At 39.4% G+C, this 276,507-nt stretch overlaps 6 protein-coding genes across 23 annotated transcripts; 2 read left to right on the forward strand and 4 right to left on the reverse strand.

Moving 5' to 3' along the window:
* Positions 1-4,004: 4,004 nt before the first annotated feature.
* NR2C1 (nuclear receptor subfamily 2 group C member 1) lies at positions 4,005-63,061 on the reverse strand. 14 transcript variants are annotated; one of them, XM_071800144.1, is made up of 18 exons: positions 62,458-62,516; positions 53,861-54,034; positions 53,235-53,446; positions 49,354-49,478; positions 46,165-46,240; positions 41,534-41,641; positions 36,437-36,667; positions 33,080-33,161; positions 29,037-29,216; positions 26,418-26,565; positions 26,249-26,339; positions 24,748-24,932; positions 20,700-20,862; positions 19,092-19,213; positions 15,776-15,915; positions 14,325-14,462; positions 10,556-10,661; positions 9,459-10,017 (listed from the first exon to the last, which is right to left on the reverse strand). In XM_071800144.1, the coding sequence occupies exons 5-18, from the start codon at positions 46,222-46,224 to the stop codon at positions 9,843-9,845; spliced, it is 1,929 nt and encodes a 642-aa protein (XP_071656245.1). In that variant the 5' UTR covers positions 46,225-46,240; positions 49,354-49,478; positions 53,235-53,446; positions 53,861-54,034; positions 62,458-62,516; the 3' UTR covers positions 9,459-9,842. The 14 variants fall into 14 exon arrangements, 13 of the variants coding, with proteins under 13 accessions (XP_071656245.1, XP_071656231.1, XP_071656219.1 ...); XM_071800130.1 differs by lacking the exon at positions 62,458-62,516 and adding an exon at positions 61,268-62,199; XM_071800118.1 differs by lacking the exon at positions 62,458-62,516 and adding an exon at positions 53,549-53,605 and having other exon boundaries at positions 53,861-62,199.
* Positions 63,062-65,732: 2,671 nt separating this feature from the next.
* Positions 65,733-138,495, reverse strand: FGD6 (FYVE, RhoGEF and PH domain containing 6). 2 transcript variants are annotated; one of them, XM_065838125.2, is made up of 21 exons: positions 138,338-138,495; positions 125,422-127,834; positions 111,579-111,723; positions 107,662-107,729; positions 107,539-107,569; positions 98,890-99,041; positions 97,911-98,067; positions 96,637-96,724; positions 90,381-90,431; positions 87,825-87,883; positions 87,650-87,721; positions 87,084-87,152; positions 85,348-85,431; positions 84,108-84,187; positions 78,971-79,073; positions 78,315-78,461; positions 77,369-77,471; positions 75,315-75,442; positions 74,472-74,600; positions 72,230-72,378; positions 65,733-68,879 (listed from the first exon to the last, which is right to left on the reverse strand). In XM_065838125.2, exons 1-21 carry the CDS (start codon positions 138,348-138,350, stop codon positions 68,843-68,845), a joined length of 4,278 nt encoding a protein of 1,425 aa, XP_065694197.1. In that variant the 5' UTR covers positions 138,351-138,495; the 3' UTR covers positions 65,733-68,842. The 2 variants fall into 2 exon arrangements, with proteins under 2 accessions (XP_065694197.1, XP_071656299.1); XM_071800198.1 differs by lacking the exon at positions 138,338-138,495 and adding an exon at positions 132,636-132,723.
* A 178-nt stretch (positions 138,496-138,673) lies between these two features.
* On the forward strand, positions 138,674-207,101 carry VEZT (vezatin, adherens junctions transmembrane protein). Of its 4 annotated transcripts, none has more exons than XM_065837113.2 (12): positions 138,674-138,808; positions 153,560-153,694; positions 161,406-161,495; positions 163,896-164,071; positions 166,874-167,149; positions 172,246-172,395; positions 180,562-180,709; positions 183,796-184,127; positions 184,769-184,962; positions 189,628-189,728; positions 190,903-191,110; positions 195,430-207,101. In XM_065837113.2, exons 1-12 carry the CDS (start codon positions 138,773-138,775, stop codon positions 195,999-196,001), a joined length of 2,418 nt encoding a protein of 805 aa, XP_065693185.1. In that variant the 5' UTR covers positions 138,674-138,772; the 3' UTR covers positions 196,002-207,101. The 4 variants fall into 4 exon arrangements, with proteins under 4 accessions (XP_065693185.1, XP_065693193.1, XP_065693202.1 ...); XM_065837121.2 differs by having other exon boundaries at positions 172,258-172,395; XM_065837130.2 differs by lacking the exon at positions 195,430-207,101 and adding an exon at positions 194,614-195,150.
* Positions 207,102-223,760: 16,659 nt separating this feature from the next.
* LOC139827070 (uncharacterized protein C3orf20 homolog) lies at positions 223,761-238,102 on the reverse strand. Its single transcript, XM_071803666.1, has 7 exons — positions 237,959-238,102; positions 235,025-235,145; positions 233,211-233,339; positions 228,952-229,105; positions 226,512-226,743; positions 225,623-225,724; positions 223,761-224,114 (listed from the first exon to the last, which is right to left on the reverse strand). Exons 2-7 carry the CDS (start codon positions 235,127-235,129, stop codon positions 223,817-223,819), a joined length of 1,020 nt encoding a protein of 339 aa, XP_071659767.1. The 5' UTR covers positions 235,130-235,145; positions 237,959-238,102; the 3' UTR covers positions 223,761-223,816.
* Positions 238,103-245,629: 7,527 nt separating this feature from the next.
* Positions 245,630-250,540, reverse strand: LOC139827159 (uncharacterized). Its single transcript, XM_071804112.1, has 5 exons — positions 250,193-250,540; positions 248,455-248,519; positions 248,270-248,361; positions 246,335-246,918; positions 245,630-245,805 (listed from the first exon to the last, which is right to left on the reverse strand). Exons 2-5 carry the CDS (start codon positions 248,512-248,514, stop codon positions 245,630-245,632), a joined length of 912 nt encoding a protein of 303 aa, XP_071660213.1. The 5' UTR covers positions 248,515-248,519; positions 250,193-250,540.
* Positions 250,541-253,817: 3,277 nt separating this feature from the next.
* On the forward strand, positions 253,818-270,722 carry METAP2 (methionyl aminopeptidase 2). Its single transcript, XM_065856971.2, has 11 exons — positions 253,818-254,046; positions 254,864-254,965; positions 258,269-258,334; positions 258,498-258,600; positions 263,058-263,219; positions 264,937-265,118; positions 265,203-265,297; positions 265,384-265,480; positions 265,996-266,099; positions 268,556-268,671; positions 269,930-270,722. The coding sequence occupies exons 1-11, from the start codon at positions 253,875-253,877 to the stop codon at positions 270,180-270,182; spliced, it is 1,452 nt and encodes a 483-aa protein (XP_065713043.1). The 5' UTR covers positions 253,818-253,874; the 3' UTR covers positions 270,183-270,722.
* The last annotated feature ends 5,785 nt before the right edge of the window (positions 270,723-276,507 follow it).

Genomic DNA, 276,507 nt, shown 5'->3' on the forward strand with positions numbered 1-276,507 from the left:
CTTCCACTCTGCCCTGGTGAGACCACATCTCGAATATTGTGTCCAGTTCTGGGCCCCTCAGTTCAAGAAGGACAGGGAACTGCTGGAGAGAGTCCAGCGCAGGGCAACAAAGATGATGAAGGGAGTGGAGCATCTCCCTTATGAGGAAAGGCTGAGGGAGCTGGCTCTCTTTAGGTTGGAGGAGAGGAGACTGAGGGGTGACCTCATTAATGTTTACAGATATATAAAGGGTGAGTGTCACAAGGATGAGGCCAAGCTCTTCTCGGTGACAACCAATGACAGGACAAGGGGTAATGGGTTCAAACTGGAACACAAAAAGTTCCACTTAAATATGAGAAGAAACTTCTTCTTAGTGCGGGTGACAGAACACTGGAACAGGCTGCCCAGGGAGGTTGTGGAGTCTCCTACTCTGAATTCAAATCCTGCCTGGACACCTTCCTGTGTAACCTCATCTAGGTGTTCCTGCTCCAGCAGGGGGATTGGACTGGATGATCTTTTGAGGTCCCTTCCAATCTCTAACATTCTGTGATTCTGTGAAGATGGTTTTGTTCCCCAAAAGTTAGTAGAGTGAACCTCACTGCCTCAAAAACTCTTGCTAAACACACTTAATGCTGCCTTGCTTTTCTCCTGTCGTCCAAGTAAACGGCACAGAATTACTGACAGAACTCTTTTTCAGGCCTAAAAAATGCCTCTCAGGTCTGAACAGGAGTTAGTTGCTTCTTTTCTAATATAGATTCAGAGTGCAAGAAACAAGAACATATTTTTCAAAGATAAACAAATGAGTTTCCTGAATGGCTCAAAGGAGGACAGGCAACTTCCCTGGATTTTGATAGCACACAACAGTCTCACAGAATCCTACATAATTTAGTTTTTATTTGAAGAACTTTATTAAGTGGTATGATTGATCTTGATAAAGTTCATATATTTTCAGAAAGTGCAAAAATCAACTGATCTCCAGAGTAATTCAGTATTTATGTTTTACCTTAGAAGAGCTAGTTTGTCTGTTCTGCTGCCATTCCCTCTATTCTTAGAATGGAAAGTCACATAAATTTACTCTACAATGGCTCACAGCTGTGGAACACACCTTTGCAACATTTATTGGAATTGCTTTTCTTAATTAAACTAAGTAGCAAGTGTAGATTTTGAAAATGTTATCACTTCCTGCCCCATCCTTCTAAAATGGCAAAGTTCCAGAAAGCAAAGTCCAATCCACAGCACAAGTCTCCGTGATTCAGTGTCCCATAAAACTCAAGTCCAGTCTCTAACCATAGTTCCTCTCCCTCTAGTCTAGACAATGCAATCTCTAATGCTTTCACTAATGGATTTTTTAGCCAGTTCTTTAATTGATATTAGTTCCCAAAAGCACAATGAAAACTTTTTTTTGTCAATTGGGTTCAATTACTTTAAAAGGTAAAATCAAAGCCTGGAACTAAGGTGTAATGTTACTAAAAAAGTACATATTTTATAATTAAAAAACTCCCACATTTAAATATGTATATCCCTCTGTGACAACAGTAAAATATTCAAAACCCCCACAATAATAAATTTACCGGCACTTCTAGGAAACACTTGCCACTTTGTGGGGTCTATTTGGGTTATGTCTCCAGCGGTAACTCTACTTTCATCTTCGATTTCCCAATGGCAAAATTCCAGTGGTTACAGGATGAAAGAAAAACTCATTTCATAGTTGCTCCTTAGCAAGCCTTCATTAACCAAAGTATGTGGCTGTTCAGTTTGCTCCCTAATCAAACTCCAAGATGAAGTAGAATTGAAGTTATCGTAAAGGGGCTTGGACACCTCATGAACAGCTTCATGGAAGGGATTAGACCGCAGGTCTGCAGAGCACCAGAAGTCTGCAGGACCAGAGCCACAAGGTCAGCTGCTCATAAGTCTCTTGTCAACCAACTGTCTTGTTGGGGAAGCTGGTGGCATCAGGAGGTTCAGAGCATGGCAGTTTGCTCCTCTGGATGTCCCGTGGACAGTTGTGCTGAATGAAACGCACTGTAGTAATTCAGAAGAACCCATGGTGGAACAGCTCTGTTTAGTTGCTGTGCTCTCACAGGCAACTCCACCACACAAGTTTAATTAAAAATATCCCCAGAATGTCGCTTCTTTCCCCTTCTTTCCCCCCTTTCCCCTACCACTCAAGCCACAGATACTCTTCTCGAATTAGCAGCCCACACATCTTCCCCTAATCCAAGCGCTGTTAACTTGAAAATATATTTCAGCAAGTATTACTCTGAGATCCAGTTACTGAAAAATAATGAGGAAATCATAGAAGGTCCTGAGTTGGAAGAGACCCACAGGGATCATCAAGTCCAGCTCCTGCCCCTGCACAGGACAACCCCACAGTCCGCACCATGTGTCTGAGGGTGTTGTCCAGTCTCTTCTTGAACACTGTCAGGCTTGGGGCCGTGACACCTCCCTGGGGAGCCTGTTCCAGTGCTTCACCACCCTCTGGGTGAAGAACCTTTTCCTAATGTCCAACCTAAACCTCCCCTGGCACATATTCCTGCCATTGCCTCACGTTCTGTCATTGGTCACTAAAGAGAAGAGATCAGTGCCTGCTCTCCCTGCCTTGTGAGGAAGCCGTAGACCACAATGAGGTCTCCTCTCAGTCTCTTCTTCTCCAGGCTGAACAAACCAAGTGACTTTAGCCACTCAATGCATTGGTTCAGCCAGTAGCAACAGCCACAAAACCCTTCAGCATCCAGATGTTGATACTTGAAGATGGTGATACTTGAGTGGTCCCAATGACTTGCTTTCATCTCTAGTGCAGTGACTCCGAGGAAACACTTTGTTCCTACACTCAAGCTGAAATGCACAACCCTGACTTGTGATAAAGATGCATGTAGTAGAAAATAGTATTCTGTATGAGCTGTTGTGTATCAGAGTGAGGGTTGGGCTTTACGCGAGAGAACTCAGAGGGTAAAGGATGACTGTGGTGGCTCAGCAGGGCTGTTCAAAGGCCTGTTTTAATGTAAGACTTTGAGATCATCAAGTCCAAGCCCCCTGCTAAAGCAGGTCCACCTAGAGCAGTGTTGTCTTTCCTCCTCACACCTCTGTCAAATAACCCCAAAGAACAGATGATGAAGTACAAATGTTCTTTGGGGTTGACAGAGGTATGAGAAGGAAAGGCAAGACTGGGTGCTAGGGATGTTTGCTGAGTAGAGGAAAAAAGGGAGATGCCATGAGGAAATTAAGTTGGAGAGTTCCCAGAGAAAGTGTTTGCTGTTCACCAGAAAAGTAATTTTTTCTAGAGAGCTCTTCCTCTTCCCTTCTGAGGTGACCAGAAGGCTGTAGAAAGTTACTGCTGTAAGAAAGAGAGAACTGGTTAGCAGTCTGAATGGGAACAGTGCTCTGTAGAAGTTAGAGCAGGTCCAGAGGAGGCCACAAAAATGATCAGAGGACTGGAACAGCTCTCCTATGAAGAAACACTGAAAGAATCGGGGTTTTTCAGCCTGGAGAAGGCTACAGGGAGACCTTATTGCGGCTTTTTAATACTTAAAGGGGGCCAATAAGAAAGATAGGGACAGACTCTTACCAGGGCCTGTGGTGACAGGATGAGGTGCAACGGTTTTAAACTGCAAGAGGGTATATTTGGATTGGACAGAAGGAAGAAATTCTCTATGATGAGGGTGGTGAAACACTGGCACAGGTTGCCTGGAGAGGTGGTAGATGCCCCATCCCTGGAGACATCCCAGGCGAGGCTGGACGAGGCTCTGAGCAACCTGATCTGGTTGAAGATGTCCCTGCTCATTGCAGGGGATTGGACTAGATGACCTTTGAAGGTCCCTTACAACCCAAATCATTCAGTAGTTCTGTGAGCCTATGTACTGAGAAAGGTAGTTTTTAAAACAGAGCCAAGAGAGAGCCTGAATTAAGTTTTGATGGGGAAAAGACTCTAAATGCTCATTTCCAGCTCTCATAATTACTAAACTCATTCTATCGCCCAAACTTTGTTTTCTACCAGTGCACCTTACAAACATTTTCTCTGCAATGCGTCAGTGGGTAATTAATTTACTTTATGATAAAAACATTTCAGAATTTAAGCATGAAAAGAACGGTAGCTCATTTCTCATTTGGGATGCTGTTCTAGGTTATCTGCTCATTCATGAAAACACCACACATTTATAATAGAAGACAAAGACTAAGAAAATTACACTTCTTCAGTTATCACTGAGAAATCAGTTCTGGAGCAGACCAAAACTTGCGATAATGTCATGATTTTAAACATGAATAAACTCATTATTTATCCAGTAATATTTAAAACTGAGATAGTTAAACCTGAACATCTTAAGTCTGTATTTCTTTCAAAAACAATCTGTGTTCAACCATACTCTAACTTCCAACCTAAAACTGATCCATAATGAATCAAATAATCATTCCCAAATATACATTATTGCATTATATGACATTAAGACCTATGATCAGGGTTCATTACAATACACATTTCTATGTAGTCTTTTAAAAGGCAAAAAAATTGTAAACTAAATTTTACAATAAATTATTACATTTTCAGATTCATAGGGCCGAAAGTAGTAAGCATGGAAACAAAGGATTAATAGCAACAAAGACTAGAGAACAGCAAGATATTGCAACTACCACAAATTCCAGAGACTGAACATAACTGACAACACTACATCGTGTAATAAAAGTGGGAAAGATCCATAAACTGTTTGCAACCATATACACTGTTTTAGGTCTATAAGTCAATCCATATAAAACACTAACAAAGTAATAGGTTATTGCAATTGTTTTCTATAATAGAAAGTTACAGTCTCTTTTTAAAAATACAGCCAAAATATAATTTACCAGTACAGCCAGGTTTGAAGACATTTACAGTGATTTATTTCTTATGCAACAGCAAGACAACTACATTGACATTGTAATGCTCACACTGGAACCGCAAAGGCTGAACAAAATGAACAGATCAGTTTCAAAGTGAACAGACTGATTTGCACTGACACTGAAGATCAGAGAGAATAAATGTATGGACAGGCTAAGTTTGTAACTGCAGAAGGTATTACAATGGATGTACTTTTGAAAAGAGTTTAAACTATAACAATTATTTGCACCAGAAACTTTACCAGTATGAAACAAGAAACCTAAACCTACATATGTACGTACAAAATGTACTTCAGTGAAAAATGTTTGAACTAATAAGGTTATTGTGTGTAACACTGCTCCCATCTTTAAATGACAGGATTCTGAAATGTATAAAATTGTTTTTCCTTTCATGTGATATATATTAAAATGTTTTTTCTTGCTGTTAACACTGAAAATTTTAAAGCTGTTGAAACTAAACTGGTCCTTTCATTGGCAAAAAGACTTTTTTTTACTAGTAAATGCCACAATTTGGTTAAATCCTGACTGGGTGTGAAACTGTCAACACTGCTGAAGATCAGAAGTTTGAAAAATAAATTAAATGTGAAAGGAAGAGGTCACAAAACAATGAGGTATTTTAACATCCATGTTGGAATGAGCTTCAATATTCACGTTTTTGTTAGCTGATTAACAATGTCACTGAACAGCATGAAAGAAATCGGTAATATTAGCCAGCCTTTTATTCAGCAGCAAAGAACGTTTATCCACAAGACTAAAAAGGACAATAAATCACACAGGAGGTAATGTGAGATCATGTAATCACAAAAAAATTGCTGTTAGAAACGCTAAGGGCCTGAGTTGAAGGTAACTTAATGTGCTGCATTTAACTGAGCAGTAATTATCTTAAAAAAACAAAACCAAAACCACACCATCAAAACCAGAACTTCACTGTTTAACCTTTCCATGAAATGTCACATTATTATCAGAGATAACTGCAATGGTTAACAGGCAGAAAGAAGAAAAAAGTGCTTTTATCCCTGTATTAATTTACCTGTTCTAAAGCTCCCATTCCTGAGAAAACACAGTTATGCCTCCTTCCTTATTGGAAGTATGAATTTATAATTTAAGAATTATTTAGGAAATAATTTTTAAATGGTTAACGAAAAATCTTGATGAGCAAAGTGAACAACCCTGAAGCAACAACCAGCAGTAAGGGATCCAGCTTCTCAACCATCACAAAGACAAGAGAGGTTACTTGCCGAGCAGCACAGACCAGCTCACCCGACCTTTAAACCAATCCTGAACTTCTCACCAGAATGTATTACTATGAAAAAATATAAGAAAACTTTTTTTTTTGGGAAAAGGTTACTTACCAGCAGCCAGAGCTCTTTGCAATGTGTTGTGTGTACGCACATTTGCTCTACAGAGGTCCAAACATCAGAAGTATCCAATCATAAAATGGGCGTCTTTTGGCCCTTACAGCACTGCGGGTGTGGACTCATCTCTCCCCTTTTCCTTGACTTTACAGCAAGTATAGAGTTACATCACTCTGCCAGCCACACGTAGCAAAGGAGAATGATATATGGTTGTCAAATACATAGACAACGCACACAATTTCTTTGAGATAAGCAGCTTTTCTTTACAAGCATATCCACACCACGGATAATTAAGTGTCCCAGTATCCTCAGAAAAAGGTGGCTGGCAGAGACTTCTTGGTTCTTTGGTTGAAGATATCTTGAGCTAGTTGTCTGGCTTGCAAAGACATGAAACAGAGATATCATTGAGCAAAGCCCCAAATGTAGTCTGAGAAACATTAAGAGTATATCCTGATTACTGATGGTGACTTAATCATACTGTTTTCAAGAGTGGTAATACAGTCCGGTATCTAGTTTGGAGATAGTTATCCTCTTTTCTCAGCTGGTCAAGATAACTAGATTCAAGACAATCTGAAAGTCTCTGTCCCGTGCAAATAAGGAGACAATATTCTCTCACTACCCCACATGTGAAGTCTCAGACCTGAAAATAGAGGGTTTAAAAAGAAAAACACAGATGGGTTAATTTCCTCATTTGGTGACCTGGTAGAAATCCCAAAAGATTCACCAGGAAAAGAACAGTAAAGTAAGTGGGAGGGGAAAAAAATCAGCCATGGGGATTTGGATCGTCTGCTGTGTAGCAGAGGTGATGGGCATCAAAAAGAACAGCAACGACGTTTCAAACACCTGAATTTAAACAGCTTGATGTGAAGCATGACCAATGTTCTTGTGGTTTTGAGTTGACACATCCTATGAAAATAGTCTTGACCCTGCAGTCAGTGCTAATGGCAGTCCACACGTTACTGGAGCAGGTCCACCTGTATTCAAGCAGTCTAGGGACAAAGAGGAAGCAAGAACAGGGATCCAGAACAGAAATCCAGAGAAAATAAGGTTTCAGCTATGGAAAGGCGACTAAATACCCATCAAGGACTGCAAGAACCTTGCTAGGGCATGCAGAGATGTGGTCAGGAAGGCTAAGGCTCAGCTAGAACTGAAACTGGCAAAAGATGTAAAGAAGAACAAGAAAGGGTTCTCCAAATACATGAGCAGTAAGCAGTGGCAGAGGGCAGACATAGCCCATTGCTACACAGGGCAGGGAAGCTCCTCACTAATAATGCTGAGAAGGGAAGGGGTCTCCCTATCTATGTTGCTTTTGCTTTTACCAGTATAGCTGGACCACAGAGCACAGGATCAAGTAGCTACAACACGTGTCAACCCACTAGTAGTAGAGGAGGGGCTAGTCTGCAGCCCCTTGCAAGGGCTCAGCCCCTGTAAATACATTGGCCTAGAGGAAATCCACCCTAGGGTATTAAGTGGCTGACACTGATGCAAGGCCACTGTCTACAATCTTTGAAAAGTCTTGGAAAACTCGATATAAGAAAGAAGTTTTTACGCTAAGAACAATCAGTCACCACAACAACCTCCCCAGGGATGTGGTAGAGTCCCCATTACTGGAGGTTTGCAAGATGTGATCAGACAGCGTGCCAGATAATCTCATCTAGGCTCCCTTTGGATGATCTTTCAAGGTCCCTCCCAACCTGGACTGCTCTATGATAAAGATGAATGAGCTGAGGGATTCAATTGCTGAAGATTTATATCTGTAGAAACAGTGGTCTTTTCTCAGCTGTTTCTGAAGCTGGACTGTACCACAGGAGAGGCTGTGTCACCTGCATCTTTTGGCCAGCTGTAAACAAAGAACTGCATATCACACCTGAGGCTCAAGCTATGGAGGCTCAAGCTATGCTCCACCATTGCAGGCTGCCCTCCAGCATGTAAGTGCCAAGGCAGAGCCGGGGGGATGGCTCCATCCCATCGGAGCTTCTCAGCGCTGAGTGCTTGGGTCTGTGGTGTTGGGAAGGACTGATCCTGGAGATGATACAGGAAGGATGGTGGAGGAAGATTCAAGCAGCTCAGTCAGCAGAATTGAAAAGGACACAGGAATTCAGTATCAGCGGCAGTTCTCTTTTTTGGCTGGTTGAGATCCTCAGGTGCTGAGAAAAAACAACAGAGCTCTTGGTGTAAGGTTGGTATTGGAGCTGCTAGTGCAGGGTGGGTAAAAGGCCCCCATTTAAGCTGATGTTTTGAATAAACAATTTCTGGTGCAACCATGTGCTTCTGGATTGGGTGAGGCTCTTCTTCATCCAATGTTGCCAGAGAAAGAGAAGGTTCAAGGTAAACAGAATTCAGCCTTGATCCAAGATGTAGACAATCCTAAACACTAGTGTCAGAGGGAGACCACCACTTCTACTAGGATAATTCTCTACTTTTAAGCAACAGATATTAAATGCACTAGGGATGTATAACTTCCTGCTGCAAAAGGAAGCAAGAAGCAACCATATACTTATCAGTGAGGCACATGCCTCAAGACAGAAAAACATTTAAACCCATCTTTAGTTGGAGCTATGGTGCATGAGCCAGGCAACATATATGAAGTTATCTAGACCCATTTCTAATAGGGAAAGGAAAAGCAGCAGAGATCATGCTCCCATGGGGCAGGACACTGGATTTGACGAACTCAAATTTAAAAAATAATCATACAAGAGTGGTTGGAAAAGAGAAATACATAGGCAAAGGCTAACAATAATAAAAAAGTAAACAAGTTAAGAGGCATCTAGAATGCCTCCACTGTTGTGCAATGAGTATGAAAGAGGGAGGGGTAGTGTGAAAAAGCTTTAACTTCAGAGATCAGAAAGGACAGGAGGATGTCACCTTTGAACACCTGCAGTATACACCTCCATGTTAGTTTTTCATCGTATAAACCAGCTGATGTCTACCAAGACATAACACCACAACACAGTGTTCTGTTGCATCCACAGAATAGTCAGTACTGACCCTTTGCTGCTTCACTTTTGGTCAACTGCATCGACATATGATCACAATATTTTAAAATGTGAACTTCCTCTACTTTCCCTGCACTTGTAATGGTGTCAAGTGTTTCATATAAGAAAAAAGTCTCTCTTCAAAACAACAGTTGAAAAACTAACTTTTGCTTTAACAGTCTTGTCTCCATGGAAACCCTGGCCCTTTCAGGATGTTTGATCATGTATTTTCCATTTGATCAATGAGAAAGAACTAGTAGCAAAACACTGAAAACACAACTCAGAGAGGAAAGTTAATTTATTTGTCTAAAACATCAAACTAAGTTGAGATACCTTAGTTCAGTCAAAGCTGCTTCAGTTTCTTCACAAGCCTGGACTTCATAAACAAATATTCCAAGTTCATCTATCTACAAAAATAGGATGGACAATTCTTGACCTTCTTCACATATCAACTTAATTTACAAGTCCTTGGAGATCAGATGAAAAATAGGAAGTGATCCTATATTCTTTAATACACTCCACCATGTTTCCCAAGTGTACTGGAAAGGAGGAATATTAGCCTTCTTGGAAACGTGCATGGGAAGGCTTCTTGCCATCTCTTGGAGACAGGGTACGCATTTACATCACCATGACTGCCATGGTACAGAATCCTCGACTGCTACTTTTATACGGCGTGACCAATTATCTGAGAGTTGTAGTCCGCTGTCTCCATTCGCAGAATGTACGGGATGATGCTGTCGATCTGAACGTTGCCGATCAGTCCTGCAAAGAACAGCTCTTCTGTGATGGCTGCGCTCATCAGCCTAAGAGCAGGCAACCGGAGGAGAAGTCTAGATAGTCTGGAAAATAAGTTGGGTAAAAAGTGTCACTTGTGGGCAGAGATGTTGGTGTTATTCACAATCATGTTACCAGTAAGCGAAAAAATTAACAAGGGACAATACTGGTCAAAAATCGCTATATCTAGTTCATGAAAGGTTTAAATATTTAAATCAGTAGAGTATTAAATTTATGTCCAGTCATGTCTTCAACAGTACAAAAAATGTGAATATGCCTGTCAATTACATGGACTGTATAATGTTTAGACTTTGAATAAATGAAAAAATATTCCAAGTAGGTGCAATTCAAAATGAAAATACTAAAAATATTTATTTTATTTCAAATATTTATTTCGTTTTGGAAATTAATAATGAATACTCATTAATATAAATAATAAATAATACTCGTAATATGTATGAGTACTTTGAAGTGCTCCAAAGGTAATTTCTTATCTTTAAGGAAATAAGAATGTACCTATTTATTAGAAGAAATACTGTACAAATCAGTAGCACTGATGCTTTGAAAAGAGAATCAATCAAAGAAGTGTATTATTTTACAGACCTGTAAGTATCATCCGGATATGCTTTTGTTACATAATCTTGGAACTCCATGTAAGCCTTTTCTTGAAACTTCTCAATCTGTACCACATTTTCTAGACCTGGGTGATCTGAAAACAACACTCTACATTGTTATACCTGTTCTATATAAGATGCACTAAAATCCCTACAGATTATCCAGTTGTAAGCATACTGAAATCATTATGTGGTAGCTGCAGAAACTTCACAGTTTCAGTGGAGGACACTGCTTTACCTCCTCACATTCCTTTTCCTCTATGTTTATGTTTTATTTAGTTTTATATAAATAAAACCAGACATTTTGGAGAGTTCAAATAATATTGTGCTTGCAAAGTTTACATCAATCTTGATTATCCAGCTCTGTTCTCTGCGCAGCAGTAAACCAGCATTGTTTCAATAGACTGACATCTATTGGAACATTGTATGCACAAATAGCGTTCTTTTTCAACTGTTCGGTGCAAAATTTGCCAATGTGTTAAAACTAATTTCTAGTAGTGATTTAAACACTTGACATTTCAATCATGCTAAAATGAAAGGATATTAACTGAACTGCAAAGTCACATTTGGAAATTATTATCCAGCAATTCTGAATACTTTACGTGGTCTGGAGTTTTTAATATCCACCTATCTCAATGTAAATATTTTACTGCCATAGTAGCATGACAAATCATGCAGATTTCATTTTTCAGAAATGGGATCATAAAGGAGCTGCTAGATTATGTCAGGTAAAAGATTATTTCTAACAGTCACGCTTCCTCTCCAAATACATCGCCTTCTGTCAACAACACCATGAGATTTTGGTCTAGCTCTGCAGATACAAAAGCTTTCAGAGCAATTTAGCAGTTATGTGATAGATTAGACTCCCCCGAGCACATCATCTCACAGAGGAATATTTTGTCCTGTGTAGTAATTCAGTCATTCTGAAAGCATGAGTACAAATTTATGCAGAAGAGGTTAACAAATGCACATTTTGAAGAGTATCCATTGATATGCAATATGCATCACTTCATGCTGTAGCTTTTAGAGCAATGCCAGAAACACAGCTAGAAGTCAGTAGCTTGAAGATCACTGCTAGTAACTAATAGCCATTAATAAAGATGTAAAGTCCTCCAGGCGCTCCCTTTACACTCATCTCTTTGCCCAAGGCTGCCCTGTGACAAACAGCTGGGTTGGCACAGACGATTTTCAGCGATCTTTGAGTGTCCAGCTGTGGAAGACAGCAAATCAGCAGGGTCTGCTAAAGCAGATGTTCTCACCTTACGATTCTGCTGCATTTGCAGCCCAGCCCCATTCTGTGGCAAAGCAGTAAAATCCCTGAAATTGTAATTTCTGGGCTGTGCATCATTGCCAGAACATCCCTTCTGTTCAAGGTGGTGAACATGACTTTCCGGTATATGAAAACTCTGTTACATGGCTCACAGGATCAAGACATTGCCATTAAAGCAGCTAAAGAAAATTCATCTTAATCATGTGTCTGGATATAGTGTTTTCCGAAGACATTTTTCCTTCTACCTTTTGTGTTGTCAAATCTAACTGGAAGGAGACAAATTAATTTCAGACTAAACAAATAAATAAATATTGCTTTGCAAGTGTAAGGTTCCTAGAGAAATATTTGCTCGTGTCCAACAGGGCTGATTTCTTCAGACAGGCAGACAGATTCTGTTGTACACCCTAGCAGAAGCTGTACTAGAAAAATGGGCTTGATATTTTCTTCCATCATTTTATTTCTTTCCTGGAGCAACCTGTACCGGTTCTGAGTATGGGAAGCCATGGAAGGACTAATTAGGGGTAAAGAACACTTGAAGGAGAGTTATGTGTCCTGCAAGCATTATCTGAAGAAGCAAACACCCTCTCACCCTCCACTTAAAGTCTCTGCTTCTTCTGAAATAACAGTGAAAAGTCTGGACAACTCTTAAGTCCTCAACAGAAATTAAAAAAAAAAAAGCAAACATTTTCAAGTGCTCTTAATATTGCAATTAAACTCATGGTGGGTACTGCTTATCAGAAAACTGAAACCATCCCCTTCAGTGGACTGTGGAAGCAACCACATGAAACCGGGCACGATTCTCCCAGTCATGAGGACTGAGAGCAGGATTATGTTCTATAGTGGAAGCACTCAGGAGCTGATTTTCCTTATGATCCACAATAGAAGAATATCATTGGAATATCCTCTGGGAATTTATAGTCTTTCCTGGAGGGTTCTGACACTACTTATACTGCCTCTTACTTAAAAGAACGTCTTTCATCTTAGAAGTCTTCCATGACTGCAATATCAAAAAAAAAACCCAAAACCACAATGGAAGATCTGCAGGGTTTTGTTGTGCACTGAGATGAGTACCATGAATTCCTGCTGATGCTGAGAGATGTGGATACTCCTTGCAGATATATGTGGAAAAGATAATGTAACTATGAGGGAAACTGCAAAGCAAGAACCTCACAATTATTTTTTTTAAATATACATAAGAAAACCAGCTTAAAATTTACATTTTGGAAGTGTCCCAAGTTCCAAAAGATTTTCTCACCTCAACTATTTTTTCTGTGAACTGCAGCTGATGGAAAAATAAAGTTCTTCTCAGATCAAATAAACCTACAGAACTGACAAGAAGCAAATACCCAGTCTTCTGCGTATCCTACACTACTGGCGGGGGGGCAGGTCACTAAAGTTCAGACAGCTTTTTACAATTTGCTCTGATCCTTTCTATGGGACATCAGCATCTAAAAAAGGCAGAGCAAAGAGGATTAAGGAAGCTGTTGATGCTTTTAAAACTTTCTAATGCAAAATGGAGTGACTGAAGATTTACTTTCTAAATGTGACAGTGAAAAATCCCTGGAGATACAGTAAGTACTTGAGGCTTATCCATTTTTCTTTTATCAAAAGATTTGGTTGTGGTTTTATATTAAATCTCTAAATTCTGAATGATGAATCTAAGACCTGCAGCATACTGGTATAGTATCTGACTGCCTTTGGTGAAAAGCTAATTCTACAATTTTCAAAGAAAGAAAATTAATGTTGTAATTTTCTACAGTCTAAGCATATGTGCTACATAATCTAACTACTCAGTCTCTGTCTGTCATAAACAGAGGACTCTTCTTCCATACTGCAGACTAATCTCCCAGAAGGAAAAAATAATCATTATTTTATCTTCACAGTCTAATTCATGTCTATTAACGTTACTCGGAATACATTAGACAAATACTGTTCAGAAGACAGAAATAATAATATAAGGGAATGTTTGTGGTGTTCATTCACCAGAAATGCTATATGTAATATTTATTTTCAAAACACCTATGTGAAGTGAGGTCATGTTTCTGTAATTTTGCATATGAGAATAAATGCCCAGAGAGATAATCTTTCATACATTAAAAACCCAACTTCAATACATCTCAGCTGGATGTGCAAAAACAACACTGCTGAAAATGGAACTGAAGGTCCTCAGAAAAACTACCCCAGAAAGGACAGAACTAAAAGCCATAAATAAATAAATAGATAGATAGATAGATAGATAGATAAATAAATAAATAAAAGATCAACGGCAGAGGCACAAATAAAACTTATGTCTCCAAAGCAGCATTTCATTATTTATATTAAAAGACTAAACCTCCTTTTCCTACAGTCCTCATTACATGCCTTCCAAGATTCTTCCACAAGTGAGACAGGAATTCTACAGGTTTTAACTGCATATAATGAAACAGGCAGAAGTTATATGGAAAAAAATAGCATAGATTAAAGTTTTAAATTGGGAATAATTACATACCAGGACTGAAGAGGACAATTGCTTTCAAGTATGCATATTCATATCCGTCTAGGCAAAGCTTAACCATGCTGTTACAGAATTCTTGCAATTTGAAGATATGCTCCATTACTAGTTTTCCTCTGTCTGTTGGCAGCTTATCTAAGTCAACACACACATAAAATGTAAAAGCCCCAAATCAATCCACATCCAAAAAAAGGATTTTAAAAAATAAATATTTGTATTAGATTCAAACAGTGGTAAATCTGTGCCATCTATAAACTCATATACGAGGTCTGAATAACCTTGACACTAACAATTGGGGTCTATAACGATCTTTTTCTTTTTCTACATTGTATAATTAGGTCTCTTCCTGCCACTAAAACTTCCAATAATCAGAGGCAGATTAGAACTTGAAAGGATCAAGGAAGGGCAAGACTACTTATAAGTAACAAATACACTATTGCTGCCGATCTGTGCTCCAGACCTAAAAGGTGCCATGAGGGAGGTTGATGTACAGTTCCATGGGCTATTTTGTCAGTCAGAGACCAAGCCACTGCTGAAAAAGAAGGTGAACTATACACCCTTCCTCATTTGCATCTAGGTCATCCTCCTCCTCTGGTCTGCCCTGGTGAGGCCACATCTGGAGTACTGCCTCCAGTTCTGGGCTCCCCAGTTTAAGAAGGACAAGGAACCACTGGAAGGAGTCCAGTGGAGAGCTACAAAGATGATGAGGGATCTGGAGCATCTTTCTTATGAAGAGAGACTGAGAGAGATGGGTCTGTTCAGCCTGGAGAAGAGAAGGCTGAGAGGCAATCTCATCAATGTTTATAAATATCTCAAGGATGGGTGTCAAGAGGATGGGACCAGACTCCTTTCAGTGGTGCCCAATGACAGGATGAGGGGCAACAGGCACAGACTGGAACACAGGAGGTTCCATCTAATATGAGGATAATCTTGTTTACTTTGGGGGTGCCAGAGCTGTTCCCCTTGGGTCAGCAATGGCTTTATACCTTTTCTGGCTTTATACCCTTTTTTAGTTTATATCCTTGACACAGAGGAATATTCACAGGACACTTGTGTTCCTAACATTGATGCTACCTGAAATATTCCTAATTTGAGCGGACATATATATCAGCAGAACAACAGTATACTATTAGACTTTACATAGACACAAAATAAAAACAACCCTAGTAAATGCTAACCTATATTAGATAGATGGGTAATTTTTTAAAAAAATATTTTTAAATTTGGAGGTAAGTATTAACATAGCTGACTTTCGCAAAATCGCTAAAAAATTCCATTTTGTGAACTATTTTCTATTATTATTTTGTTTCACTATTAACCACAAAACTCTATAAACAGTACATTTTCATTAACGAGTGAACGGTAAGTAAAAAGCTTCCACGCAGTTCAAAACTTAAAAAAACATGAAGCAATTCCCCAAGTCTGGCAATGCACAGTATATACCTTACCTTGCTGTAAACTGCCGTGAAGGTGATTAACAAATGCAGTTAAGATAGTTGCCACATTCATAACTTGGGAACATTGTGCAAGACCAAGCGTAAAAAGTTCGTTCCAGCAGGCTTTTACTAATGATATGCTGTTATCCTGTCTATTAAAAAATACAATAACTTCAGTTAATAAAACCAGCCATTTGCATTCACGCAGTTTCTTTACATTTGAAGAACACTTCGTAAAACATTCATCTAATTTAACGTTGCAACCAGAACCAAAATGAAGCCCTGCCTCTACAATATTTTTATTTGCATGCTAGGTTTAAAATACCTGTTCTAAAATGACTTTCGTATAGAAGCAATTTTTGTTTTAATGACCTAAAAGGAGATAAGACTTCTATCACAAGAGCGTGGTGAAGTTACGGTAAATGTCAGCTGTCTGGGTGTATTCCCTCATGCTAGTTTTTTTAGGATTCACAGTAATTTTTTAATAACATTTACATGCATGGGCAAAAAAAAATTCATTGTTGCTGTATTGTGAACGCAGAACAGGCTCAAAGGTCCCTTTTAGAAATTTTTACTTGAAATCTGGCAGCTTGGTCTAATTTATTCATTAAAAATATATGTGAAATGGAACATGAGCAACCAAGTTCCTGAGCTTCCTGACTGCTATTTTTTGTATCCCTGTCATGTCTGTAATAAGGTTTGAAATACCGACTTCAAAGTATAAATAGAAGTAATGAGGATTTGTTTGCTGTAAGAATTAGTCCTTAAGTTTCATGGGTAGTCAGTATTTTTTTTCAAATGCTGAAGCTCAAAATTAGGTATATAAATCCATATTCAGGCACTTCCATATTAGTAACCTAATGCTCAGTATTGCCAAGCATCTCTAACTTGTAGAGCTTAATGAGCTCAGTACCTTAAAAAGGAAATCCTACCAGTGAGGAGTCAAATTCAGATACCATGTTTCAACAGTTTTAGCCAGTAAATATAAATAATGAAAATTTAAAAGAAGCACAAGACCTATCTAAGAAGAAAAGCATATTAAAGCTAGGGTTTCAACTACAAAAATAGAATGGAATGGATTTTTGCAAGAATGTTGATGTAATCTTCAAGAACATCTCTGAGGATTTACTGCAATACTGATCTGCCAAATGACAGGTTAATGTAGACTTGTCCTGTACTGGATTACACAGAGTTTACCTCAGGCAGTATTTTTTAGTATGAACCAGTTCTTGTTGTGGTAGACACGATACTGTACATGCGGGTTCTACACGTATTTGTGACAACCCCATTCATCTCCTCTCAAAGGGACGATGGTGAAGAACAGCGAAACTATGGTGTACTGGCTACTCAGCTGGTATAGGTAGATAAATGTACCATCTAGAGCATGTAATTTTAGGACCATATAAATACAGGAATAGTTACATCTATACATCTATCACATTTAACCCTTTGAAGGCAACCGCGAGGCTGATGTGACTTCACTGAAAATGAGTTTGACATCCCTGCTCTAGAGCAACTTCATAGCTCACCAAACTTGGACAAGAACCAGCTGATCAAACTTAATTAGCCTCAAAAAACTTCGAGGCTGTAACCAGCCCGATGAAGGTTTCAGTAGGAATCTCTCTTGCCTACTAAATCATGCCAAAGCCAACACATTGCCTGAGGAGGGAACCACCTGGGTACAATGATTTCTTTTCCCTACAAAACCACTGCTATGGCTTTGTTTTGGCTCATCGGCTCCTCTCTACTACTACTACCATGTATTTCTCTTCGTTTAAAAAGTGAAACGAGTCACCCTTCTAAAAGTCAAAATTATAGCACAAAATGTGCTCAGACTAAAACAGCTGCATTCATTTCAAATAAATCTCTACTTGAAAAAAAGTTAGTATTTTAAGCTCTTCAAAAGGAAACCTGTATATTTATGTTAAATGGTCTTTAAATATACTGTTGTCCATGATGCTAGCTCAGGTGAATATTAACATTATTAAGACAGACTACTCCTCCCTTTGTTATTCAAACAGAAAAATATTGTGGGAAGTAACACATTTAAAAAATATGCGGATTATCTGTAAGCATTTCTTGTTATATCTTTTCAGAGAGACAGGTATTCTGTACAATATTTTATTTTTAAAAAGCAATTCCCATTTGTTCTTATAACACTAATTTGCAATGTCTCTCTGTTACAAAAACCTTTGAAAAATGTGTAATGATATACTGTACTATGTTAATTTGCTATCTATTTTGAAATTCTGCGGGGCAACAATTTCTACTAAAATAAAACATCATATTTACCTGAGTTTTTTACCCTTGAAATTGCTTAACTTCATAGAATTTTAATTTTTCCTTCTCAAAACCCACAGGCTTCAATTACACACAATATAGTATCTTCCCTTAAACAATATAGAATAATTTCACTTAAACATCTGAGTAAACATGAATGGTAATCACAGATCATCCTGCTTTTGATAGCCTTCCTGGAAAAGCGGAAAATCGCTCACTTTGAAGAGGAATTCTCTTTGCTGCCACAGTCATATGCTGTTTTGATACTGAATTAAAGAAAAACACTGTAGATGAGAACAGACAAACATGATTTGTACTCCACTTGTGTCAGAACTCATACAGTATCTTTATTTGTTTGATGTTGTCTTCAAAACCTTCCTTTTGAAAAGAACAGAAATAACTTTTTCCCATGCGCTTTTGAGATGTTTTCTCATGATAGTTGGCAAGGTACTACTACATTTAGATTAAGAATTTTAAGTGATACACTGAATTCTGCTGGAAAAGCAGGATGTTACACAAACTGGAAAAAGAATAGCAAGAATTACTTTCTGGTTACAGCAAACCTTTCTTTTCCGATAATCCCCTGAAATTAAACAACTTCATCCTGAATGCTTGCTGAATCTAGCTAACCATTTTCTTCTCACAGGTTACCAAAGGCAACATTATTACGACTAACTGATCTATAAAGATAACAATATTTGGGGATCCAGAGAGGAGCTTCTTTATGGTGACTGCCTGACAAGCATCTCAGTTTGGGATGTAGCTATTAAAAAATGATAGGAAATCCCATCTACTAAAAATTGAGTAGCGGTGTGCAGGCATTTGATTGTTACATATCTTACTCCTTTTTCCTTCAAAACGCAACCAAAGTACCTCAGTTGGACTGAAGTTGGGAGCAGTTTTGATTCAGAAAATTTACCTTCATGATGATCCACAAAAAATGGTGTAAGTAGATTTATATTTTAAATGTCCCTGAATAAGACAGTGAAAATAAAAAGTTAAAAAGTGTGTTTTCACAACAGAAGTGAACAGGTAATTGAAAACTTACCCTAACGCTTGAAAAGATGGAATGGAACGTGCCCAGTGCATGGACAAGAAAAGCAACCTGGAGGCAGACTCGCAGATATAGTGAACGTTCAGATATTCAGGCATAGGAGAAGGCATGGTGAGCTGGAAAAAAAAAAAAGAAAGAAAAAAGAAAAAAGTGCAAGTCAGTTATTTTACTTTCTTCATTAAAAAACATGGTAAGAAAAAAATCAGTCTTAGAGTTCCTTTGAAGTGAGAAAGTAAAATTGGTTTTTAAATAAACACGAGATTATCCTGAAATGAAACTGAAAGACTGCCTTTTTCTTTATTAGTCACACTGTTATACCCTATAGTAACTACAAAGCAATAAAAAAGGCAAAAATTCTGAATCTTTACCTTAGATAGATATTCATGTGTGGGACACCTGGAGATGGAAAATCCCAAATAACACTCAACTTTTGAGACACATTCAAAGAATAAAAGTTTTAGAAGAATGATTGTAATTAGAATGAGGTTGCTTACATTTCTATCTAGTTAAATATATAAAAAATACAAACGCAGAGGCATCATTACTTTCTAAAGCTTCTCCCAGAGGAGTAGAGTAAGTGGCCTGAAAAATTAGAGGAGTTACCACAATTCCTGGGGAGTTTGTGTGTGGATGGGAATTCTATTTCACAAAACATCTTTTTTTGGTACTTTTAATTAATATTTTACAAAAAAATGCATTAAAAAAATCTTCTGATGTATAAAATAACTAATATCCAGCTGCTCCCAAGTGCTAAAACTATAATCAATATGTATCAGAAAGGACTAGCTCTACTTTTCTCAGTGTGCATTGAGTAAAATCAGTGGCGTTACTGGCATATGTGAAGGAAGTGGGATTTGACCCCATACTACTAATTATAGTGTTGTAGTTTTATCTTCAGAAATGAATACTTCATAATATAATGGTTTGGCTAACACAATTTAAAAAAAATGCTGACATTTGCATTAGTCATATGTTTATTTGAGCAATCAAAACGTGCTGATGAGAGGGGCAAAGTTTAATAAAATGCCTGGTATTGAAGAAGTTTTCAGATGAGCAAGCTTTTTGATTTGTCCAAGAATAATAAGATGAAAAAAAATGGATAGAAAAACTTCTGCAGGCATATAAAATGAAAAATAAAGCCAGTAAATACACAGCTCATGAAAAAAGAAACCGTATTTTCCCTTAATGATTAAAGTCAATTAATACCAGACTCAAATAAGGTATATACACAAAGACGAAACCGATAAATACACTTCAGTCTCAAAATCCAGCTGTGGATTGCACGAGATCCACCTGTGAACAAGTGAGAATGTGGATGCTGACCCTCTGCTTTGTGTGACTCTTGTCTATCTAACATGGATTACCCAGTATTTTTAAGGTAAGAAGCTATAAAATAAACAGTGCAGCTAAATTGCCGAATAGAGCTGTACGTTCCTAAAAAAACAGTTAACCTGTGAACAAAAACAGTGCATTTATCAGAAATGAATGCCAATACCTAAGCAAATAGTTACTCTTTAAGAAACTCAAAATAAGATTTAATCAGATCATTATTTTACATTACGTTAAAATGGTTATAGTCAACATTAAAAAGGTATTAAGTACCCGGAATGCTACATGTGCATCACTGAGTAGTGGTCCCTCTATTTCAACAATGTTCATGCTTGTTTCTCCACCGATGAGCTGTACGCCAGCTTCAATACTGTCAGAGTTCTGGCACGCTGCGCTCTCTCCTGGATTTAATGCTTTTGCAAGTGTGTCAAATGCCCTGTAAGATCACAACAACAACAAAAAAATAAAAACAAACAAGAAAATTAAGAGACCGTTTCAATTTAGGAGGACCCTGCACATCTGAAATCTGTATTTTAGATGTCTGTTTCAAAGAACCAGATTTGGAAAACAGAAGTCAGGAGTATGCTTTTCCTGCCACTCCACCAAACAGAATCCCTGAAAACCCCAACTTGCAGTGGCTCTGACACAAAAATTAGCAGCAGATTCTCACTAGTTGCCAACAAATTCACAGTTTTGACATCTTGATTGTGCTGCTGAATCACAGTTTGCTTTTCAAGATCTCGTTAGTGATGTTTACTGAGGGTGCTGCCATGAGCATTTTGAGAACAGGATCATCACAATCCTGTTTAAGCAACTTAATGCACATGTAAATTTTACAGGCTTTTGCTGCTATGAAGCACAAATTGAACAAGTTCTTTTCCCCTCTCCTCTCCTCTCCTCTCCTCTCCTCTCCTCTCCTCTCCTCTCCTCTCCTCTCCTCTCCTCTCCTCTCCTCTCCTCTCCTCTCCTCTCCTCTCCTCTCCTCTCCTCTGAGTTGTGTTTAGGTTATTCAGCTTAATTTGAAGACTTTTCTGAAATATGTAAAAGAAAGCACTCTCATGGTTTTAGTACCATCCTTAGTATCCTTTGATGTGGGGCAGTGACTGTTGTGAAGACCAAGTCACACACACAAATGTTACAGGGGAGATGCCAGGAAGAGCACAGATCTATTATTAGATCTATTATTATTTTGCCACTTGATAACAGATCCAGTGTTCTTCTGTTCATGAATACACCTGAGAACCAAAACTGATATATCTTCAATCAAAAATATACAGATTTGATTGCTGCCTACAGATAGATAACATATTGTGAGAGCAGTAGCCTTTGTATACAGTCGTGTGAAAAACTTATACACAAAGACCTGAAAACTTTACAAAAGCTGATTAACAGCCTGTATGTAGAACTGATTCTCAATTTATACAGACACGTTTATTACCACAGAATCTAAAATCACTGATTTAATGCCAAAGTCTGGAGTGGAATTTTGCCACCTTCTCTTCCCCCACACTCTCTAGCTATCTAAATCCATTAACATGCTAAAAAAAATCTAGATGATTACTATGTTTGACATAACCACGTACAACCAAACGAAACACCACAATAAAAGAGCTGCTGACACTGAATCAGGCTTCAGGTGGTAAATAAACTAGTTTTTAGTCCTACATTAGCCTGCATACCTTGATGTATCTACACAAGGTTGACTGGGACATGCACAAGTGGACTAAACAGAGGTGAATGAACTACACAAATATACCTGGGACCTTTTCTGTCGTGGTATATGGAAAGTGGGTGTAAAGGGAATGCATTCATGGGTAAGCTCTAGAAAGTGTATTATTGGACTCCTGCTTGGAGATGTGAGTTTCACGCCCTGCATGGCTCACTCTTGGCAGCCTTAGGGAGAACATGCAAACCCAGCAGCTCGGTGGTAGATGCTTCTTAGAAAAATACCATCTCTGCAGGGCTCTTCATGTAGCAGGGACAGAAATGTAAGAGAGGAACAAGATGTCTCCTTTCCCCAAGAGGTAAATGTCACCTGCACCTGCCACATTCCTGTGTTTAGTCTAGCACAGGCTGGAGAGTCCTTTTTAAATAGGGTGGGCAGGTACACTGGTTAACTGTGTCTGCCCATTGGACTTTGTTCCCAACTTATTCTGGAATGTTTGTTTTCAAAGAAATCTTCTCCTTCGGATCTCATAAACTGGCAGTAGTAAGACAGCAGATGTCAATAGACATGTTGCATCCTCACAGCTCAGCACTCTGAGTCCTTTCCAAACATGAAGCCCCAACATGAACATTGATTGTGAGGTAAAACACCAAGGAAAACAGGATCTAGAAAAAAGCTTGTCTAGAAGCTACGAAAACTTGGCCCATAAAGTGAGAAAAAAAGATATAATCAACATTAAAACATTAATATCCTTTGCTAGAAACAACTTTGGTTCTCTTTTTGTCAGGCCCAGTCACTAACAGATACATAGGACTGCTGATAAACTAAAAAATGAACATAGATACTGAAGTAATTAGAGAACAAGGCATATAACATCACAATAGAAAAGCAGTGGAATGCTAGCAGCAACATTGCACGCTACGTTTGTGTCAGCAAAAATGAAAGTGTAACTAGGGTAGCTGCAAGCAATGGAATATAATAAAATATATGAAAAACATGGATGGATAAAACGTGCTTCCTGAAATCCCTTAAACTCCTTTTTCTCAGTAAAAATCTGAGTCTGTTCCATCAAGCTGGCATAAGGCCTGGCAAGGAAATCAAAGATTTAAATTAAAATTTTAGTTTCTGCTTGCGTAACAACTTCCCCTTCACATGAATATTTAACTTGAACCCCCTCACTGGAAATCCATCAGGTAAACTCATAGACAAGAGTACGTGTTCAGCTGAGTCAGGGCTCTTTCCAGCTCCTTGGCTGAAAGAACGTGGTGCCTCATCATAGTCACATTTTGAAAACTGAACAGAAACAGTGAAGTTGGCAAAAGCAAGTATCTGAAAGTGCCAGGAAATAAAGAAATGGAAAATGATCGTGAAACCTTATTACTACATCTTTTTGAACAGCTGTAGTATTAAAGGAAGTTTATCAGCACAATACAACAATACTGTTTACACAGCATGTTCTTACATTCTCTACCTAGGAGGACAGAGCAAAGGTCCGAATCAGCACCTAAATAAGGAAAGGAACTGAAGAAAGGAACTGAACAAATGCATCCTGCTTGCAATTAAGCCAAGCAGTAGAGTCTATAGGGGCAATCGTGTATTTCAGTAAGTACAAACTACCTCACTATAACCCAGTCTTTTTTTGCTTTCTGGATTTATTCCACATACACATTTTCAGAACAGCATGCACAATGTAGGTGGTATGTAAAGGAATACTGCTGGGACAGCTGTCAGAAACCTGCATGAGATGACAATCAAGAAGAACACGATTGCGGTAGATGTCATAACAGTACGTACTACACAGAATATCTTACACATGCGCTCATCAAAATGGCTCAGTTAAAACCAGTGCAAAACACAAGCTTGTAAGATATTAATTGTATGTATTTGTAGTGATGGTGAGAATTCTGTGAGCTGTCCTGTGCAGGAACAAAATGCTTTTTAAGCTTTTAAGGCGATTAATAGCTACAGGCATTAAACTACTTATACAGATGAGACCTCTAAGAACCAGTTTTCCAGGATGATACGAAGTACTAAGACTACACCAGGTGTTCCAAAAAGACAGACCCAATTTCAGAGCAAAGTGATTTCACGTTGGGTCCGTATTTTTGAAACACTCTGTACTACAAGATCTAACACACATTATTAAGACCAACCAAAAGGTAAGAAAATCAGCTGCAAGATTTACATTGAAATTGATTTCAAGTACAAGCAACTGGAAGTATTTATTTCTCATAGGGAACTTCCCCATGGTTTCACTTGGACAAATCTTACAGGACTTATCTACTACTATGGCTCAAGTTGCACCAGAGAAGGTTCAGATTGGATATTACGAAAAATTTCTTCACGGAAAGGGTTGTCAGGCACTGGAACAGGCTGCCCAGGGAAGTGGTGGAGTCACCATCCCTGGAGGTGTTTAAAAGATGCGCAGATGAGGTTCTTAGGGACACGGTTTAGTGTCAGAGTTGGATTAGGGTTGAACTTGATGATCTTGCATGTCTCTTCCAACCAAAATTATTCTATGGTTCTATGAGCTCAGGCTCCTATTACTCCTCTTTTTAATGCAGACAAATTACCTACACTGTAAGGATTTAATTAATGGTCTGAATTGACAGAGACCTCAAAAAGAATAATCTTTTCAAGTGTAACATGCCTTACCTTGTAACATCACTGCCAGCTTGCTCTTCTTGCTGGAGTTCAGATAATGATGCATCTCCATTGCTTAAACTTTCAATCATAGACAGCTCTGTACTGCTTTGTGACATGTCTTTGCATTTACTGAGGTTTGCTAGTGAAGTCACCACGTTTGCCAGCGTACTTAAATCTCCCTGACATGCTTCAACCTAAGGGAAAAATATAGCTTTTATTTCTCTCATATTGGCAGCAGTTAACTTGCAATAGAAGAATCTAATTTTTACATAAATGAAGAATTGAGTGTGTGAATAGACCCGTACGAAAATTATTGCTTTCAGTAAATGGGCAATCATAATGCAACCATTAGAGACTGCACTGCTTCTAAAATATGAAATATTTAGACATTTACAAGTAATAGTTATCTGTTTCTTTCAGAAAGAACACTACGGATGGTAAGCAAGTGCAGAAAGAGAATTTATCATCTCCACTCACTAGTCAAACAGTTACTGGGACTATGAGACTGCACTCAATGATATTTTTAGCATCTTCCTTCCCTTCTTGTGTAAATGAGTCACAAACAATAGGGTAGGAGAATGTCTGAAAAGAAGGAATGGCTAAAACATCACCTTTAAGCAAGCAAAAAAAAAACCCAACTGCTGCAGCCTTTTTGGGTTTTATGTCTTTATTTAACTGCAGGGGAACAACACGATTCAGCAGTGACCAGCAACTCAGAGATGCAGTAACTTGCGTTTTCCACCCTGCCCCATAAAAAAAAGAAATAAAGCGCATGATTACAGACAAGTATGCTACTACTGCTAACAGCAGCATGCTACGTGTCATTTAGCTTGTGTTGTCATACTCTACAGAGAGAGCCAGAAACGTGAAATTGAATAAACAACTTTTGATGGGCCCTTTGCCAACGGAGCAAGTGAGGCAAAAATGCATGAAAACTGTATGAGGTAATTTAATATCAGCTAGAAAAACAGAAAAGCTTCCTACTGTGCATGTGTAGGGAGGTTATCACATGGCTTGGGTGGATCAATAAATATAACAAAATGGAAACAAAGGAAAAAACAGCTCAGAAATAAGACTGTTGCTGAGATAGCTCCTCTTAGCTTTGCAAAAAAAAAAAATAGTGATTCAGGGGTAAAAAACTAACAGTATTTATAAAATGCACTGTGATAACGTCACGTGAGGTTTTGCAAACACCTCACTCTGTTGGTAAAAAAGAAATACCAAAGTGTCAGCATCGCCCAACACAAAGAAAAATAAGGCAGCCCTCAAAGCTCCCTGAAAAAGGGGAGGAAGGCATTTGCTTTTTAGAGTTTTTAGCTTTTTTACTATGCAAGGCTAAAAGCATTCTTGTGAAGAGAAGGCATTTGCAACACTGTGTAATAATGTAAAGGAGTGTTTTAAAAATGAATTTAAGAAAACAGAGGTACAACAAAACAGAACAACTTTCCCTCCGTACATACACAATCACAGCATTAACTCCACTTAACATACTGGTCACATCATCATATACCTTATCTGGAGTCATCAGCACAGTGGGTTCACTTTTTATTGCAGACTGATGAATGTTAACAAACATTCCCGATTCCAGCAGACCTGTTGATCTGACACAAAACAGCACATATTTTAATTTTGAGGTGCTTTCAGGAAACAGAGAGCTGCTTTTAAGAATAATTATGTACCTTGCTGTTTCATTGTCTGTTACAAAAGTTGGAGTTGCAGCTAAGGGACTACGAAGATCTTTCCGAATGTAGATCTTCTCTGTAGAAGCTGCACAGTTTGAAGATTTTTCTCTTGATACTTCGATAGGTTTCCTCTCACACTGCACAGCTAACAAAACAATACACGACTATTAGGTCACATCCCAAATTACACATCAAAAAATATGTGGTTTTTTTCTTTATTTAATCTGCAATTTTAATAATGATTCTGAATATTTGCAGAAGCGATAAATAAAAAAACCCCATAAACAATAAGCTAACAACTTTGGTAAAAAACAACACACTGACTTGATTTGTTCTTAATGAAATGATGCAGTAGTCAAAGTCTGAGGCCAAACATCTAGACAACGAATAGCTTTTCAAGTTATAATTAAGGGAGAAATCCCTCTACACTTTATTTCTAATTTGGATCTTTACCTGGAAGCTTACAGCTTCTCCCTCCCAAATTCACTAGCTCACGCTCTCAGTTCATACCTAAAGGACTCATGGTACCTTTTCCACGGACTGTGGGTCTGGGTTGAACCCACCCAACTTTATGCACATAAAGAAGCTTCCCAAGTTAGAAGCTTAGATACAGGGGGAAGGTAACATTCACAAAGTTCAGTTCAGACCATTTAAGATCTGAGCAATGCTCCAAATCACTGACTTGTAGAGAACAAGAAGATTTTAAATTTGAACAGCTTAGTGGAATTAGGTGGAATGAATCTGGGTTTTAGCTTACAGATACATCACCTTGCTTTGGATGGATCACAGAACATTAAAACAAAATTTACAGCATTATACCCTACAGGGAACTCTTCAGTTCTACAGAATAAAGCCAAGAGAAATCAGTTTACAGTTTGATTTTACAAGTTTAAAAGGAAAATGTAATTTCTGGAAAAAATAACATAACAATAACACGACATTCTTACTGTTAAACTTAATAAAAGGTATTTACAAAGTACAAATCTTTAAAAAATATCCAGTCATTTCTTCTTCCAGTATTTTAAAATGGTGCAAGTCATTTTATAGATTGGAATAAGATACTGGAAGAGATTCACAAAACAGGCCCCTATGTAATTTAAAATATGCATCAATTCACCAGCCTGACAAGCACTGGCTGCTGGCCAGCAGAGCCTCTTTAATGTTGTACTGCACATAGAAATTGTTTCAGCCTATAAAGAGAATACTGAATATTCACTATTTTAAAATAAAAAGACAAACAGAAAAAAAACTTTTTTTTTTTTTCTTCAATTATGCAGTTTTGGAAAATGTGTACCTGAAGAAAAAAACGGAAAAAGGTTTCAAGTTAGTAGCAGACTATGAGGTTATTCAGATTTTCACATTGGTAAGAATCATAAAACCAACCATCATAATATCACCAAGGATTGACAATGCCATTACAACTAGCTCGTAATTCACAAAGGGTGTGAGATGGAGGCAGAAGTCTTTTTCTTCCTTTGCTAACTCTATGCTAGCTAAGTTGGAGCTTGGGAGTTTGCTGAAAAAGGGCCAAGATTTCTTCAAGGGACCAGTAACCCCACTGAGGGAGACACAGTGCAAGAGGGTGCTGAGTTTTCTTTCCTCTCCCCTCTCCACCGAGTTTTCTTTCCTCTCTTCTGATCAGTCCTTTTCTTGCCTTCTGAACTCCCGCTCCAGCGATTTTGTTCATTTTGAAAAGCCTTTTGTATAGGGGCAAAGTACTGCCAGCTGAACTGGAGGGTAAAGATCCCCTTTCACCTCCCGCCTCAGCTTCTCCTCCCTTTCTGAATTAGTTTCCTCTGTGCTGGGAAAGTATTACTGGCTACTGCTGACAGAAGCAAGGCTGTAAGGAGGCGAATGTCCACAGGGGTTCAAGAGGGTCAGCAAAACAGAGCTCCACGGCAGAGAGCAGCGCACAAGGCTAATATTGTGTGTACAGCAACAGCCTGGCAGTATTTGGGCCGAATAATTCAGGCGTTGCTTGATTTTTAAGTATTTAGTATTCTGACCCTGCTGTGGTATTGCAATATCACTACATCCAATGTTGGGAAACCACAGAATTACAGAATGTTAGGGATTGGAAGGGACCTTGAAAGATCATCTAGTCCAATCGCCCTGCCGGAGCAGGAATCTGTAAATGAACTTGAAATCTGCAGGAATTGTAAGAACTGAACTTTAGATCACTGTGGATCTCTGACTTGTGAATAATTGCAGAGCTTTGCCACGAGTGATCAGCAATTGACAGTAATCTCAGTTATGGAAAAGTGACAAGAATGTAGAAGGATTCAAAACACTCAGTAGCTTCATTTACACATAGAAAAATTGACTGTATATATAAAAAACAAACATGGATGCATGCTGGACATTTGTCACCTAGGAATAACAATTCACTTTTACCACATGCAATGTGTTTATTAAAAATGTCAAGCAATATGTATGCTTGAAAACATTTCAGAGTTCTGATACACCAAACCTGTACAATTCTTTAAAGGAAAAAGATGCAATGATTTAAAAATATAAAATCAAAATAACGATTTTTATTAATACAAAGCATATCTTTCATAGCACAAACTTTAACATAACTGCCAGCTAAAATAATTTACACTTATTTGGACTTACAATCTTGTTTCATCCCAAACGCGATGCATCTCTGCAGCCTACAGTACTGACATCGATTCCGGTGGTGTTTGTTAATGACACAGTCTTTCGTTCCTCGGCATGAATAAACTAAATTCTTCCGTATACTCCTTTTAAAGAATCCTTTGCATCCCTCACAAGTTACTGCTCCATAGTGACGCCCTAGTTACAGAAAAACATAAATCACAATGTTAATTTTACATTGCAGTTTGTTTTTAGAGGTTATATTCATTGAAAACAAAATATTTGTTATTTTATCCAGTAAAAATAATACTTTCCCCCCCTATAAGTTACAGATCTTAAAATATATGGTGGCTTTGACATTTCTAATTTAAAGCACTGAAACAGGACAAACTTTACAAACAGGTAACTAATAATATAGTTGCTTATTAAATTCCTGCTGTTGACAGCAGTGTTAAAAAAAGCTAAGAAAACAGGTTAGCAAGAACACACAAGAAACTCTCCTGATTAATACATTATTTAGCAATTAAAAAAAATGTTTCTATAGTCAAATTCATTACAAATGCAAATATCGAAACTGTATGCAGTAAATCCAATGGAACCATGGAAAGTGCAAACATGGCATTTGACAGCAGCAGGTAAGCACCTCAGAGCTCTTGATTCACCTCTCGGTTTCCTATAAGTTCTTTCAGTAAAAGAAGTAATCTAAAATAGTTACATAATTTAAAAACAAATCAGTTCTTCTGTGAATTTTCTAAAAAATAATACTAACATAAAAATTTCTAGGGTATACTACAGAAAAAAGTCAAGTTAAGAAATTACTTTTATAGAAGCACACTGTTTTCTTTCTGCTGTAACAAAAAAGACAAATATTACTCAAAAGTACTGGGTTAGATAAGGAATGCTTGGCAATTCCAACAATTTTAATTCTATGATTCTAAAGAAAAAAACCACAATTCTAAAACTGAAGATCACTGACAAACACTCAAAATACATACTGCAGAGGCACCGAAGCCGCTCTCTGAACTAAGTAGGCCATATTACAGAAATAAATCTGAACTATAAACTAATTTAAGGGAAACATATTTTTAGGTTCTTTCCTCACTCCTCAAAACCTTTTTTTTTTTAGATACATCAATCTCGTCTGCCTGAAGCTTCTAGAGATTCAGATATGTTTTCTAGACTCCTTTATCACAACCATATTATGACGCTATTAAAAAGGGAAATTTCTAGACCATCATATATATTAAAAGAATATCACTAAGTGAAACGTTTTAACAGCAGCTGGACTGTGAACACTTCATTTCCATCCTGCAAAGAGCCTGAGCTGCTTCATTGCCCGCTCTCTGATGCAGGTTCTTGGGCTCCAGCTTGGAAGGGCCTGCATGACACTGCTTGTCACAGGGGAGGTTCCCCAGAACCTGTGGCTGCTCAGGGAAACATGGAAATCTCCCCAAATTCACTGTTAGTGCTCGACTTCCCTAGGTCAGGAAAGGAGAAACAGCTCCTGGGACCTTCGGCCTCTCAAGGAATATTCCAGGCCTCCATGAAGGTGCCAAAGGAGTCTTGCCGTTCAGTGCAGGCCAACAAGGTCTCTGCCTTATGCTTGGCAGAAATTTCCTTTGAGACAGGTGAAATGTGACGTGGATTTAGAGCTCTAGGAACTATAAATTTTTCTGCTAAACTTTGCTGTGGTAGAGAATTTTAAATTGGTTTTGTTTTCCAAGCAGTTTGCTCCACATCCTACTACTTTTCATGATGATTTCCTTACATTTAACTACTTCTTTCCTCTGGCCTCCGATTTTTATACATTTTATTCCTATCACTTCCCTAAAGCATTTAACTGCAGCTGTCATATTTTGATATTACTGAAGGTTCATCACACAGACTTTACCGGCAAACCATAAGAATTTTCTGCTGGAGCAACCAGCAAGTGATAGGACAAGAGGAAATGGCCTCAAGTTGTACCAGGGGAGGTTTAGGTTGGATATTAGGAAAAAATCTGCATGGAAAGGGTGGTCAGGCATTGGAACAGGCTGCCCAGGGAAGTGGTGGAGTCACCATCCCTGGAAGTGTTTAAAAGGCATTTAGATGAGGTTCTTAGGGACATGGTTTAGTGCCAGAGTTAGATTATGATTGGACTCAATGATCCTGAGGGTCTCTTCCAACTGAAATGATTCTATGATCTCCCTACAAAGTCTAATTTTAGCTAAGAGCAAAGTTAAACATCTCATCTCTCTTACACCCCATTATCTTCTCTAACAAAGAAAGTGCAAAGACAAAGGAGCTTTTAGCTAAACCATGTTGAGGAACAGTCTTTCTAATTCTCTCTAAAACAAAAAGACAAGACACTCTCTCAGTAATTCCACCACTGACCGATCTGGAAAACCTGATGGCAGATTTACATGCAAAGGTAATGCGGGATACAGAGTTCTCCAGCACAACGTTCCCACTATAATTCCTTCCAGTCTCTTAATATCATTAAACAAAATTTAGTGCATGAAACATTTTTCTTCCTGTTGCAATCTACTCTGGTGGCAATATAAGAATATACCATTCTGAAGCTTATTTTTTACTGGAATTATAATGCACTTTAACAGTTTTAATAATGGTTCTTCAAATAACTAACTGTCCTGCATAAATCTCACGCCAGCATTGTTTTCATATCCTTGCAAAGTCTTCCTTACCTACCAGTTTCATATTTAAAATAATGAACAGGTTTCTCATATATTTTAAGAGAACTGTCAATAATTAAGTTCACTACATAATATTATTTTAAGGAAGAAAAAGCTCTCAATGGTGTCACTTAAGTAATTTTATCAGCCAAATTTCTATAACAGGAAATAAAATGTATAAGACTGAGAAAAAAAGGCAAATATTATCTGATAGAAAACACTGAAATGGTATTGCATTCTATTCTATTGGGTTTGCATAGCAAGGTTTTGGTAGTGGGGGGATCTACAGCAGTGGCTTCTGTGAGAAGCTGTTAGAAGTTTCTTCTCTGTCTGACAGACCCAATGCCAGCCGGCTCCAAGATGGACACACTGCTGGCCAAGCCCAAGCCCACCAGCTACAGTGGTAGTGCCTCTGGGATAACACAGAACATGGAAAAAACTGCGCAGCTCCAGCAGCAGTCAGGAGAGAGAGGAGAATATGGAAGAGAAGAATTCTGCAGACACCAAAGTCAGTGCAGAAGGAGGGGGAGAAGGTGCTCCAGGTGTCGGACCAGAGATTCCCCTGCAGCCCGTGGTGCAGACCACGGTGAGGCTGGCTGTCCCCCTGAAGCCCATGGAGGTCCATGGTGGAGCAGATCCACCTGCAGCTCCTGGAGGATCCCACGTCAGAGCAGGTGGGTGCCTGAAGGAGGTTGTGACCCCATGGGCAGCCGGCACTGGAGCGGGCTGCTGGCAGGACTTGTGGTCCCTTGGAGAGAAGAGCCCACACTGGAGCAGGTTTGCTGGCAGGCCTTGTGACCCCCCACACTGGAGTACAGTCTGTTCCTGAAGGACTGCATCCCATGGAAAGGACTCATGGCGGGAGCTGTTTGTGAAGAACTGCAGCCTATGGGAGGGACTCACTTTGGAGAAGTTCGTGGAGAACCGTCTCCGGTAGGAGGGACCCCACACTGGAGCGGAGGAGAAGTGTGAGGAGTCCTCCCACTGAGGAGGAAGGAATGGCAGAGACAAGGAGGAAGAGAGTGACACAGCGGCTTTGGTGGGCACCTGGTGTCCAGCCATGGCCAACCCACCACTTCTATTCTTCCTATCCTATCCTATCCTATCCTATCCTATCCTATCCTATCCTATCCTATCCTATCCTATCCTATCCTATCCTATCCTATCCTGTAAACCAACAATAAGTCACAGCCATGGACACTAGAGTAACCTTTCATGTAATTCTCCACTGAGAGAGCAGTGCATCCTTTCTGTTCGTGGATGCACATATAGAGATGTATATGCATGCAAACTGATATGTAGCTTCAGAAGAATTTTAAACTGCTTTTATAAAGTTGCACCACCTTAGGAAAAAAAAAAAAAAAAGGAAAGAAAGAAAAAAGTAAATACCTGATGCCTTGTCGCCACATACAACACACAGATCAAACACTTTATTTAGGTTCTGCTCATTGGGAGAGTTGTCTGTTAAAATCTGGAAAAAAGGTGTGACACAATTTCAATTTTGTTTTTCTTACCATCAAGAAAGATAAAAACAAATCTCCTGCTCATGTTTTTTCTCTAAGACAGGGGACCCAATCTACAAACTATGAGGTTTTCTTGACTGCATTTAACAGCCTTCATAAACACAAAGGAGCTACCTGCCATGCCACTATGCTCCTTTCCAGGATGGAACAAAAGTTTACTGTTAATACTTCTGAAAAGATTTCACCATTTATTTAAATACTGCCTCTGCAGAATGGACTGACATTTTGAAAAACATTCAGCATCTGCATACTCTTATCTTACCTTTTGTTCAATTTCGTATTTATATTCTAATGACTTGTTCATAGTACAAAGGAAAGAGAGGCATTAAGCAGAACAAACATCCCTTGTAAAGGTTACTATATCTACAGTCAGATTTACTAATCCATTTTTTAATAATACACACAAATGGTGGACAACAGAAAATGTACTCTGACCAGTGCTATTAATTGCTATATAGTTTAGCTTTCAGTAACAATTTGACATCAGTACAATATTCTCATCTTGTCTCATTCATTTCTCTCTGGTACCTGTAAAGCAACATTAAGCAACATTAGAATTCCTGAACTACAGAGCAGCTACTGGAGTCTTACACTTGTTCTATAAAACCTCTCTCCTACTGCAACATAAATAAGGCAGAGCAAAAATTCAGTTTAGGAAAGGAACACGCATATCACAAGTAACAACCATCATCTTAACAACTGAGTGAAGTAGAAAAGAAAACATTATTCTTCCCATTAAAAAGTGATGACAGATATAGAAGTTTTAAGTGTTTCTAACTTCTACTGTGTCTTAATTGGAAGTCAGACTCTCCCATTCTTGCTTTGGATATTTAAAACAGGATCTCTGATAAAAAGAAATATTACTTACGGAAAGAGAAAATAGCCTATCTTCTATAGAGAAAAATTAAGAACTAACTTTTTTTTGAAAGTATAGATGATATATAGGAGAATGTTTAACAAGCATAATGATTTCTAGTTACACTTTGTTAACAATACTGTTTCAGAGATTCATTAAGTTTTCCTTTAATATAACATCTATCTAAGAAAAATAATATTGATGCTTTAAAAGAGTATTAGACTTTAATTCCTTCCTAATTTCCACTATTAGCATTATATATTTTCATGATATTATATAAAATAAATATAAACAAATTCTAAGTCCTTCCATAAACGAAACCTGCACTGAAATGTTCCCATATGGAAGGTCTATAGAATTTGGCCCATGAGGAGATAAAAATCCCAGACTCAGAGAACTGACCTGGAACATGAAGAATAGAAATTGATTATTAAGATGAAGAAGAGACACTGAAGCTAAAATAGATGATGGGAGAAAGGGTCTTGCCAAAGAAGTCCATGTAAAGATAAGATGAAATAAAGAAGTCTTTTGTAGAGCAAATGAATGGGCATTTCAAGTGAAGGCTACAGAAGCACAACAGAACAGGTGAAACTACAGATGGAAAGACCATTTAAGGGAGAAAACAGGAAAGATCCCAAAGAGCTGAACAATAAATGAATGGTACTTTGTATTTCACAAACTTCAAGTGAAAAAAAATTCACTCCCTATACATATTAGCTAACAACAGAACAGTCTAACTGAAGTGACAGAATATGCTGTTGCCTCTCAAACTAACCTGTTTCTGCATGGATTACTTCAAATCATATCCCACTGGTTTATACTTTTTTGGGGTTTACCAAAAATACAAAGTGTATGGTATCACTAAACATACTTAAATGTCTTTCAATGGGACTGGTTTTTGCTACTGCTCCCCTATTCACAGCAATCAAAATCTTTGGAGCAAAGATCTTGGATGTCCATTTGCAAAGATTCGTGATTTAAAAAAAAAAAAAAGTAATATATAATAAAGAGAGATGATTCAAGCTTGCACAACATGTGGGTAGCAAATTGGGCTCCCAAAAGAGCACAAGCTAAAAAGATCAGGGGTCTTCAGTTGAAAAGAGATTACTTGAAAAAGCATATAATACTGATTTACAAAAACAATAGCATCCTTTATAGCTGTTTCTTATAGCACAAGAGACACTTAATTAGATAATTCTCTCAGAAGATCAAATCAACTAAAGTATTTTTTGCACAACATACAATTGTACTGTCGGATATTATATACAGAACAAAGCATATATGGTCTATATAAATAATGAAAAAGGTTGTTAAACTTTAATGGCAGCTATCAAATACTGCAACCTCCAAATCAGGAGGTTGCTCTAAACCACTAACTAATGGAAGTGAAAAGATATTCTCTGAAGGATCATTATTTACTTGTCCAGTTTTTAACTTTTTTCCTTAAGTAATTGTTTCTGGCCATCATTTAATGTAAGACTAAATGGGCTGTAACCACCCTAGCATCGCCTGGCCTACCACACTGATGTATTTTAACAGCAGCATAAACGTACACGGGGTAAACAATATGCACTAACTACACTTTAGCTGGAGTGCAGTCATCTCCTACTTCATGCTGAAGAAGCTCCCATCTCCCAAGTCTTCTGTTCAGTTCTTCCCATCAGTGCCATCCCATCCCTGCCAGGTGAAGGTACAGAGCAGAAAGCTTGGAAATTGGAGGGTGAAGACTAAGGAAGCGGCTCATACACTGTCCATGGGAGTAAGGTGCACTGGGGACCAGTTTGGGGAGTTACAGTCCTGAGTAGTTACAATCTCAATCAGCAAACCCCAAATCTTTAATGTTACTAGCTTCCCACCCCCACTGAGTAATGTGCTTCCCTGCTGAATAGTCTCTCTGAGAAACTAGCTTGGAGTACAATCCACACAGCTGAGCAGTAGTTACAACAGCGTACAGCATGAAAACAAGCAGAAGGGAATGCTAAGTGATAAAGACAATGGAAAAGAGTATGTTTTTCAAGAATACATGAAAACATACAGAGAGTCAATGAAGCAGAAACAAAGAAGGACTTGCTATGGCAGGAGCTAGAAGTCACTATAAAAATAACAGTATTCTTTCTAATGTCATGAGCCAGGATATAAATTTTAAAAGCAATACTTTTACAAAAGAAAAAGTTTTCTTCATAATTTCTAAGTATCCATGCAGAGTCCTAGTGTAAGAAAAAATATACCATAAAAAAAAAAACAAATGACAAAACAAAAAATCAAAACAAACTCAAAAAAGGAGAACCCAGACATACATATTTGGAAATAAAACATCTCTTCTTATCCCATTTGAACCAAAAGTATGAAAAAAAGTGGATTATCTACCTGGATGTGTTGTGCAGATATATCAGGGGATGCAAAAAACAGTTGGTTGACACCTGCAGCATCTGGAGTTGCTAGGATAACTTTTCCTGGAGTGGAATCTTGTCTGGCAAGGATCACCTTGCTTGGGGTAGAGCCATCATGATTTGTTAAGATGAACTGCTTGCCTGCTGAGCTCTGATCAAGTGCTGTAACAATCTGAATCTTCTGGCCCGTCTGCTGATCTGTGACAATCTAATAATACATTTATCTCAAATTGTTATGGTAATTTAAGTTCACCTTTGGGGCCCAATCTGGGCACTAGAAGAAAACGGGCATTTTGCCTTTGACATTTGTGAAGCAGGATCGTCTTCCCGTGTCACACAAGAGTGAAGTAAACTCAGGCAAACCCTTGGATTTTCACTGCATTTGAAACACATTTCAATTGATGGTGTTTGAAGTCAAACTCTGAGTTGATACTCAAGTTTTACAATTGGCCCATGCTTTTACAACACTAATGAAACCCTTGACAACTCTAGAACCCAGAATTCGAGGTAGGTCTGTAGCTCTGCCCTAGGACCCATCAGGTTATGAGAAACCTTAACTCTTGAATTCACTGCATACCACGTGAAGTATTTAGTACCCCCCAGGTCTGGCAGCTTAACAAAAAACTTCCTGAAAACACAAATGTAAACTTCCAGGTGAAAAAGTTAAGCATCAAACAGCAAGGAAACAAATAATCGTGTTGTATCTGTATATATATTTTAGGCTTCGTTTAGGGGGGGCTTTTTTTTTTTAACATATATATTCCCAAAGAAAATAAGTAAACCAGAATCTCTCTCCCTGACATTTTTTTAAAGGAAAATATGATTTTGATGTTTCATTTCATAATCAAGAACAGACTTATAGTTTTTGTTTGTTTGTTTGTTTTATCTCTATTTTCAAGGACAAATACACCAGAACTTGATCAAATAATCTTCCACTAAACTTCCATCTTTTGCCAACTTTGTCTGAAGATTACAATCCTCAGATAAAATAATCAAGATTCCATATATCTTCCATTATAATTCTCACTTTTAGTACTTCCTGCCTTTCTCCATCAAAATGCCTGTGTGGAAATCCGTCTGGAGACTAAGTAGAATCAGCCTACAAAGACTGTTCCCTGCAATTTTTGAATTACAAATCAATAAAATAGCTCCTATTAAATTTTCATTTCAGCTACAACCAAACATTTACGTCCATCTATCCATCCCTAACATTTATATGATCCTTATTACTGATGAAATAATTTGTTTCATGGTCTAACACTTATCATAACTAGTTTCATGAAGTTATGGCAGCAATATTCATTTTATTATCTAAGTGGAGAACGGGCACACAAAGAAAGTGAATGCGGCATAATTTTGCACAAGTCTTTATCAACTTGGCTATTGCAACTTCACAAATACTTTATTACTTTCTCTAAATGTTCAATATACTTAAATTTGTTTCAATAACCCGTGCATAGCTTATTTTTTGAAAAGATAAGCTGCAAGAGATATACAGTATCTTATTTCAGCAGTTATAAGTCAATTTTGCCACTTTCAAACATTCAGAAATTATGAATTTCAAAATATACAAAAGGAATGTATTTTCTTCAGGTGGCCTTTAACATTTTAATGGATCAAATTTCAATTTTTTTCTCTGAAAAAAAAACAATTAAAAGCTCATTTAAGAGAGAAGTCCAGGTAAGATGATAGAATTCCAGACACTAAATATATAAGAAAAGAACGTGAATTATTGTGAGATTTGGGGTGTAGAGTGAGAAGACAATGCAAAACCCCCATAATATTATCAACATGATTAATACATGATTTTCCATTCAGTTTTCTGAGATATCGACATCTCTGGGACCAGAAATGTCTTCAGCAGTCCCTTATTTCTCCTCTCAATTCCTTTACGTTGGTTCTATTCTCTTTCGAAGGCAAACTTCCTTGCACTTTTAATTTGCTTATTTGCTTAACTTTCTCTTTCCATTCCTATTTTCTTTATTTCTCCTGTGTTGCTTCTGGCTATTTTCAAAGTAGCTGAAGTTCCCTTCCCCTTCTCTCCAAACACATTATTGGGATTAGGAGAAATCTAATGCATACATGTACAAAAGCCAAACACAGAATATTGTGCTGTTTCTGGAATCTCTAGACCCATTCTTTGAAGGACATTCTTATCTAAAATCTGTCTATCAAAAATTAAAAGTGCAACTATATGTACATCACGAAAGTCATATACTTGATTTAGTTAGGTTTACACCAAGTATAGTACAAAACTAACTTAAAAACTAGCATGTCCCAAAAAGTGAAGGCAAAAATTTAAACTAAAGTTGAAATTCGTGTTTGGATATATATGCTAAATTATCTTTTTTCCTATTGTAGTCCAGATCCATAATTTTTAAAAAGTATGTATTTGTATACAAATATGGCAGGACAGCAGGCAAAAAAACAATTGCTGCTTCACTACTGCTGCTTCTGTAATTCACACAATTAATTTCACCTTCTATTTAATAGTGTACCAATTTTTCAAATGGCTTCCTGCAATTCTAGGGGGATGCCCATGGAGTTTTCACTGCATGATATGTAGGTTTAGTGGGACATTAATATCCATATCAAGCTATTCAATCTGCACAAATGATTTCTGCAGCTGTCAAGCATTTGCCATCTGACAGAGGCATAAGAGAAAGCATTTTAAACAATTAAGCCCCAGTCTGTCTGTAGCTGACCTCTTACAGCCATACACCTGCAGAAACTCCACCTCAGCCACCACGGGAATATGAAAAGTGGAGCAGTCCACCAAACCAGAATAACTTGTGACACCTAAATATTGAGACAAGGGGGAAAAAAGTAATCATAGGGAAAAATGAAACCACTTATCCACTCAAGGGAATCCTTCAGGGCTCACTGACTACACACTACATTCCTCAATAATCTGAAACTCAGCATCACTAAAGCGATAATGCTATAAAACAGGAATATATTTTAGGATTGTTTGCTTGTTTCCCCAATGTATTTTATTTAAGCACCTTGCTGATAATGGAGAATAGTATTTTCCTTTATTGCTTTTAAGCCTTGTCTGTTAACAAGTTTTGGCTTCCATTTGAACATCATTTCAAGAAATTCAAATACCTCAATAATTCCATGTTCCTACTTTAGAAAAAAAAAAAGTGTCTAAACACAGAGGTTTAATCCACCCGTTCATAATACAGTTGGTTTTGAACAGAAATGTCTGTTTAAAAACAAAGGTGGCATTCAACTTTTATCCCAGAGAAATGTTAGCATTCCCTAAAAAGGGTGATCAATGAAACATGTTTTAAAGAATGTTTTACCGAGAATTTTGTATTGCCAAGATTTCAGTTAATTATTTACGTGCATTCGACAATAATAAAAAAGGGAAAAATAGTGATTGAAAATATAAACTCAAAATGAATTGATTTAACTTTTATTTTGAACATTTCACTGAGATGCATTTGTTCCTACAAAGTACTTTACTCTTGGCATAAATTCTGCTTTGAGGAAAGCTTTCGTTACTAAGTTCTATCTCATATCTAATTTATTATTATTTGCACTGGTGACATGTTTGCGGGAAGGATGCCATTTGATTGAGTGTTGCTCCACACATATCGAGAGACAATCACCAACCCAAAGCGTTTACCACGCATTTTGAAGCAAGAATCAATGAGTGTGGTGAAAAAAAGACAAGGGACAAAGTAGCCAGCTTAGAAACAAGTGATCTTCTAGCTACATGAGACAACGAAAAACTATGTACAGGTCCCTGTCCCTAGAAATACAATTCTTCTGTGTTCATCATATTTGCGATAATTGCAGTGCCTTAAGCACAAATAGCTGTCACCCCGCAAAAATGGTGACACACACGGGTTCCAAGTCTGCCCCTGGCTTTGAACCAACAGAACTGTCCTGCTGTTTAACAATAGAGGCTGGTGGGTTTATCTGTCATCATCCCACATTTAGACACTGATACTGAAATTACATTAAACGGCTTCACACTACAGGGACATTATGGCATCTAGGTGTGGACAATGAAAACAGAGGATAAAGAGACGGTGGTTAACTGATTAACATAATTGGTTAATAAAAGGTACAGCTGTACACAAAGTATAGAAAAGGTGTGGAGGTAGCTGAAAGAATAAAGATGTACTGAACAGATAACACTGGTACCATGATTAGCGCACAGTTGATAAAACAATAGATCATGTATGGGGGCAGCTGGGAAGACTCTTGGAAGGTTGAAAGCCTGAACATGATGCACCAAAACAGGAAAAAACAGTGGAAAATACTGAAGAGTGAAGCCGGCAAAAGAAAAAGCAGCCAAGATTATACTAGCAGCTGGTTCGCTTAAATGAGAGTGGTTTCGTATGCAATAGCATATATCTAAGAGTATTTTAAAAATTTATTCTGTAGTTGATGTTTTCTTCTGTAGGATGATACTGAAAAATAAAACATCTACAAGGACTTGCACTGTCTTTTAAGGGATAAAATATAAAATTCCATTCCCCAAATCCTCCTGATCCTACATACATGTATCTACGTTGATTTAACTACCCACATTTCAAAAAACTTCCTATCCTCACTTGAATTGGAGATTATTACCTGGCAAGGTTATGAATTAGCATACTGGGACATATAACATTGGTTGGGACAACCAAAAACCAGTATCCTTCTCAGACATTAAGTTGCCTTGCACTTTTTCATGACTTGTATCAACAATTCAATGCGGTATTTCCCTCCTTCCCTGTTTCAAAATGTAGAAAAGTTTCAACAACTCAGTTGTAATATCCAATCTAAAAATTATTCAGCTTTTAAAGAGCAATATTATTACATTATTAGAAAAAGTATTTTCCATTTGGTGGTTACATTATTTTGTAAACCTTAAAATTCTTGGAAAAAAAAGAAAAAAAGTGGGTGAAGCATTTGAATGCTTTATCCCTGTTTATATAGAAATGGTCTCTGCCACCCAGGGCTGAATATTTACCTTCAAGCAAATAATATGACACAAATAAAAAAGAATCATATGTAAAAGCTAGCAGAAATAATAGTTCATCTGTGCTTTTAAAATATATCAGATGAAGCTTACCTGTATGCGTTGTGGCAAAGAGAGGCCTGAATCCGCAGGGACAATCTGTATTCGTTGTGCTGTCCCATCCATTAGTGTTTGTGTAGCAGCTCCCTGGGAATGGGTAATCTAGAAAAAAAAAAGAAAGAAACATAATGGATTGGCAAAGGAGATATCACCTTAAGGATGGATATACCACCTTACTGGATGAAACCCTATGGTTTCACCAACTCCTGATTTCTCTGCACAAGGCAATGCAAAGTCTGACACTTGTACTGTATAAGGAGTGCAAATGCTTGTAATCTGATGTAATACCTTAATTTTGCTAGTTAGAACATTCTGTTTGTTTCACTCTTTTAAACCCATTTTGAAATACCTTCCAATCTGAAATTTAGAAACATATCAATTAAAGCAATTCATTGTGACAAGTCCATGTAAGTCACAGTGAATACTTCTTACTGTTGATGTTCATGAGACACACACTAAACACGATACCTTTCATCATAGCTGTGCTACACTTACACTAAAATATTTTTACCTTAATGGCTTAAGTGAAAACTGAATTTTTGGTGTGGAAACACAGCAATTGGCCTTTTCTGTCCTGTTGCTGTTCTTCTGTGAGAGCAGCAATATCAGAAAAACAGAATTCTGTATTGGGGAACTATCAAGAAAGAGAAAATTAATGAAATACACGATGTTGGCAAGCAGTGTATCTTAAAATAATTTCAAATCTCTATGACTGTGACCATTTGTGGAAGTCCTTTAATGATTATCAGTATTTTAAAAATTCTTCACATGCTATAGCCAAAGGTATATGGGGGGGGACGGTATTATTCATGACATTATTTGTCAATAAAAAATAAGTACAGCTGCTGTTTACAGTGGCTTAATCAGAAAGACTGGACTTTTTGTAGTACAAAGGAAGTTTGTCTTCACAGAGACAGACACCTTCAACTGAATTTTTTGTCTTAAAATTCCTAACTCTCCAAACCTTTTTCAGTTCAAAAAGCTCTACAACATTCTGCAATTCTGTATTAATAATAATGTTCCTTATTTACACCATTATAAAAATGTTCCCATTCAACTGCTGTCCTCCCTCCCACACTTCCAAGAATTAATATAGAGAACTTATATCGATATGTGCAGTAAAGGTACCGTTTCGTAAGAGGATGAGAGCTTTTTTTCGTTCCTCCCGGATCAGCTTCCCGATTTTGCAAACACGCCACCACGTACGTGCTCGTACGAGCAGGAGAAATGAGGCAAGAACACACAGCTGGAGGTGAGTATGAGAAGGGGAAGAAGTGGTCGGTAAGGCTTCCCCTTACAGCAGAAATTCAAGCTCTCATCAGCCTAAGCTGAGTTTTAAAATTTACCCCAAAGGGCAATATTTTGGTACCAGTCTCAGCTCTTATAACCTACTTGCTCCTATTGCTTCAGCTTGGTAGGTAAAACTGGTCGGCTAGTCATTCAGGGATATGGAACAGGACACTAATGCAGGCTAAAAAGCAGCCCGGCAGACAGACACACAGACAGACAGACACAGGCTATTCTTAGCACGGCTCAAACCTTTCGCCCAGATCTCCACACCGCTCGGAAGCAAACGCATCAGAGCAAATGAGAGAGTGGGATTAAGCTGCTGGGGGCATCGCTTAAGCTGCCAGCACCATCAAAAGAAATGCTTTTCAAACTGCTGCCTGAGCCATTTTCAAACACCGGCTTTCTAAAAATACCTGATTTTTCATGACTGTGAATACTTTCCATATTCAAACAATTCATCTACTTCTTTGCTTAGTAAAGGACAAAGAAGCTTTGGTTATACAGCAACATTTACAGTTTGAAAGAGATACTTTCAAGCACTAAAATTCTGCATCAGCCTTTCAAATGACATGTACACATGGTGATTTACAGGCAGAGTTTTATGTAAATTTAGCTTTGCTTTACAAAACAAGCTACATATTCCATATTAAAATGTCATGATCTACATGTTGTATAAGGTAAAACTGATCTTCAACCCCACAAAATGTCAGCTTGACAGTTTAACTTCTATACAGAGTACAGTTTTTCTATTGTAGTTAAAAAAATACTGCTAAGAATAACCACAATCTTTGCTAAAAAATATATTTTGTATGCGCATGACAGACTGTTTCAACAAATACACAGCTTTCCTCTGTTACTGGTACCTGGCAGGACTGTGAGAACAAACCACAATGTACTTAGTGTACCCAGCCACAGATTAAAGAAAACAGATCGCTGCGGGCTCTTCACAACTTCCCTACATGAATTACAGAATGTGATCTTGATGCAGAAATATGAATTATCTCACACTCAGCGAAAGACTATTCGCTGTTGGCAGAATCTGAGAAAATATAAACGTTCTGCAATGCTCTGTACAGGCAAGGCTATAAATTAATTTTTTTTTAATAAGTTCTGCTTTTATGCAAAGAAGGCCTAAATTAACAAAAGCACATGTTTGTGAACATCATCATAAAATAATTTGTGATAATTTTGTGTTTTAAAATGCTTCATAAAAAAGAATTAATATTATAAAGAAATCAAAACCTACATCACAGAACACTTCTGGCCATTTTTCAAGGAGGCACAGGAGCACTTCCCATTCTCTTCAGAATGGGAACACCTGTCTTTCTCCTCTCATGTTCTACTCATGTAAATTTTTCTTGTAAATTCAATTAGAACTACTTTAACATTCAAGAGAATTACAAACGCTAGCAAAAATACTGCTAAAGTTCCATAGACCTTAAAATACGGTTTTCAGTGCTCACACTGAATAGGAACACCACCAAGCAATTATAGCGGGTAGGTAGGAATGTAGGATATTACATGAAGGTCCCTGTAAGCACACTTGCCTTGCTGACTCCACCTTTCAGGCAGTGCACTCATGAGCACTCCTTTGACAGGAATTTCGGCTTAACAGAGTTCCACCTGGCACTGCCCCGGGTGACGCTTTTGAGTCCTTTCAACCATGTGCCTGGTTGGGCTGCACTTTGTACCAGACAAGAGAACTGACCCCAAATGGGAGGGAGGACCTTTCTCCACTACCCTGTAATTGGGTTTTTTCCCAGTTTTGTCCACTACACAATGACATGGAGAGCTTAACATGAGCCTGATGAGCATAGCGTGAGAGTAAGTGGCTAAGTGAAGACTGGGGAATGCTTCAACCGCACTCCTGCCAAATCAGATGTGACGGTCTCCAGCTCAGTAAAACCTTGTTAAAGGACAAATCCTAATCTACACTGCTGACAGAATTATATCAATGAAAACTGTAAGGCAGACGTTTCACCATTAACAGAAACAGCCAACAGCTCCCTGCAGTGTTGCACTTCCACTCCCTTTCTCTTCTCCCCTGCTGCCTTCTGGCCTCCAGCCACCTCCAGTACTCATTAGAGCCTCCTCAGACCCTACTTGCTGCACTAACCCAGCAGAAAACCTTCCAGTTGTGGAAATTAAATAAGGTAGGAAAAAGAAAAGGGACCATCCCTTTCCCATGGCACTGAGATACTAAGTGAGAGCAGTGTCTGATGGAATCACGTTATGAAATTGAGAAACGACCCTCACAGAGGATAAACACCATCATAACACCATCCTCTTTTCCAAATGGAATGTACACTTTGGCTAGCTTTGACTAGCCTGTACTTAAAAAAAAAGACAGGAAATACAGCCCTAGACCACCACAAGGAATTAAACAAAACTACAGTAGACACCTCTACTCTCACCTAAAAGGAGGACAAATGAAAGAAAACACCATGTATCACATAAATCATTTATGTCCTTTGAGGTAGCCTTAGCAACAGTCACATGCTACAATAAAAGCCATAAGAATTTATACAGAATCAAATTCACACCCCCAACCTTTTTATTTGAACTCAAGATTGACAGGAAATAAAACGACCTGAAAAGTAAGTCTATGACTAGACAAGAAACCAACTGTGGATATTTCAAGCTAAAAAAATACCATTTAAGATAAAGAAGATGCTGCCTCTATTTAATTTAAAGCAGTCCTGATTTTAAATAGGCTATGCTATGATGAAGCCTTCTAGGTAAGTATGTAAACTCTTATCCACACTCCCAAACTATCTGTGTGCCTCTGGAAGTTCTCTGGCTGCAGCACACAGATTTTGCATTCAGGTTGCAGAAAATGAAACCCAGAAGTTAGCAGAAACAAGTGACATATCAAACACCAACCAACATTTCACAGTGAAGACTATGGCAGATCTTTTTCAGTGAAAACAAACATGACAAGTGAAGCAATTGCTTAATTGGGAAGTAAAAGCTATGTACTGACAATGCTCTTGATTGTAAATTTTCCAACTGAAAGTGAGCAAAGCCATTAAACAAGCAGATGGCTCTCTGAAAACCACTGCAGGCCCAAAAAGCAAATCTGAACAACTAGCCCCTCACTGGAAACACTGCCAGACCTTCCTTAGCTTCATTTCTGTGGGGCAAACTTTGGCAAAAAAGACTTTGCAGCATAACTCTAAAATGGACATAATAAGTTCTTCTAGTCTTCCATGGGAGAGTCTCCAGAAGCGTTTGGTGTACTAACAATTATCTTCTCTTGAAATTTTGTTCTTTACTTATCAGTCTATACATTTTATTATTCAATGTCTCTTAAATAGGACTCAAAATTCATGTACCTCTCCCATTTGCTGTTCAATAATTTGATGGGCCAGTTCCTGTATGGTTGCCATGATCATTAACCACCAGAATTTCCTGTCAAAGAAAGGAAAGAAGATGCTTAACATCTATAGCCTCAATAGTAAAAATATCTTGGGGAAAATACAGTTCACGTAAGTAAAGTATGTTGTCTGAAAGTGACAACCCTGAAGATTTAGAAGTTTGATTATATTATAAAAGTAATCATTGATTTTCTATTTGTAAACTTCTGTATCTTTTTATTCAAATAACTCACATAGAGACCTCCTATTTTTCCTCCTTTGCTTTCCCAAAGAGCAACAATATAATAAACTCCCAGTGAGAAAAGAAGCGCATTACTGACCGTGACATCAGAAAGGACATAATTAACATCTTAAAAACTGGAACAGAGACAATTTTGTTCATAGAAATGAAGGGGCAGAATCTAACATCTTCTGAACTCATACTGATTTTTTAGCATTTACAGGAGTGCTTGAAGGTGAATTTTGTAATTAACAGGGGTACCACTTGGGAGGCAGAAAACAGATGTTTAAGAAAAGAGGTTGTTTTGTTAGCAATACTGCAGTTACAGCATAAGAAATCCAAATCTTCATAAGAAGAATTCTGTAGAATTTAACAAACACTACTTCATGAATGCAACATAAAGTATTCAGATGTATGCCTTGTTTGTTTGGGTATCAATTTACAAATATTTACTAGGCAGTACTTAAAAGGAATATATACAGATAATGCAGCACCATAAACACTTAATCTTCCTGACAAAAGCTGTATTATAAACACTGAAATACGTACTTTTTACATTAATGCAGACAGTACTTTTACACTAAAGGATTTGTCTATGTACTAAATTTGCCTTGTTTCCAGTATACAATGTACTCGGGTTACATCAATTCCTCATTGCAGACAAAATTCTGAAGACGTTTAATACCAACACACATATTCCTGTGTTAAGAATAAATGGTGTCAATATAAAGGACTTTTTACATGGTGTAAAAGGTTTAGTTAATAAGCTGGAATGGTGCTGTCTGAGCATACCAAAAGGCAGAATACTGATGAAAGTAGTTCCATACGTACAAAAGCCATATATATGGCTAGTTGTTTTTCACTCCTTAACTTTGCTAGAACCCCTAGGAACTGTGTCCTACCCCATTGATTTCTAAGCTTTCCCAATCAACTATGCAAATAAAAATGTTAACTCGTTTTGAAGCTCATTCTGCTCTTACAATTGGAAAGAGATCTCTCTTGACTAGAGCAAGAACTGCAGGCCTTGGAAGTGAGCACAGCGCTACACTACACCCTGACGGATGTGTGCAAGGGAACACCATAGAAATATCTGGGCACTGAAGACCATTCTTAATCAGCCTCCACCATGCTGCACTGTTAGTTAAATTAAGAGAAAAGATGACAGGCATACACAGAAAACATTTGAGGCTGAAGCTTATGTTGAAGAGCATTATTTTGTTAAAAGATCTAATAAAAGTCAGCACCGTTGCAGGAGCACCCTATTAGCCCAGGTCTGCACACAGCGAGCTGCTGCACAACCGCTATTCAAGGAGCACTTTCAAGTCAACCAGTGTATTCTATCAGATGTTTTCTTTTTTTCAACAATGTATTGCCAACAAAATAGGGCAGTTTACACACGCAGTGCCAGAAATCAGTACTGCTTCATTAAAAAAAAAGGAAAAAAAAAAAAAGAGAAAAGCTGAGAAGAAAACTGAATGTCTTAAAAGTAATTTAGAGAACTATTCGGTAAGACAGACACACTTCTGGGTAAGAGATGTACTTTTTGCAAAGAGTTATTTCAGAGGAAGTTCTTACTGCTTCATGACAATTTGATGTATCAGAAATATTGTGCATATGATATTTTGCAAAAATGAAGAATAAACAGTAAAACGCTAAATTTCTAGTCTGATCTGAACCCCACTTTGAGTGGAGTTTTGGACTAAATACCTCCTGATGTCGCTTCCCACATGGAATATTTTACAACTCAAAAATGCGCTATTTACTTAGCTACCAAAACAAGAGCTGCTTGCCATTATAAAAAATCCGCAGAATTTTGAAAGCAGTTTGATTTGCAGAATCTTTTGACTGCCTCCATGTATGTCTACCGTGCAGATATTTTCAAGGACACCATAAACGACTATCTAATTTTAAAGTTTTACTTCACTGCATGTCTAGCTTGAAGAGCTATGGACAAGAAAGTTTATTTTGAGCAGCTTAAACCAATTTTATGGAGAGTATATGTTCAGCAGTGTCAGCCTTTTGAGACAGCAGTAACAGCTTCCATTCTGCAGTCACTGTCTGTAGCATTTTCTACACTATTTTCCCAAAAGAAACTAGACTACATCAATAGCCTTTTCCCACCAGAAAAGCCAGGTCTATAATCCTTCCCAGAACCAAGTATGATTATGACCTTCTCAATTTTAGTAGTGTTTACCAACAGAGCCTGTGGCTACTTTATTTTATGCTTTTCTAAAACTTCCCGTGTTTCAGCCTGCAGAACTCGCATGTTCCAACAAGAATACCAAGTACTAATTATTACTGCTGGAGCTGTGTTGCACCAACTCAGCAGCACATGGAAATGAACAATACAGTAGAGTGAAAAGCTTACTCTATTGTTCATCTAGTAAAAGCTTGCAGTCAAATACTGAACTTGCACAGGAGGCAAAATCTGGAAAATAACTTCTAAATAAATTGACTCAGACATGAGGAATAAAGAAAATTCTTACCTATCATATCTGTGGCACCGCAAAATTATAAAGATTCTCTTTAATGTTCTATGTCATACAATTACTTTAACTTATCAACACATTAATATTTTTGCCACAAACTCAGTAAATGACAGATGGAGAGATTTGATTTCTCCAAGCCTCCACTGTCCACAGTCTTAAGAAAGAAGAAAGCAAGCTATTTTCTTTTTAATGCTGCAAACTCATTACTACCTTATTCAAAAGCATTGACACAAAAGGGCTAGCTACAACCTGTCTCTTGGCCTGAGTTTCCAGCCTCTCTCCCTGGTGCCATCACCGGTACAGCTGTGACTTCACAGCCAGCAGCAAAGTTTTCTTTTTGTTTGTGTTAGTTCTCAGCCCAGGGAATGACTTGCACTTGCTATATTGCCATGCAAACACCACTGCTGTACCGGTAGTGGGGAGAACTGTAGATCACACCTTTTTCCACAGCAGCAGCAATTTACATGATCTTAAGTCTCCCATACTTTCCCACAGCTCTACAAATCGTTGTGAGATGAACCTTGAAGCTTAGACACACTTATTTTTGGATCATACAGATGAACCTGTTGAAGAAACAAGAAACAAATGATGAAATAAAGCAACATACAGACACAGGACAAAACAGGCAACACTTACGATGAAGAAGTGGCCTAGGAGAGACCTTTGGTTCATAATTTAAAATACTGTATAATTAGGAGACTGACAGGGATCTTTCTTCTTGCCTCACACACTATTTCTAGGAAGGGTATGATTTTTCTAATTATGATCACCTTAACAGCCAAAGCTACTCTAAAAAATAATGCAAGGAAAGCAGTGCAATTATAAGAGTTTCACACCCATGAGCTAGCCCTCATATTCTCTAGCAGAAATACTCTTCAGCACAGACTTTCCAACCTCTGCATAGATTTTAGTCCTCCAGTAAACAGATACTGATTTTTTCAAGTCCCAACACAGAGGTAAATGGTGTCTCGTCTCTGAGATGCTGGGCTGTGTTTTATTTGCCGTACTGCTAAATCAAACAAAAGGAGAGCTTGTATTGGTTATGGCAGAAATCTGGATCAGTGCTAACACCTGTCTGCAACAAGATTTCCCTCTTGTGATCAAGATGAATGGCTATGAGAGCAGGTATTTTTACATTATTAATCCAGTGTTATCAAACAATGCTAATAAACTTTTGAAAATGCTCAGTTCTAAATCCAGAATTTGCCACAGGCATCCTTTATTTTTGCTGTTAGGAGCAATGTAAGTATATTATGTTTTAAGAGCAGAGGAAGAGGTTCTCTAAAAGAGAGTCCCTGTCTTGCTGATGTATTATTTTTGCAGGAATCCTATATTAAGGATGAGGAAAAAAAGTAAGAAGGAATTTGGAACAGAGTAGTGTTACTCAGCCACAAGCTCCAAGATGTACTCAATTGTGACAATACAGTCCAGATGCTCCCAAAATAAGCAAAATTAATAAAACCCAGAGGGCAGTGGTAAGGAAATCCTTTGAGAAACTGTTTAGAATCAAACTGCTTTTAAGGTGATGATTTAACCTAATGGAGTGACAATGGACTTTGAAAGCCTGATGAGTTTAATATTCCCTAAACAAGTGATGCTCTTATCCTTTCCTAATCAGAATAATTTCATTGATCAAAAAGATTTTCTTTGAAATGTGATTCTTAGAACCAAGAAAGAGAAACCTGTCTTGACAAGAGTTTTCAAACCCAGCTATTTCTGGACTTGAAGAATCTCACCTCTCCATTCAAAGCACCTTCAAGGAGGTATTTCTCAACAACTATGATCTTCAGAAAATGACTTGTAAACAGCACAGCTCTCAGGAAAAAAATACATCCCTCAAAAAAGTGTATCAAACACTTAAGTGTCCATCATTGAGGGTCTCAACCACCACATAAGGACAGCCATTTCTAGGACTTAAGTGGGATAATTGAAGTAACAGCATTTGTTTGTATACGTTTACAATTATAAAAACAATCTTTTACTAACACAATAACTAGGTTATTTCCTAGATATAATTCGTATCTCTACCAACTGACAACTGCTATGCTACGAAAGAGCTATGACAGCAGATTTTTAATTAGGGTTTACAACAATAGTTGATGCATTAGGAGAGTGTACTTGTTTTTTCTGCTTTTTTGTGTGTGCATTAGAACTCTGTAATTTGAAACCTCTTCTGATGTGACTTTAATCCTACTGGATTCTTTTGAGAAAACCTATCACTTGAACAAAAGGAAGAGGATATTAGCTCTTCATATTTTTGTGTTGAAGTTTTGTCATTCAAAACCATGACTAAATAATAATATATAAAAAACATATATTTAAGTTTTTTGGCATGAAGCACCATCCTTCTGGTAAAGCCTTACTTATTTCATTGTGAATTCAGCTTTTGAGGGTATTGAGCTTGTGGCTACATGTTTGTGAGGATATATTGCAGGTGTGAAGTTCTTGAGTTATCAATACTGATACACTCATTTACAAAGAAGCTGTAAAACTTTAATTCCTTTGACTCACAAATTGCTAAGTTTAAAAACTCGGCGTTAAGTTGGAAACTGTCCTGTTATAGACATAAAATGTACTGGTACATTCATACTGTTGCAACATCACATTTTTAAACTTCTATAGTGAAACAAGCTTGTAAACAAAACTAAACTAAGGTTGTTTAAAATGGATAAATGCCAACATATCCTGCTGGTGATATATTTATTTTTTTTTAAACACAGTGACTTCTTAAGAATGATGTACATCAGGCCTGATGCCTGAAGTTATACTGATTATGATAGGATCTTACACTGGCTTCATCAGCAGATGAAATTCCTCTTTGTACAAAACAACTGGCAAATTAACACTCCTTGGCAGTCAGTCCCATTATGGCTCTTGCTAGCAAGCAAAGCACTGTTTCAAATTCTCAAAAGCAGGTGATTTGTCTGAAACACTGGTCAGACTGTAACAGCACTTATAAGCAGAGGCAGCATAGCTTGGAATGCTCTACTAAATCCTCCCTCACATCATGTCCCTTGAAGTGTATGCGTGGACGAGCTACTTCTGAACCGGTTGTCGAATCACCAGAGATTAGCACGTTGTTCTGAAGTTTGTCTTTACCATTTCTGCTAAAACACCATGCAGTAAAGACTGCTGCTCTGCAACTGACTCAGCAGCACCCCGGTCATGTATATATTGTAGGTGGGGTGACAGCCAGGAGTGTGTTAGGAGCTGCACTGAGGTCCTTCCCTTCAGAGATCTTGAAGAGTGTAACCTTAATTTTGGCCCAAGGAGATGGAATTTCCATGGACTTTAAGAAACAAACTGTGAACGATTAGTGTTTCTGACACTTATAAATGTCATGCTCAACTACACCCTAAAATAAAGGCTGATGAAAATCAGGTTTCTCCCTCATTTACCTGATATGGCCTAAGCAAGGCTGTGGCTCACATTGCTGCACAACTTCTTGCACTGCAAACACATCCTCTGTAACCAGTGTGACTTGTAATTACATTCAACAAAAAGGTGATACATTTTACAGGATTACTCCCTTAAGTTTGTTTTTTTTTTATATATATATATATATTTTGTAATGTGAAATTAAGGAGTATTATTGGCAAAAAAATCCCAGATAATCACATTTTATATTTTGACACTTGCAATTTCAAGTTGCATAAACATTTGGTAGTAGGTTCTTCTGTACTGTTGCTGTCTTTAACTTGGTGATCCCTAAACACCAGGGCACCAGTCCACAAATATGGTGTTTGTAACAATGGTGCTAGGTACTGAAATACCTTAAATCACCTCCAATAAACCATGTGGGCTTCTTCTAAAGAACGTGCATACTGGTGAAAAAGCACACCAACATCTATGTTTAACTGATGAACTTCCAGGCAGCATTTCATGCCACAGCTCAACTGCTGAAAAAGTCATTCTTATCCCATTCCCAATTTTTGCTTTATTATTTCATCTCTTCTTGTGCTGGCATTCACGTAATGCCCTGAGGAGGCAGCTCAAGGAACTGAACTGGCAGAAACCTCTTATTTGTAGAGTCAGGGCATAGTTTCAAAGGCAGTTTAAACAGAATTACAGCTCACCCCCAGGGAGAAGGTCCTGATCAACCTGATCAAGCTGTGGTGATATTGACCACATGCAAGGACAACTCAGCTCACTAAAAAGACAGAACACTAACTTGCTAGAAATGCATCAAGCATTTTTTAGATAAGCACACTGAACTAATTTACTTTGAGGTCTGATTCATTCCACTGCAGACAAAAGGGAGAACGTGTTATAGGTCAAGGGAGGGATCAATAAAAGGGAAGACTGAAGAGGAAGCAAACCTCTCTTTCCATTGTTGTTGGTGGGGAACTGATAATTCAGGTTAACTGCACCATGGAACTGTACCCCTTGTTTTTGGCCCATCCAGCTCCCTGAGGCAGTTCCTCATGGAGTCAGACAAGCTCCACTTGCAGTTGTGCAGAACAGCAGGGCTGCCTTCTCCTTCAAGCCTCTTCCTCCTTCCTTGCCACCTGTGAAGCTGCGCATCTTGACACTGCAGACGAGGCAAGACACACCAAAGAGAGCTGGCTATCAACAAATTCTAAGCTCACTTTGGGACAGATATAAAACATTTTGTAGTTCACCTTTGCCTTACCTAAGGTATCTATGCCAAACTTCACATCAGATATGTTTAATTGCTCTCTAGAGATCCCTGCAAATAATTAAGTGGAAAAAATGCTCTAGTAGTTTTCTCTTCTATTATGTAAACTTACAAATTTAGCACATTTGTCATGTTTTAAAAAGTGTATTTTCCCCTGAGTTACTCCAGCCAACATTCCCAAAGGCTGAATTGTTTCCCGTGAAATGATTTTTTTCTGAACCCAGAGCTCTCTGAAATCAGCAAATATTCCTTAAACACTAAGACAAACCTTCATTTCCCAGTAAAGAAAAAGATCTAACTAACTACCATCACAGTGTGACTTTTGGTCTTCAATAACTGGCAGCAATCTTCAAGGTGTTCTCATCTAATGTGAATCTTCCTGATTACAGAGATGCTTCTTTGTTCCACACTTGTCCAAACCATGCCACACACCTTCAAAGCACTCATCAGGCAACACATGAGAAATGTTGTTTATTGACACTATAGAAAAGAAGTAGAACAAGTCAAATTATTGATGTCTTCCTTGAGAATGCTTTGCTCTACTTCCATAGGGAATGAGACAAATCAAGATAAACCAAACTTTATCCAGATGATAGTTACTGAATGCTAATCACATTAATACTTTTCTAGTTATATAAAACAATGAAGGGACAAGAACTGGAACTCTAAAAGAGACCAGAGAATACAACATCAAAAAAATTGTGTGTACTTTCAGGATCTTCTTTATAATGTCCCACAATTAAAAGAACGGTAATTTTACAGTTATTACTCTAAAAGGGAAGAAGGGAGGAGAGCCAATGCTCTTGCCAATATATCAAGCATTACACTGTTTGCAAATATTGCCCACTTAAATTTTGCCTCATCCATATCTCACTTTGAATACTCTTGTAAAAATTGTCTTTGCTCACTGTTTCAACCAGTAAGTTGCTTATAGCAATTATTACTTAATTGCTCTACTGGTTTCCCCACTCCATATCAGACTTAAGACCCTTGTCTTTTACCATGACGGTTCTGAAAAATTAAGCAATAAGAAATGCTTTGTCCCATGAGCATTTAGCGAATGATACTACTCACTGCTTAGGCCCTTACTTCCTCCTGCAACTTTTTGCAGATGGGCCATTAAGACTGGAAACACTTTCTAAAACTCCACAAAACAAACACATAACTTTCCTTTAATTTGTCTTAGAGGAAATATGTTGCTGACAACAATGTCAAAACTGACAACATTTAGACTGTCAACATGATTAGATCACTGCCTCTCCAACTGTCTAAAACATATTCTACTTTTGTGCCCTTGTAATCCCTCAGTCTGTGATGATCCATTTGTCTATCTTCTCATTAGTGGTAGATAACTGGGGCCAGGGAAAAAGCCCTTTCTTAGAAGATATCAAATACAGTAAAGCTCCTCTTGCTCTATGTATAGAGTAACAGAAATTTTATATCTGTATTTATAGTGATTAGACCTACTTTTAAGTATAATCATTGCATTTGTTTTCAGAGTTATTTCTTGAGTGCTTGACACTATTACTTCCTGCACGGTTTAAAAAAAAAAATGAAGCTCTTTAAAAAACCTTTGAAAAACAAACTCACTCACAGAGAGGCAGAATTATATATCTGTCTCTTATTTTCAAAACCTCAATCCCCCAACCCAATTTACCAGAAGCAATATCTAAAAGCAGGCATTTTGACTAAAGACAGATATTAAATTCCCTCTGTGTTACTTAAAACGCATTTAGTGCATCTCTCTTCAATCTTCACACTCAATGAAATGCAAGCAGAATCTCTTCCTGTATGCAAATCCTATGTAAATACTGTTATGTCACTATTAAATGACTTAGTAAGCCCTCTTGGCAGTAGTCATTTTTAAATACATCACTATCATCAGTCTTAGCCCAAACTTGTTGGTGTTGAACTTGACATCATTGCCAATAGTTTTCCATCACTACTTTAGACAAGCACTCCATGAGCCACTGTGTCAGTGGAAAACTTTCATGAGCTTGCACTATTTTAACCACTCTTCTTTAATTCTTCCTCAGTTCTTATGTGCTAGAGTTTTCCCAATGTTTTAGTCAAAATAACTTAGAAAAGATTTTTAAAATGGTTTTTTACTTACTTAAATTTAAATGGGTTAGGAAACTTCCACACAAGAACAGCCAGCAGATTTGAGGGCCGGTAATCAGAAGACTCCCTAGTAACCTCTCCACTAGTACAGTTATACTCAGAAGACATCAGTGTTTAACTAACACCCTTCTCCAATGACAAAAGTTACACAAGTTTAGTTCTCCTAGTAGGAAGTTCCTACTAATACTATTTCAAAATATTACATTGGTGCAAACTAAGAACTTTAAGTAGTAGGAAGAATATTTCTTCATGTTTGGACTCTCCATTGGATATAAACATCTCTTGTTCTATTACCTTGTACTGTTGGTATACCTGCCCCACTATGAAGTACGATTCTGATTTAACACCCTTTAAATGAGTATGAAGAAACTGCATCAGCATGAAGATACAATAAGAGAAACCTCTCCCCACCCCAGAGATCTTCAGGTGACTTTCAAAAAATGTCATAACCCTGGGCAGTGTAGTTTTACTGGTACAAAGTGATACTTGTAAAATTTGAGTAGTCTAAGTTAACCCTGCTGACACTGTCAAACCAGTTTGACTCTACATATGGAATGCATAATGATTCTAGTAATGACTATGTGTGTGTATGGAATGGGGATTAATACAGGGGTCTTTCCCAGATTAAATCCACCTGCAGAAGATCAGATGGACATTTAAACTAACAAAGTTACATAAGAACTTCCTGGATATCACAGTAAAGAGAAAAACAGGAAGATTGACATGACTTTTTAGGAAAGCTCAAAAGGCTAATATAATGGACAGCTAACAGGAAAAGTATTCCCTCTTCGAAGAAACTGTCTTAATCTTTATAGTCATACTGCTTCAATAGTAAATTATTGCAACAGATCTCAGAAGATGAACAAAGGATACGCTATTTTAGTTCAGGTCATCACACTGGGCTTACAGCTGCTCTGTACCTTAAAATGCAAACTAGTCCTCATTTCTGTTCTCAAACTCTCCATGTACTAATTAAGACTTCAGTATAACCTGTGCTGAACTTGTTTAATAAATGCCTACACATAAAATAAAAAGCACTTAATCCCTCTAAGATTAAAATTGCTAGAGTTAAGAGGTTCTGTTACTTGTTTTAAGCACTAAGACTTACGTTTCAGAACAGTATTCTGCAATGTTTTATAGATATTAAGCCAAGGAATCCAAACACATTTGTGAAACAAATGACACCACTCTGCTCAATGCTTCATATAAGAAAAGCTCAATGAACATGGTAAACTGAACGAGCTATTCTAGGATTATCATTCCATAAGCCATATTGCTCAAGATAGTAGAACAGCTGGCAGACTTAAAGGAGTAATATTCTCTGTATCAATGAACTAAGGAATATTTATGTGACTCTTGATAACCAGTTACTGTTTATTAAATCTGCATGACATCGAGATTTAGAGAGTACATATGTAAGAGACAGATAATCATAGGAAACTGAAGCGGCAAAACCTGCAGGCAAGATGAGATGCTTGTAAAAGCTCAAGGGATAATTAAAAGGCACACAGCAATAACGAGATGCATTAGCAGGCATGCCTGTACAATTAGTTTAGAATCATTGCTCTTGTTGCTTTTTCATGTGAGTGCTACAGTGGGAGGAGAGGTGAGAAAGCACAACTGCTAGGATAAATTTTCAGGAGACTGCCAAGTCATTCTTAGACTCTGAGCCACCAAATGGACAGTCTCACTTTTACCCCAGGCTCCTGTTGCTTTTATCACGACATCTCTTGAACCTGCCTGAACAGAGCTGATTCAGCTCACCAGCCTCACAATCAGCAGGTGAAAGAAAGGAGGAGGCAAGGGGGCTGTGCAAGCTGAGCCCACTCACAGAGTGCTGGCTACACGCCAGACCAAGGTAAGGAAACAGCCATGTCATCGCGTCACCCTGCCCTGTGGGATGTCACCCACAGCCCACATCTCCACCTGAAACCTGCAAAATCCTGCACTGCTATAGGAGTGAAAAAAACCCAGATTGGTTCCCTGTATGAGCACAACAAACCAGAGCAAGCGTTCATCTGACTGAAGACTTCCCCTTCGCTGGGTTAGGTTCAGCCAGGTCTGTTCTTCTATCTGGCACACAAAGATTACACTAACACAGAACCACGAGTGTAAACCTTTCTTTCCAAATGCAGAGAGGCATTACATCCACTACGGTCTAATTACAGCATTTCACAAAGAGGAGCAGCCCCATTCCTGTCTGGCAGCTTTGTCCCCCTCTGCATTTGACCTCATGGTTGTGTAGCTGTAAAGTAAGCTCATCTTGTGAATTTATTCACCCTGCAGCTAATAATTGTGGTACGTAACATAAGAAAAGCAGGCAGAAGCAGAAATGAGAGAATTTCTTTTGGAAAAGCCCATATTTGTTAAATCAGCTTATGTACGACACCAAATTGTCCATATAGGCGTGGTGTCATGTGATTGCTCAGAGCATTCACTGAACTACAGCCACAGACAACGGACCTGATACGTGAAGGTTTAACTATGGAAAGGACTTCCCAACCTGTTCAACAGTGCTACTAACTGCTCTGTCCTTACAACTTGCACATGTTCATATCCACAGCAACTTCCTCCAGAAAAAACCTTGTGTTTCATACACATCCTTCCCATAAATCAGTGCTGACATGGTTTCAGACAAAAATATCCCTTTATAAATATCACTACCCACTTCTTCCCCCGCCTTTTTTTTTCCCTTTATCAACTCCACAGGATTAGATTTTGCTAATGTGTGTGTTTTTTTTAAAGCACTCTGGAAAAAATACTCAGATTAAGTTAGTCCACAGCGAACACATTAGTCACGTTGACACTTACACTGTCCTGCTAATAGTTCAAAGAAAACATATTACCAAAACAAACGGGGCAGTTTTCACACCAAAGTAACTTCTAAGCTCTAAAGAGCAACCTCAGCTTATTTGGAATGAAATAACCAGTAATTATAGCTAATAGGACAATAGCAGAGGGTTTGGCTTTAGTTTTTTGGTGGCTTATGTTTTTCAAGTTTCTGGTTTAACTTCCTACAAAAGTAGTCAAATATTTATCTTAGTCCAGCCTGTCTTACTATTGAGTTTAACAAAAGTAATTTAAGTTAAACAAACTTGAACAGCCTTTCAGAGAAGGCCTGGCCAAACCAACAAAATTAATCTAAATATTGATACAGAACAGCAGTTCTTAGACCATGATTTTCAGGAAGGAATGCACTTCCTTACACTGCATCCTGAGATACACAGGACTTGCTCAGAAAGCACAAGCAACCTTCCAGTCTCAGAGCTGGGCACAGAATCAGGATCATTTTGGTTGGAAAAGAGCTTTAAGATCATCGAGTCCAACACCTAACACTGATGGTATCATGAAGTAAATTTCAAAAATTAGCAATTTAAGACACTGTAGAAAAGCATCAAACATGCTGCAGAAAATTCTGGTTTTCTAAGGTACATAAAAAATATTCAGACATCAAAATCAGGAAAACCACAGCTATTACTGAAGAACCCAAAGTTATGATTTGACACTAATATGAATGCATTGATTAGTGGCCGTATTGTTATAAAATCTTATAACATTTATAAGATTTTTATAATGCACTTATAACTACAGATCTAAGAGTAAGCTGATCAAATCCTGCGAAGTACATTTTAAGAGTCTGATTCTTCAGAAGATAAATCCTTTGTTGCTTTAAGAGTTTGGCGAGTACTACCCAATGCAGTAATCTCTGGAATCAGAAACTGCTGACTGAAGGGTAAGAATATGGAGAGCTCTGAAGACACCAAATAACTTGATTAACTGCACCTTTGCAGTGCTATCCATCATTCTCACAGTGATAAAATTCAGTTTTGCAGCAGCTTATCTTATGCCAATAATATACTGGCACAAATTCAAAGTGCTAAAAGCAGCCTAAAATGGCACTGAGGAAAAACAATGTGAAAAGATTACCAGAGAGTAACTTAGGTGGTGTTTAGTTTTCCCTGATGGTCACTGGTGGGTGACAAGCTGCAGCCTGTGTGTGACCAAAAAGCAGAGGCAGACAGCTGTGCCAGCCAGAGCCTGCAGCCTCCACGCCCACCCCAGCTGCTCCCCGCTGCCTTACAGGGGATGTTGATACCCCCACAGGTCTGGGAAAGCAGATCCTCACCGGAGAGCTGCCTGACCTGATATCAAACAAAACTCAGGTTAGCAAAGCTTACTATTCAAACTGCTCCAGCAGGAAACGCACACATACCCTCTACCAGCTGCAGCACTGTGAGCTGAGAGCTACACTTTGCAAGCAGAAGAAATACGTACAAATTAAAGATTTAACACTGCTCTATTTCTTATATACAGTTAAACTCTCTAAGTAGGGGCTACTGTGTTGTTTTTTTTCCAGGGTTCTTTCACCCAGACATTAGACACAGGTTACTTTAGGGAGACTGCTTTCCTTCACAAACTGTAAGGCAACTCCAGCAATTTCACTGGCTGCACAAACTTTAATTGCATAATACAATGAGCACACAATAAATCAAAATGAAAATTGAGTATCAGCATAAGGAACAAGCAAACTAATCTTACCAGTGTAAATATTTAGATTTCACATTATAGAGGAAAGCCAGTTTTCACAGGGCTAGCACACTAGCTTCAAGCATTCCGCAATTACATCTTTCATGCGAGCTATTTAACTGCATGCTACAGTATCAGCAGGTTTTTTCTTTGGTTTTGGTTCCCCATGTCATTCCCCCCCAACTTTAGTAACAGAATATAATAATGAAATAATTAATGTTAGAAGTTATTTCTGGAGGTCATCTGGTCCAAACCCTCTTCCCTCAAAGTAGAGTCAGCTTCAGAGTTAGGGCTTTGTCTTCAGAGGCTAAGAAACCTGGCCAGAAAAACCAAGGTAGGTTTTAAAAACAAACAGTCTCCCCTCCTATCCGACAATCTGGCTCAGGCTATGGCTATTCTTAAAGATATCGGAACTCCCACAAAATCTATTCCCGTCCAGAGAACATTCCAGCAAGAAAACAAAAATATTAGTAAGAACTGAGGGGGAAGCTAAAGCTATTTATCTACTGCAAGATCTTTTCTGTAATAAGCATCTTGATCTGTTGTTGCAGAATGCAACAGACTTAGCAAGTGGTGTCCAATCATCCAGCTGGAGCAGTTTGCATGAACTGCAGCAGCAGTTGAGGACTGTACACCCCACTGGGTGACATCAGTGATAGTCCTTATATTACCATGCAAGTGCACACATGCAGCTGACCAGCATCACATGAAAATATTTAATCCTCTGGTAAGACAGGATCTGCAGCACATCCAGAGAAAGAGCTACAGACAGAAGCAGTCAAACATTTCACAGACCCTAAGACTTCCCTCAAACAAGTGTCCATGAGGAAAGATTCACAGCAAGGAGTAAGGTGTGGGCTAAATGCTCTGTTGGATACCTCATGTCACAAATGGCTACCATGGACTAAGCAGGTGGGGGGCAATATTTACAGAATTATCTTCAGGTAGAAATGTTGTTACAGAACAAAACATCCAAAATTACAAAGTGTAGAAGAAAGAGTCCCCAGGTGACCACTGCCTCATCCAGCATGGTAATGTGATGTTTTGCCTCCCCTCAATACTTACATTTCTACTTACATAATGACTCCAAAACCAGGAAGCTGCCCTACAGAAAACTACTTGAATTTTCTTCCATCTTATTTTCTATGCTAGGTGTGGTTGCAGCTCTTCTTACTACACCACTTTCCCAAGTCCACCTTGCTGATGCTGGTACTGGCAGCTTCAGATCAGAGATTTCACATATGAAGAACACCCAACTCAGTTTTTCAAGAATCACATCCACACACTTGTCTTGCAGTAAAACCAGTACCATAAGACTTTTTTCTCCTGTTGCGCAAGTTTATTTGCACAACACATGCCATCTCCCCTCTTCAACGTGCAAATCTAAGTTCATCGTGTGCTACAGGGCCATGCTTTTAACATTTAATATACTGCAGCCCGGAGAAAATAAAGGATCCACAAACGCCACAGCTTAGAATAAAAAAAAAAAAAACCACCCAAGGACACAAAAAAGGAACAGCGACAGGTCCATCTGGCTCAACAACAATAATAGCGGGTGTTAGCGGGACATGCTACCGCAACCCAAATAAACCCAGCCAGAGCTGTCTGAGCAGAGCGAACCGGTGGGAGACGGGACTCAACCTGCACAAAGTGACCGGAGGGGTGTGGGGGCACGGCCTCCCTTCCCCGCTCCGGGAGGGCAGAGGCCGCGCACGGCAGCGCCGGGAGGCAGCCAGGGAGCGGTGGCCCAGCCCGTCACCACCAAGCCCACCCTTCTCCCGGCAGGCCACCCTCTCCTCTCCCCTCCCCTCCCCGGGGTCTTCGAGGGACAGCGGCAGAGGAGACCCAGCGCCCGGGCTCGCCTCCGGCACGGGCAGCGGGGCCGCAGAGCGGCTCCCGGCACAAGATGGCTGCGCGGGGCTGGGCGGGGGGGTCGGGGCCCAACACGAGGGTGGCATCACCCGCCACCTCCCCCCGCGGCGCCCTCTCCGCGGCGGGAGGGCCCGGAGCCGCCGCAACGCCGGGAAGCGGCAGCTGGCGCCGCCCGGATGCGGGGCGGCGGGAGGCGCAAGCGGTTCCTGTAGGTGAAAGGTCGGGGGGCGCGGAGCCGCCCGCGGGACGCACCGAGGCCTGAGGCGGGACGGGCGGCGCCCCACGCCGCGCTCCGCCGGGTCTGGGCGGGCCGGCAGCCGCACATGGATAGAGCGGGGCTGCCACCCGCGCCGTAGCCCGGCCGCTGCCGGAAAGACACTCACCTGGCGGGCCCGGTGGCCTCTCCGGCGTGTTTATTCGTCGGCAGCGGCTCCGGCTCCCGGAGGTCAGAGTTCGCGACCCCGCCCCCTCCGCTCGGCCCGGCCCCGCCCCGCCCCGCCGCGGCGGCTGCGCCTGCGCTCCGGACCGGCCGCCGGGCGGGAGGGCGGGGGGGCGCCGGGGAGGGGTCGCGCCGGGTGGGGCGGGGCTCGCCTTACCCTCCCTGCCCTTCCGGTGGCCGTTAACGGCGCGGTGGTGGTGACGGTTCTTTGTCCGCACCGGCGGGCGCTGCCGCCACCGCGCGTAGGCCGCGGAGAGCACCGGGAGCTGCGGTGCTGCGGGCAGGTGGCAGCGGGCCGGGCCCTGACACAAGCGCTGCTCGGGAGGGGCCGCCTGATGCGAAGCTCCCTCACAGGTGGGGAGGCAGTGGCTCTGCCCCCGGGTCGTTCTGCCAGCCCCGAGGGCATGGTCGGGAAAACTCGAGTCTGCAGATCCCCCTCGCCGTTCTCTGCAAGGAAGCAGGAATATCTCCGTTTTCAGCAGCACGGGTGCAAAGCTTTTGGGTCGCTCAGTATGGTCTTCCCACTGAGGCATGGACCTGTTGGAGAGGGGCCAGAGGAGGCCACAGAAATGATCAGAGGGCTGGAACAGCTTTCCTATGAGGACAGGCTGAGAGAGTTGGGGTTGTTCAGCCTGGAGAAGAGAAGGCTCCATAGAGACCCGATTGCAGCCTTTCAGTACTTAAAAGGGGCCAATAAGAAAGATGGGGACAGACTTTTTAACAAGGCCTATTGTGATAGGAGAAGGAGTAATGGTTTTATATTACAGGAAAGGAGATTCAGACCAGACATGAAGAAATTTTTTGCACTGAGGGTGGTGAAACCCTGGCACAGGTTGCCCAGAGAGGTGGGAAATGCCCCATCCTTGGAAACATTCCAGGCCAGGCTGGATGGGGGTTTGTGCAACCAGATCTAGTTGAAGATGCCCATGCTCATTGCAGGGGGGAGTTCGACTAGATGACTTTTGAAGATCCCTTCCAAACTATGATTCTGTGAGCCAAATATATAGATCAGACTTACAGATTTGTTTTGAAACGTTCAACAAGATGAAGACATAAGCCGCTTCATCACACTGCATTGTGCTCGCAATGATTGTGGCAGCTCAACCAGCAATGTTGGAAAGAGCTGTCTTTATCTGCCAGCATGGCAGCAGCAAATTACTTCATTAAATGTCATGACTTCTCTGAACAGGGCTTGGCCTGGCTGCTAATTAGTGTGCTCCAGGCTAGGGTAGGGCTCCCAAAAAAGTGTGAAAGGAACAACTTAACTGCTGTTCTGGTTACATTCGTTTGTGCTAAAGTTGTGTTAGCTAATTACGTAGTTTATGCTGATTATTTTCTTGACCTTGAGTTTAGTAAGAGTTGTATACCTTAAATATGTCCCTTTTCCCCACCTGTTCAATTAAGATTGTATAGCTGGAGTTAGAGATCAGCAGAAACTTCAAGATCATTTAGGCCACTGGGGCTGTACACGCAATTTCATTATCTGAAATTTGTTTAGACCATTTTATGCAATTTCTACTGAATCAGATGATATGAGCATCAACATCTGAGAAGCAGACATATGGAAGAAACCCCCGAAGAATACAAGCAATTTATGTGTTAACAGTAATAAAATCATTCATGTTCTTATCTTGCCAATTCCTTTCCTGCTTTTCTTCCCACTCCTGTCCCACTGCTGCACTTGCATCTCGTTACCCTCACTCAAGATCACTAGTTCACTTAGTACTTGCAAGCATCGTATTTTGCTTTTTGATCAGACACATTCCCAAAATCTAAATGCAAATGAACCTTGTGAAGAATTTTTAAATTGGAGCAATGAACTTGCTAAGCATTTCCTGAAAGCATCAAATGATACAGCACTCTGAATTTACAGTACTTGTCACTTCCCAAACTAGCCTGAGCTGCACATCCACTTTCTAAATGAAGGCGCTTATTGCAGTTTAATTTAACAAATACCATGGAATTTGCACCAAGGCTTATTTCAGGCAAATATTCTGATACCTCAATAGAGCAGAAATGTCACTTTAACCAATAAAACATGGTTTGATTTTTTTCCTTAGCAAGTGACCCAGTTCATACTTGATCTGTATTACAAACACACGTCCATGTAGCTGTGTCAGCCAGGATTACAAGAGACAACATCCCTATCAAAAATATAGAGAGAAGCAACAGCCTTTTTGCTGTTACTGCAAGTTGTCCAAAAACAGCTTTCAAATATCTGCCAGAGAAGTACGAGGAGGCAGCCTAACTAATGTGACAGGCAATTCTCTCCCTAACAGGCCCTGAGACTAACAGAAACTGCAATTCAGGCGTACTTCAGTAGACACAGCAGAACTGGGCTTTGCAAAAGGAGTGATTAATCTACCACCCTTCATTTGACCTTCACACACTCCTTCAGTTCTTCAGAATGATGGTTTCTTTGCCATGGGTATGTCTATCCATAACAACGTGCTAAAGAATTTATTTTTTAAAAATGAGTTTGGAAATCAGATGCAGTAACCATTAAGAAGAGTAGGTTGGTGAGATTACTTTCTTTTTCAAAAGACAAACAAGAACACAGTACTAGGATAGGTAAATTCATATTTGTGGCTGAAAAGGGGAGAAAATGAGTAAAAATCTTACATTCTCACAAAAATAAGACATTAGCATAGGGTGCCTAGTTCATTCCTGGGCTGATGAATCTCAGAAGGGCCGTCATTCCCCAGGGCTGCGAGGTGGCTTCAGAAGATAAAACCCCACTGCTTGGTTTCCTACAGGTGGGACTTGCTTGGGAGCAATTTTTTGGATTGTTGCACTTTGCAAACTGTGTTCCAGCACAGGCTCCACACCCAGTTATGGAAGGGCTTTATAGAAAAGGAATATCAAGAACTTCTGAAGGCTGGGGATGAGGGAACAGAAAGTGAAGAACTAGACAGCAAGAGGCAGCTAAGGAAAGATGGAAATAACTTTTGTGGAAAAGACACCAGTTTGGGTAAAGAGAGTGTGTAGTGTCTTGGTTGACATAAGCATGACAATTCACTTCAATCTGTTTCAGGTGGTCAGATCCAGCAGCACTGTCAGTCTGTGCCTTTTCAGGCTGTTTTCTGTTCATAAAAGCAAAACAGCAGGAATTTTAAAGCAAGACTGATGTGCAGGATAATTATGGCAAATTCTGCTGTTTGAAAAATCAATGAATACACAAGTGACATCATACATAAAAAGCTGAAAATGTGAAAGAAATTGTGCAGACACGACTAATGTGAATTTATTTATACAAAAATGATACATATCCACAGGAATATTTACAACAACTTTAAACTGTTTTCATTTACAAAATAAAGATTCTATTCTTTTATTTAGTCAGGACATTTTAGGGCTGCTCCAAATAAGTCTCTTTAGATGGTAAATACAGGAGACAGCAGTTACGGCAAACAAATGCATTGAATGTGTCTTTACAAACATCTCTTTATGTTATGATGTAATATACATAATCAAGTAATCAAGTTTCCACAAACAAAAAACATTTAGTAAAATGTGTTCTGTGGCTGCTCAGCTTTCCATTTGTTTTAAGTCCTTTGGGCATAAAAATAGTTTTAAGTTAAAGAGAATTTGAGATCCTAGAATCTTTCATTTATTCAAGAACAAAGATGCTAGAATTAGTATTCAATGCTAATGTTTGTCTCATACTCTACTAACCAATCTTAAATTAATTATTAACTATAGATTTTTATAAGAGGAGGTAGCCAGGTGTTTAAAAACTTCTGATCTTAGTGTTTAGTTACATCAAGAAGTGAATATTTTTAATGGTATGAATCCAAATGGGAGGTGAGCTGAGAAACAGGGTAAGTTTGGAAAGCAACCATCTGAAAATGTTATGAATCTGAAAATGTTATGAAAATGCCAATGTTGTGGGTTCTTCTTATGACACAAAACACTAGTGCTGGAGAAAAAGAGATATTCAAACGTGTTTACAAGGACAAATAATTTCACGCAGTATTAGACTGCGACATGCGTGCTATTGTTTTTAAGGCTCTCTTCTAAGCTATTTCTGTCACAGAAAGATTATTTTTTTGATTGATCAACTGACTGCTTCTGGAAGAAGTCCTTTGATTTTTACAGAACACTTTAAACTGTTTTCTCACTCTGCACCAAATCCTTGAGAGGTAGTTTGACGCCACACACAAGGCAGAACTTGGGCACCTTATTCAATATGTGTTTTGACTTTTATTGCTCTGTTTTGCAGCAGGGAGATCAGTATCAAACCATAAATTGAAATGAAATTAGCTTGCTCCTAGCCAAATTTGATTCATTTGTTGGTTCATGGCCTTCTATCTTAGTGTGCATGCCCTATAAAATATTAATGAGCTCTTCCTGTTGATAATATCAACAGGAAGAGCCACATCACATCTATATTACATTGGTATCAGCTTTGTTCTGGATACAGTAAAAACCATGTCAGAAATCACCCTGAAGAGACATGCTAGTAGCTTACGTGGCTTCAGTCAGCAGCTGGTTTTAAAAATTAAGTAAAAGCCCTTTATATATAACAAGAGAAAAATATTCATTTATCCTGTTTGTATTAAGATAAAAAGAGAATAAAGGCTTTGATCAGACTCCGGTCACATCTCCAGCATTCATGAGGGAAGCCAGATCTACAGCCTGAAGTCCCTGATTTGGAAAGGTACTGTACTGAAATGCTTAAAGTCAATGAAATTACTTGTATACTTAATATTAAGCATTAGGCTTCCAAGCCTGCTAGTAACTTAACAGAAGCTCTGGAGAATCAAGCTTCTTCAGCGCTATGTTGGTATCTTAGACCCGATCTTGAGGTATTTGAGGGAATAAGAGAATTTTGATTTGCATTTTAATCCTTAATGTTTCTATAATGACTAAACTACCATCTATTCTCTTTCCTTTTTGAGGCCATAGAAAAATTATTAACATGGATTCAAACTATTACTTAAAAATGAATTGCTCTTAATTCTGTTACTACAACTAGCTTGATTCAGAGAACTACTGAAAAGTGTTTCATACAGTAAAATTAACTGGCTACATCTGCATCACGGTTGACATAAAAATGGCTTCCTTTCATGTGTTTTTCATAGTTCTAGTTCCATTTATGCTATTACAGTGTTAAAAATTTTTCAAAAGTTAAATAAATGCACCGGAATCATCAGTAAGTATTTCCTAATGAGGTATACTGACAATTTTCTTAAAGAAAAGAACCCAAACACCTGAAACTGAATTGTGTTTTAAAGTGTCACGCAGAACAAATAATAGTGTGTAAACAAAGAGTATTTCAAAGAATGGCATATATTTCAATGCCACCTGCACTAAAAAAACCCCTGGGTTTTCTTGGTACGGCACAATTCCAGTTAAAACATAATATTTAAATATACAATAGTTTAAAATTTTGGGAGAGGGGTGCATATATTCATTTAACGTTCTTTGAACAACAGTTTGTACAGTGTTTCATACTGCATACAGAATTCATTTGCCACAAAGTTTTGAAACAAATATGATATTTTTTCTTTTCCCTGTATACCAGAAATGTATTTTCTACTTTGCTTTAAATTACTACTGGAAACATAAAATCTATCCTGCAATGGTTTGAAGATAACTCATTTAGTCTCTTTGGCATTTGTAGTACTGTAAAAACTCTAGTGTCTTATCTCTGTAATTGCAAAGTCTGTTTTAAAATATCTTTCCTTTTTTTTTTTTTTTTTTTTAAATAATTGAACTGTACTTTCCAATTGATTCTATGATACAGAATTTGTTGTACTGTTTTAATGTACTGGTAAGATTTCAACTGCCTTTCAAGGAAAGGAGCAGCAATATTATGTAACTTCTCATAAAGGAGTTTACATAGCCAACAAAGATGCAAAACCTTTGAAATTCCTATTCTGATCTGTTCTTGCTAAATTGCAAACTGAGAATCACCAACTCAAGACCTATACACACGAGGAACTGTACAACTGCAACAGATTTTTTTTGTTTGTTTTTTAAAAAAAAGCACAAACTTGAGGAATATGTTGACCAACCACCCGCCATTGTGAAAACATGGGCACTTAGGACCTCAATGCAGACCTCACAAATAATTCTGACCAGTAAAGTAAACATTGGAATTTAATAAATAACACATTTTGTAGCAACACAGAAATACATATAATTCTTTAGAAAAATATTACCTCACACTAAAAATGCAACTGCTCCTAATCCTGACAAATATACAATTTTGTGTAGATTGAGACGGCAGGATTCTGTTTCTTTGAACAGCCGCTGTACTCTGTTTTACCACCAACCATCCTTGGACATTTTCTTTTAGACTTGCAGATGTGATACCAACACTGCTATAAGATGGTGCCTTCTTGAAAAGCTTCTATCCACCTATTAGAAAATTAAACACTGTTAGGAAGTTGCTGGTAAAAGTACAAATCACACTGCTCACTATCTACAGATTCACAGAAGAAGTAACATCGTACTTCCATTACCAGTTGGTCTGTTAGTGCAAATCCAACCATACAAAGCTTGCTAGAGAGGTATTAGGTATCAGTGCAAGGCCAGATAGTAGAAACTTTTTTCCATACTTCTTCCATCCTGAAGTTATATGCGTAAAGAACAAGCGAAGCTGGGGAATCAAATGCTCAAAAAGTAGGAAATGCCAAGGTTCTGCCAACTTTAATAACATGACAGTATACCTTCTTTTTAAAAAAAAAAAAAAAATGCAATGTTCCCTTCACTGTAACCATGACCTGTGATGAATCAGGACACTACAATAACTGAGGCAGCCACCTGCATAACCCAAACCTTTTGCAGCTGTAACAGGGGTCTTGGTGAACATGAGCCAACAGTGTGCCCTGGCAGCCAAGAGGGCCACCTGTGTCCTGGGGTGCATCAAGCACAGCATTGCCAGCTGGGCCAGGGAGGTGATTGTCTCACTCTACCCTGCACTGGTGTGGCCTCACCTGGAGCACTGGGTGCAGTTCTGGGTGCCACAGGATAAAAAGGATATAAAGCTACTGGAGAGCATCTAGAGGAGGGCTACAAAGTTGGAGAAGGTTTTGAGGGGAAGCCATATGAGGAGCAGATAAAGTCACTTGGTTTGTTCTGCCTGGAGAAGACTGAGGGGAGACCTCATCATGATCTACAGCTTCCTCACAAGGGGAGGAGGAGGGGCAGGCGCCGAACTTCTCTCTTTAGCGACCAGTGCCAGAACATGAGGGAATGTCAGGAAGATGTGCCAGGGCAGGTTTAGGTTGGACATTAGGAAAAGGTTCTTCCCCCAGAGGGTGCTGGTGCACTGGAACAGGCTCTCCAGGGAGGTGTCACAGCCCCAAGCCTGACGGTGTTCAAGAAGAGACTGGGCAGCGCCCTCAGACACATGGTGTGAACTGTGGTGTTGTCACATACAGGGACAGGAGTTGGATTTGGTGATCCTTGTGGGTCCCTTCCAACTCAGGATATTCTATGATTCTATGACTAGTGGGGCTGAAGGAAAGAAGCCACGGGGCATGTGGGATGGGGTGCAGGAATGGTGCTGTTGCACGATGACATGACTCCTCCTGTATTCAGAGACATGTGTGCTCTTACTGAATCACATATTAACAGACAGCCTCACATTATATCCGTGAAAATACAAGTATATGTAAAGGGGGGGCAAAGTCCCAAACAGCTGATCCAAGGTGTCTGAAACTGGAAATTCAAAGTTAATATTCAGATACCTTTACTCCCTATAGCTGTGGTTTCTGCTTCTACTTGGTTGTGAGGGGGATAAATATCCTCACCTTCTCAAGGATGCTGCAGAAATTAACATTTCTGAAGCACTCTGATGCTACACTGACAAATACAGTAAAAAACCTGAATAATTCTGTCTTCGTAGTGAGTGCTGAACTGTGTGCCTGTAAAGTGAAGGGCCCACATGCTAATGACTTTTTTTTTCCCCAAGTGAAAATCTTACAATAACTGAATAAGACAAAGATTGTAAAATTATCTTTATCACGGAAATTCAACTCTGTTTTAGTATTCACAGGGTATCTGAGTCACAAATGTTGGCTCTTCCTCGCCCTTAGTGTTTAGCTTAGTAACTGTGTGCAGGTTCCTTGAATTCAAGCTTTTGCTATGAACATATTCAGCATGTGTAAATGCGTGTCTGCACACACAACTCAAACTTCTATCCCTTACTTTTTAGGGCTTATTGGATTTTCCATAGCCATATATTAATTAAAAATAACCAAAATGGAATACAAATACAACAAATTCATAAGCAGCTTAAGCATTGAACATAGTACTGGACTAACAAATTTAAGAGCTCATAAAAAAGTAAACATCTGATAAATTTAATTACTGTACGTGCACAAATATATCTGAAATATTTGGCCCTAACAGGAGAAAGTAGTGTCTGATGCATACAGGTCAACAGCATGTTCTTTGTTTTTTCTTTTTAAGGTATCAAGGCAGCATTTATTTGGAAGTTCAGCATAAATCTCCTAAGGATATTAAATACTTGGAGAAAGCCTGCAATTTAAAGTAATTCATGTTATTCCTAGCCTCAGGAAAACAGAGTATGTCCAATTTCAAGTTTTCCTACTGATGACAATAGCCGTTGTCTGAATAGGAAAACAAAGCTATTGAATGCCTTGGATTTTTTTTTTTTAATATGTAGCACAAAGGGGGACACAGTGAAAACAAGAGAATACTATCTTAATTAACAATGAAACCTTTGTGTGCACCTGCAAGACAAAATACCCCCAAAATCAAATGAGAAGTTCCATATTTTGTGTGTAGAGAAATGTCATTAAGCACATTCTCAGCTGTTCAAAATTTTCAGTAGCCCTGGGTACTTTGGTTTTGTTTAGAATATCTCTATTTGCACAAACTATACCTGCAGCCATTTGAATGCTTAAGTATTACTAATGGACTAGTTAGCACATAAAATATATTTTATTAATGTAAAATTCACTTGGGAAAACTGCAGTGAAACCAGTCAGATAAGCTAGGCATATAGGCAAGATAAATGTATGGCTTCTGTGGTCATTTCTGTAATAGTTTTCTCCATGATTCACATAACAAATATTTTCTACTGATTAACAATCAAGGTCATAGGTTATTTTATATAAAATGCACACAATAGATAAATTGATAAATATGACTTCAGACTCAGACACATCAGCAGGACATGAAATGAAACAGCTTGTGTGAGTGTTCTTTGAATTCAAGCTTTTGGTCTGAATGTATCAAGCATGTCTATGTGCTCATGCACATCTGCACGCACACCTCAAACTTACGCCCTTTACTTTTTGGGGTTTGCTTTATAGTCACTGCCATAGAGGCATTAAAAATAACTAAACCTTACATCTGGAGGAAAAGGAATACAACTATCAGTAATTAACTCTTAAAATACGTTTTCTGGCTTTCTCTAAAGGTAACATTCAATTTTGAGTTGAGCAGATGAGAGATAGAGGAATGAGCTAGGAAAAAGAAAGATTTCTTGTTTTATTTTTGATTTTTCCATTCTCCTGCATGCATTCTTTTGCAGAGGACAGACTGCTGCTCCATTTAAAGGATTTCAGAAGTCCTAATGAAACCAGGACCTCGTGTTTAAGTAATTAAAAAGTTTTATTTACATATTATATAACAGGTATATTTTGCATATATGCTTAATCTATGATTATTAATATTAATGACTTCTGAAACATTTTATAGAAATAAGTAACAAAGTAATTCAAATAGTTTCTTACTTTTGAGCTGAATGGGGATCATCTGCTTTGAATATGTAAAATAAAGTGTTTTTGTGCAGTAAATGGAACACTCTAGACTCTGAGTTTTCATCTTTTACTTCACTGACTGTGAATCCCAGTAAAGGCTGGCTCTCTAATGCTGCCACATCCTATTTTATGGGGAAAAAAAAACAAACAAGACAAAATTAGAGCTTGTAAGACATACTAAGCAATGCATTTATACTCTACTCATTCACCATACCATTGCAACAGATTATACAACTTGTTACAAATAGTCATGCACAAAATGCCCCTATTTTTAGTCTCCATGCACGAATCAAGGAACAGGAAATACCAAAACCTCACAGACTTCAACACTGCTGTTCCTCTTTCTATTGTCCTGATAACATCTACCTTGTCTTTCACTGTATAGTCTCTTGTTGGCTAGGAAAAAGTGGCAAGAGAAACTAGACCTTTTTACCTTCTCTTCATTTAACTTCAAAACCTGGCTAAAAAGTCAACCTTTTCCCTTCCTCATTCATCTCAATTACTTCCCTTTTTTTATCCTCTTGTATTTTAATTAATAAATACAATGCACAGCATTTTAGGAAGGAAAAAAAAAAAAAGAAAATAAAAGGAAGTATCTTGATTCTCTGCAACTTCCAAAATAGTGTTTTGTAACTAGGCAGGGTCCTGCCATGCTTCTGAATAGAAAAAATAAACAAAGAATGTACATGAACACTGACACATCAAAGACTTTGGTAATTGCCTTTACATTAGAAACAAGAGTATCTGATGAAAGCAGCATTTCTTGGTATTGGAAAACAGTCAAGTAAGGCTTAGCAATCTGTTTTACTATCCAAAGTCTTTATACCACTAGTAAGTGTTTTTTTACCACTAATCTTTATATCACTTGGAACAAATATAAGTATTTTAAATGGGGTTTCCTGTCTAAGGCAACCCCACACTGGAGCAACCATCATAACCTTCCCTTGAGATTCTTCAAGCAATGTCTCATCATGATGAAAAATAGTTTAAAGAAACCGGAAAGAGTTAGACTTGTGATTGCGAGCTGCAAATTGAAGCTACTCTGGAAGGCTAATATCTCAGAGGAAGCCAAGCAGAAGAAAATAAGGTGACCATCACAGGCTAATATGGCTTTCTTTACAGTTACCAAAGTCTCCTTTGCAACTGCCAGAAGAGACACCATGCTCTAAAATATTTTACCCATCTTTGCAGAAGTAATTGTTTTATACATAATTATTGAAGATTTTATCAGAAATAGGGTGGGGTTTTTTACTATTGTCAGTCCTGTGGTGGTAATAACATCACATGTTCTGGGCATAATTCAGAAGTGGTAAAATAAAGGTTGGCACTATAGCAGAAACAACCCAGTAACAAATCTGAACACAAACCAAGAAATAACCGGAGAGTGGGGATGGTGTGGGGGTGAAGAAGGCTGAACTCTTCACACAGTCATGATAGCTTGGGCCTTGCCATTTTTAAAGAAAGTGAGGGATGGCAGTACCTTTAAACAGATGGCTTTGGATATTTTGCTCTTGAAATCTGTTAGCAAACTATAACATGTAATAAAAAAAGCAAGCCCCAAGATCTTCCAGTGCTACAAGACATCCACATATATTGCAAAACGCTGTAAGATGCAATAAAACTACATCCTCAGCACACACGGGGATGTGTAGAGCTTATATATATTGTTTAGAGATTATTCCACACTGCAATAGGACTACGCATTCTAAATAACAAAGCAAATGCCATTAGACAAGATGCATTTATTATTTAATATACAGCGCTGCAGTAGAAAATCAGAACTCCAGGCTGATAGTTTGAGGAGAAGTCAAGAGGATTAGTTTTCTCATCTTCCAAGCATTAAAAATACCTTAGGAAATTGCAGAACAACACACTGCAAGATGCTTTTACAATGTTGGCTTTGCCACTAGTCCAGTGCGATGCATCTAAAGAGACCCCCATGTATTCAATTGACTCAGAACATACCTACAACTGTGCAATGGTGTGTAGTGCAGAGATACTCAAAGCTAGGTCTGGAATCAGAAACAGCATAGCTCTATCAGCATATTAGGGTACCAAGCTGACCGGGCCTTTTCAAAATATTACATCGTAATCTGATTCATTACTGTAAGGTGATCTAATTTTATAGCTTGTTTCTAGATCATAAAAATAAACAATCTAATTATAAATACAGTATTATCATTGGATATTTGATTTCTAATATGTAGGCTCTTACCTCACTAGCAGCATATGTGTATAGCACCTTATTTTTTATAACAAACCATAGGTGTTTCCATGGTTTCTTACTGCCCTTAGATCTGTGTAGGTAGCCACTCATTGTAGAGTCTTCTGTATTTGCTGAAACCTGAAGTGAAAAAAAGCCCGACACTTAAGAGTTATGCATCTGTCCAGGTTTTTGCAGTACAGCTTTTTAAAGACAGATCTCCAGAAACTTGTCCTGTCAAAGACTCAGAGTCTTACCTGATCTCAGGTTAATGTTGCTAATTAACTCAGATGACTGGAAGAAAAGTTATTTTCTCTGCCACCATCTACCTGGTCTGGAAGAGAGGTTACTGCAGACACTAAGGGTTGGAACTTAAATTGGATGCAACAGGACAAGAGAGGGCCGAAACACTGAGGACCACGTACAGCTGCAGAACACACATTCCTATATAAGAAAGCAAATTACTTCCTCCCATTCCCAAGACCTCCAGTGTAGGTAGGTAGAGTTTAGCTCTACCTTTCCTAATCATAAGCCAAGAACTGAGCTGGTGTATCAGTCTCCTGATTGACTGTTGGTGCAGAGGTAAATCACAATTTCTTGAAACACAGGGAAGCAAGAAAGAAATTACAAGTCTGGCTATCCCTCTGAATCACAGTCTCACAGGTATTTATACAGCTTATATTCAGCTTCATAGTTTAGGTCCCTGCCTATATAAAACTAAGGCCCAAAGCACTGTTACAGGTGAATTTCAAGTTCTGATTCTACAGAGGATGGCTAAAATATGGAATATTTTTTATGTTAATATTGATGGTATAATAGCAACAAATAATTACTTTTGACCAGTAAAGCACTTACTTCTTTGAGGGCTGCAGGAATTTTTTTCTGCTTTCTTCCAGAGGGAATACTGTGTAATACCGTAGACAAGGCACTTGATGGAGATTTATGGTTGACTGGGGATCCGCTCTTAGGAGTGCACTGGTTATCTAAAATGCATGGGATGAATATATTGCTTTCATGTCACAGATGACTAAACACAGCCCTTCTTGGACTTATTTTCTAAGAAGCAGCCAATACCTTTATTCTGATTACAGTACTTCAGATTAACACATTAAATTCAGTGTTGAATTAACTTGTCAGTATTATCATCACCAGCATGAGTTAGAATCTCCCAAATCACTATCAGGCTAAAAACCCACAAGAAATTTACAACTAAATGGATTGGTCTAGTTTGTTTTCAAAGCCTGTTTTTTTGATGTTGAATTACATTTGCCCATACACGGAGTGAAAATTCAACTCTTTTAAAACCACACCAGGTTTTAAGAGCATTCCGGTCTGTGCTTTACCTCTGTTCCACAACTCTGTCCTTTAATTCTCTACATCTGTTATGCCCTCAGCTTTTTTCAGTATGGATGCGGTAGGGGTCCTCTTCAGCATCATGCCAACACACACACATTTCTGGAGATTCCCACTTCCAGAGAACATGGTGTCTTTCTCCACTGCCGCACGCAGTTCCATCATCTCTCTTGGAAGACTTCTGCAACACTTCACTCCTTTAAAACACCCTTTTCTAGCAACATCTACTACTGCTTTACAGCCCAGCCTGCAAACAGTACTTCAGCAAGTCTACTTCTAGAGTTGTCCCTGAACATGAAATAACATGCAGAGCAGGTCAGTAATTGGGTTGCCAGCTGTACCGCACCTGCTCTGCAGCTCCTTTCCCAGCTACAAGCACCTGCAGTCGCCTGCAGCACAGCAGCCTCTAGTGACCAAGGCAGAGACCTGCGGGTGGTCCAGACAACGCACCTTCCCCACCATCTCAGGCTTCCACCACCACTTCAAGGGCTGTCGATGCTGCTTTCCACATGCCCATAAGCAATGTCACCCCCAGCCATAGCTTGATTATTCCACCGGGGCATCACAGATTTCCTGATACCCTACAGAGCTTGTGTTAAACCAGAGCCTCTGCTGGAGGGAAGGGTGGCAAACTCTGCTTGCTTGCTGCTTGTTGGTGTATTTTATATTGGAGTATTTAGACAGAATTCAGAGCAAGTTTTGTGAGGTGGGACTGGAATCCCTTCATTGGGAGGTGCCTCCATTGATTTGACATTTGTTTCTGCATAAAGATATGAAGGTCCTTCAAAGAGATGGATTTCAGTTCTCTCAGGATAAAAAGGAAACTAACCCTGGGCCCCCTCTCTAAGCAAATGTTACTACTACCAGGCTATCTAAACCTTGCTTTCCAGCAGGCATCAACAGTACCATGTTCTCTGAAAGCGTTTCAATGAAAATAGCTCTAGCTGTGGTGTTTTACATTGAAATCCATGTTGCCATTGTGCAGTAGGTAACAGTGAGGGCTTTGCCTGCAGAACTGAGGTGCAGATATGCCAACTTCTTGAATTCCAGATGAGCCAAGGCTGGAGGTTGAAGAGACTCAGCTTCAGCAAGATGAAGGCCCGTATCTTTACAGAGCCCCAGAACTATCTCAGAAACTTAGTTGGCAAAAATGAAGTTTACAGCCATACAAGTTACAGAGAGTAAAATACACAGGAAGCCACTGGGAGGTCACGATAAGCTGTGAGGACTTTAATAAACATTTGTACCCTGTGATTAATGAAAAGTGATGTAACACTAGTTACCTCAAATAGAAAGCAGCATAAGTTACATGTCATTACCGTAGGGAAAATACATGCATGTTTTGGGAAAGAACAGCCAATGTATTGCAAATTCACTTCCTAGCTGCCTCCACAAAAACTTGTTTGGGCTCTTACAACCTCAGATGCCAATTGCTTTTCGGGCACTAGGCGAATCAGGCACTTGGACCCAGCAGTAAAGACAAGGCACAAACACATTATACCATGCTAATGAGGGTCACAAAAATAAGGCAGACAGTTTGTGAAGATTTTCTTTACCTTGTTTCTGTAGCTCCCTGAAGCAATGATCACATACTCTTGCTGGCTGGTTTTTCATATAGTCTAAACCATGTTTATTTGATGAACAAGCTTGACAGACAATCTGGAAACAGATAAAGGCATCATTGTACGTGATGTACACCTGTAAATCACCAAATGCTCAAAGATGTTCACTTAAGCACTGTTAAGTCCGTAACAGAACCTGAAACAGGCACAATTTTACACAGAAAATGGTTTTAAGATCTTGTTTTTTCCCTGTGTGCTTACATCCAACATTATTCTTTTTCTTCCTCTAATGATAAAAATTTAAATATAAAAAAAATCACTGAATTACACAAGTCAGTAAGCCAACATTAATAATTCATGAAAAGCAAAACAAGCCTACTGTGTTACTGAACTGTTCAAATCATAAGATTTTAAATAAATAACTAAAAATAGTCATTGCTCTCTTGAGAATTTCTCCATAACATGGATGTCTCAACTATATTGAATTCTGTACTCTCACTTGATTAAAACAAGAAAAACAAAGGTTTATTATATATACCTTTCCTAAGTGTTAAATATAAAATAAGATTGGTACTAACTTTAAAGAAGTTCGTTATTTATCTTACAAAAATTAGTACAGAGATATTTTATCTCATTTCAGCTAACATTCTTCATTTGTACTATGTAAGTGCAGATGCAGAAGACAACCATATATAGTACTCCACAATGCAAAATAAGAGCCATGTAACAAGTTAAAAAGTTGACCACTGTCATAACACCTCACTCTAAAAAAAAACCCTACCAAACAACCCAACATATTGATTTTAATCCATATAATTGTGTCATAGTACGGTGCTCCCTTAAAAGAGTTGTTGTGGTGCGATCAGGCTCCATCTGTATTTGTCACACAAGGAACCTGAGTGACTAATTAAGGGAAACCATAACCACAAAATTGCCCAACCTTTCCGCATGCCCTGCAGTGATGCCTTCTCCATGTCAGCGTGAATTCGCTCGTACAGATCATGCACATGGTGGCTCTGGTGTCCGGGATCCAGATTGGAGCCTTTGATCCCAGCGGACTATCCTCTTCCTGCTTCTCTGCATCTGCCTGAGGGAACATTGGCAGAACACCATTACATTCAGTGATGGTTAATAATTATTAGTGATTACAGGATAACTATTTATGTTGAAAAGCCTTCTCTGATAAATTGTCATGGTCTTAAATGTTATCTGCTATTTCATCAGTGACCATTCTAATGCAAGCCTGATGACAGAGCTGCATTTAATTAGTTCAAAAGGGCTGTGTGACTTTCAAGCTTTAACAGACTATTTACATAATAAACCTCTATTTTTAAAAAATGTTTTCATTTCATCTTTCTGTTTGCAATCTTACAGAGAAAACTGAGAAAGCTGGTTTGGGGGTTCTTTTAAGAAACAAATTTTTAATTTATGAAGTAGATAACATTATTAAATAGCATTCTGTTCTATCATCTGCTCACTTATTATTTACCATTCAATTTTATTATTCATCATGGAATGCCTCTTTTTTCTCTAAACACCTGCAAAGAAACTTCATATTCATAAAGGGAGCAAACCAACAATAATGGTGTGATATACCTCTTCAAGACTTTTGCTAGGATTAAATGTGATTCTCTTTTTTGTATATTCTTCAATTGACTTGGAGATAGCTTCTAACCACTCATCTCTTTCTGTAGCAGAACTGTTGGAATTAAAAAAAAATTATTAATATATAAAAATTATTTAAATAATAAAAAATTATTTAAAACTAAGAAGCAAGCATTGATTAGAATTCCATTAGTTTTATTACGCATTGACTTAACTCTCTTGCAATTTCAGTTTTATAGACCATCTCCGGTTCCTACTGAAAATGGCATTTTTTAACTGTCCACAAGGTTTCAGTTATTTGTGTTGATTAATACTAAAAAAGATTTCTTTGTCTGTTGTTACAATGTGGATTCCCTCCCTGCCTTTCCTCCTTCCAAAATACCCAGTGATTGTTTCAAGGTTTGTATGTCATTGCTTCCCCCTCCTCCCTGGCCCCTTGAATAGCTTGAGTAACACTGGTGTAAATGGTGCTCCCAGAACAAAGACACAGTCCCTCCCTCTTATAAGGGACTCTGAAATTTCAGCAAGCCTTTTTTTCCAGTTCCTTCCCTCCCTCCTTGCTGTCTCGGGGTCCAGTTTGTTATACCCAAACCTGTGAAACCCTTAGCTTTTGTCAGAAAAAACACATTGTTTCTTCCCCAGCTTTGTGCTCCTGACTGCTCCTAACAGATCATGCTGCTTTGAAATAATTCTTTTTTTCCCCAAAAAACTTTCCATTGGATTAGCTAACCCAAAGAAATGAGCTTACTGTATTACCTTCCCATAATATAAATACATACTGCTGCTACAAAGGGCAGCCTATATACTCCCTCTCAGCCACATAGGTCTTATTTTCTCCCTTGTACCAGAACACGCATGGCTATGCAGTGGGCGTAAGTGCTAGACTGGAAAACATATCATAGAATCATTTTGGTTGGAAGAGACCCTCAAGATCATTGAGTCAAACCATCGACTTCCCCTTCCCTTGGATCAATTTACCACCTGGGTTCATCACACATGAACAACTTCTTGTGCCAGCACCATGGATGGTGCTTTGAGGAAGGAAGAAGCAGTTTTGTGGCAGAGGACCAGCCAGACCACTCCCTTAAGACATCACACCAGCTTAAACAGGGCTTCTAAAATTTAAATCACCATCTACTACCAACATTTTTTTTTATTCCCCACTTCTTAAATAGTATCAAATAAATTAATTTATTTAAACCAAGGCAATGAACATGATGAATATGTAAAAAGCCAAGTTAGGGAAGAGGAAAGCAATGATTTACACAAGTTAGGTGTGCAACACCCATTATTTTTTAAAGGCTTTTGTGGTACAGTTTGGAAGCTTTGAGCATCTTTGAACCTTTAAGGAAACTACTTTGAGCTGGGGCTTTGAACTAGGTGAAATTGAGTATCACACAGAATCACAAAGGACAAATCCGGTAAGGTAAACACAGGGGAAGCCTGTCAGGCATGCAGAAAAAGAAAAGTTCTAGCGCACGCAGCAAAAAAAAATCAGAACAAAATGAGAGGAAATAAGACAAGCAAAGACAAAGTAATGTATTATTGTCTGTCCCAACATCTCACACTCAGAGTGGAACATTTTGTTCAGTTTATTTACCTTTGCTTCCTCATCCGGAAAGAACAACTGGTCTGCATTAGCTACATAACATTCATAACTCTAATCAGCTTCTTTGGCGTTTTCAAAATCTGGCTACACTTAATTGGGTTCCTAAAACTGTATTAAATAATTACATTTCAAGTTGTTCCCGTTTTTGGAGATTAAGCTGCTTGCACAATGAGCTACATGGCTCCCACCCTAATATTTCGCTAGGGAGCCTGCACTTCGTTCGTTTGCTAGCGCTGGCCTTTCGGATTGTTTACAATCCTTCAAAATTTAAGAGCAAAGGCGGTGCCACTGGCAACTGAATTGATGTAATGGTTTGCTGCAGCAAAACAGGCAGTGTTTCTTCTACTGTCACTCCCAGCCCTCCCCCACAGCTGCACAGCCCCACCACTTCCCTCGCTGCAGGACCAGTGTTTGTTGCATCCTTCCAAAAGTAATTTTGTTTACTAAAAATGCAGCGGTTTAATTTTGTTTAGTAAAATTCCACGGTCGTCTTAGAGTTTTCAGTAAATTAAAAAAAATAATAATTTTTTTAAGACTTAACAAAACAGTAGAAAACTAAACAGACTGCAGAGAACCCCAGCAATTGTTAGTACTGGCAAACATGTGTGCTGGGGGCACCCGTCACAGCTGCCCAATGTAGCTGAGCAACTCGGTGGTCCCAGGAGGGCTCACAGATCATACCCCTCTTGTCTCCAAGACCAGAGCCTCAGGGCACCTCTCCCAGCTCAGCTCATCTTGCATGAGCCATCCCCCTGTGTTAGGGGAGGCGATGCAGTCACGTCTGCCTGGGGTAGCTCTTTGCTAGCCCTATGGAGGGGGACATGGCCAGCTGGCCCCAGACCACGTCAGGCTGGCACGGCTGTTGTTTTCAGGACCAAAGCTTTATTTACTTCTGTACAGTGCTGTATCATGCGAATGTGCTCACTTGTTTCTCCAATTTAGGGATTTCTAGTACAATACTGCATTGTACCACATAAACCAATACACATTCCTACAGATATCCCAGGAAAACTGAAACTTCAACCCAGACTAGATAAAGCAGAATACTAATGCCATCAGTAAAACTAAACCTGAAGTGACAAAGAATCTTCTCCAGGCATTAATCTATACACCTATTATTAACTGGCTTACGTTTTATTACTAGCAATTTTTCAGCAGCCTAACTGCTCTCCTCCCTGTCTCTGCCCCCAGGATCATTTCAGAATCTCTCCTTTTGTGTACACTCCACATAATGCTTATTTTTTGAAAAAAAAAAACACAGATGTGAAATTTGTCTACAATGTCTGTAAGATTCATTTGAGTAGTTTTGTAATTCAGATTTTTAACCACATAGGAGCCAAGAAACTGTTAAAATGAGGTATCATCGGAAGGAAGATGCAGTCTGTACTGACAAGATACCGATTCTCTTCACATCCAGGATATTTATCAACAGGAACAGTATAATTAACTGGGAAGAAAACATATGCAAGCACCTGTTCCTGGTAGTTTTTCACTTGTTTCCCTCCTACCCAGGTCTCACTTACGGACACGTAACAAGCTAAAAACCATCATTTACACCTGGGGCCCTCAGTGTCTCCTTCATCCCAAGCAAATGCAACCTCTCTCTGTCACTGTTGTGTGACTCAGGGCTGTTGCACACACGTAGCTTCCAGCCAGTATGAAAAATAACAGTTGAATGCTCTCCAAAAATGCAAGATCAACAACACTAAAAAAGAGAGAGCAAATCGGAGCAGCTTTAGTTGGTAATGTGAGGGTGATTCCAGTAATTTCAAGGTCAAGACAAAAGCATGTCACAAACTCTACTCCATTTGATGAGAATGCCACATATAGGGGTTTTCCCTGATGGACCAGCATGTATTTCACAAGAGTTTAATTTATCTACCATGTAATCTGTTCTTCAAAAAGACAAGTTTGTCCTGTTTTGGGGAAATCAGGCAGGTTGTATTTCAAGATGATAATATTTTCACGAGTTGCAATGATTTTGTACAATTTTTTGAACCAAATGAATTAAAAGTGAAATGCTGTTTCAAGTGAAGCAGAGATAAAACCACATTGCCTACTGCAATCCCATAAATATCTTCATGTATCTGTGTGACACCCAGTCACCAAAGCACCTCAGCAGCACAGACTTGCTCATATTATAATGGAGCAGAATCGTACCCTAAAGTGTGAAATGCATCTTTTTTTTTCCCAGTGTGTAAAAAAAACCATAAGAAACATTTAAATTTGTTGAAAAAACAAAAACAAAACAAACACAAAAATACTCCTTTCAAGTCTGTTGTTATAAATAACTACTGCTCAGACAATTGAGCTATTTCCTTTGGCTACTTTGACAAGGTTAACCTTAGTCTACCCCTCAGCTAGAGATACTCCTATCTTTGTGCAGACATCCTCATGTTGGTATTTACAAGGTCACACAAAAAGAAGCAGCCTGCCCTTGCTCAGCTTTGCTAAACAAAAGAGAACACGTCTTTCTTCATTGGTATCAGCACTGTCACAAATGTCAGAACATGTAAAACTCCAAGTCAAACACAGTAAAAACAACAATCCACAAAACCAGCTCTTTGCTAAAGGCATCTCAGTGAAGGCGGATCAGAGCCGCTCTGGTGTGCTGGCTGTGTATCCTTTTGCTGCTATATGGAGAATCTGTAATTTCAGGTTTACTGAGATCCATTTCTTGTTTCAGTTACACTGCTGAATTACATACGACTTGGACTTAATGATCCTTGCGGGTCCCTTCCAACTCAGGACATTCTATGATTCTATGATATTTTAGCCAGAAGACCAGGATGACTTCTTCCAATTTATATCAGTTACCAATAATAATAATATCAAAACGTATTGTGCTTGACATCCTGTCCTGTTAACACACTGATAGAGCATATCAGTAACTTCGGAAGAACAAAAAAGTACTGAAAAACAAAGTCTAAAATTAATTTAATTGAAACTATTTTAATTCTTGTTCCTCTCAAGGAAAGGCAGTGAGAGGATAATATTTCTACTCAATTTTTCTGAAGGTGTAGCTAAGCTGAAAAGGAGGAACCAAGCAAAAGTTTTATTCCCTCTAATTAACAGTCAACTGTCTTGTGGACAGCAGAATCCCTACCAGCTGCAGCCTTAAGCCCAAATTGCTCAAATACCAGCCACATTTACTACAGCTTTTGTGCTTCCATCCATCGCTTCACAATGGGCAGTCTCCACACGCCAGGGTGAACTGTATTAGAGACTACAAATTCTTATGGTATCTGTGAAACTTATTACATGTGACCAGGCTTCCTTTCCGCCAGCACCTTTAAAAACAAACTTCAATTTTCAAAATCAGATTTTGAATGTGAACAGAAGTAAATCAGAACAAAGCCTACCTCATTTCCAGAAACCCATCTGTCACTCCCTCTATTCTGTAATTACTCAGCCAAGGGTAACTTTTCATTACATAAGTGCAAAACAAGCTATAAAAAGCTTATGTGACCTGTTTGAAATCACAGTGTTTAAAAATCATTATTCATTTGTAAGACTCACCTTGCTGAAAGAATGAAGGATCTCTCTACACTTTCAATGTTCAGTTCATTCTGATACGCTTCCTGGGTTGGCTTTTTAACCTTCAATTGAGAGAGAAAACTTTACATTGAAACTGAAATGCTACTTTTCTAGTTGTTTTAGTTTCAATCACTGTAAAATTTCTTACATATTTTTGAAGAAGGGGTACAATGAAGAGAGAAATCTCATAGACAGGAGATCACACATCAGTCTAGGGGCCCCAGCTATAGCAAAATTATGTGGTATTTCATTTCACTGTGGCCCCACAGCGAAGTAGAGGGGAAGGAAGCTCAAGAGCTGTCAGACACCTCGAGCTGTGCTTCAACATGCCCAGGCCCATTGCCTTGTAAGCTTCTGCAACAGGGCAAAAAAAGACACTGATGCTGCTGCAGGACAAGATGTAACCCAGGGGTGTGCCCCAAAACGGGTATCTGGCTCGTACCTCAAGGGCTGGACTACCCTGCTGATCCTTCTGAGCTACCAAGTTACAAACAAAATGAGGTTTCAAAGTTAAGAGTGGTTTTGAGCCACCACAAAACATGCACTGGAAGAAGAGATTTTGCAGCTGCGCCTGTGAAATCTTGGACCTGGGTGCCAGATGTGCACTGCAGCTGGACTGGGTGCTTTGCTCTGACAGGACCAGAGACAAGCAACTTGATTTCTGAGGCAAAGGTTTGTTGTTCCCACTAACTGTCACGTCAGAGACTGTGTCAATATATGGCGTGCAAGTCCCTTATCACTACCCAGAGGGGCTCAGGGCTCAACTTTGATGCTTTTCACAAAGGCTCAGAAACAAAAACCATATTTTCCCTCACGCTTAGCAGATCTCTATAAACCATGGAGATTTGATACACCAGAAGCTTATCAGGCAGAGATGCCTAATCTCTGGGTGTGGGCAATAAAAAGCAGTTACAAGGCAAAAGTAAAGCTGTCTAAACAAAATACAAGACAAAAAATAAGGAGTCAGACTACTTCAGAGTAGGACAATACATGATGAAATGCAGGTGAGATGATCCTGGGGCAACAGTTTTTTAGGGAAACATAGACAGCGATCCCACAGGTCATATTATGCAAGAAACATTAAGCCTGCAGGATTGCTCTGGAACATAAGCGTCTTTAATATCTCTTGCCAACAATAAACATAGTTTATTAGCATTTTGAAAAATTGAAGGCCTGAGTTTGAACAGATTTGGAGAAAGACTCATTTTAACAAGTGACTCACCTTCATTCCAGCCAGTGACAGCATGTTGTTGAGTTTATACATCCCTGACTGAACTGGAGTAGTGTACAACAAGGCATCATTGAACTGTAATACAGAAGCAATTTTTAATGACTAAACTGTTTAGAGACAGATAATTTCAGATGCATTTTATTGGAAGTACAGAACTCACACAGCACAGAGATCAACTGTGCCAGAAGGGAATCCTCTACTTCCTATTATTCCACTTCGAACCCAAGAAACATTTTCATGTATGAATGTAGATAACAATAGGTGTCTGTTTATATCTTCCTTGTGTAAATATACATTTGGCACATGAGTAAACACTGCAGGGATGTCAAAAAACAGATGTAAAAAAGGACAAAACATTTCTCCTGTACACAGCTATACTGTATAATAAACTACTTTAAAAGGATATGAGAATTAGCCATTCAAACAAAGCAAAAATTCCAGAAACTTTAAGATAGCAGAATTAAGATTAGTAATTTATGATTTTAAGGACAAACTTATCCGTATGTTCCATGTGAATTTTACCAGTTTAAATGTGCATCTACTGTTTATTTCCTGTTTTACCAGACTTGGCTTCATTCAGTGCACTTACTGAACAGCTATTTAGATTCCTTAATTTTTCTGTTTTGTTCAACACATGGATACAAACTTCATTTACTGCACATAAACACAGACCAGAAAACTGAATTGTCTCATAAGTTTTTGCTATGAGATTATTTGCAAAATAACTAAATGTTTTATGAGCCTTACTAAGTCTACACAACATGAGCAATGGAAAAATCACTGCTAAAGTGTCTAAAGGTATAAACACTAGTCTAAAAGCCACCTCCCAAAAAAAAACCCCAACCAAACAAAAAACCCACCAAAAAAACAACCAAGCCCAACAAACAAACAAAGATAATCCAAACTAGAGACACTCAAATTAGCTACATCTGATTTGGGAAGTCCAAAGAAGACCAGATTTTTGAGAGTATTACCTAAATTGATAACATTTGCAGTTATCTCAGTGTTTTATACACTACAAAGTCATCTCTGGAGCATAAGACAGGCACTTGCAAGCTTAGAATATATATCCCATGACTGCCTAGGGAAATATTTATTTGTACTACAGTAACTAAAAGACAGATTTCAGCCAGGACTGTGGACAAATAATGCCACAAATCACACAGGGCAACAATTGCTTTACTATATAAACAGAAGAGATAAACAAAAGGTTCAAGTGGAAACAGAAACTTCAGAGATGCACAGAAGTTCCAGAACAAAACAGCAGCAGAGGAAGGAAGGGAACCCAGCACTTTCCTTCCAGCCCAGTGCCCTGCACAGGATGGAACGGCCTCTGCAGGGGAAGGAGAGAAGGAAGAGGCAGGGATGGAGGGAGGGAAAGGTGCAAGAGCAGCAGTGGAGTTGCAGGTTTTAAGATGTGGCATGGCTAAGTGGGATGGACTAACTGTTTTAGTTTTTGCACTACCATGGATAACACCTTCTCAGAAAAGCGCTCAATTTTTAAATGAGCATTGTTCAAAACAGTACATTCAAGTGAGAAGCAGTTTTCTATTAAAATCGGCGCATATGCAACAGATAATCTTTCTAAATTAGAACTGAGCAAGTAGAACAATTGGTCATTTTTTCCACTTCCTGAAGTTATTAGTTACTTATGTTTGCAGTGTAATGTTTCAGCCACTTAAAATTACACCAATGTTACGCACACAGCAACATGTACAGTGTCTTACCAGAAAAAACATTCGTGGCTGCATGACCTTCCGGGACAGCTTCATCAGTGTTCCCTCTTTCAGAAAGACCTAGAAAATTAAAAGAAGCAATTCAAAACCTAGCTTTTCAGGGCAGAAGCCATACAAATGAGCTGACTTTTTCATCAGATTATAATAATTATTATTATACTTGAAATGCCACAGAAGTTTTGGAATTAAAGGTTCCCTTTCTGAGAAAGGCTGTTCATCCTTACGTTTCTTTGAAAGTGTGAATGGTTGCATTACAGTTTTCTATGTTGCATTTGAAACCACGACAAAACACAAGGTTAAGCTTGAGGAGAAAAACCTGCCTTCAATATCTGGCATGGAATAATTCTAAAAATCATAAGTTTTCGTCAGATAAATGTTTAGAAAATAAAAACCCCACACATATGGAGAGGCAGCATTCATTTGACTGTTAGAACCAAATAATGAAGCGATGGCCAATTTTTTTTCTCCCCAGTGTATGCCAGCTTGGGTACTTTGCTTGCATATCATCTGTGCTGCACTTTTCCTGCAATCTGCTGAATGCCATCTGGCAGACTTACCCTTCCTGGCTGTACAATCTCATGGTGTCCATTTAAACTGTACTGAATCTGCATGAGTTTCTGAAAGTTATCCTACAGGAAGAAAAAAGCAAAAGGTAAGTAATTCCTCTTGCATCCATGACTTTTTTTTTTTTTAAAGATTTAATCAACCTACTTCATAAGTCAAAATACTTACTCCTTGCTTCATGATGTCATTTGCATGGTTTGCAACTTCTATGACAACAGCTAGAGCATCTGGAGGATGAAGAAAAGATGCTTTGGTTATACAGAGTAGTTGGCATTGGTATTCTGTAAAGCACAGGTACAATATTGCCCTTCCACGCCATGCCAAGATTCAGGGACCTGATGGGCCAGTCACTGCATTCAGGAACACTTCTGACAGGTCCCAGAGTCTTTGGTTCACGGTCTAACAAGTGTCCCCTAGCAAGTCACTGCTTCAACCAACAGTGTCAATCATTACCTACAGCTCATCAAGACAATCCACAAACAAATTCTAGTTTCTCACACCAAAAAATTACTTCAATATCAATGTTTCTACTAACAGCATAAAAGTTAACAACATTTTAACCGAGACTATGTAGAAACTATGTTTTTTCTATTTTAGACGACTGCCTCCAGTGCCAGTCACGGAATACTACCTAGAAAAATCTTCTAAATCTTTGTGATTTCTTTCTTCTGCCTTTAGTTTTGCTGCACCTCAATAGAACAGTATAAAGTTCAAATTTCTAAATTTCAAACTTTGAAAAAAAAAAAAAATCTCTGAAAGCAGAGCATTACCAAAGATTATAGATTTTATTAAGTACTGATATTTAATAGCTAGCAACTTGACTGTAATATATGCTAAAAATATAAGCAAAAAGGGGTTACATAAAAATATTATGTAAATTACTGAACTGTGAGTGTATATGAGAAAGAACCCATCCAAGGATCTTATCCAAACCCTGTAATTTACTTAAGTGCAAAAAAAGACTCAATTAATTGAAAGCTAGAACAACTGCTCTGATAAAATGCAGTCTCTAAAGCTTTTAGCACCTTCTGAGTAATTGAAGTGCAGTCAGATACTTCAAACAAAGGAACTATCTTTGCTTAGAAGTCCACAGAGAAGCCTACCAAACCAGGCAAAAGCAAAGCCTTGGAGTTTTTTCCCAGATAATCATTAGAGTATTATTAATAGTACTGTAAAATGTATATATTTCCCTTATTGTTGAGTTCATATTCAAAAAGAAAGCATGTTAAAAGTTCCAGAAAAAAAAAAGAAACCAAAACATTCTGGGATCTCAGGGCTATTTATAGAGCCAAGACTGAACAAACCTAAACAACAACATAAAATAATTTACAGGGTCAAAATCCATAAACAAAGTGCGTTTTGGCAGGGAAGAGCATTCCCATTCTTATATCACTTAGCTAGAGTAATGTATTCAAATGAAGGTCATCAAGAAGAATTGTGGTGTTTGGATTTTTTTCCAAGAATACTAACCATAACCAACCTAGTCTTCTCCATCCTCTCCTCTGCCATGGAATTTAACAACTAAGCAAAGTCAGAACTAAATTAAGGTCAATTATTACAAGAAAGATCTTGGTGAGTAAAGATTAGATTTTCTTTTCTTACCCAGTTTCAAAGATAGGCTATCAAACATGCCAAATTCATAAAATCAACACTGTTATTTTTACAGCTAAGCTTCTGCTTTTGATGTATGAAGGGAGAGAAAAATACTGTTGAAGGTATAACTACAAAAAAACATGGTGCAAGCATTAGTGTGTTCGTGGCCATAAGAAGTGCAAGATGAAGTTTTCTCTCTCAAATAATTATTTAAAATATTTTTGGCTTATGTTTACAACACACTCAAGCAAATATGTCTAAATGCCCTAAGAAGGATCTTTACTCATAAATGTTATGGTATTGTATCAGTAGAGAAAGCTATAAGAAAGCAAACTTGACTCAGGCACTCATTTATTGTGGTCCAATCAACTACATCTGCACAACCGTCCTAAAGATAATGGGCTTGCATGAATGTCACAAGAGGCTGAAATAAGTGACAGGGGCTCATGCAAATGAAATGGAAACATTGATTGGGAGCATTTATAGCACTGCTGAGACACATGTGGAAGAAGGCAACAGTCTGAATGTGCATTGCATTTCTGCTACCACAAAACACGTAGCCTGTCCTCTTCCATCACCAACTATTCCTTCTCATTTCCTCTTATCTCCTTTTGCTCCACATTGCAGGCAAACTTCTGAAAGTCACTTGTGCTTCTGCAACTCGTGGCAAGTCAAACTGGATAACTCCTCAAGTTAAACATAACCCAGAGCAGCTCCTTGATCTTGTTCACTCCTGCCACATGAACACTTGTCCTGGCACAAAGACAGAGGAAGAGGCCAGAAAGGCTCAGAGCTGGGGGAGAGCAGCTGGTAGACCAGATTGCCTATCATGAAAGGTCTACAGATGCAAGGACCGGCTCTTTCATAGCAGCGTCCAAAATATCTGCTTAAGCTGCCTGTGGAACTTCACTCTTATCTCTTGATTTCAACTCAAGGGTGAGCTGATAAAACTGCCAGCTCAAAACTTTTTTGAAACACAAATTGGCAACCTTTTTGTACCTCTGCTGAGAAACCTAGAACTAAATAGAAAACATCTCTGTTACTGGCTTGGCATGTTGCATGCATTTAGAATTTAGAAACATTATCACATGTACATAAGCTGTTATTTCTTTAATCTAAAGAGACATTTACCTTGAGTATCCCTATAGTCTGCAGATTCTTCTACAAGATTCTTTAAATAATCTGTATAAAGAAAAAAATAATATAGAGATGGTATCGTTAAAGAAATAAACAGAATAAGAAAGTAGTAAAACCCACATTTTTCCTTGAAATCTGCTTTTCAGGCAGATCTATGCCACAAAGATCTACTACCTAATCTTTTAAATCTGTCAAAGTAATAACAAAAGGAAAATTAGCATTTCCACAATGAAAGTATGTCACGGTATCTTGCTCAGGGAAGAAAAGGTTATTGAAACAGTGGCCTTCTCCAAAGACAAATGATATGTCGTATATATTATTCCAGAACAAAACAAACAAGTGAAAAATCATAGGATCATAAAACGGTTTGGGTTGAAAGGGACCTTAGAGATCACCTAGTTTCAACACCCCTGCCATGGCAGGGACAACTTCCACTAGATCAGGTTGCTCGAAGCCTCATCCAGCCTGGCCTTGAGTCACCTCCCTCAACCTGCTGGTCACTCTTCTTTTGATGAAGTCCAGGATACAGTTGGCTTTCTGGGCTACAAAAGGACATTGCCAGGTCATGATGAGCTTCTCACCAACCAACACCCCCAAGTCCTTCTCCTCAGGGCTGCACTCAACCCCTTCTCCGTCCAACCTGTATTCATGGTTGGGATTGCCCTCACCCACGTGCAGGACCTTGCACTTGGCCTTGTTGAATTTCACGAGGTTTGCTCAGGCCCACCTCTCATAAATATATACTTGCAATCATTTACATTTAAGCTGATGCAAAAAATTTTGAAAGCGATAGATATTTGCCTGAGCACCTAACTTATCTACAGGAGTTAAGAAAAAAAAAGTAGTCCATTACAGAAGAGCTTGTTATGATTAATATTTTTTCAATAATAAAAGTATTATTTGCCCTCCAAATGTTCAAATAGGTATTTTTGGTTTTCAATTATAAATTTAGTTCCTCAACCACAAGATGGCACCCTCAATCCATTAAAGTCTTGGTAGTTTTAAAATCTATTTTACTTAGCTAAAATTAACTCCAAATGTATGACTATACAAGAAAACATGGCCTTGAGTTTCCATTCCCTGGTCAAGTGTCTGGTTCACCAAGAAATACAATATTCTGTCAAAGATTAAAATACATCTTCAGTAAAAAGTCAATCATCTATTATCTACAAGCTACATGTTTGAACTGCTTAAAATGGAAAGAAACCAAACCAGAAACTTTCAAAGAAATTTACTTGTTAGATTGATAAGATCAACAAATACTGATTTATAACTACCCTTTAAATAAAGTATTAAGATTCTAGCAGATCTACTAAAACCAAATCACATATGACCTAGCAAGCATTCAATTTTAGTTTTGCAGTTGTACATGTTTCATGTAGGAGTGAAATAATTCAACTCCAATATGCTTGCCCTACCCAAATTAATCCTTTTAGTCAAGAAGGGTCAGGAGCCAGTTGTTCCTGCCTTCATAAGATGTCTTGCTTCATGCATGCCGCTCAGAGACCGCTCAGTGTATTGTAATATTTTCCTTATGAAGAAAAAAAAAAAGGAATTATGAAACATGTTTCTTCAGTAGCAATGCTATGAAGAGTGAGAAATCTTGTCACAGTTAATGAAAGCTTTGAGAAAAACAGAACTACAGGAAGAGAAATATTTGGCACTGAAAGGTTAGTTTTTTGGCAAAGACCTAAGGGAGGATCCAAGGGAGAAGCACGAATAGCAGGTTGGGGTGAACGAGAAGGAACCGTCTGGGGTCTGCTGCAGGGAAGCGGGGAGGCAGCACTGGGAGGTCTGGCTGGGTCACAGAACACCCACGGCTTTCTGCTCTCCTCGAAGCTTTGTCTGATCATTAGCAGGCGCTGGTCAACATTAAATCCTTTAAGACAATGTCATGGCACCAAAACCTCTCTGGCTACACTCCACAAATATTGCATCCTTCATGTCCCTCAAGATCTCGTGCTGTAGTAGCTAACAGACGTTCCAGTGCAGCATTTACGTGGACACATATTCCATCAGAAACAAAGTTCATGTTGCTTCACTTTAGATTATACTAGTAAGAAGCTGGTGTGAGAGAATAAAAAACCAACTAAACAAACAAACCCTCCACAGGAGGTATTTTGAAAGGAACCGAGAAGAATTCACACTGTAGGCTGCCCAGAGAACCTGTGGATGCCCCATCTTTGGAAGTGTTCAAGGTCAGGTTGCACAGGACTTTGAACAATCTGGTCCAGTGGAAGGTGTCCCTGCCCATGGCAGGCGGGTTGGACTAGATGATCTTTAAAGGCCCCTTCCAGCCCAAAGCACTCTATGATTCTATGTTTTTGACTTGGTTTAACCTGGAGGAACCTGTCGCACATATGAGACCAGGTGCCCTCTCTTGCCCTGCCTGCCAACAGCTGCTCTCTCAGGTCAGAGCTGGGCTGTCCTGCCCAGGCAAAGCACTGGTGCGATTCCACCATAAAGCAAACAAGGTAAAGCTTCACAATTGCAACTTGATCTTCAGCAGGGCCAGCACGAAGGGGTCCAGTGGGAAGCTCCCAGTATAAAGAACAAGTCCTTACAAGTTAAACAGAAACACCAACTGCTTAAAGCTGCCAATCACACTCCCCTCTCTGGGATGGGAACAAGAGGTGAGGTGGGTATAAGTTACTCGTCTCCAAATATACTGCTGACACTCTAGGAAACTGTCCCCAGAACATGGAGACATCCAACTTAATATCCAAAGTTATTGCACTGAAAACTTAAATCCAGAGACCCAACTTGGGAAAAAAAAATGGTTTATTGGTGTATTCATGCTGTAGGACATGTTCCCCAAAACAGCACCACTTTACATCACTGAAAAACATTTTCTGGCTAGGTATATTCTATCATTTTAAATCATACCATCAGTGAATAGGAGAAAATTAGAGATTTTAACACAACTACATTCATTTAAAACTCCGTATTTAAAAAGGCAGCTTTTGCACTAAAAGACTGAAGTAGCCAATAAAACTTGCAACTGCAAAATCCTGAAAGTGATAAGTACTTACTAATACATCATTTTCATCTTAATACTCTCCTGTAGATCTGTTAAGTGGACCTCAGTTCATAGCTAAAACTCAGCTGCAGAGAAGCATCAGGACAGATATTTTTTGTCTATTCTGTGAATACACACTGGAAATGCTGTGCTTGCTACAACTTTCTGGAGGTACAAGCTTAAACTATACAGACAAGAGGACTTCGCAGACATGAAAAACGTTACAGAAAAAACTTAGCAAAAAAATTCCTAGATAAAATAAATACAGAAGTCAAATATTAAGGTAGAAAGGTATCTGCTGTGTTTGCCAAAATTCTTCCCCTCTGAAATACACTTTAGTTGTTCAGACTAGGAAGACCTTAAGCATACCTTTAGAAAGGTGGAGTTACAAATTAAAATTCCTAACTCTGCTAGATACTCCAAAACATAACAAAAATCAATGCAAATGCACACAAATACTGTTTCTGTGAGGAATAAAATCCCCTTATGCCCTGTTTCTACCTGACAGCAGCCAGCAATTCTCTCTTCCTTCTTGCTGGAGGGGCTGTGACTATCACTTCTCCTGCTAGAAATTCTCTTCTGCTTCATTAACTGCTTTTTGTCTCAAGTTGTCTAACTTAATCAAGTTAAACTCAAAGCAATCGTTCCTCAACATGTAATTGGCCTCAAGTCTGACAACTCTCTTTGCCATCTGCCAAGGGGCAGTGTGCTCAAAAGGCTGATTTTTCACCCTCCTCAGCCTCCCCTCACTATAGCCCAGAGTTAAGGGTAATAAAAGACTCCGCACATATTATGTTGGGAAAGAGGAAAGAAGCTTATTCTATGACAATGAAGACCCTGTTAATATTGTGCAGTCTCAAGGCATCTACTCAAATCAGAGTTTTTCGGGACAAGAGAAATCACCTCTCCTTCATTTCTTTCTATTAGAAGGAAGCAAAGGCCTCTAAACTCCCCCAAAACCCATCTCATATTTGCTGTATAGAGCTCAGGGATGGTTTGTGAGGAGAAGTGGAAGTCTTGCTGGACTGGAGAAGCTGTATAATTTAACAGAAACACAACTCAGCTGCGCCTCTCCTTACCTGATTTACGAGTCCACCTGCTCCTGCTTTTGTTAGCAGAAAAGTAACTCCACTTCAAAGCACAGCAACAAGCTTGTGATGTGACCCTGTAGCAGCAGGTTACCAGTACAAAGCTGTCCCACTGACACAAAACGGCTAAATAGGAAGAAATCCCTGCTGACTAATGCCTGCCAGCTTTCTTTCCTGGATTATTTTCGCTCCCCCGCTCTTACCCACTGGCCCCTTACCCACAGATCCCCTTGTCTTTGGCTGGAGCAGCTGCTGCATCACTGCACCTCACCCACTGCAACAACAGATATTTTGCATATCCTCCAAAAGTTTTGCAGCACAAGTTTACATAGAAATTCCTTAATATTACACAGAGCGACTGGAACGTAACAGAGCAGACCGGTCATCCATTGAGATATGGAAGAGGGAGAATCTCAAGGACAACAGAAATGCATGACGGATTGAACAGACTGAAAATAAAATGGATCCAAAATAGCACTCCGCAGCCCTGGCATAATTAAATTCTTAGTGTGACCTCCTTTATTGCTCCCATAGAACACGAGAAAATTACTTTTCTAAATCAGCAGCCAGCATTGCAGTCCTATTCCTGTCAGAAGCATTTGCAGGTGTATTTAAAGCTGGGCAGCCACAGTAAGGTCTGCAGTCTGGGACACCCACAGCAACCCCCATCACCACAGAGTAAGTTTTTTTTCAGATCTAAAACAGCCTGTCCCAGCCACAACAATGGTTAATGATCACAAAGAAATCCCCTTCAATATTTGAGTTTTGTTTCAATGCTCTTCACCCCTGACATCTCTCGCTGTCCTATGTATATTGACAATGGCATTTACTCTATCCTGATCCTCTGTTCAGCCTTTTAAAACCTTTGAACTTATCCAAAGCTCTGCTGATTTTGGAGTGTATATCACACCTACACCATGCCCTAAGTCAGTATCCTTTTAAAATAAAGCAACTCCCCAATGACATTTTATGGCCTGATTTTATCAAGTGTCACTAAGGTTTTCCCCTATAAAGCAGCCCATTTAATAAAGAGGTTTCACTCTTTTTTCAACACCTGTGATTTTAATGAGATTATTAAAATGAAAACAGTCAACATTAATAACTTGGTAACTGCCGCATAATACTTAGGGCTGTATCTCCCACAGCATCACTAGTCTAAGTACTTGCTGGGGAAATGCCAACAAGCTGCTACAGAGCCAAAAAAAAATTAAAAAAAAAGGTCACTTGCAGTTACTACATAAACAGAGGCTATTTTTAAATTGCTCATCAAGAAGCAATGGCTTTCACAAACAATGCCTTAAGTATTTCCAAATCCTTACAGGAGCCATCCCTGCTTACAATAAACACATCTCAAAATACTTCACAAAGGAAGCCTCTATCATTGCCCTCCTTTTACAGAAAAGCACCGGATCATGGAGATTACTTGCTCGAGGTGCCCCAAACATGCCAATGCCAGAGCAGGGTATAGAGCCCAGATTTCCCAGTCCCAAGCCAGCTCTTCAGCATACAATGCCCCTGTAACAGGGCTTACGTACTTAACTGGCAAACCTACACTAAAAACATGTGTTTTGCCTTTAAAAGAGAATGGATTTTACAGACAAAACACCTGGGTGGGGGAGAAATGGAGAAGCCACTTGCAGAAGTTCACAGTTGCATAGACATCTTTCACTTCCTTCTCCTAGCTCAAATTTTCCATACTACCTTTTCCCTTCATTAACAACAAACCAACCCCAAATGCAACATCAACAAAAAAAACCCAACAACAATACCACCACCACCATCAAAAGAAAAACCCTCAAAAAAATCAAAACCAAACCAAAACCGGTACATTGCAACCCTCCAAGGAAATTACAGCCTTCTATTACCACAGGAACAAATGAAAACCACCACAGGTATCATGTTTTCCAAGTAAGATCAGAGAGCACACCACAGCATTGGGAATATTAGCACGTCGCTTGTATATTTTATTGCAATCAATATTAACAAAGAAAGCCTCTAAATCCATGCCATGTTTTTAAAAAAGCTTCACGTATCTGAAGTCAGATAAACATGCTTTACAGATGGATACAAGCACCTGAAAACAAGTTTCTTGGGACATGTGAAGACTGGCTGCTTAAGCCCCCGTGAAAGAGCTTGACTGTACCTGTCAACAGGAGCCTGTACTGGGGAATCCTCTGAACTGGCTTGAGCAGATAGTGCTTGAGGGCCAGACTGGCACAGCGGGGGCTCATCTGAAAGAAATGAGTAATAAGTAATAAGTAATGATTCTGCGGTAGTCAAGCGTTCCAACAAAAGAAAATACATCTAAAACCAAACAACTGATTGCATTGGATAAGCTTTATCTTAAAAAGGTGTGACCGTGACAGTGTTAAACACCACACTATAGAGCAAGCATTTCTGTGTGGAACGCTGCATGCAAAATTTATGTGTTAAAAGACATCAGTAAGCACTCGTACTCTGTGGATTCAAAATAGGTGCTTTTGCTTATGAGGAAGAGAGGTGAAGCTTCTCAGAAATGAAAGAAATATGGGTGGCAAAAGCAACATGCTGCTTTGTAATTGCCATCAGCGTCCACCAGGCAGAAAGGCAGAGAAGACAGCAATGCTCATTGCAGAGTTTTATTTAATCCGCACCTCTAAAGACAACACAGATTTAAGAGATCCATGCTTCAGAATGTTAATTATCCTGAGTTTGCATCAAAATAACGTGCATCTGAAACACCGAGTCCTTAAAAAGGCCTCTTGTCCTCTTCTTGGCTTTGCGGACTACCTCGAGCTCCTTCTTTGCCCACTCTAAGTAGCTTTTTGAGCAAGGATTACCCCAGGGGAAGCCCATGTAGTAGGAGGTAAATGGAGTTTGCGTGGATCATGTGCCTAGGGAGGTTGCATCTCTTCTCTGATTTGTTTTAAGTGAGTTATGTAAAAAATCTGGCAATGCTCTTAGGGACATGAATCAGCTTTCATCCAATTGCTGCATGTGCTGGATTTGAAACTTCTAATAATTCACTTTTTTATGTTTCCAACTGAAATGAAATACCACTCCCATGAGTAAGCTACTGCTCTATGATGTGGCAGAGAAATCAACCTAGTTAAAATAGGACAGTTAATCTGTGCATAGTATCAGGAAACAAAATTTAAAAATTGCAGCTAGATATTTTGTTAATGTGTCTTTGATATAATTTGTAGCAAGTGCTGCATTTTCTGAAAATCAACATCCTTCACCATATCTCACAGTAGCCAAAATCACTAGTTACTTCACAAAATCTGAATTCACTTCTTTCCACTTTCCTACTAAGTATCAAGCCAAAACTGCAGCAAAAACCCCAAAACAATCAAAAACCTCACAAACTGGAGGATAATCTGTAAAGCCTTATGGAGGATCACAACTGCTAAAGAGACACAAAACAAGCTACAGTACCTCGAAGTCTTTCACTACTGAAGCAAAACCTGCATTCTTCTTACACTGTTCATCTAATAGTGCAACGTTTTTATCAAATTCTTTGATGTAAGTTGAATACATCTTCAAGTAGGGACCCTTTTTAACAAATATATCAGCAATTCTTTGATGTTCAAGCCTAGAAACAAAACATAGAGCAATTAGAAAGAGCTAAAAATAGTGTATATCTTAACCCCACAGCAAAACATATTTTTCACAGTAAGATGTGCGGGTTTATGTTCTGAACAAAAACCTTACATTTCAGCAGATAGTCATCCATCTGAGTAGCTACTCTGAAAAATCTTACCAGGCACACCTCCACACACTAGTTTAGTGTTAGATGACAACCACTTAATACACAATCTGTATTAAATGGTCTTGAACCATTTGAACACTTTAGTACAAGCTGGATTTCTGAGGAGACACATCTTCAGACTTCAAGATGCAGCCTCCACCCCTTAATAGCAAGCACTGGATTGCAGCCGTTACCCATTTCAGTGCCTTTGTACAGCTGATTTAGATCCACCCACCAGTGTAACTAAGAATGGACTTCAAGGGGATTGTGGCTGTCAAACAGTGCTGTGTCTGGTTAGTAGATATCAATTACCTTTAAAATGCAAACGGGTCTTCAGGATAGCCTGCTTGCCTTCTAATTAAATCAGTCCACTCATGTCCATGCAGGGACCAGAACTTTCAAATTTAAAATGAATTTTTAAATAAAAAAGCGTGATTGCTAAAAACATGTATTGATGTGCCTTCTGGACCTTTCTGGATACATATAAATGGCAAAAAGTACATCTAAATGGAAAATTCTCTCCGGTACTTTCAAAGTCAATTCTGTCATTTAAGAAGGCACGTGAAACACAAGCAAGAGTCACACCATGGTCACACAGAGTCACGTAAGCCCCACAGATACATTTCAACAACATCAAAGCAGCGGTATCCCTTTATTGATAATCACCAGTGAGACAATCGCTCTTCCAGTTCCCTCAGGAGGTCCCGATTGAGTTCGTACAGCTGAGGTAGGTAGTACAGGATCTGATTCAGGATTCTGTCCTCAATCACTGGCTTCCCAAGCTGCCTAGAGGCATGTGCCACAGCGTCCCGGAAATCCTGCCGGAGCACAAAGAGGACAGAAACCCCCCTTCCCATCAGCCAAAAGCCTTCAAAGCACCAAGACAGACAACAGCGTTTTCTCTGCAGACATTCCAGGCGCTGCTCCCTATTACCAAAGGCAAGGCGGGTACCATCTGGGTTATGTTTCTCTGCAGCTTCAATTTACTCCCCTGGGACTGCCTTAATCCCTTTGGTTTGACACTGGAGCTTTACTTTCTTGCTCCTGTATGCGTAATATAGAAGTTGTTCATAATTTTTATGCCATGCCCTTCAGAAATCTGCTGGTAGTACACATAAGGAAACTAAGGAGGGGGGGCCAAAATATTATCTATCTGCAAGGCTGTTGGCAGCCTTGAGTATCTTCTTGCTAATATTTGGGTCAAAAAGCAACAATGTTACATCAGTTAATACAACAATAATATAATATTAAAAATCATACTAGATTTCCTAAGTCATCTACAAATGCCCTTTTGGAAGATGTGCCTCTTGGACAAAAATGTAGGGTCACAAAAAATCACTGTATGTAGCGGTTCTTCTTTATACATGAAAATAAACATCTAACAAAAATATACCATAACAACACATGGGAATTATGAGATTTCAAATGTTAATGATGTTCAAAACCAACATTCAAAACATTTACAGGGAGGAGGAAAACCCCACTTACACTTTAAGGGTCTTCTTGCAGCATTTTAATGCTGTAACCAGCTCCCAGTAGGACAGAGCTGAGGCTTATTGCTCCCCATTGAACTACTTAGAAATAAAATCTTGGCTCCACACAAGTCAGTAGGGTCAGGCTTATATCCATATTGAAACTCAGCATCCTTTACACAAGGTATTTTCCCCACTCACATGCAAACAATTTTTTTAAAAAAGGTTACCAATTTAGCATTTTGCTTGAAAAATAATAGTCTAAGCTGACCAAAAAAAAAAAATCCAAATTAGGTGGTGCGTTGTGTTATGTCTCACTTGAATTTGGGCAACAGTGGAAAAAAGATAATCCATAATAACTCTTTTTGTGTTTTGTGGTCTCCAAAACCTGATAATGTGTGCACGAGTATGGCGAAAAAGGTGACAAAAAACATGTTCCTAAGTACAAAGATGAGTAATATTTTAAATGTGAACAGGGTTCACAGTCATCATTGAAAATCCATGGGGCCCTCAGGTTGGGGAAAAAAGAATTAGACACTTCTTTCCCTCTTCCCAGGTCTACTACGGCAGGTCTTACCAGCTATGTCAGCAGTCCAGCATCTGGCACTATTTAGGGTCTCTCAAACTTAAGCCTCAACTTTCCCCTGCCCTTTCTCCTCATTACATCAGCTCTGGGCAGTGTGAGCTCCAGACACACTTTCTCGCTTTGTGACCCTCTGGGTCACCAAGGCTGTGACTGGGCAGAGTTACGACAAGAAACAGAAAGGAGATACAGGGTGATGGTTGTGATGGGGGAAGGCTGAGAATTAAATGCAAGGGAGTTAAAAAACAGATGGCGCTATTCATATGGAAATGTTTCATTTTACATCCTCTGTGCAGTCTAGTGACACATAGGTTAACTACCAGCTGCATCTTATGGGTTTTCCTGACCCTAGGGCATTGCTTAACACTGAAATTATACATGGAATTACAATGGCAAAAGCTCAAATGAGACATTCTGGAGAGCTTCATGCAAAATGCATCATCATATTATGATAATATTCTCCCCACCCCAATCACATGCACACACAAAACACCGTATATACTTTGCCATGGGATGGATCAAGAATTTTGTCCGAATGTTGTAAAGCTACTTGCACGATGAAAAGAAAAAAAACTTTGTCTGTAGCATAATAAACAACCCAGGCTTTTCCCGGCCCAAACAATAAAAGGGGAGCAGGGAGCCAGGTTTAAGTACCAGTAGATAAGACAGGAATGTCATTCGTAGTTAAGAGCATTTATTTAACTTCTAGATACAGCATTCAAAGAGTCTGCAGGATGATTTCCAAATACAGATTTGGTTTTTCAATTCGCTTGATCCAAAGTCCACCAGCTTCACCAGGCTTTGGACCATGTCATGAAAGACCCTATCATTAAAACAGCAAAGCAAAACTTTGTTTCATCACCCGCTCCGTCCCTCCACAACTAAGCAAATGGACGAAGCCCTGCAGAGAGGAAATGCAGGGAAGAAAGATAAGGTAAAGCTTTCAAACGATGCAAACCAGCCTGCTAAACAACAAAAGAGCCAAACTTCAACGCTGTTTTTTCATTTTATTTTTTTTTCTAATTATCAAGTCTTCAGTACAATGCATTTTTCCCTGTAATCATGTTAAGATTTATTTTTAACCTGGCAGTGGGTGTGAAGTAACTGTCACGCCAAGTTCATCTTGAGATAAACTGAAGAGCTGAAGGCAGAGAGCACATGCCTGAGGAGTGGGGGTAGGAAAAGTCAAACAAAGGTAACTCAGTTGGAGTTAACGGTGTTTACACTTGAAGTACTGGCCTTCTGAGAAAGTAATTTCTTACCCAGAAGGACAAAACACAGAAGAGGTCTGTTTTAATGACCAGATATAAAATACGTTTTACCTTCCTTTATACAAGGAGTCACCTGGAAAAGATGAGGAGCAATGGGTATAAGTTACTCCTGGGGAGATTACGACTGGACACAAGAGGGAAACTTTTCATGACAAGAACAATCAGCCATTGGATGTGGTGGATTCCCCAACATTGGACACTTTCAAGACTCAGCTGGACAGGGTGCTGGGCTGTCTTGTGGAGACTGTGCTTTTGCCAAGAAAGATTGAACCAGATGATTCTTGTGGTCCCTTCCAAAGTGGTATTCTATGATTCTATGTTAACTTAAAAAGTAAACACTGAATTTTCACTCCAAAGGGTGCAGAGTATTCAGATAAGGACAGCTTTTTATACAAGTGAAATTAGAAATTGCAGTAATAGCCATTTAATGCAGCAGAACCTAACTCCTTCTAAAACTAAATCCATTCACTGCTAAATAAAAAAATGCTCTAATATCTATATATACCTGCAAGAAATTATTCATATCACAAACATATTTAGCATATAGTACTATATAATGCTGCTGAAGAGTACTGCTTTCATAAGCCTCTTCAAAGACAGCCACCTGAGACGTCCTAGAAATTATTCTGTTTGAAGCAATGCAGCAATCCATTACAGTGAATTTTAAACACAGATATTTTCTAATTTAAAATGAGCCTTTCAAATACTACAGTCTTACTCATTAAAAAACACTTGCCATGCTTGGGAATTAATGTGCTTATCTTACGGAAAAATAACATTTGTAACTCTAGGCAAACGTTTCATATGCTGCATGACAGAAAACAAAAGATTATGCTAGTTATACTGAATCATCCCAGCTTCTTACCAAAATAATTTTTCCTTTCAGAAGGGGAGGCTATTGTACACTTTCTGAAATGCCGGTTTACATTTTCGTGCTCTACATTATATTCTGGACCAATAATAATCTTCTGATATCACTTTTTATCGCTTAAGCAAAGGCAACTGTCTTCACACAGCTACTTTAAGAGGACAGCACTCATCACCATCTCTGGAAAGCACATTCTTTCCAAACCAGAAACTGTCTTAGTTTATTCTCAACTAAGACAGCATCCCACTGGGTACTTGTGCATAAGAAAATCTAGTTTAGGTAGTTTTAAAGGCTTCTGAGTACATATTATTGCTGAATTAGTGCCTGATAAAATGTTCCTGACTTGAAAATGTTTAAGGAATTTTATTTATCCTATACACTCCACCTAGAGCTATGCGGTTTTTAAACAATATCTGAGGATACCACCATGACTGCTTTTGTTCCCTCCCACCTCTCCTTCAATGCAGCTTCCTTAAATAAGCAAAAGGCTGTGATATCTGAAATAATTCTGACCCTGTTGTGAATCATCTGAGACCAGCCCACGCACTTCCCCTCTGCAAATGCCCTGACTCACAATCCCTCTCAGTTCTTTCCACCAAAGGATTCCCAGCAAGGCGACCTGCCTGCCTCAGTTTCGGGAGCAAAGGAACAAATTTAGTTGTAAACCAAAATAGGTGCTGACCAGACTAAACTCTCACTCAGCTGCTGACCGGGTTCAGTGTACCTTCAGCTATCTAATAGCTTGAATAAAGATAATTTCAAACGGGTGAAATTAAAACTTCTTGTAAATTTAACCGGAAGAGAAAGAACTACGTGATCTACACATGGTCACGTATTTTACTCCTAAGGCTTCAACCAATATTCATCTTGGATCTGTTCTCCTAGAACATACCATCAGCAAAGCAAAAATAAGCCATAATCCCTTCCACTGAGGTGCAAGTCCTAGCTAAATACACCTGCAGATAGCTCAAATATCAGTTTAATTTAAGGAAAAAAATATATTCGCACTTGGATACTTTTCAAGGAACACACACGCCCCTCCACCCTACAGGAGGGAGGAGGGAAGGGGAGGAAGTTCCACGTTCTGGGGAAGAGCACGGCTGCCGTATGTGACAAACTGTAAACACGCCTGCTAGGAATACAGCTACAGGAGATTCCACACATACATTACTTAAAATATAAATAGGCAGTCTTAACTACAGTTAGGCTATTAGCCATAAACTCTTAAGATAAACTGTAGCAATGACAGTTAATGAAGACTATGAGTAAGTGTGGATCGTGACATTTTTCAAACATATGAGATTGCTTCTGGAAAGCTGCCAAGTAGTTCCACACCTTAATTTCTAAGTCTTTAACGATATAAGATAGTTAATTTTTTACAATAATCAATTGTTTGACTGTGACATATTCCCAGAATGTTATTTCGAGGGATAAGCTGGGTAGTAAAACAGTATTTCCTTCCAAACCAAAACTATTTTGTTAGCCTTCTTAATAAGATGACTACAGCTGCAATTCATTGTCAAATGCCTCAATCAGCAATTCTAAAGCACTTCATAGACTAAAAAGTTATCAACATATTCACCTCAGACTGGTCAAATATTTAATTTTCACAGTTGGAGAAAAAGGAGGTTGAGAGAATTTTTCACAGACAAACAGTAGGTCAGTTGTAAACCAAGACCATAGGTCAGGGCTTCCCTTGCTCCAAAACGCACAGCTATTTTATTTCTCAACATGCACATTACATTCTTTTTCAAGATCTACTAATAATTATTTTTCATAATATTTAGCTTCCATATACAAAAAGTCTATGTTTTCATATATATATAAAACTATATATGTAGTGATTTTATAGATGTATATATAATTTTGCAATTGTCTTCTGAAAAATGGAAGCATATTAAACCAGAATTTCTCACTCTTCTAAGTGTCTCTGGAAGGATACACAATATAGAAAAAAGAAAGGTCTGCCTTCTCCAATAAGAAGCTTATCTTCTGGTTGAATAAAAATTAGAGGTGCCTCCTCACAAGCTCCCTACTTGCTCTCAAGAATCCTAAAAAGGACAGAACTGGGGTCTAAGTCAGAATTGCAGATCTAAAAGCTCAGGAAGAAGCCCAGAGGCCTAAGCTTCTCTTTGCTTACATAGCACAAAGTCACACACTAAACCTTGCAGTGGAAGGAGCTATCCCAAAAAGCATGTTCCTCTGCTGGACCAGAAGCCTCACTGTCCATACCATAGCAGCAGGGAAAAACGAAATCAAAAAGGATGGGAGAACAAAGAGAGTGGTGGGTTTTGGCAAAAGAACAAAATTCAGAACAAAAAATGGACCTAAGCAATGACAGCAAGTAAGCCAGGCAGCTCATCCTCACAGCACCAGGGTGCTGCTGAGGAGGTCCCTCTCAGTTGTGCAAAGCAAACCATTTCCAAAGCATCCCACAACAAAGATGTACAGATGGCACCAATCCCACCTTACTCCTTTTGCAGGAATACCAGGTGTTCTTCTGGCACAGAGCATCTCAGACAGCAGTGACAAGCTTGTTTCTCTTAAGTCATTTATGTTTTACATTCAGTTCATGGTTCCTTTTCTTCCTGCAAGTTTCTTTTTTTCTGCAAGTACCCTTAGGAAAGAAATAGTACTTATCGCATCTTCTCAACTCTTGTTTACCCTCCAGAGGCTATGCATGAACCACCTCACTCTGGTATTTGGAAGAGCTGCACCACCTAACTGGACTTCAATATAAAAAGACAAAAATTCTAAAAAAAACCTCAACCAAGCAAAAAACACCACCACCACGAAAAAATAATAATAATACCCCAAACAAACACACACAACAAACACAGCAAAAACAACAAAAAAACCCCCAACAACAACCAACCAACCAACAAAACCCCAAACACCAACTTGTAACCAGTTTGCAGCCACGTTCCCACCTTCTCAGCTGCTTTACACTCCACTTCAAATGCTCTAAGCAGAAGCAATTTGAAAACCTTATTCTTACATCAAAAGTCCTGTTCTCTGGCTGTAATAAGAGCAATGAGCTGCATTAACTGGCAGTGGTAAGACAGGCTGAGGAAAACACTATTAATTTCAGATCATCGCTAATGGAATTAGTCACTAAATTTCAAGTATTTACTCTTTGGAAAACCACCAAGAGATGGTTCAGAAGGTGTAACGGAGCCTCACCTGACTAGCCAAATCTTTACTGTGGGTAAAACAAGCCCAGCCTGGGGAGAATCTAAGTTTTCATTCCAGGAATCTGTCAGTTTGCTTGCCTGAAGTTAGTAATCCTGACCCTGAAGACCAAGTGGTTCATTACAGGTAAAATCACAAGGGTAGTTTTATCAATGTTTAAATACTATGCATAAGAAGTACATGACTAAATAAACAGATTTAAGAATGTCTCTGACAAACATACGCAAATCCTCAGGCATACCACTTTGTGTAAATAAAACAACATGTTTCTGCAACATTTCTCAGATATGGCAATTTTTTTAAAATGAAAAACGCACACACACAGAGCCTGAAAATTGGCGCCTGCTCTGACAAGGACACTCACCAAGGTTCATGCTACAGGCCATCCAACAAATTGAGGGCAAATTGTTTCCTCAACTCCTAGCCTAGCATAATCTCTGTTAGACCAGGCTGAATAAACGTCGATTGTTATTGCTAGCCACCAAAAACATTTCCAATGGGTTTTTATTTGGCAGCTAGAAACTAGCATACTGTCATTAATAGAGTTGTGAGTCATCCATTTAAACAAAGCAAAACCCATCCTCCAGCACTACACATTTACAATGCGCAGACAACCTGAAGTTCAGTCCAGAAACTTCCTAAATGCCTTGACTACTCTCCCTCTCCCATGTTCTTCCTCTGCTTGTCTCCATCCTCTGCACCAACAGCCTTTGCTTCCAGTACTGCGCATATTACTTGAAGAAACAGCACACTGAGAAGTGAAGACACCTTTAAGATATGTTATATGCCTGAAAAATATGATAATTAAAAACCATACAGCTTAAAACTTGCCCATACTCATTACAACAATGATCTTCCTTTAACCAGTATTTAAGCTTGAGTACTGCACTAGAAAACATGTTGAATATAAATTTATATATTGGCCGCAACTGCCTGCTCTAGCTGTTAAAGAACAAGCCTCAACGCAATAAAAAAATCAATTACTAAAACGGAAGGCAAGAGGAATCAGCAAGTGGTGTGGTAAGTTCTTTGTTTCCTGAAAGATCTCCATATTACAGGAATATATACATCCATCTATGAGAGCCTTTGTTCCCAGTTTCACAGAACATGCTTCTCAAGAGACTAAGACAGGCTAACGCATCTGTTCGCAATATTACCACTGCTATTGCCCAAGGAAAAAAATCACTATGCTTGCACATAATAGAGTGACAAAATGGTACAAACACATATCACTTAGAAGCTGACAGAAAACACATAAAATGAATCTAAAGAAAGCTAAATTCTCTATTAATTTTCTGTTATCACCTTCTACACAGCCTGTTTAACAGATGACTGGTCTGCATAAGCATGGATTAAATATTTAACCCTTGCTGTGCACAACATATTGCATATACTACAATCACAGCTGTTATCAGAAGAGCAAGCATCTGTCAAAGAATTGCTGCCCAAAGATATGCTGCCTTGGTGATGGATGCAACATTAGAGCTAATTAATTAGACTACCTAAAGAACGTGTATTTTTTTTGCCATTTCTGAAGTAAACTGTTCCCACCTCTGCTCTATTTACTTTAAAAGTTACTCTAACCAAAGATTTTATTTTGGTTGCTATGGTACAAGCTGGATTATAAAGATGATGCTGATTAACATAAATGGATATATATTCAATTTTCATTATTCAAGCAATACCCCCACTCGGCTGGAAGACTGCATACATTAATTAAGCAGATGCAGAAGGAGACACAAAATATTCATCCATTATATAAAATCTGAAACTTTAAACTTCTGCTTAATTAGATTAATTTTTAGAATTTGAATATGTAGAGACAGCAGAAAAAGGCCACATTCACTACAATAAAGCCTAAACATAGAATTTCAAATGATTAAACAAACAGAAGAAAAAGCTGCCTTTTTTTTTTTTTTATATACTTACAATGTGTAAGAGCTTTAGCACATCCACAAACCTATCAGAAAAGCAAGAAAAATAAAATAGTTACATTCTAATTGCCTGATTAAAATCAACTGAGTAGGTGTAAAGTTTAGCATTGACACTTACACTTTCTCTGAGCTCATGATCTCCTTGGCGATATGGTAAACCTTTGTTTTCTTTCCAGCTGCCTTGCTCTGCAAATAAAATTATATGTTATACTATGCACCTACTAAAACTGGTGTAACGATCATTTCAGGCTAGCAGTTCCTCAAATCCAATGTAATTACTCTATCGTTATTTCTAATAAAAATGTTTTATACTCCTTTGTAGTCTCCTGGCTTTGGAATCATTTGGCTTTTCAGATCTGTGACAAAACCAATTTAGCTTGTAGCTGCAAACAACGTTAGCCAAGAGTAGTTTTTATAACACTATTGGCCTTTTTATTTATTACAGGAAGCAATGAAGCCCATAACAAATGAAGTCCTAGCAAGTGACACTTATTAGTTAGCGAAAGCAGTACAGATAATATTTGTATATTATTCAGTTTTTTTTCTGACTAATACAGCAACAGTAATATTTGCAATAAACTCAAATGGATTTCTTTACTGAAAAATATTAAAGGAGAAAAATATCACACTGAATAGAAGAGTCAGCTTCTGACCACCTACTAAAGAAAATGCAGCAATCGTACTGCAAAGCTGTAGAAGTGTGAGCCTTGTCATGTATCTGAAACACTGTGGAGATGATGATGTTTTTTATGTTCACACGTTTGGCTTAAAAAAGAAAAATCAATGCTACTGCTCAACATCAGATATCAGGAACAGGTACAGCAAAGCAAAAAGGGGCAGGTGTCACGACACAAATACGTTTTCTATGCAGTGTAACTCCAATTTACAATTTCCCTCAGATAAAACACCTTTCTCCGTAACAGCTCTCATGGTTTGCCATATGCTTCTCTGCTGCCAGCTGCCACCACATCTATTAGATATTCAGGCTTTCATTTCAATGGGCTGCAAAGAAAGAGCGTGGATGAGGAGCACCGAGACATCACAGGATATACAACACATGGGACTCCTGGGGAGGCTGTATGGAGTATGGCAGCGCAATACAGGCTTTGAACAGTTTATCTAGAAAAGCAGCTATTTCTGGCATTACGTATGTGAACCTTTGGTTCATAAGCGCTAATGCTGCAAGATTTATCTGGAATTTTAGGTCTTTTCTGAACCTAGAAACAAGTCTCAAGTGCTAGAAATCAAACCAGGGAACCAATGATATTCACAGGTTGAGGTTAATGATGTTGTTATAGTTCAAATAAAAAATAAAACTTAAATAATTTTAATTTGAGATTAACTACACATTGCCAAATTAATGACATTCTTTTCTAAATCTAATAATGTGGTGTTGCATCACATATATGCAAAGTACATTATTTATTTGATATGCTACAGAGACATATTCACACAGGGATTTTACTTCTAAAATGAAACTTATTTCCAAAAACCACTTAGATCTTACCCTGTGAGGGTCAATCAGATTCAGGGGAGACTATAACACTCATCCTCAGGCCTCAATGCCTTTTTAGAAAGCACAGCTGACATACTCCCTACAAGACTGAATTTACAAGTAACTCAATTATGCAGAGCAAGGTATCTGCCATCGGGGTAGATGTGACAGTTGCAAATGAGAAGAAAATTAGTATTTTGAGAACAGGATGCTAACAGCAAACAATTACAAAACAAAACATAGCAGTCTGTTTTCCAGTCCATTTGAAAGACTTTTCACACACCAGCTGGCACTGAAAAGGCCACTTTGCATTTGTTCAGCCAAGACAGGCTGGGCTTAAGAGAGTCTCTAATGGGAGAACCCAAGCAACACAAATTGGGCTCTCAGGTGTGGCATTGCAAAAGAACCTTGTGCCTGCTCTAATAGATTAAAAGCATCAAAACAGCCAGATGCTTGTGGTAAGCAAAAATAGAAACAAGCCCAGCTGATGAGCAATGCAGAGGCCACTTCATTCTCCTCTGCAGGTGCTCTCCCTGTTGGGAAGTTGGTTGTTGATCCCCAGCTGCTGGCCACATGTGCCACCGGCAGCTGAACTGAGCTGACAGCACATGTTGCACAGCAAGCGCTGAATTAGGCCATGAAACCTGCCCAAGAAGCCTCCTAACTGGGGACGCTTTCCTATAAAACTCTGTCGTGAAAGGTTGAGGGCAATTCTAGAGGCACACAAGATTAAGTTACCTTCTGTACAGGCACAGTCCTGCTTAGTTTCACAGGAACTCACTTTTCCCTCAGCTCCCTTTCCCTCCTCCAATTTATTCCTCTCATCATTTGGTTAAATGACATTCAGGTCTGACACATCATCAAGTATTCTCTTCAAATACTAACAAGTCTCATTTTAGTTTGTTTGTTTGTTTTTATTGTTGGTGGTGGTTTTGATTGTTTGGCTTTTTTTTTATATTATTATTCATTTTTAATGGAAGGATGCAACTAGCACTACTATCAAATGAAAAAGAGCTACCAGGACTGGTACTGAGGAGAGGCATTGGTCTATGGGCAGTCTGGTGTCAAGACATCCAGTACTAAGTAGTAAGAAAGCAGGTATCCCCACGGACAGGGACAGGACCTCTAGAATCATAGAATGGTTTGGGTTGGAAGGGGCCTCCAAAGCTCATCTAGTCCAACCCCCCGCAATGAGCAGGGACATCTTCAACTGGATCAGGTTGCTCAGAGCCCCGTCCAGCCTGGCCTGGAATGTGTCCAGGGATGGAGCATCTACCACCTCTCTGGGCAACCTGTGCCAGTGTTTCACCACCCTCATTGTAAAAAACTTCTTCCTCAGGTCTGGTCTAAATCTCTTCTCCTTTAGTTTAAAACTGTTACCCCTTGTCCTGTCATAGCAGGCCCTGCTACAAAGTCTGTCCCCACCTTTCTTACAGGCTCCCTTTAAGCACTGAAAGGCTGCAAAAAGGTCTCCCTGGAGCTTTCTCTTCTCCAGGCTGAACAACCCCAACTCTCTCAGCCTGTCCTCATAGGAGAGGTGTTCCATCCCTCTGATCATCTTGGTGGCTTTCCTTCATTCTAAGTAGTTAGTGCTGTCTTCCTGCTCCTCATTTGAAGAAGAAATAAAATAGTGGAAATCATTCCAAGCTGGCACTTGCAGAAGCTACCAGAAGGTCAGACCTCAACCACAATTGTCAAGTGTGGCTTACACTCCTCCAAGGGCCACAGAGGTGGCTCTGCAACCCTATAATGACAGATCTCACACACACAAAGTCTCTGCTCGGCACCAAAGAAATGAATTAAGGAAATGAAATGCTGAAAGGCATTTAAGGTGTTTCAAGTCATTGAAAAGGAAATATTAAAAATGGTTTCAGCCATCTGTCCCCCTGTGCAATAAGCGGTGATTGGCAGGTTAGCATGCAGAACCTGCAAATGCAAGAAAACTGTCTGCACAGAGATGGTTAGTGAGAGACAGCCTCTGCTTCATGGTCAAGACCCTCAAAATAAGACCATCTGGGCAAAACTACAGCTTCCAAGAGATTTTTCAGAAGGATCTTCTCAGATCTTGCAACCTTCACCTGGCCCCTTTCCTTGAGCTTCACCCAGGCTCACAAATCAAAGGTTGATTTTGAATGTTTGGTGCACAAGAGACATTGTGCACTCCAGGATCTGTGAGGCACAGACAGCCTCATTAAAAGGTATTTACAGGTCTCAAAACTGAAGCTCTCTAAACATACATCTGTGCATATAGCTCTGTTAGAGAGGCATGGTAGGCACCTCTACAGCTCCATAAAAACAAATATGCCAGGCAACACACACTTTCCAGCGGGATATTTCTAAACTTGACCTCTTAATATCAGGCTAGCATACACATATTCAATTAAAATTTTAGGAAAAAAAAATCACTAAACAATAAGAATGACAAAATATAAAGTTGTATTGACTCAATGCCTTTTGTTTGAAAACATCCCAACAGGTTACAAATTACAAAATAGTGCAAGAGTGAGGAATAGCTTCAGAAGATAAAGATTAAAAGCTACCTGTTTATCTTCTTGAGGATCAGGTTCCCCTTTGCTGGAATCAGAATTTGTGTCATCATCTTCATCAGAACTGTTCATGATATCTTCTTCATCTGACTGAAGATCTCCCATTACCATGTTAGGATGATCATGGTGTTCTACGGACCTAAAATTAAAATATGTATAGTTAATAAACATACCATACTTTATTTATGTAAAGAGTTTTCTGTTTTAGCCCACATTAAGTGGTCTACTTGGTACAAGAAACACTGAAAACAGTAGTGGGTAATTTGAAGATGATGATGACAGTGGTAGGCTTTTCCACAGTGGACTCATAACTGTGCAGTGTTTTATTTAGGCTGGTATTGATACAATGCTCACTGACAGCAAGCAAAATCCACAGTACGTTTGGAATATTTCTCTTATTCTTGCCCACCAGAGTTTGCCTGACAGCAAAGTTTGATAAATCTATTCCCTTGTTGCTATGTGCATGTATAGTGCAACATTTGTACTGTGTGCCAGAAGGATAAAGAAAGACCATGGCTGCTTTGCTCTCCTCTGTCTCATAGCTTCAGGACTCCGTCCAGATATGGTACTCAGACTGGAGCTTTCTGTCTGAAATTTTAGATGCATGTGTATATATATATGGTTGTTTCTCAATGCATACAGTAAACAACTACAACAGGGATGGCAACATTATAACCATTCTGTCCAATAATTTTTCTCAAAAACAAGAAAGCAGAAGCTTTTGGGATTGAAAACTCCTATCCCCCAGAGACAGACACCTTCCAGGTAGCTGTCAAAGTTATAAAATATAACCTTGTTCTGCTGCTGTACAATGATTATAGAGGTCTCTTTTCGTTAGCTTCAGCCGTATTTGCAACACAGAAATTGCATGAGACATGCACACAACCTTCTTCCTCTAACTAGCCTTGACAGCTTCAGTAGAGATTTAAAAAACGCAATTCTAGAAGAAAATAAAAAAGGGAGTAGAAGAAAACAGAGGCTAGAGGAAACAGAGCCTGAAGTTCTGGTAAAGTTACCTAGAAATCTCTAAGCTCCTATTTTAATCCTTTAAAACATCTGTTAATTGCCAGTTACACTAAAGCTGTGTCTAAATGCACGTAATCTGCGTTAAACGCCTGCAAAAAGATGCTGGGATGCCACAGGCTTATTGTGATATGAGCCAAAAGGATTAGCTACCCTACCAAAAAAAAAACCCCAAATCCAGAAACTCTTGCCCTCAAGCTGTTGGAGCCAGCAGAGATCTCACTGTGCTAATCAACACCTCGTTTTGTGCAGCAAACATCTGCCAGGGCTACACACTCCTCTGTAGAGCCGCCCTCTGCCTCCCTACACAAGAGACAGTCATGACTTTTCTTTTCCTCACTTTGAATCACAAGGAAGCAGGGATGGAGGGCAACTCTTTGGACTCAACACCTCCAACTGTCATAGTTACCAGGAAAAAAAAAAGAAAACAACATCAAAAACATGTCAGTGTGGATACTGTGAGAGGTGGTTGCCTGTAACATGACTAGCAGAAGTAAGGAATAGTAGCTGTGTGGGGCAGCCACAGCAAGGAGTTGATTATTCAATGCTCAAGGCACAGTTGAAAAAACGAAACAAAACAAAACCAACAACAAAACAGTGCACAAAGGCTCATCCCAAATAGAAATATATTTAGAGATGAAGACAAGATAAGCTGGCCTGCGGACAGACTTTGGTCAGCCACAAAGACGTAGAAAAGATTAAAATAGCTTGGTTCTATTAAGACAACACAGGAAGGACTCGGGAAACACCCAAGTAGTTACTGTCTCCCAGAACCAAATGGGGTGGGGGGAGGAAGGTGATTGCAAGCTCATCATCGAGTTCACACAAGATCCTGAGCCCAGACTGCAGCATGCAGGGTGCAGAGAGACATTCATTTAATTCAGATTGGAAATTATCAACTTCATGTGGCCACCAGAGTGGCCAGCAGAGAGTGGAGTGCTACTGACAACAGGGTATGGAGTATGCCAGGGACAATTCCCACAGAACTTCCATGTACTTTGTGAATGCAATACGCAGAGCTTCACCAGAGCTTCCCTTGGAACCACATGAGCATGATGCCAAGATTTCTGCAGTAACTTGTTCACTTTAGCAATTCAGAAAACTTGCCTAGTCTATCTAATTCACAGTCGAATGACCTGCTGGTCTGAGAATGTTTATTTCAACAGATAGCATCTCCTATGCTTTTATTTTACAGATGACAAACATCTTTATTATACCTGTAGCATTATACAAGAGAAATATATACTCCTATTTTATCCAAAGCCTGCAACATAAATAACTACTGCTACTCCTTGCTTTATTATATTATTTACAGTTCTACTGTCCACATCTGTCACTGAATCTACATCTGATCTGGGATTATTTTTTTCCATTGAAAAATGTATTAAGTGCTTCAACCACACTAGAATTTAGTTTTCGGTCCCTTATGCATCAACATTTACTTTTTAAACGGATATTTCATTGCCTTTTTCCTTATCCTTAATATTTGTTTTAATTTCCTTTAAACTAGGATTCGTTCCCACACAGAAAACATTATTTTCACACTCGTTCTTTTCCACACCATTCTTTTGCTCAAGCACATTCTAAAGGGTGCCCATTCCCAGATTTTGCTTAATTTTCCATCTAAACATTTCAGGGCAATTGTGCCAACACTTGAAGTTTTAGAAAATCTGCCCTTTTTGAAGTCAGAAACAAGCATATTTCTCAGTGAAACTGTATTCTGCTTGCACAAACATAACCCCATCGCCACTGAAAGATGAAGACCAAACTAGCTGGGCCTGCTGGTTGAAGAATTTTCTAAATGAAAGATTGACTTATTTAATAGAAAGTTTCAGTAAAAACTACTAAAAGCTTTTAATCATTAACTGCTGATGACTTCAGGATGTTTAGTAAGTGTCCACACATAAGAGCCTCTCAGCATATACATTTTTTCCTTCCTGTGAACCACAACGTTTAAGCACTAAACTCCTTCTCTTGCGTTTGGTGCATATGCACCTACTATTCATCTAAAGCAAACTATGAAAGCCGAGAGCACCATCTACCAAATCCTGTCTACAGTATCTGCTCCAAAAGCCAAAGCACCTCAGAGCAATCCCTATACATCTTTATCCTCATTTACCCAGCGCAGAGCCTAAGGCAGATCTCAGGTTCTACCCAATACATTTTTGGGTGGGTTTGTTGGCTGTTTGGTTTTGGTGTGTCCCCCCCCACCCCCCGCTTTCAGAAAAAAAAAAACAAAACAAACAACACAGTGGATGATTAGATGGTTAATGATCAGAAGTCAGTTCACACTCAGGCATTTTCCAGAATCAAACAAGTCATGAGTTCCGGGACAGGTTGCAATGCTGTAGCCATGGACAGATGCACCACGGGTGGTATATGCAGTTTCGTCCTGTTCTTCACAGGAGACTGACAGCTTCACTGTGTTTGCTGATCTGCCTTTATCAGCCATATGCTGGAGAACATGTGGCTCTCCTTGTATCTTACGCCTTAACCTTTCAAAATAAATATTATGGCTTTTCTGCCAAAACAGAAAGCAGTTTTGTATTTACTAACTACTCTTTCTGTACTTTTACCTTTGAACACATTTACACCTTAAGTGTATAGATAGTTTCCCAAAATTATCTCTGGACAAAGCGAAATGCCTTTTAGCCTTCAAATGAGTTTGAAAATAGTAGTAAATGTTTAAATAAACAGCGTCTTTTCTACCGTGTATCAATTCCTCTTTTCCAAAATACCACAGGCACGCAGTAGCAGCTATTTTTAAGCAGCTCTTCTGATAGTTCACAGTATCCCCAAAATACCTATCTCTATCTTGTTCTCTCTTCATCATGATTCTTTGTCCTACCCATAGCACTACCAAGAGAAACTTCTGCATTATCAGTCATGTGAAACATCATCACCGCCAACTCACTGAGCTGCCCACTGAGTAAGAATATGTTGCCATATCTCGTGAGCAAATTACCTAAATATAGATGTGGGGCTTTTTTATTTGACACATAAAATGAAGAGAGTGTTAGTTTGCCTTGGAATGAGCAGTTTATGGGATGAAGAGTATACATTGTGCTGTATTTTCCTAATGCGATAGTAAAATATTAATGAAACAAAACATGCTGGTCCTAGTCAGGCATACAGCAGGATAAACTGTCAAAACTTAAAAATTGTCATCAAGCTATTACAGCCAGAAAAGTAAATCCTAACCAGCATAAAAACCTCTTATTGTCTTCAAAAGATGATCAAGACTAGTGTACATTAGTTTATTTGTATTATTATAGAAGCCTCAAATACACCTGAGGCTCCACTTTGAGGCACTGTTAATTTAGACATTGCATAGGACACTATAGCCTGAAGTCACAATTAACATTCAGTCTCAGTTCCTAATTCATTTAGAAGGCAGTTAGTATTTTAAGCTTGACTAAGATGATTCAGATAAATTCTCTGCCATGGAATGCCCCAACATCAAATACTGGTATTACTTCAAGTGTTAGCATCACCATAACTACTGAAAAGCAAGTTTGCACCGCTCCAAAGTCTTTGTTAAAATAGATTGATCCATGCTGATCCTTGTGAATTATTTTTAGATGTTTTTTCTACTTCTATTATAGTAAATAATCAAAAATATGTAGGAATGCTGAATGAACAGAACCTTGTACACAACACTGCTAAATTCTTCCTTTTTTATCCATCTGCTATTTTAAAAGGAGTGTCCATCTACTCTGCTTCTTGTAGGAGCAGCCCAGCATCTTTATCCTTCTGTCTGTTCCTCCAGTATTTCATTGTGGTTTTTTGTTTGTTTGTTTATTTTTTAAGAAAGCCTTCAACATACAGGCAAAACTACACAAACTGAAGTTCCTACTCTACTGAAAAATACACACCAAAATATCAGAGCACCAACAAGCATACCCACAATATTTCATGTCAAATCCTTTTTTTTTTTTTTTTTTTTTTTTGCTGCTACAGAATTTCACAATCCTTTCACAGCTGCTTGCATCTCAGTTTCCTCCAGAGAGGCAACAATTGCTACTGCTATTCATCCACTTTAAGTTTTTAATATCACCAGCAACCAATAATTAAGGTGTGTTCAGCTGCTTCTTTAAGACTTAAAAGCACACTGGCTCTCTGTGGAGGCAATAGCTGACAAGGCTGTTATATTTTTTCACAGAATCACAGAATGCTAGGGATTGGAAGGGACCTCAAAAGATCATCCAGTCCAATCCCCCTGCTGGAGCAGGAACACCTAGATGAGGTTACACAGGAAGGCATCCAGGCAGGTCTTGAATGCCTCCAGAGTAGGAGACTCCACAACCTCCCTGGGCTGCCTGTTCCAGTGCTCTGTTACCCTCACTGAGAAGAAGTTTCTTCTCAAATTTAAGTGGAACCTTTTGTGTTTCAGTTTGTACCCATTACCCCTTGTATTATCATTGGTTGTCACCGAGAAGAGCCTGGCTCCATCCTCATGACACTCACCCTTTATATATCTTTAAACATTAATGAGGTCACCCCTCAGTCTCCTCTTCTCCAAGCTAAAGAGACCCAGCTCCCTCAGCCTTTCCTCATAAGGAAGATGCTCCACTCCCTTAATCATCTTTGTTGCCCTTTCATAGCACTGCATACTTTAATAGCTGTAGGTAAGGCAGCGTTCCACACTGACAGATTCCATCAACGGATCCTAGGTGTGTGCTTCTGGGAAACCTCAATGATAAGAGACTTAGAGGGAAAAAAAACAAGTTCTATGGCATCTTTTCTGTTAGGTCCTATCTGAATTCTGAATCTCTCTTCCAAGGTAGAAAGAAGGGCTGTAAATATAGAAATCAAGTTAAGATCCCAAAACAATTTAGGAAGCAATTATCTGATTTGGGTACTCAGGACAACAGAAGATGCTCTTGGAAAGCCAAAGCAAAAGTGAAATTTCCGCATGGTTAATAATTGCTTGATTTTGTTTAGTGAACTTCCTTTTGCTTTAATTTAATACTTTTTATTTTAGACAGTTCAACGTCTTTATTGAATATCTATTTACTCTAGAATTCTGGAAAAAATAAATCAACTCTTGAAAGCAAGCATACTTGGCAAAACACAAAGATAATAATGAATACTAACCAAGATCACTAGTGAGTTTTAAGAAAATTAGTGATCAGCAAGATTAACAAAACTATCAATTAATGTACTTTTTGGATGGGTTACATTTTGCTGCAATACCTCAGCCTCACAACCATCTTGAAGAAGCCAACACCAGCCCATGTTTCCCTTTGCAAACCCATCTGGAAAGCGTGAAGATGAACTCGATATCACTCCAGGTGCACCTGGGCCCTACCCCATCATATCCACCTCATTGTTTAAACTTCAGATCCTCTGAACAACAGTGACTGTCTACCACTACAGCTAAAAAATTCCCTCCCTCATCATCCTCTCTGTGTCCCCCTGCCTTTCCTTTCTCCTTCAGGCATACTGAACCATTAAGCAGCAAATGAGGATGAAACACAGCCTGGACCAGGTGCCTTACTTATCTGAGTTACTCCCACAGCATCAGTCACCTCCTTGGTTTAATGATAGGCGCACAGATGGGAAGAGCTGAAGCTGAGATCACGTCTCTCCTCTTGGCGTAGGGACAGTGTGACAAAGGTTGGTGGATGCCGCTGCGGTTCTACCAGTGTTGCCCTGGCTGCCAGCACCAGGGACTGGGTGCCTTACTGCAGCCAAGCTGCTCAGGCTTCACCTTCTCTGCCAAAAATGGTGTTTTTTCACAGCAAGGGGGCGAGATAGCAAGATGCCCTCTCCAACAGGATAGCATTAGACTTATGCCATTTTCTCTTCTGCAGAGAAAGCTCCATGATTTCAGTAAATTCTTGCTATTATTAGAACTAATAACAACAAAATAGGCATCAGACCAGGAGTGTTTATTGGTCTGATGCTAAGGAACATGACAGGCAGTTCATTTTGATCCCCCTTACTTAAGGCCACCTGAACAGATCGTGCCTGTGAAATTCATTAGTTACTTTTGCAAGCTGTCCTTCTGTAAGTGACACAGCTGAGGAATGATAAATGCCTCTAAAACAGTCTTTAAAAAAAAAGTCACCAAAAACAAGAGGCAAACAAACTAAACAAATTAATCTACGATTATTTGCTTTACTTGTAGCTGTTGTGCTTTATTCTCTCTGGGCTGGTTACAAAACTTTGAGAATGAAACAACAAATATAAACCCTCCTCAAGAATCACAGCTAGAAAACAGAAACAAACTGCATCCAGCTAACTGAAAAATGTTTTGTGCACATCAGGTTACTTTTTCAATTTCAATTAAAGGACTTCAAGAATTCTAGCAGAATTATTTGAAGCAATATCACATGTAGTGTACAAATACATAAGCATCTAGGTATTCTATAGGAAGCCAGGGTCTTTAATGACCATGATACAGTGTCAAAAGAGCAGATCAAGACAATCTGTTTTAAATGGATTTTGGTTCAGAGCTGCTTGTACTTCGAAAGCTGTCGGCTGCCTCCTGGGCAAAGGGCTGGCTGCAGAGAGAGGCCAGGAGGGAATGCCGGGAGTTCGCTCCTGCCAAGACAAACACCAAGATCTATCCTTTTCATCCCAGATTTTACCTCTGGCGCTCCCTGCTCACACCTGGGTTTTCTGGGCAAGGAGGATGCCACAAACACTGCCGAGAGCTGCCACTGCATTTAGCCTGTTGGATCATGCCACTGGCAGCTCCTTCTATACTTGGCTGAGCATGTTGCAAACTGCAACACCTGCCTTGCTGGAACCCAGTTATCCCAGCGTTTGCAGCCAGCAGCATTTAGTTTAGCATTTGTCATCCTCAGGCCAAGACAGCACTTCTTTCTTTCCTCAACAAGAAGAAATAAATAAATCTGACTCGCACTCTAGGCAAAAAATAAGCAAGGCATTTGTCATATGCGTTTCACGCTTAATCAATTTTGTACCTTTTTTTTTTTCTTTAAGCAATCCATTCTGGCAGTCACTCTGCTTCAAGCATACTACAATCGGTACAGTTGTGAGCATACTTCGTTGCACAGTTTAAAAAAAAGGTGCTAACAGCTCTCAGATTATCTCCATATTTAGCTGCGATTTGAAAACGCGAGCTCCCAGGGACAGAGGCGCCCAAGGGCCGCTCTTGCCGCCGGCAGCCTCACCGGAGCCATCTTTAGCCAGACCTTTTGTTGACAATTCCTCAGTTCCTTGGAAAGTTCAACATAAACACACAACGCATACTTCAGATATTTCCACACTCACCATAGAGAAGTCACATTTTAAAAATGTAAGAGAGGTCTCAGTTTCAAAAGCCTCGGAGAAAGCTGGTGCCCACAAGGCCCCTTTTCATCTCCCACAGTCACGTTGTGACAAGCAGGAGAGACGGTGGCATCACCCTGCCTCCCTCGGGGCAGCCCCAGAAAAAGTGCCAAAAGGAGATGATGTGAAAGTAGCAGAATATAATCCAAGAGGATACAAGGGGACAGTCCTGAGCAGTGATACTGGAAACAACTGTGACAAAACCCAGGGATTATAAAAAAGATGCGGGCAGACTTTCTAGCGGGGCCTGTTATGACAGGATAAGGGGTAAGCGTTTTAAACTAAAGGAGGGGAGATTCAGGCCAGACCTGAGGAAGAAATTTTTTACAATGAGGGTAGTGAAACACTGGCACAGGTTGCCCAGGAGGTGGTAGATGCCCCATCCCTGGAGACATCCCAGGCCAGGCTGGATGAGGCTCTGAGCAACCTGATCTAGTTGAAGATGTCCCTGCTCATTGCAGGGGGTTGGACTACATGACCTTTGCAGGTCCATTCCAACCCAAACTATTCTATGATTCTAGGATCTAAACCCCTTCCTGGAGAGCTGTGCAGGGGATAGTCACAGCATCAGTTCTTCCCATCACCACTCAAGGCTGTCAGGGATTACCTGCTTCCCAGGGTAGGCAAAGATGGAAGTCATTGCAGAATTTACAGCTTTTTGCCTTCCCTTGTCATTAATTCTTGTTTCATAGGGAGAACTGCAATGCTAATGGCCAAGACCTTTGGAAAAAAATCCTGGTGCGTGGAAGTGACAAACAATATAAAACAGGACCACCAAGATATGGCACTCAAAATCTGGAGCTGCTATTCTGACTTCTCTCAGTTCACAGACACTAGTGGGAAAATGTTTTTGGGGAAAGGATAGCAGCATAAAGAGAAAAACACTTTCCTGTCACACACACATATAAGAAAAAACACAACTCCAGCACACACTGAATAGACTTCTAGAAAACTATAATAAAATGTGATGAAAATCTCAGACCAAATGCATCGAATAGGAAAGGGAAAACTTAGACCAAGTGTGAACAAACCCCCCTATTAACACCCATTTCAAACAAAATTGATTGCCAGAGCTATCATGACATTCTAAGGTGTAACTTCTTCTCTACACTAAAATCAGACTTAATGCAAGGCCCTAAGCATCTTCTGTATTGACTCATTATTTTTATGATTTTTGGGTGACTTTATCCCTGAAATCAGGGCTATAATATCTCTCTTCAAAAAGTTGCTCGTTCAATTTAGAAATAACGGACAACCTATTGCATTCAATTTTTCATATCAGATACCTAGAAGATAACAAGAGAGAGCTAAGAAGCAGAGCACTCAAAAGGTAGTGACTCAGGTCTAAAATAAACATGGAGTGTTTTAACTCTCAAAAACACGACTGTCTGCATGCACGGGAGCTGACGCAGCTTCGTGGGTAGTCTTCTGGAAAGTAGAGGATGAAATAGTTTCATTGAGACCAACACAGATTAGCTGTAAATAATAACTGAGCTGTTTGCAAGACTGGATCTGTGCTCTCTCTTCTTCTAATCTTTTGCACAGATTAGAGGAATAACTGGATTTAGACACTTTTTCTAAACTTTTCAGCTCATCCCAAAATCAAGGCAGAACATCTGATCACCAGGAACACCACTGGGAGAAAAACAAACACACACCACACAAAAAAAACCCCAGAAAAATCAACTGAACTCCACATTGTTGAAATCACTGAGCCACCAGGTTGAGGCTCAACCTATCAAAATGGCAGTTTTGATAAAATCTCCTTTTATTTAATCACATGCACCTTGAATTTTTTTTTTTTTTGGTCCACTTATGTTTGAGTGAAACAGTTTTTCATTAGCACAAGGATATCATTTTATGGAAAATTAAAACTTATGTAAACTTGATGTTTTTAAAATAAACTTATTGGATTCTAGTAGCTAAAATGAAACCTGGGTTCCTTAACCTAAATTTTGTCTGGTGCATTGAAACAACCTAGTTGGATACAGTTTTGTATTATAAGTCTATTCATTAAACCATCTTTAACTGGATCAAATATAAATGTTTGGTAAATGAGACATAATAATACCACTGTTGGCATTGAAATACAAACTGATGTTAATATTTTGATTGTTTTTCTTCCTAACATTTATTTTATACTCCCCCCCAAAATCTTACTGTTTTCCTATATGCAATTACATTAGACCTTGCTGCACCATACAAAGCAGAGTACTACGGAGTTTCACAAGCAGATTTCCTGAGCCAACGCTGAAAATAACCCACAGGAAAAGGCTGTTGTTGAGCATATAAATGAGCCTTTCATCAATTCACATGTCACATCTTACTTTCCATTCTATGTCTGAGTTACACTCTTCTGCTACATTTTCTTAACCTGCAATTTATACCCCTGTTGGCAACCTGAGCTGGAGCGCGTGTGTTGGAGGCAGGGGAGAAAGGCCAACATCCAGTGACAAATAGGTAACGTCAGCTTAGCTTCCTCCACCTTAAGGAAAAGGAAATACATATAAAGAATGCCAAAATTAGGAAAAAAAAAAAAAAAAAGGAATAAAAAAGTAAAGAAAAAGACAAAGCACTGGAGATTGATTAAAGTGTGACAACTGAGATGCTATTACCCATGAACAGGGGGGTTAGGCTAAAGGACGCAGAGTTTTTAATGCGCTGCTGTGCTGTGGGCTCCTCCTCATTGCACTAAGCCACCCTTGGGCCTGAAGGTGAAAGCTGACACGCCGAGCTGAGGCGACGTCACTGGGAGGAAGGACGAGGACATCCTCCTATTGTACCGGGGATATTGATGGGAGCAACACAGTTAGGACATTTTTGCCATCTGCAGTGAGAACTTCGAGTGGGAAATAAAGGATAGCACAGTTTATCGCTAGATTTGTAACAAACATTGCATTTACCCTCAAAAATGGCTCTTTTAATGTATACAGACTGGATGTGCTCCAAAGGTTAACACAATGTAATTTTGTTGACTGAACAAGACTGACAGAAGCATGGCAAGCCTGGCATTCAGACTTAATATACTGAATATATCCTACTATGACTAGAAAAGTAGGCAATCGGTCTATGAATTTCTCAGAACAATCTCATTTCTATGTTGGCTTTAATCATAAGATAATTTGCTTTGAGATCCCCATTAGCAGTGCATGACAGGAGTTTTATGTGCCATGATCTATGAAAAAGAGCTAAGTGCATGTTCTGACAGGCTGGGGAAAAGGCAAGCGGTAATTATTTCAATAACATCAGCACTGTTTCTCTAACCGGTTTTGTAATACCAGGAAATGATAAAAGGCTCTTAAAGAACTATGCAGAAAAGGTAAGACAAGATTGATAAAGAAGCTTCAAAGGATTGGAGATAACAAGGGATGGGAAAACTGGAGCAGCTGTCTGCCTGGCTCTGACTGAGTAAGGACCCTCATACCTCCCAAGCCAGGGCCAAAATTAAAACCTGAATCTGCCCCTCCAGCAGCAGCTGATCTGGGTCAGGAAACCACTGCCCTGTTATGTCCCTTCTTACCCTTGTCCTTTGTTCACTGAGATCTACTGAAGTAATCACATACATTAATAGTTTCCTAAGGTAGCTTCTGACTATGTAATTTAGTTTAAAATAAACACTTACAGAAAGGGTTCTGCTTGTGATTTTCTGTGCTTTGTAGAGAAAACACAACAAAAACTCAGTTATGTCAAGATCATCCAGCTTAGAGAGCAGTTACAGGTGCAGATGTGCCAGGATGCAAGAGGCCTCTTAAACCCTTAGATCACCCTTGGTACTGGAGAAGGTTTCTGTGAAGAGGGAATAACTCGCACTCAGGTAAGAAAGCTATAGACTTCCACTCAAGGAGCAACTGCAGTCTCATGCCTACTGCTCTTCATATAACAGAACAGTCCTTTTCTTTTCCTAAAGCAAAGATATACACTCACCTGATCCAGAACCACAATGCAAAGCCAAACAAATTGCATAAACACAGAAAATATATTCTTATTTAAATTGGGTCTCACCCTTCTTAGGTAAACCAGTTCAAGGGAGTAGTTAAGTGAGTGTGGTCAAAACCCCCAAAAGATACCCAAAGATTAAATTTAAACAAAAAGTATACACTCAGTCAGGAACTTAAACTATGCCAAGAAAAACCATGAACATCCTACTGTAAACAAGAAAAATACTCAACAACCACACAAATATATATACCAATACCAAGCCCATAACCAAAAATCCTACTTTATGCTTTCCATCAAACAGTCCAATGTTGAGGATATCAACTGTATAAATAACTATTAATACAGGGTGCCACTTAAAATATTTGTCTCCTCCTATATAAGGGGACACAGTCCTCTAAAGAATAGCCAGCTCTCAGATTCTTTGAAGCATGTGTTTGCTACACACACATACAAAATGAAAGGAAGCTTAGTAACTCTCAGCAAAAAATGTTAAATGTGACTGTTTATAAGGTATATAATTTATTCTTGTCATTATGCATATATTCAGAAGCATAAAGAAGTTTGCTGGGGACTATGAAGTATAGAGGCTCCCTATTTCATTCAAATCCTTATTGCTTATTTGAGATAAATCTTGAAGATCTGTAAGACCAACTGATCAGCTGAAGTTAAGAAGTTAAATAATACTGTACTGGGTCAAAACAATGCTTCACCACTTCCCACACTCTGAGAGACACGGTAAGCGATGCTATTTAGGGAGAACATACCAGCCTGGCCACTCTCTGTGGCCTGTTCCTCTTCCCAGCATCCATGATCAGAGTATTACAGATATTAAAATATCTGTTATTGCCTATTCCCTTATGCATCTGTTTGGATTTATCTGTGAATCAGTCCAACCCCTTTTTTGAATCTGCTGATATTATCTGCCTTCACCATCTCCCTATACAATGAAACAGCAGCAACCTGCAGAGTCACCAAAGCCTCTCAGGAACATTTTGTGTGAGTCATGCAGAATTTGTGCGCTAGCACAGCCCTTCCTGGGAGCCCAGGGAGACAGAGAAGACTCTCTAATTCAGGGACAGGCAGTTTTTCTTCTTATACCTAAAAAGCTGTCCAGATCCAACGAAGAATTTGCATACTTAAAAGCTTGTCCGCTTTTACCAGCTCTATTAGCTGATCTAAAAAGATATTAATTCCCCTTACAAACCTAGCAATTATGCACTTGCACTCTATGGATGCTTATTCAGGTTCATCCTGAGACTGTAATCAGGTTTATTCTTCCCCATTTAAGTATTACTGGATACAAATACACGACTGTATCTGGTTTGCTTTAAATGTGTAAAATCACATATGTTAGGTTCACAGATTTTTATCATATGCAAGGAATAACTAGCTTATTTTTCCTCTTGACTGTTTACCAAGTGCAAGCCATTTTCAGAACAGCAAAACCATATAAAGATACGCAGCAACAACTGTCCTGCTGACATTTACTGAAAGGGGCACAGCCTTTCAAGTCATCACCTAAACATGTTTACAAACAGAGCTACAATGGAGTTAAGTTCCCTTTTTATTTTACCTGCCAAGTCTCAAACGCCTGCTTGTAGCTTCACAAGGCTCCTCAATCTCATAGAAACAAGTGTTCTGGTCTTCCAGGTGATGATTTCTCGCAGCACCCAACGCAAAAGGCAAGTTCTCATACTCAGGTATTTCCTCATAGTGACGCACATTCTCGTACTCTGGAGCACAAGTGCTGGTTAGAGAATTCAAATGCATTTGTGACAAGTTCTCTCCCAAAAGTACATGCCCATCTGAAGACTCCAGCCTTTGGTTACTTCGCATCTCAGGTTGACTTCTGTTTCTCTGCCTCTTCTTTAGTAATGCTGGACTACTTATTTCTACAGAATGAGCCTTGGTAGATTTAGCTTTCCTTTCACTGCCTACAGATGCTATATTCCGGTTGCTACCACTTCCACACCCATCCCCCGTGGAAAGTTTGGCAATAGCGCTATCCATTGACTGGCTGCCTCTAGACAGAAATTTTTGGAAGTCACTTTTCATTAAGCAAACTGACAGTTTCATGTTGAGAAACTTTTTCAAGGTATTTTTCTTCTGATGGTCTTTGCAAGGCTTGTCGGTCCTTTCTATGTCCACAGAAGAGAGAGATTTGGCCCTAGGCTTTGTCACAACAGTCAAGTGGTTGAAGCTGGTAGGAACGTTAGCAGTTTTTAATGATTCAGAATTACCAGAAAATGGAAGAATAGGATGAGGTAACTTCCAGATAGGTTTCTCAGAAGAACGTTTGGGTATGTCACAAGATGACAGTGCGTCTTGCTCCTTGGCAGGTGGACGTGTAAAGTGCGATCCTTCCAGAATGCTGTTCGATTTGTCCTCACTGGAGGTGTAAGAACTTTTCTCCACAAGCTCTGCTGATGCAGCTTTTTTCAGCAGGCCAGCAGCGGGAAGGCTGTGCCTCTGTGGTTTCTTAGGAACTATTTTCGGAGAACTTTCATCCTTTATTTTAACTTCTTTATCTTCCAATTTTTGTGGGGAAACATGGAGGCTATTGGAAGCAGATGAGAGCTGACTGCTAGTTAACTTGAGTTGCTTTGGCAAACTCATAGACAAAGCATCACACCTGACAAAGTTAGTCCTTTTGTCTGCAGCATCTAGCATACTAGTATCATCTGTCATCTCATCCATGGAGTTAACTAAGTTATGGTCTGCATTTAAAGAACATTCAACACTTTCTACCAGATCAGAAGTTTTGTGTGACAACTGAGGCAAAAGATTTTGTGAAGTTGACTCTTCCATAGCAGGTTCCTTTACCTGATGCATTTTGTCTGCATTGCTTTGAGTTATCTCACATTTTCCAGGATGAAGCACTTCTGTATTATTGTTATAGCAAACACTTTGACCAAGGATATTAATTTTTGCTGGCTTTTTAAAGCTTTGTTCTGCAAGCCCAAAGGAATCTTTCTCTGAATTAGATGGTTCCTTTGTTCCTTCTCCCGTTGTGTCTATGCCATCCTGACGGACTAGACATGCAGCACGAGGCTTCCTTGGTTTGGGGATAGGAAGCACTTTTGAGCTCAGGACTGAAGATGTTTCAGAGGAAGCTTTATCAGCATCTGCTTTCATGCCCATTTCACCTGACACCATACTACTGCTATTTAAATTTTCATTTTCCAGGATTTCCTGGTCCAATGGGCAAGAGCAACTGTGGTTATTTTCAGTCAAACTACAGCAAATTTCAGATATCTGAAACTCACCAGCAGTGAGTTTACCCTCAGTATTTTGTTGCTTCCCTTTAGCTACCTCAGATGTTGAAGACTGCACAAATTCCGTAAACTCTATTTTAACATTGTTCTTGGAACTGCTGCCATCCCCTTTGTCAAGTTTATCTGCATACCTGTGCCTCACAGGACTGCTGTTAGGAAACACACTATGAGTTAGAACGTCCTTAAGTTTCTCTTCCAAAATGCTGGCTTTCAAAACCACCTGATTTCTATTTGCCAGTTTTTCACTGTGACTATCCCCTAGACCTAGTGCGCTTTTTTCACTGACTTTGATGTTCTCCAAGTTTTCAAAGTGCTCAAAAATTATTTGAGTTTTACAGGTGTTCTCCCCATTTCCAAGCTTATGAAGGCATCCAAATTTGCAAGAAGACATTGGTAGAATATAGGCTGTGTTACCAACACTCCCTTCTGAGGCTTCATTTTTATAGTTCAAATGGTCTAGAGTTTGAGAAGAATCTTCCCTGTGCTCCTCAAAGCTTTTTGTGCTTTTTCTTGTAGATGACGGAGGTTTAACTTCTGGAACAGACGAGCTCTTGAGAACCTTTGGTTTTGGTGCAATTGCTGGTTTGGTTTTCCTTGCTGCTTGTATAACACCAGAAAGTACAACATCGGGCTTCGGTGCAACAGGTGGAGGCGTCGCCTTGTGTCCCACCACAAATTTTGGTTTGGGTGCCACCGGTGGCTTCTTAATTTCTAGGAAGGATTGAAAGCAAAGACTTTAGTCACTATCAGCCCACAGAACAACTTCACCTGAATCACAGTATTATTAAGAGTTTCGTAACATTTAAATCACATGATCTACAGGATCTTAGTGCGTGTATGTATATGTTTTCCTCCTAAAAGCATGCCTCCCTTCCCTACCACCACTATTTGCCTTCCTTCTTTTTAACAGCCACAATCAAGGAGTGGTAGGAAAAGTCTGCAAGGGTAACTTGTTCATTAAAAAACAGTTTAACTTTATGAAACTCTGTGCCCTTGCTCAGATGCTAAAATATGATGCTAAGAAAAACAGAGCAGATTACCCTGGTTTTGCAGTTTGAACTACTGTAATACCTTTTTTAAATGATGCAGCTATGCTCTCTCATGTATAATAAGCCACAAAGATAACAGAACAGCAGGAGTAACTACCAAGACAGTCCAGTTCCTTCCCCTGCCACCTCTGGAAATGTGTCATCCCCTTCCCCCTTCCCTTCCTCTTCTTTTCAAACAATACTGAGACATTACTGTATCAGTTGTAAAACTGGCGTGTCACTATAGTCAGTTCAGTGAAATGAGTCTGCAGTGTGAAGTTAACACAGTAACTTTTAGCAAGTTGGTACCTTCCTACTGGAAAAGCAAATACTCTTCCTGTGCATCTTACAAAATTGCTCTTCTCAATATGTTATTGTCTGATCTAGAAACAGTCACCACAGCCACGACTTATGACCCACTTGACACCACACGATGATAAACCCTGGCAGTAGAGGATGGCAGGAAAAGGAGAACATGAGGAACCGGGAGATTACAGAGTTTTGATGGTGTTGTGGGTTTGAGTGGGTTTTTCATTTGTTTGTTTGTTTTGGTTTTGTTTTGTTTGGAGTTTTTAAAAACATTTTAATATTGCAGGAGATCATTTATGACCAATTCAGTTCCTTTTACCGGAATAATTTCAGATTTCTAAGTGCTTTGACTGATTTTTGACACACAAAAATTGACTTCTAATGTAAACAATTTTATTTTTTTAATGTACTTTTAAATGTATTTATTACCTTTGTTTTGAACAATATTCTGCCATGCTTTCAGGAAGTCATACACATTAAATAAAACTCTCAAGATAATATGCTAAGTAATGTTTCACATGTGAAGAGATTGAGTAAGACATTGATTTTTTTAATTCCTTTTGAACCATGGGTCTGGTATTTGGTTGTTTTTTATCACCATTATTAGAGATGGTACAACTATATCTTAATCTGTAGCCTACAAATATGAGAATAAAGTTCCAGGCTTTTTTTTTTTTTCTGGTTTGGATTTTTTGTTTGTTTGGAAGAGATGTAGATGGTTATAAAAAAAAAAAAAATAACGGGTGGGGGGCAGGCGGGGGGCAAATGCCCTCAGTTGGTAGCATTTCCCAAACACTAAGCCACTGCTCTAAGCAGACGGTCAGAAACAATGTCTCTACTATAGAAACAGGAAAACCATGTTTTTCTAGGACATGAATCATTAAGTGGTATCCAGACTGACTCCACTTCCATTTAGAACAGCTGCCCTTGCTGCAATTACACTAGCAAAGAGGTGAACCTGATGGCAGAGATAAGCTTTGAGACATTTTGCAAGAGAGAACACAGAATTTCTTTCCAAAGGTACAGCTCCCTATAGGCACCAACGACAGCCAAGAATGACCCAACTACCAGCTACTGCAAAGAACGAACCACCTTCTGATCCCTGTCCAAAAGACAGAAGTTTCCCACAGAGTGAAGAGTCAATAGTTTGCTAGAAAAAAACAAAAATAAAAATCTTTGGATGAGTAACCACTGATCCTGAACAGCAAAGGGAGTTGTACACTCACTTTCAGACACAGCAACTGCCTATTCAGTTGGAGAACGAAGTGATGGTGATAAAGGAGCCTGTTTTCTGCAGTAAAAAGAAGGATGGGATGCCCAGTTTTTCACAGAACTCAACACAGTACTAATCTTGGGCCATGTTCAGTAATATTTATTAAGTTATTAAAGCTCCCTGAAAACAGAAGAGAGGCAGCAGGAATCTGTCCTGAGGCCCGAATGAGAGAAACCGATTGCAGATGATACAGGAGATTAAACACTGGCTAGGTAAGTGATATCCCATGGATTATTTGTCCCACTCCGCAAATTTAAGTCCATAAACCTTGGAAGTTTCTGTAGCAGAACTGCCTAACATTTTGGATAGCAATCAACTAGATTAGTCTGCAGGGCTTTCAATTAGTATTCATTACAGAGGGCACTCAAAGTATGACACGGTATCATTACCTGAATATAGGATTCAAAACTAAAACATGGAAATGTAAGGGGATGCAAAGAAAACAAACCAGTTGTTTATATGCCACTAGGGCAAACCTGGATAATGAACAGAGTGAGAAAAAGTCACTTCTGATAATAAGTGCAATTCAATACAATTTCTGAAGCCTACTAGAATTTTTCAGATTACTTCAATGCTATAAAGCATTGGGACAGACAAAAGAGACAGGCAAGTTGTGTGGTATAATAAAGACACCACTATCTGCTTTAAAGTGATGGCTCATTTCATCTAGAGTAGATATGGGTCAATGTATTAACAGGCACTTTACAGTCTCTCTCGGTATCAATACAGATCTGCAGTCAACAGCTCAATCAGAAAGGAATGTGATGAAGAGCCCTTTCAAACAGAAGTATGACGTGAGAGGAAAGACTGCAGGAAGGGAATGCATACCAGTCATTTTCCTCAACAAAATATCTTTAAGTTTCTGAAAAATACAAGTGATTAACTGCTTAGAAAAAAAAGATTATGCCAGCTAGGCAAGGGTAAAAGTATATTAGACTTTGATTAGAAATAGAGAATTGAAGTTCGGTTGATTATAAACTAATTCAATTCACCATGTGTGGTTAAAAAACGGTTCTACATAACATAGTGCTTTAAAAGGGACAATTTCCCATGCTGAATAGGAAGAAAACTAAGTAGGAGGCAACTGTTACATATAAAGGTGCAAGGAATGACTGGGAGTCATATGAGAATGACTTTTTGTTAAATGGTAAGCATAAGCAAGACTCTTTGATGAAAAACAATAAATATAATCAAGGAAACGTTACAGAACAAACGCGTGGAGTGGCAAGTTATTTGGACAACAGGCTTTTTCCTGGTGCCATATGGAACTGCTCACCTGAGAAAAGGGATGGTTGGTTATGCTTGGGGCAAGTAGAAACTGAAAAGAATTTGGAAATCATTGTAGTTATTTTGCATGTGCTCCATGCAGGTCTGCAGCTAAGCTGTAAATCATCCTCCAAATTTCAAGGAGATAAGTACAAAAAGATGAAGGGAGCTGAAAACATTTCTGTACACAGCACTTTGCCAGACTGCTAGTGACATGCTATGTCATTGTCATTGTGGCAGTTGCACACCCCCAAGATGAGGTCTGGAGCTTTCAGTAGGGCAGTTGATGGCTCTTTAGCACCTTTTGTGCCCCACACCTGGGTTGGCCCACAACGACCCACCCCAGGGCACAGTGACTCCTCATATTCACCAGGCTGGGGAGCAGGAGGGGTGGAACCTTCAGACAACAGACAGGGTCCTCAGCCAAGGAGGTGCCCAGGCCTAGAGAACCTGAGAAGCTTCCAGCCCATGCTTGTAATGACCACAGCCAGATCCAACCAAGACATAAAATGTGGCTCCCACCAAAGACCCCTTTATAGTGGTCTTCTCAGAGCAGTGAGTCTGAGAACGTGTGTGACACCATCTAAGAAGACTTCCTGGGATAAATGCAAAATCCCAAAAAACTTGGGATAAATGCAAAAACTACAGAAGTATCCAAGGTCTAAAAATGATGCCTCAAATCCCAAGAAAGCTCATCCTGCTTAATTTAACCAAGAATTTAAGAAGTGAGATGGTAATAGTATATATACTTCTGCACATGTGGAAGATTTTTGGTAACAGATGGCTCTGTAATCAGAGGGGAAAAAAATGACACTATGAGATCCCATAGCTGACCACTGAAGTTTGATAAGTTCAAACTAGAAACAAAGCTTTAAAATTGTTACTAAACCCAAAGGATGATTAACTTCAGGAACATGTGGTGGAGCCACTATCAGTTAACAGTCAACCTAAACTCACTTTCTGAGATGTGTAGAGGTTTCAGAGGAAATTGTGGACTGCACCTGGCATTCTCTGGCTTGTCTTACTCAGGAGATTAGAATAGAGAATCATTATGGTTTCCTCCGCTCCCTCCTCCAATCTTACCCCATTTCTCAGAGAGGATCCCTGCATTCAGACTAGCATTATTGGTTACCAGTAATAAAACCAAATGTAATAGCAGAAACACAAAGTTTTATTTGCATAAACAGATTAAATGATTAGAAGCCAGAGAAGCAGCCAGATATACCCTCTGACTTGCTTGACTAGGTAAAGGAAAAAATCCATAAATAAAGTGACTAATAAAGCTGCCAACACCAACAGGAAGCCTGCTGCTCATCTAGGAACAGCCAACACCATGTTTACTGCTGAAGAAAAAAAGAAATGCTCAAAAATATCAATGTACCAAACACCCTTAAAAAAAAGTATATTAAAAATGGCATTATTTTTCTAACAGTAAATAGCTGTTAGCACCACCTATGTGGTCAATGCATATGTTCTTTGTCTGACTCCACGTCACAGCACAGAGAACAGATATTTGTCCCTCTGGTGAGTTATCTCCTCCAGGAAAAAGCAACACCCACCCATTCTCATCCTGCTGAGCTCCTCTGCGACTAACACTCATTATTCCTCCTCTGACTAGAGAGCATTCCTGTCCTACCTTCAAGTTGTTTTAGAAGAGGGTGAGAACAGCCTGGAGCAACTTCCCAATGTTTTGGCCTCAAAGTGTCCATTTCTGTTCTTCATATGGCAAAATTCGGCAACTGAAGACCTCACTTAAAAAGCCTCATGTCCTCCCCTATGCAATACCATGAATGAGCAGGAAAGCAAATAAGACAGCACAGTCTTATGCACTATTATTAAACAATTTTAAATCTTCTCCTCAAATTTTTACCTCTTTCCTGCTCAGCACAGAACAGGAAGAAAAAAAAGATATATGAAGTTGAACTGAGAGAAAAAAAAAATCAAATAGCACTACTACTTCTGCAATAAATCCTACTATTGCTAAAGGAACATTTTCCGAGGTTATGCTTATGCCCATACTTTTGAGATCATGTTAACAACTTCTGCACTAGGGAACAGGAAAAGAAGAAGTTTTGATCACCTGCATCTGTCTGAGAAACAGGGACAACTGGTTCTGGACACAGTCATGCAAACATAACTTGATATTCCTTTTCTTGCAATGCTCCACATAAACAGAGGTCTCTCTCCTGGTATTTGGGGTCCCATATGGGACTATCTCTTGCCACCCAAGAGTCATCCCCATGGCAGGATCCTACAACCACCCTAAAGCAATTTTCCTTTTGAATCACAAAACAGTGTGAAGACAGTAAAACAATCAGTGTGACATAAGACTGACAGCAGCTGGACCTAGATTTAAGATACAGGTACACAATCAAGTTACTATAGGGTAAGCCAAGGTGTGAATTTAATGAATCAGCTACTCTATAGAAGCTGGCCATAGGTATACTCTTATCTTACTGCATAGTATAAGGGGTAGTTTATTCCTTTTCACCTACAAGGTGAAATCTATTTCACCTGTACTAAGAAAAGTGCTTGAAACAGTTTACTGGTTAGCAATTGGCCCACTGTAAATGTACATACTGGCTTTCTCATGGCACCTTGTTTACATATGCATACTGTATTCTGTGAGTTAGGAAATCACACCTGTAGCCTATATTTGAAAATAATATGATGCCCAGAAGGTATCTACGAAGAGATCAATGTGCTCTTTCTCACATGAAGAAGCAGCTCGCTCCATTAGCCAATTTACTGTTCCTGGGACTACTTTTGGCATTGAACAATACAACTCACAGACACAAAACAACAAAACCAATCTGGCTTTTAAAAAACTTATAGGGAGAGAGATAATTATTGCTATATGTTTGGGATACACTCAGAGATTATTGCGATGGTAGTTAACACACCACACAGAGAAACAGATGAAGTATTTTAAAACTCCTGTTCTCCAGCAACTTAAGTTTTAATGACATACAACAAGGCTTTTCAGTTCCATTACTTCACTTTCAGTTACAGAAAGTTTAATTAGGTAAACACCTCAGAAAAGTATTCTGAGATCATTAATTTATTTCCTGCACATGTGTATTTATTTTCTCATTATGTAGAAGTTCTGATTTCCTCAGGTGCCACAATGCTTAAAAGAAAACAAAAAAGGAATGAGTCATGACATCCCGGAAGATAACACATGTAGTTTTTAAATACAAGGGAAAATGATGGTTTCCAAGCCACTACAGTTTTAGAAAACGTCCCAAATAAACTGCAAAAGGAAAACATTAATTTCAAAATTTTAGGTTGTCCAATGACTTGTTGAAATAAAACAGGAAAGCTGAGGATAACTTTAGAGTAAGGACAAGAGATGAATAAACAGCCTTTTAAGATCACATGTGGAGACAGAGCTGAGCAACTCTAATGAGACTTGACATACTAGAGGGTTAAAGGGACATTAAACCCTGTAGGCCTCATTTCTTCAATCCTTGAAAGCAATGAAGTTTGATTGGAAAAGTCATGTTGATTTTGTTTATTCTGTTCCTATGTGTTTTTTTCCCTCTGAATTACATTTTTGACATTAAAATACACTACATATTTCTCATTGCTGTTGTCAAATCAGATTTCAAATCTGAGCTACACATTTTGCCCACATTAAATAAGCTGTATAGATTCACAAATAAGGACTGTCCCTTCAGCAATAAATAATAAAATGTCAAAGTCATAACTCTGAGGTTTTGTTTTTCCCTTTTAAAGGCAAAGCACATAGTTGAAGACAGCACAATAGTTCCAGGCAGAAAATGAGTAAATGCACATTCATCAGTATCCTATTGAAGGAACCCGCAGTACATGAGAAAGCAATGAGAGAAGAATAGCTGTATGAAGGTTGAAAACAACATACAGGTTGATCACAACAATAAGACAATTTTTAAAGTATCTAGAAGTATTAGGGGAAAGGGACCTGGGGGTCCTGGTGGACAACAGGATGACCATGAGCCAGCACTGTGCCCTTGTGGCCAGGAAGGCTAATGGCATCCTTGGGTGTATTACAAGGGGGGTGGTCAGTAGATCGAGAGAGGTCCTCCTTCCCCTCTACTCCGCCCTGATGAGACCCCATCTGGAATATTGTGTCCAGTTCTGGGCCCCTCAGTTCAAGAAGGACAGGGAACTGCTGGAGAGGGTCCAGCGTAGGGCAACAAAGATGATTAAGGGAGTGGAGCATCTCCCTTATGAAGAAAGGCTGAGGGAGCTAGGGCTCTTTAGTTTGGAGAAGAGGAGACTGAGGGGTGACCTTATTAATGTTTAGAAATATATAAAGGGTGAGTGCCACGAGGATGGAGTCAGGCTCTTCTCAGTGGCAAACAATGATAGGACAAGGGGCAATGGGATCAAGCTGGAACACAAGAGGTTCCACTTAAATTTGAGAAAGAACTTCTTCTCAGTGAGGGTAACAGAGCACTGGAACAGACTGCCCAGGGAGGTTGTGGAGTCTCCTTCCCTGGAGACATTCAAAGCCCGCCTGGACACATTCCTGTGCGACCTCACCTAGGCGTTCCTGCTCCAGCAGGGGGATTGGACTGGATGATCTTTTGAGGTCCCTTCCAATCCCAAACATACTGTGATACTGTGATACTGTGAAAATAAGTGCTATAGTTCTTTAGTTCTAGCAAGTCTATATTTACACCTACATCTTCATATATGTAAGTAGCAGCTATGAAAGAACTGTTTCATCTGCATACATCCAGCTCTGGACTGAGATTTAAATGAAACAATTCCGTAAAGGAACTAGAAAAGATATAGAGCAATAAACTGAAAATGCACTGCATTATTTAGAAAGGTAAAAGGCAAGCTGGAGTGGAGTTAAGGCTGGGTTATCAATGCTGGACCTTTCACAACTTCTGTCCATAGACAGAAGCTGTCTTGAGCCCTGCATATCAAGTTGAAGACACTCTTATCTGCAAATCCTACTTAAAAATATTAAATCAATACTGGTGATGCTGTACCAGGTTGCTTTGTTCTAAAAGTACATTAAAAGAAGATATAAGAGATAGACACTCAAGCCCTTCAAGTTAAACCGAAGGAAGAGCAGAAGGATTTCTAGGCATTTGAAGTTCCATCTGAAGCCTTCATACAGGATAATATTTTTATTGAAACACTGTATTAACAATCAGTTGTCAGAAAGCCAGCTTACATAGTACAAACCAGAGTAGTAATTGAATTCACAATCTAAATTTCAGTGTAGGAAACAGATATTATGGGTTGCAGGACTGAAATTAATATACAGGTGTTTGTACATTTTTACTTGAGCAATAGCTTTATAAGGCTTGCCTATATATTTCAGGAGCTAAATTTTACAGCAATATGAAATGATGTATGTTAAACCTTCAGAACCATCTTCTGGCAGTCCTCATTCTCCTCATACCCTGTGAGCTCCTTAAATGAAATGTCAAAAACTGTCATGATACTGTCAGCAGGATCATGAATCTCTGATCCTGTTTCACCTGTTCCCCATATATTTTTCTTATCCTCACATAATCCATCACAAAGAATACATTCTTCATCCTCTCTTCAATATATTTCACATACCCCTCAGCTTCCCTCTTCCTGCCCACCAGGACTCTCTCTATGCCTTAGCTAAAATTCACATTTTCCACAAAATTGTCACACTTTCTTCTTAGTGGTATTCCGCAGCATCCCTTTCTCTTTTGCCTTCTAAGTGACTTTGCTCACCAGAACCTTCCTCCTCATCTTCACTACAACCACCACCACAATATAAATTAAAACAACAGACTCGGTCACACAGCATCAGCTCTAGAAGTCCTGAAATCACCATTTAGCACTGAAAATCTGCCTAACTTTCTGAAACTTAGTACCATATCGAATTTTATTTTAGCAGCCCAGCTCTAAGCTCTTGAGCACCCCCTAACATGTATCATTTATTTGCACAGCTGTTTAACTCTTAAAAGAACAGGGGTGAATTGTACCACCGCCGACACCAGAAAGCACATAATGCAGCTGTTAAGTAGATATGTTATCCCACTTTATTACTTGTTCTTCCAGATTTAAATGCAATCAGTCCTGTCACACATATAAAAAGCGGAAATATATTAAACGGAACAGAAAGATGCATTAAATAGCTTTTTATTTTCCAGTAAATTCTGCTTAACCAAGAGAGCCCGGGTAATTAATGCTGGACCTGCTAACAATGTGACGTATTTGAGAGGAAAACACTGAGAGTTAAGTTGATGTTTTTGCTTGATGTCCATGTATTGCTTTTTCTTTAGAACACACCCCACCTCCCGAAATCCTTACAGGAAACACTTTGCTGCTTCAGGTTTACACTGTAATTAGTTGTGTTTCCACCCAATACATCAAAACTTACACGACATCTTTTCAACGCAGAAAAGACTCCTATCCTCATCTTCAAGCAGACTAAGAAAGGAATCCACTAATCTAACAGACGGGTGTACTAACAGCATAGCACACACCGTGTAGCCAAACAAACAAAAATTATCAGCAACTCCCTTAAACATGGGGAGCTCTTGTTTTAAGCCAAGAATTTGCCTCGCAGCTCTTTCAGTCATAAAATTGGCAGCGGTTAAAGAAAAGGGGGAGGAAAGGTAAAGCACTGAAGTAGGGCAGTTCAAGCCAGCCGCTAGAAAGGCCAGAAGTGAAGGCTTCCCCTTGTCCCTGCCCCTGCAGGAGGGCTCCAGCTTGTCCGGGCTGGATTAGGGCAGGTAACCGGGAAGCAAAGGCTCAGCTCTGACAAACTTTCGCAGCTCCGCCAAGTCGGACGGAGCAGTAACCCAAGCACCGCTTTGCCTTTCCGGAAAGAAAACCGGGTCCCCGGCGGGGGCTCTCGGCAGGTTTCACCCGCCGCCAGCTCAGCCCCGCGCCGAGCGAGAGGCTCCGCCGCCGGACACGAAGCCCCGGATAGGCGAGGGCGGCGAGAGCCGCACGCCGAGAGGTGACCGGCGACCCCGGCTCAGCTCTGGGCAGCGTCGAGGCAGGGACATGCCCGCACAGCCCGAGGGAGAGAGGAACGCCCGTAGCGGACCCCGCAGAAGGGCTGACCCCCCGGGGCGAGGGGTGAACGCGGCGCCCGGCCCCGCCGCGGCGTTGGGGGACAGCGGGGCGCAACTGTCCGGCGCCGCCGGGACGAGGAGCGCAGCGGCGGCTCCGGTTCCCGTCCCGTCCCGCGCCGGCACCGCACCTCCCTCATTCCCTCCCCCCGGCGCCGGGTCTCACCAGTCGCCACGGGGTGAGGCAACGCTCCCTGTCCGCGGGGACATGCGGACTCCCCGCCGGGCGGGCGGAAGGGACCCGCCGCTCCCCAAACTTTCCCTGGGCACTCACCGGCGGAGCTCATGGTGCTCCCCACGCGCCGCGCCGTCCTCCCCCTCGTCCCTTACGCCACGGCCCCTCTAAGGGCCGCGGAGAAGGAGCCCATTGTTCCCCCGCGCCGCCACCCAGCCGCCGCAGCCGCAGCACCCCCCGCCCGCCGCCGCATAACGCCCCGCGGCTGGCAGCGGACTGAGCGCCGGCAGCGCCCGCCGCCACTGCACAGCGGCGCCCCCTGCCGGGCCCGCGTCCCGCCTCGGCTTGGCCCCGCCCCCGTCCCGCCCACCAATCGCCACCCCCCACAGGGCGCCCGGAAGCGGGCGCTCGCTGCGCCTTCTGGGGGCTGTAGTTCCCCGCGGCGCGAGGCAGGGCCGGGCGGGGAGGCGCCGCCGGCGGCGCGGCGGACTCCGTTTCCCAGAGTGCCCGCAGGGGGTGGCATGGCGGAGAAGGATGACACCGGAGTTTGACGAAGAAGTGGTGTTTGAGGTGGGCGCGGGGGCCACCCGGGGCGGGTTGGGCCCGTGTCTCTCCGCCCCTCTCCGGGGCGTTGCGCCGCGGTCCCCGGGGGCGGTATGCGCCCGGCGGCCCGAGGTGCCCGTGGGGCGTGAGGCGGGCGCGGGGCCCGGCCGGGGGCCGCGGGCAGCTGGCGGGGGAGGGCGGGAGCCGGCGGGACCGGCAGGTCGGGGCGGCGCTCGGCGGGACGGCGGGGGGTGTCCCACGCTCCGGAGGAGCCTGGGCACCGGTGTCGCGCCGCGCCCCTCCGCGCAGGCCGAGGGCGGGAGCATTGGCGGGAGAGGGAGCCGGGCCGGGGTAGGGTCGGCCGGGAAGGCGCGATCCTTTGTGCGGCGGCCCGCCTGGGCTGCGCGGGGGGGCGGCTGACGGCTGACCTGCCCCCGCGGTTCGGGCTGCCGGCGTTGCGAGGTCGGTGAGAAAGGAGCACGGCGGGGCGGGAGGCCCGTGTCGGCGGGTGTTTCCTCAGAGCTGGCCTTGGGCAGCCCGCCGGGGCTGAGGAGCGGCCGCCGAGTTGTCTGCCAGCGGCACGTCCTCATAGCTGCTGGGGCAGGACGGGTGTGAAGCTTCACACCTCTGTGCACCGACAGCCGACCTGTGGGATCAGGGGCAGAGGCAGAAAACCCGATGTGTAGCTAATAAATCCTGCTTCTAAATCAGTGTAATTCACATAAAAGGTAGATTGTGGATTTCAGCATGCAGTCATCTGTGTAGTAAGTGCTGAAACTACCTCGTCTTGATGATCAGAGAGGTGTCCCGAGGATGGAGCCAGGCTCTTCTCAGTGACAACTAACGATAAGACAAGGGGGTACCTGTGTTCCGGTGCAAACCGGAACACAGGAGGTTCCACTTACATGTGAGGGTACAGGCTGGAACAGGCTGCCCCAGGGGGGTTGCAGAGTCTCCATCTCTGGAGACATTCAAAACCCACCTGGACGCCTTCCTGTATAGCCTCATCTAGGTGTTCCTGCTCTGGCAGGGGGATTGGACTAGATGATCTCTCGAGGTCCCTTCCAATCCCTAACATTCTGTGATTCTGTGGAACACCTCTGCTATGAGGACAGGCTGAGAGAGTTGGGGTTGTTCAGCCTGGAGAAGAGAAGGCTCCACAGAGACCTTATTGTGGCTTTTCAGTACTTAAAAGAAGCCTATAAGAAGGATGGGGACAGACTTTTTAGAAGGGTGTGTTATGACAGGATAAGGGGTGATGGTTTCAAACTAAATGAGGGGAGATTCAGGCCAGACATGAGGAAGTAATTTTTTACAGTGAGGGTGCTGAAACACTGGCACAGGTTGCCCAGAGAGGTGGTAGATGCCCCATCCCTGGAGACATTCCAGGCCAGGCTGGACGGGGCTCTGAGCAACCTGATCCAGTTGAAGATGTCCCTGCTCATTGCAGGGGGTTGGACTAGATAACCTTTGAACGTCTCTTCCAACCAAAACTATTCTGTGATTCTGTCTTTCTAGTGTTTGCATTATTTACAGGGTTTGAATGAAACTTTTAAAATTATATTGCATGTCTTGTTAGATAATGGGGCTACAGTATAATCTTGGCCTTATCTAAAACAGTGGCTAGATATATCTGCTGTTGCAGTTCAGTAACAGGATCAGGTCAGTTTGCAGTGGATAAATGTAATTGCATCTTCAGGGAGGGCATGACTGTTTTTACAAGTGTACAGAGAAAGTAGTTATAGAGAAACACTGTCTTTAAAATGATTAGTTATTGTAGTAGTAATAAAGCTTATGATTTTACCAGGATGCAAAAAGCTCCCTACATAAGGAGTGGTTTTCTCAGCCGTGCAAGTACGACTTGTATGTGGATGTCTTTGGTCTGTACCATGAAATTTTGTGTTTATCCACAACCAAACTTGAATCCTAGCAATAAAATCTGTTATTTATATTGCTGCTATGTTAAATCTTTTCCTTTAATAACATATATCCATGGTGAAAATTTATTTCGCAGATGTAATGCCTGCCCTCTGCATTTCCTTCTTCAGTAAAAGTGCACAGTTCTTTAGTTCATGCAGCAGTTACTGTTTTGATTGAAAATATTCTGCTGCATAGGGAGTGAAAGATCTCCCAGCATGTGCATATGCACTTGGGAATGGACTTCTGTCACCAGTAAAGGCTCTTTGATACATTATTGTATCAAGCATGTGTGTGCACACTTAGAGTATACTGAGTGATATAGTAACATATCTTTCATATACTAGGGTACACCTATAATATCAAATAAACAACAGTAGGGAAAATACCAATTTATTTGGTTGATTGATTGGTTGAGGTACAGAGCTGGGTGAGATACCCTCATAATAATGCATACCTTGAAATACCTATAAAAATTATCTTCAGAAGTGCTCAGCAGGGTTCATGCTATTGTAAAATGAAGGCTCCAAAGAGAATTATTAACATCCTCCACACAGATGAGCCAGAGATGGGAATTAGCAAGAAGCCAAAAAGTAATTGGGTAGTTAGTGCTGCAACATATTTATTTTTTAATTACTGGGGTTTTTGGGGGGTTTTGGAGGCCCCAAACTCTCCCCCTTAATTATTTGTGGTTTCTGGCAAGCAACTGCATTTTTCTGCACCTCAGTATGTCACTTCCTGTGTTGTTCTTCAGTGGTCACTGTTGCATGGAGGCCTTCAGCATTGAGACCTGTGAACAGCTATTTTCTCCATGCTGTTGGAGCCCTTGCAGGCAAGATATCGGTCAGTATTATAAGCAGTAGTGGTGTGCTGACACATGCATAATCAGGAAGGAAGTGGTTTTTTTGGTATAAAGTTAATTGAGAAAAATTCAAAAGCTTTATCCAAAGATTCATTTTTAGGAACTCCGTTAGTCACCTTCAGATCTGATAGCTTTCCATTTGGCATAACCCACTGTTATCTCTGCCATCTGAATATTTGGTTCATTTCCTATCTTTTTCATCTTAACTGATATGGCACAGTTTCAAAAGGCCATGTAAACTTCCTGCATTTCCTTTATCTAGAAAAATTTGCTGTCTTGTTGAAGAAGAATGTCAAGTGAGTTTGGCACAATCTACCTCTGGTGAACCTATGTGATATCTTCTTTGATGATCATCTGTTTTCTTCTTTGAATTTTTCAAGAATAATTATTCACAGCAGCATGCTGGCTTTTGATCAGATTCGTAGGCCTGGCATATTCCTGATTGTTTTTTTTCTCTTTGTAAATGTAGGCACTATGTTTGCTTTATTCCACTTTGGAGTTTATAGATTTATTAAAAATTCTTTCTGCTGGATCTTTGATCTTCTGTGCCCATTCCTTCAGAACACTGAAGGTGATCCAAACACTGCTCTTTGAGTGCATTTTCAGCTCACGATTGCTGCTTCCAGCTAAGTCATGTGTCCTATATTTTAATGAGCTTGTGCAATTTTGCTTTTTACATTTGGGTAGATATTGAAGGTATACTCACAGAATCACAGAATGGTTGAGGTAGCAAAGGATCTCTGAAGATAGCTTGTCCAGCCCCCCTGCTCAAGCAGGGTTACAGGGAGCTGGTCACCCAAAACCATCTCCAGTGGGCTTTTGAATATCTCCAAGGATGGAGACTCGACATCGTCTCTGGGCAACCTGTGCCAGTGCTTGATCACAGTGAAAACATGTTTCCTGATGTTCAGAGGGAACCTCTTGTGTTTCAGTTTGTGCTCATTGCCTCTGGTTTTGTCACTGAAAAGAGCCTGGTTCCATCCTCCTTGTGCTCGCCTTTGGGTATTTACATACATGTATGTATTTACATACGTTGATGTGAGTATTTACATATATTGATGAGATGCCCCTGAGCCTTCTTGTCTCCAGGCTGAACAGTCCCAGTTCTCGGCCTCTCCTCATGTATGAGCTGCTCCTTCCTTCAGGTTCACCCAGATCATTGTTGGAACCTAATCCCAGAGAGTCTTCCTGGGTCAACCCTGTGGTTCTGGTGGAAGGATTGAAGCTGACTACTGTTATTTTCAATTTCAATGCTGTGTTGGCAGAATAAAGTTAATCCATGCAAGACTTTTCACTAGCACAAAAAATGAGATATTGAGACCCACAATGTCAGACTGCCACCGCCTTAGATTTTTAAGGGCTTTTTCTTACACAAAATTTGAAATATAAAGCTTGGCATGCAGAATTGTGTAAAATATAGTACTGAATTAATTTCATTGCTATAGACATATCTCTCTCTCTTTTTTTTTTTTTTTATTTTAGTAAGGAAATAAAGCTTACCGCATTTGAGACATTGCTTTAATAACTCATGAGTTATTATTTTTAAAAAGGAAAGACTGGGGATGAACGCAAAGAGAGTCAAAAATCTCATGTCCAAATTCAGAAGTTTTGTATCTATGTAAAATGTTGAACATGGCTCTACTCAACCTAGAATGGGAACCCACAGTCTCTGAACCAAGATTTGGAATATACAACAGGTGCTCTCATTTCATAGCCAGCCCTTGCTCAAGCAGTCATCTTCTCATCATTGAGGGAAGATATGCACAGAAATAGAATTAACCCTTTCCAGAGTTTAAAGAGACATGGTCTGGGTTCTTTGTCATCTTGCTGTAGTGGAAGAATTTACTGTGAAAAATGAGTCCTGAAAACAGGGGAGAAGTGCTTTACCAGCAACATGCCATCCTGAGAGAGAAGGAAGGCACCAGGGCTCAGCAGAGCTGGCAACTACATGGCACTGGGTGTTAAAGAGGTTCCTTTTCACTTAGTTGCCCATAGCAGAGGCTCAGGCATGGATTCAAAAAATTCTTCTAAAATAGGTAATTTTATTCCCTAACAGTGGATCTGGCCCATTTTGGGAGGAGGTAGAAATGGTGGAGTCTGTTTAGGAGGGATGTGGGACAAAAGTGCTTGGGAAGTGCTGGGCAACATCATAATGCATTCAAACGTCAGGTTCAGAAAGAAAACTCTTGCTGCATATTTAGGCAACGAGCCAAGATGCTGCTTGGTGCTGAGGGATATGGAGGATGCCCACATATAATATTCTGATATACAGATTCCTGTAAGATTTAAGAGAGATTCCAGCAAGAGGCAACACCATTTCCCAGCATAATACAGCTATATACAGAACAGCCTGTAGCTGATGTGTTCTTTGCATGCCTAAAATAGTAAAACATATCTAAAATACACTATTTTTTGCTTAGAATGCTGGTGTGTCGCTAAATTGAGATGTTTAAATCCTCATCTGAACCCTTTTAAACCAAATGTAACTTTTATCAAAACACTCAGTGACGTTTATTTTCACAAATGCTTTCTCCACCCAAATTGAGCTGTTCTAAAATTATTTTGTTTAAAAAATGAAACAATAACAAATGAAAACCCCAGGAAACTTAACCTCAGAAGCTTTTTGTTGTGACAAAACTTTTAAGTCATATTTGTTCTAAAACCTGAAAACTTTTAGACTTTCAAAATAACTTGATTTTTGACAAACATCAGGATTGTAGAAGTTGTATTCTAAAAAATAATGTCTCAAACATTATAAATTAGGAAAAATAGGCAGCTGAAGAAGAACATTCACACAACAGAACAACATTCACACAACTTCAATGGTGGTGTCAGTAGTGCTCTTTCAACAGAATTTTTCTCACCAAATACTGAGTGGACTAAAGATGTAGTACTCTCATTTTATACATAGGCATGAAATAAAGTTTACTTTTCATTGTGATGACCTGGTTCTGAGTCTGTGCTTTGTCTGCCTGAAGTGTGGGCTGTTGCCAGGAGAGCTGTTTGGGCTTCACCCCTCTTGTTCAGCATACGCCCATCCTCTTCCTTCTACTGGCACCTGGATTTGTGAGTGATCCTTTATTCAGGAGACTGATTAGACTATAAACTAACCTGGCTAAGAAAGGAAAAAAATATGGATTTTTTTTTTTTTTTTACATTAGATCAGTTACTTGTTCCATCTCACCATTTGTCTGTATAAATATTACCATTAGTGTTCTGAAATAGTACTACAGCCTTTGTCTGCACCTGCTGGTAATGACAGATTAAATTGACCATGTAACTGCAGCCTAGGGAGATGTCTCTGCTGCAAATTGTAGTGTACTGTACCGGCACCTAGACTAGCGATGGACGCACTTTTTTGATATTTTCCTTCTCAGCAGTCTGCTAAGAGGAGGAAAAGGACAGGCTGTACTCCTTTTCATCGCATGACTATAAGGCAGGTGATACCAGGGAGAAAATAAATTGCGAGCTTAAAACTGTGTAAAGAACAGTCTGGTTGTTACAGAGGCCAAGTAAACTCATCAGGCATTTTTTGATAACGCTAAATGTCGTATCCGAACAGGTATGGGCCATATGGTATGTGAACCCACATTGCCTTTCTTATTTTTAATAGAAAATTTGAAGACAAAAGTACATGATGATCCATAGTAAATTTTGAGATCTGTTGGTCCAAAATTTTTTTAATTCTTATCTGTATTAATTACTCTGGGGTCATATTTACAGGAGGGTTAATACTGCAGTACTACTCTCACAACTTCGAGTCATGAATCAGCCTCCTTGAGACGCCTGAATTAAAAAAAATGCCTCACTGTACTTTTCTTTTAGTCTTTATAATGTGACTGTCTCTTTTGTTTCTTGGATGCTCTTCAGTAAAGATGTTTGCTTATGGTGTGTTGTCATTAGGAGTCAGAATTAACATAATTTATAGTGAATAAACAAGTTGGTTCTTTGGAGCTGGTATTTTAAAGAGGTTTCCAAGATGATTCAGAAATACTCCACTAGTTTACCAGTCAGATGCATTAATTTCATTAATTTGGTTTTGAATGTAAGCAAAGGGTATAATCTGTGAGTTTTTAGTAACTGATATAAACCAGAGCAGTTTTCCTGTGTCAGTTCAGGGCGGTGACCTGCTTGATCGGTGACTGCCCACCCCAAGCCACAGATATGGAGCCTGGCTGGCCTGTTACCCTGTCCTCCAGGGAAGGTAGCATTTACCACTTTCAGTTTTTCAAGTATTTTTCATGTCTGTCCTTGTCAGAAAGGTCCTGCTCAGCTTTTCACCTGTAATTGCAGGTCCACTTTTGAACAGGCAAATAATCCAGGGATCCCATTGCAGATGGGTCTCAGGGCTTTGGCTACTGTGTAGTATTTCTTTCTAAGACTTTTCCAGCCACCTGCTGAAAATGCAAAGGGAAGAGCTTTCCCCTGTCACAGATCCAGTGATACAGAACTACACACAGACTATAAAACTTTCCTAACTCTTCGAGACACGTGAGTACATGCAGAATTAGATATATATTGTGTATCAGAAAATATCCGGGAACAGTAATAGATTATTGGCTTCAAAGTAGTTTTTGGAGCCTGCTTCTAGATCAGATGATCTCCACTAGTTCTGGAGAACCCAAGGTCTGTGCTCCTGTGGCAGTGAAAGCAAAATGGGAAATTTAAATTACTCTTTTGCTGCCTTGAAGTCATTGTCTAAGATTAGCCCTGTCAGCGCCTGGCTCTCTGTCAGTCGAAGCACAGAAGGAGGTGGTTACCAGCCAGGAGAATATCACCAAGGCTTTTAAATACTGTTGCTTGGAAAGTCTTATTAATGACTGTGTATGAGATCGATGCGCAATAATTCTTCCAAGCAGCATCTTTTTAAAAGCCTTTAGCAATCTGTCATCCTCATCTCCCTCCCCCCTGGTTAGAAAGCCACATTAGTCAGGAGAAATCGCGCGGCCCTGGGAAGCTTCAAGCTGCATCCGCTGATGCCGTCAGGAAAATGCGACTGTGCAGGGGCACAGGTGCAGTTACACTGACGGCTGCTTCTCATCCTCGGCTCGGGTCACCCTGGAGGGACAGGCGGCAAGAAACGGGGAGGCAGGCGAGATTCTGTCAGGTGCATGGGAGCAGTACCGAAGAGAAAAATGGAATGCTCTCTTCCAGGAGACAAAGATCGCACTGTCTGTGAGTGTTAGCTCAACTTCTTCCAAGCTGTGCTTTGAGAGAGGGGAGGAAAGATTTCAGTGCTGTTTATTTTGTTCTGAGTTTAACCACCTGTTCAGCGTATCTTAGCCTTTGCTGTTGCTGGTAGAAATGTTTCATCTTTTTTTTTTTCTTTAACTGATAATTCATAACTTGTAGTTATTTTGGAGGTGGTTTAAGCTCCCACAGGTTTTTTGGCATATTGGAAACCTCAGCTTTGGAAAAACGTATCCATGTGTAAGAATGGATTTTTAAGCCTCTGATTTTGTGCAATGTCATTAAATATTACTTTTAAAGTTAATTTGCTCCATTAGCTATGGTTGGAAACTAGAGCAGGGGTTTACCTAGGCAGTAAATTTTGTCGTAGTAAAGAACGTCGGGTGTGGAAAGCCCCTGTCTATAAGGGAGAAATCCTGAGTCATTTACTTCATGATGCATCAGCAAAAATAATTTGGGTGTGGCTTTGATTTTCAGCTGCTATTGTAATAAGACTGTGAAAGCTAACGGTGTCTTAATCCAATTTGTGATTGTAAAGGTTTTTTTCAGAATGTGCACAGAATGCCTCATATTTAAGTGCAATATCTGTGCTTGCAAGGCTGCAATAGGTGTAAGTATTTGAGTAGATATCTATCAAAATAAGCTCTTTTCTGAGGCTAGGAAATTCTTTACTGTAACAACCTTTCCATCATGTAGCAATACACAAGCTTATATGTGCTTGATTAGCTTTTAGTGTTTAGCTTGGTTTTGATTTTTTTGCATTTATTTTTACTGTAGGCTTAGAGTTGCAAACACAATGCTTGGTCTTCAGTTTAAGTGATTTTTTTTTTCTAACTAAGTCAGTGCTGTATGGCAAGTGGCATTAAAATAAGCATTGAGAAGGGGTTAAAGAACAAAACTAGTTTAGTGGACTGTTCTTAAACTGTGTAATATATCTTGGGTCTAGAATGAGACTCAACCATTTTCAACGATGAGAAAAGGAGAGTTATAATTAGATATATATATTGGAGTGAAATAATTTTTATTGGTATGGGTCTAAAATAAATATGATCAAGTAGTTATGAATGAGGAGGAAATAATTTTCTTTCTAGATTCTGGAAACAGTAGCTTATGTAAATCTATTCCATAATATAAATGTCTAGTTACGATTGAATGGCTTTGCAGTATGCCTGACTAGTGACTTAGAAAAGTCATAGAAAGATAAATTGTTTTTTTGTTGTCAGTCTCTTCTGAGTCCCCAGAAAACCCTAATTATTAAAATTTTCAGAAAGTATATTCCTACTTAAAACATTGACTGTTTCAGGCTACCTTGCTTCACTTATTAATAGGTTTTTCCATGTCTAATCTGTAAGAAGTGCACCAACGAATAATGGCATTTTGTCTTCTGGCTGTCCTGGAGCTGTCTTCTCTTTCCAGCACACATTTTGGACAAGTAGTATAATAAAAAAATGTCCTGGCTGTACATTCCCTGACCCGTCTCTTGTGCCTAGGTGGTCTCAGAAAGTGACTTAGAAAAAGAACAAACTTAGAAGAAACTTCAGAAATATATGCAGCATATTGCTGAAAAAACCCATCTTGGTATCCTCACTTGCTTCAGATAATATTTCCCATCAATAACTGGTACTATGATGGTAACATAGCAATATGCTGAATTATTAATTTTTTTTTCTTCTTTACTTCATAAATGATTCATTACCATGTCATTCTACCACAGACAACTAGAGATAAATAAATGAACTAGTCAAACATGAGTAGTACTATTATAGTTATTATCTCAGTTGAGAGTGGCTGAAAATATTAAAAAATACAAGGAAATAGACTCCTCCAGAATAATACAATGCTGTATTGATAGGAAGATGAGATTTTATATTTTAAATTTCCATTTCATGCTGTCCACTGCAACAACCTTGTTGTCATTTTACCCGACATTCTAACATAAAATGTTTCTCTCAAGTCTAAATTATATATACTTTTTAATTGCAGAAAGTTTTTACATGTTTTTATGAACTTTGTAAAATCCGTTGGTCTTTTATTTACTTTTATTTTAGTGTTTGACTGTTGAAAAAAGGAATGCATGAATTTTGAGCAAAGAAAATTAGGAGGAAAAAAGACAAATTTTCCCCAACCAGGAAGCAGATTTTTTTAATACTATCATGGCATTTACAGGTGAAAACAGCTGAGCCTGGCAGTGTTGATGAATGACAGCATGAATTGAAACCAAGAAACTCTTCTCACAGTTAGAAGTGCATGTGCAAGAATATGATCTGTTTTATGGAAAAGAAGGCATTTAGGAGTGAGAGGCTTGGGTAAGGGTGCAAGCTAGAAATTCAGAGCTATAATTTGTAAGAAATCAGACACATTATGAGATTTAATTTTTGTTTTTAAAGCTTTGTGAAGGTGAAAAATGCTTTGTAAGCATTAAGTATAATACTTGCGTCTCTTGTGTTGAAACAAGCAGTATATAGAATATTTTAATGGTATCATATTTCAATTCTGTAGTTGCATAATTAATAATTTTCTGATTCTTTAATAATACTGGAACTTTTGTGTGAACATTCACATACATAAAATCTACCCTTCAGCTCCTAAAAATTCCTTTACTGGATTTTCTAGCCATTACTTAGATATGTCATGGGAGGAATTTGCTACAGACTGTTGGAGACATGCTCAGTGAGTTACACAGACCACACAGCTTTGCAAATGACAGGCTTGTCAGCATCATTTAAATTTGCACAGTATCTAGGACATTAAATATAACACATAAATAATGTGTGGTTTTATCTTAGCGTAGGCTAATTTATGTATGTCATCAGTGATATTTCTAATAGAAGAGGAGCATAATCTTCACATTTTCTGAGCAAAATGTGAAGCTGAGTGTGGTACAGAAGAGACCTCACTGTTACTGGAAGAATTTTATGATCGGTTCATTAAGGTTCTTAACAATCTAATTTCACAAGGGCCTCAACCCACTTTTTATTTAGTGCTTTCTTTACCCACATCTTACATGCTGCTAATGGATTTAGAAAAGGTGACAATGGTGGTTTTACTTGTAGCATAAGGGATTTTAGTCACAGCATAGTTCTTGTCATTTAAGTTAATAAAAAATGAGGTTTTCCAATGTGCGCTTCAGTTCCACTAATAATCTTTTAGAAAAGAATGGGAAGAGGAAGTGTGTGGAGCCAGAGAAATGTGTTAAAGGAGGATTGTCGTAGCCTTAGTACTTTCTGAGAAACTGAAAAAAGAGAACCCTTACCTACTTGAAGGAATATGTGACAAACATTCAAGTTAAATGGTAATCCATTATCATTTGCTAACTCAGTAATCAGAAAACTGATTTCCAGTTCCAAGCAGTAGTAATAATAATAATGATGATGATAAAATGATTAAAAAAATGCAAATCTACCCATAATGAGACCTTGTAAAAGCCTTTGAACAGTAAATCAGAAGGCATCAATGTGAAACCTAGTATTCTACCTTTATTACGAGAAATAATAAAATTATTTATCCTGGTCAGGTGCTAAAGTTTCATTAACGTTTGAAGAGATGGTGTATTTTTTACTATTTATGTAGAGTAGAAAATGTGCTAATTACAGTTACATGGAACATTTTGATGTTGCCAAATACCCGATAAGAGGGAAGGACTGGGCATTTTCACATCTGTGTAGTGTTTCACTTACTAAATGTAGCATTCAGGATTTTAGCTGCTTCTCTCTGTCTTCAGTAGACAGGTTCTCTGTGTTTCTTTCTACCTTCCATCATCCATTTTTGTGAGGAAATGGAACCAATCTAAAGAGCATTAGACCAATTTTCTTGCTCAACTTTTAGAAAATTATCTTGTCATGGAACCCAGAGCACTGAGATACTAGTGGAGAAACTCCTTGGTATATTTGGACTATTTTGCCAGGTGTCTGTATGTAGGTGAGCACCAATAAAATACAAGAATGGTCATGCGTCAAGTGATGGCTGGCCTTGCTTGTGACAAGTGTGATCAAGATGATGATCAAGATGCTGGACAAGTATAGCCAAGATGATGGACAGGTCTGTCAAGAGATACAATTTATTTGGAGTCCTGCCTGCAGTGAGCATCAAAACTATGATTTTGAATAAAATGTTCTCTGTTCACCCACTGGTTTATCTATGTGTCTTCGTCTAAGTAGGGAAAATTCTGGCTGGTTCTGACTGAAACCTGCCTGCTACCCTGCAGCCTCTCATGTTCCAGATATGCTGGCAGTGCCCAGCCTGGCTCTGGGTGAAAAGCATTTTAAGACAACAAGGTAATGCAATATCCATTCATATTCTGAGTTTTGTTCTGAAGTTATTAAGCAAATTGAACAGTGTGTTAAATAAGAGAAGTACTCTAGTCTATTATGTTTTCTTTTCCATTTTAATTAAATAATTCCAGTAAAGTACTTAGAGAGAAACATACTTTCTTTCTAGCCAGTCCAGAACAGCACATTGTTGAATTAGACTTAGACATATTTGAAAAAATACTCAACTGTGGAGGAAGGGTACTTGGAAAAATGACAGGATTGAGTTGTCACACTGGAAAAATTCCCGCAAGGAAATGAATCACTAGAACCTATCCCAGCGCTTTGCACAATCACCGTCATTGTGGGTGAGGGGAATTGTCTCTACCTCTGAGCTGGTACAAATGTTTGAGTTTCAGGTAGTGACTGGACACTGAATCTATTGTGAGTAACTCAAGCTGAGCATGCAAAAGTATGAATTTGCATGCTTTAAATAGGTAAGAGTGATCAAAATAGCACTTTGGTGATAGGGTTTAAAAAAAATCCCTAGAGGCAACAAGTTACTTTGTTCAGCTAGTATGAATGATTGCATCAAGGTTTTATTGTATGGCAAGCCATCATTTGAGATTGGGCCGTGTTGATACATGACCATAGGAGACAGGCCACCAGCAAGTTAATAATAGTTCATGTAACAATTTGTACTAGATGTTCTTTTGTTTCTGCAGACCTCCACAACTGCACATTATTTACTGTAAAGTTCTTACTTTTTATTTACATTGGTAGCATGTTCTAATTCTTAAAATGGTTTGTGTTCTTCCTATGCAGTTTGCTAGTGTTCACATACTAGTGTGGGATGTTGGTAAAATTTTTCAGAGGTCAGAATGAATCCCTAACCAGCTAGGCTCTTTAAGATTGATTTCTGAGAGATTTTTCTTGAAAAACAAAGTCTCTTTACATGTCCTGAATAGAACCGGAGTTAGCATAAATATCCTTTACATCAAATCTATCAGAGATACTGCCACATATGTGCATGTAAACAGAAAAATAAGATTTAAGTAAATCTAAATATCTGAGGCAGATGACAACAAGAAGTTTCATAAGTCTATATAGATAAATATCTAAACATGTAAAAACCCACGCTCTGGCAGTCAGAATTCCATACTTTCTCCAAGGAATTTAATTAAGGACTTTTTGTAAATTAGTAGCCAGCAGCTTAAAAAGTTTGTGGGTTGGTTTGTTTGTTTGTATAAATAACTGCGATACCCTTTTGCAAGAAGTGCCAGTACCATCCCTACATTTCTTATTTGTTTTTCGATTTCAGTAAAACCCTCTGTAGGTACCTAATCAAGTTACACTGAGGCTTAATTTACTGAAGTTTGAAACATCCTCTGGTTTTAAAGTTTGTTTCAGTAGAAGCAGTTCAAAGTATAATCTATGCAGTTTTTATAAACTTTAGGAAAACAGCATCATTAAGTGTTCCAGAGTCACACAATAATATTTTAAAAGATGTTACCAAATACATAGTTTATTTATTGAAAACATGTCAGTTATAATCTAAAGAACCCTATCAGGTAACCTAGAAAAAAATTTGCTATGGGAAAAGTTGATTGGTTGCATGCTCATTTCTTATCGTATAGTTTTGTATGTTGACTCTCTTCGAGCCTCTTTCATTATGGTCAGGATAAAACTTAAGGGAGGTAATTAAAGCAAAATTTTGACTTCATTGCTACTAACTGTTGGGGTTTTTTCCTGTTGTGTAGAGTCACAGAGTGGTCTGGGTTGGAAGGGACCCTCGAAGCTCATCTAGTCCAACCCCCTGCCATGTGCAGGGACATCTTCAACTAGATCAGGTTGCTCAGAGCTCCGTCCAGCCTGGCCTTGAATGTCTCCAGGGATGGAGCATCCACAGCTTCTCTGGGCAACCTGTTCCAGTGTCTCCCTACTCTCATTGTGAAGAATTTCTTCCTTATATCTCATCTAAATCTACCTTCTTTCAGTTTAAAGCTATTACCCCTTGTCCTATCACTACATTCTCTTGTAAAAAGTGCCTCTCCTGCTTTCTTGTAGGTCCCCTTTAGGTACTAGAAGGCTGCCATAATGTCTCCCCAGAGCCTTCTCTTCTCCAGGCTGAACAACCCCAAGTCTCTCAGCCTGTCTTCACAGGAGAGGTGTTACAGCCCTCTGATGATCTTTGTGGCCTCCTCTGGCCTCCGTGCAAGAAGTCCTTCTTATGTTGGGGTCCCTGGAGCTGAATGCAGTACTGCAGGTGGGGTCTCATAAGGGAAGAGCGGAGGGCGAGAATCATCTCCCTTGACCTGCTGGTCACACTTCTTTTTATAAAGCCCAGTATTGGCTTTCTGAGCTGCAAGCATATGTTGCCGAGTCATGTCTGATTTTTCATCTACCACTATCCTCGATTCCTTCTCTGCAGGGCTGCTTCCAATCCCTTCATTGCTGGTTATGTGGTGGCTTTATTCGCTGTTGCGTTTTGTGGGAAACGGGGAATGATTTTTAACATTGTGGGTTTTTTTTCCTCATTTTTCTCTTTTAACTCTCTTTCAGAATTCCCCACTCTACCAATATCTGCAGGATTTGGGACACACAGATTTTGAAGTATGTTCATCTGTGTCGCAGAAGGCAGAGCAATGTGCAGCAGCGGAAATCCAAAAAGAGCGGACTGTGCACGCTGCCCAGAAAGTGAGCGCTCTCCTGTTCCTGAGTATTTATCTTCTCAAAATAGAACCGCATTACTTCACAAACAGGGAAAATCAAAGGAATAAAGATAAATCTCTTACTGTATTTAAACCCGCCCCCCCAAAAAAAAGAAAACAAACAAAGAACTCCAACCAGTTGTCATATCTTGTCTGCAAATGTGTTTGGAAATACATGGTTTACCAGCATAGCCTGAAGTGGTTCTTTGCCATTATGTAAGCTAGAGAAGCAAAGAGGCTTTGATAGTGAATTTTTTGAGTGTTGTAAATTATCTTATTTACTGGCTATTATTATGTTAGCTTAGCGTTACATCCTGGGAACAAAACCTGTAATTTTCTGGAACAGAATATTTATAGTTCCCAGCCCTTCTGAGGCATTCACTTACTAAATATCACTTAGTCTGTGACAAAACAAAAAGGGGATTTCTGGAAAGTATAAATACAGTAACCAATCTGAACAAGATAGTAGAACTGTGCTTAGGTTATGCCAATTTTCTAACAGTAACAGCTGACAGGGATCATCAACTGATTAGCTCAGATTTCTTATTTCTCTGTTGTTCTAAGTAAAGTCTTGTGGATTTTTAAAATACATTTTGGTATCACAATTGAGAATTTTGCCATTTAACATCTATTATGGCATACACATTTTTTGTTTTCCTCATTAAAAATAAATGGTAGTTTACTTTTATTGGTAGTGTATGGGCCATGTGACTCAGATGAGGAGCTATAGTGTGGGTGAGGAAACTTCTCTTCTAAGGCAGCAAGTATATTGAAAATTCAGTAGTCAGTCTGTCTTCTCCTTAGCACCTAGGTGGAGCGTGCAAACAGCAGTCATTTTCTGCCCACCTCTTTAACTTTCACAGTAGAGAGCTCAGTTTTCAGTGGACATGCTCCAGCTATGTGCTAAGCCAGGAAGAAAAAGAGGCCTCTGTGCAGATTTCTCCGTCCTGACCACTGCAGGCTGAGGTGGGCAGCACCTCGGCAGTAAGAACCCAAAGCAAGCATTCATGGGTGGTGTCGTGGTTTAACCTGAGCTGGCAGTACAACCATGATAGCCGCTTTCTCCCAGTAGGGGAGAGAATCGAAAGGGAAAGGAGAAACTTGGATTGAAATAAACACAGTTTAATAAAATAACAAAATACTAATAAACTACTAGTAAATATATGTATATATATAATAGAAATAAAAGATACTCAAGGCAATTCCTCATGAACTCCATCCACACTGAGCAGCCAGTCCCAGGAAGCAGCACCCAGTCCCCAACAGCGAAAAAGGAGGAAAAAAGCAGAAAGGCTCAGAGGCCTCTGCAAAACAGCAAAAGCTGGACTAAATGTCCTGCACCAAAAGCTCCCCCAGCTCTGACAAAAAAGAGTGAAGAGAGAAGTGAGATAGCGGAAGAGCCAACTGGAAGGACCCAACTCTCCTGAAATAATTAGCATTGCGCTAATGGGATGGAATACTCTTATTGTTCAATCTGGATGTCAGTCAAGCTCTGCCCCTTCCATGCCCCTCTTCCTCGCTGCCTCACACCTGTGGGCAGAGCACTCAGAATGTCCTTGGCTCTCAGACCAGAGCAATTAAAAACATTCGCTCTGTGTGGGGGTGTTATCTCTTGTTCTCAGACTAAGTCCGAATAATGACTGCGCTAGCTATGAAAAAGAAATGTTTCTAACTGCACGAAGAAAATTAACTCATGTTCAGTCAAGCGAGCACAGTAATGTTTACAGCAGTATGGTGTACTCTCAAGGACTGACATGCACAGTCTTTGAAGCTGAAACTTAGAAGTCGCAGTGTGAAGCTTTTTCATCTGGCAGTATTCAAAGAAGTGTTGGTAGGCTCATATTTTCATATAGTGATATTCATTTCAACCACTCTCTGTATAGACTATATAAATTTCCTCACACTCTCATTAGTCTGTTTGAAAAGACAGGGTAATAAAACATAAAACATTTTGCTTTGGTATTCAGTCCTCTTGGAGTCTTTCATCATGGATAGTTGATGTTTACCTGTTGGGCAGGTACACTACGCTCTTTGCTTCACAGCCTCAATCCCCAGTTTCTGAGGTTTATAAACTTGTAAAAGTGTGCCATGTCTCACTTCTCTACTGCCCCACTTTCTGATCAGAGGTGACCATGTAGATAAGATACAGGGTTCATATCCATTGAATAGATCAGTAAGTACCACTGCGTGCCCAGCACATGGATTAGACAGAGCCTGTAAAAAATAGTCATCCTATAATAAGAATCCCTAAGTTTAGTGCAGTTCAGATGTTCTGTTGTAGAGTTTACAGCTTTTCAAAGAGTTCAGCAATCCTGTAGAAAAAAATTACGAAGGAGCTTCATATAGAACTCCAGTCTCATGTGTGGGGGATTTATGAGCACTTGAAAGAGATTAACTACGGGGGGGAGGAGAAGCAATTCTTGCAGTGTCGCCATGCTTCCTTGACTGGTTTCTCTAATGCAAGATTATTTTAAATTTAATGAATAAATTGATTTCTAGTTACTGTTGCTGTGGCTAACTATTGCATTTGTAATAACAATTGCTTCTGTCACTGGTCGCAAGGCAAGGCTGAATTTAATGCCGGGATTAACTCGTAATATTTTGTATTTTAATTTCAACTACCTTTAAAAGTATTCATGGAAATATTAGGTCCACTACACTTGCTTTTCAAAATTGTCAGCTGACACCCACCATAATCCTTAGGAAACCACCTGAAAATATATCTTCCCTTTAAAGCTGTTGGCAGTTTTATGTACATTTGAATTGAAGATACCTGTTCTGGTTTAGTGCAGGAAGACTTTAATTAAACCACTGTTAATTGAAAATTAGAGTGATATATATAATTGGCTGATTATCTGTTCATTACTATGAAGCAGTGCATGGACTATCGCTTGTTAGCTGCATTACTTTGTTTTGCATAATTACTTTAATGAGCGTCAGTAAAGCAGTGTGATGCTGTGTTGTACATAATTTCCACTAAGTTTAATACAAAAGTGCTATGGGATTATGAACCTCAAAAGCATTAAGATACACTGCTTTTAAAGGCCTCAATTATTCTATTTTTCCCTCTCCCTCCACCCCAAGCATTTTACACTTAGTTTTATTGTGTTGGGAGCAAGTCCTCCAGCATTGTGTCAGGTATAGCCATAATTCATCATGGTTTGCCTTGCAACATGAAGGGAGTGGGTGTGCAAAAATGGGCCATCCATTTCTGACAAATACTGGGATGACATTCACATTGTCTCGTCTCTGTCTAGACAAGGATACATGGTGGAAATAAGGAAGGAACCTGCATGTAGCTTCTAGTGATAAAATGTAGTAGTTTCTTCCTGCTGCTGTTCCGATACCAGTTTGGGAACATTAATACTTTTCTTTTGTAATCTGATGTCAGAAAGTCTGTTTTTGTCATACAGTTTCTGAGTTCCGTTTTTATAGGGTGTCTCAAAAGGAAGGAGAATGAGGTAGAGGCAGCTGGCCACACATTTAAAGTAGTAGACTAGATCTCAGGCTTTGTTGCAACTTTTGTATGACATACAGGCAAATAATTTACATTCCCCTTCAATCATTTCCTCATTTTTACAGGAGACTATTATCACTTCCCTTCTCTCACTGGACTAGTCTACTGAAATTATAAAATGTCTGGAAAACAAATGGTTTCTGAGTTCTGAATATGTACCTACCCACGGTTCTAATATAAAATGATCATAGTTGAGGCTTAGTGTGATGCAAAATAGAATCACAGGGAGTAGATGATGTTCCATGCTGATTGATACCTAGTATGTGTGTATCATTTTCCTTCTGTTCTGAAAAGCAAGTTTACAAATGCCTTGAACATGTTAAAATAGAAGTAGAAAAACTGCAGTATTGCTTTGAGTTGAGATTGTTTACTCCTCTTGTATTCAGTCCAGTAGGAATCAGATACAATCTGATAATATGTAGTAAGGTTTAGGCAAGGCAAAGATATAGTCTGGGATGTTCAGGGACTGAAAAAGCAAATCTGGAAAAAAAGAAAAGAGGTTTTAGGTGACTGATACAAATGCCGATGCTGTGTCTTGCTGTCCTGCCAAGCAGAGCACATGGTTCAGGCTTCCTGGATTTCAGAGGCATCAGCTGAATTTGAAGCATGTTTTGAATAGTTTTGAAGGTGTGTGGCTTTGGTAGTTTTTTTTTTAAACTGGAGCATGGTCTTAATGAACATTGAGCCGAAAAGCTGTAAAGGTGCTTCAAGGTTGTGTTCTGAGGGCTGGTGAAATGCCAAGCGCCCACCTGAGGGAGTGTAGAGATGTGATTTAGCACGGTAATTATAGGTGTGGTGTTCCTGGCTGTAACCAATCTCTGGAGAAAGTTACAGCTAAAGTTCTGGTCTCATGATCACTTGACACTCAAAAGCATTGTTGGCAAGAGCTCCTAGACCTCTTTTCTGGAGTTAAATTCTGCTTGATCTTTAAAGAGTGTGTTTCTTCCCATTTACATTTTTCCTTTCTCACTCTTTTTCCTAGACGGCCATGCAGATCTGAGTGTTTAAACTGATTATAGTGTCACACCTTATCCCACCTCAGATGTGATAATATTTCATCACTAGAACAAGGCTGGTACTGGAGGCAGCTACTGAGGGTTGTGTTGAGCCTCTGCAGGTAACCTGGTGTTGAAAGGCAGAGGGACCAGTCCTTTGCCTTTGCCTAGGGCTCCCACCCACCTAATGTTAGCTCTGGGTAGCTGGAAGGTATTTAATATGTAGCATTACCTTCTTTCTGAAGTGCACAGAATTGAAAGGTGCCAATGTGAATGAGGATATTTTAGATACTTGTTAGTTTGCCATTTCAGGTTCGTCTTGTACAGAAGAGAAATAGTCCTTAGAATTTGATTTTAGATTCAAATGAATGTACCTAAAATGTGCATGTCCTCTGCTATTTTTTTTAAATGTTAGGAGTTACGTGTCTTTGTTATTCGGTTTACAGAGAGTTTGACTGAGCCTTGTTCTGAAGTTGTAAGAAGAATACTCCAGAAGTGTTGGCAACATGACGCGACTTGTCTGTTGATGAAAGTTGTTTTACTTGTCAGTAACACTCCCAATGGGAGTGCAAACTGTGAGACACTATTCCAAGGATCTGAATAATTTGATGAGTTACTGTGCTCTTCTGGGTCACAGCCCAAGACAGTGGGTTGTCTCGTTTTGTGTTTTCAAGCACTGACATGCCTGTGGAGTGTTTATGCAAGCTCAGATTTTTATTTTTAAACTAAAACATGGAAAATAAATGAAAAGATTGCTTAGGTATCACACTATATGTTTTGTTTTGTTTCAGGAATTCCACAGTCTGGTTTAGTCAGCTGGCAGCATTAAAAATTATCCTTGGTGAAGATTTAAATGTTCACGATAAAAATTCAAGGACTTAAGAAGGCTAAGCATTTGAAAATCATGGGCTCCAGGAGGCATAATTTTAAATTGTAAATGGGCAACTCTTTCTGTCCTCTGCTTTCAAAATACTGGGAAAGGTACTTCTGAATGAAGTAGCTGTCTGCAACTCAAATGCAGAGCAAGGACTTTTGTTTAGTTAATCTCAATTTTCTACAAATTGTCATCAGAAAATTTTGTACTATTTTGCACCATTTTTACAAGAAACTTGGAGGATAATCTAGTGCTGCAGTTTGTGACACTCTTCTTCTCTTCCAACTTGCGTCAGTGCCCTTGAGCAACATCAAAATACAATCACTTGGATTTATTCCATGGTCTCAGGAGTGTGGATTGCTGGGATAGCTCCTCCTTATAAGCAACGATGATGTCTGTGTATCGGGAAGAGTTATCATTATGAAACTCCTATTATTGGTTTGTCTCTCCACTGACCTAAAAACTCTTCTTTTTGGCATAGGTCTGCAATTCTAACTGTACACAGAAAGATGTGGCATATGTAAAGAAACATTTGATTAGGCTACCTAAATAGACACTAAAGTAACTTATTTCAAAAGTTGTTCTATGAAGCATAAGGACTTTAGGGTGACAATTTCTGACATGACTCAAAGCCTTTCTACCCAGGCTTGCTGCTTCAAACTTGTGTCCCACTGCCTTCAGAGGCCTGTCCAGCTCATCACAGGGTGAACTGCAAAGCTCCAACTCCCATTGCTTGGTTTTACTATTCTGTTTCCCACATTTTACTTGGGGAAAAAACAAACAAACAAACCCCAAAACAAAAAACAACCAAACCAAGCAACCAGGCAAACAAAAAAAACACAAGAGAAATGGAAGAAGCTGATTTAATTCAGACATTTAACCTATTATAATCTGCTTGGGGGTTTTTCTGTTAGTATTTTTTCTTTTTTCTTTTTTTTTTTTTTAATTTTGAAACAGTGTGCCACAAAATGTAAGTACTCCACAATTAATTTTTTTTGTATACATTTAGTTCGATGGTATTACATGTCAGCAGTCTGAAAATTAAACAGTAACGCCTTAGAATTAATGAATTACATCTAAGTAAATATTTGAGAAATACTTCCTGTCAGCTCAGTCTGAGGAAAGTAGATACACAGTGTGTGTCAAAACCACTTTTTTTTTTTTCATTCAATGGCTGCAAAATCACGCATCTATTTAATTATAATCTTTCATACATCATATTTTAGGAAGATACATGAGTGAAATGTGTGATAATGGAGAATGAGTCCCTCAGTGGTGTTCAAATTATGTTTATAGCTCAGATGAAAGTGTGGATTTAGGTTGCAAGGGAAACAGCATGGAAAGGAAGTACCTGATAGCACATGCTGGTTGGGATAGGGAGTTTCTGGAACAGTTCCTCTTCTTACAATCACTCTTCCCTATGAGGACAGGCTGAGAGAGTTGGCGTTGTTCAGCCTGGAGAAGAGAGGGCTCCAGGGAGACCTTATTGCAGCCTTTAAGTGCTTAAAAGGGACCTGTAAGAAAGATGGGGACAGACTTTTTAGCAGGGCCTGTTGTGAAAGGACAAGGGGTAATGGTTTTAAACTAAAGGAGGAGAAATTCAGGCCAGACAGGAGGAAGAAATTTTTTACAGTGAGGGTGGTGAAACACTGGCCCAGGTTGCCCAGAGAGGTGGTAGATGCCCCATCCCTGGAGACATCCCAGGCCAGGCTGGATGAGGCTCTGAGCAACCTGATCTAGTTGAAGATGCTCATTGCAGGGAGTTGGACTAGCTGACCTTTGGAGTCCCTTTCAACCCAAACTATATTATGATTCTAGGATGCCCCACCTCTTTTCACAGCTCCTCCAGAGCCTTGTCCTCAAGCTGAGGTGGTCTGCCAAGGAGAGGTTGTTCCTCTCCTGGTCTTTTACTTTTCTTCAGCGCCTGTCTGCCATTTAACTTCACTGCTTGCTTTTATCTTCAAGGAGAAAGTCCTTCCTACCAATGTGGTAGCTGCCAACTTGAGATCAAACTAATTCTAGCTGTAGTTATTTTTAACAGTGCAACATAACAATACATTATGCTCCGAATAGGTGGGGTTACTGAAAGCTTTATTTCACACTCTTGTGTACAGGCAAACTGACGGGAAGCAGATGTTCCCTTAGCGTGCTCTGAAGTCAGGCCAGACACAGTAAGCGAAACTTCCTTACAGGTACTTGGGTCTGAGTTAACACAAAAAAGCAAATGCAGAAGTAAAGGAATTGTCTGTTGCTATTTATTTGGTTTTGCCTTAGGGTTATTTTTAATTGGAGTAATTTCTGTTCCCTTCAGCAAAGCATCCTGTCAAAACTAGTTGAGTTCTTTAGAAGCTGGTTTCCTTTTCCACAGTATAAGAAAAATGATGACGTACTTCACCGACTGGTAAGTGATCACTTCTCTTTTTTTCCATTTCCTTTCCTAATCCAGCAGTCTTCTTCTCCTCTATACCTCATCATCTGAGCACCGTCTTTGGTCCGTATTGTTGGTTTTAGCTCTAAGAGTTTTACTTATTCTTCAGATAATATTGATTCTGATTTTCAGAGTTACCATGCCAGATAAATTTGGCACACAAGAACAGGAACAATATCAGTAGCCAGCTTGAAGATGTTCAAAATGTGGAAGGGAGATTACTATAAAATGTGTGAGAAGTTAAATGCATTCTTAAAAACTGAAAGGAATTAACCTACAGTGCAGCTGCCCCCTTCGGTGGGAGGCAGTGTGGAGATGCTGACTGAGAAAGTTCACATGTTGCAGCCTCGTGCTTCGTTCAAGACAGAAGCTCCAGAGCTTCATCTGAGTGTTGCTTCACCCTCTGTTTGAGCTTGTTAGCTCAAGTGTAGCAGCACCACCACCGCGGTGCAGCTCTACGACCCATGGAGCCAGCCTGACCTGTTTGTTTCTGCTCTGCTCTTCCACAGTGCTGCTGGATTTGAGAACAATGAAGCAAACTGAGGCACCTCTGTTATAATGCTTCAGCACAGTGTTACACATTAAGAGCAGATGATATCTTTATAGTGGTCTGGCTATATAACGTATAATACCTGTATGTTCTCATCTCAGCAATTCAGAAGCAGGGTGTGTGTCCATCTGCCTCACCAGAAGTTGTATTCTCCTGCTCCTGAATCCTGCAGGAACTTCTAGGACCCAAGTCAGACTGGGTGGGGTAGACCTGAAGCGTGATAGTTCTACCCCAGATAGTTAGAAATAATTTTATTCTGCCTTTACACCCCTTATTTTATTAGCAGCACCACTTCCTAGCCAGTTCAGTCTCTAGCCTGGGCTTGTCTGAGATCTGCTTTAACTTGCACCCAGCTGCTTCAGGTTCCTAGTCTGGTTTGCAAATGTCACACTATTCAGAACCTAAAAGTTAGAATTTTTATTTTTTTTTTCTACTACAATACAGGGATGATGTCTTCTAATGTAGCTTAAAAATGTTGAGCAGCATGAGAAGTTAGGGAGTTCCATTTTTCAGAGAGTTCTGCCAATTCCATTTGCTATGTCTTCTGCTTTATCTCAAGAGGACAAAATTCCCTCTGAAACCTCTCAATACTGATCTTTGGTTGACTTTTTTCTTCCTCCATCTTCCCCTATGAATCAAAGGTATTAACAGCTTATTTTAGCCTTACTTTCTTGAGATGGAGACACAACTGAAGAACACGGAAAGCATGTTTCTCCTGCTGGTTGCTGCAGCAGGGTACTGAAATGACACAGGATGCATCGGAGGAGTGCAGAGTTTCCTCTTGCACAGTCCTGAAACAAATGTTTTCCCATAAAAGTAGAATGCAAGTTATCTCAAGTGACATCGCTGTATGGAATTAAACTTTTGAGTAGCTGTCTTACTGTTTCATAAAGAATCTCATTTTGTCAATGACAGAACTAAACAGATTTAGTACTGTGAGTTGTCAAACTTCTGTTAACAGCTTCGGTTAGAGGGTTTTACAGGAATATTCTCCTTTGGCATTTGTTATGACATTCGTAACTTGAAGTGTTTTGTAATTATAGTTTGGTGCAGTATGCAAATTAAAATTTCGGGGGGCTTTTCTGATGGATATGTTTGTCTTCAAGATCTGTGTATTTGTCTTGAAGAACTATAGCTGTAGGAAACAAATTTAGCAAATGCTTATCAAATGGCATCAAAGCCACAAGTAAGTAACTCCCCACAGTTTGCTTGGAGTTCAGCGAGTGTGAGGTCTTCAGAGCCCCATGCTGTTTAATATTTGGATCAAGTTCCCTTGGGAAAGGCACAGAATCCTGCAGGAGAGGACTTGGCAAGCGGCTTGAGTCCAGTACATTGACCCTGTTGTGATTAAGTGTCCACAGGTGACATTTGTTAACTAATTTGTAATATCTCTCTCTCTAATTTTTCTTTGTTAATGACATAAATTATGTCATGACATTAAAAAAGTGTTTGCCGTTTTATTCATGATCTTCTAGCAGATATAGTATCTCTCTGATTCTTTTGATTCCAAATATATATATTGGCATAATCTGTGGCATGCTTCCAGGTATTGTTACTGTCTAGGTTAGGTCTCAAAGTCAGTGTGATGAATCCTGCAAGTCTGAACTGTTAGGTGGTATGTGAGTTTTTGAAGTTAAGCAAGTTTAATAAAAACAAAGTAGCTAGTTGTGATATATCCGAAATATTCCTGTAGTCCTTGGGAACAGATAGCTGTCGATAAAGTGTAGAGTGTCTGAGTGTTTTACGTGTTCTGCTAACTTGATTTTAAGAATTTGCATATTCTTTACTAATGCCTGTTTTTTCTCTTGCCTGTTTGTGGTAAGGATGTTGGATTTCGATTTGACACGCTCCGTACCATCCTGCAACAGGAAGTTCTGCTGCAGGAGGATGTGGAACTGATTGAGTTCCTTGACCCCAGTATCCTGTCTGCAGGGCAGTGTAAGCAACAAGAAAATGGACAACTTCCAACACTACGCTCCCTAGCAACTCCTAATATTTGGTATTGTACAGAGAATATCTACCACTGTATTCACTGAGAAACAAACAAACAAAAAATGTTGTGTGTTCCTTGTATAAAATGCAGCAATAAAGTCACAAATTTTTTTGTCAGGTCTTTTTGAGTCTTCAGTCCACTGCTCCCCAAATATATAGATAAGCATGTTTTTTCCCCTTGGGCATTTTATTGAAAGAATGAGTTTTAATCTGAGATAGCTACATGAACTTAAATGGATATTTACAAACTCTAATCCATGCTATAAGGAAGAACTAACATGGTCGATTAATTAATGAATTTTGAAAGCTATACAGTGGTGATTTTAATAAATGACACATGACTGTGTAAACTGAATTGGAAAGTGTTTTCTGTGCTGTGGTCTTCGTAAAGTATGTTGATAGTAGGGGAAGGCAATTAATTTTCGCAGATGTAGAACACCATAGGTACAAACTAAAGAATATTTACATATGATGCTTTCAGAGGCTGGTGAAATTCACCCTAGAATACTGAAGGAGCTGGCTGCAGCAGAGTCTGAGCAGCTGCCACCTGTATGTGAAAAATAACAAGAGCGGTGGGTATTTTGACAGAGTGGCTTATGGAGAAATGGACAGGAATCAGTAGATAAAAATAGCTCACAAACCAGCCCAGTGCTGTGTTTTCATGCATATCTTAGGAAAAGAGAATTATTCTGAAACACAGCAGGGTAAAAAACCTGACTGTTTAAGATGTAGGATGTCATTACTGAAGCTCTCTCTCAAACAAGAGAACTTTCTAATCAGATTTCTCCTGTGGTCTGTCCTGGTCCTAGCACTATTCATTGTTTCTTTAGCTATTCAGATGATTAAGTACACTTATAAAATTGGTGAATATTGCTCAGCTTACAGATGACACCAAGTTTTAAAGTGTTTTGGCAGAATGGAGTTCAAAAGTAGCTTAACCAAGTGGAGAAATATTTTGAAATCAATAGAAAAGTCAATAAAGACAAGTGTCCAATGCTACACTTGGGAAGGAAAAATCATATTAACAAACAACAAAGTGGTGAATCATTGGGCAGGCAGTACTACTTCAGAAAAGGATCTGCACAATGTTGCAGAGCATAAACTGAAAGCGTGAGCAGATTATCAAAAAATGGGAAATCTCAGCCTGGAGTCCATGTTATATGTTGTAGGATACAGGGGTTTTACTTTTCTGCCTGTTTCCCTAAGCCTTGTGGTAAAACTACAGCATCTGGTTTGGGATGCCGCAACTGGAGAGGCATAGGTAACTTAGAGTCAGTCCAGAGAAGAACAAGAAGAATAATGAATTTAGAAAATGTAATCTTTCAGAAACATTATAGAGTGTGTTAGGACTGTTTTGCCAAAATTGAGGCGGGATGGAATAGTGTTACAGTGTGTAGAAGGTAGTTAGTAGAAGGTGGTTATCAGCAGTTGTTGGTTGTTCTGTTCAGAAAAGGGAAGGATATGAGGAAAAATAATGCAATTAATTTGCCAATGATTCAGATTGGTCTTGGGGGAAATCTTTGGAACTCTAAAGATAGTTATGAGATAGAATAGCTATCTGGGTGGGTTGTAGAGTCTCCATTTTTTCCTTGTCTATTTCTGATGATCTGGATTAACCAGAAACTGAAAATGGACAAAGTGAGCTCTTAAATCCCTTCCAGTCTTTCATTGTTGCAATTTTTTTTTTTTTGGGGGGGGAATTTTTTATTTTTTGTGTACCAAGGGAGTTATAGACTGTGTGTCTGTCCTTTTCGAAGTTAGTTACATATCTGTAATATTTTAACCCTGGACATTTGCTGAAACCCGTCAATAGCCTTGAAGAGTTAACACTTCCAGAGTTTGTTGAAATATGACTACACAACTGTCCAGAAAATAGAAACCCAGAGATCATGTCTTATTTTAGAAATGGGAAAGCATTCCTTGTGAATACTTCCAAAACTAAACACAGGATGCACAGCTTTAAGGGGTGAAGAAAGTGAATATTTGTCATTAAAAAGATTCTGAAAAATTAAAGCTGTTTTACATCTTGAAGCCCATATCCTATCCAACTCTGTGAAGACTGTCATAATTTTATAAAACTACAGCTAAAATACTATATATGAAACAGAGTGTATTTTCTAGCAGCTACAACTATTTTTGTTGCATTTTTCTAGGTGAAACTAACAGCTTTATGAAGTTTTCGAAATGTCTTTGAGAAATAACTGAACTGAGATACTAGTAACTCTGTTCTTTAAGGATTTTCAAAAACTGCCAAATTATTCAAAATTATTATTCAAGCCATTTTTACAAAAATGTGTTAAAAACTAGTAGTGCGTTGCTGTCCAAGTTAAATGAGTCAGAATCTGGAAAAAATAAAGCTGGCACTACTTGAGGGTTCTGTTACCAAAAGAAACATGCCCTTCCCTACTGTACTCTTGAACCTGGAAGTACAGATATTCCAGTTCCTACCCACCCTGCCTGATAATGCTGAGTAGCCAGTTTTTTTTTCTTTCTCTAATTTTTTTTCTTTTTTTTTTTTTTAAAGTCATATGTGTAAGAGAAACTGACCTTTCAAAGTGGTATATTATTCTTTTACTCGGGCCATTAACAAGCCGGATAAATGTTTCCTTAAGTATACTGACCAAGCAATATCATGTACATATACATCTAAATCTGCTAGTAGGAGTTTTTGGTGTTTATAGCTGCCTTCAGGACCTACATAAAAGCCCTGTAGTAAGGTGTCGTAATCTCAAATGTGACTGAAAGCTTCATGATTTTCCCACTTGTTTGACCTCAGGAATTTGTGGCTGACGGCACTTTCTCTTTGCAGGGATGTCTCACTGTTGCTTGCCTTTGTAAGTGCGCTGCTTATGCTTCCTTCGTGGTGTAAGGATTCATCGTGGCCGCTGTGGGCAGTAGTTCTGCTTGTCTATGTTGTCTTTCGAGTGTGGGGCACATGGAGGACAGCCAAGCTGCAAATGTCCCTGCGAAAATACTGCATCCAGCTGGAAGAAACAGTGGCGAACAGCCGAGCTTTTACTAATCTCGTGAGGAAAGCTCTACGACTCATTCAAGAGACTGAAGTAATTTCCAGAGGATTTACCCTGTGAGTCTGTATTTCACTTTGTTTAATATACAGATCCATTCAAGCCAGCCATCTCCTCAAATTGTCTTGTTACACCGTCTCCCATAACAAGTGGAATTACAGAAAAGCATAATACTTTAAGCTTTTCATTTACATAAAATAGTATAATTACTTTTTATAATAAAAGTATGAATTCTAACAAGTCAGTGTTAAAACCCTGAATCCTGAAAGAGAATTAAAGTCTCACAAAACTCATATGCCTTTAAAATCTTCTGCTCTGCTAGCAATGAAATGCATGAAGAAATAAATTTTGAACGAGTTTAGTTAACTATTTTGGGAGTCATTTAGAAGATTTTTTGTTTGAGGGGTTTTTGTATCTTGTATTAACAAATCTATGTAAATAAACTGACCTGCAAGTAATCGTTGATATTTTAGAAAACAAGAGGATGTGAAAACCATTCTATTTTTATTTAACAAATAACATTCTGAAGTAATGAGAACACAACAATCAGCAAAGACCATCAAAGGTCATTTCCCACCTCAGAAAAAGTTTACAATACTTTTTCTTATTGCATACAATTGTTGAGATGCTTAAAATCTTGAACTATTTACTGCTGAATTTACCTCTCATCCACTTAAGGCATGTGAAAGTATTCCTGGTTATTTAGCTCTTGTAGCTATTTGGTAATTTTTGCTAATTTGCTATGTGAAAGAACATGAGAATGTGTTCAGTGAATGCAATGATGTCAAAGCCAACAGGCCCACTTCTGCGCACTCTCATTGCCTTGTATGCTCCTCCCTTGTAACAGCCTGTGGTTTGATACGTACCTGTGCCAGTTAGACTTAAGGTTAGAGGAGGTGGGACAGCTGGACTCCAGTCGACTTCTTTCTAAAAACAACAAATAAATTCCCCTGTGTGCACCAAGAAATTGTTTGTTCGTGCCAGGCGAACTACTCTGCACTCAGGCACACGTTTTTACATGCAAGCTTGAAACTGTAGACTTAACATTTTGAATTAATTTTCCAGCTTGAGATACTTTCAGTATGCTTCACTGAAGAAATGTTTCATTCTCCCTTTGGAATGCATAAGCATGTCTTCAGTCTGCCTAGCTATGTGTTTTGTTTTGTTTTGGTTTTTTGCTGAAGAAGCATATAGTTAAGCAATAGGCTGTCTTATCTTTGCAAACGGGTTCTCAAAAGAAATTATTGTTAGGACTTGTCCAAATTACAGATGAGAAAAACATTTGGATCTTTTCCTAAGTTTAAGCAAACGAACTTGTGGTCAATGTCTAAATTGCTGGTGCCTTGTTCTTTTACTACATATCTGAGATAACAAATTAACAAGAAACAGACTGGTCTTTAAGCTGATGCTTGATCTAATAGCCTCTTTACTTAAAACTCTGGCAAGCTTTTCAAAAGTCTTGGGAGTATGGATGGAGTGGGAGAAGTCTGACACTGCCAGCATCCTCGTTGGAACAATTGTCCAGTATGAAGAAGTCATTGCTGTACAAGATCGGGTTTGGTTGAGCCTGGAGGAAGCTCCAACTCCAGAGTGTCTCCTTTCTGCATCCACATATGCAAGAGATGCTGCTGCACAGGGCACCATGAAATTCTTTGCTTGAGACAGCACTTAATGTGTGATCCAAAAAAACTAGCTACCCCTTTTTTCTTCCAGAATTTTGCTACTAATACATTGTTAATATATTAGTACAATGAACCTTAGCAGAACGAAGTTTAGTACCTTCTCCTGTAGTAACCTTGTCAAAGCCTTAATGCTTGTTCAGAAAGAGTCACATGGCAATAGAAATGGTTGCATCTGCAAAGTTACTTGTGTCATTTTACATCCTGAAGGAACGGGATTTCAATCAGGTAGCACAGCACTGTGCTCAATGATATGTATGCTGCTGCTTTAATATCCTGCTAGCTCAGCATCCCTTGGACTGTGTTTTAACCATGTTGTGAATGGAAAGGTACTGAAGTTGACATTTAAATAGTACTGAGTTCAGGTTTTGGCTAGCTGCACTTAGCTAAAGTCTATATGGCAAACCCAGGTCTGCAGATTTGGCCCGAAGTTCCTTGCATTCCACTGCTGTTTTTTCTCCCCCTTGCACCATCCATTGCTGCATTCTCCTAGGATAACTTACATATGCTTTGAAATATCTGTGGGTTTGCTTTATTCTACCATATTTGCCCCATGTTGATTGATATTTGGCTGTCTCTATAAATGCTAAGTTTTTCTTGATGAGGTTTTGGTCAGTTGTCCACTGGTTCACTGGTTTGCTACTATGTGGTAGTGACTGCTATATGGATAACCATTTCAAGCATTGTTTTGCTTTCATTCCCCTCCCACCAAAAAATCCCACAGCAGCCACTTAGGAGAGGAACTAAGAATGCTGTCAGGCCTCTCTTATGTTAGCAACTTGCAAAGCCAACTGGATATTTTGATTTCAGACTGGCCTTCAGAAGTGTTCAACGCTGCTGTTGGCACTTCAGGTGTGTCTGCGTGGTACAAGCTCTGCAATGCAGAGATGGGCAAGGCTTCGCCAGGGTGGTTTAGCTTACGGAAATTGTGCAGCCAAGGTAAGGCGATACTTTACTCAGGCAGAATGGCAGTATTTCTGTCTAATTGCCTCATTTGCAATTAGACAAATGAAGGCTGATCGCAGGTTGCAGCTTGGAATTTCCGTTGGGTAATGAAACTATGTCCGTTGTCTTGCACATTATAAAATGAAAATGTAGGAATACATAATGAAAGGCTGCAGCAATAAGCAGCAAGTAGTTATTTCCTGGTCTGTCACTGAAATAATTAGCTTTTCTCCAAATTCTCCCTTTCTACTGTATTTTGATCTAGAATCAAGCTCTACAAGCACATATTGGTGTATGCAACATCTTCATAGAACTGTTTTCATGTTGGAGTGCAGTAATAGGATTTAATTAACATGTCTATACAAGTTTGGTTGAAGTGGAGAGCCTGTTTAACATTTGGCTTATGAGATTAATGGAGGAATAAGGCACTGTTCTTTACAAGTAAAATGGTTTTGGAGCAGTAGTAAAGAGGAAATTCACCCTTAACCTTTTTTTCTTCTTGCTATTTGTGGCTGATGGGCAAAGCTGATAACATTTTCTAAGTCAAATTAAAGTGTGTAGAAGATAAACGGAATATTAGGAAGTTAGGGATATGGCATGCCTGGCACATAGACATTTATAGCAAGTTATACTAATTTAAGAGTACTGGAATAAAGAATTATTTTATTAGAAACAGTGCAATGAGCCTTCCCAGAAGGGATAGCAAATTATTTTGCTGAATACTGGTGGTACATGCTGTGCATGAGTTGTGCTAAATTTGTTCTGTTTAGGAGCTGGCAATGCTTACATCACTGTAGCAGAACATACATCTCTTTTTTTATGGTAGAAAAATTTTGGTCCTTTTCTTTGAGCGTGCTTCTGACAATTCACCCAGGGCTTGAGTCTACAAACTGATGTGAGAGTTTATCCATAAACATTTCCAGTTGTTACCTTCAAAAGCTGGGGAAATGTTAGAGATTGGCATGTACTACATTACATGCTGTGTTCCCTAGTGAAACGTATGGCAAGACTAGCCTTTTAAGTTTACATTTGGAAATGAAAATTAACAGTTTGTTTTTATTTTATTCAGATTCTAAAGGACTTCATGAGATGTTGTATAAACCATTTTTAATATCACATACTTTAATATGGTACGCAGATATTTTAATATGGTGTTTCAGCTAGTGTATTCAACATGCTGCAGTATTTGGCATGAATCTCCTTGTGTTAATCATATTTAACATGCTGATACGAGTCCAGCCTTGCTCACTGGGTGGGCTGCATTGCTTTTCATATTTGACAGTGAAGGCAATAAGCTATTTGCCCTCCCGGTCAATGAGCAGCGTGGTCCCGCTACACACATGTGGTAGGACTGACATTTTTCCAGCAGGGTCGGGTCTGCTGCCTTGCTCAGCTCTTTAGCTTTCTGCATAAATAGTTACCAGTACAGCAACCCACATCACTCTTGCCAGGTATCCTGTGTGCTTTTCCATTTTAAGTGACTGTGGCCATGAAATCACCTCCTCACTGTGCCCTGGGAAAGGTGAGAGCAGAAGCAGCTTCCAGACCCCAAAGAATTCATCGCCATTCATCATCCCGTTGTCCACACTATGTCCATTCCTGAGCTGATTCTAGTGAAAACAGTCCCAGCAAGTAGGGTGCACCTGGGATATTTTCAGTGTCTCAGTCATAGGTTTGGCATTAGACTGTATATGAATAGATATAACTGGATATTAATATTTTCTTTTTCTTTTCTACAGCTTAATGTTACACAGACATGTTTAACATTCACCCAGTTCACAATTCAATTTATTAGCAGATGAGGCAATTTCTTGCAGTTCTAAAGCCATTCTGAAGTATATCCTAATAGGCAAATGGTACAGTTTCTTATAGATGGTAGAGTCACCTGTATATGTGGACACCAAAATATGTTTTCAAATATGCTTGTATAGTTGCATACATTTCATGTGTTTACCTGTCAGTCTCACACAAACACAGCTGTCATTCAATGCATGATCATAAAATCTATGTCACCGCTCAAATAATATTTCTGTTGACCTAGAGGAGATTCTGCATGGAGAAGGTTGAAAGAATTTAGTATTTTGCATGAAAACCAATATGTAGTAGCACGTTTTTTTCATCAAAATTTTTTTAAATAACAAATTTGCATATAAAGAGGCCTCTGTTAAATATATGCGTGTAAAAACTTCCAAAGCTGACAGTGGGCTTGTGATAGTTTTGTATCAGAGATAATGTTACGGCCTGTCAACCCTTAGTGTATCATTTTGGAAAACTGTGGAGAAAACAAATCTTCTCAGGAGTTTTGTCATGTCTCAGATTAGAATAGCATCAGTCTGTCTACTGAGGAATCCTGGCTGCTTATCTGAAATTTTGATTAAATATATCATTGATATGATGAATTTTTGGTTTTGCTCTCATAGTCTCAAAACTTTGAAAAAGTTTCGTAAGTAATGGAATAAGAAAACTGATGTACTGTATTTTAAAAATACTTTAGGACATCTGTACAGTTGTATCACATTTTACTTTTCAAGTTTGCTTGACAGGGTCAGTGCCGCTTGCCCATTTAATAAAGCTGGACAGCATCCTAGTCAGCATCTTATTGGTCTCCGGAAAGCTGTTTATCGATCTGTCAGAGCCAACTTTCGAGCTTCAAGACTGGCTACTCTATACATGCTGAAAAAATATCCTTTTTTGTGAAAGCCCACAAGTTCAGACATTCCCTGTTGCCTACATGTAACTGTGCCAATGTTTAGAGTTAGTATGTCTAGAAGCATACGATATCTAACAATATATCTAAACAAGATAAAGAAAAGGTAGCACAGTAAATTGGAGCTTTTGCTTGGTTTGGAACATTCTTAAAATTTTTGTCTTTTTGTGTACTGTGCAGTGTCAGATAAGATTCTGTGGACTGAAAACATTGTCCCAGTTACTGACAACTGTACATTTGGTGTAAGTACTGATAATGCATTTCAGAGTCCTTCAGGACTTTGTTTTATAATTCCTCTTAGCCATCTTTTCCCCTTGCACCAAAATACTCTCTTCTCTGAACAATATGGCCTTTCACTCGACATCCTCGTGCTCAAAGGTAAGTTGATTTCTTGTTTCAGACATGCTGGGTGAAACTCTGATTACATTAATTAGCTAAAAGGCACATTTAAGAGCAAGGAGTTTCTAGTCTTATTCAAAGCAAACACTTTGTTCACATACCATTGTGTGAAGCACCATCTGTATTCCTTTGGTGAATTGTATACACTTTCTTTAATGGCATTAGCATTTCAAGGGTCTTTTTCTATGTTTGTTGTGCTTATTGTACCATATAGGATATAACAAGGTCTTTGCTCTGCATTATAGCAAAAAATAAAACAGGTATGTTTCAGATCTAAAAAAAACACATGCAAATGAAGCAAAAGCTGGTAGTAATGTGAATGTTGAAAATCTGAGTTTACAAATTACTTGTTTTGTCTTCCGGCATCATAATATTTGACTGATATATCTTGCCTGGCAAATGGATGGATATGTTGCATGATGACGTGTGCACACACAAAGGCACACACGAAGCTGCCGGTGCATGCATTCACTTTGAAGGAACTGAGTGTTTGCAAAATAATTCCATGTGAAGGGAGAGGAATCCTCATTCTGGGCTCAAACCTTCAGTCTGGGCTCTGAGGAACAAGGTGTATTTGCTATTACATAGCAAAGAAAGAAAAAAATACTGGTTCAGACACGCTGATAAGAGCAACTGAAAGCTGTCTTGGAAATAATCAAGAATCACTTCTAAGAACATGGAATTAGGAATCTGAGAACAGGATCAGTTAATGTAGCCTTCCCAAATATCCTCCAGCATGAAGTCAGCCCAGCAGTGGTTACAACAGCTGTGTCAATTGTTGCTTTGGCTGGGGAGGTTACAGGTTCAAGGAATATTGATGTGTGTTAGACTGTCCACTAGTTTTCTAAATGCTAACCTTGAGGAATGGCTTTTAAATTAAGGAATGGGAGAGATTATAGTTTTGTTTACTTTGGATAATTGGACATTTGTATCTGTCTTTGAGAAATTTTTAAGATGGAAAATTATCATGCAGATATCACAGTAGTAATGGCCAGCAGAAATAAATGACCAAAAATTTACTGAAGTTGCATGTATACAGATAGGTTCTTGACAAATAGAAAGAGAAACGTTATATTTGTGCAGAATGTAGTGGCAAAAACAGTGGTAGCACGTGAGCTGAGATGCAGGCTGGGCCAATTCCGCAGTACATGAAAAACTTGAAAGGAAGGAATTTAAATGTAAGGAGGGTGAGTAAAGGATTCCTTCTCCCCACCAGGATAATTAACAGCAGCTTTAAGGTGGTTCCAGGTTGCTGTAGTTTGAATTTTTCGCTGTGTACCATGAATACCTGAAAATATTACGTGAATTACATGGGGATTGATGGCAAGGAACATCTTTCAAATAGATTCCAGTGCCTTGTACAATCAAATAGGGCTCTTAGGTTGTAGGGGCCAAAGATTCCTTCATGTCAAAAGCATTTGCAGCTGCCACTTGTGACAACTTTAATGCCCTTGTCTGTCATCAGATTGTTAGCACAAATCTGGCCTACAGCAAGGATAGAGAGGGGCTGGAGAGATTAAATAAAGGAGTGACGTGATAAACTGAAAGAAAGGAATGTTGATAAATTAAAGAAAAGGAACTTCCAACCAAAGTCTGGAAATGAGATCCCAGTTCTGACTTCTACAGTTCCTTTTAGTAAGTTCGGCTTTGCACAAAATCAGAAGATATTCTAGACCATAACTCCTCTAGGTTGAGTATGAATTAATGAATTGCTATTTGAAATTTGCTTTTTCTGAGCACTGAGAGAGCCATGAATCCAGTAGCACTATTAGTGATTTATACTGGCAACAGCAAAACAAAATGCTTTTATTAGCGAAAAAAAATCTATTAGATAAGCATTCAAAATATTTAAAATTTGGATTAATATTACAAAATTATATTTAAAAAGCAAACCACTATTTTCCCTGGTTAGTCATAATGCTGTTTAAATTAACTTTTTTTAAAAAAAAACAAACAAACAAACAACTGGATATTGCTTTGTATTTTAATTCCAGAGCTCATGTATCTCTGTATTTAGGCAAGCAAAAACTGAATTATTTTTGCTTGGAACAATTTTCAATAGGAATTTAATATGCAAAACACCTCCTAGTCTCCAGGGCAACAAAAATTGAATCTTCCCGGCTAATACACTAAAGGTCAAATCTTAGTTCATTTTTAACTGACAGCTGATCACTCTTTAGAGTGCTTTTTCTCTTTGAAGAATAAGGAAGTAGTAATTTCTTAAGACTCTGAGCAAATAACATAAGACTGCTTTGAACCACAGAATATGCATTTAATGGAAGCATTTGTGTGCATGTATGAATGGGAAATTAACTTCCACGTCACAGTTTGCTTTCCTTGGTTGACGGTGTTCAGCTGATGCTGTAATGTGGCTGTGGTGCTTGCCATTCAACAACAGTGGTGAGCCTTTGACTCCAGAGACCCTTTCTATGTGATGTCCAGTCATCAAAATAAGGTCCCAGTCTGTGATTGGGCCTTCTGAGGGCTGTACAGGCCTACAAAAGGATGATAATCTGAGCTCTGTCCTCTTTTCCTTCATCCTTGTGTTTCTTAGAATAAAACCTGGAAATCTGAGATTGAATTTATAATGCAGTGAAGATAATTGTTGCCTTAAGACTATGGTAAATGTTTCTTGAACAGAGACATGTCTATTACTAGATACAGTGGTTAAAGTATTGTAGAAAATGGTGTTAAATTTACTAATGTAGTAAAAGTTATGCTTTGGTTTAAGCTTTCATTTAAAACCTTATATATTTGGAACTTACTAGAAATATCTGTAGCTGAACTACTTTTTAAGCTTACTATGTCAGAATATCCCTTTCAAAAGTCATTTGCAACGAGATCAATTTACTCTTTTATGGCTTACTAAGGACTGATCATTTTCTCTACTTTGACAATATGCATTTAAATGTGCTTAACAAATCAGCCAAACAGCCTCTTATAGGAACTGTTTTCTAAGGCAGGTTGCATGTGCGTAATGCTAAGTCAAAAAAGTCTTCAGAAATAAGCAATATCTATTTCAATGAGTTATTTTTTTCCCAGAAAAAGGCATTTCAGTGAATGATGTTGTACATACAGATGTTTGAGCTAAATTCTACTGTGAATTTTCATACTTACATTGTTTTAAAGCTAGACCTTTAAAACTATACAGTAAAATAATATTTAATCTTAAAAACATCCATAGATTTGTATCTCATTTTGTCAACAAATGGAAACTGCAAAGATTATTGTTGCTTTATTTTACACTGCCTGGAGAGATTTTTTTTTTTGTTATTAGTAATCTTAAGTAGGTTGCTAAGCATATACTTTAATGTATTTGATTATTTCTGAGATAAGTCTCAAATTCATACTTTGAATCAGTAAGACCTGTTGGAAGCCAAAGGGAAACTGCTTTGAACTTAAGCCATTTGCTTTATGTTATAACTTCAAGAGAGACAAGGAAGAAAATATACTTGAGGGGCTGAGCTGATAACTGGTGGGCTGAGTCTTAAAAACTGTCTGATCTAAGTATTAATCTTAACTGTAGACATAAATGAGTGACTAAGTAAAAATAAGTTAGTAAAAACATCTTAAATGTTAAGGGATATATTGATATATATCCATAAACCATTGAGTGTAGATTTTATAGCCATCAGTATTATTTCTCCCACCAAAAAATATCTGCAGCAAATTAAGGTTTTATGTTAACATGTCTCAAATGTGTGAGAAGGGCATCTTGTCTCATGAACCCATTACAGCAAATTAAAAACATGAATTCACACTTTTATTCATGGCAACACAAATTGCATAAATGCGATATGCTATCGTGACTCACTTCCATAAAGCTACAAGTTTAGCAATATTTGCTTGCAGCTAATGTGGCCACTTATAGCTAGACAGCTGCCTGCAGTGAGCAGGATAAATTAATACTACCCTAGTTAAATTTGTTTCCATGTAAAATAGAATAAATACACAATTTTACTTTAGCCTTATACCAGGTGTTTGTATCAAGCTTGATGGACCAGTAATTTAGTGAGACGGAAAGTCAAATTCCTTACATTTTATGCAAAGGGACAGTTGGGTGCTTGCAGAAACAATTCAGCATTTTCTTGTGCCATTCTTATTCTGATTTGTTCATATTGGTGAGAGTACCTTGCACAAAATCATGCAAGACAAAATCAGAAGGGAAAATCTATTTAATCTGGAAGATAAAGGTATGGCAGGATGCAATGCTGAAAGCTTAAACTAGAAATTCAGCATTTGGGGTTAAGTATTTACAGGGTGTTTTGCAGACAAGTCACTACTAGTTCAACAAATCTCTGCATATACTCCATTGAATTGTGTAATAGCTCAGGCGATACTTCAGTCGGCGGGCTAGTTGCTTAATATTTTTATACTTAACAGCCTTGTGGGTTCTGCGTCATGGGTATCTATGGTTTATTTACTGATTTAATTATGTACAAGCTGGATGGAGGAAAATTTGTAGTTGATGTTAGTGAATGATATTAATAGTCTCATCCTCAGCAAGATAGTGTGATACTCCATTTCCATTGAACTAAACTGATAGGTGAGACCTGGGCATTGGACCATATAAACCAAAAAGCTTTAATTTCGTTTTAAGTGTAAGGTGGTGTTCTCTGATGGTAAGGTGTAAGTAGTGCTATAAAAACAGACATTTAATAGCAGTATTTTAAACTGAATGATACCTTACCCATTAAGGTAGAACGGAAATGTATTCTATGTCTTCAAGATGCACTGAGCACAGAGAAACTTGAAAATTTTGTCTAGTAAATCTAGTAAAAAAATCTTCCTTCTCTGTTGAAATCTAGTTATTGCATCATGAAATGCTAGAAAAACACATGCCTTTTAACTTGGGAAAGACAAAGCTCACAGAAGAAAACAGTAAGCTAAACAAAACTTAGTACCCTCTTCGGGTCATAAAAGCCTAAATCAGAAATCCGATGCTGGAAGGTACAAGTAAAGGTACTTGGGCATTTTTCAGTGCAGCGTTTCTTCTGTGACCAGCCAGTTCATCACATGCTTTCTCATCCCTTCCCGCCTGGTGAGCAGGTGAGAATTTCATGAAAGAGCAGCTTGGATGTCTCAGGGATATTGTGAAGCTCTCCTGATAGATCTATAGGTGGGAATGTGCTTTTGAAGAACAAAGTCTGAATATTAAATTGTTGAGTACAAGGGTACATTAGCATTCTTGCTTTTCTACAGGTGAATAAGGTCAGCCTCCTTACAGAGGTTAGACATTCCCTGTACAGATATTTTGTTCTGGATTTGACGGTTTACTATTCTGTAGCTTTACCTTCTCTTCTTCCAAGCTAATAAGGGACATAAGTTAAACAGATGAATGAAATATTTTCACAAAGACATAGAAAATTTTAACTAACATAGGGTTAGTTACTATATTTTGTCTTTAATAGAAAACATTAGCACTAAAAATACTTATAGTTTAGAGCAAAGCACATGAAGGAAGTGTGTTTGTGTGTATATGTGTGTTTAAACGTTAAAAAGTTTTGTGCTTAGGAAGGCAATGAGAAGCATGGGATCAGTTCTCTGCTTTCATCTGTCCCATAGAAGTGGGAGTGGGATGGCTGCAATAGAGGAGACCAAGGCAGGGGGTGCAGGAGTACACAGGGTTGTTCAGCCTGGAGAAGAGAAGGCTCCACAGAGACCTTATTGCAGCCTTTCAGTACTTAAAAGGGGCCTATAAGAAAGAGGGGGACATTTTTTAGCAGGGCCTGGTTGTGGTAGGACAAGGGGTAATGGTTTTAAACTAAAGGAGGGGAGATTCAGGCCAGACATGAGGAAGAAATATTTTACACTGAGGGTGGTGAAACACTGGCACAGGTTGCCCAGAGAGGTGGTAGATGCCCCATCCCTGGAGACATTCCAGGCCAGGCTGGATGGAGCTCTGAGCAACCTGATCCAGTTGAGGATGTCCCTGCTCATTGCAGGGGGTTGGACTGGATGAGCTTTGAAGGTCCCTTCCAACCCAAACTATTCCATGATTCTATGGTTCACCTGAGACATAATATCCCTAAGTGGCTCCTTTGGTCAAACCGTACATTTGAGAGGCTCTCTCGATTTTTTTTTTTTTAGCATTACTTAGAAATTCACGTGTCCAAAGTGCTTTTTATAGTGTTCATGCTGTTGGAAATGTCTTGTTGCGGGAAAAGATTAACATGGAATATAACTACTCTGAGAGATAACTGCTCCTGAAGGGTTTTGACCTGACTTCTCCATCTCTGGTGGAGTTCCCGTCCTCATCCCATGTGCTCCATCTGCTGGGCATGCTGTCAGGTTAGCTTAGAATAGACACCGTTTATGTGAGGCAGCTGCTGATGGCAACAATAATATTCTGTTCCTAATTAATTTGCATTGCAGGTTTTTGTCAGAACATTTAATGGGCTTCTTTCTTCCTGGAGTTTGGGGAGAAACTAGGGAGAAATGTATTTGCTTGCTTAGAGCCTGAACACTTAGCATTGCTGTTTCCTGGGACTCAGATTATACATTTTTTTAAATGCAATGTTCTACTCAAATGGTAAAAATTTTCTTGAGCAAATCACTTTACAAGTTCAATCCCATGACAGTTTAGCGTGTGGTAAATTTGGGAGGGAAAAGTGGGTCGAAGTTGTAGCTTCCCAAGAAAATGTATTAGTTGGACAAGAGACAAGTGCTTTAGTTGGCTTTATTTTCCTGAAGAGATGAGAGCATTTGACTTGTAAATCAAAATACAAATGGGAAAAAAATCCCATATAGTTTAAATTAAGGTCTTGTTTTCTTGAATTCTTTACATATATTTGTATATACGTTTATGTGGAACAAATGGGATTATGACCATAAGTTGTAAGTTTCTGTTTTAAAGCAAATTTTAGTATTTTGTGAGTGGGTTAGTATCAAAAAAGTGCAGAAATCTTGAACTGTTCCTCTTCCCCCTTCCCCAGCATGAGGTTAGCCTAAAATTAGTGCTATTTTAAAATAAATGCTGCCTAGTCTATGAATTATTTTTATCTTTCTCTTGGTATCAGTTATAATATGCTTGCTTCCTATTCTTAAACATTTCTGAGGACTAGAAATGTATGTTTTCCTACTCAGGATTTAAATGCGCTGAATAGTGTTGATAGATAACAGTTCGCCGCTGTTCCTTCCAAGATCATGGTGGCTTTACAGTGATGTAATCAATAAAATTAATGGTATGACAATCAGGGAGTTCCTTTTCTTCACAGTACTATCTGAAATGTCGAAGAGCAGTTACTGTACAGGTCTCTGAGGGGTCCTTCCACAGACCAAACTCGCAGGGAATTCCCATCATCCTGAGTTTGGTCTGTAACACAGGCTGCCTTTGAAAATTGCACGATTGTTCTCCTCTTTCCTCTGTTAAATACAGGATTTCTGGTTTAAGGCTGACATGAGCTACTTCTTGGAAACTTAATGTTTAAAGAGAAGATACTTTCCTCACTTGAAAAGGATGCAGGGATTTTTCATCCGTTTCGTTTCTTTTTTTATGTGTTTGTATTTAGATGGAGGTGTTTTGTCAATGTCTTCTCTCTCATCCTTCTAAGAGCCTTTGTAACTCTGAATAAGGTTTGCAAAATGTTCAATAAACGTGATTCAGGTGGATTTGGATGGAATGTATGTGCTCTCATACAAATTGCCAGAAATAAGAAACCTTATTAGGTGTTTTTTTTTTCCCTTTTCTGTGTGTTTTATGTGGAAGTCGCTTTGTTAACCACCTTAACTCCAGCTAAACCTACCCTCTGAACTCAGAGAGTGACAACGTGACCAGCTACATCTGCGTCGTCCCATTTAAGGAACTGGGCCTGGGCCTGAGCGAAGAGCAGGTCTCTGAAGAGGAGGCACACAACCTCACTGATGGCTTCAGCTTGCCTGCGCTCAAGGTAACCTCTCCTGGTGGGACACAAACATCCACACGGGCTCCTTGGGGAACATCTCTTTGAGTTGTCATGAAGCCCTGTGGCTTGTACGTACTGGCCTGTAGTAACACAATCAGCTGAGTACGAGATGGAATTGGTCTCTTATCGTGTTTCTACATTTATTGGCGCTGAGGTGATTTCTGTTTGCATGTAGTTGAAGAGGAGGAGTTGCACAATACAACACTAGGACTTTTTTCTGCAAATCATGTAAATTCAAATCAGTGCTTTATAATCAGCTTGATCAATCTCCTTCTTAAATATGATTTTTTGCTCTCTGATTTCACTTGATCCCAGCTGAATGAAATAATTTCCAGATTTGTACTTACGGCTTTTTAGCTAATCTCTTGACTTGAATAAAAAGAGACACAGCTGAAGATATAAATTAGTTGTAATTGCCAAAGGGAATAGCTGCATTTAGTTACACTGAGGAGTAGAAATCATAAACTTAGACCCCCTGCTGCCATAAGCCAGTGTGGTTCTTTGATCTCTGAAAAACATTTAACTGAACAGAATGACAACCACATAATGGCCTTTTTATCTATTTTGTTTTGAGATGTTAAGTATTTCTAATTTGCGTGAGTCAATGTTTGCAATTGGAAATAAGATCTAATTTGAATGCAAGCCTTCTCTAATGGTTCTCTACCAAAGCAGTTCCCTTTTAACATTGTTTTTTTAATGGAAAATTCAGTTATTATGTGACTTTTATGTTTTTAGGGGGTTGGCTCTTGTTGCATCTTATTCACTTAATTCCTAGACCTTGACTTCTTTTGTTCTGACAGTGAATATTACCAGTAACAGTGGTTGCTAAGCTTTGAGACTTTGTCTAATTAGTTGTAAGCTAAGAGCTACATCAGATGGAAGCTTTTGGGATTTTATTCTTGCCTTTTTATTGGTGGAACCGTGCAAGCCCACTTGTTGATCCACTTCTTTTTAAGCACAAGAAGCCAGTCAGAGTTGCCCAAGCTTGTAAGCCTGGTCTTTATTTACCTGCAATTTGCAGTAACTTAACTGAAATCTGTTTCAGTTAAACTGGTTGGGGTGCTTTGTGGGTACAAGTAGTAAATCTCAATTTACGTTAACTGGTAACAGCCAGTGAAGTAGGCTGGGTGTGGTGTAGCTGAACCAAGCTAAATGAACGTAAATCAGGCCTAAGCAGATTCCTGAGTAGATCATAAAATAGATATACTTTGATAGCCTTGGGATGGATTGTGTTGCAAGCCCTGCATTTATGTACAGTCCTCTTTAGTTTGATTTTTTTTTTTATTTGAAAGAACTTGTCTTTATATTAAAATGCAGGTAGAATGCGGACGTCTGTCTAGATTTGGGTAATATTTTAATTTTCATTCAAGTCCATGTCTATGCCATATGACAAAAGTAACCTCTGTCTTTTGGCTACCTTGTCCTTCAACTAAACCAATTTAAAGAGTGCAAATGTTTGGCTTAAGAAAAAATACTGATTCAAGCTGAGGAGAACCAGCTGCATGTTTTGGGTGAAGTTTAAATGTCAGTAAAACCATCAGAAGTTATTGGCAGAGCATGTATTTGCAATCCTAAATACATTTGGAATTTGCATTTCTCTCGTCGCCGTACCTTTTTTCAGGTAGGTATTGGATTATTCTTTTCAGTTCCTGAAGTTCACTACTTTTGTATGCTACTTTTTCACTGCTTCTGCCCTACGTCTGGAGGAGGGGATTGGTCTTCTGTTGTGTTTATCATAGCATGAGCTCTTGACTTTCTGTCCAGGGCATCACACCTTCAGGGACACTTGGATTGATTGCTGCCCATTCGTTTGGTTTTGGTTTTTTTTTTTAGCACCCAGCCAGATCACTGTCTTGCATGTGTGCCCCGAATTAATTTCACAGCATTCTGTGTTCTTCTCACAACCATCTATTTTAAATAGAAAATTGTATTTTTCTTTTGGAATATTTTATCAGTTTGTGTCCAAGGATTTTTAATATATCCTTGGGTATATCTATCTGGAAGCATTTAGTTTTTTGTATTACTGTTCTGAATGTTTTGCTCTTGATTATTCACATACTGAAAAAAACCTGTTACTTGTCCATTGTAGTATGAGTACAAAGATGTAAATATATTATTACAAATCCTGTAGATTCAAAATCTCAGAACAAGTGAGTTGTTAGTTCTGCTCTGTAGATGAGAGGGGTGGAAAAAAGCATGATGGTAATTACTTTGTCTTCCTTGGTCTGAAATACTTGAGAACAGATTTCAGACTAACCTCATCCTCACCTACACTTGATCCCTTTGAGTAAGGACCAGTATTGCAGAGAAAAGTGTCATAACCTTTCCTTTTCATTTTTGAGATGTAAGATACTGCTGTTCTGCCATTGTCTACTAAGCCAACAGTCTTCTCAAAATTAAGAAAACGGTTCTTTCCATTTAAGTGGAAGTTCTTAAGAAACTGAAATTGTGGGTTTCTTTGCTCCCAGGTTGACTTGGTCTATATTTGTAACATAGTCAATCAATTCCTTTCTTAGAAGCCTTTCCCTTTTTAGTGGCATTGGTGAAATTTCTCGCTTTGGCTGGAAAAAAAAAAAAAAAGTTAGCAGCCCAGCTTTCTTCATATGTAGAATGTTTTTCGTACATTTCAATTAGACTCACGTTTCAAGGTTCGGTGTAGGGCAATGCAGTAGTTAGCAGATCACAGAAATGATAGCTTGGCATTATAAAGGAAAAAATGTCTTTGCCGCCTCTGGAATTTTGGCAGCCCTTTGTGTGCTGTAAGGCACGTGGAGATTATAGCAAATAATGAGTTTGCCTAATGAGAATATGAGTTTTTAGGCTTCTGACAACCTTTTGAGCATAATTGTATATAATATCCTTCATCAGAGAATTAACAGTCACCCGAGGTTCACAAAATCTGAACCTCACATGGTCTGGGATACCTTTCAAAAACATTCAGCAGATTTTCGCAGTTTTCCAGAGTTCCTGTTGCTGGCCAAGGACTGTTTTCCCATGATGTATCTGTACATGTACTTTGGAGACTGGCTGCCTTCCCAGGTGCACAGGCCTCACCCTGCCCTGTTTTTCAGGTCCTCTTCCAGCTCTGGGTCGGGCAGAGTTCCGAATTCTTCAGGAGGCTGGTGCTGCTCCTCTCCCCAGCCAACGCATCCCCCAAGCCCTTGGTGTCCCCCGAACGGCTGCCTCATCACATCTTGTCTGACGTGACTCAAGGCCTACCTCACACACACGCTGCCTGCTTAGAGGAGCTGAAGCGAAGCTACGAGTTTTATCGGTACTTCGAAACTCAGCATCAGTCGGGTTTCGAACGTGCGGCCAGAACAAAGCAGAAGTCCAGGGAGCTGAACAGCCTTCAGACAGCGGTACGCAGCTTGCAGCTTCATCTCAAGGCACTGCTCAATGAGTAAGTTCAAATGTGAATTAAGAGAATATGCCTGTAGGGAGAAGGCTTCAGACTTGAGTTCTTTGGGTTGTCAGCTTGTATCCAGGATTAAAACCACAAAAGGCAGATAATGTATAGTCATTGCAACCGTAAGCATATCTTCACATAGTATGGGGCCAAAGATCCTTGGTTCTTTATGGAATCTGATATTGTTTACTGGTTATTCTTTAAGTATCTGGTGAAAATTCAAAGCTAAGCAGTGCATTAAGATCTTGCCTCACTTTTGTCAGTCCCTTGAAAAAATATGAAAACATACTTACATTTCTTTGATTTTGCAGCATGCCAAAAGCTTTGTAAGAAGTTCAGCTCATAGTAACTTCCTGGTAAATATTTTTAAAGGTTCATCAGTGCCTGGGTGAAATAGTTGAAACTGTCCTAGTACTTTAATCTTACATATACAAATTACTATAATGAATGCAGGTGAGCCATGTATGATGTGGAGAACGGGATCTTATTTTTTAAAATTTTGGGGCATCTCTGAGGAGTTGGCTTAATTAGATTATTAAAACTTGAAGAAAATACCAGGATATTAAATAAAATACTTGAATGGTCAAGTCAAATATTTATTATTACTTATTTCTGCTCATCTCCTCGTCACTTAGGGTAATAATTCTTGAGGATGAACTTGAAAAACTTGTTAGCAGTAAGGAGACACCTGAGTTGACAACAGAAGCCCATCAGGTTCTGGAACAAAAACTGAAGTTTATTCAGCCTCATATCCAGGCAAGCAACAGCTGCTGGGAAGAAGCCATTTCTCAGGTGGAAAAAATGAGTGGAAGAAACCCAAATAAAAAAGGTAAATGTGAGAGATTAATTCAGCAGCTAAGTGGATACACGTTAGAGATGGAATGGTCAGATGAATCAAAGACAACATGTATCAGAGTTTTAGCTGAAGAAGGTCTTAAAATCATACAATTTGAAAAACTATGTCAAACGTCTTCATTGTGATGACCGAGAAGGTTTTGTTTCAGCAAAAAAATGTAAACATGTTAACTCAGTCTGTTACACGTGTGGATTTAGATTGTTTTGTTTCCATGTGTAGACTGTTAGTAGCTTTTTGCCTTTGATTGGTGAATCACACATGAAGGGGTAGGATTTTGATGAATTGTCGTGAGATTTTCATTTTTTTGCTGTATAAGTTACGTAGTTAGTTAAAATGACAATAGTGTTGTCATGAAACGTTCTTAATGATGACATTTCCTGGAACATTTTAAATTGTTGAGGATGTATTGAACACATAATACCCACTTACCTGCACTGTCTGAGAGAGTGAGATAATTTTCTGTGTGCTTGAAAGTCACACTGAGCAGCATATCTCAATGTTCTGCCTTACATCCCTCTCCTCAGTGACCTATACTGCCCATGCTGTTCTCTATATGAATCACAGCTAGCTTAAATAATGAAAGCGAACTTAGGCTCTCCTGACATGGAGTTGAACCTGTAATTTCTAATCTTTCTTTTTTTCCAGAAACTTTTCTTATTGTCCTAGGAAGGCACAGCCCAGCGTCTGAAAAATGCTGGTAATGGAGACTGCATTAGGAAAATTATGACTTGGGGTATCAGCAAGTTGCCTATAGAAATCTTAAATTTGTAGTGAGCTAATACATGGGTGGTATATCCAGTAGATGGATGAATATTGCTGTGGGCCCAGAGGCGTGCAAGTTGACCTTGTTCATGCTCACATCAGAACTGGGAGCACTGGGAGGCCTAATACAGGCTCCATGCAGGTCCAGACACCATATAAGCAAATTTGTGTGTACTTTCCCCAATAGTCTAGTCTTAACAGTTTCCCTCTCAGTGCTGCGTAAAACAACCTGTAAGGATATTCGATGTAGTCTGATACATTTGTGTGTGCTAGCCTGTTGTGTTCTGTTGATGCTCTCCACAACCAGCAGTTCCATTGATCTTTTTTTTTCGCCTTTCCTTAAATGATCTTTCCAGACTGCCATAGTATTTTTAGTTATTTTAGTTTTATTTTTACTTTGTGTATAAATTTCACAGCAGGCACTTCTGTTATAACTTGCTTCCTTTTAAAGTTCAGTACAAAAATAACTTAGTGTGTGATCTAGAAGGGAAGGATTGCGTGGGAAATACAAAACAAAAAAATCCTTCACTTTCACTTTTGCTCGGTGACTTTCCTGGAAATGTGGCGGGGTTGAATCTCTATTTTGCAACAAGTCTACTGAATTACTCCACGGGAGCTACTTTTAAATTATGTTGGTCATTGAAAACTATTTTTATCTGACTAAATTTGTCTTTCCTGATATATTTCTAAGCAGTCTAGCTTCTGTGAGTTGAACTTTTCAAGCTGTGCGTGAAAACAACTCTGATTCTTCTGCTGTCTTTCTACAAGTCTTAACAGCTGGTCTTTCGGTCATGGTTATGTGAATTACTTCATTAAATTATCTCATTTTTTTCCCCAATGCTTCCCGAAAGCTCTTTGGAAGAATATGCCTTCCTGCTGAAATAATACAGAGGCTAAGCACATATTTCTTTTGTCCTTATGCACTATTATCCAAACCCCAATGAGTCTTTTGACAAGAGCTGTGGGGAGCCCCATGGTAGTAAAACATTGTGTCTAAGTGAATGCCCAGCACTTTTGCTGCAATAGATGTTTAGTTCAACTAACTAGTTCAACCAGTAGAGCAGTGGGAATGCTGTGTTCAATGTCAGTTATGAACACCATTGAAGGAGCTGTTTCTGATGGCTTAGACCCAGTTTTGAGAGGAAATATTTCATTACATAAAAGCTGTATTTATTTGTGTCATATTTTTAGCAGTATCTCATCATTGTGCTTAGTATTTAAACAAAATAAGTCCTTTTTGCTTCTTCTTCTATAGATACAAAATGTATCTGGTATTTAAATGTAATGTTTGCTTGGGTTTCGTTCTAACCATGTTTATATACTGAACAAAAATGTATCACAGAATCATAGAACAGTTCGGGTTGGAAGGGACCTTCAAAGCTCATCCAGTCCAATCCCCTGCAATGAGCAGGGACATCTTCAACTGGATCAGGTTGCTCAGAGCCCCATCCAGCCTGGCCTGGAATGTCTCCAGGGATGGGGCATCTACCACCTCTCTGGGCAACCTGTGCCAGTGTTTCACCACCCTCATTGTAAAAAATGCCTTCCTCATGTCTGGCCTGAATCTCCCCTCATTTAGTTTGAAACCATTACCACTTATCCTGCCAGAACAGGCCCTGCTGAACGTCTCCATCTTTCTTATAGGTTCCTTTTAAGTACTGATAGGCTGTGATAAGGTCTCTGTGGAGCCTTCTTTTCTCCAGGCTGAACAACCCCAGCTCTCTCAGCCTGACCTCACAGGAGAGCTGTTCCATCCCTCTGATAATTTTTGTGGCCTCCTCTGGCCCCTCTCCAACAGGTCCATGTCTTTCCTGTACTGAGGGCTCCAGAGCTGGACACAGGACTCCAGTGGTGTCTCACCAGAGGAGAGGGGCAGAATCACCTCTCTTGACCTTCTGGCCACACTTCTTTTGATGCAGCCCAACATATGATTTGCCTTCTGGGTTGCAAGTGCACATTGCCGGCTCATGTCCAATCTTCCATCCACCAGTACCTTCAAGTCCTTCTCCACTGGCCTGCTCTCAATATCAGTATCTTTGCTTGTCCTTTTTAGTTCCTACTCATGTAAATGTTCTACTTCAAATTTAACCGCATGCTTCAGCTTTCTTTTTAACTTTGCATTTAGATACTTCTGGAATGTCGAATCTTTAGCTCAGCCCAGGCAACTAGGGCATTACATGCTTTCCTTGTTTGTAAAAGCAGGTAACTGAGCACCACAAAAATTGTCATTAATGTGAACTGCCTGCTTTCAGAATACCATCCTTAAGTATTCAGTGTATAGACTGGAAACTGAAGATAGGGATAGGTGAGGCTTGGCAAGGTTATCTAGCCCATTTCCCTTCTCAAGGGTAAATTAGTGTTTGTGAATAAATGTTGTTTATCTGTTCCTAAAAACCTCTCTTTGGAGACATTTTACAGTATTTCCAGACATCTATTCCAGCACTTAACAGCATTCACAGTGAAAAGTTATTACTGAATATGGACATCTCTTGCTGCAATTTAAAAGTGGTACTTTTGATCCACCCAGAATGGAAATCCATTTCCTCTTTATAGGTCTTACATTTTTGAAGACAGTTAATATGTTTCTTCCTATCTTCTCTACATGACTCTGTGTCCTTCGATTCTTCCCTGACTACTATATTAATACTTTATGTAGTCCTCTGATAATTTCCGCTGTTTTCTTTTGGACTCACTCTACTTGGTCCACAATATTATTGAATGAAGGAGCCCCAGACTGGGCACCATGTTCCATCCACAGCCTGATCAGTGCAAGAGTAAAAAAGTAATTTCTTGTGTCTAATAGTCAGGGCTGTTGTTTACACATGCTAACTAGTATGTAGTTTGGCTTTTTCCTTGCATCAGGGTATAGTTGACTACTAGGCTCCTCACATCTTTTTTTTTTTCAGTGATGCTGCCCAGTCAGTTATCATTTATTTGTGGATTTCACTGTTCCAAAGCATAAAAATTTGCAGCCACTGCCACCAGACTGCTGTATCTGAAATCCAGTTCTTCCTGGGCTGTATCTCTGATTTTCCAGTATTATTTTTTATTCTAATTGCACCCTTCAGTATCCTTGCAGATTATCCAAATGACAGTAAATTTAATGAGCTGAAACACTCTTATTTCACCCATTGGAAATATTAAAGAGTATTGGACTTGAGACAAATCCTCATTCAATATATTGTTCCTGTCTGAAAATGGTAACTGTACTCTGGTTGTGCAAGAGACTGTTCTGTGTGCCTAACAGAAATTCTCCTGACCTATGCATTTTGTTTATGAGTACATCATGGCACCGTGTTGAAAGCCGTCCTGGAAGCAAAATGTAGAACGTCTTCAGCTTCTTTCTAGTCATAAGACCTGTTACTGCATTGGAAAATGAAACTGGATTGATTTGACATCTTCTGTTTTCAACAAAGCCACACTGGTTGTCACTTATCTCCTTGCTACCTTCCAAATACCTACCTGTAATTTTTGCTTGATTATTTCTTCCAGTATTTTCCAATTATTTGAAGTTGACTTGCCTATAATTTTCTTTTTGTTTACTTCTCTTTTTAAATTTGGGCACCAAGTCTCTTTTCTGGTTTTACCAATTTCTCTTGCCATCTGCAGGTTTTCAAAGTCTGTAAAAATGTTGACATTTGTTAGTTGAAGTATTTCAAGATGAGTTTCATCAGACCCAGCTTATATCAAAAAAGCTAAGTTATTTAAGTACTCTCTCACACAGTATTTCAATGTATTCTATAATAACCAGCCTTCTTACCTTTTTGTGTGTGTGTGTCAATTGTGCCTAATGAAAATTCCTGGACCCTGCCTGAGTCAAAAATATCACTCAACTCTTTTCTTTTTCACAATCCCTTTTCTTCTTTACCCCTAAAGGCAAACTTGAAGTTTCCTGTGACAACCTGCAGCGTACTACAGTACCTTTAACACAGCCTGCCGTATACATAGAAAACAAAGATCCAATCCCTGAAGAACAGGTAAAAAGGATTATTTAAAATAATTATTTGGGCTTGTTTGCTGTATCCATTCCTTTTTCAGTTGCTTGTGCAATGACCTTGTCCTGCCAAGACAGATCAAGTGCTATTTCAAAATTGGAATTAGAGAAAAAAAATTATGTATATTCCTTTTGCTGTCCCATGGGGAGGTATCCCCTGTCCTGGAAAAAAGAGCACTAGCATTCACTTTTTGTCATATATATCATTAGAAACAAGTGACAAAAGGAGAGCAGGCACACAAGTCAGAGGAATTCAGAAAAAAACTGTGAATTGCTGAAAGGCAATATATAAAATACTTGCGTATTGTTCGATGAACTGACACAGCTGCAAAAGTGACGAGCTCCAGAAGAAACCAGCCTGTCCTCAGTTTGAGTGATCTCTGCATTTTTGGATACCTGAACCAGACTGTGACAATGAACAGTTTCATGGTTTTGGGGGAACTCAGGTGTGATAGCTGTGCAGTCCTGAAGAGAGACTGGCGTCCTCCATCCCAGAACTGAATGGCAGATGCTTTTGGAAAGCAGACTGAACACCCATGCTCTGCTCTGTCCCTCCCTCACCTTCTCCCAAGCCTACCCCCTGGGTATTCCCTCTAAATTTTTTCCATATCAAAGAGCTGGGACTAACAACTTTACTGGCTCTCTGTTATAACATAAATTGAGTTCTGTTTCTTCGTCCTTGTAAGCCAATATAGTTAAAATTGGAGGTTGAGTCTGCTGTTCTCAACATCCTCTTAGTAAGGATTTACATAAGTTAAATAATTAGTAAGATGCCTGACTGAGGAAGAATTGCTCAAGATGTAAATTAAAAAAAAAAAAAGCAAACAAACACAACCCACATTGGCATTGCTTATTTCCTCCTGTAATTATGGGGAAATGGACTCCCATTTTCAAGGTATATCACTTAATCATACTTGTGTATGAAAGAAAATCTTAGGTGACTCCGGTATTGTTAACTTGCAGTGAGTGGACTTGCTCTAAAATTATACAAATATAACTGAGGGCAGCATCAGGTCCACTGGCTGTGCTCAAACAGGGCTCCATTCTGTTACTGTGGTTGGCTTGTGTTGAGATCACTTGATCGTGCACCAGATTGTAGGACAGGGCCTACACTGACAGTGAGGATCGAATTTTTCTTTCTTTCTTTCTTTTTTTAGGAATTGGAAGCATATGTTGATTATTCAGATACAGAGAATGAATACAAAAGGGAAGATTTTTACTGCTTTTCCCAGGAAGAAAGAGAGAGACAAGAACGAGAGAGACAGGAATCTAAGAGGGTGTTACAAGAATTGAAATCTGTACTGGGATTTAAAGCTTCAGAAATAGAAAGACAGAAATGGAAACAGCTGCTATTCAGTGACCATGGTAAGCATTGCTTTTGAAAATCACTTCCTCTTCAAGAAAGGGTAGGTGTCTGTTTGCCATCAGCTGCTGACTATGTTAGAATTTGGACAGTGCCGAGCTGTAGTAGTGTCTTTGATAGAGCTGTGTGGCCTCAGTTTGGTATTCTCTTTATATTATTTGTAGCAATCATTTTACTATATATTGGGAAGAATTCAGAGAAATGGGAATTTGGCTCTAAACAAAATATCGAGCTAAAGTATTAAACACACAAAAATATTAAGACAGCATAAAGAGAACTGTCAGGCTATAAATGATGCGAACTGAACTAACATTCATGGCTTTCCAGTAAATATGAATTTTAATCATGGTGCATAAACAAATTACTTTTCAGAATTTAAAGAAACCGTCAGAAATTATCCCAGACTTACAAAAATTTGTAGGTTGAAGTGAAGAGCTAGACTTCAAAATATTTAAGGCTCATGAAAGAGTAAGACTGGCTTTTGTTTCTATGAGAGAGGGAGAACACAGAATATAGTTTCAATTGAAAATAAAAACCCTAACAAGAAGAGTTCTTCCAAACAAGCCTTTACTAACTCTGAGGGCTGCTGGGTAGCTCCATCCACTTGCACTTGAAGGCAGGAATATGAAAATTTTTCTTGCCTCAACACAACAGTCTGTCTCTGTTCCAGCAATAAGACTGAGTACAACTTAGTTCCTTTCACTGATTGAGCTGATTGATTTATTATCTTTAAAACTGGCACTAGTTTGTCTTTCCCTTTTTCCCATTTTCAATCCTTCCTCTTTAAAGATAGGTTAGGAAAAGCCCTCTAAAAATTTTGTTTTCTGTGTTGTGAAAAACAACCCTCAAGTCTGGCAAAATATCTGAGGATTCTGCCTCTTCTAGTGTCTACCAGAAAAAAAGACCATGGGTTACATCTTTCAATAGTTCAGTGGGAACACACAGTAACAGACTATACCTATTTATGAGACTGTTTCTTTTTACATCAAACACACAAAAATCTCTCTTCTTCACAACTCTGTTCTTTATGTCCATTTAGCTACAACTACAGTCAAAGAAATCACTTGGCTGTTGGTTTTGACTCCTAGTTTGAGTTTAAAAAACTAAGGTATGAGATTGCATCAGAGCCTGCTCAAGAGTAGGAATTCTATATTGTCCTTCTGGTGCTAGATGTGACAAGCACACAACTCTTCACATAAATATCTTCAAGTCTTCCTTTCCTCCCTGTTGAAGGGAGAAGGAAGGAATCCTGCCTCTAGTTCAAGTCTTGACAGATCCAGTGATTGCTGCAGAAAGAGTCCTTGTCAGGAGAGCTTGCATAGGGTATGTCCTTATCTCGGTTAGTCTGTCTGCATCAGTGTCCTCGGGCCATTTACTACTGCAGCTGGAAAGAGGCAGCTGACTGTCATCTTCAGTAGCTGTTCACCCACAAGCCAAGTCTTTCTCCTCTCTCCTCTCCTCTCCTCTCCTCTCCTCTCCTCTCCTCTCCTCTCCTCTCCTCTCCTCTCCTCTCCTCTCCTCTCCTCTCCTCTCCTCTCCTCTCCTCTCCTCTCCTCTCCTCTCCTCTCCTCTCCTCTCCTCTCCTCCCCGCTCCCCTCCCCTCCCCTCTCCTCTCCTCTCCTCTCCTCTCCTCTCCTCTCCTCTCCTCTCCTCTCCTCTCCTCTCCATCTCCTCCTTTCCCCTCCCCTCCCCTCCCCTCCCCTCCCCTCCCCTCCCCTCCCCTCCCCTCCCCTCCCCTCCCCTCCCCTCCCCTCCCCTCCCCTCCCCTCCCCTCCCCTCCCCTCCCCTCCCCTCCCCTCCCCCCTCCCCGCTCCCCTCCCCTCCCCTCTCCTCCCGTCTCCTCCTTTCTCCTCTCCATTTCTCCTTTCCATCCCTGTATAGATTTTACCTTGGTTTAGGATTAGAGATTCAATGGCGGGGAGGGAGGAAAGTGTGATTTCCTCCAGCTGCCTAAGACTAATCATTGATTACTTCCATCCTGTACAAAACTGGAAAACATGAGGGCAGTTCATGAAATAATTAATATTGTCTCCTTTGGCTCAGAGACTGTGTCTAATCTGAAAGACTGACATGGATGGCAGACATAACATCTTCTACTGTTTTTTAAGGAATTTCTACATTTTTTTCTTAAAAAAAAAAAACCCAAGTCAGCTAAATATGGACCCCATCAGATTACAGCTGCAGACTTTAATTGATTCATGCACACGAGTCATTCCTTAAAGAAACTTTCTGTGAGCTGTGCTTTCCACATTTGTGGTTTGCTTTATCTTGAAGATTTAAACCCAGAAATGTTCATATTCTTGTCTCCATTGGCCCAAGCCAATGAACGGCCGTGATATCACATATTTCCGTAGCCCTGCTTTTACAGGACAATAGTATTCCAGAAATTTTGTGTTCTCCTAACTTGTGATTGTTATGAACAAAGATCCTGAGATATTCAAAGGCTTTAATCTGTTAGTGGAGGCACCCAGCAAGCCATTCTGATTTGTTAGGGTCTTTGGTTTGTTGAAGGAAGGGCTGGTCAGGGTTTCCACATCAAAGAGGTCAGCACCAAACAAATCAATATGTTCAAAGAATGAAGCATGAAGTCAACTGGAGATGAGAGGTCGGATTCCCGAAGAAAAACATCATCTTAGCAGAGCAACAGGCTAAAGCACATTTGCCCAAGACCAGCACTGTGGTAATACAGCTTACAGTCTGGTCATGGGTAATGTACAGGAGTGTAGGGGAGCTTCTGGTTTGGGTCCTTTGGCACCCTGTTGAGCCAGTCAGTGAGGTCTGTGAAGTTGTTACTGGCTTCATTTTCATTTGTCAGACATCTGTAAAACAACTTTCTTCTGGTGCAGAGTCACTTGTAGCCTTTCCCTGACCCTTCTCCTCCCTGAAAAGTTAATTCTGTCAGTGGTTGCGTTGTACCCAGCTGTTTCCCCTGCTCCCACCTTGTCCATACAACAGTTCTCATACAGCTGTTTCTTGGATTTGGAAAGCTACACACTGAGAATAGACGAATTCCACCTTGCTTATTACCTAATCAACTCAGTGAATTGGCCAGCTACCAATCTGAAGTATCTATTTATTCGTTTGAGAAGTTTTGGCTTTGGAAGTATTCTTGGAAGGAAGCAGGCAAGAAGTTTGTTCCTAAGTGATAAGATTACTCTGCATATTCCTGCCTCTTTGAGCAAATGGGAAGAAATAAGCAGCAGCATGTTTTTTACAAGATGGGGAAAGAACTACCCCGTTAAGAACTGAGATGAGTCGGATGCAGTGCTCCTTTGGTACGTAAGGTTTTAAAACAAACAATATAATACAAATTCAAAGCCACAGTCTCTCAGTATGCTAATGACAATAATTATCAATGTAACAACCATAATGATACGCCTGCCTTGAGCTAGCTGAAGTAAATATTACTGAAATAGGATGCGATGGAAAAACCCTAATATGGTACTTTTTGTTTCCCGTGAAAAGTTTATGTCTTTCCCAGAGTTATTTTCATCTCTGCTTACAGGGGTAAAGTCAGAATGGAATTAGAAAGGGAAATGCTACTTGGGAATCTGCTGTTGCCGCTCTCATTTATGTTCGCGCTGCTACTCTAATGGAGCTACTGCAGTTTAGGGAATCTGTTACTTGGAAATGGACATTATATCGTTTTCTTAAAACGAAAGACGTCTGTTCTTCAAGAAGTGATTGTACCGAGTTATACTAACCCTTAACACTGGGAGGAGACACTTCCTGGCAAGCATCCCGTTGCTGGCAATGGGACTCGCTGCTGCTACTAACTTCAAGAGAGGCTAAATTAAACCAGACTTTATTTGTGAGGACACCTTACCTGCCTGTATGAATACGTGTTGTATTTCTATGTTGTGGTGTATGAGATCAGATACTGCCTATAAGGACTTGTTCCTGTACCAGCTGTCTTTATTGGATTAGGTAAAGTGTTGGTTAAAATGAAGACAGTTCAAATCTGTATACAGTGCAGTAGTTGTACTTGTTTTCTACTTTTAACACTGAATGCATCATCTGTGTTTGATGCCAGTTTTAAACATCATCAATTTTGTGTTGTCTCTTCACATCACAGATTTGAAGGAGTAGTTACAACAAGTAGCTATCACATTTCACTTCAGCTTTGCCGTTAGAAAACACTGGTTTATTTTAAGTTTTGTTTGATTGTGTTTTTTGTTTCTGTTGTTTTGGTTTTGTTTGTTGGGGTTTTTTTAAGCCATTTTGACCCTTACACCCTTGCATCTTTTCAGACACAAATAAATTATTTATATATAGCAGCTTGCTTTTAGTTGTCATTTAATTTTTTTTCCCCCTTTTTAAGCTGCAGTGAAACCCTTGTCTCCTGTAGAGCCGCTGAAGCTACTAAATAATTTGGAATCACATATGAATTCAGATACAGAAAAGCAGGACTGCAGCCAAAGTTGTGATAACTCTGAAGAAAAAGACTCGAATCCAGAAGTGAATGCTACTGATAAAAGCAGGACAGAATATTTGCATGAAGATCCTGAGATGGAGAAAAACAAAGGCAGTACTACTGCTGAAGGTGTTCCTACAGGGGCCGGAGAAAGAATGTGTTATCAGCATGAAAGGGAAGTTGAAGAACTCAAGCTGAGTGATACGGATGGAGTGGAGGTTTCAGAGTCTCCATCTAAGGATGCGTTACATTCAAAAATTAAGCAGAGGCTGGCCCAGCTCCACATATCAACAGATTTAAACTTCACATCTGGTCTGGCTGCACAAGTTGCTGCCAGGTCTTTTGCTTTTACTACAATGCAAGAAGAGACTTTTGGAGATGAGGAAGAGGAGGAGGAAGAGAAGACACAGGAGTGTAAAGACCTTGAGGAGGATTGTGAGAATGAAGACAGAGGCTCTGAAAGGGAAGGAAAAGTATAAGTCTGAGCTGAACTTTGTTAAACTAATAGCAGGCAATTTGATGGGAAAAAACTGGGGGGCTGAAGATGCAAATACTGGAGGGAAAGGAAGGAGACCTAAATCTAACATATCTTGTTCCCTAAGTCTGATACACTAAATAGGACTTCTAAATACACTGAAAATTTGCAGGTAAGAGAAGTTTAGGCCGCATCCAAGAAATAGTTGGCTGACGCCTTTTTAAGATCCTAGTGGTGGGTTTTGGAATTTACCTTTGTGTTTTCTGTTTTATTTATTTATATTTTAATGTATTGTGGGTTTGTTTTGTTTTTCTAAAAAGAAGGAAAAACAACATATTGAATTACAACAGACTCCGTTTTGGTTTGGTTTTTTTTTCTCTCTCTGTGATTCTGTTGTCATGGTATCAATGTTTGTTCCAACAAAAAAGCCAGAACATTTCTTTTGGAAGAACCTGAACTGTTCCCTGTGATCTTCCCCCACCGCTTTGGTTTCACTTCTGGTGTCTGCAGTGCGTTGGCAAAGCCACCGTAGGCATTTGTGATTCTGTGGCTAGTGACGTGGCTCCCAACTAAAATGTAGAATTTTAAATAAAAACTTGAAAGAGCTAGTATTCAATGTGTCATGAAGTATGAGGCTGAAATAGTATGAAGTTAGTCATGCTTCATATTAAGGTTTATTTAGAATTTTATGAAGGGTTAATAAATGATTTCTAGATGTTGTAATTCATGTTAGAGGAATGTGTAGGTACTGTAGAAAGCTAGAAGCTATCTGTTGGATTGATAATAGATAAGAAGTAAATACCTGTTTATTAAAACAGCTATTAATTATTTGTTAACCTTTTGTAAACTGAGCCTTAATATAATTGTTTGATTTAATGATTGTACATTTTTGTTTATGTCCTGAAGTAATTTTCTTAAAGCAAAACTGTCTGAGTGTTTAACAACATGTTTGCTTTTCCCTAATGTTCTTTCGTTATTCCTTAGATCACAACTATAACCTGTACATTTAAGAATCCGTGGAGGGAACATGAATTGTGTATTTTCTAAAGTGTATTTTGTAACTTAGTTGACGCTGAAGTCTGGATGTTTGGTACGAGGTTATGCAGCTCGTTTTTTTCTCTGTGGCGATGTTACAAGGAGCAGCGACCTGATGCTCACCCCCCAGAGGAGCTGGTTAGTGGTTTCACTGCCTTCTCTTCCTTTTACCCTCTGGCACCAAATGAAGCAAAGGTCTCACGTCTCTCATGGTGAGAGAGCCACCCCTTTGTATGGAATACTCTACTCTGACCTGAACACATTTCCAGTCACAAAACACCTCATCAGTTCCTTAGAGTATTTACTGTAGAATAAAGGGGGTTTAGACGGAAGTGGTTCGGAGCAGGATCTTCCCTAGGATGCTGTTGTGGGGAGTGGGGAAGCTGGTGAAGGGCAGCAGGTAAGGGTGAAACTCTTCACCATATGGCAGAAAACAAGTGCTTTCTTTCAACCTCCCTCTCTTCTATCAGTGATTTTGTATGAACACTGTTAAATATGTGGATTTTTTTACAAACCCTAGGAGGTAAATATCAACTGATAGAGAAGGGAGTATGTGACTTACACTACTCTTTCACAGTATAATACCTGTCTTCTCCATCGCACATAGTTTTAGAGAAGAGAATGTTTTACGGTTCTTCATTAACCAGTAACACGGTGTTCTGTGCCCTTAATTTTATATAAGTGACTGGAAGCTGAATGAGTGATGTCTTGGGGAACTTGTAAAAGAAAAAAATAGATGCTTCTCATAGTATATTCAGAAGCAAGGCCTCCTCTTAGTGGTATATTCTTCTATAATCTGTAAAGGTTAGACTAAATTGATGAAACACTGTTTTATTTTCTCTGTGGTAAGCAATTTTTTTTACCTTAAGTCTAGAACAACTGCTTTGGATAAATCGTGTTTGAAGCATTGTCCATGCTTCTGAAAAAGAAGTCTTCCTCATGCTTGACTTGAGATCCTTGAGTTCACAAAGTGCCCAGATATTTTTTGTTCCTATCTAATTGTTCTGACTGCCTAAATGTATGTTCCATTCATACTTTTCCATGACCTAATCCACCAGCATCTCATGATCTGATGTTGTGTATCCTAGAGCTGATAGTCCTGAACTTTTCCCATGGCATCCAAATCTTAGTTTACAACGTGTATAGCTACGATACCAACTTGAAAAAATGATCAGATTTAGGATATGAATGATCGCTGTCCTCATAGTTTTGGATAAAGCTGCTAGTAGCATGAGTGCTTCACATGGCTACTAAAATAAGTTTCAGATCTTCCTTTTATTAAAGTTGGTAGCTGTTTATTCTTTTGCTGCAGCACATAGCAAAAGACCTGGAGAACCGACTTTGGCAGCTCACTTGGGACCTCGTTTTATCATCCGCTGGTCTTGGTGATGAAACTGGCCTAAGAAGCTCCATCTATCATTAGTTGTTCATTTTCATCCGTCAGCTGAGTCAACACGGCTCTTTGTGGCCATGTTGTAAACCAGCTCACCAAGTTCCTTTTGGTCAAAAATTCACCATTTTTAGGGGTTATTTTTCACTGTTCTTGTTGCAGTGATGAAGTTCACATCATTTACTTCCAACCAGCTGTATCAGCACATACTGTGCTGCTGGCAGGAGAGTCCGGATTGCTCACATTTACATTATTGGCAAAGATGGGGTAGTGTGAAATTACAGGCTTGACGTTAGACATGGGTATGATCAAAGGATGACTTTTTGGAGAAAGTTCTGACCCTCCTTTGAACAAACAGGTTTTCTACAAGCAATTTAACTGATTTCCATGGTCTTACTTGATGCAGTCTTAGAAGCTGCACATATGAACACCTGGGCTCACTTGCTTTCTCTGCTTCTCAACACATACGTATATATCAGCCATCAGGTCATTTATTTTGATTTATTTAATATTCTCCTGCAGAAAAAATGTGGCTAAGAGTGTACAGCACACAAAGCATGGCTTCTCTTGATTTGATAACCAGGTTCCATCTACATATATTATGTCTGTTATAATCCACATTTACTCATAATTATGTCATTTGACAGGACTGCGCACACATACTGTAGGTTGCTTGAAGAACCTGACAGATTTCTTGGCAATCACAATTTATTGTTGCATTTAAAATAATATATATCACCACACTGAAGTGTGCATTAGTGCTAAGGAGTTGTGTTAATATATTGAGCTTGTCAAGGTCTGAATGCTGCCCTGTGTTCTTTGGCTCATTACCCTAGATAGGGATTTTTGTGTAAACAGAACATTTACCTCCTAGAACTCTGTAACTTTTTGAAACATGTTAATCAGGAAATCCACACTAAATAATGGGTTATGCCAAAGGATAGCAGCAGCCAAAATTCATTATGAAGAGCACGGCTAACGAGAAGTGCATCTTCCCTATTCCATTTCCAATTAGCAGCTCTGTGAAGTTGTAAAGAAGCAAGTAATTATATAGGGTTAAATAATTTCTTATCCTCCTGACCTACCTGGACAGCACTCCAAGGGTGGTATTTCCTTCTTAGGTTGGACTGCAGTCTAACACTACATGTTTTATGTCATCTTTACAGCTAAAGAAGTAGGTAAAGGCTTAAATGTAGACAAAGATCTATGATATAAAGATTACTTGTCTCTTTGTTGAAGTGTCCTTCATGACAAATGAAACAGTGCTGTAATGGAAGCATATTTTGAGAATTACAGATAATGGAGAGTCATTCAAATGGTGTCAAATGTGCCTGCATCAACTATACACAAGATCCACAAACGTGAAAGTTTCCGCTATCAGTTGCAGTAATGAGATAGTTTTACTCCTGACAGAGGATTACTGGGCATCAATGAATCGTGCACTTCGTTATCCAAATACTTGATGAAATCTGGCAGAGTAGCCAGTTTTACTGAGGTTTCAGACTTTGTCCTGTGCACGTTCATGTGTTTGTGACCTGACTGTTTACAATACTAGAAATTTTATATGCATCTGAGTGCAGAATTTGCAACTGTCTTATTATTTGCTAGTATAAAAAGCAGAGATGGTAGACTCTGTGGAGTTGTTGGCCCACACTGAACTTTGTAAACTTGCAGTCTGTCTTTTGTTTGTTTGTTTGTTTGTTTGTTTTAACAGAAACAAGGGGTCAAGCACACTGAACTGCCCTTGTTCTTTAAAGTATTTAGGTGAAGGGCTGATGTTGCTCTGCAAGTGACTTATTCCCAGGGCTCACTGCTCTTTAGAAGTCACTGGTTTTCATAGTGTTTCATCTGAAGAACAGGGCAGAGGGTGAGAAAGGTATCTGGTCAGTGTAAAGGGTCGAGCTACTCGGGGATCTTGTCTGGGACAGAGACTAACAGTAGGTACTGAGAGAAGAGTGTGAGAAAGGGAGATCATGTACTGATGTTTCCCCAGGATGTTCCCCATCGATTTGTGGCTCAGGGACTTCTTGAGCCACTGGTGGGGGTTATCAGCTTAACAGGTCCTGATGGAATTCTCTTCCATAAATTTGTTCAGTTACATGTTTGGTCAATTATGACTAGTCCCAATGCCAGTATGTGCTCAATTTTATTCCAGTCTTTTACAAATGAGAAGATTTGTCAATAACATTTTTTAATTTTCTTATTTAGACTGAGCAAGCCCACTTCTCTCAGTCATTTTCCAGAAGATTTGGTTGCTTTCCTTAGGAATCTGTCCAGTTTTTGAAGTATCATGACCAAAGTGCAGGGTGGTACCGCAGACATAACCTCAGCAGCGCTGAGCATGGAGTAATAATCGCCTCCCATAAAACACTGAACATTTCAAGTATTTTTGAGTCCATATAGGAAAAAAATATTTTCAGATCTTTTACCCCTAGCTATTAGGATGACAAATGAAAATATTTGGTCTAATGGAGGAGAAATATTTATTCACTGTCAGCAGGATTTGGCTGGACAGTGTTTTTCTTCGCTAACAAAACAAAAAGTTGTTAAATCAAAATGATCTTCCAACAGCTGCCACCTGGTCTAACACAAACTAAAGATGCCAAACAACACTTGTTTAAATTTCATCTTGATTTTTCAGGGCTGTTCTGATCTCTGAATAAGCATGTGTCACAAAATTTATTATCACACAAGAATATGGATATATGGATATCTGAGATCGAACTGAAAGCTGCTGTGGCTAATTTTTAAAATGCTTGGAAGTGTGCTTAATCCATCTGCTCATTATAATCAATTCCCTCATATAGATGTTTTTAATTTTAAATGCCAAAAAAATACACTTCGATTTATTTGACTTGGAAATGTGTGCAGTAATCAGATAAGAGGTGATGGTACTGTAACTGCGATAACAAGGCACGGTCATAGGTAGGGGTAAAATCTACCTACCGTGTGCTTTGCTTTGTAGGTGGATACAGCAATATATTGTAGTTTGAGCTACAGATCAATGTGTAACAGTTCTTGATATTCTGCCTCATCTGTCACGCTGTCATCTCCAAGATTTTGACAAGTTTGTTCGAATACAATTTGACCCGACAACTTGAATACTCCACTAGCCCATGTTACGCTTTCTGAATTGAACACAGGATTCTGAAGAACAGGCTGTCATTTAGTGAATGAGGAAAAAGGTTTGTTTCTTTGTTTATGAAGTAGCTTATTTTAAAAGGGTTGAATAGGAACAAAACTGGAATACTTTCACACAATCAGCATATTTTTGACCTTTATACCTTCTCAGCTTTAAATGTTAAAGGCCTGATGGATGGTCTGCTGTAGGAGATGCAGTTCTACAGCAGTTTAAACCAATGCAGGTCCAGGCTGCCGTGGCCCTACCATGGCCATGCAATCTCAGCCCCTCCTTCAGGCTGCTTTTGGTAGCCACTCAGTGATTTAGGACATGGATCTGGCTGAAAATGCATCACAGCTTTAACTTTCAGCTGCTTCCCTCAGCTAATTCATCATGTGGTTGAAAGGGCACTTGCAGCATCTCAGGGGAGCAGGAGGGAACACGTGCCCAGGCGGTGGGGAGGAATGCCAGAGCTCCAATTTAAATCAGTTTGAATTAATGTTTGCATGCTGTGAGTTGGCACCATTAGTGTCTGTACTGAAGTGAGATGATGAACTCAACTCCATGTGTTGCTTCCTTCTTCTCCATGTTTTGTGTTGATTGAGAATGATGCCACTCATGATTTTCCTCACTCATTTTGACTCCACTTTTTTTGTTCTTCAGGCCCAGGCTGCCCAAGACCTGTTATGTCTTGTTTCACAGGCTCTCTAAAAACTGTTTATTATACTGCCAGTAAAACTGAAATTATCACACTTTTTTTTTTCTGCTTACTATTTCCACCTTTCTGGTTCCTCTGCCACCAGTGGTCCTCTCCCTTTATCACCACTCTTAAGAGGTTCAGATTTTAAAATAATACAAGAATTATTTTTGTGTGTGTTTGTAACACAGCTTTATTCTTCTGTATCATCAGCACTGGAATGACTAGATCTAGAAGTGTATGCTGATTTCCCTCTTGATTTGAGAACTGAAACAGAAGGTGGACACTTTAAGTCCTGTGAGTACTACAGTCAAAACAGAACCAATAATGTATAGCAGCTCAAAATTATACCACACTTGTGATATATATTGGCTTTTATAAGCAATTCTGGCTAACTGAAAAACACCAGTTGTGTTTTAGAAATAACTGCCGTTCTAGTACAAGGTCTCAAAGTAAGTGTCAGTAGTTGGCTTGATTTGTGCTCAAATCTCAATATTCAGAGATTGCTTCCTGACCTTCTCCAGCTGCATGGATGAGAGCTGAAAATAATCTCAAATTTCCAAATAGAAAGTGACCAATGCTTTCCTTTACTTCGTGCTATTAAAAAGAGGTCCATTCCTAAATAAACAAAAAGAGAAAAGTCAGTGTTTAATATCTTCAGTAGTCATGACTAACAGAGAATCATCCATTTGATCTCAGTGGAAGCACCATAAATGAGGACTGTTGATAATGTTTGATTTCCGTGTTTCTGAAATAATAATAACAATGGGCTTTAAATGTATTATGGGATAAAAGCCAGAAACCTATGAATTGTCCCGCAGATCTTTTATCCAAAGCCACAGCTGGTTGAATTTAAACAAGTTCACGTTGTCTGTTCCTGCACGGCTCAGTATGACACTGTACTCAAGGTTTTTAATGTCCTAACGTGAGTGTTCACAGATAAACCACATGCGCCTGTGCGCTCAAGCTCTGCAAAGCTTGTCGAGATCAGGGAACAGTGCTGAGTGAAACCTGCACATGAGTGGGATGTTCCACACGCATTTTGGGTTTATTGTCCCATTTTGCTGTGTTGCAGCATCCATGCCATGCGCGATCCCACTCATTATCTTTTTCTTTCTCAGCTTTCCTCTTCACAGGCCACACAAATCAATTGTGGAGGGATTTTTTTGTTTGTTTCTTACCTAGGTTACTAACCTATAATGCACCAGGTGATATATTTCCAATAGAAGCTTAGACATTAATGGCCACACTGCAAAAGGTGGGGCCTGGGCACACAGATGCTGGAGATTCTCTTCTGGTTTGACCTTTTCTGGAAAGGCTTGTTCTGGGGTGACTGACTCTGGGGGTGCTGACCAAAGCTCCATGACTCCGCAGGAATCTTTTAAAGCTCCAGTTTCTGCCAGGTCCCATCTTTCCTCTGGTGGTCTCTTTCTTAGCAGTCTTCATCTTTTCTCCAGCATTCTGCTGCCAACTCCTTAGGAACTTAGGCGCTTTTTCCCTTCATTTCTGAACCCGTTGTCTAAACTTTATGAAATGGCAAGTTAGGGGGAATCCACACCCAGGTGCTGCTGTGCATTCCTGGTCATAAATTCATAAACAGAAGGATACTTAGGGCTGGTAGCTTGTCTGTCCTGACTCTCCTTCCAGGGTACTTTGACCTACATTTCAACCTGGCCCTCCTATTCCTTCCTGGACTTCAGAACATTCACTGCCAGAAATCGCCCCCCTTAATGATCAGAAGACGGTAATGTCTCCCCAGCAAGACCAATCATTCAACACACGTTCCTCATTACGTGAGCTTTACTTGTTCTTTCCAACAGAAGGATGGCAGAATTATGGCTGAGTCTGCATTCCCATAAACAAACTTGCTTGTTCCTGCAGGAGGGGTTGGAGACGTGCTCTCCCACTGCTGTGCCATTGTGCTTTGGCTCTACAGCTGCCTGGCCTTGAGCTCTGGAAGCTCTGGGTTCCAACAGTTGTGCTTAAACCTTTCTCACTGTCAAAGAGCACATGTTTTCAGAACACATTTACTACTCAATCTCCCCCAAATTGAACCATTTTGAATTCTTCTTGAGCAGCATTACTGGATTTTATCTTAATTTGAGGGGTTTGTGTGAGTTTTACACATATATAGATGTATACACACAAACACATACTTCATATTGTACGTGTGTATTGCCAGGCATCACATTGAAGGGCTTGTCTAGCAAAGAGGTGGTATTTTCCTCGTATCAAACTTTCCAGCTAATTACTCAGAAGGTAAACAAAATCATAATTCCTGCTATAGTATCTAATGGCAAAAGAACAGAATTCTCTTCTACCAAGCGAGCTGTGTGAAGGTATTTTAAATGCACGCTGATTTTACACCTTTAATTAGAAAAGCTGTTTAACTTTTTTTCTCTTACTGAGGCTTTGCAGCAGAGCTGTTGTGAGTGCCTGTATGCCCATCTGCCCTGTCTTAAACATGTGAATAAATACATGTTCCTGAGCATTTCCTGCCTGCTAAGTCTTAGTGTTTCCTAAAACAGGGCCTAAGGGCAGCGCAGATTGCCAAGGAAACCACAGGGAAGGGAAAGAAAAGAAACTTGATAAGCTGCTGTTTAAATGGTTAATAAACGAGAGCTAAAATATAAGAGGAAATGTTTAAAAGAACAAACTGCAGCAAGAGACGTCTGGCAGGGCTACAGAGGGAAATCACATGTGATACACTCTGAAGTTTGCAGGCACTGGGAAGGATCCACAATTTCTTTTCAGTGTGAAGTGGAGACAGGAAACATTCACCAGACTGGCAGTCTTCAGCCGCTTTTAAAAAAACCTCTATTTTATCTACATTTCGCTTCCACAGGACAACTCAGTCCTGCTGTATTAGTGTATCAAGCTGTATGTAAATCCATCTCCATATCTCTTCCTTTGAGCTCTGTCTTATGTCAGTCTCTTTCCTATGACTGCACTGGTTTGGCTCCAGTGGGAGCCTCTTCTGCACCCACCCTGCCGGTTGCTGGTTCTGCTTTAAACACAGGTGATGAGCTCAGCCTCAGCAGGTCCTTAGAGCAGAAATGAAGCCTGGGCCTGGCTGGCTGTGTGAAGGCTCCAAGAACTAACGTTCTGGGTTGGATGTAAGCAGGAGCAGGATGACATTCCTGGGTTCTGCCCTTACTTTGTGATGGAGTTTCTCACCCAAACTCTTTTGTTGCTCTTTTTCTTACTTTCCCACTTTACCTCCTTCCTTTTCCCCATGGATATGAATGAGCACCTAAAGTCTTTTTTACATATTTGATGGACTATTTTAAAAAAATTTTGGCTGGGTTTCCCCCGTTTCAGAAGTAGTTTTCTCAATTGTAATGCTAATCACTTTAAAAGTCTTTTTGGTTGCTTTCATTTCTTCAGCATCTGCAGTAAAATTCTGCGTCATGACTGCATATATTGCTTTTTCTCCTTATCCTGTATTCCTGACAGCCACCTAGGTGGTGTGGATGTGGCTTATCCATCCTTCAGTTAGTAATGATTGAATGGAATAGGGAATGCTTTTACAGGGACACATAAACACTGCATCAGCACTTCATTGGCTCTACTCTATTTATAATTCTTCTTTCATCCTGAAGATGAAATTAATTTTAAGCAATCCTGGCAATAGTTAGTTCCTGCAGTATATTTTGCTGGCTCATTAGTACAAGCACTTTAGTAATGGACACCGGTTACTCTCATCTAAATAAGTGTTGACTGAACGAAGAATGTTTTTCTTTGTGGCATAAGCTTCCAGTTGCACCCTCCCATCATCTTTCAGATACCTGTATGCTGTGCAATCATGTGACAACTATTAGCAAAATCCCTTATAGCGTCACATAAATGGCTAGCTAGGTGGGGCTTTAGGGAAACAATAATGTGTTGGTTGAGGAGAACTAGCAGAAAGTAGATCTTTAACCTAGGAGCCAGGCTTAGGTGCTCTGCGGGTGTCTTCTACTTGTCTAGCTGTATGACTCTAAGAAACAGACTTTATCTGTACACTTCAAAAGTTCCAAAATAGTGGCAACAGAACAGACTGGCTCCTTTTATCTGAAGCTTTGTGGCTCCCTCATAAATAATAGACTTTATTATGAGAGCAAAGGCTGTGTTCTGCTGATGTTAGGAGCTGTGGCTGGCGCACACCTCTTCCTGTAAACTTTCCCTGTATTGGTTTTAAGGTTTACAGCTACTGACCACTCTTCTCACTTAGTTATGACTCACTCTCACCTAATTCACAACCCCAGGAAGGAAAGCGGAGAGATGACTGGGGAAGAAGGGATATAATTTGATCTCGAAAGGCAAGAGGAAGCTTGGTGAGGCAGGAGTATTTATTCTTATGTATTGAATCTTGCTGCCTAATCGGTGCAGAATTTGTTGTGCGGTACAAAATATCTTGCTTATTCTTTGCTATTTTCAGGTTTGTTTGTTTGTTTTCCTATGGAATACTGAACAGATCCAATGGCTGCTGTTATTATAAAAAGAGAAGCCTGTCTACCAAGAGGGGTCCGTAATGTTTTCCTTTTCTTGGAGATTTTTTGAATGCTAAATTGCCTGTGTGTATTCTTCATAATGTACCATATGCAAATATTCTTCAGGAATTGATACTACCACTTCAGACCGTCAATATTTTCTATGTAAGAACTGTATGTTTCCTATACTGCCAAGAATGTATATATATCTATGAAGACTTAAGATTGTATCTTTTTGAGCAAGCCTCTTTCTTCAACCATCTGAAACTTTCTTCCTGTTTCTCAAGTTCTCCGCTAATTTATTAGACACTTGTGTTATGTTGTGTACTTTTTTGTATCAGCCGTACTGCTGTATTTCTCCTTTCTCTGATTAAAACCTGTTCTTCTCATCCTTCTACTGTGCTGCTTCATATTGGAAATACTCACACCGTATCAGGTAACCTGGTCTAGTGTAATGGGTCTGGTTGAGGTGGAGCCAGACCAGTCCTAAAAAGCCAGGCATTCAGACTTAGATTGTTCCACTGATGACAACATGTGATCAGCTCTACTGTATTAAGCTTCCCTAGGGTTTTTTTTACAGTACAGTCCATACTTTTATAAGATAGTGAAGAAGAAACTTAGAATGCGATACCTGTGGTATAAACAAATGGACAGGACACAAAAAATGTACTGAAACATGAAGTCTGTACATCTCGTGGGTGGTTGTTTCTGCTGACATATTGTAAGAAACCTGTGGTCTTCCAGACTGAAGCAGGTTTTGAGGAGAGATTTGGGAGAGGAATCTAAGGGCACTTTTTTTTTTCTAGAAATGTGTCCTTCAACTTAAGTCAGTGAGTTCTCTGTGCTGTCTCCGTGCTTAACTCAACTTCCAGCTAGGCCAAGAGGAAAAAGTGAATGGAGGGTAGGACCTGTTTGCTTTCTTCCACTAGAGAAACAGCTGATTTACAAACAAGAAATCACTCCATGAACAGACAGAGAAATAATAGTATTTCTTTCATCCTCCTAGTGAAAAGCAAGATTTTCAATGTTTCACTGATGCTAATCTCTTTGACCTACTCTCTTTGACTCATTGACCTACAGCTGTACTCTCAATAGTTTCAGTTCCACAGCATGGTATGCAGGGGGAAAGAGTTCCCAGGTCCATCCCAGTGGACCCAAGGTACTGAAATAAAGTGAACAGAACATGCATGTGCACCTTTGTGTAGAGTACTTGGCAGTTTTTGAGGTCAGGAGATCAGCTGGCAAGAGGGAAGATACCAGGAGCATCCGCTTGTGGAGAACCTGCTCTTTCATCTGTAATTAGACACTTAAGGATGAAATTAATAACATCTTGAGCACCACCTATATAATTATAGTAGTGTATATGGAAATAGCTATGTCACCTGGCCTTGGTTTTCTCTCAGACTCTTCACCACCCTCTCCTTCATTAAGGCTGTTTTTGCACCCCCACTTGCACCTACTTATGTGCTTACAACCCATGCATGAAAGAACCCTGTGGCATGTCCCTGTGGTAACACCGTAGGATTTCTTGTCATGGTGCTGTGGTAGCAAGAAGCAGAAACGCCCATGTAGAATAACCATGCTGATTCTGACCACGTGTCATCAGTTATTCTTCGATTTAGGTTAGGTAAATGCCCATCTGTGGAACTGCATACATTTGCTTCTGAAGTTGTGTTTAGTGAAGAGGCCACAGTGGGAAATATTTAGGAAAATTCTGATGTAGAGAAGAACCAGCACAGAGAATTCCACAGGGCAGTGCAGCCTTTCCAGTCACTTGAAGAAGCGTTTGCAACACCACCAGCCTAAAGCAAATCTGTCCTGACTGCAATCAAGAAAGCTCCCCACCAACTTAGAGGGAAAGCATGGTAAGTAATTAATGCATTTGAAAATGCTTCTCTTAATTACTTGTCATATTTAATCCCTGACTTTACTACTCCAGTAATTGTTTTGTGTACACATGTGAAGTGACAAGCTTCCTTCAGAGAAGAATGGGCTATGGCCATAAAATGTGCTGTTTTCTGCTGTGGTTCAATATAAATGAAATACATTGTTGGGTTAAGGTAAAAAGAAATACAAGAAAGGAACAGACTTTCTGTGACCTGTCAAAGCCAGCTAAGAGCAGCTCAGCAAAAAATGGCACACTTCATTTTGGGCTATATCCTGCGTTCTTCTTTGCTGTCACTGCTGTCAGCTGCTTCTCAGCTATTAACAAGAGTTTAATAGATTATCATAATCAGCATACCCTGCAAGATATATTGGTTAAATCCATAGTGGAATGCAGTGGACTTCTCCTTCATACCAGGCACTCCGAAGTTCTGGATTGATTGCTGGTTTGCAGCACCACTAAATTACAAACAATGATATGGTTCCCAAAAGCTATGTAATAAATACATTGCAAAAGTGGTGATTATTTCCCCTTTCTGCCTGTCTTTGTTTCTGCTTTGGAAACTTGTACAAGAGAGCAAACTGTTGCAGTATACGCTTTAGCTCCTGGGAATGCTCCCTCTGTGAGCTGAATGCTCAATATGCGGCTGTGAAGTATTCGACCATCTGCTGCAATTTCTCCAGGTTATGCTTTCAAGGCTTCCCTGCAACTATTAAATGAAGAAGCTAGTTGCTGGAAGACACCTGACTAAAGTAATTCGTCCTATAATTGCAATTATTTGTTTTTATGGATAGTACCAAAATAAATATAACCACCCAGGAAACAAGTAAATTTTATAGTCAGACATGCGCAAAAGAAACGGGGGAGATGCCCAGGACCTTCACCTCTGTTTTCTTATTTCTTATTACCGGTAACTGGCAGGATTGGCTTAAAATTATTCTGTAGCTCAGCAATTAGGGTGAGACAGTCCTAACTGCTGAGTGGGACAGGAAGGAATATATAAGACGGAGAACTTGTAATCACATTAAAAAGGTGCAAATGCATTGATACTGAGACTACTGTACTTGCTGCTCTGAGTCACACTGCTTTATATTTAAGAAAGTGAACAAAGAAGCCAAAGGTCTCAGAATGAAGTGATTAAAACCTATGATGATGGAAAGGAAAATACCTGAACTTGAAATCAGCTGGAAGACAGTAACCCATGCGATAATCACTCCTTGTCTTAGCTATTTGTTTTTGAAGGTCTTTAGTTGATTTGCTGTACCCATTGAAGATATGGTTGGCAAAGAGTAGCTTTCCTTGAATGTACATCTGCCAAAGAAGAAAACAAAAAAATGCAGAGCTGGCAAGAGCAACCTCTTGTTCTCAATGAAGATGAGAGGCTGAGAAACAAAGAAAGTTGTTAGGTAGCTTGACTTACAGAGATGGCTTTCACCTTCATGACTTTGTTATGTAAAATATTTCATTTCATTCAAGAAATTTAAAAAAAAAAAACTCATATTTTTCTAGTTCCTCTAAGATACACTGCATACTGGAGTGTATAAAACAACATTTTGCATGCTGCTGCATGGACTACCAAAGCTCACCACCAGCCATCTCGGTAATATTTCAGTTGAGGTATGGTGTAAGATGACGTGTTTGAAGATGAACACAGACACATACATTAGGCATAGGGAAAAACAGCTGTTTGCTTGAGGTTTTTTTTTTGTTTTGCATATGTTAACTACTGTTTTCTTTTTTTTTTTTTTCTGTTTTTTACTAAGGAATATCCTACTTCTACACTTTTATAAATAGCAATGAACTTTCCTGTTTAAATACTGTATCTCACTGGAAACAGTTTTCTCAAGACGAAAGGTGATGGCCTGATGTTTAAAGCCATAAAGATTCAAAATGTGGGCAAAATCTGAAACATTAGTAATTTTATCTCCCTGGAAAAGTAAACCAAACTAAAGCTAATTCAGAGTTGTTCGGAAACTCTGTTTTCACGGTTTCGAACTTGCCTTTGATTCTGAAGTGTATTTCATGATGTCTCAAACATTTGCATGTTTCCCGAAGCTGGCATTTGTAGATGATTATCTTATCATGACAACCTCAACAAACCAGATGAGTTAAAAGCCAAATTCAGTTTTGTGCTAGAACTTAGAATTCTTAAAGAAGTCATATTAGTGATGCATTTTGTAGAAAGACCTCAGCAACTGAAAGGAGGCAGCCTTCTGCATTTTTACAGCATTTCTTTGGGGTTTGGATCAGTTTGTTGAGTGGGGCCTTTTGTTTTTAGTGTCTCCAGACTCAAAATTCCCAGAGCAAGTTCAAGCAAAGATAAATAATTTTTTTACATGTTGCAAAGGCTGTTCCACACAAATATAACATATGGATGATCTCAGAATTAGGGCTTGAAGAAAAGCCTGTTGAAATATTAGGTATAAAAAGAATGCATGTGAGAGCATCAGCCTTTTCTTGGTCGGTAAAGAAACAGTGACATGGTTGGGCCAGATTCTCACTGACATGAAAGCCTAGGTCGTTGTTCTGGCTGTGTAAAGAAGCCTTTGTTTAAGTGAAAAGTGGCTTCATTGAATTTAAAACTATAAAAATCATTTAAGCTGATGTACTATCCAAAGCTGCTTGTGTTGTGGGATGTTCCCAGTGTTACACAACTGGAAACATCTGGCTTGTTTCATGGAAGCTCTCAGCATGCAGAACTCCAAGTCAAGACTCTCTGAATACTGCAGGGTAATGCATTTCAAGTAACAATGGATGTATTCACTAGAAGGAAATCCAGAGGACCACTGAATTGTCTTCATCTTGTGCTCACAGCAATATGTATTCCCCTGTAATAAAACCACTAATGAACATGACGTAGAACGCTGCTTTTGCCTGTGGGTAATGGAGAGGGAAAAAAAAAAACATTTTCTATCACGGCAGAAGTTATGATAAAACTATTTTATTTAGCCCTGAAACATTTTTCTTGCAAGTACCTTGTCTCATTACTGTGAAGAGCTCTCTTTGCCTGAGCATGAGAGGTGCACTCAACGCAGTGCAGATTTGGAAGTGATGACCAGTTGAATGCATGTTCCACTGTGACATGGGTCCTCATTTCCCACTCCCCTGCTTAAATCCAATGTTGTGAGCAGTGTTGGCATCACAACAAAGGGAATCCTGTAAGCTCTCCTTGGGGTACAGTTTTGAGTGTATGTCAGCAGGTGGAAGTGATAGCAACATTTGGCCTCAGCTACTGATCTTCTGGCTATGCATACTCCTTTATATCTGTTAGTTTTCCCCTTGAGGCAAACTCTTTGCATTCATTTGTTCTGAATTTCCTGACTCCCTCTTGATTTTCCTATTCTCATTCCAGTTTCTTCCTCATACTTTACTTATACATAGGTTTCTTTCCCTGCTTCCTACTTTTTTTCATAATCAGTGCCTTATCTTGCTTCCCATAACTGGTCTTCCTTCCCCTTCCCTATTGTATTTCTCATTACACAGATCCTTCTGATCTGACATCCAGTCTCTCTCTATATCTCTGTTATTGTTCTCCCTCAATACTGCATGTTCTTTCCTTGCTTACGGTGCGAGCACAGAGAATAAGAGAAGAAACCTCCAGCCATTTACAGCCCAGCTTACTGCTTCTGCTCCACGTGCCAGGAATTTGTGCTTTGGGTTGGTCACCACTCCCCAGTCTGTTCCAGCCTTTGGGTTCCCGGTACAGATAATCTGAATTAGCTTGCTGCTGCAAGCCCTGGCGTGTCATGTTGTCCAACTGAAGTGCCTTTCACTGCCACATGGATGAGGAAACAACACACAACACGCCTCTCACATTGGCTTTGATTAACCACTGGCATTGTCCAACTGCCAAAATGTGGCGGGGTGCATACCAGTTTTGTTATTCAGTTTAGAACTCTGACTCTTGTTTTACTGTGGTTGATGATGAAAACATATCACAAGCCGACAGGGAAGGAACCTTTTGCCACTGGGGGACTTGTCTACAGAATGCTCTGGAAATAACACCGCTATTCTCTGATACACGTGATGATCGTACAAAATGAAGAGGCCGATAGAAGAGGTAGATAAATCTATTCCAAAGATGATCTGATGCATGAGTACACAATGCATTGAAACTTTTCTAAGTGAATACAAATGAAAAGGGTGCCTCTGGCAATCACCCTCGATGTCAGAGGAATGCAGCCCTTTCCATTACAATTCACCTGGTTGACTCTGTAATAGTATGACACAGGAATTTCATTATTCCTTCCACCACAAGCAATCGGTTTATGCCTTCAAGCATGAAATTCAAGTATTCTTGATGCTTTGCTTTGCTTGCATAATATGTAAATGTTACCAGTCAAAGTCTTCCAGTGTTTTGCTAATTCCTGTCACTCTCAGTATGGCTTTCTGTAGCATGTGACTTTCACAGGCTGGTATATTATGGCGTAAGAATTTTGTCTTCTATGGGGTATCCTACTGGCTTTGTTCACTCCTAAAACACCAGGAACTTATAGAATAAGAAGGTTCATTAGCAAGTAGCTCTGAAGGTCAACTTTTCTCAGTAGGTATAAACTGGCATAAGCAAAGCTCTTTTACCGCTACTGGGGTAAATTTAATCCAGAGTGCTTTCAAACCCAAGTCTTTAGTGAAAGCCAAGAGATAAATTTGGATGGTGGCATTTTGAAGTGGAGGGAGGTTCTTTCTTCCCTTAGAGCTAAACATAGTTCTGGCAAATGGCCTCAGACTTAAATTCTTGAGGGAGTCATAATAAGCAAGCCAGGGCAAAGAGGAATGTTTTTCTCCCTGACTAATTCTTCCACATAAAAAGGTGAAAGGTCAAAGATGAACTTTAATACTAATGAAACTCTGAACTTCAGAGCAGTAATATGTCAGAACATTAAAAAAAAAGTCAAAATAAAAAATGTTTTATTACTGGCAACAGTAGGTTGGTTTTATAAGCATATATATCTCTGTCCTGATTCCTTTTAACCTTTGGGAGAAGGGGAACTTTTAGATATTTAGCACAGACATTAAGCAATCCACAGTAGGAGTTTTGGGAGTTCAGCCCATGCTTTTCCCTTTATGTGCCCTTCTGCCTCTTTCCAGATGACTAAAGGAGTAAAATGGGGCTGTCTTAAATTTATCACAAGTTCTCTTTGCCTGGCTTTTTGAACTGAGATGGTCATTCTCAAGGCTAATTTTCTTCTGTCTAGGAATATTTCACGCAAATTGACAAATTTCACATATTCATATCATAGAAGAAATTCTGCTGATTCAAACTGCCCCTTAGAAAAGCCACTTGACAAATCCATGGGTGTATGTGCACATGCATTCAAATGTTAAAGTAAAAACACTGAAGTTCATTTAAGTTGAATCATCAGAGTTGAAATGCATTTAATGAAAGCTTTTTATCTGTTTGGGTTTTGTAGAACCACTGTTCTTGGGCTGGTAATGTACAAACAAAATGGCTGAGCTGTCCTATTCATGTTATAGATTACTTGTGGTGATGATGACATACAACTTCTAATCATTATTGGTTGTGCAAACAGGAATCTAACCTGTGAAATACAAAGTATAACTTGCAAGCTCAGCAGGGCTGGAGTGGCCAAATGCACACCAACCAGCAAGAATCTCCAGGAAAGCAAGGGGAATGACCAGAGCTCCAGAAAAAATGACCTATGAAGAAAGGTTGCATAACCTGTGCTTGTTTAGTATACAGACATGAAGACTGAGTGGGGGTTTATAGTTATGGGAGACAGAAGGGAAGTGAAAGAGATGACCTGGTACAGAAAGAAAGAGAATGGTCTGTTATACACTGGAAGGAGATGATGTGGACAGACTTTTAGCAGGGCCTGTTATGGCAGGATAAGGGGTGATGGTTTCAAACTAAATGTGGGGAGATTCAGGCCAGACATGAGGAAGAAATTTTTTACGATGAGCGTGGTGAAACACTGGCACAGGTTGCCCAGAGAGGTGGTAGATGCCCCATCCCTGGAGACATCCCAGGCCAGGCTGGATGGGGCTCTGAGCAACCTGATCCAGTTGAAGATGTCCCTGCTCATTGCAGGGGGTTGGACTAGATGACCTTTGAAGGTCCCTTCCAACCCAAACTATTCTATGAACTACGTTGTGGAAGTGCCTGTTTTTCTTCAGGGGCTGTGAAAGGCTCTAGAAAACCAATTCAGGTCTAAAGATCTGTTTTGTGTATGTCTAAAGCTCTGACATTGTTGATTTTGTACTGGTGATAGTGGCGAGGCTAGATGATCTGTTCAGGTTGTTTCTGGACAACGATGAACTGTCATTGCAGAAGGTTTGCCTAACTGAAGGACAAACTGAAAACAAAAGTTGCCTGTTCAGTAGGATGAGAGTAACATAAATGTATTATTGTTTCATGACTGCTTGGCTGAATAGTTTGGAATGAGATAATGAATAATGTAATTGCTAATAAGCATACAAGTCATCATCACCACACAATGAGCAAACCAGTGTTCTGGAAGAAGTCAAGAATACAAGACATATAGAGATTGATGTGTAAATTCCTGACTATGGCCTTTCTAGAATAGCTTTTGTGAAACAGAAAACTGTACAAACAGTTGCTGGGTGTATCATCATGTTCCATGTATAGAGGCTTCCACATCCTGGGCTCAATTCATAAGCATTATTTTTACTCAAGAAAAAATGACTAAAACCAATGTCATCTTGATTATCTGCAGCAGAAAATGACAGAAACTATTTTGAGTTATATTCCCAGAAGACTTCCATTCAGCTCTTCAATCCGAAGAAGTTCAAACTCACTGAATGGCCTGATATACCACGAATTCCTTCTATGCTGTTGATAAGATGCAGAATCAGCTCAAAACATCCAGCCTATATTGTAATGAGTGCACTTGAGAAGTTGGCAAGGCTTTAGTCAACTGCAAGGCAAATGCAATTAGAGAACCCATCCTTCCTTTAAAATGTTTTGGATCTTGAGGTCAGCTGAAACTAAATGGATTGGTGTGACTTTCCCTCACATTTTTCAGGGCAGTACTCTACTGATCAAGGGAGAAGAATCATGAAAACCTCATCTGTGAAGTTTCTCATATGAAGTTTAACTTGACCTGCACAACCAGTTATAAGTGTGTACCACCCCTTACCACTATGCTGCCTCAATACTTTCAACTGCTAGTAGTCTGGGAATGGCAATAAAGTCACTAGTGGGTTTAATTAAATCTTTGTTGCATTTCCCATCTCAAACCTGCATGCTAGAACGCTGGCTGGAGAAGTCTGGGATAGATTAAAGTCAGACTGGAATTTCACTGGACCTTTTCTGGAAATCTTGTACATATTCACATCTTGGGGGGAAAAACGTGTGGGTTCTCCTGCTTTTCATCCTAGGCCTTGCATGTATGCCTTGATGGCCTATCTCTCCACAGAGGTCTGTTTATAAATGTGTATGAATTTCAACACCAATGGCAAATGCAGCAGGTATTCTGAGGGCAAGCTTTGTCCCCTTCCTGCTTTATTTCCTTTTTATTTTTCGTGTTCTAGCTTCCTCGCATGCTTGGGAGACTTCTGTCTGCGCTTCACACTTAGCAGAAGGTTACCAGTAGCACAAACAGGACACACAGCTGCTTGCTGGGGAAGCCAATCACCTTCATCGTTTGGGATAAACAGGGAATCTGAACCAATGGATTTAAATCTAAAGCTGCTGCCTTCCATCTGTGCCCACATGGCCTCGCTGCAACTGAGAGCTAAGTGAACATAAGTAACTTTCACAGCCCATGTTGCATTCTTCAAGCACAGGAACACATTTCCAGGCCCCTGGACCTGGTTTTGACCTTAAGTTGCCTTCTCCTTTCCATTGTGTAGTCATTACCACTTAAAAGAATGAATTCTGCCAGCAATTGCTAACCTAAAGATATGTAAATCCTCTCAGTTTTAGGTCAGTCTGCTCCTCTAGCAAACAGTGACTTGCAAAACACCTCATCAGAAACTACATACACTCCTGACCTTGCAGCTTCAGACATTTGGATGCCTGTACAATTGTTTGAGTCTTGTTTTAACACCTATCTCAAGACTGTTGGATAAAGTGTCCTTCAGCTGAACATTATATGCTAAAATGATTATGTAACCAATATGCACATGTGCAACCAATTGGCTCTTTAGGGTGTGAATGTAGTGATAAGACTTTATATATAATGGCCATTACTTTTTTCGCTGGCTTTATTCCAGCATCCAGATTTGCACAACTCTGTAATAAACAATATCTCGTCTCTGTGTGCTACAATTTGGCCTTTTTTTTTTTGGCACACTGGGTGACAGAACCCAGTTTCTTGGGACAGCAATTGCATCACAGTGTCAGTCTGACATGATTCAGAAATTGGAAAATGCAATCTTTAAGAATGGTGCTGCTAGCACTCAGTCACATCCAGAGATTATTATAAATCTAGAATTTTAATCATTCAATGCCAGTTTCCCTCAGCTGTCTCTCACGATATTGAACCATCTTTCCATGGAGTACAGCACTGAAGGATGAAAGCAAGTATATTGGCTTAAATTCATTCTTATACTGGAATGTGATGGTCTTCCACCAGTGTGTGTATATAAGCACACCCTGCTTTATTATTTTAGGTTCACATGTTTGTTATCCTAGTAGTTTCTTCACAAATAATGTATGATTATACATTTGTAAATGAAACAGAAAAAGCATCTACTTTTGAAAAGAGAGGACTGAAAATCCTATGGGAAAGAAAACAGCAGGAATGTTTGGTGGTTTTGTTTATTTGTTGTTTGGTTTGGTTTGGGTTTTGTTTTGTTTTTTAACACAGCACAACACTTTTGAAAAGACACTTTTTTGGAAAAAAAAAAAAACAAAAACTTGGTTCCCTTCTGCCTCCTGCCCCTCAAACACACAACTCCCAACATTTCGAAGGCACAGGAATCAAGTCCTGGCTGAAGATCTTTAGACAGGGGGCAGGGGGAGGGAGAGGGATTGTCGGTATGGCAGGAAATACATGCATGATCAGAGAGAAGCAACTGCCCCTGGGAGCAACTGCATTATTGTAATGCTTCTGTAAAACCATTTCCTTGAGGCATCTAAAAGACTATATAGAAAGCTGTCTAAAAGCAAATGTTTAATATCTTACAACATTTCCTTCTTGCCTAATACATTCACTAAAACTTGAACTTAATTCCTTTTCTTTGAAGCCATGAATTCCTTCTCTTAAACTCACTTGTATTTATTTAGCTGAAGAGCAGTTATTTTAGTAGGAAATTAAGGATGGGTTCTGTCTTTCTAAGCTTACTAAGGATAGCCTTTGCTTCATTAGACACAGGGGCCAATTGTGTTTCATTATGAAGTTTTTTTCCTGATCATCTGAGGAAATTCCCAAGGACCAGAGGAAATCAGTTATCTGCCTCAAGAAGAAAGCACGTAAAATTAAGGAAACTTTTAATCCTATTTTTACACAGTTTGAGAGAGACTTTCCCTTCCTGGCAACATTACTTTTGCTTTATTGAAGCTTTACAAATTAAAATATATATAAAATTCTTTGGTATATTCAGCTGAAGATGATTTCAGAGGCAAAGAACCTTCTTCTCATGAACTCTGCATTCTCCCCCCTAATCCTTCTATTAAAGTTTTATCCAAATTAAAGCAACAACCTTGCACGTACTGGTGTAAAAGCAGCTGTGCAGGATTAAATCAAAGGCTCCTCTAACCTGTCGAGCATCCTGTCCCTGCAAGTGGCTGGAGGCTGGGAAAGGAGTGTAAGAGCATTTATAAGAAAATCCTATTCTTTCTGACCCATCGCAGCCATAAGCAGTTAAAAATTCAGGGATTTCCTCAACCAAAAGCTGTGTTTGGGCCACTACGTTTGATATCTGCCAGTGGAGCTACCCTGCAGGAATGTATCTCATTCCACTTCGGACACACTTAGGCTTTTGGCCTCCACAACATCCTGTGGCAAAGAGTTCCACAATTTAATGATGTGCTGTGAGAAAAAGAACTTCCTTTTGTTTTAAAGCTGCTGCTTATCTCTTCATTGGTGCCTGACCATTCCTGTTTTAAGAAACAATGAATAATTCTTTCTTATTCCTTTGCCACACCATTTTTGCTTTATAAAGCTTTCTTGTATCTCGCCTTAGTCTGTTTTGTAAACTACCCTGTTTAGTCCTTCCTTACACAAACAGCCATTCCACATTATATCCTTTTTTGAGATGTGGTGAGGACAGTCACGTGCTGTGTACCAGAATCTCAGGAATGTTTTATTTACCCTTTAACTAACATTCTGCTTGCATTATGACCATTGCAGAGCACTGATCAGAAGTTTACAGGGGAATGTCAATGAACAAGTCTTAGACCTCTTACTCCACTGTGAAGAGCTTTGTGTCCATCTTTGCACCTGTATAAATAATTATGATTCTTTCCCCCTATGTGAATGACTCTGCACCTATTGATAGTGATTTTCATACACCAACTGCATTGCACGATCCCTCTGGAACACTCTATGATCAGCTTTGAGCATTCTGAACAAGCCACGCGACCTGGAATTTCGTCATCTCTCACACATGACAGATTTTTCAGAACTACAAAAAGATGAGAGTTGTATTCTACCCTACATGTAGTGACTTCATTCTTAATGCTTATTGCTTCTAAACTGCAATCAGGCCAATCCTTGTTCTTCAGCAGAGGTCGTGCTGTTGTCCTACTGAAAATAACCACAGCCTATTTTAGGTTCCAGAACTTCTGAAAGTTATCTATTATTTTGCTTTTGAGCTGCCCTGGAAATGATAATGGCCCTTTCCAATTTGTGACTTCTAGTAGAGTTGCATTTGAAGGCTTCTTATCTTTCTCCTGGGCTTTGCAAGTGACCTCTGCATGCAGATAACATAAGGAGAGCTGGAGCTGCTACCTCCGGCAGGTTTCCTTAGTGCCCCCTGGTCCACAAAAGATGCATAGGACCCTGGTCAAGTCTTACCCTTCAAAGCCAGGCCAGGGAAACTGTTCTGGATTGCTGCTGCCCCTGTTGGTAGGTTAAACCGCTCTGCCTGAGCATGGTAACAGCTGAGTGAGTCTGATTGGGAATTGCTTGAGGATGGACTGAATAACTCTCTAGGAACCGCGAAGAAGGCTCCATCTGTATAGGATGTTCAGTGTCTCACTTGAAGGGTGTAGAGCTTGTAACGAGGTGAAATAGGCTCATACCTTCCGGACTTGCTGTTTGCTTGGACTGATTACTTGTCAGTTGAGAGACATTAGGAGTACTGATAGAAAGGCCTATTAACACATTCCTTCTGAAAACAGACTCCATTCTTCCTTAAACAACGGGTAGTTTCTTGTTCAAGCAAAAGAACTAGCCACCTTGCCTTTACCCTTCAGCTTTAAAAAAACAGTAATTAAGACCATGCTGACATGCTAATAAGGTTTCAGATTTTACTCCTCATGCATCTTTTCTGTCTGTATCTGGGTAATGACTGAAACTGAGCTTGTACCGGTGGCTAATCTTTGTACCAGTGAATTACACGTAAACAGACAAACAAACCAAAAACCTCCAACCATACACTTTAGAATGTCTTTAAATTATTTTAAAACCGAAAGTAGTTTATGAGCTGTTTTAAGGACTAATCAGTTAATCAGTCACACACACAAAAAAATGCTTTTGTCCTTATTTTTCTTTCAAAAACAAGTTCCATATGGGAATGCAAAAAGGTAACATGGAAGATAATCAAACTGCATCTCTGAAATGGATTACCTGGATTATTCAGAGCTGTTAACCATCATTTTCATCAACCGTGGGTCATTTACACTAAAACATGTAATCTCTATCTTTTTCTACAACAGACCCTCAGTTTGTTGCATATTTTACAGAGTATTTTTCCACTTTGTCTCCTTCAGCTTTGTAAATTACATGTTGCAGGCTTGGAAGAAGTTTTGGTTTTTCTGCATTTTTTTCCTATTTATTTATATCACTTTTCCATCAGAAAGGAAAGAAAATGTTATTAACATTACTACGTAAAAAGAAGCTACGTGGTTACGAATTTAATGTTCTTCAGGACATGTGTTCTGTGGTACTATTATACACGGCTAAGCAATGTCGGGTAGGCTGCTGGTGTCACCCAGTGGACAGAAGAGTTGATCACAGGTGCGTGTCATGTAGAGAAGGTTTTCGTTCTGCAGGAATAGCTCGTCCCTAACTGACAAAAATAGCCTTAATTTTACAGTAGTTAAGGTGAGATGATGTTTGAAAGGTCCTCTGTTCTAATGCCATGGGCACTACTAAAAATACGCAGAGCAAACACAGGAAGCAGTACTTGTTCCTCACTGTTATTGGGAAGTAGACAAAGAATAACTAAACAATAATTAGCAGGTGCTCTCTCCTACTGGGATAAAGTAACTAAAATAACCAAGCAAAACAGTGTTTGTGCTGTTTTTTACGGAAAGATGAGGGGATTATTAAAATCCAGTTATCATGCAATTCTGTGTGATTCAATACAAGATTGTGTTTTCTTAGTCTAATAACAGCTTGTCAACAGAGGTGAACAAGACCTAGAGAATCCTCTCTTCACAGTGTTACAACAGTAATGTATTTCAAAATGTTTCATGTGTGCTTTGCATGCAACGCATCAATAGGATAAAACACTACGAATTAATCCCTTACAAGAAATTCTGTGTTTTCAGACAACATTTGAAACCTCTGTAAGTACTTAAAACTGACTTAAGTGCATGTTTTTCCTGATTTGCAAAGAGTACTGCTCAGAATGTTGGAAAACAGAAGTTTTTGTCTTTTTCTGAAGCCTGAAACATACTGTTGTGTGATGTGCCTGAAGACTTTTTGCCACAGATTAAGCAGGAGTGAGGTAAAGTGCATACACAGATGGATAGATCTAACTTATGAAGCCTAAAGTAAGAAATCATGCTCCTTTTCTGATGCTGTGGCAACTAGCCTGTTCTTCTTGCCCTTTGCAGGTAGAATGAGAATGACTTGAGCATTGTAAATCCTGAACAGCTAATAAATAAAGAAGAGCTGGGGCTGCTGGGACACTAGTCAGTACTCCTGAAGAAGATGAGCATTCCGCTCTCCTGATGGCCCAAATACTCATGACTTTTGGCAATCCCGAAGTCACTCATTTGTAACAAGATCACAGTAATAACATGAAGAGTTAAATAATTGACTGGAAGAGTTTTAACATACCAAAAACATGCCAGGAACTACATTATGTCTCTTTTCCAGTAAGGAACCTTTATGATCAGTAAATGCATCTGCAGAAGTGATGTCGTATCTGAGGAGGCGAAAGGAATCCAGACAACCCTGAAGCAAAAAGGGAAATACAATTATACAATTAAATAGCTGGTAATTTTTTCCTGACCAGTTGAACTAGTAAAATTCCTTCTAAACAAGTTGCTATGAACTCAGCTGAATTATCTTTCAGACCAGGTAGCAATTGTTCTTTACACTGTAATTTTCATGACACAGGCTTCTAAATTTCTCAGTTCCTCTTTGTGGGCATACCTCTCTCTTCTTAAAAACAGCTCCTCTGATATATAAGACTAGACTTCATAGCTACAAGAACAGTGGTGGTAGCTACTCATGGCTACTCATGCAACGTCCTCATAGATTTGTCAAAATCCTCTGGAATCCTGGCTTCCAAAAGTCTTGTGCTTCTGCCATTAGTGGACAGGAACCAACTACAAGACCACACTGTGTGACAAGGGGGCAACACACAAGCCTTTTTTCCAGTGATTTACCAAACAGGTTTTTGGGTCAGGCTTCCAGGAAGAAACAACAAGATGAAAATTTAGGTCTGAAAACACCCTTACTTTCTTTCTCTTCCCCTTTTATAAAATGTCGATATTTAATTCAGATTTAACCTTTGCTTCTTGGACTAAAAAAACCTGCTGGTGCTGAAATGCATGGGAGTTTTTCCAAAGACTTGATGAAGAGCAGAATTTGACCCCTTCTATGCTAACTTTTTCAAATGTAAATCAGAAATTATAGTTGCTGTATGACCAGTTTCTCAAGGAATAGATAAATAAGACATAGTGAAAGAAGTCATTTTAACGCCTTAATTGGTACTGAAGCCGCATCTACGCAGTCGCAAATCCTCTTAACATTTTCATTTGGGTGCAGCTCCACTAATGTCTACTGATAGAGGAAGATTTTGAATACAGCAGTCACTGATGTTTACTGTTGTGCCCACTATGTCAAGATGACAAAAATGCTCCTTGAGTCTCTACTACCACTTCCACAGTTAGCTTTATTGAGAATTTTTCAGGTAATTGTAACAATAGACAATGTCCAGGGCGAACTGAAACAAAAAAATATTCCTTGTTTTAAAGTGTTTATCGTATCACCTATTGTTTGCTTTTCTGCCCTTCCAAACTTTAACTTACTCATATTTCCAGTCCTTCTAGATGCAGACTTACACAAAGATACTTTGTGTTGTCTGTTGCCTTAGTGTTTGGCTACATGAATGTCAGGACAAAATTTGTATTAAATCACTACTCATTAAGTTTATACTGTAAAGAAAATGAGCTGGTTTGAAATTTTCTATCAGCATGTTTTTGTGTGGTATTTTTTTCATTCACCTTTACTAGAAAGTGCTGATTCCTAGAAGCCAAAATGTTTCAACAACAAAAGAAGAGATACTTTGTCACACTGCTACCAAATCACAGATTTCTGCTCAACTGATGCAACAGATTGTTGTGGTTACTAATCTTTCCGGCCTGCAAGGCCATGGTAGCCGCACACACACACACACACACACACACACACACACACGCTGCCTCTAGGTTTCCTGGTATTGTGCCACATAGCTAGAAAGGTCCATAAGACCCAGTTCTCCCGATTTTTAATCAGTGTTTGAGTTTCTTGCTCTACACCAATGGATTATTCAGGGTTACTCCCTCATCTGTTCCAGAATAAATAAATAAATAAATAGATAGATAAATTCCTCTGGGTTGGGAATAGAGATTTACTCCTTCTTCAAAGATACAGATTCAAGTAACATTTAGTTTTCAGAAACAATTTGTTTTGAAATACCCCTTTTGTAGGAAACTCTAACATTTCCAGACATTTTTCCTACTTGGGAAGTATTTTTTTAACATTAAATTTCCTGTAGAACACATATTTGGAATTGGTGCCAGTTAGACATTTCTGGTGAGACAACCTTTCAGATACTTTAGCAACCAGACAAACACAAAATAATTCCAAAAATACTTTTTAAAGTTTTCATCCATGTGTTGGAAAGAACTATCTATTGTCTGAGAAAACCCACCTGAGCACAAGGCATGCTTCTGTTCTTGTTCTTTCGTTCGTACAGCTGCTCTATCTCGTCTTCACTTTGATCTTCGTTTGTTTGTGAAGACGAGACACAGACCACTATAATCTGTTCATTAGAGGACATCTTATTGTTAATGAGGTGATCATACTCCAGATCTGACACATAGGGAATCCGATGATTACTACACTTGCATGTCTTCCCTTCCTCCCCCATCATAACTCTTCGAAGCACAGCAGGACAAGCAGCCTGGGATGTGCCCCACAGCTTGTCCCTGTCATGAGGAAGAGAAAATACGGGGCAAAGTGTTAGCAAGTTAGATTGTCAAATAAATCATGTACAGATTGAAGAACCATTTCAAATCATCTCTAGAAATGACAGGCCTAGGCCCAGTCATCCTCTGTTATCTGAGGTGTGCAGTCATCTAAGTGTTTCAGGTATTTCTTAAGGTCTGATGCAATCACGAGTGTTGTGGAGCTCCTGGATTCTGCCAAATCACAGCCCCTGACACCCAGACGAGAGGAGAAAGAGGGATGTGCTCTAACCAGCTGAGCGAGCCATGCTGGCTTTGGTAGCAGCCAAGGGCAAACTTCAAAGGCTACTCCCTAATTATGTGAAGGTCTCATTGGCACCTCTTATGCCTGATAGCTGATGGTAGTATACTCGCTTTATATTAATGTGTATGTACTTGTGTTGGTGTTGTCTTTCACAAGTGCGCTCAAGACTAATGTGTTTGAGAAGTCCTTTGACATTTTAGGGGGGATCTGCAGGTTGCTTGGTCATGTAAAGCAGGCAGCCGAAGTGCCAGGTTCCAGAGCCTTATCTTTCACACTTTCAGTGATGACATCATGTTATAAGTAAGAACTTGCCACACAGTTCTAAGCGATGGGATCTTTTGAACACAACTTCCTCATAGTGAAAGCAAATCCTATGAGAGGTTTGGACCAGGAAAAAAGAAAAAATAAGAGACTCTAAAGGGCACCAGAGGCTCCCTCATGGCCTTCTGAAGCTAACAGAAAGATTGTTGCTGTATTTGAGGATGTTGCATCAATCCCTAAATGGTTGTTTCAAGAGAAAAGCATTAAAACAGAGAGAGCTATGAGGAGCGCTGACCTGAATTAGATGTTTGCTGGGGCCATATTGTGCTGGTGGGACCACAAGGAAAAAGGAAAGAAATCTAAAATAAATAGATCAGGGAAAAAAGACCAGAAGTGACCTCACAGACAACAGGAGGATGTGCAAAATTTTGGTTTTCAGCTTCACATTTATGTAAAATAAGATTACAATTTCAGCATACTAGGAGCAATTATAAAATACTTTAGCTTAATGGAACTTTTACTTTTTTAGTTGAGCTACAGACTAGTCATATGAAATTAAAAATAGTTTGTTCCTCTAATTGCGCTTGTTTTCAGTCACTGCTGAATTTGTAAAAAAGCACTGAAAAGCATTCACCTGTATGAAGGGAACCACCAAAAGCAAACTTGCCTCAAAGACACTAGGGAACCAAAAATACAAACCAAAAATACAGGAGAAATCGTGTCACCTTGTTTTCCTGTTATGAGATACTGCCGGCACAGCATGCATGGCAGTTGTGGATTACTTAGGCTTGAAAAGTTACTAATACTTTTGATCTGCATGCAATGCATCTTGTGCAATGGTGTAATGGCTTGTAGGCATAGGTGAACTACTTAATCATATCCAGAAATGAACTGCTAGTAAACTACCACCATCAATGTTTACACTGGAGCTGTCATTGCCCAATCTTAGCTTCAATTTCCTTACCATGAATTAATGACATCCAGTACATTCCTTCTGTTATTTAAATTGAACCGAGTCATATGCAGTTCCTCTGATTTGGTTTTGCTATTCAGTAAAACATGAGCCCTGTATGAGAAAATAACAGCAAGTAAGTAAGTGTTTAATGTCAAAACAAAACAGGCAAGCATCTTACATTAGCAAGGTGTGCCATGGACAGATGAAGTCAGGTTTCAGATACCTGACTCAGGCTATTGCAAACCTCTTTGCCTTAATGGACTGAATAAAAAGACATTTGTCTAACAGGTAATTTGAAATCAAATACAGAATGTCTTGTACTTGAAAAGGCAAAGACATGGGAAAGATGCTGAAAACAATATTCCCTCAATTTCTCTGAGTTCCCTTACATATTTCTAAGAGTGAAACAAAGTAGTGTGACTATGACTCTACAAAAACTCTTAGAAAGCAAGTCTGAAGCTCAGATTTTCTGCATAATTGGCAGATGGTGGCACTTGGAAGAGCAGAGCATCAGTCAAGTGCATGACACATGGGGTTAGAATCTTCATAAACGCTGGTATAGGGAGGCATTGCTCACAAAGTTTTTTGGATGCTACTATCACAAATGTGACTGATAATAATAATAAAGTTAATCTTATTTCCTGAAGTAGTACTTCAAGATTTTCTATACGCATTTTTCCAAACTTTCTCAACTGCTGCTTCATTGTTCATGCTGCTTTTAGAGTATTATACAGGGATATATGAAGGCTCTGAGGTACTGATAATAACATCTCACGGAAAAAGGATGTAAATTCTTATTGTGTGGTATAAGTAAGTGATTATAAAAGAACCATTCAGCGACTTATGACTTGGGGGAAAAGTAGTTCTTTCATCTCCTCCCTTTGTCCCCCTTATTTACCTGAAAGGATGAGAGCATGGTTCCTGCTGCATGCTGCAAGGAGGAGCCAACTGCACTTCATCTAGGAGGAGAGGAGTTTCTGACTTGGGAACTCGGCTGTTCTCTTTCCTCTTCCCTTGAGATCTCTGCAAGTCCAAGATCACTGGGAGTGCACCTGCAGACTGAGTTATGCCCTTCCTTAAGGGTTGCAGAGAAAGGTCAGACATTTTCTGAAGGCGTATGCGATCAATTCCTGAAATACACCACCACTGCTGAAATCAGTGACAAAGTAGGCCCTGATTTGGTAACAGTGGTTTTGCACTTTTAAATGTAGCTTGTGCTGTGTGATCCAAACTGGAAAGGCAATCCTGAAAGTTTATCACAGAATTACAAAATCACAGAATGTTTGAGGTTGGAAGATACCTCTGGAAGTCATCTGGTCCAGCCCCCCTGCTAAAGCAGGGTTACATGGAGCTGGTTGCCTAGGACCACATCCAGATGGCTTTTGAATATCTCCAAGGATGGAGACTCCACAACATCTCTGAGCAACCTGTGCCAGTGCTTGATCACCCTCTCAGTTAAAGGTGTTTCCTGATGTTCAGAGGGAATCTCTTGTGTTTCAGGTTGTATCCATTGCTCCTGGTCCTGTCAATGGGCACCACTGAAAAGAGCCTGGTTCCATCCTCTATGTATCCTCCCTTCAGGTATTTACATAATCTGAGAAGATTCCCCCCAAGCCTTCTCATCTCCAGGCTGAACAGTCCCAGATCTCTCAGCCTTTCCTCATAGGAGAGATGTTTCAGTCCCTCACCCATTTTCATGGCCCTTCACTGGACTGTCTCTAGTATATCCATGTCGCTTTTGTACTGGCGAGCCCAAAACTGTACACGGTATTCCAGCTATGGCCCCATTAGTGCTAAGCAGGGCAGAAAGGATCACCTCCCTTGACCAAAGTCTAAACTCAGGTGGTAGATGGTAAATCTGATCCTCACCCTTTTATACCTCCCTCTTCCTGCCCAGAACCAGTTATCTACTGTTAGATTAAGCATAAATAATTGGCAGGTTGGAAGTTTTTCTGGTGGCTAGATTGCAATCCACAAGAAAAAATTATTAGTGTTGACAATGTTGTTGAAATAGTTAGAAGAGTGAAAATGAATCCTGCGAAAGGAACATTGCGACACTCAGTCTGTCTTCCCCATAGGAGGACTCCAATGTATCGAATGTATATTTTGCTAATTTTACCAGTAAAGATATAGAATTCAGGCAGTGACAATTAGAGTGCGTTCTTACAGCTTTTGTTTTGTTATTAAGGAAGCTTTTATGTATCAAGCATGCACAGAATGATTGCCATGGCATGTCATACACCAGCATGAGCTCTAAATCAATTTCATTCCATTCAAGGCTGAAATCAAGTTTATATTAGCCTTCTCCTCAGGCTTGGCTGTCAGGAGTTACATGAACTCACAGTGGATTATGTTATCAGATAGTCCATTTAAATGTTATAGCTAATGCATGTAGAGCAACAGTCTTCAAAACGGGTTAGTAGTTACTACACACCTTTTCTTCCTCCTCTTTTCCAAAACTTTATTCCTCCATCTCCACAGTGCTATATTAACAAAAGCTGCACTACCAGGGAAGCAGGGAATCAGAGAGGTCACCACCTGTCCCATTGTCCCCAGTAGTTTCCTTAGTACAGGACTGGAATCCACTGTCTGTTCAGCCCAAATATATCTCAAGGATCTAGACAGGGCGTAGAATCATGGAATCATAGAATAATTTCAGATGGAAGAGACCCTCAGGATCATTGAGACCAACCATAACCTAACCTAAATCTAGCACTAAACTATGTCCCTAAGAACCTCATCTAAATGCCTTTTAAACACCTCCAGGGATGGTGACTCCACCACTTCCCTGGGCAGCCTGTTCCAATGCCTGACAACCCTTTTTGTGAAGAATTTTTTCCTGATATCCAGTCTAAACTTACCCTGGTGCAACTTGAGGCCATTTAAGGCCTCATTTGAGGCATGTCTGTACTGTGCACTGCACCTCACTGCAGCGATCCCTGGCCAAGTCAATGTGTCTGTCTCGGTGCAGCGCCTTGCAGGGGTGTCACCCTGGCACTGGGAATAGTACAACACGTTAACATGCTGCTCCATCTATGCTAAATGGCCCAATCCCTGTGGGACTGATCAGTCTGAAGGCAGTGGTGCTGCTGCAGCTCTGCTGCTCTCCATTGTGGAGTGGGCTTCTTCAGCACCTGCCTGGCTGTATGGAAACACTCAGCACGGACATATCTGTTGACCCCAGAGGAACTATGTACCCCAAGTACTTTCTCACCAATTTGAGTAACAGGTTGGCCGTTGGCCTCCCTTCTAGCTCAATGTTCGAGCCAGCAGTGTCAGGCTTATATAGAAACAAGCTCATAAAACCACATCCCCAGCTGCTTTCTGGTGTGCCTGACCTAGGGCTGTGCGATAATACTGCATCCAGTCATCCACAATGCTCCAGATCTTCCTCTGCAAATTCCTCAGGTCTCTGGCTGCAACGATGTCATCTGTGTGGCTCTCAGTTGCCTCTAGAACTTCGTTTTTCATCAACTGCTCTGTCAACTTTGGCTTTAAAAAATGACAGTGGAAAAACAAATTAAAGAACTTTACGATTCCATCTGGTGTTTAATGTTGCTGATGCAGGCATAACACTATGAAATGCCTCAGAGATACAAACACCTTCTGAGCACAAGTTATTGATAGAACGAAGTGTAACTTAAAAGAAACTTTTTTAGCCAATTCAACCATTGCTGGAGAATAGTTGCAATAGTGAATCCTGCCCCCCTCTAGCCTGGACAAAGGAAACTATAATTACTGAAAAGCAGAGCAGATGATGTTAGTATTTGTCTGCTTGGATGGGCTCATGAAAACTTCAGTAGCTAAAGAAAACAGCACTTTGCACTATTAAAATAAAAGCATAAAGCAGACACAACTGTTACGTTTTTCACTGAATCGAAAACCTTTTAAATTTTGCATTCCAAACAAAAGTTCCAGCTTTAATTTGTTCTGAATATACGTAGTAACAGTGTGATATGTGTAATAATATTTTACAAATGATAAGTCATACATCAGTGTATGTTTGAAAGAGCCCTTGGTAAGTACAGAAAATGAGAATTAACAACTAAGACAGTTAGGCCCCTATGAAAAATATAAATGTAACCTCAAATCAATATAAAGTTAATTCCACACAGAATCTCTACTCATACCTCAAACAAAATACCCTTAAATTAAAAATGAACATTTTAAATATTGTGCCCCTTGAGATTATTTTTTTTCAGACAAAAGGACTACTATGATGGGACTACTGTGGTTAATTTTTGTTTCCCTAATTCTTTAAATTGGAGTAGAAACCAGACAATCCACTCTTCTCCAGAGCTGTAGGATTCTCTACAGTTAAGACCTAAGTGTATTTTCTACTCTATGCAGATTTCAGTCTTATTAATTTCTTGTATAAATCAAAATCAGCCTAAGACCTGTTTCTTTACTTGCAATTTATCATCTTACTCACCAAAAATTAATTTTTTTTTAAATTAAATCTTAGTTTGCATGCTAACATTCTGTATTCTCTAAAAATGTTGCAGATTCTACCAGGCCACAGTGTGGCTATTAATTTAAATCTCCTCATTCTCTTTCAGATTTGTTCCTGCAAATTGGATCATACGTAGCCCTTTCAGAATAAACTAATACCAAGTCTCTGTAGCTAAACATATCTGACAGACAGAGAGACAAGAATCAGAATAATTTTCTCAGAATTAGCACTAATCTCCTCTAGATTTCCAGTAGTTTGTCCAAATTATCTCAGCTTTGAAGAAAAGAATTTTCTGCTGGTAGAAAATACAGATGCAAGTGAACAGCTAAGTGACAGTGGTGGCAAGATATCTGGTTTTAATGATCTCTGATTATGCTATTCTTACTTAGGGCAGAAAGTGGTGAAATGATTAACTGGTTTCTAAAGGTGTAGCCAGCAGCAGGATGTGGATTATGTTGTCTGCTTTCCAACTCTTCATAATGGTGACCATGCCTAGTGCAGGTGAAGAACCTTCATAGAGAGCATAGACTGACATGAAGGCAGAGGCTAACAGGACTTCAAAAATAAATGTATTAGTCTTAGAATCTACCACTCAAAGAAAGAGAAATTCCCAGTATGCTTTAACTGGCTTTAAAGAGAGTATTCATCACTTCTGCTTTAATGATTCACAGTTTTCATTGTGTGGCATTTAAATATTTGTTGTTTTATGAGGTTTTACACTGCAGTGTCTTTAATTCTTTGGGTTGCTGATGACTGAAAACAAATTAGAGCTATTTTGACTGCTATGAAAGGAGGTGATTTGATTTTTGGAAGAAAAAGATTAATTGAGAGACAGAGATTCTTGTTGACTGTAAGAAGCACTGTTTAAATTCAGAGGAAAGATAATTTTCATTAGTAAGAAACAAGGGCAAAGTACAAAGACAAACGCTGATGTACATTAAAATTTAGACCATTTTTGGTGTTGTCAGTTAATCTATAATGAAAAACCTGATCCAAGTATTTAAAATGCCACTAACTACAGCTGATATTCTGATGCAAGCAAATGTCACCTTCTCATATCAATTTTCAAAAAAGTCTGACCTTTCAAAATAATTGTTTTTTTGGACCAGTAGTGTTTAAAATGATGCAAATCTGCTTTGAGAAGAGAGGACAATAAGATCACAGATTACTATATACATCTGGCGTGTGTTGCTGGGCTATCTCTTAATGAGTCAATGCAGAGTCTTAGCACAGACCCACAATCAAACTAAAATGACTCAATAAAAGCTTCTGATCATACCTTCTTCATAGGTTTTTAATGACACACCCTTGTGCCAGTAGAGTGAGTGAAAACACAGGTTCTCTCTGACTCAGACCTTAGCTATCTGTCATATTTTCTATATTTTTTTTCCAGATGGAATTTGCTATGTCAGCCATTTGAAGTCAAATCCTCTTAAAGTCAAATTTTCCACCTCATTGCTGTGTCAAGGAAGGGTTTGTGTATAAAGAAGTAGATCTGAACTGAGAATTGTATAAATTCTAAACACTTGCTCAATGGTGTGAAGGAGCCAAAAGACTTATTCCTGCTATACCAATTCTCCCTGTTTCCTTGTAGTCACTCAGAACAGTGACCCTTTCAATTCCACCAGGGAAAGATATCCAGCTAATTCTTCGTGATGCTTCATCTTCCCTAGTTCTACATTGAGAGAGGCTAAAATTCTCCATTCTTCTGTGCAGGAAGGCTTTTTCTGGTGGCATTTCAGACGGTAGTCTTACAAGGACTCAGGAGTTGCTCTATTATTGTCACGGCCCAGCCATTTCCAGAATTAGAAGGAACAAGTTATTGTTTTTCATCCCAGTGTTACAGCGGGATTACATCTTATTAAGAAGGCATTAAGAGCTTCTCAATCTCTTTTAGTCAAAGAACTGCCAAACTTTTTTTTTAAAAATAAGGTCCAGCTTATGAAACGCAGATTCAACTTGTTTCCAAACAAATAAAAAATAGGTTAGACTTTGCATATGTTAATTTACTACTTTTATCTTCCTTCATTTAGAATGTTTCCTTTCCCACCTAAGCAGAAAGGTCTGTGAGTAGGAAGTTGGGGGGTTTTTGCTAACGATGTGTAGTAGTTTAATGGACTGTGTTCTGACATCTAAGCCTATGAGTCACACATTGTGAAACTCTCTTATAAAATGCCACTTAATAACTCCAACAAATTCAATTTCTCAAGAGTTCAGGAGTTAACCTAAATTCTCTTAATTATATATATATATATATATATATATATATGCACCTCTTATAGACCTGCAATGTGTGCTTTTTCTAGGCTAAATGTTTTTCTATGTAACAAGAAGAAAGAAATGAACTGTGAGCAAATAGAATTTTGGTTTTGTTTTACTTGGATCATAGATTTCTTCTGCTTTTCCAAAAACTGTTTCATAACTATCATCTTTTTCCTGACTCAAAAATCACATTAAAAATCTGTTTTACAAACAGTGTATTTCAACTGAACTATGAGATGGCATTTGCTGTAAAGATGTAGGGTTTTGGTTGGATGATTAACATAGCTGGACAGCCAGCTCACTGCATGGAAGTGAGCACCAGAAAGATTTGGACCAGGATTTCTTGAGGCTTCATCCAGTACCCCCACCTACAGCACAATAAATTACACCTACCTCAGAATGGGCTGTCAATGCAATTAGTAGTCTATCTTGTAGACCAGAGAAGTCTAGATAAATTACAGGTAATATTTAACTATTCTTTCGGAGCAAAAATGAAGATTCATCTGTGTTACAGCTGCACCTAAAAACACTGGATGTAGAGTGATAGGGACTTAATCACCAAAAGTTGTGAAAAAGGTAATTCATTGAACAATTAAGGAAATCAGCCAGAAAAAAAAAAAAAGGCAGAAATAGGATCTCAGTACATAAAATAACTGTCCCTTTGGGCCAAGCCTACAGTACGTGGACAGTGGCATAAATCCTCTGGAATTTATATTTTATCTCTAGAAGCTCTTACTTGATCACTCTGTGGCATTGCACTTACCAAACTTACACTTGAGAAGTGTATTTTATGGAAAAGCTCATCAATTCCAGATTTTGCAGAGCAAATAATAGTTTTTAAGGGCCTTCATAAAATGCAATACCGTAGTGGTTACGACATACCAGTTCTAACTGTGGAAGAGCCGCATCCTGCCGCGGTGACAAAGACAAGCACACACTTTCATGTTGCCACTTGTAGACCAAACTAATTGCAAAGCGCCCTGCAATCCTCACTGTGATGTATTCATTAACCTGAAAGAGCAAAAAAGGAGATTTACTAACTCCACAAAGTTTTCATATTTATGTTTGGATGGAAGAGGCAGACTGAAGTCTCAAAGGGTTATCCAAGACATCATAGGTGAGGGAATGATCAGTTACTCTAGGCTGAAGTCTACAAACAAGTTTTAGCGCTGTCACTCTCATCTGAATCCTGCAAAGTCAGCTTGCAATATAAGAACTGTGGACAGAATGCTCACAGCCCTTTCTCTGGATGAGTCCCACTCAAAGAAAATGTACTGAGACTGTTCCTGTTTTGGAAGGAGATGCTGTATAGCAGGAAGACCTGAGAAACTCTCCTACCTCTCACACTGCTCAGGAAACCATGTTTAGTTTGGAGACAGAGGCTGTGGATTCAGACATGGGCAGACTTGGGAAGCTCTAGTCCTTGCTTGCCCTTTAACTACTGTTGCTGATAAGAGTGGGCAGGATTTGGACAACGTTTAGTCTCTAGTAAAAAATTAGCATTTTGAGACATACATTACTTTCTTAAAATCATGGTCACTAAAGCCTTTAGCATTGTCTGTGCACACCAGTGACACTGAGCAGGGGACTTGGAGTCACTTCCATTTAATCCCAAAGACAGTTTGCACCAGCCTTTTCCAGCCTCTTGACTCTCATACCCATTGAAATAAAATACTATGTTGCAAAAAATAACAGCTTTACTAAACTAATTTCCATTTTCATATGTCTCTTGAAGAACGTCATATTGATCTGGTATAGCACATAATTCACATTCTATAATCTGTATTGGATAAGCCAAACTCTTTTGATAATTATCTGCTTTAATTTTTACAGACTTTGTAAAAACGAAAACTGCAGATACATAGCAATATTTTGGAAGTCTCAAACTCTTGCAGATTTGAAAAACAAGAGTCCAATCCCAAATAGGAATATCTGCCCATATGAAACAGTTGTAGCAGCTGTAGGAATTTTACTGCCGTTTGTTTGAAGTTATTCCTTCATGTCAGCTGCCAGCCTGGTAGCACAAGCCAAGTGAAAAAAAACTTGGCATGGGTTTGGCTACCTGTCATTGTGTCAGGACCTTATGTGTGCCTTGTATGCCTCTATATTAGGTAGTCAGGAATAAAAACAAAACCACCACTTGATCCAACCCTTGGAAATAATGGATGTGTTCACAAGCTCCATGCCTGAAGGAACACTTACTGACTTGGGTCACAAAAGTTTTACCTTTGTTTCTGGTATTTTTGCAGCATGTTAGGTCCAGCTCTGGTAACCACAAAGCAGTGGGAGACTTTTCATGGAAATGGGATCAGGCCTGAAGTAAGGCAAACAACTGCCTGCTACTGAACATGCCCGAAAGAAAAATAAGGAAGGGTTTGTTCATATTCCCAAGCTCGGAAAAGACTCTTTCAAGATGCTTCCAGGGCCTCTGTTTTATTGAGACCCCGAGCTACAACAGTTTCAGTCAATTTGCTTTTCCTTCTCGCTAAGATACCACATGAGTAAAACAGAGGTAATGATATCCACTCATGTAGATGCTGTTTGGAGAGCCATTCTTTGTAAAGAATGTGTTGAAGATCTGTAAGCATCATGTTCCTTGCAATTAAGACACTTCAGAGAGATCAGAACATGTAGGGAGAGGAAAAAAAATTGTAAGAACAACTGTAAGAAAAGTATAATAAACCAATAAATACTACCTGTGCTACAACTGGTTGGGCAAGCTTGCCATCCCAAGGCCATTTCCATTCTCTGACCATTTCTTCATCTTTATTAGTCACCAGACCTCCTTCCTGATTAAACATCACTGTTATGGTGTTGCTGTAAACAAGCAGAAATATGAAACCTGTTTTTCCTGGTGCACCTCAGTAAAACCTAAGCAATCCAAGAAGCTCTCTTTGATCTACGAGCCTTTAATTAAAAAGCCACTTTGCATATCCGCTCCTTCTTCAAGCTTTTCTCAGGCTACAGGCCTGTGAGGCAGGTATAAGTATTATCCCTGTGATACAGACAAAAGAGTCAGGTTAAATTCTTGTTTTAATAATTCAAATTAAAAAGAAACTGGTGTCAAATGGTGTTATTTTCATGTCATTCCCGTGTACTAGTACGTTCTTAGGGGTTCTAAACCACTACAAATTCTATTATAAATTTAAAGGAAGAAATAAATAAGGTAAAATGACATGTAGATGCCATTCATGTATAAGCCTTCAGTTGACAGTTTCAGGGACATTTTTATGTCTCTATCCTTATCATTTATTAAGAAAAATATGTATTCCAATGCTTCTTTTATATACCCATAAGCAAAGAACACTTGGTGACCTGCAGAAAGACACACAATGTGAAACACATAGAAAAGGTCCTCAGATCATCAAAAGTTTTTTAAGTGGATTCTGTGTGTTGATGGTCTTCCCTAGACACATGGGATTGGAGAATTCGGGGGTTTATTGTTTCAAGTATTAGGGATAGTTCTGGGTTTGCTGGTTTTTCTCAGAACTTAAATGAATACAGCAGCAGAATCTTTAATAAAATACATGCTTTCATAGAGTTTCCACTGGGTTTTGAAAAATAAATACATAAATATTAACGAGGATTAAGCAAGAAGCACCAGGAATCCTGAGATTTTAATGCTTGCACTTTATATTTTCTATGCATTTTTGCTTTCTTTTCCATAGTACAAGGTTGCTGAGTACAAGCAAATCTGCTTGATTTTATAGCCTAATTTAGAATTGTTTTAAAAGATTTTATTTAATATTTTAGACTCCTAGGCTTTTTTTTTTAATATAAACAAGGACCAACTCTTTCCACTAGCTATGAGGGCATTGAACTCCTTATAAAGTCCTTTTATATAAGAGCTGAACAATCCTTCTCTGCTCAGCTCCAATAAAACATGTTCTCTGAATCCCAGGAGCTCATTTAGGATGGAAAGCCAACAAACTTGACTTCTTTACAAATAAAGGCAGCTGCAAGTTAAAGTGTCCCTCATTTTTAGCTTCTGCTCCTCTCTGCAGAGCATGAAATTGTGATCCCAGATGTTTTGAGTACTCCAAAGTCACTAAAGGACCATGAAAGAGGAAAACCAAGGCAAGTCTGTGCTGTAAGTAGGAATCAATGATAATCTTTGTTCATATGATGTAAAGGTGCAGAGGACTATCCAGAGAGATATAAACAGATAGAAACATTATCCAGAAGACAACATTTGATGTTCAATTTACATGCTCTGGTGGGCCTGAAACTTCAGAGGAGATCACTTGTGTGTGTGTTTTCCACAAGTGGGGATCTACTCTTTAAAACTGCATTTGAAATCAACACATGATATTGAGAATATCAGTGTTTGTCCCACAGCTTTTGTTTGACAGAGTTTTAAAGGCAAACCAATCTATATGCCTTTAGATAGGTGACCCACCCACAAAAGTAAGAAAGCTGTACAGAAGGATAAGTATCCAAACAAATCCTTGCAACTGTTTCTGATGTAATGCAAACCTGGCAGAATAAATGAAACCAAGTGAAAGAGACAGAATCAAGATGAAAATGTAAAACCATAAGCAATAATTTTTAAAGGACTTTGCTTACAACATGCATCTAAACTCTAGTGAAGACACCTATAGTCTTAATTTCCATTCTTTTTAAAAACAGGCCATAGAAAAAGGAGCTGGAAGGGACTTAAAGAAATCACTCAGACACCTTTAAACAGAGGGAGGGACCAAACAACTCTGCAAATATGTGGTGGTGGCCAGGCACAAAGATTATTTAAGAACAGAGTTGTTTGTTTTGTGTAAATTATTCCAGATTAGGTCAGTAGCTCAAATTTCTCTATAGTAATGCCAATTATTTTTAATACAGAAAATCATTATGATGATTGAACAATATGTAAAAAAAGCAGCATTTGATCAGCTATTTTTACAACTTGTATCATGCACTGCACTGTGAAGCACTAAGAAGTGGCAGGAGTGGAGGGAAGAAGAGGGTGTTTGCATTTTGCCTGTGTGGAATATCCATCTGCTGCTCATGTCATGCATTCAAAGGAGTCAGAAGGCTGGTTCCCAATTGCCCACTGTCTCTTTTGTATGTGTAAACTTTCTAGTAAGCCAAAGTTCATTCTGTCCTCACAGCACTGGCTTCCCAAATGGTGAATTCAATTTTCAAAGTGATTCCTATCTAGCTCAGCAATTTAGAGAACACAGTGCTTTTGGGCTGCTTGAAAAAAATTGTGGGATTTGATTCCTAGAGGAGACTTGTAGAGGGAACAGATTCCTGCACCTCCAGGTGACCTGCATACAAGATGAAACTGGTGTTTTTCATCTTCCCACAAATATAAAGGTCAGTCTTCTCCAATGCCAAATTCTCCAATGGACTATTAGTCTGTCTGAACAAAAGTTTGGTCACCAAAGAGTGTGCCTGGCTTTACTTTTTTGAGTGAAGAGGGTAGAAAAGCAACCAACCAAAATAAACCCAACTCATTGTTAGACATACAACTAAGATATGACTCCAAGCTACAGAAAAAAAACTGTGTTGCACAACATACCACTTTGATCACATCTATTATGGTTTTGAACACCATTCACATCCTTGTATAGCTTCATGGTCTTCTCTCTAATTTGCAGGATCAAGCAATTGCTCATAGCGCATCTACCTACCTGCTAGGAAGACAGATGCTGCCATGTCCAAAAGGGGTGAAAGTTCCAACTATGGAGTGATCTGGAGAAGGGCTAAATATGTTGGTATAGAAACCCCCACATGGGAGATTGCAGCAGCTTTGGCAAACAGCCAGACACTCAGAAGGATAGCTAAGATGAGAGTCAAGGAATTGACTTGTCATCATTCTCCAGTTTTATGGCTTCTGTTATGTGCTCCTGAAGAGAACAGTGGGACTAACACTATCAGCTTTCTATTCTGGGTATTGGGTCCAGGTGCATTGAGGTAAGTGAAGCTACTGACCCAGTCATGTCCTTCCTGGAACAAGTGGGTTGGAAGGGATGGAGGATGAGCAGAGTTCTCAGTACAAAATCCACCTACCTGACTAAGCTAACATAGGTGGTACAGGCCAAAAGTAACACAGGAACCTGAAATATGCTTATGAAGCACAATATCTTGGGTGATTTTCTCTGTGACAGAGCAGACTGTTCCTAATCCAGTTTGATGACTGTGACTGATAAAGTGATCTTTGTTCAAGACAAGGTTATACTCTAAATGGATTGCAGCTTGATGCCACTAACTTGTAACTGCATTTTTCATTTTGGAATATTTCTTTTTGAGGGATGTCCACCCACCTGACACATACTGGGCTTTGTTTTTATAATCTGACTATCTGGATATGGTTCTGGTACTATACAAATACAATATGATAAGAAACAAACAAAAGAATGACGTATTGTTCTTTTTTCATGTAGCTGGGTCTTGGAAGCTGTTCAGCTACATGTGAAGTCAGAGTCTTTCCACTGTAGTTCTCCCACTACCCATCACACTCTTGCTAGAATTCACACATGCTGTGTATACTGAAAGGATATTAGATGAAAGAAGAGCCATCATTCAACCCATAGTGCAGTTTTCTCTGTGCTGTGTCTGCTTTCTTGACCACCGGGATCTGAGGTTTCCCATATGTCAGCTCTGGTGTGACAGTCGCATCAGTTGGACCCTTCCATGTCTGGAAGAAAGTTTCTTCTCTGTGATCACCATAGTGCCGGAGAATAATTGGTTTGTCAAACCTCACTTCTTTCAGCTTGGATGTTTGTTCTTTTCTGTTTACATGAGGGAGGGAGGAAAAAAAATTGCACCTCTGATTAGTTCTGGCTAAGCAGAATCCTTGGCAAGATTTCCATTAATTTAGAATGAGTTTGACCTAAGCAGAAAACGTACCTTGATTTCTGAGTTTCTCAGCTGAGATAGAAATGAACAAGGTTACTAATTTAGCCGGGAATTCAGGCAGCCTCACAAACACCAGTGAACAGCCCCATCACCTGCTGAATTTGCTACAGGTATTTCAGTGCTTTGTCAATGGCAAAGCCCATGAGTTGCAGTGAAGTGTGGAGGTTCAGGCTTCTTACTGATCAGCATGGCCAGTGTAAGTGACAAATTCTGGTTTAAAGTCTCAGCTACTGTATACTCACAATTATCTTAGCAAGTCACTAGATTTATATCGTCAGTTACATTATGAGTAAAATGTGCCCAAGTTTTGTTCTTCTCTAAGGTCCTCCTTCCTACTTAATGCAAAAGAATCTGCTGATCTCCCATTTCCCTCCCCAAGCAATATCAGCCTGAAGTGGCATATTCTGTTTTGTTTCATTAGGAACTCTCTACAGCTAACAATATCATTTTGCGCTCTTCTAAATTGTTTTTCACATGAGAATCCTGAGAAACTCTGTAAACATTGATGATAAATACTATTAAACACATTACTCTCAGATAGAAATGGGTCAAGTAAGTTGTCCAAGGTCACATAAGTCAAGTGTGGTCAAGCTGACACTAGAAGCGACTGCACCAACCCTCTACACATGTAGATAGCAGAGATATTTGGCTGTGAGGAGCAGTCAACTTTACCCCTGTTGAAAGTCTCTGTACCTGTTTTTTTTCCTCCACCTTCACCATCCCGTAATCCATACATTTATTGTGCTACTCTTCATCGTTATTGCTCACTTCACCCTCTGAGAAAGAACAATACTTAAATATTTTAAAATTGCTTTATCTAACAGACAAATTTATATCTATTTCAGTCCCATGACAGATCCTGAGAAAGAAACAGAGAGAGTTTGAGGCTGGCTAAATTAAACCAAACCCTGGAGACAGCTATTTAGTCCTGCTGGCCTTTGGCTGACCTCCTTTTTAATCAGATGTTCTATGTGTGCTGTTCCACATGTATATATCTGAATGCATGCATCCATACTTTTATCTGTTAGTCTTTCAGCAGTTACAAAAATGTGTAGATCATCATAGTAGCATTAGGTAAACAAAATCACTAAAGAAAAAAATGAGAACAAACACATCAACACAAGTAGCATGGGGAATAAACAGGAAGAACTAGAGATCCATATGTGGTCACAGGGCCATGATCTCATTGCAATTACAGAGATGTGGTGGGACAGCACACATGACTGGAATGCTGTCATGGAGGGCTATTTACTCTTCAGGAAGGTCAGGCCAGCAAGGTGAGGTGGAGGAGTTGCACTTTATGTGAGAGAGCAACTACAATGTATGGAAGTCTGTCTAGTGGGGGATGAAGAACAAGTTGAGTCCTTATGGGTAAAAATTAAGGGACAGGCTAACAAGGATGACACTGGGATATTAACTACAGGCTACCTGATCAGCAAGAGGAAGTTAATGAGGCTTTCTACAGACAGCTGGAAGTAGCCTCATGATCACATGCCCTGGTTCACATGGGGGACTTCAATCTGACACCTGCTGTGTGGGCTACACAGCTGAGCACACAGAGTCCAGGAGGTTCCTACAGATCATTGATGAGAACTTCTTGACACAAGTGGTTGAGGAGCCAACAAGGAGAGGTGTGCTGTTGGACCTTGTCCTAACAAGCCAAGAAGAACTGGTTAGAGATGTGAGGGTTGGGGGCAGCCTCAGCAGCAGTGACCATGAGAGGGTGGAGTTCAGGATACTGCATACAGAAAGCAGGGCAGTAAGTTGGATTACAATCCTGGACTTCAAGGGGAAACTTTGGCCTCTTCAAGGTCCTGCTTGGAAGAATCCCATGTGTTAGGGCTCTAGGAGGTAGGGAGTCCAAGAGAGCCAGTTAATATTCGAACATTACTTCCTCCAAGATCGATGCATCCCTATGAGCAAGAAATCAATTAAAGAGAGTAGGAGGCCAGCATGAATGAGTAAGGAGCTCCTGTCAAAACTCAGGTGGAAGAAGGATGTTTATGTAATGTGGGAAAAGGGACAGACCATCTGGGAGGAATACAAGGAGGCTGTTAGAGTATGCAGGGATGCAGTGAGGAAGACCAAACTCCACTTGGAATTAAATCTGGCCAGAGAGGTCAAAGACAACAAGAAGGGCTTCTTCAACTGCATCAGCAGCAAAAGGAAGAGAGGAGAGAGCTGGGTCTGTTCAGCCTGGAGAAAAGAAGGCTGAGCGGGGATCTTAATGTTTATCTCAAGTGTGGGTGTCAAGAGGATGGGACCAGATTCTTTTCAGTGGTACCCATCGATAGGATGAGGGGCAGCAGGCACAGACTGAAACACAGGAGGTTCCATCTAAACATGAGGAGAAACTTCTTTACTTTGAGGATGCCAGAACACTGGAACAGCCTGCCCAGAGAGGCTGTGGAGTCTCCTTCTCTGGAGACGTTCGAGACCTGCCTGGACACCTTCCTGTGCAATCTGCTCTGGGTAAACCTACTATGGCAGGTGGGTTGGACTAGATGATCTCCAGAGGTCCCTTCCAACACCAACCGTTGTGTGAAAAGCTGGTCAGTTTTGAGGAAAGCTAATTATGTAAAACATCATCTGTAAGAAATTAAACGAATATCTTTGTCTTCAAGCCAATATTTCTTGCTGTTTCAATTTTGCCTAAAATATTGCTCAGTATAAACTTTTCGCTGACCAGGCTAAGTATAAATATTCAAGAGCATAAGCCAACTCACTGACACAGGAATCTGGTGACAGTACCAGGGTACTGTAATATGAGAAGCAGCATTTTACCTCTAACTCGATGGGCCAACAGGGTTTGCAAAGCCTGCAAACATTCTCAGGTCCTGTGAAAGGGAACACTTCGCTTCTGAGGAGACCCTATGACGCTATTAGTGGCATAAATGTTGTCTTCAATTAGATGATGAAATCAGTTCTCTAAAACAGGTAATGCCAAGACATAATGTCTCATGGGTGGGAAGACAACAGCACTCATTTAAATAATCAAAAAAGACAATGTTTCCAGTATAAGCTGCAAATATTGAGCTTTTTGTTGCTTTTCTTTTCCTTGGCTTTGCAAACACACTATATAGCTATTAGAGGCTGATATACAGAGGTTGGTCAAACAATGCAAACTCCAGTTTTTGCTGCAACATCAGTTCTTTTGGACTTTGGGCTACTCAGTTCCCCAACGAATAAAGCAGTGATAATAACCCATTTCACAATAAATAATATGCTAGTGTACTCTATTGTACAATGTACAATACATTGTAACATATACACTCAAACACTGATTTTTATAGCTATGAGCTGCTAAACCTATTGTTATTAATGATGATTTTTCATGTAAGATACAATGCTGATTTTATTAAATCTGAATATGTTTATAAATTTGCCAGTGTACAGGAACTGGCAGTTAAATAGCAAGATATGTAACAGAAGAAATTCAGAAACTGTGCTGTAGACACAAAATTATACAGGTTAACTTTAATAACTGTCCTTGTAAGTTTTATAATTAAATGCTTATAATTAGTTATCAGCAAAGGTGTTTTTTTTTTTTGTCATTTAAACCTAGTCTGTTTTATAAATTCCAACACTTCTTCCTCAGAGAATTGATCAGGCAGGGTAATCTTAACTATTTCTGACACCTCCTCCATCCCTTGATACTATTTTAGCACTATGTTTGATACTCAGAGAATGGCTGATGTATTTGGAAGCTACCACACATTCTAAACACATGGCCAGTTCTCTATGGAGAGCCTCTAGAGTGTTAACACTATCTTGTGCTACATAAAAATAGACGGCTTAAGTATAAGCAGCATGAAGAAGTCTAAAGGCCTGATTTTGGCCACAACATCTTGTGGCAATCTTCTCTCAGGCCATGGCAAAGCAACAGGCTACAGATCACAGCAAATAAAATGCAAAATGGTTTTCATGGACTACGGTTTCTTTTGCAAAAGATATTCAAACAGTTTTTCACAACTATTGGAAAGTTTATCTGGAGATAAATCCTAATCAGAAAATATTGTTTTACCACTAATCCCTGAAAATGTCTCTGTTGAGATAATTCTTATCCTACATTACCAGTACCTAAAATAAAAGTGTATGTTTCTCTTTCATGCATAGTGAAATGTTAAGCAGAACTCTAGCTGTCAAGACTACCACATTGGTTTGGTTAAGTGATTTTCCATAATCTGTATTCTACATCATTAAAACATTGCCATTTATTCTAACTTTGCTTATGGAAGTAAAACCCCCTGTTTATTACATTTGGTTTCTAATTTGTTCTAGCCTCTCCGGTGTCCACACATAAGGTAGCTTCTGGTGAATATCTTCAGAATTTAAGTCAGAAAGTTGGGAAATCCAACCTAGAGAAACAAAATGAGAGACTGAGAATTAGATGCGTAAGTAAAGATTGATGTTAATGTCAATCCTGTTCTACGGGATCTGTCAATAGAAAGTAAGGTTCATTCATATGAATACAAAGTGCTGAAGCTTTGGGAATTGTCTTCTTAAACAGATTAAACAGATTCTTTGCCTTGAAGAATACAGTGGGAGAAATAGGGAACATGCATTGTACATGCTTTCAATTGAAAACCAGAAAATTATGTCTATGAAGAGGAGTAGCATCCAGAAAAATGGATTATTCAGATAAATTTCAGGTTTCACCTTCATATGAACTACATTAACTTTGCACCTCAGTCACAGTCACTGTTTTATGGGTCTACCACACAGGATCGCTGCTGAAAAAAATGCAGGTAAGGTAAACTTTTTAATTATTCTCAGAAGCAATCTGGAGAAGTAGCTGCAAAACAGAGCCATACATCACTTTGAGCAGCAGGGGCACACAGTTTTTTCAGCATGCATTTCTGTAAGACGCCTGTGGTTGCAGATGCATTATGACAGGTATATTTTACTTAGTTCACATTTGCAGTATTTGTGGATGATTTCAAAAGGCCTGTGGGAGTGCGGAGGAAGAAATTCCTTAATTTCTGGAGATTTTCTGTCATTGGGTTTTCGAAAACGGTGAGAATGCCCAAGACGAATAGTCAGGGCATGATCCCTATTCAGTTTGAACATCTGTTACAATGGTTATTTATCAAAAAAACAGATTACTTGATGTGGAAATCCAAATGAGGTGACAATGTCTACAGACACAGACTTCTAGAGAATGAGGTAAGCAATTGTTACAACTAATGCAGAGAAGCTCAGTTTCCCTAGATTTACTGTTTCACTATGAACAAATTGAAAATCAAGTTAGTCAGAAACAAGAACTCAGTGGGTTAGAACTGCAGTCACAGAAATGCATGACCAGCTGCTGGGCATTCCCTTTATTAGAGAAGTTCCTTTCCGCTAGGTTTCCTGTAGCAGAGACTCAGGCATGGATTACAGAAGTCCTTCTATAAGAAGCAGTATACCCAATAATTCAATAAGCTAAGGCAGTCTGTTCCCTAACACCTTCACCAAACAAAAAATAAACCTGTGATGACAGTCCAAGCAAATTGGAGCTCCTATGAGATAGGTTTAGTGGAAGCTGTTTGTCTTGACCCTTTAGATGTTCATCTGTGATCAAGAAAACTCCCACAGCTGCCTGACTATACAGTGCATAGGTGGATCCACTGCTGGAATCCTGAAGGGAAGTATGTGTGATCTTAAGATCACTGACACAGAAAAATAAAGAGGCTGTCTGCCAGCACAAGAGCTAAAGGTGGCATCAATACTCTTGCAGGTTTAATAGCACAGAGACACCGGGAGCATGAAACTCTACAGCAAAGCATTTTGGAAATGCTGTTGCTTTGTTACAGCAAGAGGAAACTGATTGCCACATTTTCAGAAAACAACAGAAGAGGGTATAATTCCTTTAACTGCCTATATATGTTTATGGAGCTATTCCTCCATGCTAGGATGCAGTACGTCTGCAGCACTTTTAACCTTCACCAGTCAAGGGAATATAAGTTCTGCAGTCCTGGTGGCACCTGACTAATTTCATGGCCAGGATTAGGAAGAAAAATTACGCAAATGCTTTTCTTCCCTTTTTTTTTTTTTTTCCCCACATAGCAATGTTCTTGAAGAAACACAAGAAGTGCAGAGTAAGCAGTCCTTCCCTTCTCATCATCAACTTTGTCCATGTTTTATAATGCCCTGGGAAGAACTTTTCAGTTAGTGCATTAGTGTTCCCATTCAGAGCAAAAATTTTTACATCAAATATATGTGGTCAGATGGTTTCCAGTAGGGAAAGGCTTAAAATAATATCCCAAAGCAGTTATTCACCTTGTATTCTGCTTGCAAAGGGTAATGGACCTGCAGTGGGTATGTAGAAAACCTTGCTGGCAGATGATCAGAGATAATCAGAGAAAGGCTGGGTATTTAAAAACAGATCGTATCAAAAAAGCAGGGGAGGGTTATTGCTTGACAGTTTCTCCCTTCTCATGCTAATCCATACTTTAGTTAATTCAGGCATTCAGAACAGCTGTCCAGGTACTGCATAATTCTAACCACCCCTGCTGAGCACCAGCCATCCAGCTGAGCTGCCTGCTGCTACTCTTACCTCTTTCCTCACCGATGTTGGATGAAAGTGAGAAGCTGATGGTGGCAGGTGACTGGTCAGCATCATTTTGCACAACAGGAGCTAGACAGGAAGCAAGCAGAGCGCAATGCTTCTGATCGTACATGCAAGGGCAAGTCAGCTTTCAAAAACACAAAACCAAAGATGATTTTCTTTTTTTAAAGAGGAAGACTGCAGAAGAACCTGGACACCTGGAACAGACTTGGCCCCAATCTATGGCTCTGCACTGAGGATTACTGACACTTGCTGAATGAAATGCTCTGGATGCAAATGATTTTTACTGGCGCAATATGTTATGACTCTAGCACTCACCTTGAAAGAGGAAACTAAAAATGCTTTGATAAATGGTTTGAAACATTGCCCAGTTTCACTGGCTTTGTTCTTCTAAGTGTTTTCACCTCTTGCTTCAGCTGCAAAGCTATTTCATCATGTCCTAAAACAATGTTTTGCAGAGATCTGCAGTATAACAAGCTATAAAGTGGAGCACGTCGGTCCAGCCAGCCAACAGAGAATATAGTCTTAACAGAAAGTGCTTTTTTCCCTTTTGCGGTCAAACATTACAACACAGCACATTTAGACAGCACAACCTTACCTTCACTTCCTACAGGCATGTTGGATGCTGTCTCAGGTTTTCCTTTTTCCTTCACAGTGCAGGCTGGTAGAGCAAAGTTTTTTTTGTATTCTTCTTTTCTGATGGCAGTGAGTTCACACTCAGTGCATTTGGACCCTGGAGCACCACTCTTAACCGCCTCTGAGGCCTGGCTTCTCCAGGATCTAACACTTTTGTACACTAGTGACTTCTGGTGCCGTTTGTGGTCATCAACCGCCTCAGTGAGTTCTCTCCAGGTACAAGTCAGCACATTCACAAGTTCCTGAGGGAAACCAGTCTTATACCTAGCAAGGAGCTGCAACTTGTCTCCAAGTTCCTGCAACATGTTGGCAGCCACAGATTTATTCAACGTGTTCAGTGGTGAGCCCTCATCTGCCTGTGGGATCAAAGATGTTTGGGAGATCTTTGGGTTTGAGTCCTCTGTAGTGGTTTTACACAGGGAATGACAAGACACTTGTCGCAAAACTGGGTATTTTTCTTTTCTTGTATTATCATTGTTTAAGAAGCCATCTTGATGCCTTTCTGTATGCTCACCTGTACAGATGGCATTCCTGCCTTCAAGTGGGCTGAGGGAAAAATAAACCAACAAAACAACAGGTATATTATTAAGTGAGAGCAGAAACCGTTAAAGAACTGAAAACAGACTTCCTAGCTTTGCTGCCTGGAACACACGTAGACAGGCTGGCAGTGGTCCCTTTCACAGTTGATCCTGAGCCACATTTCCTCCCAAGGAAGACAGTTGTATATCGAGCTCAGAAATACCTGTGCAGAGCAGCATGAGGAGATTTAGTGCAGCCATTGCCAAACCAGGGAGTCTCTGCACTGAAACAGTGTGTGCTTTGGACTATGACTGCTAAAGTGCAACGTAATGCAACATGCTGACTGATTTCTTCTCTCCTATGTAAAATTATGTTCTCCTGCCTCAGTAAAATGCTAATCAAATAAATGCAAAAACTTTGCTTTCTTAGATGAGACAGGCAAAGGACTTTTAGATATAATAAAACTCAGAGTGTCTAACGAAGTCTTCTCCGATAGCTGCTGACTCTACATACCCTATTTTGTGCTGGGCTTTTTTTTCAGTCTGGGAACTCTGATCTCCTATGGTTATGAGAGGATCATCTTTATTTTGAACTCTAACAGTTTAATTAGAGAACCACCAATATGGAAAATTTATTGACAAATTTTAGGAGTTTTAAAATCTAAATCACAAAGTTCACAAAAAAATTATTAGTCCTCAAGCCTCTAAACACACAAGCTCAGCTGTAACCACATGGTTACCCCCTCTAATTTCAATGGTAGCTTCTTACGCTCTTCGAGTGCAAACAAATGTGTTCATAGACTGAAACAATTTGGAGTAAATTTCTGAAATACAAAAGCAAGTTAGGCAAAACAAGGTTTGCCCTTGGAACAAAAATATCAGTTTAAAGCAAGTGTGATTAAACCTAAATTTAAAATCCAGGTATCCAAAGGAGTCACACCCCAAAGGAATGTTGTGAACAGTGGCTCCCAGAACATTAGTCAGCAGATAGGAACTTCATGAATTCCACAGAGCTCTGCAATGTGCTGTTGTTCAGCCCACGCCAAAACAGTAGAACAAGGCTATCATGTGGCGTTCTTTAACTAACTGCTCAAGATTTGTATGTTAAATACATTAAACTCATGAAATACTGACAGCAGAAATGAACATTAGGTAGTACACCTCAAGGAGTTAGGACTAGGCACAGGACAGTGTCACTTTCCCGCTTGTCCCCTCTGCTCACACCGCACCGCAGCATGTCGGTTCTGGTCACGTGCCTCCCGCATCTCTCCCGTTCTGCCTTGGCCACATCTAACTTGGGACTCCTTTTTGTGTCTCCCCTGAAAATCTAGTTGACAGGAACTGCCCTGCTCCCACCATGACTGGCATCATACTGTTACCTGGGAGCAAAGCCAGGGAGCAGATCTATAGTAACACATGAGGACAGTTCTTCTGGTATCTTCTTGCCCCTCTCTTTCCTTCTAGTTTTCATCTGTGATAAAATGAATGTTTCCAATTTGAGATGGGAGGAGCTGTGAAGGGGGAGAGGGAGGTAGAAGAATGTCCTGGATATAAAAGAAAATACCTGGTCAAAGAAATATACAGGTCCTGCCTCCAGTGCTGGAGCGGTAAGCACTGCTTCCATTATCCCTAGAATGAAGAAGGGGTAGAGCACCATAGAGGGAAATAGTTATGTCAGCAGGCTGTGAGAAGGAAACCGTTTATGTTTTTTACACTAACAGTCAGGCTGGGATATTATTTTCTGTGTGAGGCCTTGAAAATCTCTTTCAAATAACACAGGAACCACGACTTTATGAATGGGAATACATTAATGTATCAGTGTATTAAATTACATGAAACTGATTATAAAACTGAAGATCAAAATATCAGTTTTTGATAATTTAGATGTATACTATTCTAAACTAGTGTTTTCATGAGATATGACCTACAGTTATTCCTGATGATAGGTAATGTCTCAGTTTGTTATCTGAAGTAGACTGCTTGCATCTGCAGTTATGACTCAGTGAGTACATCAATAAATATGTTTTTGTTTTTAAAAAGAGTTTTTATGACTCTATCATAAATATAAAAAAAAAATATTTGAAAGATACCAGCGTGGGGACCCTTGACTCTGTGCAACCCCTACCAAGACTGCACACGGGCAAAGAGATTGGCTATCAGGGAGATGCTCACTGTAGCACATCCTAATGTACATATCTGCATACACACAAAATTCAATAGCTCCTTATCAAAGAAACATAAGAAAGTCTTTTCGAAGGTCCAGACAATGGATTGTTTTGTTCATGTGAATCTTGTCACTTAAAAGCAATTTTAGAAATGAGCTCTGGAAGGGGCAATAAATTGACTTATTTTTATATTTCGCAGCATGCGTCTATTCATACAAAGTGTTTGCTTTGTCCCAGTTTGAGTGCACAAGCAGCAGTCTGTGCTTCTCAAGGTGACTTCAGCAGTAAGAGAGATGAAATTTGCTTCTTTTCAGAAGCACTCATTGTGAATCCTTTGAAAATTTGTCCTGTTGTGACAGTAGCTGATGCAAGCCAGGATGTTTGGATCACGGCTGACAGGCTGTAATCAAACTAGTGTTTGGTGAAAAAAAAAAAAAAAGAAAAAAGAAAAATAAATAGGTAAGGAATGTGGAAAGAAGTCCACAGTGAACTGTTAAATGTGAATTCTTTGCCTGCTTTTCTCACTTTTGATTTAGCTATTTCATCTAGGTTTTAAGTAAAATCTTAGAGAAGGAGTGGTTTCAGAATGAAGAAAGCCCCTTACCCTGCTCATGCTGAAGACGACACTTTTTGGTGGCAGCTGTCATTCCAACACTAAATGACAGCTGGATGATGATGGCTGAAGAAGTACAAGTGTCCTCTGTCTTCAGCAATTGGTGAGGGGGAATATCTTTCCTTCTAGAGTTCATAAAATATATTTGCGCTCATGCAAGAAACATTTTCTTTGTCTACATTCAGCCTTTAGGCTCAAAATTAAACCTCTAGTCATAAAACTCGTCCCATTGGACTTCAGTGGATTTTTAGAGTTGAGTAAGGACTACGAGTTTTGGCCCTAAGTTAGGAAAAATAGTATTAAAGTGTCATAAACACATAAATAATGGCATCAGCCCCAGATACACAAACAGAAACAAATGTAACATTCCTCCATTCAACTCCTCTTGGGACTGATATAGGCCACTTACTCCCTAGTCATCCTTCCTCCCCCTCTTTCCAAGATTAAGCCGCAGCTCCTCCACTCCATGCCATTTCTTGACACATACAGCTCGAAAAGAAAACACAAAAGAAAACATAACATACCCTGAAAGAAGTCTTTTCCTTAAGACTGTAACTTCTTTCGCTAGGAAAATAGTGCAATGGGAGCTGCCTCCTTGGACGAAAAAGAAGAGGTGAGTCTCTATGTTGTCTTTCAGGAAAGGCTTTTGAGTCCTGCTGCTTAGTTACCACATGTTTTGGACTGCATTCAGCCCTTCCCTTAACTCCCCAGCCACTGCCTGCCTTTGTCCAGGAGGCTGCTTCAGAAAAGGAATAGCCGCTGCGAGAAAACAAAAAAACCCAGTATCTTTCTCTAGCTAAAAATGGTATTCACAGCTCTGTTCTGGCCTTTGGCCTGTCCAATATTGCCTTCTTATCATGCTGCCCACAATAGCATGAAATTGGAAAACATAGCATTCATTACTATAATGTATATTAAATGCTAGGAACAGCTGACTAGCAATAACAGAAGAAGGGCAAAAAAATCTGACCTGGTAAGGGCATGCTACAAGATGTGGCTCAGTCTCTGCTTCTAGAAGACCAGGTCCTCTTAAAAGCAGCTAGATGGGGAATGCAGAGTCCAGCTGTCAGTCTGTTCATGTTAATGTTCACTTTGTTAATGCAGTCAGTCCAGCTTCTTACACCCACTTTGCAAGTTTTTCATTCAGCACTGCTATTTTTGCTTGTTGGTTATCAAGCTATTATCCTGTTGGCTATCTGTCCTCTCTTATATAGAGTATAGTGCTAATTCTGGGGCAATGTAGCCTGGAAGGTGCTTAACTTTTCTTCGTCCAGTGTGCCTCTTTCTTTGTAAGCCTAATAATGTAGCTTAGGAGTGTTCCTTAGTCTCTTAACGGCGCTTAGTGCAAAGCATCACCTCAGACTGTAGAGACACATTAAATCCCGTCTCTTTCAGTTCCCTGCCAATTTTCTTTCAGTCTGCTAGTTATTTTTTTATTTCTATGCTTTAGTAAGCGAAGTGTGACTCCTCTGTATGACTGATTTTAGCCTACTTTTTAAGGAAAAGAGCTTTATGTGAATGTCCAGTTTCAGACAGATCTGGCAGAATAACACACCCAAAGATAATGACACCTGGACACAATTTGTGAAAATCAGCAGCTGGGTAGACAATAGAGGCCCAAGAAAGTGGCCCCCCACCAGAAAAAGGCAAGGCAAACTCTGTTGAACTGTGTGGCACCAGCCAGCTGATCAGCTGCACATGTAGTACTATTAAAGCACAATCCATCTCTCTCTGCACTGAGGTACCACAGCGATCATGAACGGTGCTGGAGTCACTCTGGGAAGGAAAAAAACAACCAAAAACAACCCTCTGAGAAAACTGGCTTCATTAATTCAATTGATTACAGAAATACTTTTTCTCCTTGTTGTCCCACTTCTTCTGATGCCCTTACTTCTGAATCTCACGTCTGCAGCCCTACAGAAGGTGTATTCTTACCTGCCTTATTTTTCTTTTATCTATCTCTGCTCAACATCAATCTTTCTGTATTTCCTGTGCTTCTGTAGACTTCATGGCCTCCTTTATCTGTGACTTCAGTTCTAGAGTCAATGAAGTCCATGGTCAGGCAACTTGTCTGTTTTGGTACATACCGGAGCGAAGGGGCCAGGAGCACAAGCTAGTAACTCTCTTTTTCAGGTTGTCAAAGGCACCAAAGGCAATATAGCGAGGGGTAAGAACAGTCTGTTACACCAGAGATGAATGGATTAAAATCAAACACAAAAGTACAAACACTACTATAGGATCTCTCAAGACCATTACAGTGCCCATCTACAATAAATGTACAACAGGAAGATATAAGATGACTCAAAATGGAGAATTCAGGGAATTTGACCCATGGTTCTCCCTCCTCCTGCCACGAACCATTAAAAAAAAAAAAATCAACACCACCACCTAGCTCTGTATATTTGTACCTAATTGGAAAACTAGAACGGTAAGCAATAAACAAAAAGTGTTCTAGGAAACATTACCGCACGTGCTTTTTTGTGTCATCCATTCTCATTATGAGAAAGAGCTATTCCTACACAGCTCTCTTCATCAGCCTCAGACAGCACCAATTCTGACTGAAGGAGGGGCAACAAAGCAGCAGGAAAACAGCAGCAGAGCATTAAAGGGCTCCCCTGCTCTACCATGCAAGGTTTATAATGCATTAATCATATTAACAGGACCCTCCTGGAGGTGGTCCAGTTATATGAATTGACATGGATATATTACAACATGGTTTAAACGGGCAACAAGTGGTACCACAGAGATTCCCAACTGGTGGGGCATGTCTCACTGCTCTGACTGTGCATTAAACCCAAGGAAGGAAGCTTACCAGCAGCCTGCCTGTTGCCATGAAAGGCCCAGCTGGATGTCTCCATGTTTGAGTGCTCCTACAAGCAAAAGCACTGGAGAACATGCTGCTGTGACACCTGCACAGACCAGGATGAAGTTTGTTTGATCAGTACTAGACATTAGCTTAGTCTTTTGAAAACTTGTGCTTGCTGAGAACTGTAGCAGGCCAGGAGTGCCCCTTGATCTGAGCCATAGGGGGAAATGGAAGTGAACAGCTGGCCCCTGCAGGGCCAAGGGGGCAGAATTTGTGCCTGAGTGAGGTACAAGGCATTACCAGTTTTCCCAAGCAAAGACCTGGCTGCAGAAGCATTTTAAAACACAGTTATGCAGGCTAAGACCCATTTGTAACCTTCATAAGTTATAAACTGTATTATACTATGTACTATAAATACACCTAAGACAAGAGTTGTTCAAATATACTGGTAAGGAAGAAAACAAAGTCTGATTTAATGAACCATTAGTGAATGCTGATAATATGGGGATTTCTCTTTGGTTTTATAGATAGTGGCAGAAAGGGGACAAGGCAGTGCCCTTTAAGCATTTGGTCCATGGGACTCGGAACAAGTCATTTTTCCTTACATTATTTGCCTTCTGTACAAGTTCTCTGTCATGGCTGCTATAGAACAATTAATGGCAGCTGCTCCTACTGGGAAAGGGCTGCTTTGTTGCAGGAAGATTTTCCTTTTTTTTGTTCTATTTCCCCAAGAAGATACTTGCTGATGAAGACAGACTATGTCTCTACTGTTGACCCTCAGCCTGTATTTTTAAACCCTCCTTTGTGATTACTATTGGCTTGTCATCTTAGAATCATAGAACGTCCTGAGTTGGAACCCACAAGGATATTGAGTCCAACTCCTGTCCCTGCACAGGACAACCCCACAGTTCACACCATGTGTCTGAGGGTGTTGTTCAGTTTCTTCTTGAACACGGTCAGGCTTGGGGCTGTGACACCTCCCTGGGGAGCCTGTTCCAGTGCTTCACCACCCTCTGGGTGAAGAACCTTTTCCTAATGTCCAACCCAAACCTCTCCTGGCACATCTTCCTGCCATTCCCTTGCGTTCTGTCGTTGGTCGCCAGAGTTCGGTGCCTGCCCCTCCTCCTCCCCTTGTGAGAAAGCTGTAGCCGCCATGAGGTCTCCCCTCGGTCTCCTCCAGGCTGAACAGATCATATTCCAATGATCAAACTGAAATCCAGTCATATGAAGGCGTTTTGTGTCACCCAAGCACTGTGAATTGAACTCCCTCCCCCCTTCCCTCCCCGAGCTCCTCCTCCCTCCCGCTGGAGTCCTCCAGCCTTCCCGGCGTGCCCCGCGCTCACCATAGAGCGCAGGGCCAGTCTCGCAGCGTGTGTGGGAGGCGGCGCGGCCGCGGCGACATGGCGGGAGTGGGGTCGGTGGGTAGCGCTGCCGCCGAGGCGGAGAAGCACCTCAACGGCGAGCTGCCGCCGGATCCTGAGGACAAAGAGGGCGGTGCGGCGGGGCTCGGCGCGGAGGATGGCGCCAAGAAGAAGCGCAAGAAGAAGAAGAAGGGCAAAGCGGGCCCCGCGGGTAGGAGCCGGGCCGCGCCGGGACTCTCCGCTGACAGGCCGGCGGGGCGGGCTGAGGGGGCGGCGGGCCGGCACACCGAGGCTCGTACGCGGCGGCGGGTGGCTGTGGGTGGCTGAAGGGTCCTGTGGTGCGGGCTGTGGGCGCCGCCGAGGCCACTGGCCCGGGCCGTGGCGGCTGTGCGGGCTGAAGGGATCTCTTCGGCCAGGAGGGACTGGCGGGCCCGGGGTTGCAGCTGCCGTTCGACTCCGGGGAAGCTGAAGCGAGGAGAGCCCTCCCTGCTCCGGTGTGCACAGGAGAAGCCACCATTTCCCCCATCCCCTCCTATGCCATGGGGGGGGGAAAGGCGTATGACTGCTGCTGTAAAAGTCACCCCGCGTGGTGGAGTCTCTGTACACCGCTCACAGAGCCCGAGCAAGTCTGGGCGAATTTTTTAAAGGAGCTACGGTTTGGGTTTGTTTTAGCAGGCCAGCAGTTAGTGATGATCATGCTGTGTGTTTATAATTATCTACTTCACGCCCATATTATCTCACAAGAGCAGGCTGCTGTTATGGCAAGACGAATTAGTTACCCTGGCAGAAAAAAAGCGACCAGAAGCGTCTGGTTAATGCTACCTTTATATGCAAGTTTTAGTAACAGTAGCTGTCACTGTAGCACCCTACAGTCTTACACGTTGGGACTGCTTTAAAAAAAATGCCACCTGTACTCTGGTATCTGTAGGATGAATACCGCATAATATTTCTACAAAGTTTGGGGGACTGTTGTTTACTAATGTGGAGCTGTCCTTTTACTGTAAGTCATACTTTAATTTTACAAACAGGACAAGAAACAGATAAAGAAATGGAAGGTACTCTTGATGATGTAGCAAAACAATTGGATAAACAAGCACTGGAGGAGAAGGAAAAAGATGATGATGATGAAGGTGAGTATAACTTATCTTTTCTCTTGACATTTCCAGTTTTAACTTCTTTCTGGACTTGTGTTTTAACAAACTTTACAGATGGGTTTAGTTTGTTTTTTTCGCTTGGGAGAGCTGAGAATCAACTGTATGTATTTTTTACTTTTTTGGCAACAATTTAGCTGTCAGACATGCATATATATATATATATATATATATATATCAGGGATCCCAGCTTTGTTAAAGCTTCTTGTTTTCGAGGATCTTATTACTGTAGGGGAAAGTTTAGTTTAAGATAAGGTAAACTATGAAACATTCTCACATTACCACGATCAGTATAAATTTACGTTACAAATAATGTCTCTAGAACAAAAAAAAATACAGAGAAAATTTTAAGGGAGTATTTTAATTAATAGAAGCATTTAGAGTCTTTACCAGTGACTTTAAACCTATTCATCTATAATCCTAGCTTTTTATAAAAAATGAAGGAGGGAGAGGTTAGGACAGAAGCAAGGCATACACCTCATGTGTTGCTTGTGCTAAGCAGCCAATGTTGTAAGCAAGTGCCTTGTAAGTATCTGGTATTGAAATCCAGACTGGATGCATCTTTTCTGTAGGAACGTGTGGAAAAAATGCTGTTTTTGAGTTCTTTTGATGAGTGATTCTCAATAGACCTGGACATTTAAGAAAATACATTTCTCAGGTTAGTAGTTTAGTTTCCATCTTGTGAATTAGCATTCAAAGTTGGTTCAGCATTCTACAGTGATTTTTATTGTTCTACTTAGAAATCTTCTTAGTTGACTATTGCTGGAATTCATAATTTTAGAATTTAATTTAATAAGTTAGATATCTAAGATTTTTTAAAAATGAAATAAGTGTGCTGGGGTACAGAAAATTACAAATAAATTTATCTTTGAACATTATTAATCTATATATATATGTAGCATCCAGTTTTATGCAATTGCTTTCCATAGAAGTATCTTCAGATGGATTATTTGTTCTATGGTATATTTCAGGTTATGGAGTTGAAAGATAATTAATACAATATGTGCTTTGCCATTGTTGCAACTGAAGTAAGAAATATGAGGAGGATAGTGAAAACTTCACACCATGAAAAAAAATTTGAAAATTATTAGAATCGTTTTAGTTCCATCTCGGGAGAAATAATGTTGTTAGTCACACATCAAGTGCTGTGTTCTTCTATGCTTTTTACAGTATTAGCAATTAGTATTACAGTATTGGAAAGTGTAAAACAAAATATAAATGGTGATACCACTGAAATAATAATCTTTTTTTTCCACATGTTAGACTTGGGTGTGTGTTTAGAAAAGCAATAATATTTTTGCAGAAAAATAAATTGCTGCAGGCTTTTTGAAGACACTGTTTTCTTGCTTGTGCTGATTCTTGACACACACTGTCTTAATTGTGTAGTTTCAGGGGTGTTGCTTAAGACAGGGTGCTGCATTAGATTAAAACCAATAAAATATGTACCCACTTTGTGGTTTTTTCCTTGATAAGCCCATAACTGAGCGGCCTCAGAAATGAGACTGTATACCTTTTAAAATCCAGGAGGTATTTGGAAGCACTCTTCAGATTTCCATTGCAGTGTTAAAACATCCTGATAGCCTAATATCATGCAAAAATGTTATCTAAGTTATTAAACAGCTATACCAAAATGACATAAGGTTGAGCTTCAGTTTTGCAAAGCTCTTAAATTGCTTTTCTGGCTAAAATAGTTTTCACGACCAGCTAGATAACTGCTGCAGCTGACCAATAATAACCTGTTTGTCTTCAGGTTATGTTTCTGGCAGCATATTTAGTCTGCAGCAGTCTTCAAGGACGTGGACGCATAGGCCCAGTTAGTTTGGCTTGCAGTTGGCAGATTCACGTGCAGTGATGTATGAAAAAGCCACAATAAGCAGATAGCAACAGCGATAGCATTTAAGAAATGCTGTGCTCTTTTGGCAGGTTAGGCCTAGTGTTTAAAAAAATAAAAATTCAAAAATCATTTGGTGAATGGAGTCATGTCTAATTCATTTTTTGATGCATGGTTTGAGCACAGCTCAAGGTCAAAACAAATGTGGTGAGGTTACCACATTTTAAAGAAATTTTTATGCACTGTTAAGGTTTTCCAGCTGTCCTGTGAAATGTGGATTGATGGAGAATCTGGTAGGCTGGACTATATTGCAGTTACACTAGTAGTACAAGTTATACTTGCAATTTTTTTGCAAACATTTAAAATAAGATCCTTAATGCCAAAATGAGTAGCAGGGGTGAGACATTACTGAAATTTGCCCCAGCTGCAGGATTACAGCAGTCACCATGGCTTAAAAATGTGGATGACACTGACTGTCATGAGAGGATTGAAACCTGGTGACTGGAATAACCAGTCAGTATTTTGGTTTGGTTTTGTTTTTAAATAAATGAGCAAGTACAAGTTTCTGTATAAATTCATTCAAAACAGCAGTGCTTTGACTTGATTCAAAAACTTCATTCAATTTTACTCTTTGCTTTAGATAAAATAAATATTCTAAATCTAGATGATTTCATGGAATACCAGATTGGAAAAGACCACAAGGATCATCTAGTACTTAGGTATTGTGGTTATGGTGAGGTCCAGAACATTTAGTGAGATTGTATCATTGTGTATGAAGTAACTAAGCATTAGATGTAGCCAAACATGAAGTCCGTAGGGGTTATCGCTAGCTCCAAAATGTGAGCTAGCATGGTGTGGCTGATTCTTGGTGCTAACATGCTGTACTCTCTGAAAACCTCCCACTGGTACATCTCACATGCAGTAGTTTTGCTTGTGCTGGTTGTGACTTTCTCTGTTAATGTCCAGATTAAACTCATCCTGACCTAAGTGCTGTCATCTTTACTTGTTTGGGTTTTTTAATCTTTCCAGATGCTTTAAGTTCCTTTAGCTGTAGCATCAGAGTGTGTTTGAAGCAGTAGGTCCTAGCTTTTTGATAGCTGTTGTGTCTAATACAGTTCTCTCTCATGCCCTCTCCCAGCTCCTCAGACATCTTTTTGGGTGTGTTGAGAATAAAGGAATTTGAAGTAGGACTTTCCCTGAGCTGCTTTTTTTCCTCTGTTGGGTGATACGTTTAAGTCAACTTTAGAAAGTATTGTCTTTGGCCTGTGTTTGGTATAGGAACTGAAAATGCTAATGGTTTGGTGGCAGCTTCTAGCTGTTTTATTTTAATCCATTAAATTCTGCTGTGAAAGAAGCGTTTCCAGGTAGTCTGGATGGTTTTGTGTCTCATTCAAAATTTTTTTGGTCTTTAAGGTTGTTTTTTATTCATCTGAGCACTTTCTTTCCTGTAGATGGAGAGGGTGAAGGAGATGGAGCGACGGGGAAAAAGAAGAAGAAGAAGAAAAAGAAGAAAGGACGTAGGTATCAAGCACAAAAATATAGATTGCATGAGTATTTGGTATAAGCATGTGTAAGTGCTGTTGTTGGCAGTGGAAACAAATTTTGGGGTGCGTTTTGGCTTTCTAGGCTAAGTATTTCCAGTGTACCATATGTAAAATTTTTTAAAATTATACTCAACAGCTAAGGTCCAGACAGATCCACCATCTATTCCAATATGTGATCTATTTCCCAGCAACGTATTCCCGAAGGGAGAAGAATGTGAATACCCACCAACACAAGATGGGTGAGTGTTTTAAAATGTATTTAAAATATTTTTAAAATATGAACATTGTCGTCTGGATGTGCTGAATTGCAAAAATCTTAATATACAACTGGATCATCTAAGAACTTAATGAAGAGAAGTCTTTAGGCCAGAAATGTTCTTTCTTCCCTGCCCTTTTAATTGAGGTATAGCCTGTATGAGCAGAATTGCCGTGAGGAAGGGGACTTGAGACCCAGGGGACCAGCAGTATTTCAGTAAACAGCTTATAAGAAAAATACAGTCTGAGTTAGAACTGAGTGAAAGTTTAAAATTCAGAGGAGTGTGACACTTATGCAGCAGTTTGGATGCACCTGAGTGTCAACTTGTTATCTCAGAGAATGAGATAGTTTAATTTAAAAGCCTAAATGGTGTACTCTGCACTTTGCTTCTCTTTGTTTGTATGAATATATAGTTATTATAACGTAACTGTTTTTTATAATTCAGAGTAGCATGGGAATATTGTGCAATTTTACTAAACAAGCAGCAGCTTCTAGTGGTTTACTGGAACAGACATCTGCATCCTTATGTTTTCATAGAGTACTACTATTTCCGTATGCTTTGTTAGGAACTAGGATATACCGGCTTGACTGAGTTTCCTACATGCGGTGTTGTGGGAGGTCATGTTTTACTTGGAGGGGGATGTGGAATTAGCTTGAATTGCATTAATATCTGAATGAAAAGACCAAGTATTACTGAAAACTTTCCAGGAAATTTTGAATTAAAACTCTGACAAAATAGTTTAAACCAAAGGGGGAGGTGAGTAGATAAATGTTTATATTTCTGAAAGCATTGTTTAGTTTTCAATTACTCTTTTTTTACAGAATCAAATTACTTTGAAACATTTATTAGTTGTTTGAAGTCATGCGTGTTTCTTATCGAGTGTAAACAACATAGTCAAGAGTCTAGTACATCCTATAAATTGTGTTCAGATACTCACAGATGATATTATTTCATTTCTATGAGATTAAAATTTGGGTTTGAGGAAACCTTTTCTTCTTTTAAATTCAACTTGATTGCAAGGTATGCTTGCATTTATTTAGAAATGGCTGCCTTGTTTGTATGCACAATATTAGTGTGCTGTTGAAGGACTTTCACAGGGTAGTCTTGACAAGCTGATGCAGGAGTGATTCTTTCATGCTTAAGAGTTAAGTGTTTGTCTGTATATGCAGATAAACCACATTCAGGAGGCCATGATTTAAGCAATCCGGAAATTAGATTATAAGTATTTCAGGTATGTTCATAGTTTAATAACAAACGACACACTATTTTTACACCTCTGTTACACATCCAGCTAATTGAAAATCAAATGTTTTACTCTGGGTTTGCTACTATTCATTTGAAAGGGGAAAAAACCCCAAACATGCAAACGCGTGCAAAACAACAAAACCAAACCTTTGGTAACAGGATTTAAGTGGGGCATCTTTTCTGCACCAAGAATGTTCTGCTATAGGACAAGAATAAACTCTTCTAAGGAACCTGAAATAGTTTCTTTATATAATTTGCTTAAGCAAATACATGCTTAGTTTTGTTTCTAGTTTAAATAATTAACTCTTTAGCATGCTACTTTAGCATTTCCTGACGTAAGTAGCTACGTTCTTATGTTAGTAGCTGACATGAATGCTTGGATATTTCCTATTCTGAATAATAGTTTCATTTTGTATTTTGGTGAAGCATTTTTATGCCGCTTCTTTTATTCATGCTGAGTTCAGTAGGGTATCGCCTTGGATTTTTTTAAAGAGTTGTACTTCTGATCTGAACTCATGATGTCACATGCTTTCTAAAGTTACTTCTCATCAACCTATGATTGTGTATTTTGTGTGTTGAACTAATGGCTTTGGTATTTTTATTGCCACTATTTAGTTCTGTTTGAAGGCTTGTGGTTTTTTTGAAGACACCTGAATTTGAAATGATGTGACAGGGAGGGTGGAAAAGCTATAAGCAGTATTTCATGGTACACTCATTTTGTTAGAGTGGGGTTAGGGAATTCTCATTCTTGTCCCTTCCAGCTTGTTTCTACCTCTGTGCTGTTGCATGGGTTAAAATAATCTGGGGCAGTTATTTTCTGGAATTCTTGCATTTTGATCACTAAAATGTAGTTTTCAGCACAAGCCTGGTCTTTTTAAATTAAAGATTGTAGTAGTGAGGACTGGGACTGTGAGCTGGAGTGAAAAGATGGGAACAAATGGCTTGGAGTAAGAGATGAACTTCCTAAGCTGATTTATATGGTAGCCAGCATGTTGGGATACTGTCCTTGGAAAAGCTTGCTAGCTCATGTACGTGTTGGAGGACTTGATGTTTGGTGTGCAACTGTTATCTAATTAGTTGATTTTTCTCATGTCCTGAAGTGCTTAGGCCTGAGCAGGACTTTTTGTTGCCTCCTTTCCAGAGCTTCCAGGTGACAGTGGTGCAGCAAAATGCTTTGGGTCTGATAATATATTTTTTTAATGTAAAGGCGATTTTTCCCCCGAGTTGTCTTACATGGAGTGACTATACGCTGAAATACAGCAGCATAGAGTGAGGGTGGCTTCCTGCCAGTTTGCTGGAGTTTGCACTTAAGTATATGACTGATGGCAGAGCAGCTGCCCAGGCTCTGTCATCAGCTCTTGCTACCAGAGGGTGTTCCCTGCTGCAATCCCCAGCAGTCTGAAGTGCTCCTTAAGTCCCTCTCCCCACTGTTTTTCTGCAGTACATCTTTTGCATCTTCTTGTGCCATGACTCTGGTGCTGGCAGCAGTCCAGTTACCAAGTAAGGACACTCAGGTGTTGCAGCCTGTTACTTGTGGGATTATTTTTTGGTGGAATTTACCAGTGTTAAGGCAAACTGTAAGAGTAGTATGCGTGATTCTTGCTATTGAAGCAAGAAGACGAATCAGACAAGTAAGTATGGTATTTCGCACTTGCACTGTTGTTACTTTTTTCTGAAAAGGAGCCTGAAGTTCAAGGGAATCAAACAAAAGGGTATCAAAATATTTGGACCCTCTGGTCATCCTGAGAAAACTTTTATGGAATCCTTCTTTCTCTTTTTCAACTCTGGTTTAGGATTGCAGGCCTCTTAACACTGTATAAATACTTAGTTCAAAATGCAGCAGAATCGCAGGGCATAGTCTGTTGGCTTACTCATGCCTAGCTTTTGGCTGTGAAGGAAACTCTTAGAGTGGAGCCGAGTTACATGTTTATGAAACAGGTAAGTAGTTACACTTCTGGATTTCAAAAATTAATCCTTTAACTCTGCATATTTGATTGTTTGCTTAGAATCACTCCTTTACATAAAGGTAAAAAAGAATTTCTAAATTTGGAAACTTTGGTGTAGTACAGTATCTTTGGTCCATCTTGTCCATCATCCCTTTTCTTTTATGGCCCACCTACTAGGATGTGCTGTATAGCACATACGGAGTTCTTTGAGTTATCACTAGGGATTTTTGCATCATTACAGTGCTCCAGCTTTGCCATTTGAAGGGTATCTCTACTTTGTAGTCAGAAGAGTAGTCTTTTAATTAAGTTCTGACAGTTGCTGGAGTGGCTAAATTACTTTTGTTTTGTTTTTGTTTTTTGTTTATTTGTTTGTTTTCTTGGAACTTTAGTTCTACAGTTTCTTGTTTAATAAAAACCCATATTCACAACTAATTATATATTTAGTCTTGTATTGAAAATTGTTCTTGTATTTGTTCTATGAACCTACTGAAGAGTTAAAATGAGTGGTATTCTCTTGGAACAAATGTTGGTTCACCATCCAGCAAATTTAGAAAGTAACTTCCTGGCATGTGTCATAGTTACTATGCCCTGTGTTAGGTGTTATTATCCAAGTATTCGGAGAATGGAACTGCAAGCTCTTAAATTTTGAAGGAGCTTATTGTCTCTGTGGCAGTAACAGTTTCTGGGCCAAGTAGCTACAGTACAGTGTTGAGATTCTTCTCCATATAGGTAGAGCACTGTCTGAATGAGTAAGATTGTACAAAAAATAAACTTTATGCATGAGCAGAGCATGTTGTGGTGATTTACCCTGCTGAACTCAAGGTAGAATTGCAGGCCTTGATATGCATTTTATATGCCTTTTCTGTCTTTTTGTAAAGTATTATGTGTCCTTCAGGCACACAGCTTCTCTGGGCTGTTGGGAGGCTGGGAGGTAAGGCTTTTGAAAATCAGAATAAAATGGTTCATGGTCAGAGTGAAATTTCTAGGTATACACAATTATTTTTTGCTGCAATATTACTGCTTTTTATAGGTGTCAGTCTGTGGTGATGGTAGTTTCTGAGGGGGGCTTGTTGTTGTTTTTTATAGGCTTCTTTTATTCTCAAAATTGTATAAATCGGGATCTTTTCTGTTGCACAAGGGAACATACACCTGACGGGTTTATTCACCCTTTGCAGTCTTTAGACAGAAGTTGTAATGACTACTGAAATTATCGTAACTCTTCATGACATGCTTTATATATTTTTGAAGGCGAACAGCTGCTTGGAGAATAACCAGTGAAGAAAAGAAAGCACTAGACCAAGCCAGTGAGGAAATCTGGAATGATTTTCGGGAGGCTGCGGAGGCACACAGACAAGTGAGGAAATACGTTATGAGCTGGATAAAACCTGGAATGACAATGATAGAAATCTGGTGAGGACATCAATCTTTTAAGGACCTCTGCTGTAGATTTTTCTTCTTTCTCCAGAGTAGGGGGGGAATTAGTCTCAGTTTTGTGTGCTTTAATTGGCTGTATCATGAGTGTTAAGGGGGGTGGTTTCCATTTGAAGTATGCAACCAGTATCCCAAATTATTTCCTTTATGTTTCCTCCTACAACATATGATTAGCTTATGCAGCTTTCCAGGGCCTGGGATCATACTGAATTTCAAACTAAGCTTTCAGTTAGGCTCACTTATTTTGAGCACATGCTTGATGTTAGTGTTCTGTGCCCCGACTCCTCATGCACATAAGTTCTGCAGTGGTGCTGAGAGAAGCAGCAATAGTGACAGTAAACATGCCAGAATTGTCAGTGAAGTTTTGGGGTTGGGCACTGCAGGTATAGTCTGAGGCTGGGAGTTAAGAAAGAGGTGTAAAAACAGCATGGCTGTATAGTCAGTCTGGGGCAGGAAGATTTTATCCATATTTAGTCTTCACTGACTGATGTTTCTGGAGAAACACAATGCTTCTTTGTGTTATTCTTAGTTGATAAGAAATAACTGAGCAAATGGGTTAAGATAAACATGAATTTGATTAAGATAAAGGTTTAAGAAATAATTAGCCTGGACTGTTTCTGTTGATTCTTCCAACTATTCCTTTTTCTGTCCTTCAGTTTATTTAGAGTGACTGTCTACTGTCCAAGTACTGCACTGATCCGGGACAGTTTAGCTTCCAAAATCAGATGCTTTGAGGCTGATATGACTGAGTACTGTTCTGACAAGAGTAGGATAGTAAGAAAGCTAATCAGAGCTGATCCCCAAGGTAACTTTGAGGATAACAGAAAGAAATGATATACCATCAGGGAAGTGGAAGAAACAACTGCCTTAATAATCACTAGGCTGGCTGAAACAAATCTGACATACTGAATTATACAGTTTGACTGTTACAAGCAATAATTTTTTCAAAACATGACTTTTCTTCCTAAAATACCTCAGGCTATGGGGACTTAACTGCTGAAATAAACTCTCTTCTTTTTTCAATTTGCTGAGTGAATAGCTTTCTTAAATAAAATCAGAGAATGGTGCACTGTTGGGAGTTGCAGTTTATGTAATTCAGTGCCCCTATAGAAGTGTGCACTAGTGGACATGTGTCTGTAGTTTTCTAGCAGCAAACGGCTTGAGAATAGACAAAAACCAAGAACAAATGTTAGTCTCATAAGGTTTTCTTTTATCACTGTTATTGCTTAAATTTAAAAAAAAAATTATCTTTTTTGTAGTAAAAAAATAGTAAACGAGAGGACTATACTATTCCTTTTTTTCCCCTTTTTTTAAAATTTCCCTTTTAAATCCCAGTAATTGAAAAAATGCATTTAATGTCCCTGAACTTTAGTTGTATGGCCTGCTGCTCAGGAAGAATCAGTTAAATATAGCTTATAACATGTAGCTTGTTACATTTATAATAAAAACACTAGTGAAATACTCAGTTTTGCCCAAGAAAGGGTAGAAGAAATGACACCAAGAACTGAAGATTGTGATGTTGTACTTATGTTTTCTAGTCTAGGGTCTCCTCCTAGCTAGTATACAAATAGTTCAAGATGTCATTTGCTTGAATATTTTTTCTGAGGTTTTGTTCTTGCATTGATTTATTTGAAGTCATTGTAAGAAATATTGACAACTGTTGTGTTGTTTTTTTCTTCTCCCCTCTGCCTTTTAGTGAAAAACTAGAAGACTGCTCACGTAAGCTGATAAAGGAAAATGGTTTAAATGCAGGTCTTGCATTTCCTACTGGGTGCTCTCTGAATAATTGTGCCGCCCACTACACTCCCAATGCTGGAGATCCAACAGTCCTGCAGTACGATGATATTTGCAAAATAGATTTTGGGACACATATTAGTGGTTAGTTTTCATTTATGAATTAAAACTTTGAGAACATACTTCAACGCACACACTGTTATGCTAATTAACTTCTGCTGATTTCAGGTCGTATTATTGACTGTGCTTTTACAGTCACATTCAATCCAAAATATGACAGACTATTAGAAGCTGTAAAAGATGCCACAAATACTGGAATAAAGGTACGATCAATATGTATGTCCTTTACCAAGTCTTCTACAGTAAACTTTGCAATTATTTTCTGCTTATATTTACATTTTATTTTTAGTGTGCTGGGATAGATGTACGTCTCTGTGATGTGGGGGAGGCCATACAAGAAGTTATGGAGTCTTACGAGGTTGAAATTGATGGCAAAACATACCAAGGCAAGTTCTTTTCTTTATATAAGGATAGTTCTTCGTAGAGTGATATATGTATATGTTTGTACAAATATGGCTTTGTATTATATTGAAAAGGCCACTGTACTAGAAGTAGGGTGTGAGTCTTGCATAAATATGTGTTTCCGGCTGTCTTGCTGTTCCTCTGGAGGAATGTTCTTGGATTATCCTTGCAGGTATTGTAGCTTGAACAGATAAGCTGAAGGCTAAACAACTGTTTCAAAATGTGCAAATAATTCGATACCTGCTGTTTGGCTTTATTAATAAACTTTTATTAATGTTGACGTTGCCAGTCTTTCATAATGAAGTTTTGATATAGCATGCAAAACTAACTTGTGTCTTGGCGAGAATTTGTACAAGATGTGTGGATAGTTTTGTGATTAGTTTTTTGCAATATGGCAAGTCACTGTAGCATTTTCAGTACGGGCTAGCAAACCAAATTGCCTTGAAGGGTTTAACATTTGTTAGGAAATTGCCTGTAATATTAATGTTTTCTTCTAAAGTGAAACCAATTCGCAATTTGAATGGACACTCAATTGGGCCGTATAGGATACATGCTGGAAAAACGGTGCCCATTGTGAAAGGAGGAGAAGCCACAAGAATGGAGGTAAATGGAGTTCATAAATCTTTCTGTTACGTTTACCCAACTGTCCCTGCAAAAATAATATTTTCTGTGTGGTCCTAACATTTAATATTTGTGATTCTGGTGGATAATAGCAACCGAGGAAAAACTTTGCTGCACTTTGTAGTGTTCCTGTAAAGAAGTGATCACTCTTGTTTCAGCTCAGTGGCTTCTCTATTTAGCCCTGGAGTGTTCTGCTATCTAACACTGTCTGAAATTGAAACCTTGGAACCTTGCTCTTTTTGTGAAAAAAGAAGAAAAAACCACCAAGCAACAGCTATCAAAACCTTGAAATCTGAATGGCCTTAGTGATGCTTACGGAAACTCTTGGCATGTTCATCACTTAAATGCAGTGTTGGAGTGTTGCACTTAGGAGCAGGGAAAAGGACAGGAGTTCAGATTTTGGGCTGAATTTGGGTAACTAGAGTTTTCTTGAAAGGTGTTCAGACTTACCAGTCATTCACACTTTCCTTGTTTGTTCACTCTGTAATTAAAAAGACAAAATAACAATATTTTCTTGCTCACGTAATTCTTGAGAAATATTCCTTTAGTGTTGCAACTGTAGATGACTTTTTGCAAATACAATTAGATATCTTTCTTGAAAAGCTTCCAGTGCAGTTTTTCTTTGCAGATACAAAATAATTAAGCATATTTCTAGTTACTGTGAGAGGCTGGATGAAAAACTTTTGAAAAGCATTTTGGAGCAGTGGAAGAGAAGTTGCTGTACGTGATGTGGCAAACTATACCAATGGGAAAGGCAGCATTAAAATATGGAACCTGAGATTTAGGTTACACATTGTGATAGGTTTAGGCTTTAGATTTAACGTTTTGATATAAGCTTGTGTTCTAACAAGATAAGAAGACTTATTTAAAAGATTGGTAATGAAGTAAGAAGCTTTTAATTTCATTCTAAGCCTGATCACTGATCAGCAGTGGTCACTAGTAAGCCTGTCAGAGTAAAGAAAGCAAGACTTCTAAGAGCTGAATAAGGGACAGGCCTGGTCTGGACAAGATTGTTTTTTGAGGCGTGCTCTCTCTCATCACCCAAAACTTGTACCATAATTGTTCATCACATTGTTAATGATGTGAAAAAAATGACAAAAGTTTTAACTATCATCTTATCTATAGGAGTGTGCAAAGGGATTAAGAGTATTGAAAAAGGAAGGTGTAAAAGCTTGTGTACCCTTCTTGTTTTAGCTTACTGAATGGTTGGGTCTTGTATATCATCCATCATCAGTATATTACTAGTATAAAACTTAAATGTTCTTTGAGGAAATATTACTTAAAGATTTAAGAGCTTTGAGATTGTTTTAATTGAATATTCAGACACTGGGGAGAAGACATCTTTTAATTTCTTCAGCTTCGGCAGGTTACTTAGGACACCGTCCTACATCGTTAAAGACAGTTTTGCCAATGAAGAATGTGGAGCATAGCTGAGCTCTTACTGTACTATGCTAATTATAGTATCAAACTGCAATCCAATGAGTTTTTTGTGATAGAGAGAAACAGAACCTCTCATGATCCTGAAAAAGGGGGTGTAAAGTGAATTTTTTTGCTAGCGTTGTTTGTGGGTTTTTGTAGTTTTGTCTTTTTAATGAAATTAGTTGAATATTCAGGAACATCTTTAAGAGTTTGTCTTGAATTTGAAGGCTGTGTTATTCCTTTTCATATGGCTGCTTATTTTTGGGTTGTGACTTTAGAAGAAGGTTAACAGACTGGAAAGTCCAGCTTCTGCTGTTAATGTTTGATGTCCTATCTTAAATCCCTTTCACAGTCCCACCATTGAGGGTGTGCAAATGCACTTGGCAGAAATGAGTTTATACAATGACATTTCAATATGTTCTTGGCTAGAATTTTGATAATACCCTTGCAGATACATATCACCTTTCTTTCTTGAAGAAATTCATCTTGTGGAGTGGAAATGAGCAGGTTAAGGGTTTATACTAGTAGCTGTTACCAGAAAATTCTTACAGAAATTGAGCAGAAAGTTTTTCAGTGCAGTAAGTCTCTAATCAACATCTATTTGCTATGTCTGAACTATACATTTCCTTGGACTTCTACCTGAATAGCAAATAATTCCTTCCAGATAGTAAATGTTTTGCAGCAGAATGTGGTTTCTTAGCTATATTAGATGTGTGCTTTGACAATGTTTTAACTGCAGTGACTTCGAGAAATTGTGACTAGAAATGTGCTGATATTTATGGCTTGAAACAAGTAAAATGGTACTAACATAAATAGCTGATTAGTTGGAGATGTCTGTAACTTTACTGTTTGAAATCTCCGCATCGAGTTTTTCTCTACATTTGATTTGGTGATCGAACGTATTGACATTTAATTACTTGCATTCAGAATTTGTTATACTGAGATCATTGTATCAGAATGGCCCAATGTCACTTATTTTCATATTGCAACATGCTCCCTTTTTTTTTTTTTCTCCTTAGGAAGGTGAAGTATATGCTATAGAAACCTTCGGTAGCACAGGAAAAGGTGTCGTTCATGATGATATGGAGTGTTCTCATTATATGAAGAACTTCGATGTTGGGCATGTGCCCATAAGGTTGGATTTTGTCGCTTTTTTTTTGTTTGTTTGTTTCTTTCTAGTATATTCTGCTAGTGCTACCACCCTCTTAGGGTTCAAATTTGATACAGTGCAGGTTCTTCATTAATTAGTTAGGCTGTTAGAGGACTCAAAGGGTGGTGGTAGCAATGTTCTTGTTACAAAATACGCTCGGATTATAAATTTGGAACAATATGGAATTATTCCAAATAATCTGACAATGGAGAAAATACATAATTACACAACTTCCTAACCTTAGTAATTTGAAAATAATTATATATATTATGGTTGTGTATTAGTCTATATATTAAATGTATGTGTGTGTATATATATATAAAAATATATAAATCAACATCTGTATTATGGTTGTATGCCACAATCTTTGTCTTAGTTCTGTTCCCAGAATATATTAAGCTATTCATGTCATCTGTTTTGTTTGTCTGGATATTTTGTGGGGTTTAAGTTCTTGTTTCATAAGCTATTGCTGTGAAATGAAATAGCTTATGAATTTTCAGTTTTTACTGGGATTACGTTTTGATGTTTCTAGGAATGCAACATATTTTCTGAAGTGAAGACTGTTATGGTTAGAAACATAGCAGGCAGACATGCTTCTCCAGATGGTTGTTCTATGGAAACAAAATGGAACTTAGTAATATAAAAAAGGGGCAGGGGGAGGCAAAGAATTAGCTGAAGGGTTGGAAGGGAACTGCTTATGTTTGGAAATAAGTTTATATCTTAGCCGATCTGTAAATCTCTAATTTTTATGCTTATATTTTTTAAGAAGCATGAATAAAAAGCTTACCAAGTATTCGACTTCAGAAGTAAAACTTCAGAGTTTTAAACCACCAAGCTTATGCCTAAATTAGTTCCAATTGTTAACCACTTTGGATCAGGAAGAATCATATTTTTCTTTGTAAAATGAATTGTCCTTTCATGATTTAAGAGCATGATTCCTGTCACTGCCTTCAATTTTGCCTGGCTAGTTAGATGCACTAATGTTCACAATCTAACTATTTGAAATGGATGGCCTGTGCATTGGGCAGCATTCAGTTTTGCTTTGAAGGCTATATTTTTGCAGGAAGAAAATGTATTTTCTTATGGGAACAGAACACCTGATTGATGTAGAAAGATATCCCAAGACTGGGCAGTCTTAAAACACCTTGAAATCTAGCCCTGTTCTTAATTGGTCTGGCTTTTATCTGTAGTGAACGCTTGCTGGTGATACTTCTTCTCAAACACGTTCTTCTTTTTCCTTCAGGCTTCCAAGAGCAAAACACTTGCTCAACGTTATCAATGAAAACTTTGGTACTCTTGCCTTCTGCCGCAGATGGCTGGATCGCCTGGGAGAGAGTAAATACCTAATGGCATTGAAGAACCTGTGTGACTTGGGAATAGTGGATCCATACCCTCCCTTGTGCGACATTAAAGGCTCGTACACAGCACAGTTTGAGCACACTATACTGTTGCGCCCAACATGCAAGGAGGTTGTCAGCAGAGGAGATGACTACTAAACTCAAAGCCACCTCAGCACCTTTATACTCTAGGCTTCATCGGAACATACTATACCAGAATTAATTTGCAAAATGTTGTCTGTTTTATCAGTGGACTGATGTAATACTTTCCATATTTGGAAAGGAAGGAATTTAATCAGAGGCAAGTCTTCTAATATAACTAACCAAGGAAAAAGCTTTCAGGCCTTTAGAAATATTTCAAAAGTTACTTTTTTTTTTGTTCAGGGAAATACGTGCTATAAAGCTCAATTTTTAGTTTGGAATGAGTTATACATTTTTGTTTTGAACATTTATGATAAAAGATGCTTTTCAAATATTTATATTACCATATTCCTACTTGAATGCTTTGAATGACTACACCTGATTTCTGCGCCGAAGTCCTCTATGATATTGCCTTTTAAACTTCCTGGAATCCATTTTGTAAAAAAAATAAAGACAAATTTTCAGATCTAAAAATACATATACTTTTTAGAAGTCTGGTTACAATTCTGGTCAGGAGTCTGCTGGGAAACTGCTCTATTAAATATTTTACAAACTTGATTTGCCATTTCTTGTCTTGAAACTGGACCTGTCTTACCCTTAATATGAAACTTGTCCTTTTAGTGCTTCTTTGAATAGTCTTGTCAGTGCTGAGATACAGACCAAAGAGTCATCAACTCTTTTGCAGGACAGAATGTGACACCTTCAGTGAAGATGCATGGTGTGATTTATTTTTGAGTGTGCCCATCTTCAGTTTAGACTTGAGTTTTATTAGAAGGTGTCAAAATGCATTTGGTGGTCTCTGCTTATGCAGCTTCGGGCTGAAGAGGACTGTGAATGTCAGTATATCTCTCTCCATATTCTTTGCTGTTGGTGCACCCTCTTGCATAGAGTAAAATTTTCCTTGGTGTGATTCCCCTGTCTTCTTAAAGTTCACATTGGGTTGAACAATTTGTGGGGATAACGAAAACATTAATTTATTTTGGAGTGTTAAAAGTTCTTCTGCTTGGGCAAACTAACCTGATATATTTGATGTTTTCTTGCCGTAAGAGGTCATTCTCTGTCTTCCTGCTGCAGTGAATCCGACTGTCTGACCTCATTTGTAAAGGTAAATGAAATGCCGCGATTCTGCAGGCCTAGGTGCAGTGTATCTTTTAGTACTGCATATTTACTCCACGTCTTGCATGTTAAAATATCGCATAGTTACTGATAACAAAAATCACAGCTTCTTTATTAGGTCAATAACAGTGCCTTAAACGTAATGGCTTAGGAAACGGACACTTCACCTACTCCTTTATAGTCACAGCCTGTGTTTGTTTATAGAGGAGTTCATAATAATCTAGAAATATCAGTTATTTCCCCCTCTGTCTTTGGGTAAAAGCTGCGTTCTTGTCCTTTAAAACTGAGCTGCAGTTTAGAGGGGAGCATTTTCATGTGCTGCCTGTGTTTGAAAAATAATAGACATTGGTGGCTTTTTCAAATTGTAAGTATTGTTCAAATTTGGTACTGTTTAAACTTGTAGAAACTCATGAAATAGGATACTGAAATGTTTATTTCTGTTGTTGCTGTTTGGGAGTCTTGGCATCCCAGCAACGAATTTTAAGTAATTTAGGCAGGGCATGTGTGTCTCAACTTCCAAACAGTAGCTGCTGTACGACACCGTTGTACGCTGCAAAGTAAAAACTGGCACTTGAAAGAGTCTGTGCTGAACAGGGCTGCTGGGTACATGAGCTGCTGCTATTTTTATTTATGCTGACAGAACCATACAGCTGATGCACTTTCTGACTTGCTACAAGTAGGTTCTGGTAGAGCGGGTGGCTTCTTACGTACCTACCTCTGTAACAAGCCTGGTTACTGCAAATTCTGCTAGAAACAAGTAAGACAAATCTGCTTCAGTTCTCAGCCTCTTGCCTGCTAATTCTGGATTTTTCCCTCTAGAAAGACAGTCTGTTGGTAGCTCAGTGGCACTTGACACTGTTCCTACAGCTTAAGGCTTTTTTCTCTTCACTGACGGTTATTTCAAGAACACTTAGTATTACAGATCAGTGATTTTTTTTTCATCACTTTTATTTGATCATATCCTACTATTTTGGACTATCGCCAATTTTTAAAACTTTTTAACTTACCATCTCTTTGCTAGTTAGCATGTGGAAGCTGATAATCATGTGTAACAGATTGCAGAGCAAGTGGCTGGGAAAAATATCTCACAGAACATTATGATTATTTGTTGCATTTACACCTTTCAGTATAGAAAGCAAGGCTTATTTCCACCTCCTTGCACATTGCATTTTAAAAGAATAAAATGAATTCCTGCCTTCCTGCTCTTTAGGCTGCCTTTTTCCTACTACTGGAGGTGTAGTTATAAATTCCTGGCTGTGCTGTCTGGACAGTAGTGACTTGACCTTTGACAAAATAAAAAATTTATCAAGTACTTTGGAATGGGTTATTGAAGTCTGCCTTCCTCAGTTACCCAGAAGATGGGAATAATCTTGTTTCTTGAGTATGTGCAGCACCAGAAATGGTAATATTTTTTGCAGAGACTACATTTATTAGAGGTGCCCAAGTGGAGAGTTCAGAACCTGCTTCGCAGGGTTTTTCCTTCATGCAGACCTCGAGACATACATGTCACTAGAGAATGTACAGCTGGACCTCATAGTCTATCCTTTTGATGAAGGTTTGGCCTCAGATTTTCCTAACCAGGAGGCTAATTTTAGACTCAACATGCCTCTCCTCTTAGATGCAAAGTTTGGGTTGGTTCGGTTGGTTTGTGTGTTTTGATTTTGCCACCTACTTAAGTAAATCTTCAATCTAATAAATTTTCTGTTGATTTCATGAAGCCTTGTACTAGTTCTCTGACTGCAAGATAGCAAAGTGATTTTGTCTTGTGTTTAGCTGCGTTAGCAGCACTCCTGGAGCACATCCGAAGAAAGGCAATGAAGTTGCTGAAGGGTCTGGAGCATGTGTCTTGTGAGGAGTGGCTGAGGGAACTGGGGCTGTTTAGCTTGGAGAAAAGGAGGCTGAGGGGAGACCTTATCACTCTCTACAACTACCCTGAGACGAGGTTGTAGCATGCAGGGTGTTGGTCTCTTCTCCCAGGTAACAAGTGATAGGACAAGAGGAAATGGCCTCAAGTTGCACCAGGGGAGGTTTAGATTGGATATTAGGAAAAATTTCTTCCTGGAAAGGGTTGTCAGGCACTGGAACAGGCTGCCCAGGGAAGTGGTGGAGTCACCATCCCTGGAGGTGCTTAAGATGCACAGATGAGGTTCTTAGGGACATGGTTTAGAGGTGGACTTGGCAGTGCTAGGTTATTGATTGGACTCAATGATCTTAAAGGTTTCCTGGCCAAAACGATTCCATGATTACAGTTCAGGTGGAAGCCTCCAGTGACTGCCTGCAGCCAGAGGCAAGTGCTGGGGCTGGCCTGGCCCCTTGGCTGGAGCTGGGCCAGAAGCTCACTGCACCGGAGGCCTGTGGTGAACGTCTCTGTAGCCTGGAATGAGGCAAACAAGGCTGGTGGACACAAGCACTGCCCGGCGTGAAGTGGAAGTCTTGTGTGGAGGGATGGCTTTGGTTGTCTTTGTTTCTCAAAGCTTTTGCAGCTCGAGTACTTTATGGAAAATAAAAAATATTGTTAAAGCTAGAGGGGCTTTCCTTCTAAAAGGTAGATTGTACCACTTCTACTTGAATCAGAGGTAGTAGTATTCAAAGTCACAGGTCTTGTTTAAAAAGATCATCTTGTGTGTTGATGGTTGATTTCCGTGGAGTTTTGCACTTGACATTTTGCCTTAAAAAAAACCACCTTAATGGAGCTGGGTTTTTCCTTTTTAGTGGCAAACTTTATTAAATAGGGAAATAAACTGGGTGCCAAGTAGCAACTGTAAGGTATATCTGTAGGGACTTGCTCTCCTACTTCAGACTCTGGCTTGTGAAATAAGGAAGCTGGTCCAGCATTAGCTTCGTGGAAGCTGCTGAGTAGTAACCTGGCTTGCAAGGGACGTGGTGTTTTAAGGGTGAGTGTTACTCTAACTTGTCAAAGAGGAGGCTGAAAAAGAGCATGGAGGGAGGGAGGGAAAGTTGCTGTTAGAGTGAGGAAACTCCTGTCGCATCTTCCAACCTCCTGTGTCATATTACCTTTAGTATATCAAAATAATACCCATGTTACATTAAAAGGCAACAAAAGAGTAAGATGGTATCACAGGAACTTAATGATGTGATGTGTAAATATTAATGGCATTTGTTGATTTTGTTTTTCACAGGTGGTGCTTCAAATATTTTTCTTACAGGGAGGAATAAAAGAGTTTTACTTTTTGTAGTTAATCATTTGCCAGGATTTTGCACTTCCAGCTTGTCTGTACTTGGCATTCTGTGGAGCATCAATCAACTGTCCATAAACAAAGGCAGTGTATGTTGTGAAGTCCATTCATAAAATAATGTTTCTGCTAAGTGGTTTTATGAAGGTATGTTTAGAGATAAATACCACATAATGAGAAAAGCATAGCATGCTTCAAAGCAGGATGTTATTTTTATATTAATTTTTCTATATATTTTTCTACAGCAAATCAAGAGGCAGTTCTGTTTTCATAATTTGAAATGTCTGAGTACTTTTAAAGTAAAAGAAACAATAACTGTGCTGCGCCTCTTTAAAGATTTTCATAGCAAAAATTGATTTGTGTTTGTGCCACGACAGCAGCCCAACTCATAACTGAGGTCAAGTCATGCAGCTTTTAGCTTTGCTTTTATACTGATGCTGACTTCTCTCTTCTTTTGCAGAGCTACAGTGCTCTGAAAACAACAAACCTGCATAGACTACTCAGCAGTTAAAGAATACACCTTTTGCCTAGTAGATCTTGAGCTTTCCTGGAGAAAGGAAACTCAGGGGGATCCTATCCCTGTGTGTAAACACCTGATGGGGGAAGTAAAAAAGATGGAGCCAGGCTCTTCTCAGTGGTGCCCAGTGACAGGACAAAAGGAAACAGGCACTGACTGAAATACAGACGCTTCCACTGAAACAGAAGAAACTTTTCACTATCAAGTTTTGCACACTCTCCTCAAATGTAGCTGGCAGGGGACTGGTTACGGTGCAGTACCACTTCCCTGGTGCACGTAGGGATACAAATCCAGCCTCTCTCCTGAAGGACTGAGGGAGTCAGCAAGTGCTCTCAAAAATGCATGTAAAACTGTAATTACTGACAATATTTCTATTCTGAGCAATAGTCTGTGTGCATGTTCACACTGTGGTTGGCTGCCAAATTACTAAGCATGCAGTGTTAACCTGTGTGTGAGGTGATCTTGAACCTTTAATTAAAAATAATTAATGCACAATTGGTTTATCAAGTCGCTACAAGCAGTGCTTGCTTGTGCAATGAGAGGGAATTCAGCAAGGGCAGTGTGTGGAGCTTTAGGTAACCTTGCTCCAGTGCAAGGCAGAAATGGTGCTGAACCTTCAACCTGAACCTGATTTTCTGAATGCAGATTAAAATCAATGCAGAGAGGAGAGGATAGAGGGGTTATGGCTTTTCGAGATGTTTTCACGTGGTTAGTCTTTCATGCAAGTAATTTAGCTACCAGGCCAGCCTCCCTGCTGACAAAGGAGGGAGCACTGAACCATCAGGTGAGTTTACCCTGGGTCTCTTCTGATGTACCAGACCACTCCAGCTAACTGTACCCGTCACTGATAAGGGGTGCTGGACGCTTGGCTTTACTGCTGTGCAGAACTCCTGCTAGTGAGGTGTGAAACTCAAACCCCAGGAAGAGCTGCTGCCAGAGTGGAGGGGTGGCCTTTGATCAAGTAGCTGCCTGGCTTCCCCAGGCTTACAGCGCCAGCCATGGTCCTTCTGCTGATTTTGTCACTGGTCCTGAACCTGGCCCCTTCCTTGGCTCCAGTTAGAACTCTACTTTACTTACTAGAGTGAAGTGAGGCAGAATATAAGCACATAGTCTCACACTGTGCTTAAGCCTTACTCTAGCTTAAGGGTGCAGAGCTAGCTGCATGAACCAGCAAGTACTAAGAACCAAAGCAGAAGCTGTTGAGAAGCACACCTGAATTAGCTCATTCTTATACTGGACTGCTGTAATCACCTCTGTCCTTCCCACTGCTTGAATTAGGACTGTAACTCTGTGTCTGAGTGTGTCCTTTTTCCTTCCCTTCTCTTGTTCTACCCAAGAGAGCACTGATGGGAAGAAAGCAGAATTTGTTCTTCCAAAGCTAAGGATGTCTTTTAGAGAAAGCCTGGAGACCCAGTAATGCTTTGCTGCGGTGAGGGGAAATGCAGGGGAACAGCCACAGCCTAGCTGAACCTTCTAGAAAAGATGGCAGGATAAGATTATTGCAAAGGGACTGGAC

This window comes from Patagioenas fasciata, chromosome 1 (assembly GCF_037038585.1).
Source record: "Patagioenas fasciata isolate bPatFas1 chromosome 1, bPatFas1.hap1, whole genome shotgun sequence".
Classification (NCBI taxonomy): Eukaryota; Metazoa; Chordata; class Aves; order Columbiformes; family Columbidae; genus Patagioenas; species Patagioenas fasciata.

What these genes read in the sequence shown, in the direction of transcription:
- NR2C1 (XM_071800111.1), bottom strand. Translation starts at nt 63,046, where the DNA reads ATGCCTCAGTGGGAAGACCATACTGAGCGACCCAAAAGCTTTGCACCC. An exon ending in GCTGGCAGTGATGTTACAAG is followed by an intron (nt 20,863 to 24,747) that starts GTAAGGCATGTT and finishes GTGATCTTACAG; the next exon opens with GGCATTTGACACACTTGCAA. An exon ending in TATCCGGATGATACTTACAG is followed by an intron (nt 10,018 to 10,555) that starts GTCTGTAAAATA and finishes CTTATTTTCCAG; the next exon opens with ACTATCTAGACTTCTCCTCC.
- FGD6 (XM_071800198.1), bottom strand. Translation starts at nt 132,708, where the DNA reads ATGGACACTTTGAGGCCAAAACATTGGGAAGTTGCTCCAGGCTGTTCT. An exon ending in CAGTAGTGAAAGACTTCGAG is followed by an intron (nt 96,725 to 97,910) that starts GTACTGTAGCTT and finishes CATTTCTTTCAG; the next exon opens with ATGAGCCCCCGCTGTGCCAG. An exon ending in TTCCTGCAGCCCTCAAAGAA is followed by an intron (nt 74,601 to 75,314) that starts GTAAGTGCTTTA and finishes TTTTCACTTCAG; the next exon opens with GTTTCAGCAAATACAGAAGA.
- VEZT (XM_065837113.2), top strand. Translation starts at nt 138,773, where the DNA reads ATGACACCGGAGTTTGACGAAGAAGTGGTGTTTGAG. An exon ending in ATTTCCAGAGGATTTACCCT is followed by an intron (nt 167,150 to 172,245) that starts GTGAGTCTGTAT and finishes TTACTTTTCAAG; the next exon opens with TTTGCTTGACAGGGTCAGTG. An exon ending in GCTGCTATTCAGTGACCATG is followed by an intron (nt 191,111 to 195,429) that starts GTAAGCATTGCT and finishes CCCCTTTTTAAG; the next exon opens with CTGCAGTGAAACCCTTGTCT.
- LOC139827070 (XM_071803666.1), bottom strand. Translation starts at nt 235,129, where the DNA reads ATGTTTAATCAGGAAGGAGGTCTGGTGACTAATAAAGATGAAGAAATG. An exon ending in CTCTTCCACAGTTAGAACTG is followed by an intron (nt 229,106 to 233,210) that starts GTATGTCGTAAC and finishes CATTTTTTAAAG; the next exon opens with CCAAAGTTGACAGAGCAGTT. An exon ending in GTATTATCGCACAGCCCTAG is followed by an intron (nt 226,744 to 228,951) that starts GTCAGGCACACC and finishes GGTGTATTTCAG; the next exon opens with GAATTGATCGCATACGCCTT.
- LOC139827159 (XM_071804112.1), bottom strand. Translation starts at nt 248,514, where the DNA reads ATGGAAGCAGTGCTTACCGCTCCAGCACTGGAGGCAGGACCTGTATAT. An exon ending in CTGTATATTTCTTTGACCAG is followed by an intron (nt 248,362 to 248,454) that starts GTATTTTCTTTT and finishes ATTTTATCACAG; the next exon opens with ATGAAAACTAGAAGGAAAGA. An exon ending in CATGCCTGTAGGAAGTGAAG is followed by an intron (nt 245,806 to 246,334) that starts GTAAGGTTGTGC and finishes CTTCCTGTCTAG; the next exon opens with CTCCTGTTGTGCAAAATGAT.
- METAP2 (XM_065856971.2), top strand. Translation starts at nt 253,875, where the DNA reads ATGGCGGGAGTGGGGTCGGTGGGTAGCGCTGCCGCCGAGGCGGAGAAG. An exon ending in AAAAGATGATGATGATGAAG is followed by an intron (nt 254,966 to 258,268) that starts GTGAGTATAACT and finishes TCTTTCCTGTAG; the next exon opens with ATGGAGAGGGTGAAGGAGAT. An exon ending in ATGACAATGATAGAAATCTG is followed by an intron (nt 263,220 to 264,936) that starts GTGAGGACATCA and finishes TCTGCCTTTTAG; the next exon opens with TGAAAAACTAGAAGACTGCT.